At 46.0% G+C, this 232400-nt stretch overlaps 4 protein-coding genes across 5 annotated transcripts; 2 read left to right on the top strand and 2 right to left on the bottom strand.

Moving 5' to 3' along the window:
* Positions 1–7196: 7196 nt before the first annotated feature.
* NEFH (neurofilament heavy chain) lies at positions 7197–26042 on the bottom strand. Its single transcript, XM_054995860.1, has 4 exons — positions 25184–26042; positions 13869–14068; positions 10721–10845; positions 7197–8823 (listed from the first exon to the last, which is right to left on the bottom strand). Exons 1-4 carry the CDS (start codon positions 26040–26042, stop codon positions 7197–7199), a joined length of 2811 nt encoding a protein of 936 aa, XP_054851835.1.
* A 46114-nt stretch (positions 26043–72156) lies between these two features.
* Positions 72157–127166, top strand: AP1B1 (adaptor related protein complex 1 subunit beta 1). The gene is made up of 21 exons (XM_054996015.1): positions 72157–72243; positions 90347–90409; positions 92345–92450; positions 93878–94013; positions 94534–94779; positions 99260–99450; positions 100720–100941; positions 102286–102406; positions 102588–102683; positions 103766–103881; positions 104853–105018; positions 105886–105984; positions 107489–107748; positions 109475–109676; positions 111818–111958; positions 112279–112424; positions 113618–113747; positions 114898–114982; positions 116097–116183; positions 121264–121418; positions 126564–127166. The coding sequence occupies exons 2-21, from the start codon at positions 90373–90375 to the stop codon at positions 126636–126638; spliced, it is 2817 nt and encodes a 938-aa protein (XP_054851990.1). The 5' UTR covers positions 72157–72243; positions 90347–90372; the 3' UTR covers positions 126639–127166.
* A 20006-nt stretch (positions 127167–147172) lies between these two features.
* On the top strand, positions 147173–164658 carry RASL10A (RAS like family 10 member A). Of its 2 annotated transcripts, XR_008598138.1 has the most exons (4): positions 147173–147652; positions 159237–159361; positions 161043–161462; positions 162360–164658. XR_008598138.1 is itself a non-coding variant. In XM_054997100.1 (3 exons), exons 1-3 carry the CDS (start codon positions 147437–147439, stop codon positions 161311–161313), a joined length of 612 nt encoding a protein of 203 aa, XP_054853075.1. In that variant the 5' UTR covers positions 147173–147436; the 3' UTR covers positions 161314–164658. The 2 variants fall into 2 exon arrangements, 1 of the variants encoding a protein (XP_054853075.1); XM_054997100.1 differs by having other exon boundaries at positions 161043–164658.
* Positions 164659–164698: 40 nt separating this feature from the next.
* On the bottom strand, positions 164699–217763 carry GAS2L1 (growth arrest specific 2 like 1). The gene is made up of 6 exons (XM_054996999.1): positions 217019–217763; positions 209202–209876; positions 176045–176152; positions 173276–173372; positions 171618–172008; positions 164699–167531 (listed from the first exon to the last, which is right to left on the bottom strand). The coding sequence occupies exons 2-6, from the start codon at positions 209850–209852 to the stop codon at positions 165851–165853; spliced, it is 2928 nt and encodes a 975-aa protein (XP_054852974.1). The 5' UTR covers positions 209853–209876; positions 217019–217763; the 3' UTR covers positions 164699–165850.
* Positions 217764–232400: the final 14637 nt, after the last annotated feature.

Raw genomic sequence — 232400 nt, 5'->3', positions numbered from 1 at the left:
TCATCACCCTAGACTAACAGTGAAGAAAAGAACCCTATTTGAGATGGCAGTTCTAAGCACTCTTACCTAGGATAGGAGTGGGACTTGCTTTTGAGATACAGTAAAATAACAATAGCTTTGTTGGACCAGACTGAGGTCAAATGTAGCCAGGTGCCTCCAGAAATGAGCTGGGCAAGGAAGGCCCAGGATCTGGGACTTAGAGGTATATGGCCTCGGTGCAGGGAGGTTTCATTGGTGTCTGTGCATGAACACTTCCCCAGTACAATGAAGGCTGGCAGAAGAAGAAAAATGCCACCAAGGAAAAGAAATCCCCAAAGTAGATGGGTGGTTCACCTCTCAATTTGCACCAGACATCCTGTACTGGGATCCAGCACATTACTGGATCAGATGCTACTTCGTATGCTGGGAAGCATTCCACACAACGCTGGAAGTGCCTATATGTAGCAGGAGATGCCCATACCCCCTAGTTGCAGTCTGAATCCTTTCTACCCATTGCTGGTCTTAGTTGTATTAACCATCTGTGTATATATTTGCCTACACATGCACCATGAGGCTAGCACCCAACTGTATGAAGGTGCGCCTCTCCCATGCATCAAATGCTTCTTGTTTCCTAAGAACTACTGACTGTGTAGGCCCCTCGTGACATTGCAGCTTGATGATTCCACTCTCGCTGCTCTGGATGGGTTGCATTGACTTGGCGGCCCTGATGCTCCTCATATGAGGATATCCTCCACACACCTACAGTGCTCACCTTTAGCTGCTGAACAATTTCAAATAGCATTAATTAGTTTCTGCTCGTGAAAGTGTTGGCACTGAAAATGGTCTTCCCCACCACTTTCTCTTAGATGCAATGTTCCTTGTTTGCTTTGAGTAGCTTTTCATGTGGAGCCACCGAGCTCTTTTTACTCAGAGTAGGAGGGGAGTGATTTCCTTCCACTGGATTGAGGCGAACCAGGAAATAAATAATTCAACTATGAATTATTTATTCATCCCTCAGGGTGTGGGACTGAGAAGTTTCACAACATTGTTCTCCTCCAGAATCCAGAACTTTTTTGTTCAGGTTTTTATTGCTACAAAAGATGGAACCAAAACAGAACATCCGGAGAATGTATGTAAAGTTACCAATAATTTTGAGGGGCTTTAGGTTTATGCTTCTATTCCACCTTGCAATCTGCAAGCGTAGATGTGCCTCCCAAATGCCTAGTCAAGATTCACACATGCTCATTTGCAGTGAAGCGGCCATAGCCCAACTTGCTGTCCCCGTGACAATTTTGCTTGCTGTGCGCTGGGTGTCTGCTCTCTACGAAGAAGAAACTTCCATTTCCAAAATCCAGCCTTTCCTAGGACTCTGAGAGTCTTGGATTACATGGGTAGCAAATTTCGACTCTGCAGCATGGGTAAGGATAGCCTAAGCTTTTAAGGAAAGGGGCAGGGGGAGACACCATGCCTCCCATTTTAAGGAAGGGATTTACAGTATTTAAGAAGCCTTGGACTACCGAGGTGTTGGGTACCTGATTCATGTTTAAGCACCCTGACAATTACTTATCTCCTTGAGGGAGGAAAGTCCACTTGCCTGTCTTGTAAATGAAACTAGAAATAATACCACTTTGAGAGAACTCGTAGCTGTCTTGGTCTATAGAGAGATTATTTTAAAAAGGTAAAATACCTTTTTTATGAAGACTAAGAAAATTATCACAGCGTGCAAGATTTTTGAGCTCTTCATCAGGCTGGCTGTTTGGTACAAAAGAGGAGGGGGAAGTGAAAATAAGCTTGGGGGGCATGGTGGAAAAGGTGGAACATCTCCAGCTTGTAACCTTAAAATGGAATAAAGAATCTGCTGCAGGCTTCATAGTTTTTTCAAGTTGCACAAAAGACTGCGGGGATAAAGACAGAGAAATGAAATGGCATTATCCCATTATAAAAGGAAGCCATTGATCAAATGTCTCTCCAGGTCCCTTTGGTAGACAAAAAATTATGAGTAGGAATAGCCATAAATTTTAAGAGGTAGCATTAGGTAGGTTTTTGGAATTAGCTGGAGGCACACTTTGGTTCTCTTGTTTGGAAGGAGAGATGAACTAGTGTTCACTCCCCACTCCTTCAGGCTTTTATCCTGGTGCTTTGGAACAGGTTTGTACTGAATGTCAGGACTCCAGTTCCTCAAAAAATATCTGAACAATGTTCAGTGCCCCCAGGTGCGAGTGACTGAATCAGTCTGGGGCCAATATAGGTATGTAATCTCTGGTCTGCTTTTAGGTTGGTAGGCTTCCTGCAGGTGCAGAGCTGGCATTGTGCTATATATACACCATAAATGCACAGCTGATTATCCCTGTGGAGTTGGGGGAAAGAATGCTCAATGAAGAGTAAAGAGCTGCTCCTAATCATATCTTTCAGGTAGCTTGATCTTAGAAACAGGGAGACGCTATTATCAATCAAGATTTTTTTTAAAAACCCAAGGATATAAGAAACATGGGGGTAGTTTCAAGTGGGTAGCCATGTTGGTCTGCAGTAGAAGAGCAAAATTTGGGTCCAGTAGCACCTTAAAGATCAACTAGATTTCCAGGGTATGAGCTTTTGAGAGTCAAAGCTTCAGGATTTGAAGAAGTGAGCTTTGACAGCCTTGGAAATCTGGTTGGTCTTTAAGGTACTACTGGATCCAAAAGAAACATGGGCTTAGACTTAAGTTCAGGTATTTCAAGCTGGACAGGAAAATGTGGCCCCATACACTTGGGAAGCATCCATTAATATGAAAAATGATGACAGAGTCCTCTGTGCAAAGGCAATTTATTTGTGTGCATTGTGTATGTGTTGGGGACACAGAGGCTTCTGTTTAGTTGGGGAAGCTTGCAACACCACGGCTGAATGCTCAGGCTAGGACTGTGGTGGGTCTCGCAGAGATGGACATTCCAGAGTCTGAGCACAGCTACTACGAAAATGCTGAGTAACGCACAGCCCCACTATTCTGAACAACATGCTAATGGTACTTAAATGTATACAGCAATGTAAAGTCTTTACTGTAATTGTGATAGGCAGGGCAGTGGTGTTACGCCTGCTTTCTAAAGAGGGAGGGGCAGACTTTAAGCCACGTCATGAGTTCTCAATTTTGTCATTGTGGGTTTCCTTGCATCAAAAAATTTCCTGTTTAAATATATGGATTTTAAGTGTATTGTTGTTACTTTGGCTTATGAATGGCACATCACACACTCGTGGGCTTTTTTTTAAGTCACAGAAGAAAGAAATCCATTGGGATCACCATCAATAATACTGAGTGATAAGAAAAGCTCCTCATGGCTAAAGAAAAACAAACGATAATAAAAAGGGCATTTTTGTGCCGCTCAAAGCTGGAACTTTGTAACCATAGCTCTGGCCGGGCTCATGTATGCAGGAGAAAGAGATGGCGAGGTCACAGAACGGATGATGCCCCTTCAGGATGCCGAATCCAGCTTTGAATATTCCTTCTCCTAAAGCAATTCTCCATAAAGGGAAAACAAGCAAACCAGGGAGAAAAGTTCTACCCTTTGCTTGCAGTGCCGGTCTTTAAACTAGAGCTTTTTAAGCTAGGGGAACATCCCAAAAATGTGCCCCTCAATGATTCTCTGCCTGAAGAGAAACAGTGAATTCAACCACCTAGTTCTTCTGGCAGTGTAAATCGAGCTTCCTGTTCTCGTCCTGTTATGTCCTATGCTTTATCAGGCTCAGGGTCGGCAATTCCACATTAGCACGAGCCCTGACAAGCTTGCAAGCAGAGTAAGACATCCATGGTTGCCTGCTTGCTCTCTGTTTGCCCCTAGCATTTGATAGTCTGGCATACTGCCCCTGAATATGGAGACTGCAGATATTTTTCCTGGCTAGAGGTCATTAAGAGACATGTTTAAACCCTTTAAAAAGCTGCCAGAATGAATAACAGAGGATAGCATTTTTTGCATGTTTTGTTCCAAGCACTTCAAGTAATCTCTGGCACCTTTATACTGGCTCTCTGAGGTAGGTCATTATTGTTTCCCCCGTGGGGGCTCTGAGACTGAGAGAGAAGAGCTCACTTAGAAGTTGTCCCTGCCTTTTTTGTTCAATGAATTCCATACCTTGGGTCTGCTTTCTGGAAATCACAACTGGAACTGTCATAAAGGGCCAAGGAAAAACTGATTGGATGGTAGAAACATCGCCCGGCTTTCCCTGCCCTCATCACTGAAAGGCTACCTGCCTAACAAAAGTGCCAGATGAGGCAAGAAGGAAGCTGAGTCACTGGCCATCGTCACACGGGCTTCTATTTAGCGCGAAAATGGCGCAATTTCCCGGCAAACACCCACCTTATTCCAACACTGATGCGATTTTCTCTCGTCTGCTTTCTGCTTGATAGTCACGATATTTTGCGCCTCAGTGTGAATGCCTCACATCGATGTTTTTCGCCTCACCATGCCATAGGCCCACCCTTTTTTCTCTCCTCAATCCCAGAATCCATTTCTCCCGCGACTCCCTTTTTTTTTTTTTGTAATAATGTCCTTATATCGCTATAACGACATCACACAATGAAAATTTTCTGCTGAAGAAAACAAGTAAAAATGACTGAAGTGCCATTAGAGAAATTTTTATTTTAACCCAAAACCACACCTCGCTAAAAATAGCCGTGTTCAGTCATTTTCCGGGTTTTTTTTTTCTTAACAATGTTATTCCGTTATAGCGGAATTAAACGCCAATTTTTTTTAAAAAAAAGGGGGGGGAGCTGCTTCTGCGCCCATTAGAGAGAACGGAACAGAGTGCTTAGGTGTGGACAGCTGGGAGCGTGAAGAAACGCGAGGTGACCCGAAGAAACGTTACTGTGCCGATATCAGCGATGACGCTATGTGCTGTAAATTTAACGGAGCAGATGCCTGTGTGACGACGGCCACTGTCTCTGGGAAGGAAAGCCAGAGGTTCCAGCTGAGGCACAGAGAGGAGGAAGAGGAGGCTGCCTTTGGCAGACTGCAGAGATCAGCATAGGGGTGGAAAGGGAGTGAGGAGACTGAAGTCTAGATGTGTGTAGATGCACAGTTGTGGCATTCTCCCTATGAGGCAATGGTTGCCTTTATCCTAAAGTAAGTTGTTCTCCAGCCCGGAAGGGTGCTACAGTGATGACCCCCCGTTTGTTCTCATCTGCCTCTTCCAGCTGCTCATTTTAGGGACATCATTGCAGGCTCTACCCAAGAATGCCCCAAAAGGACAGGGGACAGCAGGAATTACTGCTCCAGTCCTAAGCTTCAGGACTAGACCTGGAAGTGACCAACAGTGGTGAATGAGGGAGGAGCAAAGTGTGCATGAACTGCATGATGTAACATACTCCCGAAGCCTTGGTGAATACACAAAGTGGATAAAGGCATGACTCCCCAGAGGCCTTGGAACTTTCTCGGAGGCTTTGGATTGGGATTGCTTGTAATGAAACTCAAGATCGTCTGCAGCAGTGCGTATTATTGACATCTTTAATGCATAAATACATTTTATCTTGGGGTGAAGCTTTCAACAATGCTACAGACAAGTGGGGCAGCTAGAATGTTCTTGGATGGCACTGGCTGCAGTGCTCTGAGCCTGCACAGAGTGAGTCATAAGAATGTAAGAAGTGTCCTGTGGCAGCAGACCAGTGGCCCACTTGAACCAAAGTGCAACATGTGGTTTCACACAGCAGCCAAACCGCTACCCTACAGGGGTACAGAGGCCAAGGACTCCTGGGCTGAATCCACACACCCACAGAGCGTCCCGGCTTTGCACTAAATGTTCGCTAAACACCCGGACGTGTAGCGTCTTTCTAGCGCGATTTCTGAATTGCGCGAGAAAGACGCTACACTTCCGGGTGTTTAGCGAACATTTAGCGCAACGCCGAGACGCTCCGCGGGTGTGTGGATTGAGCCCTGATGTTTCCTGCCAGCACTGGTATTCAACAGTTTCCTTTGGTCATCACAGCTAGTTGTTGTGGACATTCCTCTCTTCCCTGAATCTGTCTAGGCCCTTTTAAAAGTTGCCCATGGTAGTGGCCATCACTACATTCCCTAGCAGCAAATTCCATAGTTTCATTACTCCTGAAGTACTTCTTCGAAAAGTTTAGGGAAGGAGAGGCAGGAGAAAAAATAACTGGGAGAGGAGGAGGGAGGGGCTGAGAAGACAGCATGGCCCTGGGAAACTGGGGGCTAAAAAAGAGAAGTGCTAGGAGGGAACAGAGATCAAGAGGACCCAAGGCATCTCATCTCCTTGTTTCTTGGGTGCTTTTGGCAATTCAGGCCCCCAGATGAAGACCACACACATGAAAGAGACACGCCACTCTTTGTTTGTTTAAGCATTTTTATTTGCTTGTATTGCACAGAAGCAACTGGAAGTGAACGTTTGAGTGAGTCGCCGTAGTGCACATCTCTGCATGTTTGTGTATGTGATTGTATACAAGAGGGCACATCTACCTACAAACTGAAACCAGTTTCAAACTGATTTAACTAGTATATCTCCCTCCTAAAGAATTCTGAGACTGGTCATTCCTGGCCCAAGGATGAAAATGCTCCCTGTTGAGTGAATGCTTTGGCACACTCGCCCGGCAACATTTCCCAGAGTCCTTTGAGATTGGGGGAGAGAGGACCAGAGAATAGGAAACCTTTTTCAAACCCATCTCAGCTTGCAGAGTAGGAGTGCCCTGAATGTTCTTCCTCCTGAGACCAGCTACGGATGAAGCTCTCAAGTGGTGATGACAAAGGAGTATGTGTGTGTAATGAAGACAAGGCATTTTAGATCATTTTGGAATTCTCTAGCCTATTATACATCTTCCAAAGCTTATTTTTTTTCCAGCTCTACATTCATTTATTGCATTCGACCCTTGGGTGCCCATTAGGTAAATAAATGCACTTATTTGAAAAGGGCAGTCAAGTTTTGCTCTGGTTCCCCCCCTCCCCCCACCGGTAAATAATTCAAGTGTTTAAATGTGGCATTCTGCGTATATCACATTCTGCTACGGAAGCTATCATAACATAACTGAACCCCTTATGGTGGGGAGGTTCGTTTCATTGCTTGGTTAGGTTTTTTTTTTCTTTCCTTTCACATAAACATATTGCTAACATGCCTCGGTGAGAGAAGGATGGCTGCTCACCTAAGCAAAGTCTGGTCTTTGGAGGGCAACGGGAGCCAACCCTGGGACAGAGAGACCCTCCGATGGACCTCAAGGGGGGCGCATCTTGAACCTCCAGGACCTCTCTTCACTTCTCACTCTTCTTCTCAGCTGACTCAACTTTTTCTGTGGTTTTGCTGTCTTTGGGGTCTGTGCTGGAGGATTTTTCCACTTTCTCTGTCTTGGGCTTGGCTGCTTCTTTCTCAGGCTCTGATTTGGGTGTCTCCTTGGAGTCTTTGGAGGGTTCCTTCTTGGCCTCTTCTTTAGGCTTAGCTTCACTTTTGGGTTTCTCTTCCTGATCCTTCTTGGGCTCAACTTTCTCCTTTTTGAGTTCTTCTTTCTTCTCTTCTGCCTTTGGTTTCTCAGATTCCTTCTCAGCTGGCTTGCTTGGTTCCTTGGCCTTTGAATCTTTCTCTTGAGGTTTTGGCTCAGGCTCTTTCTTTGCTGCTTTCTCCTCTTTCTCAGGCTCTTTGGGTTTTGGAGCTGCTGGCGCCCTTTCCTTCACTTTGGGCTCTTCAGCTTTAGCAGCTGCCTCCTTCTCCTCCTTGGGGGCAGGCGGCTCAGGCTTGGTGTCTTTCTTCTGATCACCTTTGTCCTCAGTCTTGGCCTTCTTCTCCTCCACTACCTTGACTTCAGGTTTCTGCACATCCTTGGTTGTGGCTTCCTTTTTGGGTTCTTCTTCTTTCTTGCTTTCCTTCTTCTCTTCCATTTTGGCTTTTGCTGGAGCTTTCTCCTCTTCTTTCTCTTTTCCTTTCTCTTCTTTCACACCTGCCTTTGCTTCCTCCTGAGGTGGCTTGGCAGGTTCCTTTGGGGTAGCTGCCTCCTTTTCTGGAGGCTTGGCCTCCTCCTTTGATGGAGACTTGACCTTCTCTGGAGGCTTGGCCTCCTCCTTTGATGGAGATTTGATCTTCTCTGGAGACTTCACCTCCTCCTTTGTAGGGGTTGCTGCCTTCTCTGGAGACTTCACCTCCTCCTTTGTAGGGGTTGCTGCCTTCTCTGGAGACTTCACCTCCTCCTTTGTAGGGGTTGCTGCCTTCTCTGGAGATTTAACTACTGGAGACTTTACTGGGGACTTGGCCTTCTCTATGGACTTGCCTTCATCTTTGGTGGGGGACAGAAACTTCCCAGGAGACCTGGGCTCTTCTTTGGTTGGGGACTTCACTTTGGAGGGGGATTTGGCCTCTTTCTTTGTGGGAGAGGCAGCCTTTGCTGGGGATTTTGCTGTGGGAGATTCGGCTTCTTCCTTTGCTGGGGACTTAATTTTATCTGGAGATTTGACTGCTGCTTCTTTGTCTGCAGGTTCCTGTTCTGGGGATGTAGCTGCTTCTGTGGAAGGAGACTCTTTGCCTTTCTCCGGGGACACAGCCCCTTCCTCCTCCTCACCCTCTCCTTCTTCAGATTCTTCCTTCTCCTCTTTTGCCTCCTCTTCTTTCTCCTCCTTTCCTTCTTCCTCTTCTCCTCCCTCCTCCTCCTCTTCCTCCCCTTCTTTTTTCTCACCTCCATCTTCTTCCGTGACCTCTTCGGTCACTTGGATTTCCTCTGTCTGCTCTTCTACAATCACTGTCTCCTTCTCTGACTTCTCCACCACTTTTATTTTCTCTTCGCTTTTGACTTTGATATGAGTGGAAATGCTAGGGACTTTGGGGAGGGCTTCAGGAAAAGGGAATGGTCCCAAACCTGCTCCCATGCGGCACTCTTCTCCTTCCAAAAGCTTCCTGTTTCAAAGATGGGTGAGAGAGAAAAAGGAATGATCCGGTATGTATAAGCACAATGCAAACTCCCCACCTCCAGCACCCACCCCCCCAAACAGATGGACTCTAAACTCTTATCTTTTACATTTTTACTTCTGATCTGAACACTAATTCCTGATGAAGAATAGGCTTTATGTTATCAACTTTATTTACTTATTTGGTTTAATTATACTTCACTTTTCTTCCCCCGGGGGGAGCATTCTAAATGGCTTCTCCATTCTGCCCTTCTCCATTTTATCCTCACAACCACCCTGTGAGGTAGCTTAAGCTGATAGTGTGTAACTAGCTCAAGGTCACCTCACACGCTTCCATGGCAAGGCAGAGATTCGAATATGGGTCTCCCAGATCCCAGTCTGACACTCTTAACCACTGCACCATGCTGTCTTTGATCAACAGTGTAATGGGATGACCCCCCCCCCACCAGTCCTAAAACTACCCTTGTAAAAATATACATTAACATTAGATCTGCATCTAAATGCAATCCATGGCGGGGGGTTTCATTGTCACAATGTGAATGACATTGAAATTTAAATCAAAACGAGAGACAGACAGACAGACAGACAGACAGACAGAGAAAGAGAGATTATATAAAATCAATAACTGTATTGCACACAAGGAGGTAAAGCCTCTGAGACCAATTAGCTAAGCTAGAGGGGCAGTGTGGAATGTTCTGTTGCTCAGAGAATGTTAGATTGCTAAACATTTTGTTGCTACCTGGCTTCTTTGAGGCATGAGAAGACTGTCAATTTGGATAAAATTAAACACTCAAATAGGCAGAGCCAAGGATGGGAAGTGAACCCATAACCAAGGGAAGCTTAGGGCAAAAAATTCAGAGATGAGGATGAAGGAGGGTGTGAAGAGCAGGAAGTGGACTGGGAGAGAGGAACTTATAAGAGGAAAGAATGAGGCAGAGAAGAAAGGGGTTGCGGTAAAACGGGGCTGATTGGAGAGCATTTGACAGAAGAAGGGAGAATGCAAGCAGTGTTGGGAAGGTGGATTAAGATACAATGATAACTAAAGGATACGGGACTAAGCAGTTAGCAGCCCCAAAGTAATGGATGGTTGATGCATAGCATTGGAGAAAGAATGGCTGGGGCAACCCTGGGAAAGCAGGATTGGGGCTGCACACAGCTGAGAGGTAAAAGGAGCATGCAAGATAGGTCTTCGGGATCAGGGGCTAATGTTCCAAGGGGGCATAGAGTTAATGGGAAAATTCATTAACTGAAGGGGATACAATTTTTGTTAATTGCCCCTCCTGCTGCAGACCACTGACTCCACCCTCATACTGTCTCCATCCCCCAGAAGCAACATTTCAGGAATCATTTTAGGCTACAACGAGGGGATGAAAATCTAGTTCCATTGAAGGAGATGCTTTCCATTAGTAGAGATACAGTGCAAGATCTAAATCACAGGGCTGCAAGATTCCAGCAGGATAATCTGCTCGGCTTTGGTTCGTGTTGCCACTGTAGTAATATGATCTGGCCACCCCAAGCAAGTAACAAGAGCCCCAAAGGCAGGCAAGTGGGAGGTGCTTCCTGTATAGATCAGCCAGCTCATTGGCTGTAGGCTTCCAGGTGATTTGTGTTATCCAGTCATTACAATATTATTGGAAGTTAAGAGATTATTTCCTGACACCTTCCAGCAATTCTCCTTTTGATAAAGACCAACAAGGGCTGCTGTAACGAAAGAGGAGAGATCTGAATTCAGAGCAAAGCATCTAATGACAAGGGGTATGGGGCATGCATAACTGATTTGTGGAAGATGCCAGGGTCAACATTTTTAAAAGGGTGAGAAGATGGTGCTGTCAAGAGATTTTGCTGGTGTGTTACCCTGCCTTCGCATGAATTGATTGAGAGGATACCTGTATGCAGCAATCTCTATATCCAGGGCCATTTTGACATTGAGCAGATCTTGGTATTCCCGGAGCTGGGCTGCCATCTCCCACTTGGTATTTCTCAGCTCATTGTCCAGCTGTGCAATTGTCTCCTAGGGATGAGAGAGGATTGTTTGGGTCATCTTTCACCTGGTTCTGGGCTAGACAACTGGCAGCTCGCAGGCAGATCTGGCCTTGAAACAACTGGCCCTTCCTGGTCCTCCCCAATATTAACCAAGCTATCTTTAAAAGTGAGTCAAATGGGCATGATCCCACCCAACAAATGGTAAGCACCATCAGTCTAAAGAGAAACATTTTCAAGACTGCATCCCACAGAAAAGTCCTGTGGATGAAAGGATTTCTGCTGATTCACTCTGCTGCAAAAAACTTACACATTTCCCCAACAACCCAGAAGCAGCATTGGGGGGGCATTTCTTGCTATGGGGGGGAAGAGGAGGGCAGTATCATGCCATGCAGACAGAAATCCATTCCATCCATGGAAATTATCAGTGGAGCCAAGCTATAAAAAACCAGAGATTATCTACACTTTCCTATTGCATCTCATTTTTGGAAATATACATGTTACTATGCAATGCTATACTTGGGTGTGGCTTTCAAACGTTCTGCACTGAAGGTGCGTTGCATACAAAATCCAAAGGAAAGATGTGATGGTTAAGGAGTGGGAGCTCTCTATTTCTTACATCTCAAAAGGGTTAGCCATGGTCCAGCTTGTCTGCCATGGAATATGGAGGGTGCAGTGAATTCTGGGGCACATTCGAGAGGACTTGCTTATTTTACACTCAGATTGTCAATCAGCCAAGAGATAGCAAAGTCTTTATTTCAAGAATTAGCAAGCCTTGTTCCTGCCAGGCAGTGTTCAGGCCTGGATTTCCTCCCCATAATCCTGTGAAAACTGAGAGTACAATCTACAATTAATCCAAAACTCTCCTGTAGCTGCACATTGCAGGGGAAGATCCAAAGAGGCAAGCGAAATGTCCTCCAACAAATTTCATCTCTTATGACTTAAGAGGCAAACTACACGATACGATCGGCACGCGACCGAGCGAGTGTCGAAAAACCCACCTTCATGTGTCTTGCAGTCCTGGTATGGTCACGCGTCCTTGATTGGGCACATGTCTACAGACCCCCTGTTCATTGTGTGGCTGCTGCGGCAAGTGTGCGGTTGGGAGGAACGGTTCAAGCATGCGTGAACTGGCGGGGCATGATGGGATGCAATTCGCGACTCCTGGCATAGCATGGAGGAAACCCGTGCACGCGCAGACATGGGGTCTGGCACAGTCTGGCAGCGCGGGCAAGTGTGCAAAAGAAACACACGTCGATACGTGTAAGTCCATTTGTGTGCCATTCACGTGCCGTTTGTCTCGTGTAGTTTGCCTCTAAGTCTCCAATAGGGCTGTCATAAATTCTCATCTTACCTCCATGGTCCACTATGGACCAATGGTCTACTCTGGCTGCCAGTGACTCTCCAGGCTCTCAGGCTGAGGTCTTTCACATTGCTTATTACCAGATCCTTATGACGGGAGAGTCCGGGGATGTAACCTGAGATCTTTTGCATGCTAAGAAGATGCTCTACCACTGCTCTACAGCAGCTCTATTATTAGGGGTAGAACAAATGTAAGCAAATTCTCTCATTCAAATATGCTAGCAACAAAGTTCAAATGGGTTTTCTCCTCATTGTAACTTAGGCTGTATGTTGCCCATTACAGCTGGGATTTAGATGTTTTACCAAGAAAAAGAACCCCAAAGCAATGAATTTGGCACAATAATTCCTTATGTGTGGAGGGGGGAGAGTTGCCTTCTTAAATTTTGTAGATAAATTTTGAATTTTTTTTTAAAAGGGACCATCAAAGACCAGTTTCTAGACCTCTGCAAAACCTTAAGTCCATGATCTCTCACTGACTCAAAACCCTTGAAGAGGCTCTGGTATATCATCTGGTAGCACCGAGACTGGAGACAGGAGATAGTTTTTGAGTAGAAAGAAGTGTAACAGATGCATTTGTTTACTGTGGTGCACACACTTTCCCCCCTTATATCATTATTATCTTTGCTCAAACAAGGTTTTGAGGCACTACAAAAACCTGCAATAGCTGTTGGACCATAGAAGATAATGGAATGAGTGTGCACACCATCTGCAACAATATCTTTCTTGGATCATCTTCAACTGCAGAGAAAAAAGCTCTTCTCTGTCTCCAAATTAAGAGATCATAACAGAGAAAGCATGACTTGATTAGATGAAGAGACATTTGAGACACAGACCGTCTTGAATTCACTCTGCCCAAGAACCACAGGAGTTCTAGTTTGGGGCTGATGATAGTGGCATGTTTTAGTAGTTGTTGCATGTTTCATTGTTGATGGTTAGAAGCAGGGCTTTTTTTCTGGGAAAAGAGGTGGTGGAACTCAGGACTGCACAATGACGTCCCTTTGGAACAAGGGGGTAGTTTTTTAAAGTTTAAATTGCCCTTGGTGAAAATGGTCACATAGCCAATGCCCCCACCCCCGATCTCCAGACAGAGGGGAGTTGAGATTGCCCTCCGCACTAGTGCCAGCACGCGGAGGGCAATCTAAACTCCCCTCTGTCTGGAGATCAGGGGGTGGGGCCACCAGCCATGTGATCATTTTCAAGAGGTGCCGGAACTCCGTTCCCCCGCGTTCCCCCTGAAAAAAAGCCCTGGTTAGGAGTCTGTCCCATTAGGGAGACCATAGTATAGTGCTGGGTAGACTTGATCCCTCATATTGAAAAGAAAAATGGCAGAACAGGAAGAGAAAAGAAAGATGGAGGAGAAAGTAGAGCAGGGGTTGTAAGAAAGACAGATCGGCTTGTCAAACTCCAGGTGAGGCCTAAAGTTCTCCTGGAATTACAACTGATCTCCAAACTGCGGAGATCAGTTCTTCCAGAGAAAATGGAGGCTTTGGAGGGAGGAGTCTGGCATCACGTCCCTCTGACTTCCCTCCCCAAACCACATCCCTAAATCTCCAGCAATTTCCCAATTTGAGTCAGCAACCTTAAAGGCAGAAGAATAAAACCCTGAGTTCAGAATGCTGCCTCAAATTGTCTCCTTGCCTGCACCAAGCTACACAACTCACAGGTCTGTGGCCAAATCCTGCTCCATGTTACCTGATAAGACAGAACATCAACATGGTGGCGATCTTCTAAGTCACCCCTCTGCCTCTCCAATGACTCCTTGGTCCCTTTGAGAGCTTCAAGCTCAGTAGTTTTGGATTGCAACTGTCGGCGGTATTCGGAAATCTCTTCCTGGGCTGAGCGGATGGCATCTGTATTCACTCTGGCAACTTCTGACAGCTTGTCCAATCTCACTGTTGAGTGGGGAGGGAAATGGGAAGGGGGGAAAGAGTAGACGACAAATATTAGAGGCCTTCAAGACACTCATCTAGTCCAGTATACTGTTTCTAACACCGGTCAGGCAGATGCTTCCTGGGCAGCCGCAAGGAGGTTGTGAAGGCATCAGCTCTTCTCTGTCCTTCACCAACTGCTGTTCTGCCTCTGAAAAATCAGGGTGTTATTTAGCTGTCCTAGCTCCTATTTCTTCAGAGAGTTATCTTTTAATAATAACAATAACGACAACATTTGATTTATATTCCGCCCTTCAGGGCAGCTTAATGCCCACTCAGTGTGGTTTACAAAGTGTTATTATCTTAATGACAATCACCTTGTGAGGTGGATGAGGCTGAGAGAGCTCTGAAAGAGCTGTGACTGATCCAAGGTAACCCAGCTGGCTTCAAGCGGAGGAGTGGGGAATCAAACCCGGTTCTCCAGATTAAAGACCTGTGAATCTTAACCACTATGCCAAACTGGTTTCTCTTTTCTTTAGGAAAATGTATTTATCTTCCAATGAATGTATGAAGCTATCTTAAATTGGGCTCACCAATCTAATCCATCTAGCTCAATCAGGGCTTTTTTTCTGGGAAAAGAAGTGGTGGAACTCAGTGGGTTGCCCTCGGAGGGGACAGAGGGGAGTTGAGATTGCCCTCCACACCGCTCCACTAGTGCGGAGGGCAATCTAAACTCCCCTCTGTCTAGAGATCAGGGGGAGGGGCCACCAGCCATGTGACCATTTTCAAGAGGTTCCGGAACTCCGTTCCACCACGTTCCAGCTCAAAAAAAGCTCTGAGCTCAATACAGTCTATTAGAAGCAGCTCTCCAGAATCACAGCCACAAGCCTTCCCCCGTCCTGCTGCCATCGTTTTAACTGGAGATGCTGGGGATTATATTTGGACCTTGGGCATACAAAGTGTGTGCTCTGCCACAGAGCTACGGCTCCTTGTCAGCCGAATGGAGGACTTGGTCCTAATGTCACTCTACTTCTAGAATATTTTGAAAGAATTCAAGGATACCAGCACAGACCTTCTGACTCGGGGCTTAATGTTAGCCACAACATTAAGAATAACAACAAGAAAGCCTCTGAGCTTCCACCTTACATTTCCTAACCTAGAACTGGAGGTGATGCTCCCCGTCAGGAGATTGCAAAATCCATGGAGTTTTCTGCAGCACCACTTTTCTTAGTGAAAAATGGCAATTGAAATAATTGGCCATGGGAAGAGACATCTTGATTTAACTTACCTACCCAGCAGTTTCTGTTTGGTGTGTGTGTGTGTGTGTGTGTGAGAGAGAGAGAGAGAGAGAGAGAGAGAGAGAATCAACACCTTCCTCAATGACTTGGAGACAAACTACAACTGACAGTGGCCATGGGTCCCTCCTGTGGCTGCCAACACCATTTGTATTTCTTTTAAAATTGCTGCAAAGTCCTAATCCGGGGAGTGTATGTGGCACTGCAGCCCCAGGAGCTCTTGTTCCCCCCACTGCACCTTTTTAGGTGCCAGAACAACTCTGAGGGGCTGTTGATATTTCTGAGACACCATAAGTAGAGAAACTGCAATCCGATTTGAACCAGAGACAAAGATAGGAGAACACACTACCAGCAGCAGAAAAAGGGGAGGAAATCCTAAAGAGAGGAAAAAACAAGAACAAGGAGTTCCAAAACCTTTTACTATAATTCAATACATTTAAATCTTAAAAAAATATTACTGGGGAACCAACACAGACAATAATGTATACCTTCAGCACAAAAAGTTTTTTTCCCACTCCACAATCAAGAGCAAAACCAGCACAAAACTTAACTACAAAACAAATAAGTGAAAAGATTACACGTGTACTTTTCAAATTTTAAGAATAGTTAGAAGTTCTTTCTAAAAACACAATTTCATAAAATTAAAATGTAACAAGTATGGAACAAAAATTACCCGTAATGTGAAAACAAAAGAAAAGGGGGGAAATAGCTGCCACCAAACATCTTTTAATAAACTGATTTCAGATTCCAAGCTACTGAACTGACACACAAAAAATAAGCTGAAAGCATTTCCCATCAAACGCAGGGGAACATTAACTCGCTTCCCGCAAACAACTCTTGCAATATTATGTGTAGAATAATTATCACAGCATTTGTCTCGGATACCTTCATGACTTTTACATATTAAGATGCTCTTCTCCAAAGACTTATATTGCCCTACCTGAACTCTTCAGACAGAGTTACTTGCCAAAAGTGAGTTAATATTAGAGCGGCATTCTATGGGTATCTCTCAGCTTGCAATGAGATATTGTTTCAGTTCATTTTTGTGGGTGGAGAATAAATATTTTTTTAAAAACTTTTTTTTTGAGAAACCACAGAGTGCAATTCTAAACAGATTTACATCCTTCTGACACCCAACTGATCTCAATGGAATAATAAGGGTATAATACTATTTGGGATTGCACAGTCTATGTGGTTAAGCATTGGATGGTTCTGTTCATACTGTTTTCTCATTGTTAGCATTGTTTCTTCCAGGGTCTCTGAAGATCCTTTTGGATTGAAATTCATTGGGCAATATCAGGGCTTTTTTTTCTGGGAAAAGAGGTGGTGGAACTCAGTGGGTTGCCCTCAGAGAAAATGGTCACATGGCTGGTGGCCCCTCCCCCTGATCTCCAGACAGAGGGGAGTTTAGACTTGCCCTCCACGCCACACGCAGAGGGCAATCTAAACTCCCCTCTGTCTGGAGATCAAGGGGCGGGGCCACCAGCCATGTGACCATTTTCAAGAGGTTCCGGAACTCTGTTCCGCTGCGTTCCAGCTGAAAAAAAGCCCAGGGCAATATAATACATTTGTTTTGGAGCACCTCTTTGAGGTTTTCTCCCTCTTGTTTTCTTCAAGGTGAATCAGATCACTCATATTTATTTATTATTTAGCATATTTTTTATCCCACACTTCCTGCCAGGAACTCCAAGAAGTGTTCATCATTCTCCCTCCCCACCCTGTTTTATCCTTACAACAACCACCTTATGGGGTAGGTTAAGCTGAGAGTGACTGGCCCAAGGTCATCCAGCAAGCTTCATAGTAAAGTAGTAGGGATTTGAACTCGGGTCTCAGAGAACCTAATTTGACACCCTAACCCCTATGCCATGCTGATTTCCCACATCATCTTTTCAGATATAGACAAGCTATTCAATGAGCAAGTGACATAGCTCTATGCATCCAAACTTGTGCATGTTTGCTTCATCGAGGGAGAAGATATTCCACTTTCTTCTACCCAAGAGAGAGACACAACTATTATCTTCCAAAGTGTTTTATCCCCTTCCTAAAATAAAGCAACACAAACTGTTACATTTGGCTTGCAGGGAGTAGGGGAAGCTGGGGCAAGTGATGTGCAGATGTGGGCTAGCATTTGATGATCAAAAGGCAACAGATCAAGATGAATAGTCATGTTAGTCTGTCATTAGCAGTAGAAAAGAGCAAGAGTCTGGTAGCACCTATAAGATTAACAAAATTTGTGGTAGCCACAGTTCACTTCTTCAGAAAGCTCATACCCTGCCACAAAGTTTGTTAGTCTTATAGGTCCTGCTGGACTCTTGCTCTTTTCTACTGCAAAAGACAACAGTTCAGGGTAGGGCCTTTTCAGTGGCAGCACCACCTTTTGAATTCTCCCTCAATTGAAGTCCACTGGCATGTTCACTAGGCATGCCTGGCCAATTGCCTAGGATGCCCGTCTGTCCCACAGCTGAGGGGCATCAAGCCTGCCCTCCCATAGCATTGTAGAATCAGCCCCAGCTGGTGGCAATGCACCAAGACCTTCCCCCTGTGGCTGGATCTGGAACAGGATTGAGATGTGGCACCATGGCAAGTGGCAGCCCTGGGTGCCACAGCACTGCACCGGTGCAGTTGGACAGTGGGTGGGGCCTTCCCCCATTGCCAAGTCTGGGCCTGGTGGCAGGGGCACCATGACAAGCCACGAGTGGAGGTGGCTTCCTTGTGGCATGGGGGGGAGTCATTTGTCTAGGGTGCCACCAGCTGGTCCTGCCCATCTGTCAACATGGTGACAGACGATCACAAATCAGGTTAAAATAATACTACTCCCCCAAGCTTTCTGGTTTTGAGTTTTTTAATTTTAATTTTTCTTCTGGTCTGATTTTTTTATGGACTATTGTTTAGAAGTGTGATTATTTTAATTGCCTCAGATGTTTAACAATTATGGGGAAGCATCTGAAAGATTTTAAAAATAAATTTGTTCTCAGAAGATGCGTCAAACTCGGCGTATTTCCCTTTAAAGATACAGGAGGGTGAGGGCTGAGCCTTGGTAGGCTCCTACATCCATGTATTTTTCAGGGAATGCCACTAGTACTGCAACGAGGTGCTCTTCTCAATCAAACTGATCTGTGCGCGCTTTGTACCTGGATCGTGCATTTAAGCATAAAACATCCACCTGGCGTCCTCCGCATCCACAGTCCATGACTAATCCAGAACCCATAATATATGATAGTGTATTTTGTTACATTATAAAATATCTATCATTATGATGGGCTGCATATGAGAGGACTCCTGCGAGGTATGAAGTGTGCCTGTGAATCCTGGACCTTCTTTTCCTCCATAGGAGTGAAGGGTGGATCACTGGGGGCTTATGGGAAACCTTCCCCTAGTAAGCCTGGCATGTATTGGGAAGTTTTTGCCCACTCTCAGCTGCCCCAAATTAGAGCCCAATTAGTCTGTCCCATGAAACTCAGTAAGAGTCCTTCATAGCAGAGTCAGGCCCTTTGCCTGTGTAGTCAGGGGCCAGGCAGGCCAGGGAGTTAAATGGCCCCCGGGGAAGCTAAAACAAGTAGCCCCTTCTGCATCAGTGGCAGAACTACTGCCACCTGGCTCCACTTGCTCTTGCCGACCAGTGGCCCTCCAGGGAAGTGATCCATCCCTCTGCATAGCCCCAAAACTAGTTAAAGAATGAGAGAATGGTTTAAAAAAGAATTTTTAACATAGAGGTGATTGAAGCTCTTAAAGGTATTCTGGCCATTTATATAAAAGGTAAAAATAAATTCCTCCCTCCTTGCAAATGACAACATGTGTAAATTAAGCAAGGAACAAAAGGGAACCACGAGAAATCATCTGTGTAGAATTCAGCAGTTTGGCCAGCTCCTTTTTAGAATCTAAGACCTGCCTCTCTGTGATGTCACTTCCTGACATGAAAGGGTAGCCCAGCCCCTCCTCGGGTATCTGCAAGATGATTCAGCAACCTGTCCACCACGGAGGCAAGTTCAAGGGGTAGCTGTAACATGATATCTAAAAGGGTTTCCTAATCAAAGAGCTTTGGCTGAGCTTCATTTTACCATGTTTTAAATCTGCTGCTCTTGTGTATGTGAGCGCGATAGTATGTGTGTGTGTGACTCAGGGTGTGTGTCTGCACCATTAAGCTGCCCCTGCATATATTGCTACAAAATTAGTCCACTCTGTGTTATCCTCTCTCTCCGCAGTCCTGTATGTATTTTGTGTTTTACACTCTTATCCTGCATTTTTGACAGCATGTAGAAGGGCTGCCTCAGACTAGAAATGATATACATTTATTCAAATAGCAATCAGTAGCTAATAGATTCATTCGGTATTTCAGGCGGGAGGTGGAGAAAATGTGGATTTTAATTGGCATCCTACTGAAGGATGATGATTGATGTTGATGCATTGCTGTATTTAATCTATGCACATGCATTAAGTTAGGGGCTGGTATTGCTTTTCGCTGTATTTGATTTCCTGCCACCTGCACAGAGATGCTGCATGATTTACTTTTAATTGACTCATTAATTAACTACTGAGAAGCAAGAGTTGCTTAATATTTTAAAAATGAATTGGTTGAAAACAATGAATAAGTGGCTGTTAATTTCTAATTCCAATCCTTAACTCATGTTGCATTTGTTTCAATGGGAGGGTTTTGTACAGCATTGGGTAGGTGTTCCATACAACCTGGCTAGTTTGGTGCAGTGGTTAAGAGTGGCAGGACTCTAATCTGGAGAACTGGGTTAGATTCCCCACTCCTCTCCTTGAAGCCAGCTGGGTGACCTTGGGTCAGTCACAGCTTCTTGGAGCTCTCTCAGCCCCACCCATCTCACAGGTGGGGATAATAACAACACACTTTGTAAACTGCTCTGAGTGGGCATTAAGTTGTCCTGAAGGGCAGTATAGAAATTGAATATTGTTATTATTGTTAATTACTTTATGAAAGCCCCCAATCAGCATATTTGTAAATCTGATTCTCAGGTGACATTTTCTGCAGTAAAATGAAAGAAAGGAAACGGGTCAAATTTAAGAGCACCTTCTCAATAGGGCATATGAGGATGCACAGTTTGTTTGTGGAATGCCCTGCCACAAGATGTGGAGATAGCCACTGGCTATAAAAAGCGAGCTTCCTAGAAGGAGCTGGGTGACCAGTATTGGAAACAGGATGCTAGTCTGTGTGGGTTATTGATGTGATCCAACAGAGTTTTTCTTATATTGTTATGATCACTTAATGCAGATTACCTGCTCCTTTGATATACTTAAACCTGTACAACCAGAGTGCATGGTTGAAAAAGCAGGGCTTCCCCATTCTTCACTGCATTTTTGAGTGGATGGCTGCAGAGACCTTTCGAGAATAACCACCATCCATTCAGATCAGGGAGTAATCTTGTGAACCTACAGCAAGGTCCGGTTTCCAGTGAGGAGTCCACCGGTTGGTGAAATGGAGGCATGTTTTTAGAGAGAGAACCATGATTTCAGAAGTAGAGTCAGGAAATGACAGGTTATTTCAAGGGGAATCTGATACAGAAAGGAGAAGAGGCCCTAACAATCTTATGTGAACGGATGAATTTTGATTTTGAACAATGGGAGTAAACTTTGACTATCTTTTCCTGGAGCACCATAAAAATAGATCTCACAGGACAAGACGTGGACTCTGAACTCTGTCTCTCCTTCAGTTCCCCATTCTATAGAAAGGGGCTGCTGTCAAGCTATTTCATACTGTGTACATTATTGCATAGTTTAAAAGTGCACATAAGTGACCTTCTATTTAGGAGGGACAGATCCAGTCTTGGATATGAAGGTGTGCAGCCTGGAGCTGGGAATGATCTGTACCAGTCCCAGGCAGGGGAAACAGGGGAAGAAAGCTAGAGCTGGTCTGAATAATTTTGAGATGTGTTGCTCTTCAGCGCCAGTTTCCCTCTCTAGGGTAGGCAAAGGGCAGCCTTTGCTGACTTGGCTGCACAGACAAGGTGTGTGTGTGTGGGAGGGGGAGTGCTTTTTTCCCCTTGTCTTGCAAAACAGCCATTGATCAGAATCTCCTTCTGGAGTTAACCAGGCAGCACACCTTCATGCCACCTTGGGCACTGTCCGAGGTCCTGCAGCAGTGGTTCAAAGCAAGGTCAACAGGCCACCTTTGAGTGATTAGGCACTAAATATAATTCTTAATACATTAATCCAGAATAGCTGGTTCTTCAGCAGAAACAATGACTGACGTTTGATTCCTCATCATTGCACATAAACATGCAGTGAAATAACGGAGGGAACTATGCTTGTATCCATCATGTTTTCAGGACAGTGTACGTAATTCTTATCTATCTTGTCCATTTAATCCTCACTAGAATCTTGAGAGGTCAGTTAGAATGAAAGAGAATGACTAGCTCAAAGTCAACAGTGATCTTCATAGTTAAGTGGAGATTGGAACTCCTAGTCGAGACCCTGACTACTACACCAAACTGGCTCCTGTGACCTTGAGTATGCACCTTGCAGCACTAATTAGTTGAGGCTCACTATAATCTAGTAGACAGTAAATACTTTTATGGCTTTCCCAGCTCAAGACATTAATTAACAGGAGACGTAGGGAGTGATATGCCTTCTCATTCCAGTATTTCTTCATGGAATAACTGCTGTTATACATTGCTCATCTAGACAGATTAATGCCTCACTCAGAGTGGTGAATAAAGTTATTATTATCCTCACAATACAGGTGGGGCTGAGAGGAGTGTTCTATCCAAGGCCACATGCTGAGCTCATGGCAGTAGTGAGATCTGAACCACTGGAGTGCTGATTCACAGCCCAACCACTTAGCCACTATGCTATAGCATGGGCAGTGCTGAATGGGAGCTGCTTCACAGGCACTAGAATCAGAGGGCTAGGTTCTAAAAGTTCATACCAGTGTATTGTAATGGGCAGAGTGCTGGACTAGGATCTGGGAGACCCAGGTTTAAATCCCCACTCTGCCATGGATGCTTGTTGGGTGACCTTGGGGCAGGTGCACACACTCAGCATAACCTGCCTTGAAGGGTTGTTGTGAGGATAAGAGGGAGGAGAGGATAATGATGTAAGCTGCTTTGGGTCCCCTCCGGGGAGAAAGGCAGGAGATAAATGAAGTCAATAAATTAATACCCTAAACCATGACCATCCACCCCTGTCCCCAGCATTAAAAAAACTGGAAACTATAACTCCAGAGCAGATAGTTCCAGATGATTCTAGAAATCAGGATTGTACTGACACGGGGTTATTATTTAAAAACTAGGTAATGCTATAGTCAGACTTCCAAGTTACCCCAGCTTGGATCTGTGGTAACTTGACATTTAAAAAACTGCATCCCCCAACGGTCAGAAACCTTTGGGTCAAGACGAAGGGCTAGCTGGTATCCCTGGGTTAGGAATGGAATAACCAAAAAAGGGGGACCAGATATAAACAGGCAGCCTATGTGCCATAGTGGCCCCCGTTTAATAAACAAGTAGCTTTCTCAACGTCGCGGACTACAAGCAGAGGAATCAGCACCCTGGACAGCGCTAGTTCTGGATGCCGCGAGAGACGCTCGCAGGCGACCGACTCACTCCTCACAGGACAACCCAAGAATGTGGTTAGTATACGAAGCGAATAATGACTGGGGAGTGGGAGCTGTTCGCTGTGACGCGACTTGTCTGTATGTCAGGTGGATTCGGGGAACTTTTTGCTGCAGTCTCTGGCAGTCGCCCATCTTTGGTGGGTGGGGTGGATAAAGGACTGCTTTCAGTTCCAGCGGCTTCTGCTTTCCCATCTTAAGCAGCCTTGTGCATGGAGCATCCCAGAATCTAGAGAGCACTGAGAGCACACCAGCGATTCAGAACGGTCATTTTTCTGCTATTCACTCTCAAACTTTTTTTGACATCCACCGGTTTGGGTGTGTGCGCCCGCGTGTTTGCGACTGCAGTTAAAAACAGCATCTTGCAAGACTGCCACTTTTGTTACTTTGGTAGCATTAGACGACAGGGCTACCCCTCTAAAAGTTGCTCACTTTGGTAGCATCCCCTAACGCCTTTTGAAACCGTTCCGCCCCGCCCGCCCCGTTCCGCCTCTGTCCAGCGCCAGGAGGTGAATGAATGAAACCCAATTAGCACAGAGGAGAGGGAAGAGAAGGTGAGAGGAGCCAGCCATTCTGCGCCACCCGGGGGCGCCCCCAAACTACTGCAAGCTCTCACTTTGGCCTCAAGTTGCTGCAGGATGGAAGCCCTGACTCAGCACAGACTGCGGAGCTGAGACACGTGCTCGCTTTGCCCGGCGTCCAGGCAGACCTCGTCTCTCTCCGCGGCCGCCCAGCCTCCCTCCAACTGTAAACGGGTTGGGAGTGGCCCTTAGACGTCTCTGCAGGAGGGCTGGGGCTGGTGTCCAATTTCAGCGCCCCCCCCCATGCACCCACACTACTCAGCCGATGCCTAGGACCGCAGACCCATTCATCCTCTCGCCCACCAGAAATTTCTGATCTCTGTAGGTTCATGAAGGAAGACATGTCGATTCTTTCACCTGAGGGGCAAAGCAGCGCCCTTCTCTCCGCTCCCGCCCACTGTCCTCTGATCGCGCTCGTAGGCCAGAGATCGTCCCCTGCCCTTGCAACGGGGCAGCCTGGCTCCAGTGATTCCTCCGCTGCTTTCTGCCCTCAGTTCAAATATGCAGCTCTTGCCAAAACACGCAACCGACGCCCGCACTTTTAACTACTTTACCCAGCCGCCGCCGCCGCCCGCTGCTATTCAGCTGTCAGCCTCGCAATTCCCCTACCAGGACATTCTTTTCTTCCCTCTTACCATTGCGGAGCAACCTCGCAGGATTTAAACTTCTCTCTCTTAATGAGTTCAGTCTCTTCCAACCTGCTCTAGCATAATGACCCCCCCCCCCCCGCCTGTCTCTTTCAACAAGGCTGGAAACGGCCCCTTGCCCGCTGCCTGCCCACCGCATTAGGGTCTGTGGCCCGCAAAAGGTAAAGTCCCCCCCTCTTCCCAGGCGTGCTCCTCCGCATTGCGTTGACTGCTATTCCACAACCTATCCACTCTCTTTTCAGCCATCTGCACTACTTTCTTTGCAATGAGGCTGGGGCTTAAATCCCCCTCTCAAAAAAAAACCCAATCCGGGGCGAGAGTCAAGAGTAGTTGTACATCAAGAAAGCGAAGCCAGAGGACCACACTGGGGGCGGGAACAGTGGGAGGGGCTATGCCCAAGGGCGATTCTTTCCTTTGGGGAGGAGCCGGAGTTCAGGTTTTTTGTAGGATGCCACGCCCCGCCCCGCAACAGCTCCTTGTTATGGACCCTATACAACTGGAAGTCTCCACCTGCCGCAGCTACACTCCCACCGGCACCGGGTGCCTGGAGGGTCGGGGCGGGGGCGACACACAGGATTGTCAGCAGTGTCCAACAGCCTGCTCTTGGATACTGTTGGGGGGATTTGCACAGGAAAAAGCGTTTTTTACAAACATTGGTTGTGGATACCTTTTATGCAGGGCGTTAATTTTCCTGACCTTGACAGCCCAGGTAATCCCGGCCTGGCGAGATCTCGGAAGCTACGCAGGGTCGACCTTGGTTAGTAATTGGACGGGAGACCTCCAATGAAGATCAAGGTTGGAGGGGCAGGGATTGGCAAACCACCTCTGCCAGTCTCTTGCCTTGAAACCCAACAGGGGTCGCTCTAAGACAGCTAACACTTGCGGGGACTTTCCACCACCACCACCATCACGTATTGATCGGCTGCTGCACTTCGGGTGCTAAAACACCCCCGGCAGGCGGCCGCCGCCTTTCGAGCCTGGCGAGCCCGACGGGGCGGGGACCTACCCGGCCCCGCAGCACCCTGTGCGCCCCCCCCGCGCCGGCTCACCTCGGAACCACTCCTCCGACTGCAGCGTGCTCTTGACGGCGTGGCCCTCCAGCTGGGCGCGGATCTCCCGGAGCGCCGAGGTGACGTCGGCCTTGAGCGCGGCGTCGCGGGCCTCGAGGGCGGCCTGGGCGCCGCCGGCGCCGGCCTGCACCTGGAGCAGCAGCTCGGCCACGTCGTCGTCGTGGCTGCGGCGCAGGAAGTGGCCCTCGTCGCGCAGCGCCTGCAGCTTCTTCTCCAGCTCGGCGCGGCCGCGCTGCGCCTCGTCGGCGAAGCGGGCCAGCGCCCGCGCCGCCGCCTCGGCCTCGTCGCGCTGGCGGGCCTCGTCGTCGAGGCGCTGGCGCAGGTGCGCCACGTCCTCCTCCAGGCGCTCCTGCTCCAGCCGCAGCTGCCCCTTCTCGGCGCCCAGCTGCACCAGCGAGCCGCGCATGTCGCGGATCTCGCGCTCGTAGAGCTCCCCGATGGCCGAGCGGCCGGCCTGCTGCTGCCGCAGCGCCGCCGCCTCGGCCTCCAGCTGCCGGTTCTGCTCCTCCAGCTGCCGCACCTTGTCGATGTAGCCGGCGAAGCGGTCGTTGAGCGCCTGCAGCACCTCCTTCTCGTTGCGCGCCCGCAGCTCGCCGTTCAGCGACGACTCGAGGCTCTCGGTGGAGGCGCCCAGCTGGCTCAGCGAGCCCGTCGCCGCCGCGCCCAGGCGCCGGGAGCCCCGCGACCAGCACGGCGCCCCGCACTGCGACAGCGCCTGCGAGTGGAAGCCGCTGGAGGCCAGCGAGGCCGAGCGCGACGCCGCCGAGCGCTCCTTGCGGTACACGAAGGCGCCGCCGGCGCCGGGGCCGACGAACAGCGAGTCCAGGCCGTAGTTCATGACGCGGCCGTCGGAGCGCGGGCACTGCGGCAGCCCGGCCGCGGGAGGCTCTTATATGCCGGCCGGCCGCAGACTGCGGGGCCGCCCCCTCGGCGCGGCGGGAGGAGGAGCCCCGAGGGTTGTCCCCCGCCCCAGCCCCAGCCGCCTTCCCTCCCCTCCCACAGCGGAGCAGACTAGGGCTGGCGGGTGCCGCGGGGCGCCGGCGCTCCAGGCTGCCGCCCTCTCCAGCCAAGGGCCGTCCGAAGAGCGCTTCCCGGGCAGGAAAGCCCGCGGAACAGGCCGGGGTAGGATGCGGAGGAGAGCTGCCTTGGGTCGAACGGGGTGCTCCGAAGCAGAGTCCCGCCCTTCTATGGCCCTTGGGGTCCAAGAGAGAACTCTGCGGAGGATTTTGTTCCTCGCCGAGACCAAAGACGCCTCACTGGGGATCCCGTCGGATCTCGCCGTCGGTAATTTCAGCAGCAAAAAGCAACTGCTGCCAGCCCGGCGTCAGGGTTGGGATCGCGGCGCTGGGAAACGGGAGGTCCGGCGGGTTCCATCGCAAACCTTCCCGGCTCTAAAGGGCCCTCCCCCACCCCCAAGCCTGGTGAAGAAAAAAAGAGAGGCTGATACTTGGGAAACGTTGAGTCTAGAATAGTACCGAGGCTCAGATCTGTAAGGAAGGGAATGCACTCTGCACGTTCTCAGAGATGCTTCCGGTGTTTTGTCCCTGAGAGCTGCTGTTGCACAGTGGTTAAGCTGTTGGGCTGCAACTCAGCACTCAGCTAGTTCAAATCCCACTACTGCCCTGAGTTCAGCAGTGGCTTTGGGTAAGACACTCCTCTCAGCCCCACTGCTTTGAGTGGGGCACTGATCTGCCTAGAAGAGCGGTGTACAAGCACAGTTATTATTCAGAGCAAGTCCGGGGACTGCTGTCTGGATCAGAAGGAACCTGATTTTTATCCTTCCCCCAATACAAACTGAAAGCGCAAGATGCCAGGGAGGAGGGAAGGGGCTGTCGCTAGGAAAAAAGATGGGTCGGCTGAATGACAAAATATGGAGCGAGTGCAAGCTGGAAGGGACACGCCTGGATAGGAAACTGAGGGTGGAAGGCCAGGGAATGTCATTGCGTGTGCCATCACTGCCCCCAAAGTAGGCATGTGCCACTGCTATACATGGTGCTTCACAGAGTGGCATAAGGAAAAACCACAGGGTGGTACCCCGCGGAACTTACAATTGCCAGTTCAATAGTAGGGGGAGTCAACATAGAGGGAGAAGCGGGAAGAGAGGAAAAGAAGACGCGAGGGATAAAGAGGGAATTAGAGCAAGAGCTCAGCTCACACGTGCACTTCGGTTTCCTTACCAGGTGCAAATCAAAGGGTTTAAACAAGGTGTGTCCAACGGGCAACCCCCACTGGCCAAATGAGGTCTGACCTGAGGTGCCAACTGACTGAGATTTTTACCATTTTAAAAAACTGTTCAAGTTTAAATCTACCACAATTACATCATGAAACTGGTTGTTTAAAAAAAATTACGAAGTAAGGAAATAGGTATGAATAAAGCTCTAATGCACTTAACTCAGGTTTAAATGACCTCTAGTGCTGATCTGTCAAATGTGGACCTTGACGTTCAGTGGCCAGGGTGAGAGTTACTGGGTACCTAACTTTGTGAAGGAGTAAAGAGTCCATTAGCACCTTTAAGACTAACCAGCTTATTTGTAGCATAAGCTTTCGAGAACCACAGCTCTCTTCGTCAGAAGCATGAAAGCTTATGCTACAAATAAGTTGGTTAGTCTTAAAGGTGCTAATGGACTTTTTTACTATTTTGCAACTGCAGACTAACACAGCTAATTCCTCTGGATTTGAGAAGGAGGTGTGATGCAGAGCAATCATGTGGCATACTACTGGGGAAAAAACTTGGGTGCCCCTGGTTTAAACTAAAGGTGTTTTGGAAAGGTGACCTTTAAAGGGGGTGGTTTGAAGGAAGACACAGCAGGGGGTCATTGTTACAGTCCTTGAAGGGAGCAGAAAATTTGGCAAGGCTGAGCATTGGGCGAGGGCACTATAGACCTCATGGAAAACAAGAGTACAAAGATAAGATGGGAGCATGGCTGAAGGCCTTTGTGTTGCCAATAGAAAAGGGGTTATGTAGGAAAATATAGCAGAGATTGTGCAAAGATTGCGCATTGAAAATAATGAGAATAGACTCACACACACTCCAGTGTAGCTCTGTAAGAATACTTTACTAAAGGATAAAAATTAGGGTTACATTTGGAGAAAATAATAAATTGCTAAGCTGACTACATCTTGCTAGGTAAGTGACTTAGAGAAGAGACAAGAAGAAGTGAAAAAGTGGAAGTGAACAAAGAGCAATAAAACTTTAGTACATAGCATCAGTTAATTGCCCCCAATAAACAAACTGCCCAATAGAAAATCCTAATCCTACTTCATTATGCTTAGTGACTCCCCTTTCTATGGGGGGAATCTTATTCGAAGCTCTAATGGTTACATTCAAAGTATGTTTACTAATTAAGTAGGTAACACAAACAGTTTAACTCGTTCATGACTGAAATGAAAACACTTGCTAATTCCCACAGGTTACTGGTATCTATACAAAACTTTTTGTTTCCAAATTACTTTGTCCTTCATTCAAAGTAATTATTTGGGATTTATGCCCATTTTACAGGTGCAGAACTGAGATCAAGTAGAAATTACTTCCCCAAGGCCACACAGTAAATCAGTGGCAGAGGATCTAGACATGTGCCTCCAGGGTAGGAAGGGGTGCTCAGAGGTGGCCTTGGTCATGCCAGACGATCATTGACCAAATGACTTCTTCCAGGGATGTCCTGATGTTCTGGATTATTCTGCAAAGTGGGAGGGAGAATGCAACAGACCAAACTCCTAACTCCTAACTCAAACTTCCTAATTCAACAGAAAGCTTAGGAAAATAAAAACATCTTAACATAGTCGGTATGAACCAAATGGGGAGGCATCATCAGAAAAGCTTCTGGGGGGGGGGGAAATATTCCATAGGAGTCGGTGCCACCCACGTCACTACCATGGGCAGGGGCATACAGCGTGGGGCTGAAGATCTTAACCGGGGTAGGGCTGTACTGGTGGAGGCGGTTGGTTTAGAGCTTTAGCAGGGAAGCAGCGCCTTGAATTGCACCTGGGAACACCTATAGGCGCGAATACACATCTTTCGGTGCTAGGGTGATCTTCTCTCTAGTTCCAGCCCCAGACAATAACCCACGGCAAGTAAAAGGACCCTGTTAAAAGTATCCTACCTTGTTGTGACAATCGGAAGACTTCCTTATTTTTTTTAAAAAAATTAGAGGATTTTAAAAAAATCTTTGTTAATCTATATTGCAGATGCTGCATATTTAATAACGTTAAGAAAATCAGGTTCGAAAATGTGAGTTTCTGTTTAGAAATGTTAACATTCAGAGAATCAATTCAGTTGAAACTGAACAAGGAGTGGGAATGATTGATCCAAGAAAAATTCAGAATTAGAAATGCAGATTTGGTAGCCAGATGTACGATGTATTTTGCATGTGCAATATCATACACGTGTTATTTTAAAGGGCTGATTTACATGGCTGACTTCGTGTTATTTGGCATGTTGCAAAGAAAGTGTGCAATCTGGGACCGGACCAAGCTGAGCAAGAAAATAAAAAATTGAAAAATAGGAACCGTGGTGGATCTATAATGGAGGTGTGCCCCCGACACTATAATAATAAATCGAGGCAATTAAAAACATTAAAATATAAGCAATAAGCTCCATCCAAAATGGGGAAAATCCCCACCTCCTCAATGCGCCCATATGGCACAAGAAGTGATGTGGGGGTGGCGCATTCCTGGGGCATTCCCGTGCAGCGAAGGAAGGGCCGGAGGTCTGCAGCCGGCGCTGCCTGCTCAGCCTCGCTGGGAGCCGCTTCCTGCAGGGCTCGAAGCGAGAGGAGCCTGTCGAGGCCATTGTCGCCAGCCAACCTGCAGCCAGGAGGGCAGCTGTCTTTAGCTGGCAGAGGTCAGGTCAGGTGGCTCCCCAGGCAAAGTCGCAGGCCCGCCCTATTCCTTTCCCTCTGGCCCCCCATCGCCCCCTCCCTTGCAGACCACCCAACATCAGGATACCTGCTTTGCAAACCACGCATCTGAGGGGCGGGGGTGGGTGGGACGGGGCAGCCCCTGGGCCGCTCATGTGAAAAGTCGGTCCCCTCGGAAAGCTCTCCCTCCCCACCACCCGTGCCTGCCGCAATCCGGATTCTTTAAGAGAGGGGAAGGGGGAGCAAAGGCTGCTGCAGAGGGCTGGGTCGCTCTCTTCCTATTCATACGTGCTGCTGAGCAGATCCGCAGGTTATGTAAAGGAAGTAAGAAAAGAGATGCGATCAACCAGAAGAGGAGGGCTGTCAGGGAGGGTGCCCGTGATCCTGGACGGGGATGGGCCGGAGAGACCAGCTACATTAATATAGCTAGCTAGATATAGGTAGATATATAGAAATGCTGCCTGATCTCTGATAGACAATATGAAAAATACATATCTTTGCTGCATGGGGAAAGTGAGACATTTAAAGCTTAGAAGAGTAACATTTAGAAAATGCAGAAATTCAGAATCAGAGACCCAATTTTTGGATTGTAAAAGAGCTCCTTGGGCTCTTTGGGTTTACTCTGGGGCTCTCTTCCCTTTTGCAGCAATGAATATAGCAGGAATGGCGCAGCAACAGCAGATCAAGCAGCAGTAAATGATCACCGTCAGAGAATAAGAGTTGTGGAGGCTTGGCTGGGGTGGAGCAGACTTTGGGACTGTTCTCAGAATGCTGTCAAAGGAGACAGGTTGTGTTGGAAAAGAGGGGTGCTGGAGTTCAGGTTTTTTGGGTGGGTGGGTCCTCCTATTTATTATTCATTTGGTGGGGGGAGTGCCCTCAAGCCATAGCTGACTTACGGCGACCCCTGGCGGGGTTTTCATGGCAAGAAACTAACAGAGGTGGTTTTCCATTGCCTGCCTCTGCAACCCTGGTCTTCGTAGGAGGTCTCCCATCCAATTACTAACCAAGGCTGACCCTTATATCCTGCTTTTCTCCCCAATGGGGACTGAAGTGCCTTACCTCATTCTCCACTTTCTCCTTAGAACTTCCCATGAAGTAGGTTAGGTTGAGATCACCCAACAAGCTTGCATGGGGGAGAGAGGGGAGCTGAACCGGGTGCTCCAGGCCTGACTGCTGCAGGATGCTAGCAGAGGCCTGCTCTCTGTTTCACTAGGATGGAGTCTTGCTGCTTAATTCCAAACATTTGGCGGCAGGAGTCAGTCGCTCAATCTGGAGGGGAAGAGGGGAGATGCTCTGTTCATTCTCAGAAGTGTTTTTATTATACAGTAAAATGTATTAATGTTTATAGATAGTCATATTACTGCTAATGAAATAATGAAAAAGTATTTCTGAGCATGGATAGCCTTCAGAATATCCCTTCGTATCTGTTTCTTTAATGAGGGACATTATCGATTAGAGGAGTTGTGTTAGTTTAACATAGCTGCAGAAGGAGCAAAGGGCCTGTTAGACTGAGACAAAATAAATAGGTGCAAGAGGGGGTTTTTTTGGGGTTTATGTTTACCAGTATAGGCTAGGTAAGTACCAATTTTGAGGAGCCCTGTGGCGCAGAGTGGTAAGCTGCAGTACTGCAGCCCAAGCTCTGCTCATGATGACCTGAGTTCAATCCTGGTGGAAGCTTGATTCAGTTAGCTGGCTCAAAGTTGACTCAGCCTTCCATCCTTCCGAGGTCGGTAAAATGAGTACTGCCAGTTTCCTGGTGGGTAAAGTGTAGATGACTGGTGAAGACAATGGCAAATCACCCCGTAACAAAAGTCTGCCAAGAAAACGTCATGATGCAACATCCCCCCATGGGTCAGTAATGACTTGGTGCTTGCACAGGGGACTACCTTTACCTTACCTAAGTACCAATTAGAACAGAAAAGAATTTACTCTCACATACGTTATGTAAAAGTCTTCCCTGTGAATTCTAGTATCAGATATCCTAATTTTGCTTAGTGTTTACTGAATGTTTGTTACATTACTATTTGGCATCCTGTTATTTATTTACTTTGACAATGTCCGTTAGTTGACGAGCAACGGTATGTAATGATGATGACTGCTGTGATCTTGGGGTTTTTTTGGTGTTTGCCAGAGAGTTGAGAGATGCCAGCCTGTCTAAAGCAATAACATCTGGGGGTTAAGTTTTACATTTTAAAACTGTAAATTTGGAGTTCTGAAATTTTAAGATTTTACATTCAATATTTGGGTGGCAAAAATGGGAATTTCAGTGAATTGTGTATATTTGTAAATATTTCCCATTGATCTATTATCAGTGCCATCTTTCTCCCACCCTACCAGAAGGTGATTATTTGTTTACTGATGTGGCATGGCGCCTGTCAAAGGCAACCTCCCCAGATAGGAACTGGGCTCCTTATCACCCACACTGATCTTATGAGTCACCTGGACTGAGTACTTCCTCCCACACTCGTGCTAGTGGCCCCAATTCAAGTACATGGTTGGCTCAGAAGCGATCGTGATCTTGGTGGATAATGTGATTAACAAGAACATGCAGATGAAAGAATAATGGGGGGAGTCAAGGTGTATTGTCAACCACCCTCCCTGAACACTGGTAACATATGAATCATGGAGTCATACTTACAATGGATGGAATTCCAGTTATTGCAGCTTCAAGATCTGGACAAGCTGTTTGGAGAGGTGCAGTCTACCGCCTCTGTGCTTGACCTTTGCCCATCTATTGCTGTGCAGTAACTAGTCATTTTTGCATCAAGGCTCATTCTCCACCTCCTTTCTTTCAAACCTACACTATGAACAGTTGTAACCCTTTGAGAATATTACTGCTACTAAGAGGTGGAGACATTTCAGGGAGAATTCCTCTTTAAAAGGATGCACAAGCCCCCCACCCCCAAAATTCCATCATTTTCCTGACCATCCTCATGACATTTCTATAAGAGAAAGCCATTCTTCTGGGTCTAAACTGTAAAGTACTTGGAAGAATCGGTTTTTCAGAGCATCAGGAAAGATTCAGCTTTTTTTCAGGCTGAACATGATAGAGCAGTTTTCCCTCTTAAAGACACAGCGACATGCTGATGCGACCTGGCGGAGAGGCTCTTTCTTACAGCCAGATCCGTCTCTTTTTTTCCCTACACACTCCCATTTTGATAGGTGCCAAGAAGAGTTGCTGTGGCTCAGCACATCTGGGAATCTGCCACCCAGGTCAATAAAAGAAGGGAAACTGCTGAAGTGAGCTCTGACCCCTTCAAAAATAATGGGGGGAAATGCTGGAAGAAGCAATATAGCCCAGTATCTTGGCAGGATGCTTGGGGAGGTGGAGAGAGATCAGGTTGACATTGAAAGAAGTGCAGCTTCTCCTGCAGCCATTAAGACTGAAACACCTATATTACATACTGGATGCCAACTTTTTTGGGGAGACCACAGATCTCTTTCAAATCTCTGAATTTGTTCATGGAATTATAATGGGAATAAGAGTGGTCAAGTGAATAGATCAACCTCTCTAGGCTTTTATAGAACTAATTGCTTTAAACATTCCACTAATGGCTTTTGCTGACTGGTGGCTACTAGCTACTGGTCACGACCCACCATAAGGGGTGGAGGCTAAAGGGGAAAGGTCAGGGAGTTTGAACATAGCTGGTGGGAAAGCCCTGTGTGTGTATGGGGGGGGGGGGAGTCCTAGGACATGTCCTTTGCACTGGGTGGAGAGGGAAGCTGCTGCTGCTTGAAAAAACAGGCCTGTTTAACCTGTCTGCTTGCTTTCCCTATCCCAACGTGTAGATTCAAAAATAAACTGAAATTCCATCCACATCAGAAATGATATTTATTTATAAATGTCTAGTTCCCTCTCCTGATAAAAACCCTGCACCAGATTGCCCTCCTGGAATTTTCAACTGTCAAAGGAATGAGTGTCCTTCCCCTTCAACCACTTCAAAAGGAGCAATTTCATTTTCTCACCCTATCATCTTTGCAAATGAGAGTTTGCTTTCATTTAAACACAATCTGTCTCGCCTGCTGAGCTGGCCATTCCATCAGATGCAGTGAGTTGACTGGATACATGATTAAGAGGTATTAAACACCTTCCCTGCACAGCCAAATGTAATGCACCTTGATCCTTCATCCCAGAGTCCTGCCTAAAACCCTAGATAGTCACTGCCTGCCAAAGTAGACAGTGGGGTAGGGGATGAAGCAATGATCCAACTGAAGCTGTGTCTACAAGCGCAGCAGAATGAGGTGGTAGTGCTCATGATATGGTAGAAAAAGGCTGTACCACTTCAGACTGCAAGTGCAAAATCAGATTAAAAAAAATATTTCTTTCTGTGTGTGGGGGGGAGGGGACTCTCTGCAAGTAGTGAAATAGGGCAACAAACAGCAAGTTGGGCAAAAATATCTCTCCCTGATGGGCTAGATTTTTGCTTGCAAGGAAATTGTCTTTTTGTTTTAACGTGAGGGAGCATTCAAACATGGAATCCCTATCCACACAATACAAAAACTGAAAAAGGACTAAAATAAAGATATAAACATGTATTATAAATGAATGACAAAAAGATACAAAGCCTGCTTGGGAAATACGGTATACATAAAGATAATAAAATGAGACTCCAAATTATGGACTTGTTTCAGACCTTCCTCAGATTTGTACTACATGGCAACACTCCAATAAAGTACATGAATTACTAAAGAAGGTTGCTCATTCCCACTCTGAAATCTGAACTAGATCTATTGCAACGGGCAGAATGAATCCCAGTAATATCAAAAGGTGGATTGAATCTTCTAAGATATATTTAACATCTGTAACTGTATCAAAATCAGCCACCAAAGGTCAGAACAGGAAGTAAATATCCTAAATTCTAATCCACCATTTGATCCACTTTATCACACCCTCACATTCAGGCCAGGGGCATTGCCTGCAAAGTGCCCAGATTCTGATATTGCCTGGTGAGGAACTTTCTTTTTCTCTTTCTTTCTTTCTTTCTTTCTTTCTTTCTTTCTTTCTTTCTTTCTTTCTTTCTTTCTTTCTTTCTTTCTTTCTTTCTTTCTTTCTTTCTTTCTTTCTTTCTTTCTTTCTTCTTTCTTTCTTTCTTTCTTTCCTTTCTGTATGTATGTATGTATGTATGTATGTATGTATGTATGTATGTATGTATGTATGTATGTCATTTATAGTCCACCTTTCTCACTGAGACTCAAGGCGGATTACATAGTGTGAGATTAGTATAATCAGTATCAAAGACATTTCCATGCAATGTCATGGACATTTCCATAGACAATGCCATAGGATAAATACAGTTTACGAAGACATTGCATTAGCAAGGATCCAATACAGAGCTGAAGAAATGCTGAAACAGAACATAATCAGTTCTAAGACTGACATTAGACAACATGAAGCACAAGTAGTATATAGGAGTACATATTTAAAGCAACAGATAATATGTAAGACAACATAATGGTGAAGTCTATGGTTCCTAACTCATTAGCGAAGCATCCGAGACCCCCTTCCGACAATACCGCCCGCCTATCAGAGTAAAAAGCCTTTTTGAATAATTCGGTTTTGCATTGTTTGCAGAAAGCCAGGAGAGTGGGGGTGGGTGTCTCCTGACCTCCTCAGGCAGGCTGTTCCACAGGGTACAAACCACCTCTCTACCTACCAGCCCATCTGTTCCTCCTACAACCTGTTTTCCATTTTGTCTTCCTACTTGTGTCTGTATGCAGGCTTCTGAGATCAGACTTTGTCTAGCCATTGACTCACATTGGGACTGGCCACTTCTGAGATCTTTCTTGGTGCCCAGCCCAATCCTATTAAGACTCACTCCTTCAGATTTCTGGATGGCTTGTTGTCTATTGCCACGAGCTTCAACAATCCAGATCTGAGCACAGTGATGGCCTTCTTTGGGCATAGCTGCAAAGCAATTCGGAGAGACGGGAGAACGTCTGAGGTGCTGAAAGTGTTACAGAATGGATAAGGAAAGAGTTAATCCAGTAACAAACTAGCAGGCATCAGCCCTAAGGAATTTCCAGTCATTGCCTTCTGTGTGCTGCAGATTCTTGTTCTGTTGCGCTGAAACTTCTGAAAGCCAGTTGGATGCATTTCATTAGGCTCTGGACCTCAGTTATTATCCTGCATCGTAACTGCTCTTAAGCGAGACATTAATGGACATGATGAAATTAATGGGCAGGGAGTTCAGAAGAAGTAAAACCCTCCTTTGTCTTGTATGTGGGTGCCAGTGCTGGCCTGTAAGCAGCTGAAGCACTGAGTCCTAATAAAAAAACCCAGGGCGGATTGGCCATTTAGGCTACTGGGAAAAGCCCCAGTTGGCCGATGGCCTGGGGAACTGCTTCCTTCCACTAGGGTCATGTTGACCCCAAGTGAGGATCAGTTCTACCCCCCCCCCCCATTCAAGGGCAATCATAGCCTTGCAGCTGCCATTGTGGTGAGTTGATGGCTCTTGCCCCATGTGGGGCAGGTGAGCAGCATGGGCCTATTGCAAGCATCCACCATGGTGAGCCAGACCTGCGCGCATCCTGTGCATGGAGAGAGGGACAAGCTGCGCTGGCAGCAATCAAGCCAGCTGCACAGGCCTGTGTGGGGCGGGTGAGCAGCTGATGCAATGAGAGAGTCGGCTGTTGCTCCTTTCCCCCCCATCTTCTGGAGGAGCAAGGCTGGGAGGAGCAAGCCTTTCCAGGGCTGTTTTTGCATCCCCGTCTGCCCCTTGGCAATCACACCAAGTCTGCTTAACTGTAAATTTAGAGGGGGTTTTCTGTCATGGAAGACCCCTGCACTGGTCAAAAGACATCTACGTGAGAAACTCATCTCCTGTTGAAATGAGAAAAGGAGTAAGAAAAAGACAGCTAGAGTAGACCTTCCTGGTTGTTCAAACCAATGAGCAAGCTTTGCCCAGAAGCCACAAGGGAATACCACCAGCCCTGCTTTGCTCTACAGGAGAGAACCACTTGAGACGAGATGCTTTTTGACTAGTCTCTTGTAAGGCCCTCCATTGGCCAGCATCCCCAATTCCAGATCTGCTGTGAGCTTGAATCACCATACTTGGCAGTATTTGGGAGATGTGCCAGGAAGGAGAGCTGACCTAGAATGGATGGTAAACTTGCTTATGGCTGCTAGAATGTGTGTAGCTTCTTATTGGGAAAAAGTTAGAAGCTGCATCTATTGCAGAGAGGTTTAAAAGAATCTGGCCTGCAATGCCGATGTCCAAAACAACTGGCTTTAAGAGGAGTTACTCTAGAGATCACAGACTAACAGATGACAGATGATGTCTTTAATGCATTCGAATGACACATTCAAAGGTAACATTCATCCATACGTATCTTGCTCAATGTTCTACAATGTTTCAAAAATAACAATAATACAAGTAATGCGAATGGGGTGAGCATTGCACGGAACATTTTGGGTCTATTGAAATCACCATTTCACTTCTTTCCATCTGTATTTAAATTATGTTTACCTTAAATGTATATTTTATTATTCAACTGGGTTTTTAAAATCTGATGCCAATCAGCTTGAAGGTGACATGTTGGAAAGTGGGGTAGTAAAAATCTCTTAAACAAACAAAACATAAAAGGAAACGATGCTCTGCGGTCTGGGCTCACATCAGCATGGCAATTATATCCCTCCTGGCTGGAGAGATTCTGCAGAGCTGCCGGCAAGCACAACCCAGTGCCGCTGTTTGTGTGTCTGTCTCAGGGGCACCTCTTGGAGCGCCAGATTGAAGCCTCTCCCCGTTTACTGCCACCTCTTCCTCTCTCCTCTCTGCAGACTGGCAGGTGCAGCCTATCTTCCCACCTGATGATAGCAACTGTGTGTGTGTGTGGGGGGGGTGCATAGACTGCATCATCAGCATCAAAAATGCATCTCAGAAGCCTGCAAGATTCACAATTACTGCTTACCCTGGAAATGGAGAACAGCGGCAGCTTTGCTGAGAGAAGTGGAAACGGGGGAAAAAATCAAGAAGGCAACAGCGGTCCCTTCAGGAGTGAGAGCCAGAAATGCAAGCCTGTGATTCAGGTTTCCAGTGGCAGGACCAAGAGGAATGGTTTTCCTTGAACATTGTTCCTGCTACTCCAGCACTGTGGTGCCCAGTCGCCCCCTGCCTCTGTCCCGTGCAAGGAATAAGCTGGTTTTCAGTTTGGGACAGCACAAGCCAGGTCCCAGAACAAAGGCCTGTGTTAATGGAGCCTGGTGCCAAAGCAATCTAATCACACTTGCACAGTCCAGTTCTTGTGCACTTGCTTTTATGGCAACCAGCCCCACAGCAAAAACTAGCCCCATCCCCACCCCCAGGTTTGTTGGCAATCTGATTTGCTACACTGGGAATCTTGGGGGAGAAAAAGTGAGACTTGTGCAGCCTGAGGATGTCCCAAGCATCTCCAGATCTTTGGTGCGCATACCCAATAACTCCAGTGTAGCAAGAGAGCCATGAGGTCAAGTGACCCTTTGCTGTGCCACTGGCATCAGAGCATGTGCTGAGATTCTTAACTGTGCTAGATCTCTCTCTGCGCATGCCTCGGATGGATTGCAGAATCTGTTCCAGAGTCCCGGAGTTTTGGCAAAGCAGGAGGTATTCATTCCTAGCTGGGCCAACACGATTTGTAGCCACGGAAGAAATCCTGCTCATCTCAGATCTCTGCCATGTGCCACCACTGCACCACATCTCTGACTCCTCCTCTCCCTCCTCTCTGTGAAGGTCACCTCACCTCTCCCGCACCAAGCGGCAAACCTATTGCATCTGCCTGGTCCCGTCCCCCCGCAGCCCCTCAGTATAAAAAAGGTGAGAAATGCTAGAGCAAAAGTAAAGCTTTCTTTGGAAGGGTTGCAAATTGAATGCTGCTCTTGGGCAGTGAGCCTTGAAATGCCAAGGCTGGATTTTGCTGGAGAGGACAAGAATTCACATTTTATGCTTATTGCGTTGGCTGGCTGCTTCCTTTCTGAGCAGAGGCTTATTGGCTTTAAGTGAAATCTGCTGCAACCACTGGATAATTGTTTCATGTCCAGATAAGATAATCTAATTTTGTAAAATCAATGGGGTCTGAAGAACCTCACAAATGAGACCAGTATTAAAGTGTTTTTTTAAAAAAACCTGGCATGCTTGATTCCTTTCTGCAGGGAGCAAATGTAATTCCAGGAATAGAAATGCAATTATTATTACCATGTTATACAATAGTAAAAAAACCATTTCATAATTAAGAATGGAATGAAATATTAACCATTAACTATTACTAAGCAGCACAGAATCAGAGTAAAAGGTATCAGTTACACCCCCACACACACACTCCCGGTCCCATGCTGTCCCAAAGTCTGGCCAAATAAGATGACAGAAATGCAGCAGATGCCAAACTTGCTACCAACTCCAGCACTCTTCTTCTAGAGCTGTAAATGGGAAGAGGAATTTGACTCATGCTCTGGATTTGCTACACTAGAGTTCGCTGCCCCCCCCCGTCGCCCCCAGCCAGCAACAGCCAGCACTATAGAGGGGGGCTGGGAAATACTTGGCATAACGATGCTTGGAGTTAAGATGGATGGCTGGTTTGATCCAGCAGGCTCTTCTAATGTTCTTCTTACGTTCTTATTTCCGAGTACAATCCTAAGCAGAGTTACATCCTTCTTAAACCCATCGACTTCATTCCTTTTAGAGAGGCAGAACTCAGCTTAGGATGGCACTGTGAGTCAGCTGACTACACATGTGCGAACTAGAGCTACAGGACACGTGTTCACCCAGGGTAAAATGGACATGGGCAGGTAGGAGCAGGCATGATTCTCGACACTCGCATAGCCCCATGTTTGGTGTAGTGGTTAAGAGCGGCAGGACTCTAATCTGGCGAACCGGGTTTGATTCCCCACTCCTCCACTTAAAGCCAGCTGGGTGACCTTGGGTCAGTCACAGCTTCTAGGAGCTCTCTCAGCCCCACCCACCTCACAGGGTGTTTTGTTGTGGGGATAATAATGGCATACTAAGGGCAGTATATAAATCGAATGTTATTATTATTATCTCGTGTAGTTTGGCTCTACCAGTGGGTGCCCATCATCGGCGCTTGCCTGCAAGCTGCAGGACCTACCAGATAACAAAAATTCAAGTCCACTTTGCAACCCAGCCCTTGATATTGAGCTGTGGCTTCTGTGGGCAATGGTTTTGGATCTGAAGAAGATCTAGGATATAGGGAGGTTCACATTGTAGGCGCCTCTTTCTAAAATAGAAATAGGCAGAAGATAGAGACTGTAGTCCAGGGGTGATCAATTTGCAGTGCACCACCCTGTGGCTATTGGCTCCTGGATTCCAGAAGCTGGATTATATAAAACTTGCATTGCTTACATTGTTAAGCAAGAGAGCAGATAGATGATCACTTAGCCCTGACAACTATACTTTGACTGTTAAGGGACCCAGCATATGCCCTCTGCTTTTTTTAAAAAAAAAAATCTCCTACTCTTTGGTTGTTAGCTCTTCTTGGCAGGATCCTCAATGCTTTCCAGCTTCTTGGGGAATGTTTGTCAGTAGATCTCCGTATTGGCCTTCAGAAAGAAATGTAATGGATTCAGGTCCTAGGTGACCACAATCTAATTGCATTGCCTTCAAAGTTTTAGCTACATTCTAAAAAACAAAAATGATGGTTTGAATGATTGAATTGTATTGTTCTGTAAATGTTTATTGTAAGCTGCTTCAATGAAGGAAAAAAGGGGCAATATAAATATTTGAAGCCAAAGTTTGCAGGAAAAAAGACAGAAACAAATGAAAAATACATGATCTGCTGGCTGCCACTTTAATATATTATTATAGTGAAATATATGATGGCTGTTCATACTTTGTATCTTGAAAGCTCAGCTAGAGACTGCAGCAACTTGCCACCAATCGCAATCTCTCATAATAATTTTAATACTTACTTTTCTTAACAGTTCAGAGGCAGCAGCTTGCCATGGCTGCTTCTCAGCAAAAGAGTTGCAGCAAGATTCACAAAGCCCTAACTCTGAGAATGGTACTTTCTGGGCAAATCCCCTTCTTGATTCTCAAAGAGGTACTATCTTTCTTGACGTAACAATGATTCACATGAACCAAAGATTCTCCTCCCATGCTTGTATGAAGAAGGCATGGGCCACCTGCTCTTTTGACCCCTTCCTTATGTTTGTATATGGAGGGGGCGCCAATTTTAGTCATTAGGTCAACACAGTCTGCATAACTTAAAAGTTTTCTGTTCCAAAAGCAAGCCAGAGGGGTTATTACCTATTTTATTTTGGATGTTTTATCAAATATACAGCTTCAATGGAACAGCTCCCAGGGTTTGTTTGCAAATTAGAGCTTAGGTGCAACATTTAAAATAGTGTTTATAAGCATGTGCAGAGTGCCTTTACTGCACTACTGAGAAATCATAACCATAATCCATATATATAAGCGCTCACATCACAGCTTTGTGCAATGTGAGATTGTAAAAATACAGGGGCAAGTGAGATTGTGAACTGGGTACAGAATTCAGCTTCCTGAGAATTTTGGCTTTTTTAAAAGTTACGTTTCTAGCACTAGGAAGCACGCGGACAATAACTGCTAAACAGCTACAGTGGCAGCTGTCTTAACTTTTCACTGAACGGGCGATGGGATTGCAAGGCCTCTACAGCTCCATTTGAATGATAGGATGAGGATAAATTAGATAAATTTAGAGAAACTATACACATTTACCAAATGTACCCAATTTATACATGATGCAGAATTCAGAGTTTCTTGCTGCAAAATCTGTCTTGCAATTTTAATTCTCTTAAGGACACAGAGTCGGGGTCACAACTTCCAGGTCAGGTATGTGCATTGCGTGCCATCAAGTATAACTTCAGAAAACAATGGCTGGTAAATTTGCATAATGCATTGAACATGAGCAGCCAACCCTGCAGCACTGCAGGAAAACTATTTCGCAAGCATGCATACATACGCAGGTGCTCACACACATCCTTGCCTCGGAGACAGGCATGTTTGCAGCAAGCACCTCTTTATCTAAAGCGGAGGGGCTGAGAAGTGCCGTAGTACAGCATTTTTGCTTGGCTCCAACGCCTGCTTTCCTGCCTCCTGACGCTTGTCGCTTGTCAGCCCCAGGCTTGCCTGCTTCCGTCTCCTGCCTCTCATTAGCTGTGCAACACTCTACGGCTTTTAGCGTCTGGACGTGCTTCTGACAGGAGGTGACCTCAAAGATTTATCAACTTCTTGGTTACACGTCCTGAGGCTTGGGTTGCCTAGTCTGCATCCGGACGGCTCAGGTTTCACGGCGGGAGTGGTCCCTGCATTGCTCTCTAGGTCTCCTTCAGAATCCAGAGTGCTGAATCATGAACATTTCAAACCGATGCCTTACAGTCTGGCTTGGAGAAGCAGCAGCTGCCCCTTGGTCCATATGGACCTAGCTGACACGCAGCAGCTTGAACAGCGGGTCTGGCGAGTGACTCGTTAGGACGGAATAGCTTCTTAACTATGGGCAAGGGAGGGATACCATGTAGCTCTGGCTCCAACATCACTGCCACATGCTGGGTCCTGGATGACTCTGGGAGTGCCTCTGAAGCAGAAGTATCCTCGGACAATCTGGGTTAGCAGGACTCTGCCTTGGGGATCTCACAAACCCCAAAGCCTAGGCTGACGGAGAGCATTCTGAAGCCCATCCCAAAGAAGAGAATGGGATGGTTGCATCCACTCTTGAGGCCGGAGAGTTTGCCTCCTTTTGCAAGGAACCAGAATCTGTAGATCTGTGTTATGGAAAATAATCGCTCGATCCAGGTTCAAAGAACCCGCAATGCTTTATTAAAGCGTCTGTTGCTCTAGCAAAATGGAGATCTACAGCTACGGTACTGCCGTTATCTTTTATAAGATTCAGAACAAAGAAGTTGGCATTTGTTGGTTATCAAAGTAGGAAGGCACTATGGTTTATTCATAGTAAAGTAAACTTCATTGGCGGCATACACTTCTGATGTCTGCTTATGTGCAGCTTAATACTTTATCACAAGAAAGGCACAGAAAGGGGGGGGGAACAACACCATATATGGTCTACAATCCACCGGCTTATCTCTAACTTTCTCATTCTGCTGCCTGTGCAACTTGCTCTCTCCCCCATGAAATGGCTTTTTTCTAATAGATTGTAAAATGGATTCTACATCTGTCACTATGCCAAATGCTTTCACTTGCCAGTGAGCCACCCGGAAGAGAAGCACACCAGAAATGCCAGAGTGATTGTTCCAAGGCCGGCCTCTGTCCCCTTAAATCCCTACCTGCTTTCAGTTCAGAGGTGGAGCTTAGGCACTCAGCATGGGCAGCATTAGGTCTACTTGGCAGTTTGGACGCTCAAACCACAATGAGAGCAACTAATCTTAGCTGGGAGCTCTCCAAGGTTCTAAATTGTCTCTGCTGTCTCAATCTGGACATTGCTGCAGGGTGGCCATCTAGTTGCCAGATGACTATCCCAAACAAACAAACAATTCCGGGAATATGTATATATCTAACAGTTTTTTATATTTTTATAGTGCAAAAGTGCAAAGTGCAAAATATAGTGCATGATTATATATACAATAATAAATATACAATAAATACAATAAAATATTGATCTCTCTGTCCCAACATGCAATAAATATGGTAAAAATACAGAATTTGATCCTAATGGTTATGAAGTATATTTTTCAACGGAACAATGTCCATGAATTAATTAGGATGAAAATGTAGCAGCATGCAGATTTCCTCAGATAGAGCTCCAATGCAGACGTGTGGGAGGCATAAGATGGCAAGCTCCAGTCCAAACTGCAAATAAGTCCAAAAGTGCCGACGGGATTATGCGTGCATATTTATACAATTCCCGTTTCGTATAACATACTTCTTCATGGGCACAATAAATATGTACTGTGAACAAAAGTTAAACGTAGTCAATTTATAATTCAACATACATAACAAAACTCTGTACATACATTCCATCTACTCACCAGCCCCCACTTCACCGGTAGCTCCAATATTGCTGCTTATACCATTCTGATTTCATTCAATTTCAAAAAGCATGAATTGACAGACAGAAATCATGCATAGGAAAGGACTCTCTTAACCACAAAACAGTAATTGAATGATTGGCCAAATTACAATGAAACAAGCAACACTTAGATTGCAGCACAGACCTCAACACCACTTAAGTCCTGTTCCGATTTTAAAGAGACAAGTAATATCAATTACACATTCAACAAGACAATGCAGTCTATATCCCCCAAATGGGTAAGGCAACGCTGGGCATCCATTAACCCAAAAAACATGAGTAATCCACTTCACTATTGAGTCCTCCTGGTGCCAAACTCCGTACTTTAAAGATCCACCTAGACTCTAATTGCAACAATTTCCTGGGGCCATCCTGAACACCCTCCCGAATCATATCCATAACTGTTACCTTCAGATCTCTTGGGTTATGCTGAAAACTCAAAAAATGTTGGACCAATGGTGCCTCTCTTACCTGATTACGGATTCTCGATATATGTTCCTGCACTCTAGTTTTGAGTGGACGCGTCGTGCTGCCAACATAAATTAAAGGGCACCCGCAGCAAATCGCATATATCACATTGGGAGTCCGACATGTACTGAATCCACCTGGAGCGTCTCGGCGTCCAGGGAACAGATCTTCAAATTTTGTCATCAGGGTACAAACGTTACAGTCCCCACACGGGAAATGTCCCCTCGGCACCCGGGTAGCGGAGCTACATGGTAATTTATGCTGTATAAATTCTGAACAAGTAAGTATGTCCTTAAGACTACGAGTTCTACGGAGACCAATGCTTGGACTCACCTCGCACCCGGGAATATTATCAACAAGGTGCCAATGCTGTTGGACAATGCGGCAAATGGGGGTGGCTAGTGTGGTATAGTCAATAGCCCATTTTAAATGTGTGTTCCTATCCGTAACTTTAGGAACCAATAGTTGTTCACGCGGTGTCCTCAGTGCCCGGTTCCTAGCCTATTTGCAGTTTGGACTGGAGCTTGCCATCTTATGCCTCCCACACGTCTGCATTGGAGCTCTATCTGAGGAAATCTGCATGCTGCTACATTTTCATCCTAATTAATTCATGGACATTGTTCCGTTGAAAAATATACTTCATAACCATTAGGATCAAATTCTGTATTTTTACCATATTTATTGCATGTTGGGACAGAGAGATCAATATTTTATTGTATTTATTGTATATTTATTATTGTATATATAATCATGCACTATATTTTGCACTTTGCACTTTTGCACTATAAAAATATAAAAAACTGTTAGATATATACATATTCCCGGAATTGTTTGTTTGTTTGGTTTTCTACTATCCGGGTGGATTCCCTTGTTTGCTTAGAGATGACTATCCCAAGCTGTCCAGGTCTTGAAAAATGCCACGCAGCATCTTGGCACAGCTGGCACAGTTTGGATATCACTTCCAGACTCAAGTGGTTGGTGTTTTTTTCTCCTTTCATGCTGCAGTTGTCGTTTGCTTGCAGGGAATGGGTCCTGGGATTTTCTTGCTTCAAGCTGAAGCTGTCGAAATGGGCAGGTTTTCTTTTTTCTAAACCAGTCAAGCAGAAACAACCATGAGCTTTGTGGCATGAGATTTATTGTAGCACAAGTTTTCATAAGCAACAGGGCTGCTTACTTCATCCCTTAAAGCTTCTGCCATACATTAATCTGTTAGACTTTAAGGTGACACAAGAGTCTTAGCCTGTTGCAGCAAAAACTACAATGGATGATGGATAGGCTTCTGGAATTACTATTATTCCTCCCAAGGGTTCAGGGCCTTCCCCCCTTCCTTCATCCTTACAGCAATATATAATAGATTAGGCTGACAGAGGGTGATTGGCCTAAGGTCACCCAGTCTCCCTGGCCATAGACAGTCACTCTACCATTATAGTACTTCGGCTCCATAAAGATATCACTTACTCTAATGAAACTGGAGCCTGGTGTACGGGACAGTTCTTAGAACAACACAATGATACATCTGTAGTCAAGCCCAACCAACCTTACCTTGAGGCAGGGTGAGAAGGGCAGGCACCATTCAGGGCAGCCGAGAGATCTGATCCTCAGGGCACAGTTCTGCAGGGAGAAATGAATGAGAGACACATGAGATTCCTCTCACAGGCTCCAGCGTTTCACTACATTTCATCTTTCAGGAGCACCAAATGTGTAGTACAATCAGAGATTAAACAACACATGAATACTAGGGCTTAAAGCAGGCCGGGAGGGTAGCTTCCAATTAGAGAAATGGTACGGGGGGGAGAGCCAGTTTGGTGTAGTGGTTAAGAGCGACAGGACTCTAATCAGGCAAACTGGGTTTGATTCCCCACTCCTCCGCTTGAAGCCAGCTGGGTGACCTTGGGTCAGTCAGAACTCTCTCAGCCCTACCTCACAGGGTGCTTGCTGTGAGGATAATAGTAACATGCTTTGTAAACCGCTCTGAGTGAGGGCGGTATATAAATCAAACATTGTTTTTGTTGTAGTTGTTACACCCTTCCCAGGACTATGGCTCTGATTCATATCAAGCCCCTTCATGGCTGCTTTTCAGGGATTACACACGGGGAGTTCCAGTTGCAGGCACTTCATAATCACATGTCGTTAACTCTTAATGCTACTTCTGCATAATCAGAGTGCACAGAGAGATGCTGTCATGAGCGGTGACTATAGAAATCCCTCTGCTTTTAACCAGTCCACAGCTTGTGTGGGCATTTCCTTCAGAACCGTAAGCCATTTTATTTCAACTGTGCTTTGAAGACAAGGAATCCGCTCACAGGATGGGAGTTTACAGCCTGGCTGTAAGAGGCCCAGCGATGCTGCCCAGGTTATCCGAGCTCGCCGTAGAGGATCTTGCCACCACAGTGGCCTCAGAATAACTTGGTGATGCTTCTCTTTACTTTTAGGAGGCAACTTTGTCTTCATGGGAGCTACAGAATCTTACTAACCCATCCTAATCCTATATACTGTGAAGTGCATCCCATGTATCCCAATGAGATTTATTTTAGGACAAATTGGCATCTCAGGGTGGTTATGGTTTTATCACAGCCAAGTTCACCCACTGAAACAGGAAAAAAACCAGACCCAGTTATGGTTGCCAACCTCCATGTGGGGCCTGGAGATTTCCTGGAATTCCAACCAATTTCCAGGCTCCAGAGATCCCTTTCCCTGGAGAAAACAGCTGGAGGCCGGATTCCATGGCATTATACCTTACAGAGGTTCCTCCCTCTCCAAACCCTGCCCTCTCCTGGGTCCACCCCCAAATTTCCAGGAATTTCCCAATCCAGAATAGGCAACCCTAGATCATCCAGTGCTTCATGGTGACACAGTGGTGCAGACGCATGAATCTTTAGGAATGCATATGATTTTTCTCAATGAAACCAAACCAAACCAAACCACCATTATACTGTAGCTCAGATCATGATCCATAGGCAGTACCATAATGATCAAGGATCTACCCTCTTTGTGGCATTACCACGATGCAAGAACATGGATCCTCATGGATCCTCCGGATTTTTACAAAACTCACGATTAAATCACATATCATGTCCATAGCCACAGACTGCACCACAAAATTCATGCCTCCTCTACTTCGTGGCACTGCCGTGGTAAAAAAATGTGGCTCTAAAGCATGGATCCTCATGGATCTTCAGGATTTTTACATAAGTTTTACACGTGGTTAGGAGCATTTTGTTAAAGAAAAAACAAGGATCCATAAAGATCTGAGTAGATCTGTCTTTTATCTCCTTCCCCTTTTCCTTGGTCAATGCATCTGTCCAGAGGGTGGGGTGACTCAGCCTATCCCCCGGGGCCCAGTCTCTGAGGGAGTTTGAGACATGGGAGGGCAAATCCCTGCATGATGCTTGAGTCACAAAGTGCAGGAAGGTTCTGTAATATCACATTGGAAGGAAATTCTATTATCCTTGAGAGATTTCTGCCATTGAGGAGGAAGTCAGAGACACCCCCCACCCCCATGGCCAAGTTCTCCAAAGACTGGGCTCCTAGGGAGAGTGGTGGTAGGGTTGCCAACTTCAGATTGGGAAATTCCTGGAGGTTTAGGGGCAGATCCTGGGGAAGGTGGAGTATGAGGACAGGAGGGACCTCAGCAGGATATAATACCACAGAGTCCCCCCCCCCCCTCTGAAGCAGCTATCTCCTCCAGGGGAACTGACCTCTGTAGTCTGGAGAACAGTTGTAATTCCAGGAGATTTCCAGTTTCCACCGGGACATTAACAACCCTACCAGGGAGAGGTTAAGTAGTCCACCCCCCACCCCCACCCCCGCTGCAGAAATGATCTGAAAAAATGGAGGCAGAAAACAGGGGTTGGACTAGGGGTGGAAAGGAAGGGTGAATTTAAAACAGAGGCAAAGCACCGTAAGACAGTGGGAGCAAGCGCTGCTCCTTTTTCTTGTAGGATTTATAGGCCCCAAATATATGTGAGGAAATATCTAATTCATTTCCAGTCACAAACACACATGCTCCAAGCTGCCCTGTCTGGTGGTGGTTATAAATACAAATCAGGCAGCCAGAAATGTAAAAAAAAAAGGAACAAAAAGCAGCAGAAGGAAACCAACCTAAGCTCCATTTTTTCAAATCAGACAAGGCGTTTCTGCAGCCAGGCAATGATACTGTGGGGAAGTAAATGAACAAAATCAGGTTGAAAATGTTTTCAATATAGAGAGAAAAGGGAAATGGGAGACGGCTACAGAACTCTGTTGATTTTATTAGCGTTTGTTTCTTAACTGTGTCATTATTTGGGAGATAAGGTAGGTTAGAATATGAAGCTCATACGAAGGCAGCAGCTGAGAAGATTTCCATCCGCCCCACCCCTTGCTCTCTTCATTTCACTTTCTGCCATTTCCTTCTACTGGCCATAAAGACTGTTGATTGGGGAGAAGAGCGCCACCTACTGATCCAGTAACAGAACAACCTCCTGCATCTTTCAAGGCTTTTGTATGCTGCTAGCTTGATTGGGCTGCAATTGGCCGCTTACCTTTTTTCTTTTGTATAGCCCCTGAGATTCAGATGGCACGAAGCTGCTGCTTTCCAGGTTTTGCTTTTAATCACAGATCAGTTATAAAAAAAGAAGGGAAGGTGGAAAGGAACAGAGAGTATTTATTAGGGAAAGAAGGCATCATGACTATAGAAAAAAGAAAATATTTGATCCCTTGCAGGCCAGCCCCTATACATGTTTATTTGAATTAAAATCCCACTAAGTAAGATTTTGTCCCTGGTGAGTGTCACAGGGCTTATATCCTTAAATGCCTTGCATGTTTCCCCATACTGCCGTTTTGTGTCCAGGGAACTTTTCTGAACATGTGTGTGTCAGCTGTCTTGACTCCCTTGCTGCAATGGGAGGTGACAATTACATACAAGGTGCTGTTAAGAGGCGCCCTTTGGAAGAATGTCTGGGACTCTCAGCTGCTGAGTAAGGAGCTTGGGAGGCAGGTCTGTGTATTTTTAGTGTGTTTGCCCTTCTTCCTTGATCCTTACACACAGTTAGGGTTAATTTACCTGCCAGCATGATTCTAGTAAAGGTAATTCTGAAGTTCCACTGCTCAGAAATGCAGGTAGCACCTTCTTGTAATGAAGTTGTATTATACCCTGTAGTGTCCAACCCCCTGGTCCAAGACATTTGGTAACCTCGAGCAGCTGCTCCTCATGATCTGAGAGCTGCTGAGCCCATGCAAAGCTTCTGGCTGCACCAATCAGATCATGCACAGCTTCTTGAGTGCGCATCTAAATAGATCCACTACAGGTAGCCACTTGGGTTGCTTGTGTCTGAAGCCTGTATCTTCCCAGCATCAGTCTAACAGCTCCACTGTCCAAGTGCATCCAAATTCTGAAGAGGAGGAATATGGGTAGATGCCACCGAATCCCCCACCATTTCCTCCAGGGGAAGTGCCCTCTGTTGTTGGGTATTAGTTGTAATTCTGGGAGAAGAGGCCCAACCTGGAGGCTGGTAGTCCTAGCCATAGCCCAGCATGAATGAGAATATTGATGCTTTGGATGAGGATTCCAAATGAGAGATTTGCTACATGGGGCACCAGCATGCAGAGCAGAAGCAGCTGCCTGGTTCTATCCCTGTCTGATCCTGACAGGCCAGCGCAATGGCACAAAGCAGCCCAGCACTACAGCTGCACTGGTGCCGCCCAAAGAAAACACTCAGTCTGTCCAGTTTTCAGTCCTAAGGCTGTGCCTTGCTCCTTGTGTAGGCAGAAGCTTGGGGCTGGAATTCAAACCAGAGCGATGTTTGTTGGCTCTCCCAAATAGAGATGAAGCAGTCAGCAGTCGGTAAAATGTAACTGAATGGAGCCTTAGAGAATAACTGCTTGATTTGCCAGGGATCTGTACGCTTGTATTGATGGCCACCCTTGCGGCTGCTCACTCCCTGCTGTGTTTTCTGCATGCTTTCAAAGAAGTCAGCAGTCCCAAGGTGTCTAGTTACTTCCTTGCCCTGGAGAGGTGGCCTGCTGCAGTCGCAGTAATGCTGCAGAGTGTTTGTGGCTTTGCCAGCAGTCGTCTGCAGGCAGCTTCCTGTCTCGGCAAGCTCCTTGCAGCCAGTCGGGCTTGGATTCAGCCGAACTTGCTTGAGGGGCAATTTTTAGGAGCATCCGCATGGCTACACTTCCACATGAGGCTGGCCAAAGGAAACACAAAGCCTGCCGCTAGAAAATCCAAATCCAGTCACTGGGAAGTCTTGTATCTATGAAGAAAAGAAGCAGATGATTGTTAGAGTGCATGCATTGTCAGCAGAATTGTGCTGCAAAGAAGTGTTCCCATTTCACATGTGTAATATTCTCTCTGACTGCTCAGATCTAAAAAGGACCCTCCTTGTTTTCAGGTACTTGTATCTTAGCCATCACCATATTTGTCTTTTTGGGATATAATGATTTTTTAAAATGTTACGGCTAGGTGCAGATTTCAGCCCCTTTCCTCTGGCCTCTAGACGTTTTATCTGTGGCCTGATTTAAACATGATGCTTCCAGAGGCAAAGCACTCTCCCAAGGGACTTTGCACTTGCCCAGAATCTTGCTTCATCTGAGGTGCTACCTGTGAGTGTTCGTGTGCAAGGCAAAGGGGTCCTGTGAGAGTTCATTCTCAATGAGCGGTTCTACAGAATTCTCCCAGAGGAACTGGCAGACTTGACTGCCAATTGGAATACATGCTCTCGCCCTGGGAAACTAGATCTAATGACTCCAGCAGCAATTCGGAAACAGAAGTTATCTTTATGGCCAGAAAAGATGTGACCGCATTTATAGCAGCCCAGAGGCAGCGGGGAAAGAAAGTCACAAAGGGGGCAGCGGAGAAGAGACATCTTCGGTATCACTAGCAGTTCAGCAAGAAAATGCCTACGGAGGAGCAACGTTAACTACTTCAGTGCCAGCAACCACGAGTTTGATTCATCCCCAACAAGCTTTTATTGAACTTTAGTGAATTTTTATTGAACTTTATTGAGGAAATTACAGTTAACAGAATAGAATGCCGTGGGCTAAGGAACCATGGCGCTGAATATTTTATCGGTTAGTTAAGATTTATTAGAACCTGGATAATTTTTGTGAGTAAGCAAACGATTGTGGCTCCCTGTGCAAGTAATAATGTAGCTCCCTCTAGCTTGAGTAAATATCGACTACAAAGGATAGGCATGGGATTTGACTGTTGTTATGCATAAGAAAAGGCACCATCCAGTCCTTACTGGGAATGAGGTTGCGTTCAGCGTAGATCTCATGCTAGTTTAACTCAAAACAGAGCTACAGAAACTTTTAATTCTAATTAACTGGGCCAAGTAATGGCTCACTTACGCCACAAGATGGCAGCAAAGCCTTAGAAATGACAGATTCATGTGGCTTTAAGGAGACTCCTCAATCTATGTATGAATTCCGATAAGCCTAGTTGCAAGAGGAGACTCTCAAGAGTTATTTGGGGAGAAAGGCCAAATGGTCACCAAGAAACACGCAGTGGGAACCATTGCACCCATTAGCCCCTCACTGGGGATCACTAATTTTGGTAATCCTCTGTCCATCCCTTAGATGTGTCATGGTGCTCACCACTATGCCCAACTCTCTTGTGCTAACCCACAATTTGCCAGCTACTTGAGAGTCGTACCATCTAGTTAGCCAGCCAAATTACCTTGATCTGGTCAATTTGAATCCCCCCCCCACACACACACAATGGTTTGACTGCCTTCAAACTGATGAACCCTTGCTTGCTATTCTCAACCACTTTTTGTCATTGCTGGGGGCACTAGGCGCCTTAGAGGGTGCAGTCTCAGTACTGGGCTGGAAGTTTGCTGAGCCCCCCAGCCCCGCTTCCGATGTACGGTGCATGCTTACATCATCAATGGCCATTTGTGTCCTTTCACTTTGCCCCTTTAAGGGATCTGAGGGCAGCAGCTGCTGGATCACAGCTGTCAGGATCTGTAAAATTATACCCCCCCTTCCGATACAGGTGAATTATCTTTCAGGTTGCCCTGAATCACTTCTGGTTGGGCCAAGAACTGTACTGGGAGCTCCTCTGGGCTACAGGAAGCGGCATGCAGCACTTTTACCTGTTTGAGGTCAGAGATGGACTTAATAAGGGAGGCAGAAAATAGGAAGGTCATGTAAATAGGAGGTCATGTACTCCATGACCTCATAAAGTTCTCTGTCATTCCTACGCATCATAATCCAGAACCCTGGGAGGGCCAATCAGAACGTTCCTGGCAGCTGAGCTGAGTTCCTTCTGACAGTTGGGCTCAGCCGGAGTCACATCACTGGACAGGCTCTGCTGCTTACACGGAGGATAAGCCTGTCAATCCCGGCTGGTTAGCTTCTTAATTTGTAATCATTATGTGGACTGGGGGATCTGAAATGGGAGACGGAGATTTGGAACGAGTCGCCTCAGTCCTCTCATTGTGGCATCAGGCTGACAGATAAAACGCCAGGGAGGCTTTGCCCTCTTGGCTCCTCTGCTGGTCAGTGGAGATTCAAAAAAGCCACCTGAAGGTCTCTCAGAAGCTTCCAGAGAAAGCTTTTTCATACAGATAGGTTTTAAACCATGCCTGTATTGTTCTTTTAAATAATTTCTTCTCAATTGCTTTGAGAACCACCTACTAAAAAGGGAATGGTTTCAATAAATACACCAGAACACTGGAAATCAATAAAAAAGTCCCAATGTGCAATTGTAAAAGGAAGAGAAGAAAGAAAGGGATGGAGACGACAGGTTCTTAGAGATAACAAGAAAGGGAAAAAATGAGAGCTCTGGAGGTGACAGAATTAGAATATTTTTCACATTCCTGATTCTGAGTGTTGTTCTTTTCCTTTTTAGGTATGGGAGCTCCCAAGAGAAAATATATAGAGAAGTGTTCAAAGATGTCAGTACTTTAGAACGTGAGCCTGCCTGGGGACAGCTAAGCAGACCCCCAAGGGAGCTCATTCAGTGGCAGCTCAGTTTTTTTCCTTCTCCCAAAAAAGGGAGCTGACCTGGTGGCAGGTAGGTTTCTCTCTCCCCCCACCCCAAGCAAGCTCACTTGGTGGCAGGTAGGCACCTGAGAAATATTTCCTTTGACACCCCTCTGACATTCTTTTCTCTTTCATCCTGGTTTGGAGAGAACCTCAGTGCAATTCTATCCAGCAATCAAGAGTCATCAGTCACCTCTAGATAGTTTTATTCCCTCCCGGGAAAAACTTAAATCAAAACTTGGAAACACATCACCAATCTTTAGAGGTACTTGGTGAATTATAGTTTTATTAGGCAATCACACCTCTAGTCCCCAACAGAATGTTGAATTATTGTTTTATTGGTAGGAGCTTAAAATAAGCAGTTGTACCCCTTGTCTCCAGCCAGAATGTTGATCAAAACTCATCAAAGTCTTTATCGTTCCCAGGAGACAGAAATCGAAGTCCTTTGAGTATTGGACCATTCCGCCCCAAGGTCCATTTCACCCTATAAATATTTGGGCTCTGACCCAATCGAAGGTGTGCACGCTTCCTTGGGACCCAATTGTGGTACCCTCAGGGATTGCCCTGGGCTTCTCTCCGTAGATGCCGGTTGTTCTCTGCAGACTTTGCTTCTCATATGATGGGTAACCCCCCCCCCCCGGACCTCTCTCTACTCCCCATTTTCTAGCTATATTCCTAGGATCCTTGTTTGTTTGATATTTAGTAATCTACCTATGTATGTATGTTATTTTCCTCTTCAATAAAAACTACTTTTGTCTTAGGTCCAGAGGAGTTAGCCGTGTTAGTCTGAAGTAGCAAAATAGTAAAGATACCAGTAGCACCTTTAAGACTAACCAACTTTATTGCAGCATAAGCTTTCGAGAACCACAACTCTCTTCATTAGATGCATGGAGGGTATGAAGAAACCGGCCAAAGATATATAAGAGGGGAAGAGGGTGCAGGGAGAGAGGGCCGTGTAGATGCAAATCAGTTGCAAAAGTCATGGAAGAGGTGGAGTGCGCAATCCAGGCTGGGTGTGACCCCTCCCCTCCATAGCTGAATCTGAATGGAATGCCTGAAGGCAGTTACTTCTGGTAATGAGATAACTGTCCAGAGTCTCTATTCAATCCAAGTCTGACTGAGTCAGACTTCCAATTCCAATTCAGCAGCTTCCCATTGGAATTTTTTTTCCTGAAATGTTTTTGTTGAGCTATGGTGACCTTTAAGTCCTTGACAGAATGTCCTGGTAAATTAAAGTGTTCTCCTACTGGTTTCTGGATATTGTCATTTTTGATGTCAGATTTGTGTCCATTTACTCTTGCTCAGAGGTTGGGTGGTTTGTCCTATGTACAGAGCAGATGGGCATTGTTGGCACAAGAGGGCATATGAGCAGCTGTAAGAGCCAGAGATTGTATAGTTGACACCATTGGGTCCTGTAATCGTATTTTCTGGGTAGATATAGGGGCAGAGTTGGCATCTGGGTCTGTTGTGGGGTCTGGTTCCTGTGTTTGTGACTCTGCTAGCTGATTCATGGTTGGTTGTTGTGGGTTTTCCAGGCTGTATAGCCGTGGTCTTGGCATTGTAGTTCCTGACGTTTCGCCAGCAGCTGCGGCTGGCATCTTCAGATCCTGCACTGGGCAGGGGGTTGGACTAGATGGTCTGTATGGCCCCTTCCAACTCTATGATTCTATGAAATACACCAGTCGGCACCACTCCACCCGCTAGCACTTCATTGAGGATCACTAGTTTTGGTAATCCTGTTTATCCTTTAGATATGTCATGGTGCTCACCAGATCTCTTCTGCTAACCCACAATTTGCCAGCTACTTGTGAGTAGGGCTATCTAGTTAGCAACCCAAAATTACCTTGAGCTGGTCAATTTGATTTCCCCCAAAATGATTTGATGGCCTTAATTTATTCAAACCGATGAAACCTTGCTAACTATCCTACTAAATGGCCTCAGAGGATCAGTTCTAGTGCTGGGCTGTAAACCTGCTGAGCATCCCAGCCCTGCTTCCGATGCACAGTGTGTGCTTACATCATCACTGGCTATTCGTGTCCTTATGCTCTGCCCCTTTAAAGGATAGGAGGAGCACACCGGCTCCATCACAGCTGTCAGGAACTGCAAAATTGTGCGTGCGTGTATAAAATGCCCTCAAGTCGCATTCAAGGCAAGCGAGAAGCAGAGGTGGTTTGTCAGTGCCCTTCTCTGCAAAGTCTTGCTTGGTGGTCTCCCATCCAAGTACCGACCCTGCTTAGCTTATTCAATCTAACAAGATCAGGCAATGCCATGCTGCCTTCCCTGCCTGCAAAATTATACCCCTTCCTATATAGGCTTATTAACTTCCTGGTTGGCCTGAATCACTTCTACTTGGCCCAGCATGTATGCTGCCAAGGCCTCTGGGGCCACAAGAAGTAGCCCACCTGGGGTCAAAGATGAACTTAATGATGGAGAAAATAGCAAGACGCCTCCATTGTCATGTACTCCATGACCTCATAAAGTGCTCTGCCATTCCTACGCATCATAATCCAGAACTTTGAGTTGCTTTGACAGCTGGTCTCAGCCAGAGTCACATCACTGGACAGGCTCTGCGGCTTGTGCTGATAAGACTGTGAATCCCCCTTGGTTAGCCCGTTAATTTTTAATTATTATATGGATTGGGGGATCTAAAATGGGAGATGATTTGGAATCAGCCTCCTTAGTCTGTCATTTTAGCATAAGGTTGACAGATAAAACATCAGGGAGGCTTTGCCTTCCTGGCTCCTCTGCTGGTCAGTAGAGACTCAAGGAAGCCACCTGAACATCTCTTAGAAGCTTCCAGTGGAAGCGCTTTCATATAGCTGGGTTTTAAATTGTGTTTGTCTTGTTCTTCTCAGTCGCTTTGAGAATCGCCCATTAAAAAGGGAATGATCTCAATAAAAGACCAGCACACTGGAAACCAATAAAAAAAGTCCAGATGTGTAACTTTAAAAAGCAGAGAAGAAAAAAGGGGATGGAGATGACAGAGTGTCAGAGATGGCAAGCAAGGGGGAAAAGGAAAGTTCATGAGGTGTTAGTGTTAGAATATTTTACACATTCCTGATTCTTTGTTTCCTTTCCTTTTTAGGTACAAGATCTCCCAATAGAAAATATATAGAGAAGAGATTGACAATATTAATTCTATAAAATATGAATCTGCCCGGTAGAAGCTAATCGAATTCCAAAGGAGCTCACCCAGTGATAGCTCAGTTTCTCCCCTCCACACACAAAAGGGAGCTCACCTGTTGGCAGGTAAGTTTCTCTCTTCACTGCCCAAAAGGAGCTTGCCCAGTGACAGCTCGGTTTCTCTTGCACTCCCCCAAAAGGAGCTCAACTGGTGACAGGTAGGAATCTCTCTCCTCCACAGCAAAAGGGGACCCACATGGTGACTGGTAGGTTTCTCTCTTTCATCCACCCTCAAAAGGGAGCTTGCCCGGTGGCACTCGGTTTCTCTCTTTCTCCCTCAAAAGAATATTGTCTGGTGGCAGGTAGGTCTCGCTCTCTTTTACCCGCAAAAGGGAGCTTGACAGGTGGCAGGTAGATTTCTCTCTCTCCCTTTCAAAAGGATTTTGCCTAGTGGTAGGTAAGTTTCTCTCAGGTCGGTTTCTCTCTCTTTTCCACCCCCCAAAGGGAGCTCATCCAGTGGCAGCTTGGTTTCTCTCCTCTTCAAAGTTCACCTGAAGGCAGGTAGGTGTTTCTCTCTCTTCTACCCCCAAAAGGGAGCTTGCCTGGTGGCAGCTTGGTTTCTCTCCTCAAAAGGATCGTGCCTGGTGGCAGGTAGGTTTCTCTCAGGTAGGTTTCTCTCTCTCCCTTCTACCCCCAAAGGTAGCTTGCCCAGTGGCAGCTTGGTTTCTCTCTCCCCTTCTCAAAAAGATCTCGCCTGGGGGCATGTAGGTTTCTCTCAGTTAGGGTTTTCTCTCTCTCTTCTGTCCCCAAAAGGGAGCTTGCCCAGTGGCAGCTGGTTTCTCTCTCTCCTCCTCAAAAGGATCTTGCCTGGGGGCAGGTAGGTTTCTCTTTCCCCCTCAAAAGAATATCATCCTACTCACAATGATATATGCACCGAATGATCACCAGGAAAATTTTTATCAGAATCTGACTGATGTGTTGGCAAGATTTGATTATATGGACATATGTCTAATAGGAGATTTTAATGCTGTATTTGATCAAGACCTCGACAGGAAAACAATAAAGAAATGTAAGAGTTCAAAAGGATTACTCCCAAGTAGGGGTGTGCAATCTGAGTTTCCAATTCAGGAAAAATACCCAAATTGGACCCGATTTGCAAAGATTTTGAACTTCTGAATCAGGCCCAGCACACTGGGCTCAATTCGGAAACCCCAAATCAAAGCTTCCCCAAGCAATTCATATTGCTTCGGGAAGCTTCAGGTCAAAGGTTTTAATGCCCCTTTCCTTGTCCCTGCAAAGCAGCAGGGAAAGGGGCATTTAAACCAGGATTGGCTGAGAAATCCCCGCCAAACAGCTGATCCAAGGGCAAGGGAAATGCCCTTGGCTTTTTCACCCAAGGGGAGGAAGCTCCCTCTGCCTCCCTCCCTCCCATTGGATGAAAAGCCCTACTCTGAGCTTTGAAAAACTCCAAGCCGGCTATTTCACCCAATGGGAGGGAGCTTCTTCTGTCTCCCTCTCATTGGATGAAATAGCCAGCCTGGATATTTTCAAAGCTCAGAGCAGCGCTGAAAAGCCCTGCTCTAAGCATTGAAAAAGTCTAAGCCGGCTATTTCACCCAATGGGAGGGAGCTCCCTCTGCCTGTGCACACCCCTACTCCCAAGATCCTTTCGTAGATTGGCAGAAGAATATGAACTGATTGATGCTTGGAGAACAAGAACTCCATCAGGGACTATACATTTTATTCAGACTATCACAAAACTTGGTCCAGAATAGATGTGTGTTGGATTTCTGCAAGCCTACTAAAGGACTTAAAGACGTGGATATACTTCCCAGGACATATGCTGATCATAACCCCTTAATGGTGAAAATAGCAGAGGTACACTGAATGCACAGATATTGAAGAAAAATTTTTTTGCAAGAAGCTAAGGAAGAAATGAAACATTACTTTCAACAAAATATAAAACCTGAAGCACACATGAATATTGTTTGGAATGCAAGTAAAGCATGCTTTAAAGGTTTGGCGATAAGTTATGCAGCTAAAAGGAAATGAGAGAAGCAATATCACTACAAAGAAATATTGGGAAGCTTAGAGAAGAAGGAAAAAGACTTAAAAAGAGATCCTGCAAATATAACTTTAAAACGTAACATTAAAGTGCTCCAGAATCAAATAAATTTGTTATTGACGAAAGAAATTGCACAGAACATTAAATTCACCAAATAAAATTATTTTGAACATGCAAATAAATCAGGGAGATGGTTAGCCTACAAACTCAGAAAGGAAAAGGAGAAAAAACTTATTTATGGCCTATATGATGAGGCAGGAAATGAAAAGACACAAAAAGAAGAACTTAAGAAGATTGTGGGAACCTGCTACAAAAAATTGTATGGTAAAGTTGGAGTACCAATAGAAAAGCAAATACAGTATTTACAAAAACACGATCTACTTAAGGTATCAGAGGAAAAAAAGAAGACGCTGAATAAACCATTCACGATAATGGAAATAGTGGAAGCCATACAAAAACAGAACAGTGGGAAAGCACCAGGACCAGATGGGATCCCAGCAGAGTATTACAAAGCATTGGAAGATGTGATCCTTTTGCCATTTAAAAGTATGATCACAGCAGTGCAAGAAACATCTCTACCTGAATCATGGATGGGTGCAACAATATCAATAATACATAAAGAGGGAACAGATGTGAAAGACATCAGGAATTATCGACCGATATCCCTTCTTAATTGTGACTATAAAATATTTGCTACACTACTAGCCACAAGACTGAAAAAAATACTACTTGATATAATACATCCAGACCAGATGGGATTTCTCCCTAAAAGACAACTGAGAAATAACAGAACTGCCTTAAATCTGTTGGAATACTATGAAGTACATCCTTGAAAAACGGATGGCCATGGTGTTTTTGGATGCTGAAAAAGCATTTGACAATGTCTCTCTCTGCTCCTCAAAACGATCTTGCCTGGCGGCAGGTAAGTTTCTCTCAGGTAGGTTTCTCTCTCCCATCTCCCAAAGGGAGCTTGCCCAGTGACAGCTTGGTTTCTCTCTCCCTCAAAAGGATCTTGCCTGGCGGCTGGTAAGTTTCTCTCAGGTAGGTTTCCCTCTCTCTTCCACTCCCCAAAGGGGGCTTGCCCAGTGGCAGCTTGGTTTCCCTCTCTGCTCCTCAAAAGGATCTTGCCTGGCGGCAGGTAGGTTTCCCTCTCTCTTCCACCCCCCAAAGGGAGCTCGCCCAGTGGCAGCTTGGTTTCTCTCTCCCCCCCTCAAAACAATCTCGCCTGGTGGCAGGTAAGTTTCTCTCAGGTAGGTTTCTCTCTCTCTTCCACCCCCCAAAGGGGGCTTGCCCAGTGGCAGCTTGGTTTCTCTCTCCCCCCCTCAAAACAATCTCGCCTGGTGGCAGGTAAGTTTCTCTCAGGTAGGTTTCTCTCTCTCTTCCACCCCCCAAAGGGAGCTCGCCCAGTGGCAGCTTGGTTTCTCTCTCCCCCCCTCAAAACAATCTCGCCTGGTGGCAGGTAAGTTTCTCTCAGGTAGGTTTCCCTCTCTCTTCCACCCCCCAAAGGGAGCTCGCCCAGTGGCAGCTTGGTTTCTCTCTCCCCCCCTCAAAACAATCTCGCCTGGTGGCAGGTAAGTTTCTCTCAGGTAGGTTTCTCTCTCTCTTCCACCCCCCAAAGGGGGCTTGCCCAGTGGCAGCTTGGTTTCTCTCTCCCCCCCTCAAAACAATCTCGCCTGGTGGCAGGTAAGTTTCTCTCAGGTAGGTTTCTCTCTCTCTCCCACCCCTCAAAGGGGGCTCCGCCCACTGGCAGCTTGGTTTCTCTCTCTCCCCCCCTCAAAACAATCTCGCCTGGCGGCAGGTAAGTTTCTCTCAGGTAGGTTTCCCTCTCTCTTCCACCCCCCAAAGGGGGCTTGCCCAGTGGCAGCCTGGTTTCTCTCCCCCTCAAAAGGATCTCACCTGGTGGCAGGTAAGTTTCTTTCAGGTAGGTTTCCCTCTCTCTTCCACCCCCCAAAGGGGGCTCGCCCAGTGGCAGCTTGGTTTCTCTCTCTCCCCCTCAAAAGGATCTCACGTGGCAGGTAGGTGTGTGTGTGTCTCTCTCTTCCACCCCCCAAAGGGAGGTTGCCCGGTGGCAGCTTGGTTTCTCTCTCTCCATCTTAAATGGATCTCGCCTGGTGGCAGGTAAGTTTCTCTCAGGTATGTTTCTCTCTCTCTCCCACCCCCAAAGGGAGCTCGCCCAGTGGCAGCTTGGTTTCTCCCTCAAAAGGATCTTGCCTGGTGGCAGGTAGGTCTCTCTCTCCCCCCCCCCCCTCAAAAGGGAGCTCAGTTTCTCTTTCTCCCACCCACCAAAGGCAGCTAGCCCTGTGGCAGCTTGATGTCTCATGTTTGTGCTGTCTATCTACCCACCATATGGTTTTGCTCAATGTTTCTAAATTAATCTCTCTTGTTCATTGCAGGTTTTCCATACTCAGTAGGGGTTTTTTTTCCAGGTTAGAGTAGGGAATCATGAACAACTGCTCTGGGCAAATGCTAGCTGCTGGTTGACGGGGCTAGGAAGGAATTTTTTCCCTTGGAGGGCTGATTGGCTCTTGTCCCTCTAGGGGTTTTTTGCCTTCCTCAGAGCAATTTTGTTCTAGACTCAGGCTTTTGCCAAGAAGACATCGCAGAATTATTTTCAAGGACTCCAGTGGCCAGATTCCACTGTGTCCTCCTGAATGGAAAGGAAGGTGGACATTTAAAATCACATTTTATTTTAAAAGTCCACATTTGTTTCCATCCAAAAATCAATATCATAATTTAATAATAATAATAATAATAATAAAAGCTAATTTCCTTTGATTCCATGCGTCTTTGTCTTCTATCTTAAGTAAAAGTATTTTAAGGACATTCAATAAGCAATAGGTTAAGGACAGTAGAGACCTGAAAACAAGCAGACTATGTGATACAGAGCTGAAAATCAATGCTGAAAGAAAACATGAGCAGTTTGATACGACATATTAAACAATACAGAACTTCTCAGTAGGAGTATACTTACAACAGACAGTACTCAGTAGTATGGACTACAGTCTCTGTCCCTTGAGCCATGGAATGGCCTCTCTTGAGCCATTTCCTTACAGCATAGCCCTGTTACTTGTCAGAAAGCACTCTTGAATAATTTGCTTTTGCACAGTCTACAGAAAGCCAAGAGAGTGGGAGCTTCCCTGACCTCTTTAGGCAGGCTGTTCTGTAGTGGGCACCACCACAGAAAATGCTCATGTATGGACAAGTTGTTGATTTTACCCAGTTGTCATTGATGCTTTGGACTGTACTGCAAATCACTCCAAAATGAAATTCCAGGGTTGTAAAAGGTTCTAATTCCTCCTGGTGTGTGTGTGTGTGTGGGGGGGGGGATCAGCCTTTTTATTTAAAATTAGAGTTTGGGCATCTATTGGCTAGTTTTTCAGCTCCAACAATACCAATATCCCAACTTGAAAAACGAGGTTGGGATGCAGGCAGAAGCTCAAGGGCATTGAGCAAGGAAGGCAGCAGCTCTTTCCCTCCGCTGTTTCCAGTCATTTGTGATTATTGAGCAGTGCCACAGAGTGATGACTAAGGCAAGGACCCCCAACTGTTCTGAGCTCACAGGCATCTCTGGAAGTTTGAGGCAGGGTGAGGGATACCACGACAAAATGGCTGCCACAGAGGAGGCAAAGCGAAGCACGTAAAAGCTGCTACTGGAAGAAGTGGAGCCAAGCCCACTGACATACACAAGAGGAAGGAGAAAGGAAAATATAAACACAGAAAGAGCAGCAGCAGCAACCACCACACCACCCAAGGAGATCAGATTGGGTGGGTGGGTGGGTGGGGATAATACAAACACCCAGAGAAGAAGAGTAGGGGGCAGGACAGGGAGGGTAAAACACACACAACTACTCTAATACTCCTCCCACCGCCCAGACAGCTGATCCAGATGCCACTGCCACTGCTCTGGTGCTCCCTGGACCCAAACTGGCTCACAGCTGACCTGCAGGTCACATATACAGGATTCTGGATCCTTCTCCAGAAAGTGGTCAGGAGGACACAAATTGTACGACTTGATCCTGCCAACTTTCCTAAAATACATTGCTGGGCGCCTGGAGAAGTACACGTGAATGCCATGATGCCCAAGGGTGCAAAGCTGGAGAAGCTGGAACTCAGGTGACTGGTTGTAAATTACGTTCCCTTGGGCACCATCCTTTGGCAGCTGTCTCCAGACAATGATGTTGGGAAGCAGTGCTTTAGACTGGAAGGATAATGGTGGTGGGTTTCTTTAAGTGATGACAAGATGGTGGGAAAGGGTAGCAATAGATTTAAATGGGATGGGCTATATCAGAAGCATACACCAAGAAGGCTGTGTCTTGGGAACAGGTATAGTGGAAAGGAATTAAAACTGCATTTTAAAGTAGAAATCAGGTCCCTGATGCTTAAAAACCAAAAAGAAATATAATCAACACTGGAAAACATTGGATATGAAATAACAAATGGTCATATTCTATTAAATCTATGGACCATATTGCTGGAAGTTTTAGAGGGAGTTGTACCAATGGGTCTGGTTGCCAAAATATAGATTTTCAAAGAAAATAATGACATCAGGCTAATCCTCCAGATTTGAATAGTTGATTAACATATGAGAAAATGGTTGAAATGGCAAAGCTGTTCAAGGCTGTTCTACACATGCAGTAGCATGTGAGGGCAGAATTCTGAGATGTTAGCACGGGCTGTACCACTTCAGGATGCAAGAGGGATCAGCCACATTTTTAATGCTCTCTCATGTGAAAACATCTTGCAGATTAAAAAATAGCACACTTGTGGGAAAGATTCTGGCTCAGTCCTTAACATTCTATGATAAGTTTGCCCATGTAGAGAGTATTAAAAATAATTACTACCTCATTCCACTACATATCTATATCCGGGTTAACAAAATAGATACAAAACAAGATTGCCACCCATCCCAGGCCACCATCACATCTGGGGCTGAGTTCTGGTCCCCCACCAGTCTGCCCCACTCTGCAGCATCTTTTCTGGCAGATTTTACTGACAATAGAGTCACCACCTCCAGGTGACACCTGGAGATCTCCCAGAATTACCACTGATTTCCAGATAACAGAGATCTGTTCCCCTGGAAGAAATGGTTGCTTTGGAGAGTGGACTCTACGGCATTGATACCCTGCTGAATTCTCTCCCATCCCCAAACCCCATCCTCCACACCCAAAATCTTCAGGAGTTTCCCAACATGGAGCTGGCAACCCTAACTTACTGTGCTGCTGGTGGTGGTGGTAAGAAGCACTCCCAGACTAGGAAGAAAAGATCCCTCTCTACCTCCTAGCCACCTTCCGAAACACTGTCCCCAATCTGAGAGTCATCTTTGGTCCACTCTCATCCCAGTCCATTATTTTATGCCACATACTATTTCATAGAATCAGAGTTGGAAGGGACCTCCAGGGTCATCTAGTCCAACCCCCTGCACAGTGCAGGAAATTCACAACTAACCCCCCCCCCACACACACACACCCTCAGTGACCCCTGCTTCATGTCCAGAAGATGGCAAAACACCATTTAGATCTGCCTTCTTTGTGAACAAATATCCATCTGGGGAAAATGCTGTAAACTGAAATAAGCCTCTCGGATAAATTGATTTCTTCATACTTAAGATGATGTCCAGTTGACAGCAGTGTTTGACAATATTACTTGTCAAATAGAAAGGAAGAAGCACACCTTCTTCTCTTTCTAGGTTGGCATGGAAATGGTTTGTTAGGCAGAAACCAAATGGAGAAAACAATAGAATTAGCTGTCAGTGCTCAATTTTTATGAAAATTTAAAGTAGTGCGGTGGGGGAGCCTCACCACACATACATCCATGGAGCGCCCTGCATTACACCGGGAATGATGTTATTTCCGTTGTGACACAGGGTGGTTTGCACGAGCACACAGGAGCATGCTTCGCCCCCACCACCACGTTCCCACACCTTCCCCCCCCCCCACCAGCTAGGTGACAGGTGTGGGGGGAGTGGAGGCTGGGAATGGGGGATCCCCTGCCCCCTCTGCAGGACTGGCAAGCCTACTTCTTGCCCTCCTACCCGTGTGCCCCAACCTGCCTTTGCACCCTTCTTTTCCTCACTCAAAAGCTCCCCCAACACCTGCAGTCACAGCTGCCCACTAGGGTTGCCAGCCTCCAGGGCTGGAGATCTCCCAGAATTACAACTTGTCTCCCGGCCACAGAGATTAGTTCACCTGGAGAAAATGGCTACTTTGGGGGGTAGATTCTATAGAACTATGCCGTGCCAAGGCCCTTTCCTTCCCCAAACCCCACTTTCTCCAGGTTTCTCCGGGTTTCAACCCCCAGATCTCCAGGAATGTCCCAACTTGGAGCTGGCAACCCTACTGCCCACACTGCCTGCACACCCTTTCCCCAGTGATGCAGGGTTATCATGGGTGCAGCTGGGAGTGCCACTGCCACAGCCCCCAGGAACAGATACTTTTGTGCACCACCCACATGCCCTTCTCCAGCAAGGCTGGGCAGCATCTGCAGCTGGGAGCAGAGGTGGCAAAGCACTCACAAGCAGGCAGTGGAAGGGTGTGACTGCAGGCATCAAAGGAAGAAGTACATGAGGAAGGAGCCGGCAGCAGTGGGGCCCAATATCAGCCATTGGCCCTGGCAGCCGGCCCACCTTGCTCTGGGTCAATGCTTGAGTGATATCTCTAGAGCAACCCCCCCCCCGCCCCCCGTTCCTGGTGGGCCAAGCATCTGTAATCAGCACAGGCTCTCTGCCACGGGCCAGCAGGTGTCCCTTGCTGGCCCTGATTATCGTCTTAAATTTCCCTCCAAACAGTTTTAGGCTTACAACCCTAGGAACACTTCCTGGGCATAAACCTCAGTAAATAAAATGGGACTTAGCTCTGAGCAGACTAGCATAAGATTGTTCCTTTAGAAGCAGGTCACATATGGCATGGGAGCCTAGGCCTGTTTACTCAGAAGTAAATCCCACTAAGCCTTCCAAGGTCAAATCACTGAGGAACGCAGCGATTGCTCTGCAGGTGTTAATAATCAGCCCAACCAGCACACATCTAGCTAGGCTAGAGCCTGAAAACACTTGCAACTCTGGACATGAGTCCAGCCATTTTTACCAAAACCTAGGTTTAGGGTGACAGCTTCCATGCAGGGCGTTACCTTTACAAAGTGCCCCCCCTTCACCAGCCAACCGCAGCAACCTCCAAAACCAATGATTCAGGGCAGGATACATCAGCTTGTTGCTCCCATGTGCTCCAGCCATTGTGCACTCTTGACTGCCAAGCTCCAGGCCCTGCCTCACTGCAGAATCCCAGTGATGTTCTTGGCAAGCATCCAAAATTGTTCCTCTTGAAGACTTTTATTTCTGGTGGTTCCTGGTGCAATGGGCTGAGGACCTGCCTTTGCTTTTGCCCTTCCCTCTGGCGCCCCCAGCTGAGTCCTCGCAAGGAAAGCTGAACTGGAACGCTACCTTTGGGGCAGCCTGCATGGAGGAGGATGACTTTTCCAGAGGGCCAAGAGATGTCCTGTGGGAGGCAGAGCTGCCTCTGCTGGGGGTATGGCTGCTCCGAGATCTGTTCTGAGCTCTGCTTCCCAAGCCGTCTTGATTATTAGGAGACTTTGCTGATGCTCTCTGGAAACCCATTACTAAACGTTGCCTGCAGAATGAGCAAGATCGAGAACCAGCTGAGAAGGGGGCCTTTTCAATTCCTGCTAAGAGTTCCAACCCTTCACAGGCTGGGGAATCTACAAAGCAGTCCACTTACCCTGTGGGAGACTGCACTGTGCTGTCTTCATGCCCAGCTTCTGCAGAGTGAATCCACAGCTGGGTTGGAGGTACAAGCTATGGAGAGAGGAACTCCATGTTAGACAGCAGGATCACAGAGCCTGAAGGCACCTCCAGCCATACTGATAGGGGCCTGGAAATAGCAATATAAAGTCTTCTTTCCAGGGGGTGACCGGGAACAGGGGCCCAAGATTTAAGGAGACACAAGCCACACAGCATACATGAATCTAACTGCATTGTTACGAGTTTGAAAGCCTTGTGTAATGTGGACTGACTTCACTAAGTGTTTTTCCATACTTAGCAACTAATGGGTGATCAGAGGCTTAATGAAAAGGAACTTGCTGAAGAAATTCTTTCCAGCCTTCAGGAGGTGACACTAATCATTTTGGAAGAGATACACAGACATCTGGAAGCAGTTTGAATGTGGATACAGAGCAGAGTTGGAAAGTTCCCAGCTGGAACTGGATAAAAATGAAGCATCTTTAGGGGCATCTGGTGCAGGTTTTTGCAGGTGACCTGCCTGCTGTAAGAGTCTGTCTGCTTCTACTGTCCTCTGCTTATTTTTTTTTTTGTCAATAGAAAGCCTCGACTGCTCCCCATCAACAAAAGGAAGCCAAATTCTATAGTGTCATACCTGGACCTCACTGCTCAATAGCCTTCTGGTGGGATTGCGTCTGTGGCTTAAACCATATGCCCAGCTTGCCAACTGATGCCCCAGAATGCTCCTGCAATGTGTGCCTGAGGGCAGGGCTCCCATTCAGTGCTTCCTCTGGCACTGCCCACCTGCTTTTGGCGCTTCCTGTTGTGCCATCTTGGCAACAGCGGTTCAGAGGCGCGAATTTTCTTCTGCCAGGATGCTGATGTGGATGTTGTTGGCCTGCAGCTGCTTTCCCATGTCTTCCATGATATCCCCGGTGCCTGCATAGAAGTATGGAGCCAAAGGTCAAGCCACTGCCTCTGCAGAAGGACTGAGGATTGAAGGCCCTACTCTATTGAAAGAGACATCGAGACAATCACCATAATCAGGCCTTTGCACCAGTCTGAGCCCTTGGCAACGAAGCCTCTTCTTCCTGTATGTGTTGTGGGAAGGGAGCAATCAAGCATGCATTCCATCTCAAGGGGTACCTGAAGTGAATTCCATGTGAAAGTTTTACTGAATTACCTGTAATTCTGTTGAACTCATCAACTTGGTTCCCTGCGAGTACTGAGCCAAACCTGATAATTTGGAGACGGTTGCAATCCGATCAATTGGCGACTCAGTCCCAGCTCTCCTGCACAACCTTTAGTCACTTCTTGAAGCACTCTGGGATGTCCAGCAGAACAAACCAGAACAAAGAGGAGCCTGTTCCTCATTATCTCCCCCTCGCCACCTGGACCTTGGCAGTCTTCTCAGAGAAAAGGAGGTCAACAAAACACGCAAGTGGAGCGGGATGCTTTACTGGAAACAGAAGTGCCGAAGCTGCGTCAGCAACCTTGGGCTGATACACTGCAGCAGAGCCTTTGCCAAATGCTGCAGGCCAAACAGGAAGCAGCTGCACAAACCGGACACTCCCCCCCCCCGCCCCATCATTACAAACAGGGAGACACTGCAAATAAAAACCTGAATTAGCACAGTCTTTCCTAGATAGCTGAAGACACAGTTCTAATTAAAACAATTGCCACGTTTCCTTCTTAAACCTGATAAGTATACATTTCAAATATGAAAAAAGTAAAATATTTTTATTGAGGTTTGCAAAGGTTTTTTTCCCCTCCTTTTAATGATCTTTTGTTTTATTATGTTGTGGTGAATGATGCATTATGTCCATTTAAATTCTAATAAAAATTAGATGGATGGAGTCCAGCTTTCAATGTTGCTCTGCGTCAAAGTAACTTGTAATAGAAAGTTAAAACAGCAAGGAAAAAAAATTCTAACCTCCTCTCTTTGCTTGCAGCAATAGTATTTTATCCACAGTATTTTTCAACACAGGCAAGTATCCTAATTTAGAATGAGATTCTTCACTTAGTCCTCTGATAAGCAACTCCCATTGTTGCTAATTGGAGGACTAAAAACATTAAGGATATGCTAATTAGATCAGAATTCTTGGACAGTAAAACACTTAACAATAGACCTTTACTGGAGGGACATCATGCATGTGGTAACTGTCGGGTTTGCTCTCTTGTAATGAGCACACAAGACTTTCCACTTTACAACTAACATTAACCCACGTTTACTAATTGTAATGCATCCAATGTTGTGTACTTGATTCAGTGCCGATGCTCCTTACTGTATGTTGGCAAAACGAATCGGCCAGTAAAACTGAGAATGCTTGAACATCCATCATGCATCAAAAATAAGGTTGTCGATGCTCCTTCGGTTAACCATTTAACCAAATTTCCGGAGGCTATAAATGTGGACTTGTTGAGGAGAGAGACCTTCAGGATATACAAATTGAATACCCTAGCCCCAAGCGGACTGAATATTAACACCGATTATACGTGCTTCCTCTAATGGTGGGCTTTCCTGGCTATCACTTTAAGATTAGATTCAATTGCCAGCTGCGTAGGATTAGTATAAATGATGGTGTGAGGCTTTGAGGGCAGGCAGCCTTCTTTAGGAGCAGCAACCAACATTTATAGGAGTTATACTTGAATGGAAGTAAGTGTAACGCAGATTCTGTATGGATTTGGTTGGAATGGACATGTATATGTTCTCAATATGTATATGATCTTCTATATAAGGTTTATGAATTTTGGAATCCATGTCGGTTGGAAAACCATCTTTGATAAAGACTCGGAAACGGGACCCTCCAAACGAACTGGTCAGCCCGTTAGACTGTCTACTCTGCCTGCACTACTTGGATCTGTACTCTACGCCTAAACCTGTGGACTATTTGAACTTTGTATAGTAATTTGTAATTGTATCTGTACTGAAGGAATACCATTTGTTCACGGGCTATACCATCATTATGATTATGCACTAGCACTTTACGTATGGGTCTATATGAAGACTGGGTGTACTGAGAAATATTGAATGGCAATTTGCTTCTGGCAACAACAATATAAGTTGTTTGTAAGTGGTTGAAAAGTCTTTATTTCGTTAGCACGTCACGTTTCGTTGCTTTTGTTATTGGCTCTCGTGACTCTCCGTACTTACTCATATCAGAACTGGGCTGGGAGAAAAATGCTTTATTCAATTAAGGTAGGGAGGGTTTATCTCCTTTCACTCCTCTCACTGTCATTCTCTTATTTTTGGTGAAAAACAGACATGCATACTCTCATAAATGGGGCAAATGTGAACAAATACATATGGCTACTATAGCATGACTACATTTGACCTTCAGGGAAATTCCTGCTGCCTTTTCCAGTTTTTTCATCACAGAAGGTAGGCCTACCATCTCCTGTTGCTAGATCCCACCTCACAAATATTCTCCACAAAATCTCCACCCCCACCCTGCCCAGTGGCAGCATTCTTAGTCCCATCCTTTCTAAAGGCCTGCCATTTCTAGAAGGGGCTAGAAATCCCAAATCCATGCATCAACTGTGTAGGTTACTACTGTTGTTCCTTTTTGTTTATCTATAGCCCGCCTTTCTCACTGAGATCCAAGGTGGATTACATACTGCAAGTGAATACAATATAATCAGTAACTTGCACACATCATAGCAAAAATACAATATGATCAGCAGTTGGGACATTCAATGAAAAACAGAATTCAATAGGGTATGCAAATCTGAAAACAAGCATAAAGCTAAAACACACAGATGAAACCTTTCTGAATTAAAGCATAAGTGATAAAGTGACATCTTTAGCAATACTGAATACCCAGTAGGAGTATATCTACATCAGCAGATAGTACCCAGTAGCCTATCTCTTTGAGCTATGTCTTATGACACAGCCCTATCAACTGGGTAGAAAGCTCTCCTGAATAATTTAGTATTTGCATAGTTTGTGGAAAGCCAGAGGAGTGGGAGCTTTCCTGACTTCCACATGGTAGGAGTGAAAGAATATTGAGTTTAACAGTTATCACATATTCACTAACACAGTGCCTTTAATGTTCATGGCATGTGACCGATTTGCATAAAGCAAAATGATCCCTGCTCCAAGGAACTTCTGATCTCTATTTCAACCCTGAGTGGGACAGGCAAAGGAACAAACAACAAACAGAGGAAAGGGATTGGAGAGGTAAGAAAAACAAGGTGTGCAAGGATGTTTATTTATACTGGATTGACCATCTGAATGTACCCTTATAACAATGGTTGTGCTCTTGCTTTTTGGGGGGTATGATTCGTAATATGAATATTAAACACACATGGACTAGAGGGTAGGTTTCATTTTTTAAAGACCTCTTGCTTTCTATTCTCCGGTTCTGACATGAACAAGTGAATATGAACTGAAGCTGGAAAGGATACTTCAAGAACCATGAGTAAGAACCACCATACATCCTCCTTCCCTCAGCCCCATAGGAGCACAGCATTGCAGATCTAAAGTTGATCTCATAGTGTACTGTCTCCAAAAGTGGATGGCCTGATACACCTGTACAAGCAGGAACTGGTGGGCAGAAATCCAACAGATATAACCATCTTCTTGTAGTGGAAAAAAGGGGGGAAATTACCTACTGCACTTCTGTCAACTATGCAGATGCTAAAAGCACAAGAGCCTTGCTAGAATCTTCCTCCCCCCCTAGCTATCAGTGCCACTCCAACCCCTAGCCATTACCTTCAATTCTCCACTGAGTTCAATGGGACCTAAACACAAGTAAGTATACACAGGTTTTCTACCCCATCTCCATAAATACTGTAATCTTTCACATACTTTCTTGTAAATTCTGCTGAATTCAAGTGGGTTTACTTCTGAGTAAACATGCCTAGGGATTCGTACCCTACAGGGACTGTAATAAACCAAGGTATAAAAGCACTTTGAATAGTCTAAACAGCTACATTAATATTATATTAATAATTCAAAGAAATGCAGCCCAAACCTGTATGTTTACTGAGAAGTGGGTGAGTCCAATGGGTGAGCCCACGTATAAGTGCACATATAATTGCAGCCTTAAAGTAAAAAGAGTTAGAAGTCTTGCAGCAACCTAAAGCCATAAAGATTCACAAGGTTACCAGATCCATGTTGGGAAATTCCTGGAGATTTGGGGGGTGGAGCCTGGGGAGAGGAAGGACCTCAGATTGGTATAATGCCATATAATCCACCTTTCAAGTCAGCCATTTTCTCCAGGGGAACTGATTTTGGCACCTGGAGAACAGTTGTAATTCCGGGAGATCTCTAGCCACCACCTAGTGACTGGCAACCAATAAATACGTTTGGGATTGCAAGGGGTTTTTTGACCGAAGCTTTCATTCGCAAATGTACTAGTCATACAGCAAAAACGCCACCCTATGAATGCCCTCCCCGCAAAGCAAGTCCCACTTTGTTCAATGAGGCTCACTTCCAGGTACATCTGGATAGGGTTCTAGCTTAATCTGCTAGAGTCTCTACAGAGCCCACCAGATTCTCCTGCAGTTACTGCAGCAGCAAGCAGCCTCCAAACGGCACTTGAAACTCACAACACCCCCCCCCCCACCCCCGGAATTTTGTGACTATTACTGCCATTGGCACTGTAAAGGCGTCCTGCTCAAGAAAGCCTGCGCAACGTTACACAACTAAGCCACGGGCGTGCAATCCTTTGCAGCCCCAATTCCTCTCTCTCCTCTCCTTCCGGTTCCCTTCTGTCGCCCTGGAAGTGCTTCAGCGTGTCATTTTTCTTCCCTCCACTTCCGCTGGGGCTGCAGCCAAGAAGGGGAAACGAAGCGGCTGCAGCCGGACAGGAGCTGAGCCGTGCCCGCAGCAGCTGGCGTGCCAGGTAGGCAGCTTCGGCCGAGGGGTTCCCTGCAAAGATTCCACCTGGGCCTGGAGCAGAGCTGGGAAGGCAGCCCCGTCTCAATGCCCCCGCCCCGGGGGAAGGAAAGCGCCTCATTCTCTCCTCTGACGGTTCCTCTGAAACGGGTTCCCTAGCTGTCTAATCCGCCCTTCTCCGGTAGCCCCGGCTTGCTCGTCTGTGGTGGTGTGTGCTCTGCAATGGCAAATGGAGGCCAGCTCTTGGACCTCAGCAGCAAGAATGTTCCGAATGTCCTTCCTCCCCTGTTGACTAAGCAGACCCGGGGGTCAAAGGGAGGGCTTGTAGGTCTTGGAGATAGCTCCAGGTAGGTAGCCGTGCTGGTCTGGAGGAGAACAGCAGGATTGTCACTTTGGGGACTAACAAGGTTTTTAGTGTATACGCTTTTGAGAGTCAAAACTTCCTTCTTCAGAAGGGAGACGGAGGTGGAAACCCCCCTTCATGCAAACCCCTGCCTTCTTCCAGTATCTGAAGGAGGGAGTTTGAGTCTCCAAAGCTCACACCCTGAAAATCTTGTTGGTCTCTAAGGTGACCCTGGACTCAAATCCTGTAAGTCTTGGAGAGTGTTGTTTGTTTCCAGTGGATTCCTGGCAATTCCTGCCCGCCCACCCCCACCCCCTAGAAATTGAGTGGTGAGAATTGGGGTGACTTGATAAATACAAAAGTGAGATTTTCATGACTAAATAGTGGGAAAATACTGCCTGGTGTGTCACTGGTAAAGATCTAGCTCAAAGTGGGTAGTTGTGTTAGTCTGTAGCAGTAGAAAAGAGCGAGAGTCCAGTAGCGCCTATAAAACTAAAAAATTTGTGGTAGGGTATGAGCTTTTGTGAGTCACAGCTCACTTCTTCAGACCTGTGCATTTTCTTCTTCAGGCCTGTGCATCACTTCTTAAGGACCTATGCATCCTCCAATTTGGTATCTCTTGGAGCACGTTTTAAATTTTTAAAATTTATTTACAAGATTCTTATGTTACCTCTCAACAAGCATTCCTGAGACAGTGAGTGTGGATAATGTGAACTGGCACTGGTGTAGAGTGACGCTTAAGACTCTATGTTTGTTCTAGATACACAGCTATGGTTTTTCAGTAAGGGTATATCTAAAATATTTATGAGCCAATTGTGGAAATATGTATGTACCTCAGAGATTGAGAATTGGCTCAGCCTTCTGTTGAGCAGTCAGTGACAAGCCCTGGTGTACTGTTGTTTAATGTGTGGACTTAAGCTGGGCAGGCCCCTGGTTCCAATCTTGCTTGCACTACAAGCCAAGTAAATGATCTTACGGAACACACTTTTATCTAGTCTGCTTCACCCTACCTCCACATCTACAAGGTGGAGGCGATATGCCTTTACTCTACATAATTGTTGTAAAGATTGAGCGAGTATAAATTGGTTAGCTCTTAACAGTCTCTTCAATTTGAATAGCCAGTATGTTTATTTAGAAGTAAGTTCTATGAGATTACTACCCAATTAAGTGTACAAAAAGATACAGCTTTAAATTCCCAGACTATATTTGCATTTGTGGTAGCTAAAAAGGTGGAGGGAAGAAGTGTTGTGTGTATCCTTCTCCGTGCATGCAAATAGATGAAAGAAGGGACTCTGACAGATTAACAGTGTAGTGCAGTTACTCTAGTCTAAGTTCATTAATTTCCATAAGCTTAGACTGGTGTAACTCTGTGTAGAATTGCACTGATGTACTATATTGTCTGGAATTTTTTTCCTGGAAAACCCACATCACTGACCACATGTCATATACTTCTAAAGGCTTTAGTATGCTCCCATGTTCACAAAGAGATCAGTGTATGTACCTTGCATCCATTCTGTTAATTCAAACAGCAGTGTCCTGCCAGTTAGGGGGCTCTGGCCTCTAAGCCAGTGGACTTTCATCCCTCTGACATGAGCTTCTTGCCTTCTACAGTATGTTCTTCAGCACACAAAGTAAAGTTGATGGGTAAGGACAGGCAGAAAACTCCGCTTATTAGCGTGTTAAATGCATTTAAATATTATAAGCTTATTGGCATTCATTCATCTGCACAGCAACCATGTGATTAATGTCTGTTAAAAGGGTACCCGGTTAACTTTTAAAAGTAAGCAGAGGCATTTTTAAGGTGGTACAGTCTCTTCCTTTCTCTTCCTCTGCTCTTTTTTTTTGTAAAGCTTTGAAAATCATTCCGCAAGAGCTAGAATGTTTATTGGGGGCCAAGTTTTGGAGATGAAGGCAGCAGATTTCTCATTCAGTTTACAAGAACTTACTTCCCTACCTGGTCAGCTGGAATTGATTTTTTAATTGCCACAAGCAAATGGTAATTAAACAACCATGTTATATTTCTAGTGCTGCTCAATTTTAAATAGTTTTTTTTTTAAAAAAACGCTTCAGGGTGCTTTTGAGATTTCCAGCACTTGGGATTAATCTTTATTCTGAGTCTGGTGTAATATAGCATCTTGATGACACGTTTGTCTTCAAAATTTGGGCTGCTCGTTTGACTTAGTGGGTAGAAGTAAAATCTGTCCCATGGAATGTGTGAACTCATAACCCTTGCAACAATTTCTGGCTTTTCAGAAATCCATTCAGCTCTTCAAATGTTAGAAATTTTGTAACTAGATCCACATGTGTAACAAAAACGTATGTGAATTGTAGCTGCTTTCTAATAGCATCTGAACAGACTTTGGAGATCTTGAGTATGAATGGGCCTTGTTCTTATCTGGTGAGGGGTATTTTAAAATAGATCTAGCGAAAGGCTGCGGTTTCACATTAGACAAGTTGGAAGCAGATTTGGTGGTTGCTCCTCAGGTGAAATGTTTGAGGATTGGCTTATATATAAAGCAGAGTGAAAGAGAAGAAGCAGTGGAGTTGGAATGCCCACTTCAGTCTGAAGGTGGGGAATGCTATCTTTAAATCCTGCTCCTATTCTTTAAAAAAAAAGTCAGTACAAAATTTAGCAATTGTAGGGAATTGGCTGGATTAGCATGTTTCACTCTGCTGTGCTTCTTTTATATTTGTAGGGATAAATTTGGGGGGGGGGTGATTGTCAGCATAGAAACACTTAAAGTGGTTGCCCTCTTGCTTTCCTTCTGACCACCTCATTCTGTAGCCTGTAAAGGCCAGACCTGAGGCATTACAAGGTCCAGTGGGGTTCATTTTATAAAACCAGTGCAATTTCTCAGGGTGAGTTCGTTCAAATTCCTAGTGAGAACTCTGCTTTGCTTCTCATATCTGACAAAGGAATCCGTGATGCTCGAAAGTTCATACCTTAGAAATCTAGTTGGTCTTTAAGGTGATATTGAACCTAAATCTTGCTCTTCAGCTGCAGACTTGAAACTGCTTTGCAACTGAATTTGTAGAAGTACTGAAAGAGAATTGGAGGTGGAAAATAGGATTACTCTTTTCAGATTCCTAGGGCAGTTCCATCTTGGAAGGGAGCCTTCTTTGTGGCTCCTTCTCAGAAAGGTTCCATTTTCTCTGGCCATATGAGTTCATTTCTTTAATTGCACAATTGTCACTACATCTGGCCACCATGTTCCCAGCCCTGAACTTGTCTAGAAATAGAAGTTATTGATGCTGTGAAGGGAACTCTCTAACTAGTTCTGCTTCCCTTTCTGATGAAATTGGAACAAGATCTACAGTGTAATAACTTATATAACTGCCAGTGCGAGTACAAACATAATGAGGGTCATTTCTGCTGAAACAGACAATGGGGTCTGTATTGCCTGACATCACAAACTCCCAACTGGCAGTGGTTCTTCAGGGGCTTTGGAAAGTGTGTATTCCCAGCTCTGCTCGCTGAGATTCTTTTAATTGAAGGTGCCCAGACAGTATCTGATGTGCTACATACGTAAAACCCTTACTCAGCCCATGGAACTATGGACTTCTGCCATTGAAAACATAGGAAATGATGACTGTAGAAACAGGTGGCTAAAGGCTACACTTTTGTTAAGACATCTGCATGATTTCTTTTTCTGGGACACATCTGTTTGTGGAAACAAGATGATGATTTTGATGCTATATGGCAGGGTTATAGGGATGTTTCCCTGCTGTTACAGCAAAACTTGGCTGTAAGCAGGAGTTTGGGGTAGAGGTAAACAAGCACTTGGCTTCTTTCTGTAAAGTGAACTTTCATTGAAGGAATTTCTACAATGAGATCATTTCATTTAGAGTAGATCATTTCCATTAGAGTATTGGGAATAGAACTTCAGACTTGTTCAGTCTCTTTCTTATGACCTCATTTTTTAGTAGAAAAAGATGATTTTTGGTCTTAGAAGAGCACAGGAAATGTTGATGCAAGCTGCATTCAGCTAAGTTGCGACAGGGAACTGAAAGTATTTGGGAAGGGCAACATTGGGTCAGTTTGGACATCTGTCATTCCAAGTGGCAGACAGGATTCCATACAAAAGGCAGATCTGTTAAAATCCTGATCTTAAGACCACAAGCAGGGAGCATGTGCAGCAGCCCCGCTTTCCCCCTTCCTGCACCTTTTCGGAGAGATGTCTTTCAGGGGAGATGTATTGTCTTGGCACCTGAAAAGGCACTGGTGGGAGGAGAGCTAAAGCTGCTGTGCGCACTCTGCATTGGGACCTTGTGGAAATTTTAAAAGGCCAACTGGTGCTTCTGAAGTGGCTTCAACAGCTGCAGTATGGACCTGTGGCTGCTGTCACTATTAGCTTGGCTGTAAATGTTAGCAATGGGTTAAACATCACAAGAGCCCTGCTGAATCAAATGAAATGTCGAGAGAGTCAGTGCAGTATCCCAATCATGAAGATTCTCTAGGAACAAAGTTCCAGAATGTTTTCCAATGTATATAATGTTAGCAAAAGAAGGCAAATACGTACAAACCTGGGCCATGAACAACTACTGAAGTTTGTCCATGCCTGACATTTGTCTGACATTGAGCCCATTTAACATGACTCATTTGAAGCACACCAGCCTAGATATAGGTTAGCGGAATTTTTTCCGTGGAAAAATATAGCATTGGAAAATTTTCTACCCCTCATCTCTGTAGCCTGCCATTTCTGTGTGGCCTCCAAGACTCTCACAAGCAGGGTATGAAGGCAGCAGCCCACTTCTGTTCTTGATGGATTTTGAAAAGTTTTAAAATTGAACCTAGATGGTCAGTTTAGCTGTCACGGCTTATAGCTGTCGATCACCGCTACAAGGTCGTCTGAGCCAATAGCCACGATCATGTCTTGTGACTACAAATTCCCTAGTTGCAAGTATGCCTTGCATGTACAAATACTCTAAGCTAAGAGTCTGCAGGAGGTACATTTATTAAGTTTTGCCAGTTTCCAATCTACTACCAATTGATCTTATGAAGTTTGACCGCAAGGCCTTGTGTCACAGAAGACAGAGGAGAAAACATCTGTCTACTTCTACCATATTTATTATTTAAAACTTTTGTCACCCATTTCTCTGAGCATTTGAAGCAACTTACAAGCAAAAATCATATTCACAGAAAACAGATACATCCAGGTTAAAAATAATTACAACTGATGAAAACAATCCTTACCAAATTCCAGTATTCTCCATTTAAATGAATATTGGAGCCAGTATAGAAAGCAACCGGTTAAGAAATGAATTCATCCACTACCCTTGAATGGTGTACAGGTAAGTTTACATATAAACAAGCAATGACAAGAACTTCATAACACATTTTTGGTGCGCAACACCACATTCTGATGAGGAATAATAAATAAGCTTTGTACTTAAATAAGCTTTGTACTTGTGCTGTTGCTGCTCCAGTAGATTCCTTGATGAAAATACTAGGCGCTACATAAAAATTTCTAGGTGCCATGGTGACCTGGTGCCTGGAATTTGTTGAACCCTGGGCTAGTCCCTGTCATATTATCTTTGGAAGTGCTCAGAGCATCTCTGAGATCACCATGGCTGTAGAAAAGAATACCTTCTCCCTTCTGGCTTGGATTGGAGCTGGGGAAGATGGTGTTCAGTTCATCCCTGCCACATCAGCCCTTGGAAAGCAGTAAGATTTCTCATTCCTATATGAACATGATGGCCCTCAGTGGGGCAGTGTTGCCGAGATGAATTGCATGTGTACTTTTCCACAGACTTTGCCAAAGGGTAGGGGTTCTTGACAAATTAAAATTCGCCATCGCTAATGAGTATGGTTGCAAAGCCCTGTTTATATAGGACGATAAGCTTCCTTGGCACTTAATAAAAAACAAAAACAGTATATAGTGTGTTCCAAGAAGATTACAACTTAAACTTTAGCAGTAGGGCAGATCAAAAGGGCTGGAAGGAGGAAGGCACTGATTCAGGGGAACTATTGTGAGTACTCTGTTCAAGGATGCTGCCTTACTTCCTTGGTCACTATAGTCTGCTGAATTAAAGCAATCTGTGAGGACTTCCATGTTTCCTTCTAATTTGTCTTACCGAAGAGTAGTGGTCAACAAAAGCCTAGTGGGGTCTCATGGGAGGTGCTTTTGTGGTACTGACCTCTTAGCAACATTTGCCAAACAGTTAAGTGGATGTTGGTACTGTTTCATGTCAGAGGATGAAGTACAACCCAGCAACTCCTAAACTAGTTCTGGGGCATGCTGCTCTCTTGCACCAGGGGCTGAAATGTGAAAAATTACACCAAATGCATCCATTACTCTATACCTGTTATGTGGGGAAGCCCTTTGCAGCTTTAATATCCATCCCTCTCTGTGCGGATGCTTGGCAGCGACATCATTCCAAGGGAGTTGTTGTAGATTTGCCAGCGTGCTCTGTGTAGCCCATACTACAGCTGACAGGTGCAGGACAGTCCCAAAACATCACATGGCCAGGAAGTATGACCACATTCCCAAACCCACATTGCCTGGACAGAAGAAGTGAGCCATGGTTCACGAAAGCTCATACTCTACCACACATTTTGTTAGTCTTATAGGTGCTGCTAGACTCTTGTTCTTTTCTACTGCTAAAATTGCCTTGGCAACCAAGTTTCTCAAGATGGCTTTCAAACCATTAAAAACCAAAATTACGCATCTCTTATTTGGCAACAGTTTGCTTCCATTTTTAATCCAGCAAACCTCCCTATGCCCTAGGTATCAAAATTCTGGGAAGTATTGACAATCTCCACTCTGTGAGCTTTAGATTTATTATTTTAATACCATCAGTCTGCATGGTGCTTTTCAGTGTAACAGAAGCAAAACAAACAAAAAAAACCCAGATCTCTGCCCCCAGTGTGCAGTGGGTATATATTACCCTAGAGCCAGGTGCTTATATCTGCTGTAAACCTACATGTGATTTTCATGGCAAGAATGCTCTTCTGCCCAACCCCTAAGGCATGTATTTGTCTAAAAAAGTAGGCTGAATTTGGGACTTCTTTTCTGCTAGAGTAGGGTGCTGGACAATACAAGGGCTGTTTGAAAGCCCCCAACTGTGTCAGTGCAGTAAGATAATGGAGGGATTTGCTGCAACATGTCCTTGATGGAGCTGTTCAATGAGATACTGCAGTGCAAGTAGGTAGGTGCTGTGCTTCAGCTGTAGCAAGGGTGCTTTGGGTAACCAGCCTTTCAGTACAAAATTGGCTGTCCTAAATGCAGCGGCTGGGCTAATGCGGATGAGGTTATCAACTCTTGGCCGTTAACTCAGGTATCAGAAAAGCTGGAGTGTGAAGTTTGAAGTTGATAATCAGCCTGACTTACCCTGCCTGTGATAATTTTGACTTATCTGCGCCTCTAGAGTCGAGTCCTCGCCCTGTTTTACTGACTGGTTGCTATATTGCTGCTAGGTTGTACTGTTTTACTTAGTAACTGGGTTTATTTTTATTGCTTGATTATTGTTTTAATGCAAGTGTTCCTTTTGATGGCATTACTGAGACACCTTGAGCAGTTCTTCTGGAGAAGTGGTATATAAATCCTTCAAACCTGCCAAAAAGTGGCTCACAATGTATGTTGGATGGAAAGGATCATAGGAACCATATCACTCCAGTCTTGGCTCATCTGCAGTGGCTCCCACTGTGTTTCTGGGCATAAATCGAGGTGCTGGTTTGGGACCATCATACTCACTTATGAACCTTCCAAGGTCTTTCTTTGGTTAGCCCCTCCTACTGAAACTAGGTGGGTGGCAACCTGGAAGAGGGCCTTCTTGATCATTGTCAGGGCTTGCCACAGCTGCCGCTGGGCGTGGCACTGGGCGGTCTGCTCCTGACGTCACAGGGGGGCCAGGGACTCTGCAGGACCCTGCTCTGTGGAAGGAGGGGCGGTATACCTCACCCAGACTCCCTCTCAGTCCACTCGCTGGCCTGCTCAACCTGGCCTGCTTACCCTCTGTGTCCTCCATCTCCTCCTTCCAGAACTTTCCTCCAAGCCTCCACCCTTGCATCCTACTGCTCTCACTCCACATCATCACTCCTCACTCACACCCACCACCGCAGAGCTCTTCCCAGCCACCCTTTATAGGGTTTCCTTTCTCCACCCCGCCCTCCTTCCAGGCTTGTTCCCTCTCCTGACTGGGCCCAGCTGTGCATTCCTCCAGGTGTTTCCCTCCAACCACTAATCCCTCCTGGGCCCTTTTGCCATGCTGGCAGGGTGGGGTTGAGTGCGAGCCATCCCCAGCTGAGGGCTCCTTGGCCTTGCTCACGAGGAGCTGCCCCAGCCAGCCCTTGTGCTATTGGGCTTGCCTGGCCTTGCTCCCGAGGAGCTGCCCCAGCCAGCCTCTGTGCTATTGAGCTTGCCTGGCCTTGCTCACGAGGAGCTGCCCCAGCCAGCCTCTGTGCTGTTGGGCTTGCCTGGCCCTGCTCACGAGGAGCTGCCTTAGCCAGCTTCTGCGCTGCCTGCTCAGCAATGCTGGGCAGGGTTACCCATCTCCTCCCCCAGAATGCCTGTGGCAGCCCCCCCTGGAGAGGCTTGGCTTCTAGCAACTCCTGAGCCAGGCTGCTGTCTTCTAGCCATGGTGTGGCTCTGGGCTGCAGCGGCGGCGTCCTCTCCCTGCCAGGTAAGGGCTCTGCTTGGGTTGCTGCTGCTGCTGCTGGACCCACCTTCTCCCTGCTGTGTCCCTTTCCCTCCGGCCTGCTTAGCCCCCTCTCTTCCCCCTGGAGGGTGGGGCTGGCTGGTTTCTCCTTGCCCCCTCCACCCCTCTGAGGTACTGGCCTTTTGCCCCTTCCCCATGGAGTAGGTAGGTTCTGGCCCTGGTTGCCGGCTTGGGGGGTGGAGTTGCTGCCACCCTTTTGTCCCCTGCTGTTCCCTCTTGTCAAGTCTGGGGGCTGGGGCTCAGACCCCGGACACACACCCCCGCTTGGCTTTGAGTTGTGGGGGTCTGGCTCAGTCTCAAACATGCGGGACATATAGTCTGCGTCCACATGCCGTGCCCCCCGGCGGTATTTGATGGTAAATTGGAAGGGTAGAAGGGAGAGGTACCAGCGTAGCACCCTGGGGTTGTGTGCCTTCATGCGATGGAGCCACTGCAGGGGTGCATGGTCCGTCAGCAGTATAAAGGGGTTGTTGGCCAGGTAGTACTGCAGGGCCCCCACCGCCCACTTGACCGCTAGGGCCTCCCGCTCCACCGTGGCATAGCGCTTCTCGGCGGGCTGTAGCTTCCGACTCAGGAAGAGAATCGGGAAGTCTGCTCCGTCACGTTCCTGGGTCAGCACAGCCCCGAGGCCGGTGTCCGAAGCGTCTGTGGCCAGTGTGAAGGGCCGGTCAAAGTCCGGGTTCCACAGGGCAGTGGCGTTAGAGAGGGCGGAACGCAGGTCTTTGAAAGCTGCCTCTAGTTCTGGGGTCCACCGGACTTGGTTGGGCAGCCCCTTCCTTAAGCTGTCCGTCAGGGGCGCCGCTCGGGAGGCAAAGTGGGGGATGAACCGCCCATAATACCCCAGCAGTCCTAGGAATCTCCGAACCTGCTTCTTGGTCTTGGGCTGTGGGGCGTCGGCTATTGAGGCCACCTTGTCCGGTGGTGGCCTGACTTGTCCTCCCCCGACCACGAAGCCCAGGTATTGGAGTTCCTGGAACCCCAGGTGGCTCTTTTTCGGGTTCGCCCTTAGCCCAGCTCGTTGGAGGGCCCTTAAGACGGCCTCCAGGTGTTGGAGGTGGGTGGGCCAGTCGGGGCTGAAGATAATAATATCATCAATGTATGCCATGGCGTACGCCCGGCACTCTCCCAGCACCTGGTCCACCAGCCGCTGAAAGGTGGCCGCCGCCCCATGCAGGCCAAACGGCATCTTCTTGAATTGGAAGAGGCCTTGGGGGGTGGCAAAGGCCGTCTTCTCCCGGTCCTCTAGCCGTACGGGCACCTGCCAGTAGCCCTTTGTTAAGTCCAGGGCCGACAGGTAGCGGGCGGACCCCAGGTGGTCCACCAGCACGTCTGCTCGGGGCATGGGGTAGGCGTCGAACTGGGCCACCTTATTCAGTTCGCGATAGTCAATGCAAAACCGGGTGGTCCCGTCTGGCTTGGGAACCAGGACTATCGGGCTCCTCCAGGCACTCCGTGAGGGTTCGATTACACCCAGCCGGAGCATCTCATTTGTCTCCTTCTCCACTGCCTCCCACCGCTTCCTGGGGATGGGGCGCCAGGTAGCCCGGGCTGTCTGCCCCGGGCTGGTTGGGATGGCATGTTGAATCAGGCTGGTGCTGCCTGGCCTGCGGGAGAAGACCCCGGGAACCCGTGCACAGAGGTCTCGTAGCTGGGCCCGTTGAGCTGGATCAAGCTGGGGGTCCACCTTGGGCGCCTCAAACTCCGGGGCTTCAGAGGTCCACGGCAGCTCACTGTCAGGGAGCTCCAATGGGTCCTCAGCCATGCCACACTCCTCTTCGGGGCGCTCGTGCCACTGCTTCAGGAGGTTCACATGCAGGGTCTTCCGCCGACGTCGGCCGACCCCGCACTGGACTTCATAGGTAGTGGGGCCCAGCACCCTTCGAATCGGGTAGGGGCCCCTCCAAGCGTCCCCTCCCTCTCTGGGAAATACCGAGTGGTGCACCAGGACCTTCTCTCCAGCCTGGAAAGTCCTCATCCGTGCACCCCGGTCGTAGGCGGCTTTCTGCTTCGCCTGGGTGCGAGTCAGTCTGCGGTTCGCCTCGGCTTGGGACTGTTGCACCCGATCACGGAGCTGGCTCACGTACTCCTGTGGGGTGGGCGCAGGGTTGCTGGCCTGGGGCCCCCAGCGTTCTGTCAGCCGGGAGAGCATCCCTCGTGGCTTGCGCCCATATAGCAGCTCGAATGGGCTGAAGCCAGTGGAGGCCTGCGGGGTCTCCCTGAGGGCGAACATGAGCGGGTCGATGTACAGGTCCCACTGGTGAGGCTTGTCCCGTGTCATCTTCTTCAGGGCCTCCTTGACAGTCTGGTTCAGCCGCTCTGCCAAACCATCTGTTTGAGGGTGGTAAGCCGAGGTGAACACCTGCCGGATCCCCAAATTCCGGCAGAGTTGGCGCATGGCTGTGGCACGGAACGGGCCCCCTCGATCCGTCAGGATTTCATCTGGCAGCCCCACCATCGCGAAAAACTTGGACAGGGCCCGGACCACCCCCGGGGTCTGCATGGTTTTCAGCGGGATGACCTCGGGGAACCGCGTGGCATAGTCCACAATCACCAGGGCAAAGCGATGGCCCCGGGGTGTGCGTGGCAGCGGTCCAATGAAGTCCATCGCGATCCGTTGGAAGGGTGTCTCCATGACGGGTAGCGGGGAGAGGGGGGCCTTCGGTGGGCGGCGGGCTGCCACCCGCTGGCAGGTGGGACACGAGCGGCAGTGGGCCTTCACATCTGCATTCACGGAGGGCCAGAAGAACTGTTCAAGGATCTTCTTCAGGGTCTTGTGGTGCCCCAGATGCCCGGCCCACGCATGCTCATGGGCCGTGCGGAGGACTTCGGCCCGGTAGGCCGCCGGCACCAATAGCTGGCGGACCTCCCCCTGGCCACTTGGGGCACGAGCTAGGCGAACCCAAACCCCTCCTTGCTTCTCGATGCGAGGGAGCCGCTGGGACCTCCGTTCATCCCGCACCTGCTCCTCCTCACGAGCGGCTGTCTCTCGCAAGCGCTGCAAGGACTCATCTGCCCCTTGGGCATCGCGGAATGGGTGGTCTGCCGGGGGTCCCGTTGGGTCTTCAACCTGTGGTTCTGCCCCTGGTCTGACAGAGGGACCCTCGCCCGGGTCGTTGGCCTCCTCCACTTGCAGAGCGGTGGCAACTTGAGGGCCTGCCAATTCCCCTGCCGCCTCCAACAGCAGCCCGGCATTCCCGGGGGCGTCTCTTCCCAATTTCTCCGTTGCCTGCTTGAGGAGCCTGAAGAACCCTGGGGCGTCTCTTCCCAGCAGCACTGGCACGGGTAGGTGGGCTACCCGGGCAACTTCCATTTGGTGGCAGACCCCTAGGTACTCTATTGTGATTAGGGCCGTAGGGTACGGCTGGGTGCGGCCCATCACGTCCGTCACCGGGATCCAGCGGTGCACTGGGGTGGCAGCTGGGAGAAGCTGGGGTTTAATTGCTGAGACTGCACTCCCAGAGTCCAATAGGGCTTGTAGGATCAGCCGGCCTATCCTCACGGTGGCGCATAGACTCTGCACCTGCTTGCCAGGCGGTGGGTTATTTTCCCAAACGAAGGCGGAAACCCTTGGCAAGGCCTCTGTGAGCGCGCCGGCTTGCATCTGCGGCTCTGCTGTCAGTGTTAGTTCCGCTGGAGCAGCTGGGTAGGCTGCCTCCAGCCTTCCCCACATCCTATCCTGGCGTTCCTCCAGCCACAGTCCGAGCTCCACTGGGGTGGCGGCCTTGGGAGGCCGCCCCTTGACTGGCGCCTGCGTCGGAACGTCTCTCCCCGTACGGGCCACCAACTTGTCAGGGCTTGCCACAGCTGCCGCTGGGCGTGGCACTGGGCGGTCTGCTCCTGACGTCACAGGGGGGCCAGGGACTCTGCAGGACCCTGCTCTGTGGAAGGAGGGGCGGTATACCTCACCCAGACTCCCTCTCAGTCCACTCGCTGGCCTGCTCAACCTGGCCTGCTTACCCTCTGTGTCCTCCATCTCCTCCTTCCAGAACTTTCCTCCAAGCCTCCACCCTTGCATCCTACTGCTCTCACTCCACATCATCACTCCTCACTCACACCCACCACCGCAGAGCTCTTCCCAGCCACCCTTTATAGGGTTTCCTTTCTCCACCCCGCCCTCCTTCCAGGCTTGTTCCCTCTCCTGACTGGGCCCAGCTGTGCATTCCTCCAGGTGTTTCCCTCCAACCACTAATCCCTCCTGGGCCCTTTTGCCATGCTGGCAGGGTGGGGTTGAGTGCGAGCCATCCCCAGCTGAGGGCTCCTTGGCCTTGCTCACGAGGAGCTGCCCCAGCCAGCCCTTGTGCTATTGGGCTTGCCTGGCCTTGCTCCCGAGGAGCTGCCCCAGCCAGCCTCTGTGCTATTGAGCTTGCCTGGCCTTGCTCACGAGGAGCTGCCCCAGCCAGCCTCTGTGCTGTTGGGCTTGCCTGGCCCTGCTCACGAGGAGCTGCCTTAGCCAGCTTCTGCGCTGCCTGCTCAGCAATGCTGGGCAGGGTTACCCATCTCCTCCCCCAGAATGCCTGTGGCAGCCCCCCCTGGAGAGGCTTGGCTTCTAGCAACTCCTGAGCCAGGCTGCTGTCTTCTAGCCATGGTGTGGCTCTGGGCTGCAGCGGCGGCGTCCTCTCCCTGCCAGGTAAGGGCTCTGCTTGGGTTGCTGCTGCTGCTGCTGGACCCACCTTCTCCCTGCTGTGTCCCTTTCCCTCCGGCCTGCTTAGCCCCCTCTCTTCCCCCTGGAGGGTGGGGCTGGCTGGTTTCTCCTTGCCCCCTCCACCCCTCTGAGGTACTGGCCTTTTGCCCCTTCCCCATGGAGTAGGTAGGTTCTGGCCCTGGTTGCCGGCTTGGGGGGTGGAGTTGCTGCCACCCTTTTGTCCCCTGCTGTTCCCTCTTGTCAAGTCTGGGGGCTGGGGCTCAGACCCCGGACAATCATGGCACCAAAACTCTGGAATGGTCCCCCCAAGGAGACTCATCTGTCACTTTCGGCTGCCATCTTCCACCAGTGGGTGAAGACTTCTTTGTTTGGTTTAACACTGTTCCCTCAGTGATCCCTCATTCCTGTCCACTGTTTCAATTGTTTTTATGTTTCCGTATGTGTATTCTGTATGTGTATTTTAGCTCTGGTTTTAATTGTTTTAATGATGTGTTTTTTGCTAGTTTTAATGTTTTTGTGATGATTATATTATACGTTTTTAATTTGTTAGCCACCTTAGTGCCTCTTGGGAGAGCAGAAAGGTGGGTATAAGTTTTGTAAAATAAATAAAAGCACTGAGCTGCAAAGCTATCTTATTCAAGTCACTGATACATTTTAGCCCAGTATTGCCTACTTTGTACAAGGGGATGCTTCTCCCGTGTTACTAACTTGGATAGAAGTCTTCGTTGTCCTGCTACTAAGATCATTTTTGAAATGAGGATTGGATCTGAGACCTTCTACATATGGTCCCTTCCCAGCATATAAGGAGCTGGCTCATACTGAGTAAGCTTTTGGTGCATCTTTCCTGGTGCTCTTTTGACTGAACACAAATCTCTTAATATATATAGATAATGGTCTTTCCCAGACCTGCTATGTGAGATCCTGCAGATGCTTGGGATTGAGCCTAGGGCCTTCTGCAAGCAAAGCATGTTTGTTGGCTTCTTCCTTTCGGTCACCATGAACAAGCACTGTTGACTGTGCTACCAATATGGCAAGAGTGCAGGGTGTAAGAGGTATTCTTCATGGCTCTCCCCAAACCGCATCTCCTGTCCTTAAAGAGGTATCTAAATATGATCCCAGGGTGTTTTTTGGAAGGCAGGGCCTGGTGCTCTTGTACATGGGCTAGCTCCTTGAGATTAAGCAAGCAGGAAAATTCCTGTTTTTATTTCTTATAACGTGTGTCTTCAGATGTGGGTTGTACCCTGTTGTCATAAATATTGTTAATGAAGAGTGTTTTAAAATGTGTGCGCCAATGAGCTGTGAAGCAGAGGGCCATGATTTTAAGTAGAGAAGTGACGGGTGGGAAGTGAGTGTTAAGCTTTTCCTCTGCCTTGTGCTCTTACCTCTTCCCCCCCCCCACCCGGTAATCCTTCTCCCCAGCATCTTTTTATCCTGTCAAGTCTTATTTTCTGCTGGGGGAAGGAGTGGCAGGCCGTTCAGGCCCTAACCACCCCCTGAAATCACCCTACCTCCTCTGTTTGCATCTTGCACCTTCTGCCATTGCATCTCATTCCAGGCTTGCTTTGGTGCCCACTTCAGAGGTGTGACACCAGACAGGGGAATCTTTAGAGAAGGAAGTAGTGGGTACATGGGCAGGACCCAACCCTCTCCTCCAACTGATTTACTAGGAAGTTGCATTTCAGGGGGCATCTTTAATTCTGAAGTTGTCTTTTGCTTCTGTTTTGGCAATTGGAGGTTCAAGCATTGCTCCTCAGTGCATCTGGACTGTTCCCCTGGTGTTTCCAGTTGGTAATATTTACTACTATGCACAATTGATAGTGGCATTTGGGATGATGTCCCTTAGGTAAGGGCTGCCCCTATATATCCCTCATTTAAAGTAGAAGAATTCTGCTCAAGATAGTATTTTCTTAGGGGATTAGGCAGAGGGAGCAGTTTAAACCACATTTTTCTTTAGAATAGTTTCCAGCCAAGATTGGTGAGTCCAGAAGTGCTTGGAATTTGCCATTCCTTGTCTTTCCACTTCAGTGATGTAAATGTTGTGGAACTGAATGGTGGCTCACAGTCCACTCTGAGTTCACTTGAATGAATGTAACGTTGGCTCCAAAGCTTTACAGGTTTGCTATAACTACTAGAAACGACCCTCAACCCCCACACTAATGTTAAACATCACCTCCTATTGACCACAGCTCATAGTCTCTGCAGCTGTAAGGACTGGAAACGTGTGAAATGGAGGGGGAGGGTATGTACAAAACTTTTTATTCTCAGAATGCTGATCTAATCTAAGTGACTGAATGGGAATGAGCATGTGGATTCTGTAAGCATGTGTCTGTCTTCAGAATCAAGTAATTAGAGAAAGGATTGCTAAGCTTGGAGACAAACATGTACAGCAGCCCATAACCTTGGAGAAGCAGCAAGCAAAATTGCTTAGCTTCAGGGATATCTCCCTTTCCTGTCTGTATGGTCTGGGGGTGCGGAGAGAGTGATTGTATGGCAGACTGTCACTTTTATGTAGTATATGTGTATATAAAATATATACACATAAGTTAATGCTGCCTTTTTGATGCATAAATGGGGGGAAAACTTGGTACAGAAAATGGCATGAAGTCACAGTTTCAGTTGGCATAAAAGAGGAAAAAAATCAGGAATTTGGGGGATAATATTGTAAGGAAGAGATTCAGAATTGCCTTTTTGTTTCAGTGTGGTTCAGCCTTGACTGTTTCCATATGGAGAATCTTTGTGGGTACAGCAGTATGGAGACCGTGATGTTAGGCTTGCTGTGGCAGTGCTGGCAGGCACTGCTTTCTGATGGACTATTTTTGGCCGCTTGCATCAATGCAAATTGCTGCTTAGAAGTGGTGCGTGTAAGTCTGATTGCATGGTTCTGATTTTAGCCCCCCCCCCCATGCGGAGCCACTTTGCGTGAAGAATTTCAGGTATCTGCATCAGCCTAATGATAACAGCCCACAAGGAAAATGGTACAAAATTCCTGGGGGAAATTTTAAAAAATCTTTCCCCTCGCCAACAAGCCATCCAAGCACGGCGCTCTCTAAAGAACGTAAGAAGAACCTTGCTGCGTTAGACCAGTGATTCATCCTGTCTGGCATACCACCTCACTCAGTGGCCAACCAGTTGCCCTGGATGGCCAACAGAAAGGGCATACAGGTCAAGGTTTTCCCCAAGTGTTACCTCTTTGCACTGCTATTCAGAGCTATACCACCTCTAGTTGTGGAGGTTCCCTTTGTCATATTAGAGGGGCCCGGGTGTTTTCAGTCCTGGCCCCAACCTGGTGGAACTCTCTATCAGAGGATACTTGGGCCTGCCAAAACCTTGTGTCCTTCTGGCAGGTCTGTAAGACAGAGATGTTCCGCCAGGCATTTGGTTGAGGCCAGTACTCAGATCCACCGATTGGCCTCCCTGCCTGTCTCCTATTAGTGGGGGGGCTATATTGAGTCATCTGCCCCATGTAGGAATGGTGGCCAGTCTCGCACCAACTCACGTCCCTACTCCTCTCTTCCCTTGTGGTTGGCAGGGAAGGGTGAAGTGAACCTGGGACATAATGCAGAGTCAGAACATAGTGCAGAGTTTGTTTTTATGCTGTTAAATCTGGCTTTTATCATTATTTAATGTACCGTTTTATCAATGTATTTTTATCCGTATGTTGTAATCCGCCCTGAGCCCGTCCATGGGGAGGGCGGACTATAAACGTAAATAATAATAATAATAATAATAATAATGGGTGTTGTAGCTGTAACAAGTTATTGTGGCTGTTAGGCTCTACTTAAGCATATCTCTATATTCCCTTCATCTTATTTCAGTTTATATATTTACATAGAATTTTCAGTTTATATATTTACATAGAATGTTGACCTTAAATCCTCTGATTCCAGTAGCTGCAAAGAAGTTAAATAGAACATTTAATCTTTCTGTTCAAAAGCCATTTATTCTAGGAGCTTTTGTGACATCCTGCGGCAATGAATTCCTAAAGTGAACTCTGTACGGCATTTCTATTCTCTGTCTGGTTTGTCTTAGCATGACCCAAAAAGGGGGACTGATTTTTATGAGGGGGAGCACTCCATCTGATTCTCATAGCTGCATGGCAACTTGGTGACTTTTATTCAGTCTTGCTCGGCTGGATTGATTGCTGTTCCTATCCCGTCTGTTCTTCTGGGAACTCCCCTCCCACACCCTGTGGAGGACAGCAGCTGCCACTGCCTTCCTTCTGCTGCTGATCCTTTGGTGTAGGAGGGGTCACAGTGTACCTTGTCAAGGCAGCACTGAAAGTTACAGATAAGGCTCCTTGTCTAGCCAAACACACACCCTCTCTGTTGCCTCCTTTCTCTTCTCACCCCTTCTGCCCCTTTTGCCATTTACCCTAAGGAAGAATTAACTTTATCCTTCCTCTGGTGCAGCAGGATTATCTGGGTGTTAAAGCTTCTACCTAATTTATCTTTCTTTGTCATCTTTCAGACATACGCAGCAAACCAGAGACCAAAATGACAGATTCAAAGTACTTCACCACCACAAAGAAAGGTAATGTTTTCCAAAGGGTATTTTTCATTCTTACCAGAACATGCAGGTATGGGGGGGGGGGCGTGATTTTTGTTCATGCAAACAGCAGGTGAGAGGATGAAATAGTCTGTGGACTGAACTCAGTTGGCATTGCATGGTTGAGCGCTTCCAAATTAAAAGAAAATCCCTGTGCCTAAGAAACGTCATGTTGTAAAGTAGCTCGTGTGCCCAGAGCCTACCAAAAACAAAGCAGGCAGCTGCTGGGCAAAACGTGGCAAAAACAATGGGGTGGGAAGTAGCAGGCCTCCCTGGGCTTTCTGGTAGTCATGTATTCACAGTTTGCCACAGTGACTGCAGCACACGGCATACTATATCATATTTGTAACTTTTGCCTCGATGTTGACTCCATACCCCCAAAGTCTTTTCCCATTAAAAAGCAGGCCATGATTCTGTGTCTGACAGAACGAGTATTTTATTTACCTTATACCCTGCCCTTCCCACAAGCTGGCTCAGGGCGACTTACAACAAGAATGTACAATTAAAACATCATAACAGCATAAAAACCGGTTTAACAGCTAAAATGACAGAAGTTTCATGTGTGTGTACTACATTTGTATCATTTGAAATCCAGATTTTTTTAAAACACACAATATAACTGACATTTTTTTAAAAACCAGGTTGTCGTGGCTTATGTGATTTGTCTTGCAGATAAATGTATTTTTCTTTTAGCTGTGACACCCCCAATGTTATAATCCAAGGACACTTCCCTGAAATTCTTCACTTGCATATAGTGATTTTCCTAATTCTTCATAGTCTCATTTCCACCCCCGCTTCCCTTTAAGATACTCTTCTTAGCTTGTTGTCAAGAAGTTTGCAGCGTCCAGGATGTGTGGTGGGTGTTTGATCAGTGCAAGAGCTGCCCGATGGTCCTCTCTTGTGAGGTTGAAATGTTTATCTGGCGTCAAGAGTTTGGACAGAATCAGGGGCCTTAGGGAGGCTCCTCAACTCTAAACCTGGGGGGGGGGCAGGGGGAATTGAAACTTGGAGAGTGTAGCTAGGTCAGTGTAACGTACTTGGGATCCCAGTGTTAATTAAATTTCTTGGACACGTCCTGTTAAATCAATGGGACTTGCAAGTGAACGTGACAAGGATTTGAGCCAGAGGTGGAGTTTTGATGCCACATTTACTCCTGAGGCTTTACTTTGATGCATGCCATGGCAAAATTCAGGTTAGATTACTGCAGTGTACTCTGTTTGCTGTTGAAGAGTGTCTAGACTTTATAACTGGATCAGAATGCAGGTGCTATATTTCTGTCTCGTGTTAACTGGAGGGGAGTGTGTAACATTTGTTCCTAAGGAGCTATGTTGTTTGCTAGTTTATTTTGAGGCCCAGTTCAAAGCACCTTAAAGCCATAAATAATCTGGTCCAGGACATTGAAAAGGGCTTCTCCTTTCCCACTCAAGTCCTAAGATGATGCTTCATGCTTTCCTTGGTGAAGACATGGACTTTGGCAGTGGAACCTAGGCCTTTCCTGTTACAGCTCCCCTTCCTCAGAAGGTCTTCCTGGCTGATCTTTTCCCAACTCTTATCCTGTTTAGGAGAAACTCTAGAAGGAAAATAGAAATGGATTTTATTGCATTGTATGTTTAGTCTTGCTGACTTTGGAATCTATAGCTGTATTTCAGCAATTGTTTCTTAGAGGTCCTGTTGTAAGGGTTAGGAAGGGGAGATATAAATGTCCTTGTTGCTGTGCTTTTCTTTCTTTCCTTACCCTGCACTTCCTTGCTGAGATGAGTCTGAAAGCTTGAACGATGGAGGCAGAGCGCATGAAGCAAAACACCCACTTCACTGGTGCAGGCTTGGCTGTTGGCTTCATTTGGGTGCTGGGAGGAGATAGCTGGGGCGTCTGTGCAATTGCATGAAGTCTTTGTTGTAATCTCCTGAATTCCTCTCCAGGGGAGATATTTGAGCTGAAGGCAGAGCTGAACAGTGACAAGAAAGAAAAGAAGAAAGAGGCTGTGAAGAAGGTGATCGCCTCTATGACTGTGGGCAAAGATGTCAGGTGTGTTTCCTGCCTTGAGATATTTAGGTGGTACTCTGAGATTCCTTGATAGAAAGAGCAGGAATGACTGATGAACTTCCCTGGAAAAAAAGCTTGCCCATCTAAGCCATATTTCCCCCTGCATAATCCCATTGCAAGAAAGAGCTAGTTCTCGGCTAGGTTCCTGCTTCATCCCAGTGGGACTTGTTAGTGGTCCACATGTGTGTGATTTAGAGTATGACCCAACGTTTTCTGCAATGGTTGGGGTGGGTTTGAGTGACAGCTTCTGTGTACTGTTAACAATGATTCAACATTCCCCTGCTGGCATCTGCAGAGGCCTTTGCTGTAGCCTCTCCTACACAAGACAGCCTTGAGCCAGCCAGGTTTGCTTCCAGTTAATAATAGGTGGAGGAGGATTCGGATGGATTCTAGGCTTCTTTGCGTGGATTAAGAAAAGCTGCAGTGATCTCGACCTTCGGAAAATAGGGCATTTAGAACACATGCCAGGCATCTTCTGGCTTTGAAACAAGACCCATCAGATAAGCTGGGGGGCAGGGGGATGGTGAGGACATGGAATTGAAATTTTAATATCTGAAAAGTGGCAGAGAGGCCCACCTGATCTTTGGACCTTACTGTGTAGATTGTATCATTCAGATCCTAGAGGAGGGAGAAGACCAGAGGTCTTCAGGAATAGGAGGGTATAGATGAGCAGCACGGTAAAAGTTCCAGGACTAAACCATTCCTGATTCTTAGTAGGGGATCCCAATATAGAAAATTAACTTTGCTGGAGGAAGAGTTTGTAGCATGGCCTCATCCCGGACATGCTAGTCTTCTATATACATAGATTTTATATTGGGATGCTGGACTAAAAGCATTCAGTCATGTTGACCCTCTGTCTGTGGTCTGAAGCAGTACAGTAAAGGACTGATTTTACCAAGCAGTGAGCTAGGCCAGTTAGCAAAACACTCCAGATGGCTGCAAACTAACTGCAAACCACGAGTTGCTGCCTAATTGGATGAGGTTGGTTTTTTTCCCCTCTTTTTCAACTTGGAATGAGGGGAGGAGAGGAAGTCACTTAAGCTCTGCACAGGATGGCAGATCTTTCCAGATCTTTTCCTAAGAGGACATCTCTTGTCAGAGTCTGGCACGCTCAAATTTCTCACTTCATTGGCTAAGTGATGATGTAACATTTGCAGCTCTTTGCTACGCACAGTCGGTTTGGATTGTAGCCCATTTGTGTAACTACTCTTCAGTGGAGTGTGTGTGGTTGACCAAGCTGGCCCACAATGTGCTGTGAAATCAATGCTTGAGGTTTAAGTTTCTCTGGCAAAATGAGCAGCTGCTATAAAGCATCACTGTCAGAATTCACCCCCCACCCCCACCCTACTTTCATCTGTCAGCCGATTCTTTTTTTCTCTTCTTAAGCCGATCCTTTTTTCTCTTTTCAGCGCTCTCTTCCCGGATGTTGTCAATTGCATGCAGACTGACAATCTGGAACTGAAGAAGCTGGTTTACCTTTACCTGATGAATTATGCCAAGAGCCAGCCAGATATGGCCATTATGGCTGTGAATACATTTGTCAAGGTGGGCTCTGTTGATCCTTTGCCCCTCAGCTAAGGAGTCTCAATAATACTCTCTGTGTAGATCAGGAAAGATCAGTGTCCAATTAGTGGCATCTCTAACTGGGAAGCCAGAGCGGGGGAAGAACTTAAACAGCATGGAACGGAGGAGGGGGGTATCTGCTAAGTGGCAGGTTTCAAGGGATTGCCTTCCAATGAAGAGAGATGATCTAGTAGCTGATGTGACATAGTGGTGAAAAAGATGAGCTGTCAGCCAGTCCCTGTTTTGAATGTTTCCTCTGCCATGAACTCACTACAGGGCTTGAAGCAACAGTGACTCTCTGAGTGCCACCCTCTCCCATCTGCAGCATAGGGGATAATACTGGCCTACCTCAAAGGGTTATTGTTGAGAAGGATTCCAACAAGATAATATATGGAACACATTTCAGAATGCTGCAGTAAAGCTGTATAGATGCTATACAGTAGGACCACAAACTTTTACTTTGAGGTAGTTAACAAAAATATTTATCGTTAATCTCTCACAGGATTGTGAAGATCCAAACCCTCTCATCCGGGCTCTGGCAGTACGTACAATGGGCTGTATCCGGGTTGATAAGATAACTGAATATCTGTGCGAGCCCCTAAGGAAGTGCCTGAAGGATGAGGACCCGTATGTGCGCAAGACGGCAGCAGTCTGTGTTGCAAAGCTTCATGACATCAATGCGCAGCTAGTGGAAGACCAAGGGTTTCTGGATACCTTGAAGGACCTGATATCAGATTCCAACCCTATGGTGATTGATCTCTTTGTTTGGAGAATATCCTTTGTCTGGGCTGCCTTCTTTGTCTCTTAAAAGGCTTTGAGGCTGGAGGACATATAAGGAGGGTTTCCCAGTAGTCTGAGGGAGGGGTTCTATTTTTTTCTATTCCTTCCTTCTCCCTTATTTCATCAGCGTACAGCTTCATTTTTCTTCTCCGGTGGACAATTTTAACCAATAGGTTGTGTCTTTACCCAGGGAGGAGCCAGACAATTTGAGTTCTTTGGCCAGAGTCTCCAGAAGGCTAAGTCCATACATTCAGCAGAATTAGGCATTTCTTAGAGTGTGACTATTCTGGAAGATGCTGCCTTCCAGATAGCTGTAACGCGCAGCCTCTTTCAACCCAGATTTAAAGGAATCCTTACTTACAGTTAGAGCCAGTGAACGAGACATGATTCCATTAGAAGCAAGGTACATCTTTATTGGTCCAGATTTATTCGTAGACTAGCGGTAAATTCATTATGACTGTTGCATCCTTGAGGGAAAGGGTCCGAACAAAGGGGGGAAGAGGACCATAAACTTTTAACACCTTCACAGGAAGCCTACAATAAACTTCTATATTGGAGGGGGGACTACAATTCCCATGAGTACCAATTGTTAAAGGGACAGCACATAGTTCTGACTACACAGATACTGAGGCTTTCTAAGCTGTGGTTACAGCACACTCTCCGCCTGGGATCCTATGGATTCCACCCCAACATGCAAGCTAGTGGAGTATCCTAACAAGTCTAAGCATATATGTCATGCTACAGTATTCTCATAACTAGGCAATAAAGGCTAAATATAGGATATAAGCAACAAATGGCATGCAAAGCTTGAGCTTCAGTCTTCAAGATCAGTCTTCTGTACAAGCAGGACTACTTCGGTGACTGGTCTGGTGAAAATCTTCGGGCTGTCGTGTCTGGCTACACGAACGTCAGTCTTGCGGACCAACCCATCCGCGCTGGGTAGAACTCGATCTATAAGTCCCATGGGCCACGAGTTCCTAGGAGCGTCCTTGTCTTTCAGGAGGACGGCATTACCTTCTCGTGGGTTGGGCTCAGACTTCTCCCACTTGCGTCGGCATTGCAGAGTTGGGAGGTACTCTTGTTTCCATCGCTTCCAAAAGGTGTTAGCGAGGAGTTGAACTTGCTTCCATTGCTGCTTGAACATATCCTTAGAGATGAAGTCTCCTTGAGGTGCAGGCCAGGTGCCTGTCTTCTGTGTCAGCAAGGTGGCTGGTGTTAAGATGGTAGGGTTCTCAGGATCAGAATTTACTATTCTGGAAGATGCTGGCTTCCAGATAGCTCTAACGCGCAGCCTCTTTCAACCCAGATTTAAAGGAATCCTTACTTACAGTTAGAGCCAGTGAACGAGACATGATTCCATTAGAAGCAAGGTACATCTTTATTAGTCCAGATTGATTCGTAGACTAGCGGTAAATTCATTATGACTGTTGCGTCCTTGAGGGAAAGGGTCTGAACAAAGGGGGGAAGAGGACCATAAACTTTTAACACCTTCACAGGAAGCCTACAATAAACTTCTATATTGGAGGGGGGACTACAATTCCCATGAGTACCAATTGTTAAAGGGACAGCACATAGTTCTGACTACACAGATACTGAGGCTTTCTAAGCTGTGGTTACAGCACAGTGACGCTGTAGGGGAAGGAAGATGTTGGAATGATCTCCCATGTTAAAAAAGAGAGAAATAGTATAGGTGTCTAACCTCCCCATGCTGTGCTTTTTTCTGATATTCTGACATTCTGTGTATATGCATTTATTCTTTCAAAGTGGGAGCAAGGTACAGTGCTATTTTGCATTGTGTTTCTAATTTGCATTGTGTTTCTAAATTAGTCTAACTTGTCTAATTAAAGCAAAGTTTGTCTTACAGTCAAGAGACTAGCATTGGAATCTGTCCTGGGAAACCAAGTTCTGAATCCCAGTTAGTCCTGAACCCAATCTTCTCTCCCTGATCAAAGGAGCAGGACTCTTCTCTTTCAAATAGGAGTTTAGAGAATAAATTAAAACGTTGCACACACTGTTACTGTTCTTTGGTTAAGCTTGCAGCTTAAGAGAAATGCCAAGCCCAGGCAGTTGCTCTTTGCCTGTCTATATTTTTAAAAGGCATGTAATTGAATAACCACCAGCGTCTTTGCGTGAAGCGAGCCAAATGAATTTTTAATGGCCTGGAAAACTCGTTGGGGGCTGTGATGCTAAGAGAACAGCAGTTTCACTTCATGCAAGAACTCAGCACAGAAGTTACAGCAAAAAAAAATGAAGACTTTGTCAGCTTCAAAAACTTATCCCATATAGGTCAGATTTAGAACAAGTGTTCCCAGTTCTTCCACTTCCTTTCAAAGCCAGCCATGGTGCAGTGCAAGCTCATGAGATTTTTATCCCCCTCTTACTTTTGCCACTGTTTGTTTTTGCTTAAGTAAACTTGTTGTGCAGTAAGTGAAGTGGCCGTTTACTATTCTTTACTTTTCAAACAGAGCTTGCAACTCGACTGCAAACTCTAGTGACCATAGTTAATGCTGCGGGAGGGCATTCACTTCTCAGTTGCTCCTCTTCATGATGGTTAAAGGACCATGGGGTGTTGTATCTGAACATATCCAACTAGGTTGAGGTAATAAAAGATCACTTTTTCATCATTCTCTCTAAACCACTTACTTAGAAAATCTACATGCCGCCTCTAGATGCAGTCCATAAAATTAAAATAGTATAAAAATCTCATAAATATAAAATTATTTAAAGCATTAAAAACCTAGAGCAATAAAACATTTTAGCAGCCTAAATGACCCTCCTAACAGTCCTCAGGCTAGAAGCAGACTGTAAAAACAGTTAAACATCAGACCCCTAGTTAAAAACCTGGTGTTGAATGATGCAGAAGCTTTCTTAAGGATGAATAAAATCGGTCATTGCATTTTGGAGCATTTTTGCCTAAAGGTTTCATACCAAATTGGTTGCTTGCTTCCTCCTGAGAGCGACTGGAGAAGCCTCTAACTGCAGGTTTAGATATATAGCCTGTTGCAGCCTGGTTATCTTAACCCATTTCTTCTTCCTGAAAATGGCCTCAAGCGTGCCAGCTGTCACTTTAATTATGGGTTGTTGTTCCCATCTTTAATGCAGAAGCAAGGGCCCTTACAGGCTGGAAAGCCGGCCATTTCTGATGAGCAAAGTCACGCTCCTCTGTATTATGGATCAAATAACATACTGCAAAGGACAACTGAACAATAACAAGCACCAGGTTGTATTTAGATGCCTGACTTAATACATATCATTGACATAACACTTTTAGAAAGTAAAGAAATTGGACAAGCCAGTCACAGCAAATGTTTGTCTCATCTGGTACCCTCTTTCTCTAGAAACAGCCAACCAAATGCTTTCTTTAGAAAATGCAAGGATATGTGTTTTTCCTTAGCATCTTGTATATTGCTTTTGAATATGGATGCATCAGTCTTAGCTATTATGGTTTGTCTTCCCTGTAATAGTAGCAGTGTAGGTTTCTGGACTGGTGTCATATAGTCCAGATGTTTCTCAACATATGACATATAGTCATATGTTTCTCAAAGGTTTGAGGCATGCCCCCATTCAAAGATGGATGTACACTTCACACTTCTATATTATATTGCAAGCAGTACTACTCTTCGTGTGCAAGAATAAAAAAATATATCCTCTGTATGGTTGTTGTGGATTTTCCAGGCTGTATAGCTGTGGTCTTGGCATTGTAGTTCCTGACATTTCTCCAGCAGCTGTGGCTGGCATCTTCAGAGGTGTAGCACCAAAAGACAGAGATCTCTCAGTGTCACAGTGTGGAAAAGATGTTGGCAGGTCATTTATATCTACTCAGGAGGGGTGAGGTTGAGCTGAGTCATCCTGTAAGAGTTTCCCAGGGTGTGGAATGCTAATGGAGGGAGGCTTCACTGTATCCTGAGGAGGTTCTTTTGCATATGGATTGGTGCTTGATGTACTAATCTTCTCTGCGGGGCTATTGTCGGGTATAGAGTGTTTTGTTAGCCTGGTGTTTTTCAGGGCTGGAAACCATGCTCTGGTCATTCTTAAAGTCTCTTCTTCGACAGTATATCCTCTGTATGTTTACTTGAGTTGCTGATTTAGGTGTGCCTTCTGAGGAAGTGAGCTTGGAGTAGTACTCATTCATAGATGCAACAGGAAGCCTCCTCTGAGAGCTGGTGGCTCTGCTGCATCTCTGCATCACACCTGATTCAGAGATGCAGTAGAGTATGCAAGGGAAGAGCAGTGAATTGTGTTGGGATGCATCCAGGCAGCCACCTCTGATGAGTTAACTTGGTCTCCTAGGAGCCTTTGTTTAATTCTTATGGGGCACTAGTAGCTTTCACAAGGTCCTCTGGGACACAGGATGGGGATTTCTGGTCTAGTCTGACAAAGCAGCTGTAGTTTTACTCTGTTTTGTGGAGGAGGGTTTTTGAATGGCTCGTTTTGGGGTGTCTCATCAGGTGGTAGCTAACGCAGTAGCAGCCCTCTCTGAGATAGCCGAATCCCACCCGAGCAGCAACCTGCTAGACTTGAACCCGCAGTCGATCAACAAGCTGCTGACGGCCCTGAACGAGTGCACAGAGTGGGGCCAGATCTTCATCCTCGACTGCCTGGCCAACTACATGCCCAAAGATGACCGTGAGGCCCAGAGGTAAGCGCTGTAGCTCGGCTCCTGTATGGAGTCCCCTAGTGCCAGCGAGGGAAAGCCTTGGACGTGCCTTGCCAAGCAGCCCTGCCCAGAGCAGCAACTCAGTCAGCAGAAGGGAAACAGCAGTTGCCAGGCAATGAACTACTCTGGCAAACTGAAAGGTGGAGGGAGCCAGCCATGGTTGTTGCCATGCCAACAACAAAGGCCCCTGTGGATGGTCTTGTGGCTTCCCTTGAAACTGAAAGCAGGTCTGGCCTACTCATGGCCAGCTGAGCTGAGGGGGAAACATATGCAGGATGAGCACCTGTCAGATGCTCAGCTGCAGGGGAGGGAGAAGGATTTAACCCTCTGCCCTCCCGAAGCCTCTATGAAGCTAGGGGTGCATATCCTTCTCTTTCTTACCCACTAGCTACCAACTGGAACTCCACGTAAGAGATGGAGGCTGCCCGAAGCCCTTTGTTCCCTCTTTCGAATTAGTTGCAGTGCTGGCCCCTTTCTAAGCCGCCTCCTTGCACGTGTGGCCCACTCCATGCTTTTTAAAAAATAAAATGTGTGTCCTGCCTTTCCACCGGTGTGCTCCCAGTGACTGACATCCGTATAGCATGAAGGAATTGTACCATATAACACAAAAACTAAGATGAGGCACTGTGATTTTTTTTTTGCAGCGCTTAGAAGCCAGTGTGGAGGGAGACCTGAACATGCTAATGGGGGTGGTGGGGAGGGGGGTGGGGGTGAAGTTCTCACTGGAGCAGCCTGCTCGGTCTTCCACACCGTCTCTTTTTCTAAGGAAGCACTTAGCGGAATGGTGCCAAGGTTGGTTTGCCGTTAAGCGTTCTTCCTTCAGTGAGTGATCGGGAGGGAATGGCACTCTGCTTATTATTTGCTGCTAGTCCATACCTCCCAGAGCTGAAGCCGAGCATTGGAAGATGTTCCGGAGCTCAACAACCCTGGTGTCTATTTTTAAGCTGCCAGCCATGCCTGGCTTTCTGCATCTTTGTTCATAATTATATCAGGTTACGCTATTCGTTGTCTCGCTCCTTCTATTGCCTTTTGCTGTTGTTCAAGGCTATAGCAGAACTGATAAAAATGGTTATGTAGGTTGATCAGTGGCTGAGGTGTGCAGACAGTCCTGCATTGCATTCAGAAGAAGGCCAGACTGTACATCTTTTGGGTTACTCTCAAGTTCTCTGAGTTGGCAGGCAACTTTCCCCCCCACTTTGACACTTGGATGCTGCATTTTGTCACCTTGTTCTCCCCTCCACCACCTTGCAGCATCTGTGAGCGAGTGACACCCCGGCTGTCCCACGCCAATTCTGCTGTAGTCCTTTCAGCTGTGAAAGTATTAATGAAGTTCATGGAGATGCTCTCAAAGGACTTGGATTATTATGGCACGTTGCTGAAGAAACTGGCTCCCCCGCTTGTCACCCTGCTCTCAGCGGAGCCCGAGCTGCAGTATGTGGCGCTCCGGAACATCAACCTCATTGTGCAGAAGAGGTGAGTCCTTCCTTCTCCTGCCTCGTGCAGTTGGGGAGGAAATGGGACATGTTGGATGTTCCTAACAGGATGGAAACACCGAGTATTAATACCATGGTAAAGAGTACAAATTCTTTGTACAAGTTTTGTGCTGGACTTGTGGCTTGATAACCATTCTGGCTCTTTCCTGTGCATTAATGTACATGTTACTTTACAAAGTAACAGGGGGGGAAAGACAGATCCTTGCCCCAAAGAACTTACAATCTTAAGTTCCATAAGAGGTGGACAACAGAAGAAAAAAGGGAAAGAAGAATGGATCATGGGAGGCCCCTCGGCAGAGGCAGAGGCAGTTGCATACACCTGAGCCACTTTTCCACTAGGGATGAGGAATAAGAGGTGAAACCAAAGTCTTTATGGATTGGAAGGAAGGAAGAGGTGGCACCGGATAGGTATCCTTGAAAGGAATTCCAGGCATAAGGGGAAGGGAGAATGTTCTTAAGAATACACAGGACTTTTGTTGAGCTGAAGGTGGCTGGTCCAGAGAAGGAGACGTCACAGGCAAGGAAGAGGGGTGGGGGTGGAGGGAGGGCAAGGCATGGAGGGCATTAAAAGTGGGGACCAAGCATTTGTGTTGGACACGGGAAGGGACACGAAGGCAGTGTTGGAGTTTAAAGAGGGACATCGTGATTTGATCAACAATAGCGCTGGCTGACTTTGACAACAGGGCTTGGGATTGAGGTGAGAAAAACGAGGAATGCTGAGAGAGAGGTTACGTTGCAGTCGCTAAGGCAAGGCTAGCACATGAAGCAGAGTTTTGGTTTAGAGGTTAGAGGGGAATCGCTGACTTTTTTTTTTCCTCTTTCAATTTTAGACATACCACTTCAAAAACTCAAATGACCAGTGGCTAACTCCTCTGTGCATTTTGATCAGCATCACAGGGAAAATTGCTTGCTTCAGGAAGATAAATTTGATTAGATGGAAACTTCAAATGTTAGGGTGGGGTTAGGGTGAGAAAAGGGACAGGTCCCCTGCTGGGTACCATCTTTAGTAAGCATCAGCTAAATATGCTGATCAAACACTATTCCCTGGATGCTGCAAAGACATTAATCAAACAGTATAATTACAGAACTTTCACTTATACAGTAGTTTGGTATATAAGATAAAGGTAAACTTTGGGTTTCCACTCATGCACAGCTATAGGCTATTCTTCATGGCTTTTGTCCCCAAAGGTTGGGAGGTGTTCAGCCTCCATAAGAGGTTCTGTCCCTGTTTCGAGAGGGGGAAATTAACCAAAATTTCTCTTTCCGCTTAATTGCTGCTTGTTAAACTAGCGGTAGAGATTTCTCTTGTCCTTTCTCACTCCAGGCCTGAAATCCTGAAACATGAGATGAAAGTTTTCTTTGTGAAGTACAATGACCCAATCTATGTCAAACTGGAGAAACTGGACATCATGATCCGTCTCGCCTCCCAAGCCAATATTGCTCAGGTAAATCCTTCAGAAGGGAACGTCTCTCGTCTGCTTCTGTAGGGTCGCCCTGCTTTGGAACTCTTGCAAGCTTGTGCTACAAAATAGTAGCGATTCTCTGGGTGTTGCTTCAGTGCTATATTAATTTTTAATTTAAATGGAAGGACTTGTGGTGGTCTTTTCCCCTCATGTCTTGTAACAGGTGCTTGCGGAGTTAAAGGAGTATGCAACAGAAGTGGATGTGGACTTTGTGAGGAAAGCTGTCCGAGCCATTGGCCGTTGTGCCATCAAGGTTGAGGTGAGTCTCTTGCTGGCTTCTTACTTTGTTAGCAAACCTTATACTTGGTGGTAGTTCTTCTAGCTGTGATGGAAGGCCCACACGACTGAATGATCTTCATGCAAAGATACCTTGCGTATAGAACATGACCCTGTTGTAGAGAATGGGTCAACTAGAACTTTTCTCCCAGACACGTTTTCTGTGTGAGAGGGGCTGTGGCTCAGTGGTAGCATATTTCCTTGGCTTATAAAAGGTTCTAGGCTCAGTCCGTGGCATCACCAGTTAAAAAGATCAGGTAATAGATGAATGACTTCTACCTGAGACCTACTGCCAGTCAGAGTAGGCAATATTGACCTTGGTATATGGAGTCAGACCATTGGTCTAAGGGAGCTCCATGCACTCAAATAAGCAGGGGTTCTTTTTGCATGGAGGGACATTGTTGTGTGCATCACCCACCTGCACCTGCAGGCTGAAATGGGACAGCTCTCAGGGTCCAACTCTGGGATGGGGAGATAGTCTTCTATAACACAAACAAAAGTGGTTTATGGGATGCATTTTTCCACTAGAGTGCATGATGTAATATTTGAGAAAACCTGATGAACGTTTGGTCCATGACACCGTGTTTTAAGGATCTGGAAACCAGCTAGTTCCTCTTGGAGCCTCCTGCTGCTGCTGTTTGAAATATTTGGAGCTTCTTCCTGTGAAGGCAGTTTGCAGGTGGAGGAACACGAGTGAACACTCACTTTTGGATTATAGGGTTTGGGGGCAGCGAGCGGCAAGCACTGCAATTTGCTAAGACAAGCAGCATTAAGGGAGGAGAGTGACCTGTCTTCATATGCATCATGCTTTTTGGAGTAATGGCTAAGGAGTGGCTTTAACAGCAGAGGCGTACTGCAGGTTTCAGCTACCCCTCTTGTGAATTCTATAGTGTGCAGAAGGTTGTTTGTGACTTGCACACATGACCAGGAAATTCCCGGTCTTCCTGTTTACAAATCCCACCCTCGCTAAAAGATAATCCGGATGCCATGTCACTTAGTTCTGCTGTCCTTTGCAGTTTTCATTGGTCTCTTGGCTGACCTCGTCCCTCTTTTCTTTCTGCCCAGCAATCTGCAGAGCGCTGTGTAAGCACACTCTTAGACCTCATCCAAACCAAGGTCAACTACGTGGTGCAGGAGGCGATTGTTGTCATCAAGGACATTTTCCGCAAGTACCCCAACAAGTAGGTGAACGTCTTCACTGATCTGCTGCCTTTAGTTAGTGTGGTGTAGTAACAAGTGTTATCTGAAGATCCCTGGCTCAGATCTCATTTCAGCCCTTCAGTTGTTGAGGGCAAGCTGCTGTTCTCTCAGTCTCTACTCCCACTGCTCTGTAATAGTGTTCTACCTGATGGGTGGTTATTAAGAGTACTAAGAAGGGGTGTAACATAAGTGCAGTATAATTATTTAATATTGCCAATTCTCTGAAGTCTTGGTGGCTTCTCAGCTGCTTTAATTCATTCATGCACACATGCGCTGATCTAATTTAAGACAGCGTACAATAATAACTCACCTTGCATCAAGTCAGACTGCTGGTCCACCCCATCCATCATTGTCTGTTTTGGCTGGCTGCAGCAAAGAAAGGGCTTTCCCAGTGCCTGAGCTACTTTACCTGGAGTTAGTAGAAATTGAATCTCAGACCTTCTGAATGCTAAGCCGATGTTTCTACCACTAAGCTGTAGCCTCTTCCCTAAACATAACTTTGACATGATACAAAAACAATAAAAATGCATAGATAAAACCATTATCAATAGTGACATGTCCAGTAAAATATGTTGTCCATAAAAACTGAATTGGGGAAAAACCTGTTCTTATGCAGTGTTTAAAAGCCATTGAAATAGGTGCCAGATAGATAGAAAGATGAGGAATTCCAGTGGTGGGAAGGGGGGGAAAGGCTGTATTTGGTAGCAACCTACATAATATGGAGCATCCAGAACCTTTTAAAGATGTCCTCTCTGTTTAAACATCTTGACACAGACAGTCAGTCCCATGAACGGACCTATCTGACCTCATGCCCTTTGGACTCTTAAGGGAAACCTCCCTATGGACGCAGAGCCTTGTGTCAAAACTAGCATTTTTGAAGGAGCCAGGGAGGAGTTCCTTTGGTAATTGCATGTTTGCATCATGTTTGTGTGGGGGGTGTCTTTGTGTCCAGATATGAGAGTGTGATCGCCACCCTGTGTGAGAACCTGGACTCTCTCGATGAGCCAGAGGCCCGAGCTGCCATGATCTGGATTGTGGGAGAATATGCAGAGCGCATAGACAATGCGGACGAGCTGCTGGAGAGTTTCCTGGAAGGATTCCATGATGAGAGCACTCAGGTGATTGGGCAGGGCAAATGACAGGCCTGTCGTTGAGAAGCTGTGTGTGTGTGTGTGTGTGTGTCTGTCATCCGGAAGCATTGTATCATTGGATTGTGCACCGTTGGAATACCCTATAGCGTCATGGGTGATGTTGCCCCGAACCTTGAGGATTGTGTGTTGTTTCATTGGCATCTTCTTAAAACGTGGCTTCTCCAGGACCCACCCTCTGGTTTGCTAGGTTGGACTTGCCAAGGAAAAAAACAAGGGAACGTGGTGAAAATGTCCCCAGAATTCCTTTTCTCTGAGCACATGTGCGTCTCTTTAAAAAGACAGCTGTGGATTCAGCAGGACAATTCCCAAGTTACTCACCACCCGAAGCAAACTGTTTGAGCAAACCATCTTGGCTGATTGTCCTGGTTCAAATAGGGTAAATCTCGGTAAATAGGGTAAACATCTCGGATCACATTCTCCAGTGACTGAGCAACAGAATCCAGGGTAGGGCTGCAGGTACCAGGCTAGCCTCCCCAAGTGCATATAAGTGAAGATATAAGCAAAGTTCAGTGCTGATGGCTGCGTCTCCGTCAGGACAAAACGCCATCCTCATGTTAGACACCAAGCAGCCTAGGCTCAGTCGGGCAGGAGTCCCACAAATGGATGGGATTGCAAAGTTGCAATGCATGTCTGCTTAGAATGTGCCAAGAATAATTGCAAATTGTATTTGGGGCTGGGTCCTTCCTTGATGCAAGCCCTCCCTCTGGATGTACACACGCTGCCGCTCAATTTTGAAGATGGACATTTTGCTAGCCTTGCACATTTCACAGCTGCCCACCTGCCCGAGGATAAAGTGTGGCAAGCCTGCAAATGCTTTCCCCCTTCATCATACAGGTACAGCTGCAGTTGCTGACGGCCATCGTGAAGCTTTTCCTAAAGAAGCCCACCGAAACCCAGGAGCTTGTGCAGCAGGTTCTGAGCTTGGCTACACAGGTAGGGGAGACGACCTCGCTGGCGGCACAACTCCCTCCTTTTTAAAATCACTCCATGGGTTTCCTTCTTGCTTGGAAGTGGGGTAGTTTTTCATCACATTTTTGTATCCTGCCCTTTCATGAGGGAACTCCCAAGTGGTGACATGCCGACTTTCATCCTTGCAACAACCCTATTGGGTAGGCTAAATTGAGAGAGACCGACCAACCAAGGGTTCAAACCTAGGTTTCCATGGTTCATGTCTCTGTCTGCTACACTAGTGCTCTTCAACCTTTCCATTATAACCTTTTGCGATTTACTGGGCTCCATGCTGTCATCAAACATGTGAGGTCACTGACAGGATAGAAACAGAGGGAACCAGAGATGTGACCTCACTGTTTGGAAGGCCTGGTAGCAGGCAGCAGAACAAGAGAGTTTAGGGATTGCGTGGGCCAAGGCTGATCACCAGGAGATGTAGTGTGGTGAAGGGCAAGTCCAGGGTTAGATCAGTGGAAGAATCTTCTCCCCAGCTGAGTGGCTTGCCCTTGCCGTCCAGCTGTTTTCCTTCAGCTTGCATGCAAAGAGAGGCAGGAGGGGTGCAGTGCTCTTGCTTTCTTTGTATGGACATAGCAGCAAAAAAACTACGGTGGCTGTGCAGGGGCTGGTGGCCCACCTGATGGTCCCGACCCATAGGTTGAAGACCACTGGGCTAGTACTCCTACACATGTGTGTAATAATAAATGACCTGAATGCATTCCCCCTCTAAGGGCTGGTCTAGCAAATCCCATTGAAACTGTTTTCTTTCTACAAAGTGTTAAGTTAGGGCCTTCCTCAAAGATTTGTAGCTAGTTGATGAAAGGTACGAAACCTTTGTTGCTTTCATCCAGTAGTTTTCTCTGCCTTTCATAGGGACCAGGGAAAGAATGTTGCCCTAATCCAGTTGGCAAAATGTAGGAAGGTATCTGCCCTACCTTTCAGTGAGGTTGCTATGTGTTGTCCCATATTCTCTCCTACCTCACTTCTGTTGCCTTGTTAGACAGCCTCCCCGCACCCCATTGCAACCTACAGCATGGCAGAGATGCAAGGGCTGGCCTGTCTGTGTTCTGTGCTCGTGTAATCCAAACCTGGTACGTTTTGCAACCTGGATGCAAACGGTATAAATCTTGCTCATTTGCTGGTGATTAAGGAGCTGTGCAAAGGTTTGGAGACCCACCCATTTCCAGTCCCTGAAAACCTTGTTCAGCTGGCATCAGCATTGTTCACAGGCATGTAAATCTATTCTTGCAGTTGTCATAAGTTCTAGGCACCTTTTTTTTTTACTGAGATGGGCAGAGTACTGAAGTCTGAGCTCTGGACCAGCTTCTGCATATTGATGGGATTTGTGCAGTAGTGGCAAAGGGCAAGAGGGAACTCCAGCAGACAAAGAACTTTGTCTTGGTGAATGTTGGAGGCTTTCCATCATTGTGACTCGGAAGACCTGCTTGAAAATTCCTAAACCAAATCATGTACGTTTCTATCTGCTGCAAAGGACTCCGACAACCCCGACTTGAGAGACCGTGGCTACATCTACTGGCGCCTGCTCTCCACTGATCCTGTGGCAGCCAAGGAAGTGGTGCTGGCCGAGAAGCCCCTCATCTCTGAGGAGACAGACCTGATCGAGCCAACCCTGCTGGATGAACTGATCTGCTACATTGGCACCCTGGCCTCTGTCTATCACAAGCCCCCGAGTGCCTTCGTGGAGGGGAGCAGAGGCATCATTCACAAGAGCCTCCCACCCCGAACAGGCTCGTGAGTACTCAGTCTTCCTTACTCCACTGCTGGTGTTAGAGAATCCAATGCTTAGCTGTGGCGTGCAGTCTCTAGCTCTGGGTCTAGCCTCACTTCCTAAAGTGGTTGTGGCAAGAGCTCTCTATCTCATACTGATTGTATTTTTTTATTTCATATACATTATTTATAGGCCTTTGTTGCTGATACTCAAGAAGAATTAAACTAAGTCAATAAAATGGGGCATCCAATAAACAAAGCAATAAGGTTTGGATTGCAGAAATCCGAAATGGAGCTGAAACAAAGTATAAGCAATTTAAACATTGCACGTTAAATATATCGAAATTACAAAGTAGGTGCATAGTTACAGCAACAGACAGTACACAGTAGTGTTGACCACAGTCCTTTACCAAAGCATCTTTCGGAACCATTTCACTACCATACAGCATGTTTACCTGTGTATAAAAAAGCCTTCCTGAATAATTCAGTTTTGCATCGTTTGTGGAAAGCCCGGAGAATGGGAGCTTTCATGATCTAGTCAGGCAGGCCGTAGCTCTGCTTCTTTGGTGTAAGCTTATATGAAGGGCTGTCACCAGCTTAAAGTAAGCTTAATCAACTAAAACTTATATGACCTATAGGGATTTCATATGAATAAAATGCTTTGCAAATGAAAAGCAACGCATCTCTGTTTTTGGACGATGTACGTCTTAACGAGAGCCATTCCCTCTAAAGCGAGGGGACAAAGGAATGCTGTTTCTAAGATTGCCTGTGTGGAGAGATATTAAATATTTAGTATTAAATGTCTGTTCAAAAGGTGCCCCCGAGCAGCAGATGTTGACACTCCATTTGAAGTGTTTAAAATCCATTTTAATTTGGCTAAATGTGTCAGCCGTAGTGACAAGGAAAGCTAAAATTAAGAACCAATTTCTGCATTCCTTTGATTTGCATATACTATGTGCTTTGAGCTATGGGAGAAAATATCCAGCTTCTCCCCCTCCCCCCAAGACATTAATATGAGTTGTGGTTTATATACAGTTGTGTAAAAGGAAGTACCATCCTGCTCTCAAAAAACCTGATTGGATTACCTGGCCATGATTTATTTGTGATCATCAGTGCTCAGCATTGTCTACCGAATCCTTCAGACTCCCACAGGAGTTTGATAGCAGTACATGAAGCTCTCTTGGTCTGTCAAGGTCTCTGTTGTCTGCTTTGATTCCCAGCAGGTCTCCTGGGTATCAGGCGGCGGAGGCCTTTATCACCTACTCTCTGATTCTTTCAACTGGGGATGCTGGTGATTGAAACTGGGGTTTTCTGCATATGTTGCCCCCATTGCACATGCAAAGCAGATGTTCTACCTCTAAGCTATGCCCCCACCACAAACACAGGGAGAGACTGCATGTCTTCCATCCATTAGTCAGCAGACAAGGAGATCTTACAAAGGTTTTGGGGAAAAGCTGACCAAGGAGACCTATTATTGAAGAATAAATGCATGTCTCCCTTCCTCTGAGAACTGAGAGACAGTGTTTCCAGAAGAGCAAGCACGTTCAAAATATGTATAGGTTGGAGCTGTTGTTAAGTAAATTCCACATACATTGTAGCTGTGGATTTGTGTCCCTTTCCCCCTGTGCATTGTAGGGTGGTTAACATTCTCAAAGATCTCTTGAAATGAAGTGGGCAGTTTAATTACACTGTCTCACATTTTGCATGCTTCTCCCTTCCTTCCTTTCTTTCTCCCAACCCGGCAACACAGAAGTGAGAGTGCAGAGAGCCCAGATGTCGCTCCTGCAGGGGCTCCGCCTTCCGAGCAACCCGCTGTCATCCCCACACAAGGTGACCTCCTGGGTGACCTGCTGAACCTCGATCTAGGACCACCAGTGAGCGGCCCTCCGATTGCCACGTCATCCGTGCAGATGGGGGCTGTGGACCTTCTGGGTGGCGGCTTGGACAGCCTGGTAAGTCCTAGCAGCCTGCATGTCTCGCGTGACTGGCAGTTGGTTCCCCTGGAGTTGCAGCCTCCCCAGTGTTGCTGTATGTTGCTTCAGTAGTGCCCTGCCTTTGCACGAGTGTGCCAGTGAGGAATCCGTTGGTAGGCCCTTCTAACGGGGCTGCTGTTGCTTTTGGTTTGGTTATTTCACTTATGTGTATGTTGTCTGTAATATTTGGGGGGATATTTCATGGAAAGGGCAGGTGACAAATATTTCAGACTTTCTCTTTCTTGATACCAGAAATGATTAGGTATGTATGGGCAGTGTATAGCCTTCCAAAAAAAGCAGGCCAATCATTCTTGCAAATGTTTTAAAGTTGGCTGGTGTAAAACAGAGGCTGAGCAGAGTTTATTAAATGTGCAGACTATATAAAATAGACCTTCCCTTTTGTTTCTTAGAATGTGCTGGCAGGAGAAGCACTTTGAGGAGATGGTCTCATTTTACTGTAGTGCAGCTTGTGATTAGCATCTGTGTAAAAGAGTCATGAGTGGCTAACTTCTTTCTTTCATCCCTCCCTTTGTTTGTCTCTTTTTTCCCCTCCCTCCTGGCTTCTGTCTCTCTCTGCATGTGGCTGGCTCTTCTCTGCACCATTCCTGCTTCTCTGCTTGGAGATGGGGGACGAATCCGAAGGGGTACGGTTCAGCCCTCTTACTAGCTTCCTAGAATGTGCCCTGCCACTGAAGATTCTCTTCTTTCATTTTAGTAAACTTGGGGGTGGGAGAGAGTGTTCAGCCATCTATCACCCTTCTCATTAGTAAGGAGAACTTTTTCTTCTAAATATTGCAAACCTTGGGATCACTTGCCCAGACCCTTCCTAGTATTTCTTGTGGCTTTACCAAATACTTGCCATATTTTCTCTGTTAGACTTCACAACTTTATGTGGCTTGCTTCCAAGAGCTATAGGTTCATAATTCTCTTTTAGCCTCTGTTTGGTTCTTATGCAAATCACCATCTCAGGTCACACAAAAGACAGATTCTACTCTTAGTCTAATGCAACTCTTTCAGCTTCCTCCGAAGAACCCTGGGAATTGCAGGTTGTGGGACAACTAAACCTGTGGGACAAAACCCTGATAGAAGGGGTTTTTTGTCATGTTGCTTAACCTGATTTAAGCTTGAAGCATAGAATGCTAGTAGTGACCACTGTGGTGGAGTTCTCACAGTTATCTTAAGTACAACACAAATCTAGCAGGAAAACCACCATCGCTACCCTTCCCCAAGGAAAAAATGAACCTAAATGAACTGGGAAACTGCTGCTTGGTTCTGCTGTAAATGGTAAAACCAAAGCTCTCTGCCTTCCTTATCCTGTTTTGCTTTATATGGAATGTCCTGATGCTTAGTTATGTTTGCACATAGGCATAAAACGTAGCCTTGTGGCTCCAAGTGACAAAGCTATTTATATATTTTAGCACATTTTTATTTCATCCATTCCCTAAGGAGCTCAGGTCAGCATACATGGACCTCCCTCCCTCCATTTTATTCTCACAACAACCCTCCAAGGGAGGTTAGGACAAGAAAGGATGACTGGTCAAAGTCATCCAGAAAGTTTCATGGCAAGTGGGGATTTGAACTTGGCTTTTCCCAGTCCTAGTCCAGTACTCTAAGTGCTGCACCGCATGGCCTCTGTTCATTATGGTGTTTAAACTGAGTTCCTGAGCATTGTGAGCCTCTGAGAAGCATCCAAGGAAGCTCACCACAGAGGGTTTTCAGTGAGAGGACGGAGTGTGCTTTTAAGCGTCCCTGAAAGATGGCCAGCCCCACTCGCCGAGTCTTCCTTTGCAGCACAGAGATGCTTGTTGTGGGAGGCACACTTGGGTCATGTACAACAGTGAACAACTCCCAACAGGTGGCCAGTATCTCAGGTCATGCCCCAGAATCCTTTACAACCAGTCCTGAGATGGGCAGACAAGAGATCCTCGGCTGATAATTCTGTGTGAATACAGTACTCTGGAGGTAGGAAGTTGAAAGCCCAAGTGTATAAGCCCTTCTGCTCCCTGAGTGATGCCTCATATCCTGCTCCTGTCTCTTCCCTGAGCCATCACATTGACACATGTCTCCCTCCTGCCTTCCTTTTGACACCTTGCAGTAACTGATGCCTTTCTTCCTGGCAGATGGGAGGTCCCAGCTTTGCAGCTCCCAGCACAGTCATGCCCCAGAACTTAGGGGCACCCCTTGGAGGTGGTCTGGGAGACCTCTTTGACCTGGCTGGCAGCGTGGGCACTCTGTCTGGATCTTATGTGGCTCCCAAAATGGTAAGTAGCACTGACTTCTGAGGCTGGCTAGTAACCAGAGCCTAGCTCCTGGGACCATTGCTCATTAAAACAGGTTCCTGGAACTCTTCTCCTCCTTCCCCACCAAGTGTGTATTCAGTGGCAGTTTCTGAACTGCATGTCTAGTGGGGGCACTTTGTCTTGGCTGGCCATTACAGCTCCCCAGGGCTGCTGCCATATCTTGTCACATTGGTTCTCAGTGTGAACGGAGCCTCTCTGTTGACACTCCACAATTGAGGCTGCAGGGGACCATTGGGCTCAAATAATGTGGTGGGTGCGTGTTTGGTACCTTCCTCTATTAGGTCTGGCTCCCAGCTGTGAAAGCCAAAGGCCTGGAGATTTCAGGGACCTTCAGCCGCCAGGTGGGCTCGATCTCCATGGACCTAGTCCTAGCTAACAAGGCCCTGCAAGTCATGTCTGAGTTTGCCATCCAGTTCAACCGGAACAGGTAAAGCTCTTCCACCTCCCACTTCCTGTGCTTAGTGTTCCCCCTCTTTCCCAAAGAAGCCCCCGCATTCAGATAGGAGGTAGCTAGCCGGCCTCGCATGATGAACCCTGAGTGTCTGAGTGGCTGCTGTGATGAGCTTTCCTGACCCTCTAAGAAGTTGACTGAAGAGGCGTATCTGGTAGGGAACTAGATCTTCCTGCAGGACTCCACTGAGGGGGGGCCGGTGAACCAGACGTTGCCTAGGGCTTAAATGGACAGTTTGGGATAGATATGAAATGCATTCCAATTTTTTGGAGGGGGTGTGTGTGAAGGGGTGTGGGAAATGAATATTTCAGTGGCCTTTTTGCAAAACTGCTTAAGTTTGTGTCAGTCTTCACATTTGGTGTGTTCCCCCCCCCCCATAGCTACTGTTGCTTCTTTCTAGACTAGGATAAACAGATATGATGCATGAGGTCTGATCATAGATACCTGATAGTGGTGTTCTCCCCACCCCAAGAGCAGGGGAGGGGGGCAGTGTTGACCCTTCCCTCTCCCACTGCACAGTTTTTCATCTTAATTCTCACCCTTGAACCAAGTGCTATAGGCACATGTATATATTTTCCCCCTGCAAGACTAGTAGTTTGGGTGGGTAGAACAGGAAAGCTTCCTCAGGGCTGCTGCTGCCCCCAATATAGCAGCTTTTATAGTGAATATAGAAATGCCTTAGGAGATTGTCTTGTGTTGCAACTGTTTTAATCCTGTTTTGTTGGGACTCACAAGATGAATGAGATGTCACAGTTGTATGTAGCCAATCAAGTCTGTCAACACATTGACATCGCAGAGGACAAGTGAAAGTAATGTAAAAGGATAGGTAACTTTTTTTATTTTTTACAATAAAGCTTGGCTTACTTGTCAGTGCCAAAAAAGCTCACCTTGAACTGAGTAGGGTCAGTTCTGCAACGAATGCATTGCTTACCTTGAGAAGTGGCAAAAAGCTGCCAGTGGCAAAGAATTTGTTCTCGCCAGGCATCTTTGGCAACATCTCACATCTAAGCTTTTCATCATACTGAGTGGCAGTCGCCTGGCATCTCAACTCCCACTGCCCACACCACATACAGGGAGAAATCTACCACTGCTAGCATTTGTCTGTTGGTCTGGGTAAGCAGCGCGTGCACCAAGGCACTGCCCGTTGTCTTTGTGATGTTCTTCTTCAGCTTCGGTTTGGCCCCTGCTGCTCCCCTTCAGGTCCACGCCCCTCTTGCTCCAAACCAGAGTGTGGAGATCTCCCTTCCCCTCAACACAGTTGGCTCAGTCATGAAGATGGATCCCCTTAATAACCTTCAGGTGAGCAAGGAGACCTTCCTGAGTTAGTAGCAAGTGGCGGACTTGAGATTTACAACTGAGTGCCCTTCTCAAGGGCAGTGACATGAAATGGGGAAAGATGACCAATTTAATTCCTATTTACAGATACCAATAGTTAGCTCTTCCTCTGAGCAGCAAGAAGAATAACTTTCAGGGGAAGTAACTTCCCCTAAAGAGAGCAACCGGCTTACTTTTGGAGATCACTGCAAAGTGAACTGGCCAGCGGTTCCTTGATAGTAGCATGTTGTTAATACTGAACATTTATGCAGAATTTCAACAGTTCAAAGGGCGTCATGTGTTATCATTTAATCCTTATAACAGCCCTATAAGGTATGCCAGTATTATCTCCGTGCTGCAGCTATGGAGGAGGGGGGGGTGTAAAGCACAATGCTCTCGTCCTTAAGGCCACCGAGTGGAGGGGGCTGTGACAGGTGAGATATGAACTAGGAACCTCCTGTCTCAAACAAGCAGGCCTGGATGAAGAGCTGACTGCACAAAACATCGCGTATATTGAGAGAGGTTTATCCGTCTCTTTCACCTTTGCCTAAAAGCAGGGCTGTGCTATGCCAGTTCTGCTCCCAGGTAATCCCATTCTGCATTAAAAATAAATACTCTTGGGTTGTGCACTCTGGTACAGCTTCATCTTCATAACTTTGACTTTACTAGTTGCTGAGGAAGCACAATAATAATAACAACAACATTTGATTTATATACTGCCCTTCAGGACAACTTAACACCCACTCAGAGTGCTTTACAATGTTGTTATTATCCCCACAACAATCACCCTGTGAGGTGGGTGCAAGAAGCAAGGTGGTGCATTGACACCCTGCTTCCAACTACCTAACCTTATTCAGCCTCCTGTCTGGCTTCTGGGATTTCAGTCATCCTGCTGATTCACTTCTAAGCTCATCTTGAGTCATAAGAGCCAGAAACTTGATTTTTTTAAAATTATAACAAATTTTGTACCTATTTGCGCTCCTGCAGCATAGAAATGAAATTGTGTGTTTTTGAACCCAGTCAACGTATTTGTAAACTGAATAGTTAAGAGTGTTCCCCTCTATATCCTGGATGTAGGGATGGGGGAGGGACTATATTCTGATCTATCCTGGAAAGAAAATCTTTCTCCCTCCAGGTGGCAGTGAAAAACAACATAGATGTGTTCTACTTCAGCACCCTCTACCCCCTGCACATCCTCTTTGTGGAAGATGGAAAAATGGGTAGGTTGTCTGCCATGGAAGTGGCAATGAGTAGAAAATTGCCCTCAAAAAGGAAGGGGCGTGTAACTGAGATTTATTGCTTTCCTTCGTGTGAAGGACTTCTGGTGGTGTTTTAGTCTCAACCGCCATGCACATTGCTTAGTGAACTGCACGGCTGAACAAAGGTGTGAATCTGGGGTACCCAGACCGAAACCTGTTTGTGTGCAGCATGGGGAACAGAAGTGTGTTCTGCAAAGGAAAGTCACGTTGGAGGCATTCTCCACTTTGTGCCCCTTGGATTGAATGAGCTTTGTGCAACATGGATTTCCTTCACTCCCTGCCAGTATGTTACAGCCAGTCATGACATCCTATAGGAGGGGATAGGGGTTCCCTGGTGAAGCTTGTATTACAGCTAACGGGTGCAGAAGCATCTCTGCTGTAAGAAAACATGGCCTCCTCTCTGAACCCTACCTAGGCAGAGGAGAAAGCAGGATAGCTCTGAACTATTCAGCAGCTGCTAAGCTGATGTCTGCGTTTTCGGGTGGGCGTGTGGAGCTGATTGAGAGAATTCATATGTATTCCATTTTAATCCCCGAGCCTACTGTGCACCATTGTTTTGTTTTCTGCACTGGCTTTAAATGCAGAGGGCCAGGGGCTAGAGGAAAAAGTGACGTGCGCACGTTTGAGACTCCTAATGAACGCTAGGTGGGGCTAATGATCTGGTACAGCAGCCGGATTCTCTTCAGAAAACTTCCTGGGTACTTATTTCTTACTCTGGAGTTGAACGGGTTGCGGGGGGGGGGGGGGGGAGTAAGAATTTTCATAGTCATTGTGACCTTTTGTCCTCCTTTGGAAGGTCACTATAGCCACCATCCAGAGCATCAAGATATCGCTGGAAGGATAGGTTAATGGAACCTCCATGTTCAGAGGCAGTGTATCCCTGAACAGTGATGTCAGGGACAAAGTGGGCAAGGATATTGTCCTGATGCTCAGAGTACTGACCTGAAGTCTTTTCTGACACAAGGTGATTTTCTTTTTAGGCCAGGTATCCAGCAACTAGCATGATGTGTGTCTTCGGAAGGGATTGCCCTCCCCTCCCTAGGGTTTAGCCGTTGTTTTCTCCTTGCTTCCTCAGAGCGGCAGATGTTCCTGGCTACCTGGAAGGACATCCCAAATGAGAATGAAGCACAATTCCAGATTAAAGACTGTCCGCTCAGCACAGGTGAGAAAAGAATCACCTAATCTTGCTTGGCTGGAGTCGTTGCAGTTCATCTGCTCACACCCTGTGCTCCTTCTCCCCAGAACTGAAATTGGCTTAAGGCTGGTTCCCAGGCAGTCCCCCTCCTATCCAGGCATCTAACAATTTCACACCTGTCTGCTTCTAGAACTAGAACCGTCCAAAGGTTTTGTGGCCATTCTTTTATGCAGTGAGCCTAAAAATCCTCCTTCACATTCTTGAACAGATTCCATTCTTCTCCCTTTGTCGTTGTCTTTTTGTAATATGCATTGAGAGAATGGTAGATAATGAGTTTGAAATTGAGACGTATAACATGATGATTAAGGTTGCTGACCATCATTCCATGCCCCTAGTCTGTGTTTGTCTTGTGATCAACTGCAGTAGATCTGATCAGCATTTAATAAGTTTTCTGGCCCAGTGGGAGGATGAAAACACAGTTGGGAAGGGCCCGGAGCAGCTAACTCAGAACAGGGTTCCCTCATTTATAGAAGAGCCCAAGCAGGAGACTTTTAAGTGTTTCTAATATACTTAGTTGGTTTAGCTTTTTAAAAAAAAAAAAATTAAAAAATATTTATATGCTGCCTTTCCATCCAAAATAGGGTCCCCAAGGTGGCAAACAGATAATTAAAACATAACATTTAAAATGCAAATCTCCCAGGGGATGGAGTTCCAAAGTTTCAGTGCCACGACAGAGAAGGTCCTTTCTCTGGTTGCCACCGATCTAGCCTCAGGTGTTGGGGGCACCCAAAGCAAGGCCTCCAGGGATGTGGTGGGTTCCCCTTCATCAGCAGTCTTCAAGGAGTGGCTGGACAGATACTTGTCGAGGATGCTTTAGGCTGTTCCTGCATTGGGAAGGGGGGTGGACTAGATGATCTTTTAATATTCTATGACCCAAGTTGATGGATAGGTTCATATGAGAGAAGATGGTCTTTAAGGTATAGTGGTCCCAAGCCATATAGGCCTTTAAAGGTCAGACATATAACCTATCCCCCCCCTGCATCACACAAATCACATTTTCAGCAATTTGTACAACCATGTGCTTTATGAGCCAGAAAATGTGTAGTAATAGTAATAGTAATAGTAATAGTAATAGTAATAGTAATAGTAATAGTAATAGTAATAGTAATAGTAATAGTAATAGTAATAATATCTTCTTGCGCAGGCAACCCTTGCAATAGTACACACAGACCCAGTGACTCCCACGCTAGATTCCTATCAACAGCTAGTTTCCGCTAACCCTAAAATCAGATACAGGTTATGTCAATCCAAGACAGACTATAGGGGACCCACCACCAGAAATGAAGACAAAGGGCCCCAAAAGTGCAATGATACTTTTTAAAAAATGGAATTCCCTTTCTTTCAATCAAAGGTATGTGTAAAAATGCATCATGAATTTTCTATAAAATCTTCCTCTGGGGAAATCAAAAGTAACATCAGCTGTGCCTTTAACAAAAATATTAAAATGGTGCAACACAAAATGAATAATATACTCTAAAAATCTTTAGTTATTAAATAAAGGCTTTGAAATGCCATATGCCTAAACTGAGTTTTGGGTGAAATGTTGTGCTATCAGCATTTATAATTTTTTTTTGCATAGAAAATTGTGTTCCTTTTTCAGGAATTGTTTTTTATAGAGGTAAATTGCCAAAGTACACTTGGGAATATTTACAAACTTACTTTTTGCTTTGACAAAAAATGCCTGGTATATGACCAACCGGTGTCGCTCCAGTATTGGCCTATCTACCCTGATTCCATATCGGCTTCTGGGCACAATTCAAGGTGCTGGTGTTGCCCTTTAAAGCCATATATGGCTTGGGACTGGCATGCCTAACTCCACTTTTGCTTGGATTTACTTACTTCATTTACACTCTGCCTTTCTCCCCAATGGGAACCCAAAGCAGCTTACATTATTTTTCTCTCATCCATTTTATCCTCACAGCAACCCTGTGAAGTAGGTTAGGCTGAGAAGGTATGACTGGCCCGAGATCACCCAGCAAGCTTCCATAGCAGAATGGCGATTTGAACCTGTGTCTCCCAGATCATAATCCAACAATCTTAACTACTACACCATGCTGCCTTGTGGGGGATAGTTAAGAAGGTCCCCTCCCATATAGCCACCCACTTCCTATGCCTAGATTCATCCGAGAGCGCGTGTTCCTTGTGTTATTCAGGATCGGGACTGCTTAGGGCTGTTAAGGTTAAAACCAGCACTTTAAAATCATGGCAGAGAAGCAGACTGATGCTGCTGCAGATGTCATTGAATTGGCTGCTGCCACTGCATTCTGGCCAGTTTGAATTTCCAGGCACTCTTCAAAGGCAGTCCCATGTAGAGAGCATTGCAGAAGTCCGATGAACACATGAATGACTGTGGTTTGGTGAGTCTAGAACATTAATAACAAGGACAAATGTTCTTTTGCTACTATCTTGCTCGGTGCTGCTGTGCCAGTGACTGGTTTTCTACCTTTGTGTTTCATATATTGTGGCAAGAAGCTGCTGTGGTTAGCTTTTACACTCGTTCCTTAATTCCCCTTTAAGGCAGTGTGAACATTCAAGCCAGGTTGATTTGGAATGCTGCCTGGGGTTTAATGAGAAAGCTGCCATGCTGTGTCTTTTGCACACTACAACAAAACCTCCGTCAAGGTCTCCTTTTCTGTCGTCAAACTTGTCAGAACCCCAAAACTGAGAGGAGAAATCAAGGGCCGTACCGTAGATTTTGGGGTTTCTTCTTGCCTTTCCCCCCAAATTCCATTTCCCTGGGCTGACAACTTTCTATGTGAGTTGTTAGGGAGGTGGCCAAAAATGATATTAGGCATAGTAGAGCCACTTTACTGGTTCTCTTTGTGGGGGAGGCAGGGTGACTGTCATCATCTCCATGCTGAAATTGCACCCCCAGCCCATGGCAATTCATCTGAGATTTCCCCAAGTACAGCCTACAAACTGGTTACAAAGAAAACCTTGACCATAAGGGCTAGAACCTTTTTTTTAAAGTAAAAGTCGGGATTCTTCAAGGCATCGCAACAGGGATACTAAATCCTACAGGACTCCCCACTGTTCTTTACTCAGCTTTAGGGAAATAATGTAAGTTTCTTGAAGGTAGATTTTAATTGTTGCATCCTGATCCTTGTAGAACTGGCCTTGATTTGTTAAATTATTGTGAATCACTGTGTATTGTGGGTTTATTCCTATGTTCTAATCAACACTTCCCTGGTTCTATGAAGAGCAAGATATAAATATATTAATTAAAATTCCATCCTTGCAGTGCAGTTGATACAGTCCCATAATCAGAGCTGTCAGCTAAATGAAATACTTCTGCACTGAGAAGCTGGGTGAATTATGCAAATTTTATTACTGCTTCTATATAATTTATTCTGAGTTTTGTAATTGTGGATAAGGCGCAGAGACCCAGTCCTCAGCCATCCCTCTGGATCTTGCTTGCAAGCCAGTCTTTGCAATCACAAGAGTACAAGCGTGATTGCTTCCTGGCTAAAGATGAAAATTTGCAGAAATGTTGAAGCTGTGAGGAAAAAAATGATTTCTGAAACAAAATGGAAATGTTGGGGAAATACTTATATATATCAAACCTAAAAAACAGTCCCATGACGCAGAGTCAGAGGAGTTAGCCGTGTTAGTCTGTAGTAGCAAAATCAAAAAGAGTCCAGTAGCACCTTTAAGACTAACCAATTTTATTATAGCATAAGCTTTCGAGAATCAAGTTCTCTTCATCAGATGCCTGATCAAAACTGGGCAGATACAGAAGAGGAGGGGGAAAGAGAGAGTGGTAAGCTGCAGTACTGCAGTCCAGGCTCTGCTCATGACCTGAGTTTGATCCTGGCGGAAGCCGGGTTCAGGTAGCTGACTCAAGGTTGACTCAGAGCAGACCCACAAGTGACAAAAGGCACAGATTGGACACTTGTCAGCTTCCCTCAAGTTTTGATGGGAAATGTAGGCATCCTGGTCTCGCAGCTTCGCTCTCTGACTGCTGTCCAATGGACTTTTCAACTGTCACTTCTCCAACATTCCGCCAAGCCGCCTACATTTCCCATCAAAACTTGAGGGAAGCTGACAAGTGTCCAATCTGTGCCTTTTGTCACTTGTGGTTCTGCTGTCAGCCTTCCATCCTTCCAAAGTTGGTAAAATGAGTATCCAGTTTCCTGGGGGTAAAGTGTTGATGACTGGGGAAGGCAGTGGCAAACAACCCCGTAATAAAAAGTCTGCCAAGAAAACATTGTCATGTGATGTCCCCCCATGGGTCAGTAATGACTCGATGCTTGCACCTTTACCTACCTATCAAACCTAAAATTTTACTTAATGAACAACATAACATACATCATTTATAACTTAGTCAGCATATAAAATTGTACTATTTGGTATATTTTATGGAATTGGAAAGTATAAATATGTTCATTTTGAATTTAAAAAATTGCAAGTATGCTTGAGAGAATTGAAACTGTTGTTCTATGCCTACCATAGCACATGTATCTTTAATTTTTGGCTTCTTAGAATTAGGAAAAGATAAACATTGATAGAAAACAAATTATTTGATCAAACTGTCACAATAAGTAGGACTGCCAGTAAGTTTGGATAGTAAGCTAAACATTGAAAACACTAACTCCTTAATGCATTATGTTATGTGTCTATATGATTTGTTGCAAAAATTATTTATATTTAAACCAAAAAAATTGTATGTCTACACTATAAGAGTTTTTTTCCAGCACTCCCCAAAATTCCCCAATTTTTCCATTTGGAAAAATTGAGAAAGTCCTCTGACATTTTCATGCTATATATCTTGAATATGAAAAACCTTACCTTTAAAAGCGTTTTACTCGTTCTAAAAGAGAAAACATTTCAAAGTTTTTTTTACAGTGCTCCCTCAAATATTCCAGTTTTCCCAGGTTTTTTCTTGGCCTTCACATCTCTCTTTGCAGCCCCCCCCCCTTTTTAAATGGGAGGTAAAATTCACAGCAAGCTGCATTTTGCATCCGCTACCATATTCTGTGCTGTAGTGGCAAGCATCAAGTCCTGCTTGAGAATACAAGTTGGTAACAGCTGTTTCCATTCCCCCCAGATGCGGTTAGTAGCAAACTTCAAGGCAGCAATATCTTCACCATAGCAAAGAGGAATGTGGAGGGCCAAGATATGCTGTACCAATCACTCAAGCTGACCAATGGAATCTGGGTCCTGGCAGAGCTGCGAATCCAACCAGGGAATCCAAACTTCATGGTAGGTTTTCTTGTGTCTCAGTAAAATGTAAAGCAGTTCCAGAGGGTGGCTGCAAACCTTCCCTAACTTTGTGTGAACTGAAGATTGCTTTTTGTGTTCTGGGTAGGGGCTAGTCCATCATCTTGTAAGAATCTGCCTCCGAGTCAGAACTTTGGTACCTCTAGCTTGGTACTGTCTACTCCAACCAGAAACATTTCCCAGCTCTGCTATCTGACAGTTTTAACTGGAGATGGAACGTTGTATCTCCTGCATCTAAAGGATGGTTGCCACCACCATAGAACTGTGTTCCTGCCCAGGATTTCTAGTCCATACTGTAGCATCCACAGCATTTACCATGTTGACATGGTGCTATCACACTGAGTATCTCCCTACCCTGATAGTGACCTGGAATGCAGGGCTGGGACAGCTTACAAACTGGTGTTCTTTCAACATAGTAAGAGATTTAGCAGGTACAGTACCAGGATAGGAATTTAACATGTCAAATCAGCTGGGGTTTTGAAAACAGGGACGCCTGAATTCTCTCTAAAATGTGGCAGTTGAAGTGTAACAAAAGATGGATTTCTTTCTATGCTGTCACTTTCATGCTTTGGGTTAGATTCTAGCTGATACCCATTTCCACCATCCCCAGTCATGCTGCTTTTTATTAAATCCAGGCCAGGATCCCAAGCCATGTGGCATAGTAAGGCAGCCACATGGAGGCTAAATAGGAGACTGATGTATCGGACCCATGCAGTGCACTCCACCAGGAAGTTCTCCTGCACATGCCCTGATTTTAAAAGTTCTGTTGTGCCCCATACGTGTTCAGTAGCCGGCATGTTGAGTTTTCAGTGGCACTAGGTGCTAAGGCATGTCTATGACTGCAGCCCTGCCTGGATCTAAAGATCTTATGCCAGTAGCTCTGTGAGCCCCCCAAGGTGGGCTTGGGAGGCATTTTTCAAACACTCAGGCTGCACAGCAAATTGCATTTTTTTTTTAAAGACCAAAAGGAATTTGAGAAGCAGTTTATGGTGCAATGTGGCACGACAGTTCACAGCCCGGAACAGGGTCTAACACCTTACTGGGTGCTTGCAAGCCATTGAGTGTGCCTTAAAGTAGCACTTAAAATCTTTGTTCCGGAGCAAATTTTTCAGAGCTGGAATCTTGTCTCTAGGTTGTCAGGTGTGCAGCAGCCCATGTTCTTTGGGATGCTCTCTCCACTCTCATGGGCTAAAGGGTTACGTGTTTGGTCTCTTCTCAAATAACCTTATTTTGTCTCCTTGGCAGTCCGCCACAGATGCTAGATCTGAGTCAAGGTGCCAGTTGAGAGTTTTAATTTCAGCTGCTGAAAAATATTTTATATACACATTTTAATAAGGTGGATTTTTTTAAAAAAAATGCTTCCTGCCTCTCAGTCTGAAAGTATGAGACAGCTAGCTGGAAAGTTAAAACCAGAGTAACTTGGGTTAAAAAAATACACCAAAAGGATAAAATTAAGCATGAGACCCATCAATAAATAACCTACAGAAAGCACAGGAGATGACTCGGAAGCCCGCATGAGACCTTCCCCTAGAATCTGCTGCCTGTATTTCCAGGCCTCAAATGGCTGTGGTGGAACGCTCTCCCAGTTTGGATCCTGCATGTGTTCACAAACACACACATTGTCCAAGTATGTTCTGAAAGCCCGGGATTGGCACCCGCTCCCCAGCTGAGTGTTCACAGAACGTGGAACCTGAGCATGCATGAAATGACTGTATGAGAATATATTCCTTATGTGGGGCAGTTGTACAGTTTTCTACCCCGTCCAAAACAGGACGCCATGATGTCATTGTTCTGGGAAGGTATTCCTTGTACTGGATACAAATCAGCAAACAGGGCCTTGGGGGGTGATAGAGTGAGAGAAGGAAAGATCACGGGCAGTAACAGGTAAGAAGGCAGTGTGACTGCAAGAGGGAGGCCTTGGAGAGCCTCCAGGAACATATGCTGAAGAGGACTGGCTAGGAAAACTTACGTGAGGCCTTCAGGTGAGGAGTCACATGGACGGCATGAATTGACTCTGCTTGCCTTGTGCAATTTGGCTAAATGAGACATGATTAGCCCTAACCTCCTTGCCTCTTCACCCGTTCCCCCTGGGTGCACTGGGGTGGCTCGTTCTCTCTGTTTGGGTGGTGAGATGCTCTCTCTGCTTCTGGTGACAATGTCCTCTTTGTTTTTGTTGCGGCATGTCTGTCCACCTGCCCACCACGGGGCTCCCCTTGGCATTGCAGGATTTGGAGGTTAGCAGAACATTTGTGCCTCTCTCTCTTGATCTTCTGAATCCAGCTGCCTACTCACCACTTCATCCCTAGCATTTAATTAACCCTCTTGGCTTGCTTCTGACACACACCCCTGCCCCAGCTTGACACATGCTAATCGGTAACAAATCATGTGGGTGGGTGGGTGAGTGAGTGCATGTGTGCAGGGATCAAAGGAAGCAGGTACAGCTTTTTCAGAGCCAAAAAAGTCATCTTCACTCTGCACTAGATGGTGTGATACCCGTTTCTAAAGTGTTAATGTAACACTGCTAGTGCTGTCTCTAATAAGCAGTAGCCAAGCAGTATCTTGGACTAGGATACAAGTTCAGGAAGTTCATAGCATGTTTATGTTAGTGTGGAGCATCAACAGATTGGAGAGGGGAGAGGAAGAGCTTGTTACCTGCCATAGGTGAGTGGGCCAGTGGCTATTTGCAAGCTCGCTGTTATTGGATAAATTAAATGCAGCTGCAAGGTTTTAAAAAGACTCCTTTAAAACGATGGTTGTTGGGGGTTTTCCGGGCTGTATTGCCGTGGTCTTGGCATTGTAGTTCCTGACGTTTCGCCAGCAGCTGTGGCTGGCATCTTCAGAGGTGTAGCACCAAAAGACAGAGATCTCTCAGTGTCACAGTGTGGAAAAGATGTAGGTCATTTGTATCTACTCAGGAGGGGTGGGGTTGAGCTGAGTCATTCTGTAAGAGTTTCCCAGGGTGTGGAATGCTAATGGCGGGAGGCTTCACTGAGTCATTCTGTAAGAGTTTCCCAGGGTGTGGAATGCTAATGGCGGGAGGCTTCACTGTATCCTGAGGAGGTTCTTTTGCATATGGATTGGTGCTTGATGTGCTAATCTTCTCTGCAGGGCTATTGTCGGGTGTGGAGTGTTTTGTTGGCCTGGTGTTTTTCAGAACTGGAGCCCATGCTCTGTTCATTCTTAAGGTTTCTTCTTTCCTGTTGAAGTTTTGCTTATGCTTGTGAATTTCAATGGCTTCCCTGTGCAGTCTGACAAAGTAGTTGGAAGTGTTGTCCAGTATTTTGGTGTCCTGGAATAAGATACTGTGCCCTGTTTGAGTTAGGCTATGTTCAGCCACTGCTGATTTTTCAGGCTGTCCAAGTCTGCAGTGTCTTTCATGTTCTTTTATTCTTGTCTGGATGCTACGCTTTGTGGTCCCGATGTAAACTTGTCCACAGCTGCAGGGTATACGGTATACCCCTGCAGAGGTGAGGGGGTCTCTGCTGTCTTTTGCTGATCGTAGCATCTGTTGTATTTTTCGGGTGGGTCTGAATACTGCTTGAAGGTTATGCTTTTTCATAAGCTTTCCCATCTGATCAGTAATTCCTTTGATATATGGCAAAAACACTTTTCCTGTAGGTGACTGTTTTTCCTTGGTTGTTTGATTCATCCTGGGTTTGATTGCTCTTCGGATTTCATTTCTGGAGTAGCCATTTGCCTGAAGTGCGTGGTTTAGATGATTAATTTCCTCATTGAGAAAGCGCGGCTCACATATCCGTCTTGCACGATCCACTAATGTTTTCATTATGCCTCTTTTCTGTCGGGGGTGGTGATTGGAGTTTTTGTGTAAGTACCGATCAGTGTGAGTTGGTTTCCTGTAGACCTTGTGACCTAACTGAGAGTTTGCTTTGCGGATGACCAAGGTATCCAGGAATGAGAGTTTTCCCTCACTTTCTTTCTCCATTGTGAATTGTATGTTCAGGTGGATGTTGTTGAGATGATTCAAAAACTCCATCAATTCTTCCTCCCCATGGCTCCAAATGATGAATGTATCATCCACAAACCGGAACCATACACTGGGTTTGTGGGGTGCTGATTCTAGAGCTGTTTTTTCAAAATGTTCCATGTAGAAGTTTGCTATAACTGGGCTGAGTGGGCTCCCCATGGCATTCCACACCCTGGGAAACTCTTACAGAATGACTCAGTGAAGCCTCCCGCCATTAGCATTCCACACCCTGGGAAACTCTTACAGAATGACTCAGCTCAACCCCACCCCTCCTGAGTAGATACAAATGACCTACATCTTTTCCACACTGTGACACTGAGAGATCTCTGTCTTTTGGTGCTACACCTCTGAAGATGCCAGCCACAGCTGCTGGCGAAACGTCAGGAACTACAATGCCAAGACCACGGCAATACAGCCCGGAAAACCCCCAACAACCATCGTTCTCCGGCCGTGAAAGCCTTCGACAATACACTCCTTTAAAACCTTCATTGTCATTTACTTCGCTCTCAAGAGTATCTGCGGAACCTGCAATTCCTCCTCATGCTTTCTCGAGCCATTCAATTCCATGGGACTTACCTCTGAATAAACATGTATTGTGTCAGGTTGCATGTCTCATTTGTGACATGGGCTGCATTTACACTGCAAACCTTAACTGGGTTTTTAACCTCGTCGGCAGTTGTAGTCCGTCCCCACCCAGCTTTGTTAGAGCACTTCGCGCAAAAGCATCACATGAGAACTGCATTTCTCCAGAGGGGGGTCCATGACTGTTGTTAAAACAGTTCCAAGTCTTTGGTGTGGGCATCTGTGCCTTCAGTTTGGGATGGCTGAGTAATGACATAGGAAGGCATCAGCTGGTGTGTGTGGTGAAGCATAGAGGGAAAACTTTAGTCTGGGAAACGGAGGTGGCCTTGGGTAGTTTATTGGCAAAGGCTTTGCCTCCCATCAGCAGCTGAAGCTTTTCATTTCTTCAGATAACTTGACTTTAACTGTCCTCTTTCTTAATTTCTTAGCATGTATTTTTTTCTGCCCCCTCCTGGATTCCATTTGCTCCGGTTATTAACACAGCTGCCTAGAGTTAAAAATTGGTTGGCAAACGTTGGCTCGTTGCATTCAGGTGTTCTCCTCTCCTCCTTCCCCCACAGCTCTCTCTGAAGTGTCGTGCTCCTGAAGTCGCACAGCACGTTTTCCAAGCCTATGAGACCATCCTGAAGAACTGATGTCCTCGGCTGCCATCCTCCTTCTTCCCCCCCATCCCCCAGATTCCCAAGTGGAAGAAGCAGTAATGGTTTTATTGGGACCAAGACCCCCTCCACGCATGCCCCCTTTTGTCTGCGAAAGGAATGAACTCAAAAATCCAACATATTTGAATGTCCCCAAAACTGTCTCTCATCTCCTAGTAACGGGAAGCTTTGGGGCATGAAGGGGGGGCAAGGGTCCCATCTTTGGCCTCAAGGAATGGGGATGTGTTTAGAAGAGAATGTTTGGAGGAGATGGGAGATCTGGCAGAGCTGCTTTGTATGTGTGCTGTGTCCTCTCTGCCATCGTTGCCCCATTCTCCAGAGCCCTATACATTCTTCTTTTTTTGCCCATGTATGCATACAGAAGTCATGTATGCATACAGAAGTCAACACCATGCTGCAGCTATGCAGCGGGGAAGTCCCATGCACCTTTTAGCATCACCTTGCTGTCTTGCTATTTTCCCAACCAAATAAACAATCAAAGCTCAAAAGTGCTGAACTAGGAAAGCAGTTTGTGTGTTTCATTGTCAGCTCAAGAAAGTTGGGGGGGGGCGGCGGCAGCAAAGACCATGCATTTTAGTAGCCCCTCTTCTCGTGGAATAATTATCCAGTCCTTTTTAGTTTTTTTGGAGGGTGGGGGGTATCTCTTTGGAGGGTTTTGTTTAAGCTTCTGTATCTGGGTTCGGTTCACATACACAGGCGGAGAGGTGGATACATGGTTCCTTGAGACTGCAAGTAGGGGATTGTGTGGCTATATGAAGGAAATTCCCCTTCCATACAAACCTAGTGTTATTGGAGAGAAGGCTATAATTCTCCCTGGCACCTAGTTTCCTGTTAGAATTTGTGAAAGTTCTTGGGTCCAGAGAAACATCCAGTGCTGGCTTTTGGTATTAAATTGCAAACGTGAAGTGTGGTAGATAAAAGTTTAATAGCATTGCGTCAGACAAGAGAACCTATTAATATTATTAGCCCACCTTTCTCATTGAGACTGAAGTCATAGGAGTAGGATTACAGAACTGGAAAACAATGTAAGCACACTAAGGCATGACACACAATAATGAAGAAAGGGGGATTATAAAGGAAGAGGACTTTATAGTAAAGAAAGGTGGTGTATCTATTGCAATAGACTACATTACTGTCCCTTACAGAAGCAACCTCTTGTGCTGTTCCACTGTTGTGGGCAGGATTCTGTATCAATCCCTTCATGCATCACAACCCTAAATAACCAGCTAGCAGAGGGTAAGCCATGCAATAATTAGTGGTTAATAAGCTAAGTAGCATCAATTGCCAAGATTAGCCCAAGCTCCTCAAAACACAGAAGCTGAGCTGTGTTGGCCCTGCTTAGTATTTGGATGGGAGACCACCAAGGAAGACCAGGGTTGCGATGCAGTGGATGGCAATGGCAAACCACCTCGGCTTACCTGCCTTGAAAACCCCTTGAGGGCTCACCGTAAGTTGGTGGTGACAATGGCACATGATTATTAATAAAGCTAAAGGTGAGTATTAAGAAGGCTGGATAATGTGCTAGAATTACTGCATGGATTTATGGATGGCAACTCAGGTTTCATGGGGTGACGTACTTTGTCCTTTCCTTTACTTCGACTCACACAGACACCTTATTTTAACACAGTAGAAGAGTTAAACGGTTTATTATGATTGAGTAATGCATTGTAAAAGAGGAACAGTTTTCACAGTTAAACTGGGCCTCAGTTCTCTTTAAGAATTATTACAACATCCCACCCACTCCCATGGTTACAGAACTTACAGTCTGTTTCTTCTGGTGTGAGAGGGAATAATTTTATTTGGGAGAGGCTCACTAAATGCTGGGATCTCGGATTCTTTCATGACAGCCATTAGCATGCTGAAAGGGATACTGGAAGTCTGGCCATGCCTTGACTCAGACCCTGAGGGTAAGGTTAACTGGTATCAGGATTCTTCTACCCATCCATAACCTACTGTCACTATAAGATAGACTAACCAGCCTACCACAGGATACCTAGTCCTGTTCTCTCAGTGTATCTGGCTAAGCCCCAACTGAACACAAAATTTTCTATTTTCTGACTTCCTCTCACCACCTTCCTCCTACCAAGGATCCATAGCCTCTCTTTGGTTCAAAACTCTACACCCCAGGGGATGAGAGTTTGGCTGTGACTGAACCAAAATTGAACCAGAGAACCTATGGGCTGAAACCAGAGATATTATCAAGGAAGAATATGCAAAGACTATTCCTGTAGCCAAAATAAAGAAGAAGCTTAGATGGCTGACTGAGGAAACGCTTAAAATTTCTAAAGACAGACAAGAAGCAAAAGCAAAAGGGGACAGAAATAGTATCAGAACGCTACATGCAACTTTTCAGCAACATGTACACAGAGACAAAGAAATTATTATAATAACTAGTGCAAAGAAATAGAACGAGAAAAAAGGAAGAATATCTGTTCCACAAGATCTAGGAAATCAAAGGCTAGGGATGCTGAAAAATCAACACAGAAATATAGTATCCAATCAAGATAAAGGAAAGATGGAAACAATACACTAAAGAACTATACAAAAAAAATTTAAGGATGACAGATTCCTTCAAAGAAGAATATTTTTGCTCAAGAACTAGAAATCTTGGAAAGTGAAGTAAAAGCGGCACCTAAAGCAATTGGGGAAAACAAATCACCTGGAGTTGATGGAATATTAATAGAGCTATTTCAAGCTACAGAAACTGAGTCCATCAAAATCTTAACAAAACTGTCAACAAATATAGAAAACAAAACAATGGCCCACCAACTGGAAATGCTCAGATACATTCCAATTCCAAAAAAAAAGTGATGCCAAAGAGTGCAGCAACTATTGGACCATTGCATTAATTTCCCTTGCAAACAAAGTGGTGCTCAAAATCTTACAACAAATACCCTTACTATATATGGAACGAGAAATGCCAGATGTTCAAGTTCGATTCAGAAAAGGAAGAGACACTAGAGATCATACTGCAAATTTACAATGGGTAATAGAGCATACCAGGGAATTTCAAAAGAAAATCAGCCTGCAATTTATAGATTACAGCAAAGCTTTTGACTTTGTGGATCATGAAAAGCTATGGATGCTGTTAAAAGAAATGGATGTGCCACAACATCTGATTGTTCTAGTGCACAACTTGTACTCTGGAGAAGAGGCTGTTATTAGGACAGAATATGGGAAAACAACATGATTTCCAATTGGCAAAGGTGTCAGACAACGATGTATATTATCTCCCTCAGACAAGGATGTATATTATCTCCCTATCTGTTCAACCTATATGCAGAACATATCGTAAAGAGAGCTGGATTAGATTTGGAAGAAGGTGGAGTGAAAATTGGTGTAAGGAACAGTAACAATTTAAGATATGCAGATGACACCATGTTACTGGCAGAAAATAGTGAAGACTTGAAACAACAACTGATGACAGTTAAAGAAGAAAATGCCAGAGCAGGATTACAGCTGAATATCAAGATGACAAAAGTAATGGCTACTGAGAAAGTGGACATTTTTAAAGTTGTCAATGAAGAAATTGAAATTGTTAAAGACTTTCTATTCTTTGGTTCAATCATCAACCAAAAGGGAGACTGCAACCAAGAAACCAAAAGAAGACTGAGACTTGGAAAAGCAGCCATGAGGGAACATGAGTGCACAGTATTACATCTGGGCCACAAAAATGAGAAGCACAAATACTGGATGGGGGATACACTTCTGGGCAGTAGTATATGTGAAAGGGATCTTGGGGTAAGAGTGGACTGTAAACTGAATATGAGCAGTCAGTGTGATGCGGTGGCAAAAAAGGCTAATTCAGTCCTGGGTTGTATCAAAGGGGCCATAGCGTCAAAATTGCAGGAGGTCATAGCCCCTCTCTATACTGCCTTGGTCAGGCCACACCTGGAGTATTGTGTGCAGTTCTGGAGGCCTCACTTCAAAAAGGATGTGGACAAAATCGAGAGGGTGCAGAGGAGAGCGACAAGAATGATCAGGGGTCTGGAGACTGAGCCCTATGAGGAAAGGCTGAGGGCCTTGGGAATGTTTCGTTTGGAGAAGAGGAGGTTGAGGGGGGACATGATTGCTCTCTTTAAACATTTGAAAGGCTGTCATTTGGAGGAGGGCAAAGAGCTGTTCCAGTTGGCAGCAGAGGGTAGGACGCGAAGCAATGGGCTAAAACTACATGCACAAAGGTACCGGCTGGATATTAGGAAAAACTTTTTCACGGTCAGAGTAGTTCAAAAGTGGAATCAGCTGCCTAGGGAGGTGGTGAGCTCCCCTTCACTGGCAGTTTTCAAGAAGAGGCTGGATGAATACTTGTCAGAGATGCTTTAGGCTGATCCTGCACTGGGCAGGGGGTTGGACTAGATGGTCTGTATGGCCCCTTCCAACTCTATGATTCTAACTAGAAAAGATCCTTAAAGAAAAAGATGTCTCTCTGGGAACCAAGATCAGCATAATGCACACTATGGTATGCCCCATTACTTATGGACGGATGTGAAAGTTGGGACAGTGAAAAAAGCTGACAGGAAGAAAATGGATTCATTTGAAATGTGGTGCTGGAGGAGAATTTGGTGGATACCATGGACGGCCAAAAAGTCAAATAAATGGGCTCTAGATCAAATCCAGCCTCAATTCTCCCTAAATGCTAAAATGACAATACTGAGGCTATCATACTTTGGTCAAATCTTGACAAGACTCTGGAAAAGTCAATAATGCTAGGAAAAGTTCAAGGCAGTAAGAAGAAAGACCTAAAAAGAGATGGCTTAACTCAATAAAGGAAGCCACATCCTCCAGTTCACAAGATCTGAGCAAGTCTGTTAATGATAGGATGGTTTGGACATCTTTCATTCATAGGGTTGCCATTAGTCGGAAGCAACTTGACGACACATAACATACACACATACATGGATTTTGTAAACACTTCCGTGATTAATTATCATTAATTTTTTTGTCTCCAGTAAGATTGGTTAATGAGAGAAGATTATCAAGTTTCTTATTATATGCTAATATACTATAATAATGAGAAGGGAAGGCAGATTGGTATAGCTTGATCTCGTTGGAAACTAAGCAGGGTCAGTACTTGGATGGGAGACCATCAAGGAAGACTCTGCAGAGGAAGGCAATGGCAAACCACCTCTGCTTTTCACTTGCCTTGAAAGACCTTTGCTGGGGGTGGGGTGTGTGTGTCACAAGTCAGTTGTGATTTGATGGCACTTTACACACGCACGCACGTGCACGCACACACAATAATAATATAGTTCTTACAAAGTTCTAATCGGAGCACCAAGCCCATTACAACCTATGCAAAGAAAAAAAGAACAACAGCTGCACTATCATCTAATGCAGAAAATAGATTGTTAGGTGTCAGGCCACTCTAGGACCACGCTAATGGTCTTGTAAATGGCGGCCCCTTTGCGCAGCATTCTGTAGCATTCTTCTAGAAGGGAATGCTGTTATGCCAGCCTGGCTGGAAAATGCTGTCCAAGTCCTTTGCTTTCTACAGGGGTGGTTCTGCAGCTGTAGTGAGGCCTCCAGACACAGCAGAGAAGCTGTTCACAGATATTGCTGTTCAGTGCCAGGGAGCTTGCCGCAGGATACGTGCCTCTCCATGAATTTATTACTGTTGAGATCTCATGCATGCCCCTCTCTAACGAAGGGCTTGTGGCAACATGGATTTGAGCTGCAGAACTTTTATGGATTATTAATCAATGGGTCAGTCGTCAGTGTGTAAAGTGGCACGTTCTCACCTATGCAAGTAGGCTCTCTTACGCTGGTGAACTCTTGCTCTGAATTTTGGTGCATTCTGGCTGTTATAAAGGGTTGCAGGTCCCTGTGCTGAGGCGATATTTAAACCAGATTTCCCTCCTTGAACATAATTCAGGACACAACATCTCCTCTGTTGATTTCTCCTCTCTTGTGGGAAGCTACTATCTGCATTTGACAGTGCTCCCTTTCACAAGTGGCATCTCCCCCCTTGGCATAAAAGTTGCTACTCTTCCCCTTCCCCCCTTCTTTATACCCCTCCCTTTTCCTATCCCCTGGGCATTGTTTCAGCTTGTTTTGTGAAAATACTCCTGGTCCTCAAGTTGCCATCTTTCTCTATGTGCCTGAACACTTGTCCGTTGACCCAATTTTTTTGCTGAGTTGGTTGAATCATTTGTAAGAACAGCTTTGCAGATGTGTGACCATGGCAGCCCGCCAACTGAAGAGGCTGCTTCAGAGCCTTAAAACTCTTACCAATAGCGAACCGCAACACAGACGCTTAAGGAAGTCCTGCTGGCTTGTCCCAAAGGCCTGCCTAGTTTTGCATGCTGTTTCCAACAGTGTCCAGTTGGATGGTCCTAGGAAGCTCATGAGCAAAGCACGAAGGTCACATCCCCTCTTCCTATGCTTTATTCCTGCCATACTTCTGAATATGAAGGCTCTATTTCTCCATCACTGCCTTTGTGGAAATTAAGCAGGCTCAAGCTATGTTCATGCCCTTAAAATGAAAAAGGAGGATATTAATACACTGTTTTCAGATCACTGTTGTAATTTTCAAAGGGCTAGGAAAGCATAGGCAAGGGGGTGTTTAAGTATGCAGGGGTGAGTGGCTGTCCTGAAACTTGTCTTGGATGTGAAACTATCTCAGAAAAACTGCAGAAAACCGGGGGGGGGGGATCGATTCTGCAACCGATGCAGTTGTGGTTGTCGTTCCCCCAGTGGGGGCAGGGGATCCCTTGCTCCCGCCCTCTGCCACCACTCATCAGGCCAGCAGGGGGGAAAGGCGGGGGAACAAGCTTCCCAGGCACACTCCCAAGGTGGTGCAACAAGATCACTCCCAGTCCCAGGAGTGCTTTGCATGGGGCTGATTTGGGCCCCAAACAGGTGCATGACAAGGAACACTGATGTGGGTGCCAGGTCTCCCCCCTCCCACCGGGAGGGTAAAGGGACTTAGCAACCCTTATTGTGCAAAATGCAAAAAAGTATGGGAAGCAGTGCAGAGACTGAATCGGGATATTTTGACTATGCGTGCAGAACTCTGGAGAAAAATCTGTGCATTATGGGGCCAAAGCCAATGAAAAAGTCCAGTGCAGAAAAGATATCTTGCAATCTTTTGGACTGGAACAGCTTATCTGGACACTTTTTTAATTGAATTTAAACTGGAAGTGCACTAACCTCCTCAGTTGCTCAAGTAGTTTTGCATGATTTGCTCTCCATTCACTTCACTTATAAAACTAAAATATAATTTTAAAGAATGTCTGAATATATTTAAGTTACTCACACCAACAGGATGTAAGGAAGATTTATTCTGGGAATGGGTAAAATCCAATTTATTGGTCTAGTTAATTAGGACCATTAGAGAGCAATTTTCAAATAGTAGTTATTAATGGTCCTCATTTCTAGAAATTATAAAAGAGGATACAGTTAATTAATGCCAATCAAATAAACACCCAATTGAAAATGATGACAATTTTAACAAAAAGTAAAAACAACACTAACCTTTAAAGTCAGGCTCATGAAAAGCATTAGCCAAACTGTGTGTAGAGCCACCTACAGGAATCCGAATGCATCATGTAATCCCCCTTTCCATCCCATATTTATACAAAGTAGGAGGCGGATAGAGGGGAGAGGGAAGATGATGCGATACGGCCAGAGATGACAATCACACTTGAACAGAAGTTGAATCATCCCAGATTCCTCCAAATAGCAAGCAAAAGTACTCTGGATAAACAGAGCCCACTTCAATAGCAAAGTTCTTTCAAACAGTACACATCCAGTCCAATTCTTCATTGAGGCCTTGTGAAACAAGATCGTTCAATGTAAAAATCCAGAATGTTGCTTCTCTCTTCTTCAGAAGCTCATGCAGCTGAAGATCGGGTGCCTGTATCCTTTCAGCGATCAAGAACTTCAGCTGCTTATCTTAATGTTTCAAGGTCAAAAATGCTAGACCAGTGGAACCTGCACTCTTGTAGCCTAATAAAGCTTCTGGGTTCACGAATGCACATCCTCTCATCGTGTATCATAAATGTATTAACCCACAGAGACATTGTATAGCATAAATCCCACCTTTGGAATTGCAGTTTCCAAAGGATCTTATATAATAATTCCTGGTACCAGATGAATCCTGAACTGTATTAGTTTTGAACAGGGCTTTTTTTCTGGGAAAAGAGGTGGTGGAACTCGGGTGGAACTCAGGACCACACAATGATGTCACTTTGGGTCAGCTGGAACAAGGGGGGAGTTTTTTAAAGTTTAAATCGCCCTTGGTGAAAATGGTCACATGGCTGGTGGCCCCGCCCCCTGATCTCCAGACAGAGGGGAGTTTAGATTGCCTCCGCAATCTAAACTCCCCTCTGTCTGGAGTTCAGGGGGCGGGGCCATCGGCCATGTGACCATTTTTAAGAGGTGCCAGAACTCTGTTCCACTGCGTTCCCGCTGAAAAAAAGCCCTGGTTTTGAAGCATAGTCAACAAACTGCATTCCTCCCACACAGAAGATTTCCATTTGGAGTCTCCTTACTCACTATCAAAGTTTTGTCTGTTGTTGATTCCTTCAGTTTACTTCTGACCAGCAAATTTTGAAGTGTGGGAGGAGGGTACTCCAGTTTGGTGTAGTGGTTAAGAGCACCGGGATTCTAATCTGGAGAGCCGGGTTTGATTCCCCATTCTTCCGCTTGAAGCCAGCTGGGTGACCTTGGGCTAGTCACAGCTCTCTGAAGCTCTCTCAACCCCACTCACCTCACAGGGTGTTTCGTTGTGGGGATAATAGTAGCATACTTTGTAAACCGCTCTGAGTGGGCGTTAAGTTGTCCTGAAGGGCAGAATATAAACTGAACATTATTATTATTATTAGTTTGGGTCTACATGCCTTTTCCCATGGCGTTCCAGCAGTTATAGCAAATAAAGATACTAGTAATTCTAGAGCTGCATATGAACTTTAAGTCCAAATTAAACACTCCCAAGGCTTCCTCTCTCAAAAGTAAGTTAGTCCAAAGCTGCTCTTCAACTTCTTTGAAGGAAAATTTTGAAATGCATAGGATACATGATAGTAATTTGCACACACAACAGGCACAGCTACACCCCATTTGTGTAGTCTGTAAGGGAGAGTGTTTAGCCACGGGTAGAGAATCGGATACACTTAACTAGCATTTGGGTTTCGAAGGAATTTGGTCTACTCACTGATGGAAAAAATTAGTTCCTTTTCACTTCAGTTAACAATGCAACTTTTGCATAACTTGAATTTTTGAACTGCACATTTTGTCTGCTTTAAAAAAAAAGAAAATCTGAGCTACTCGCAACCTGCCCCATCCTGATCACCCTGTGCAGTTCAGATCTCTCTGTTCTGGAAACCAAGAATCAGGTACAGTACTGAAAGCTGCCGACTGAGCAGATGATTCCTGGCCAGTCAAGCAACTGAACCAGGAAGGAATCTACAAGAATTATGCAGGCAGGCACATAGGCTCAAGCTGTTGGGTCTTGATCTATAGAGTTGCCAACTCTGGCTTGGGAAATTCCTAGAGATTTGGGAGTGAAGCCTGGGTAGCACCAATTTAGATAGGGGAGGGACCTCATTGGAATATAATGCCACCGAGTCCACCTTCCAAAGCAGCCATTTTAGCCAGCAGAACTGATTCTGGAGATCACTGGTAATTCTGGGAAATATCCAGGCCCCACCAGGAAGTTGGCAACGCTATTGGTCTGCCTCCCTTCCCTCCCTCCCTCCCTCTCTCTCAGTCCATCTTTTGTGGCCCTGGCATTTTAACCAAAACCGAGGGCAGTTTTGAACCTGTGTGACTGCCATCCTCCAACCTATGCTCAGCATTTGCGGGCCACTTGCCTGTTTATACTTCTTGAGGCAGCGTCTTTTCTTTGTTCTGGGACTGAAGTCTGTCTTCCTTTTCAGAGCCCTGGAGTGAGGCTTCTAAGCAAGAGATTCATTCTGAACCATCATTCAGGAAAGCTGCAGCCACCCTTTGGTGTGGGCTGTTTGAGGGCTGTTTCAAAGCATCGCTAAAAAGTTTTGGCAAAGCTTGGATTCTTTCCTCCTCCCCTGTCAGTTCCCTTAATCTATTTTCTCAAGCCGGTTCCCAAAATACCCACTCCTAGTTCCTGTGTTTACATTGCACGGGCACTGCTGCTTCACATAGTCAGATGGCATGCATTTCCCCCAGCTCATGTCTTGCCCATCTGCTTGTCAAATCTGTGAGCCCCTTCATCGTCACTCCAGGTTTCCCATCTGGAATAGGCCTCTAGAAGCAAGAGTGATACTTCCCACCATCCCAGAACGAAACACTAAAGATGTTGTCTCTTCCTTTCATTGCTCCCCTGGGGGCCTGGCAACCTGTAATCACTATTTCTCCTGCTTATACCATGATGAGCCTATTGCTATCAGCTGCAGGTGGATGGTGCAGTTGGGTAGCTAAATGCTGTGGAACTTTGTCACACTGTGCTGTAGGCCAGTACCAGAAAGAAGGACCATATTGTTCCCTCCTGTCTCAGGTCCCACCCTGTATGCAGGCCATAGATAATGTAACCACTCGCTTGCTACAACCCCACCCTGTATGCAGGCTATAGATAATGTAACTGCTCGCTTACTACATTGCCTTATATAGTAATCATGTCAAAAACATATGTTAACTACGCATGGGCCGCACTGCGACAAAATCTGACCAATGAGATAGTGACATAACCGCTAGAGTATGTATAAAAGGGTTTGATGGTTGTTGTGGGTTTTCCGGGCTGTATTGCTGTGGTCTTGGCATTGTAGTTCCTGTAGAACCATCGTTCTCCAGCCGTGAAAGCCTTTGACAATACATATAAAAAGGTTTGCTCTGAAAGCCTCAAGGTCCCCACTTGGGCACCCACAGGCCTGTGTATTACTTGCTCTCAATAAAGTGCCTTGAACCTCTCACGGCCTCAGTTTCTCTTTTCTTGGGCGGAAGCAGGAAAACCGGGTCGGCCGCCTACGGGCAGCAGTGCCTTTCAGACTTTGCTACTTTAGACATTTGCATTATACAGCTGGTGACATCTTGCAGCCATATTTTGCTGCTCGGGTGCAGCAGAACAGAGGAAATGCTCAGATCTTACCCACGGAGCTTTTATTTGGAGGTCCCAGGACTGTGCCCTTCCATTCTTTGCACAGGATTTGTGCAGTCTGTTAGTACTTTTTTGGTACCCACTTTTTGGTTAAGCAAGGCCAGACATGTTGCGAACTTCAGTTACCAAGATGCAAAGTTCTAACTCTGGCATAATTTCTTATACAGTGAGAAAAACAAATTGTGCATGTACCTAAATGCTTCCACAGTGCATTTAATACCATGCAAAATGGAACAACCTCCCTTACCTTTTTGGTTGGCAGCTGTTCCCTTGGTCTTGATAACCTGACCTGGGTCTATGGTTGCCAACCTTCAGCTAGGGCCTGAAGATCTCCCAGAATTACAGCTCATTTCCAGACTACACAAAGTGGCTCTCCTGAAGAAAATGGCTGTTTTGGAGGGTTGGCTTTACAGTATTATCCCTTCTCTCCTTGGGCTCCACCCCCAAATCTCCAGGAGTTTCCAGCTAGAAATTGCCTAAAACAGCTCACCAGACAGCCAGGGCTGGACTCACAGCACCCCTGGTGGTAGGAATAGTCACTGTGGGCTGCTGAGGCTCTAGCCCAGGAGTGGGTTAGCCTGACAACCTCCCTACAGCTAGCTGTTAGCAACAGTATCTCACTGGGGTGCATCCCTGGATCAATTGCCCTATTGGTGCTGCACCTCTGCGTTCAGATGCATTCTTGCCCCTTCTCTTTTTAGCTCTTCTGTTTTCTCCAGATCTATTCTCTTTCTCTCCCTCCACTCCCAGTCCCATGTGCTCCCTCAGCCAGTAAGAATCACGCCTGCTCCTAACTCCACCACCCCCATCCCAGATTCTGTTTCATGAACCCTTTGAAGTGTGACAGTGTTAGGCACTGGCTTGTTATGACCAGGAGTCATTTACTCAGCAGGCAGCTTTTGTATTTGTACCTGGTTCTTGGCTTCTGGAATATGGAGAGCTGAATTGCATAGGATGATGCTACATACATCAACTTAAGCAGTTCCAATTCAGTTCAATTTATTCCTTTATCAGCAAATGTCCCAGAGGATTATGTTTCATGATACTCTGTGTGCATGTATGGGGTGCCATCTGGATTTTCTGCCTAGGGCGTCAGACAGTCTAGGGCTAGCCCTGGGTCTTTAGAAGCCAAGTGATGTCTTAATGGGGCAATCCAGCCGCAATGACAGATGGTCAGGAAGATACAAGTCGAACTTTCTAATATCTCCCTCTCTTGGGCCTTTCTGATTGGTGTTCCATGAGGCTCTGGCAAATCCCTTTCTGTGCACACACTTAATCTCACCCTTCATCAATTTGCTAGCTGATATGAGCTCTTCCTTCCAAAAGTACCAGCAGCATTTTGCTGCAATCAGAATTCCTCCTCCTGGTTGAGCTTTTGTGCCAAGTGGAAGAAAACAGCTCCCTTGAAACGGGCAGCCTTTTGTGTAGCCTTTGGTTCTGGACAATCAAGTCATTCAGGCATTCTTGCAGTGGCATTTTTGAAATTCTCTAGCAGCCCCAGCCGCTTTCAAGCAAGAAGATTGGTTTGTTGAACAAAGGGCCTTTACTTGCCTAGCTGATGGAGCTTGGCCTTGAATTGTTTGCTTAGATATAAAGATGTATAGGAAATGCAAACAGAAACCACCGCTTCTCTTTTCAGGAAACCAAAGAACCTCAGTGTTATTGCAATAACACAGACTCAGCTGGCTCTCTTGGATCAGTCAAAGGTCACCACACTTCTCTGTAGAATCCCAAGAACATCAATGTGTACATCCCTTACGGAGGGGGGGGGGAATGATTGGTGGTCAAAACCACCTTCTCCCTCTTGTCACAGCGCCTGAGGGTGGAGTGCAGACATTAGCTCTGGGATGGTATTGCGTATATGGGTGGTGGTGTTCATGTGCACTGATGGAAAGGAAATATGCACAGCCAAGGGGGAGCAGGAGCTGCCTTAGCCAATGAGCAACAGCAGTAGCTGCCCCAGGCCTCATGCTGGGAGGACTCCAACCTCCCACACTTCCCAAAGTCGGGGGGAGAGAAGAAAAGCAGGCTCCTGGTACCACTCATACCCCCCACACACCTTGGACGTGGGCAGTTGGCTTCCACCAGATCCTGCTCTCTACTGCCTTGCAGCACAAGGCAAGGGCCACCCCCCTGCTTTGCCTTGTTGGTGGAAGAGTGGCAGTGATTCTGGGGGCCCAACCTGGACTTCTGCCCAAGGCCCCAGAAACACTAAGATTGCCCATGAGTGGGATCACTCCTGGGACACTGCCCTGGCATCCAAAGAGTTCCTGGGCTGCAGCCTAGTCTTCCCAGGGTCCTCTCACCTTCTTTTGAGCTTCTGGGCAGTTGAATCCCAAGAAGCTGCCCCTTCCCTGCCCCAAAAAATCTTGAAGAGACTTGGGGATTTGTGTCCAGGGACCTGCACCAGAATGTGCATCCCTGAAGCCCAGTCTCCCCCCTTCCAAAAAATCCTTTGGTGATGAAGTAAAGCTTCTTCTTAGCCACCAAAATGATCAAGAAGTGCACACGGCATGAGTTCTAAGGAGGAAGAACCCAATTTGCCCTTCACCTACTTTCTGTGTGAATTTAGATTGGCCCCACCCCCTGCAAATCTCTGTTTTACCATATATCTGGGGATAAATCAAAGTATCTCCGTCTCATATTAATTCATTAAAAATAAACTTTATACCCTATGCCAGGATTTTAAAGGTGTTTTAAATATACAGTGAAAAACTGCTCGTGTTTTCACCTAGCTGTATCCTGGCAAAGTCTAATGTGACCTAGGGGCACTCCTGTGTTCTACTTCGCCCTGGCTCGCTTGCTCTAAAACCTCTAGTACAGTTTGAAAGCAGCGGTGGCCTCACCCCTGTGCCAGGCTAATCATTCAAGTCATCCCACAAGCAGCGTGAGAAATGCCCTCAGGCCATGCCAGGGCTTGCTGCGTATACCTAAAGGCCTCTGTTGCAGTTGCCATTCTTGTGTTCTGATGGAGGCGCCAGGCCATGCATAGGGCGGATTATGGAATCCATTCCTGAAATTGACAAGTCCGGAGCCAACGACTCCTGCATTTGTCCTGCTGAAACCATCCTCTTCAATGAGAGCTTAGCACAGACTTGCTCTCCTATGTCAGCAGTGGGATTTGGGTGTGGAAGGCTGGTAGGCAGCAGGTGCAAGTAGATCCAAGGTCCAAATGCATTTTTGAGGGGAATTAGTCCAGTGATAACTCATATCAGGAATAACAATAACAAGTTTGTACTTATAAACCACTCTTCTAGACAGATTAGTGCCACACTCAGCGGTTAACAAAGTCAGTGTTATTATTATCCCTACAATACAGCTGGGGAGCTGGGCTGAGAGGAGTGACCTTCTCCAAGACCACCTGCAGAGTTCATGGCTGTAAGCAGGAGTCAAAAAAGCAGAGTGCTGGCTTGGAGCCCAGCCACTTAACCACTGTGCTACAGCATGCTTTTCTACCTGATGTCTGTTGAAGGTCATGCCCAGAATCAGGAATCTGTAGCAGCTGGATAGCTTGCTTTATTCTTGAGGGGGCGGGTAGTATTGCAATAGTGACACAGAAGGAAGAAGTGTGCTAATCTATATTAAGAAGTGGGTGGGGGGGGGGATAATTAGCAATGCACTAGCAACATGAGCAGACTTTTCCCACCTCCCCTCCAGACTCCTGGTTTCTCTATCTATCTGAGGAGGGTGTTTCAAGTGTGAGGCTGATATTTCTTTTTATAGCTGCGGTAATTAAATCATTTCATTAACTACCGGCTGAAGCCAGCAAGCTCTCTGACACTCAGGTTTGCTGGGCCCCTGGAGCACTCTCTGTGCACTGGGATTTTGTCACAGATTTTGACAGGAACAACTGTCCAGCAAGAGGGATGCAAATATTCAATGATTTCCTTGAATCGTGGATGGATGGAAACACAAAATAAGACTTAACAGGTTTTTTTTGTTGGGACTTAAGCTTTCATGTTGCCAGAGCCCATTTTTGTCAGAGAAGTTGATAGGATATGCTGCGGTCGTTGCAAGGACAAGACTGCCATGCACTTAGAAACAAGCTTCGTTAGGCTCTTTGGGCCTTAAAACCTGTGTAACTGTGCAAATAATTCAGGAGCCCAGAAGCATATGCAGAAAATAATATGACCTTGCAGATAACTGTTGATGTTGTTGTAGTTACTTATAGTTTGCTTTTCTCACTGGGACTCAGGGTGGGCCAGACAGTGAAAGTCTGCATGCTCAATGGCTGTATAGAATTCAGAAACTGAAAACAAGCAGAAAATCTGGTAAAGAGCTAATACAAAACATCAGGGGTCATTTCGTAGAAAAAGAGCTGGAGGAACTCATTAGCATAACTCATTAGCATATGCTACACCCCTTGCCATAACCAGAAATGTGTCATTAGCATAATTGATTTGCCTATGCCACACCCCCGACATCACCTATCCTGGCTGCTTTGGACCCAATCCTGGCCATTCAGGGCCGAAAGTGGGCCCAAAATGGTCAGGATCGGGCTGCTGCTGAACAGGAGAGTGATCCACCACCCGTCAGAAGCCCAATCCGGGCCGTTTCGGCCCCAATCCAGGACGAAACGGGCCCAAAATGGCCGAGAGTCAGGTGGGCGGGGCCACGTGACATGTGACCTCTTTGGGGAACTACCAGAACTGCGTTCCTGTGCGTTCCCCCTTGAAATGAGCCCTGCAAAACAAACAATTTGACAGGCCGATGTATTGTCGAAGGCTTTCACGGCCGGAGAACGATGGTTGTTGTGGATTTTCCGGGCTGTATTGCCGTGGTCTTGGCATTGTAGTTCCTGATGTTTCGCCAGCAGCTGTGGCTGGCATCTTCAGAGGTGTAGCACCAAAAGACAGAGATCTCTCAGTGTCACAGTCACAGTGTCACTGTGACACTGAGAGATCTCTGTCTTTTGGTGCTACACCTCTGAAGATGCCAGCCACAGCTGCTGGCGAAACATCAGGAACTACAATGACAAGACCACGGCAATACAGCCCGGAAAATCCACAACAACCATCAATTTGACAGGCCATTGAATTTACTTAGCAGGAACATGCTTACAGCAACAGATAGCACACAGTAGTATATTCTGCAGTCTCTACCCTTTTATCAAAACCTTTCTCTGCACCATTTCTGTACAGCATAGCCCTATTACCTGTGTAAGACAGCCCTTCTGAATAATTCAGTTTTGCAGAGTTTGTGGAAAGGCGGGAGAGTGGGAGCTTTCCTGCCTTCTTCAGACAGGCCATCTGTATGGCGGGGGGCTTCACATAGAATGTGTTTTTTTTTAGCAGCTCTTGTTTTTGCCCATTTGCCAAGTGGGATTTGCAGAAGGTTCTGTTCTGATGTTTGTACCACCCCCCATTCTTAGCCATGTCCATTTTAACAACCTCCACGGCCATTCCTGTTCTTTAAAATAGCAACTAAAAGATGATAATAAAATCTCCGAGCAGGTACATCGTACCCTTCTTTCAACATAGAGTAAGAGCAGGACCACAAGTGGCGCCTGACACAGGTTGGACACTTGCCAGCTTCCCTCAAGTTCTGATGGGAAATGTAGGCAGCTTGGCAGAATGTTGGACAAGTGACAGTTGAAAAGTCCATTGGACAGCAGTCGGAGAGTCAAGCTGCAAGACCAGGATGCCTACATTTCCCATCAAAACTTGAGGGAAGCTGACTAGTGTCCAACCTGTGTCAGGCGTCACTTGTGGTCCTGCTCTAACTGCAGCCTGCAGTGCCTGCAGATCCGAGGACCCTAATTCACTTGGAAGATTGCAGAGCTTCTGTGTAGACCTAAGCCATGGAGCCTTAGAAGGTGATGCATAGTCCCCACTTCCTTTGACAGCATTCTGAGACCATGCTGGAAAATTCATACTTAATGTCCCTAATCTAGCTATCCTAGTTTTCTTCCCATTTCTGCAAGTCCTACCCCTTTGGACTGGAATCCAGCAGTCTCTCCTTGATTTCTCATGAGTATCACTCTTTCCATGCTAGCCTTACACATAGATTATGTGTGGTGGACCAGGTGCTTACCTCAATACCCCCAAAGGTGTTGAGGGCTGCAACCTTCATGGTCCAGCCCCTTCTCTTTCACTGGGAAATGTTTACCTTTCTGGTGCACCAGTGTTCAGGTAAGACAGGTTTGCTTTTCACACCAAGGTCCCCATTCACAAAGAGATGCAAGAGTGGTCAACAAGAAAGTTATACTTTCTTTCCTTTTGAAATGTGTAGGATTTCCTAGTACTTCTTTTGTAGCTGGAGAGGGCCCAAAGAGTCTTGTACCAGCTTTATTCCAAAGTGACTTTAGAGACTGGATGTGTGTTAAAAATCTCTTGCCAAATACAGAATCGATGACTACAAATTGGAGGGGGAAAGTGAGAGGCAGTAACCTAACTACAGGCCTAGACAGAGAAGCCGATGAGCCAAAGGGGAAGTGCAGAGGAGAGAAAAGGCTCCTTCCTACAACTGTCCCCAAATCAGTAGGTGAGCATATTGGCTGGGAGGGAAAAGATAACTGGAAAGCCAGAGGGTTGCAGGATGTGGCTGCTCGGACAGGTGATACTTAAACTAAGCTTTGCTTTTGCTTGTGAGGACATTTTTTCCCAGCTTAATTGTTTGCCTTTCCATGTGGGTAATGGAAATACAACAGCCATGTCTGTGGTCTAGCCCATATCTCAGCTCTGTTCACCAATAATCATTTCAAATGAAAAGGTGTTCTTCATGTCACTTGTGTGAACATCCCCAGTTGAAATGAGGCTTGTTACCAAATGAAGATTCTCTTGATCACCTATCTTTTCAAATAATTCAATATAAATTGCATTTTCATCTTATCAACCCCCCGATAGAGGTTCCCTTTTCCCCCTGATTCTGCAGGAAGTATGAGTTTATTTTCCCATTTATTTAAATGCATATTTCTACTCAAAGTTAGAAGAGAAAGTCATCAAAAATATTTTCTTTTTCACTCTTAATTACGGAAATACACCAGAACCAAAATAGCCTTGAAAATGACCAGGTGTTCATCATACATTCCAGTCCTTCCAATTAAAAAATAATTGGCCAAAGTGCTGAAATGAAAACAATTAAAACCAGGGGTTTTTTTCAGCTGGAACGCAGTGGAACGAAGTTCCGGAACCTCTTGAAAATGGTCACATGGCTGGTGGCCCCACCCCCTGATCTCCAGACAGAGATCACCAGCCATGTGACCATTTTTTCCAAAAGCAACCCACTGGTGGAACTCATTAGAGTTTTTTCCCAGGAAAAAAGCCCTGATTAAAACTGTTGGTACTCATGAGAATAGACATACCAGAGTCAATGGGCACTTAGCCTGGAGCTTTTTGGGTGCTGATCATCTCATGAATGCTAGGGTGGGTGGGATGAGTTCAGGGAGAAGCCCAATGTTGTCCCAATGGGCCAAACTGCTTCCTTCAGGAATGCTCCTTAAACATATCAGCAACACTCACACACACACATTCATTCATTCATTCATTCATTCATTCATTCATTTATAACCTGCCCTCCCCGCAAGCGGGCTCAGGGCAAGGTACAATATTGATTAAAATACAACTTAAAATCAATTATAAAAACAGAATACTGTGCCCCTTTCGGGGCAACCAGCAGGAGTGGACTCTCCTAGCGGAACATCGGTCTTACAAGCCCGCCTAAATGATACAAGATCCTGGCGGGCCCGAGTGTACACGAGTACATTTCATTTTTTAAATGAGCTGACCTCCAGGCCAACATGCAGCCTGACTCCATGCTGATGAATACCCCAAGCATTACTTTTATATCCCTTCCAATGCAATGCATTTCCCACAGTCAGCTGCTAATCAGCACAGGTGTGCAACATTAGTCTGGCACTTTGACAAGCTGTGGTTTGGATGTGTGATTGAACTATCACAGGTTCAATCACACGTCTCAGCATTGTCCAGGGGAGAATAGGTAGGTCCTGGTCTCCTTCCATAAAGTACTTCTTATGCAAGTTAGTGAGGGGTCAGGATCACTCAACATAGAATATTGAGTTGTGCCTTCCTTCTTTTAAGAGCTCCTAACTATCCATTCTGGATTGCTTCGCAGGGTCTTAGCTAGGTCTTCCATACAGTCTGCTGTATTATCTCCCCCCCCCCCCCCGCCAGAAATGTTGGCGACTGGACTCGGCACTTTCTGCATGCACAGCAGGTGTTCTGCCGTTCAGCTTCAGCCCCACCCCACAGCCGAACCAGGAAAAACACAGCAGACCCCCGCAAAACTGAAGTCATCCCACCTCTCACCTAGCCTAACTTTCTTCCCCCAGTGGACTAGGTGAGTCTCTGAGTAAGACTGAGAGAATAAGGGAAAGTTATGTTCTGGCATGGAAGTAGGAAGGCACAATCCTTGGAAAGGGAGAGGGATGTGTGAGTACCTGAATGGGGACGAGTTGCCCCCCAGCCCAGCCCACCTCTTCGTCTCTCCCATTAGATGCGTTGGAAACACCAGAGCTCCCGTCTCCCCGCCCCCCTGCCAGGCGCAGAGCCCGCCCGCTCTCCTCTTTCCGTCCCGAGCTCCCCTGCCCTTCTCACGTGCTTGACCTCTCCAACTAGGACTCGGGTCTTTCTGCCGCAGCTCGCCCCCAAATCCGAGCCGATCTCGCCCGTAGCAAAGCCCGGGCCCCCCCGTGGAGCCCCTCCGAGGTGCTGAAGGACCATTCGGGCGAGGCCGGAAGAAGGGTCCTGGGAGCGCAGCAGCCTCGAGCAACGCGCTTTGTTCCCCGGAGCTGGAGGCAGAGCCCGCGCTGCTGGTCTACGCTGCGCTCGGGTCGGGCTGAGCTAACCAGGAGAGGCGGGAGCAAGACCTGCCCGGGAGAGGACCGGCGCTAGCGCGGCCAACTGCGGGGAACTTGAGCGTTCAGCATGGAGGGAGAGCCGGGCGGGATCTAGCGCCGGTGAAGCGGGAGGCTTCAGGAGCCAGCAATGTCCGGCAGGATGCACAAGCGCAGGAGCGTCGCGGAGCCTTTTCTGGGGACCGGAGAGGCTCTGCAATCCCGGCTGGCGTTCCGGAGCCAGACGGACTCCTGGTTTGCAGCAAGAATCCGGAGCAAGAGCTGGCGAAGAGGCGCTGGAAGAAACGTCCGGTGATCCCTCCCTCTTTCTCTCCCCTCCTCACTCCCCGCTCCACTTGTCCAGCACTTGGCAAGTTCTCCCCCTGCCTTCCCTCTTCCCTTTCCGAGGGCACAGAAAAGAGCGAGCAGAAGCAGGCCCTTCAGGTCGGTTCCATCCGGTTTCGTTTGGGAAGTCGGAACAGGAGCAAAGAAGAGTCGAGGTCAAACCCAGCTGCGCCCCCATCCCAGCCCGAGAGGCTGCCCGCCCGCTCCAATCCCTCTCCCTCTCCCTCTCATCCCCGAGTTAGAGAACTTCGTCTCTCCTCTCTGCTCTCCAATTGAAACGTAATTTCATTTATGGCGGCTCACCAGCTGCTTCCACTGGCGGGGCAGCTTCCGGACCGGCACAAACTAGAATTCGCCCCTCTGGGGAGTTTTCTCTGCTGGCTGAGGCGGAGCGACGAACTAAGAAGGAATTTTTTCCCGACGTTCGAGAGATCCAGCAGCCGGTAGAGCGCTTAGGCCAGCAAAGCAGCAAATCCAGCCTTCCTGCAGGATGTAATTTACCCCCCTCCTCGTTTCGCTTGGCCGGGGAACGCGAGCGGGAGCTGTCCGAGGTCCTGCAGGCGTACCATGGTGGAGACCCTGACTGTGGCCGTCTTGGGGGCTCCGAAAGTCGGCAAAACGGCCATCATCCGCCAGTTCCTCTACCACGACTTTACAGAGAGGTATAGCCCCACGGAACGCCGCTACACCTATAGGCCATCGGTCATTTTCAACGGGCACATGTATGACATGAAGGTCCTAGATGTTCCCTATATAACGGCCTTCCCTGCAAACAGTTCTCAGGTGAGTGTAGAGCTTCCCTCCCCAAACCCCAGCTCATTGTGAACATGTGGAAGTACGTGCGGGACGTTGTGCAAGAATAGGGGGGAGAAATGGGGAGGCTATTAATGCTGCCTGCGCGAACTCTGCTTGTGGACATTGTCAGGTTCTTGATACGAAAGAACACATCATTTGAAACTCTAGCACTAGTTTCAGGCGAGTAGTCCTGTTGGTCTGCAGTAGAAGAGCAAGACACGAGTCTAGCACCTTAAAGACAAAAAAGAATTTCCAACGTATTTGCTTTCGAGAGTCAAAGCTCCCGTCATCATCTGCCAAGAGAGTTTTGACTCCTGTAACCTTACACCCTGAAAATCTTGTTGGTCTTTAAGGTGCTGCTGGACTCCAGTCTTGCAATATCACTAAACTAACTCTAGATTTCATCAAGTATTTTTCATTGTACCAAGTTCTATTGGTTATAAGAGTTTGTGGGCTGTTAAGTCACATAGAACACATTATTAGATATGGGGGAAGAAGAGTTCTGTGTAACTTGAAGCTTGCTATTCCAATAGAAATTGACGTCCCATGAAGGGCATTTCCTTACCTATATCGTTTTTCTTGCAACTACAGCTACACTGTTAATTTTTTGAATGTTACCCACCCTTTCCCCCCTTCCAAGTCCATGTAAATCAAACGGATGGCATTTTAAGCTGAAAGACCTATAGTGACACTGAACAGACTGTCAGTGAAGTAAAATGGGATTGAATAACCTTAAACCTTGCTGCGTTTCTCTCCACTGAGTTCTGCCTTAGGCTGCTAGAGAGACATTTTTCTCACAAAATGTATTTAAATCTAGTTCTCAAAGATCTTCTTCACCTCTAACATTTAAATGTCTGTTTTGCAATACCTGTGGGGAATAGCACATGTCAGCAGACAGAAAACAATCCCTTTAGCTCACTTTTGTGCCAGACTACTACTCCCACCCCCACCCCCCAGATTCATTTGGATTGATAGCCTGCCCTAGGCCAACAGCTTGAGGTGTGTCATGGTAGTGTGCAATTTTTCTTTTAAAAAGTGACCTTGTTCTTCAAAATTCTTTTTGCCTCAAGCTCTTCTATTTTTTCAGCCAACTTAGATCTTCAGCTTTTGATTGAATCACTTGACATTCTGGACTGTCAGAAAGAAAGTTCCCCTCATCTTCATACAGATGATAAATAACTTGTGGGGTTTACCGTCACAAAATATGATGAGATCTTTCTTTATCGCCATGACCTGGGTAGCCCAGGCAAGCCCGATCTTGTCAGTTTTCAGAAGCTAAACAGGGTTAGTTATTGGATAGGAGACCTCCAAAGAAGATCAGGATCGCTATGCAGAGGCAGGCAGTGAAAAAACCACCTATGTTAGTCTCTTGCCTTGAAAACTCCAGCAGGGGTCTCCAAAAGTTAGTTGTAACTTAATGGCATTTTCTACCAACACCTATCTTTATATGTCTTGTTTTTAAAAATGGAGGATAGCTCTGTTAACAGTTATTAGCCATAGTAGCTAAATGTTCAGGGTGATCTTGGAAAAACCGTCAAGAAAACTTATGGTTTGATCCGACACCTGATCCAAAGGTTCTTGTGCATGGACAAACTTCTCAGTGCCTTTGATGGATCAGATTTGTCCTGCTACTTCACTTTGCCTCACAGGAGGCTTTCTTCTACTCTGGTGACTAAAAGGCAGCATCTGATATACTACAAAACTCTCACCTACAGGAAGAGAAACGGGAATCAGCAGAATTATAGAACCATTCAGAGCTTCCATAACTTCTAACTACTTGGAATAGAATATTAGGAAGAAACTCACTAGTAAGGGAGGCAGCATTTGAGAGCTCAGTTTTTGTTACCGGCACTGGATCTGCTCTGTGCTACTGTAACTAAAACCAGATCTATAGCCAGAACTGTGTACGTGTTATGCCTCTGTTGGAGCATAGGACAAAGGCAGAATAGCACTGGGTTCAGGATTCAGTTTCACTTTTTCCAAAGCAGCAGATTTCTGATCTTTTAGGAGTTGTAAAGATATGCCTAAAAGTATTAGGTCAAGGCCTGCTGAAGTCTCAGAAATCAGAGATTTGCAGGGATTACAAAGAGGTGACCATTTTATCTCCTTGCTTGATCACTGAATTAGCAGAACCAGACTTAGTTTATGCAAAATAGAAACAATTACTGACAGTAAAACTCAGCGACCATAAAAAAAGACGGTGTCTTTTAGCTCAGTTCCTCCACTTGGGCAATTTCCTCCCTGTACACATGCTGTTTCTCAAAGCTGTCCATGCTTCCACTCTGTTTTTAAAAATTCCTTAAATAGTAAGGCAAAGTGAAAAATTGTGATACCTGCAGATGTGCCAGCTAGAAAGCCACTATAGATTTTCTCCCACCCCACTTGATCTTTCACTGTTCTCCCTCTATTCCACCCACCCTTGGCTTCTGCTGATCTGTTATTCTTCTAGCATCCTTCCCACCACCTTTGCATCTCATTCCCCTACCTGGAGCTGGGCAATTGCTAGGGGCCACAAAGCCTTTTTTTCTGACCTCCACACTAAGGTAAAAGGTAAAGGTAGTGCAAGCACTGAGTCATTACTGACCCATGTGGGGGACATTGCATCATGATGTTTTCTTGGCAGACTTTTTTTATGGGGTGGTTTGCCATTGCCTTCCCGTCATCTACACTTTACCCCCAGGAAACTGGGTACTCATTTTACTGACCTTGGAAGGATGGAAGGCTGAGTCAACCTTGAGCCGGCTACCTGAACCCGGCTTCTGCCGGGATTGAACTCAGGTCGCAAGCAGAGCTTGGACTGCAGTACAGCAGCTTACCACTCTGCGCCATGCGGACCCCTACACTAGCCAAAGTAAAATCTTGGATGACAGAGGTCATTGTTGTGTCTCAAAACTCTTCCTACATGTACAGAGGGCTCAGGATTCTTTGACGTCTCTTTGATAGGGTTAGACATTGTTACAGGCAAGGACTAAGACGCCTGGTTTTGGCATAAGAGAATTTTACCTCTTCCATACCCTCCATGGGGAACAATAACTTACATAGATGAAACTGAATTAAATAATTCACTTGCTCTTTCAGTTGGAGTCCTGTCCCCACTTTCTTACAGCACTGATTGTTGGAGTCTCTGCGCACAAGCTGAGTATTGTTTGGGCGGAATTTGAGAGTGGCTCATGTTGCAGGAGAGCGCACTCACTGACATACCGGCCACACTCCAGAGGTGGTTCAGCAAGAAAACTTACTTTTGGAGCGGGTCCTTCGGTTGCTCTTTAACAATAATCTTTATTCTGGCTGGTTGTGTTGCTGTTGAGTCCTGCAGCAAAGAACGTGGTGCTTTACGGTTTGTTGTAGTGAATGGAGTTTTGGTCAAGGACCTGGAAGACTCAGGTTCGAATCCCCACTCTTCTGCAGAGCTGGCTGGGTAACCTGAGGCCAGTCACCTTGTCTCATCCTCACCTACCTCACAGGGTTGTTGTGAGGATAACATGGGGAAAGGGAGAACCACATATGCTGCCCTGAGCTCATTGCAGGAAGGGTGAAATTAAAATGCACTAGCCAGAGACATATAGGACTACTCTTAGGACTACATATAGATTACTCTTAGAGGTTTATCAGGGTGTCCCCCTTGAAAAGCCAGTAATGGCAGACAAGGTTCTGGAGAGGACAATTTGCCAGCAGCTACCAATCTGTGCAACCACAGGAGAGTATTGGAGGGGTTCTAAGACTGACCCTCCACTTTTACAGCTTCAAAGACCTGGCTAGCAAACACAAGAGCTGCTGTAGCACAGTGGTTAAGTGGTTCGGCTGTGAATCAGTGCTCTACTGGTTCGAATCCTACTACTGCCATGAGCTCAATAGGTGACCTTGGGTAGGCCACTCCTCTCAGCCCCAGCTCCCCAGCTGTATTGTGGGGATAATGATAATACTAAATTGTTCGCTGTTCTAGGTGGGGTACTAATCTGTCTAGAAGAGCAGTATATAAGCGCAGTTATTATTAATGTGTGCCCTCGAATGCCCCAAAGAATCCCCCATTATGCATCAAGTTTCCTCAGCAGACAAGTCAATGCCAAAAGGGGTCCTTGAAGGGGGACAGTTCAGCAGGGCACTGTTCCATGAGCAACACCCCTCTGGTGTAATGCTGCTGCAACAGTAAGGATGGGAGGCAACTGGAATGAAGCAGGAGAGGGCGGCGATCACCACCTGGGACTGCTTTTGTTAATGCACTCCAAAAACATCTTGCATGCAGTCAGACAGGTCAGTAATTGGCTCTAGAGGAGCAGCTGGTTGCTTGAGAGCTGAGAAGCCTCGGTGGGAAGCCAGAGCAAGAATGGATGTGTGGATTAGATTCCAAGCGAATGGTGAGCAGCTTGGAAAGGAAACACCGCTTCTGCACCTGCCTGGCAGAGGCTAGGCACGGGTCTCCCTGCAGAGAATAAGACTGGCCACTTGGGGCGTGTTTGCTTCCTTTGTCCAGCAGCCTTGCATTCTGAACTCTGCATTGCTCAGCTTTATGCCAATCCACAGCTCCGCTCAACATCCCCTTTTCTCTAGTTCCAGAGGAATGGGAAGGAACGTGCCTTTGAGCACATACAGGGTGAGTTTTCATTACGCCAGAGAAACTGTAACTGACTCCTATGTAGCTTGCAAGTAATTTTGTGCGTGAACATGCCCCATTTCTGAGATTTGAACTTACACAGAAACCTCCATCTAACTTAAAGGGCAGTAATATATAGGGGAATGCAGCAGGAAAATAAACAGGCACCATAGGTATGAGAATATACCTTTTCTAAGAAGTGCATTGTGTCCATATCTGGAAATTGCCATGTTTTTCTCCTTGGAAACCTTTCACAGTAAAGGCCCCAGTTTCTCTTTTATTTACAAGGCCAAGTACTTGCGTAAAACCTGCCTCATAATGCCTCATAAAGTGACACATCTTGGCATTTTCCCACATCAATAGCTGGCACTGTTGCACAATTAAATAACTATTTATCCATTAACTTTACGAGCTTCAATTTGCTTACAGTTGGCATATGCATACACCAAAAATTCTGAAGGGGGGAGGATTCTTTTTTTTTAAAGACAGTTGCTGCAGAAGCATTGCATCAGACATCCCCCACCCCACCCCAAACTGCAGTACCTTCAGTCAACATAACAGGGTTATGTGGTTATCTCCTCCTTCTGTGTGGTTCAGTTTGCCACTGCCTGTTCCTGAGCTTCTCTGATGACTGCTCCTCCATTTCAGAACAGTCTGCCAGATTATGTTAGGCAAACTTCTAATTATTTTGGAGAACTCTGCAGAACAGAGCAAACCCTTTTAACAGCGCTTCTGAACTCAAGTCAGCCAATTTAATGTTTTTTCAACTGATTTAGATGGCTGCTTGCATGGACGATTGATCTCTGTTGTGCGTTCTTATGTGCACAGTACCTTGCACTGCTTATAAATAACCTTTTGTTTTTTGTGCTGTTCTATGTATTCAGATGTGATCCGGTTTTAGCCTGCCACCCTCCATTTCTGTAAACATTTTTATTCCAACATAGTTCTTTTGTCCATTTATCCAAGGAGCAACTTTTTAAATCACTGAAAAACTTTCATATGAAATAATCTGTCAAATTGATCAACTCTTTTTTGAAAAAGTCTAATGATATGTCTAAAAGACCAAATTCAATAACACAACTCAGTGTACAAGCTTTTGAGCTCTCCTGAATTCTTCATCAGACTGAGGGAGGGGGACTTCTTTGTTAGCAGTCTTTGCTAAAGAGACCCCCCCCCTTGCCTTTTAGCATCCAGCCTAACTAACAATGCAACCCCAAGCAGTTACTCGTCTAAACCCATTGACTTCAATGAGCTTAGACTGGAGTAACTTTGTTTAGAATTGCACTGTTTTCTGTTATTTTGGTGGGTCTTAACTCAAGGGATTAAAGGGGAGGTTGGGTTTTTCTAATGAGGCTGTCCACTTTTTTATCAGATCTTGTGGTTCTTATCAAAACCTTCACATCTATTTGAGAATGTCTTACACACACACACACACACAGGATATTTGTAATCAAAACTGTTGTTCTATTCCCCCCACAATTGTCCCGCCCCACTCCTCATAATCTGGTTTATTTTGGCCTTTAAATACAAGGTTTTTTCAGCTTATTCTGACCAAGGCTAATCCAGTTGTTCCAACTGACTTGGCACATGAAAATGCCCTACATACAATGATGATTGTTATGTAACAAAATCACACACACACCATCCACTTCACCGATAGGAATGTCAAGCACCTTAGCACGGCTCTCTGGGGTTCTTCAAACATTTTGGGGGAGGATTCTTCAGTGGGAAGATCCAAACTTCCCTTCCATTCCTCCGAAGAGTTCAGGCAGTGTGCATCATTTCCTCTCCTCCATTTTATGCTTTTGACAGCCCTGTGCAGTAGGTGAGGCTGAGAGTACATGACTGGCCCAAGGTCACCCAGCAAGCTTCTGTGACCAAGTAGGGATTCGAACCTGGGTCTTGCAGATCCTAATCCCACACACCACACTGGATCTCACGCTGCTCTTAAGCAGATTGAGCACTACTGAAAATGTCCTTCAAAAGTAATAAGCCATCAAATAAGGCAAGCTGTGTGCTATAGGAGAAGGAGCACACATATGTGCATGTGAACACATACCTGATTGGATCACAGCCCAGGGGATGTGAGTAAATTCCTTTCACAATGTTCTGTTGAGAATAGGGATGCCAACAAGCCTGAAGGAAAATAACTTGCCCCTTTTATAGAGGCTTAATGTGTGGAAACAGACATCTGAAACTTTTCATGACATGGAGGTAAACTACATCACTTGATAAATAACATCCCATTAAGTTGCTATTAAGGGGACCAATCTTTTCCTCCCCCCCGCCACCCTTCAGGCCATTGGCAATCCCAAGTGAGAATAGATCCAGAGGAGTTAGCCGTGTTAGTCTGTAGTAGAAAAATCAAAAAGAGTCCAGTAGCACCTTTAAAACTAACCAGTTTTTTTGTAGCATAAGCTTTCGAGAATCACGTTCTCTTCATCAGATGCATGGAGGGCAGAAGGAAACTGGTCAAATATAGAGGGGGAGGGGGGGAGGAGGAGAGGGGGGATGTAAACAACTCCTTTGATATGGAGATGCACACAGCTCCTTTTGGTGTGGGGATCAGTTTGCTTGTGTAAAGATTGTGTAAAGTGTTAGTCTGTAGTAGCAAAATCAAAAAGAGTTCAGCAGCAGCACCTAGACTATCCAATTCCACTGCAGCACAAGCCTTCGATAACCATAGTCCTCCCCGCCAGATGCATCTGACAAAGAGAACTGTGGTCCTCGAAAGCCCATGCCAGGTGCCACTGGACTCCCCCTGACCCCGCCTCTGTAAAGGAAATCAGTTACCTGTGATAATGAGATAACCATTCATAGTCCCTATTCAGTCCCAGCTTGACAGAGTCAAATTTGCATATGAATTCCAATTCAGCAGCTTCCCGTTGGATTTTGTTTTTGAAAGGTTTCTGTTGAACTGCTGCCCTCCATGCATCTGACAAAGAGAACGTGATTCTCGAAAGCTTATGCTACAATAAAATTGGTTAGTCTTAAAGGTGCTACTGGACTCTTTTTGATTTTCCAAGTGAGAATGACTTCCTAACCCCAAATTACCTAGAGGATGGATCCATGTCACCTATTTCTAGAACATGTGGTTCTTCTTTGCAACTTTACATCCTTTCTCAGTGCTGGAGATGTTCCCTTTGAAATGAAGTAGTGGGCAATCTCTGAGAACAGCCTCTTCCTCCTGGCACAGGGGGCTGTGTGGCCCTAGGAAGAGTTGTTGTGGTTATTTTATTTATATATTTATTTACATTATAGTCTGCCTTTCTTACTAAGATTCAAGATGGATTACACAGAATGGGTCAGTACAATCAGTTGAATAGGATATATTCATGCAAATTTGCAAAGGTTTAAAACCAGCAGAAATCCAATACAGAGTTGAGGAATGCTGAAACAGAGCATAAGTAATTCTAAGATTGACATATTACACAATAAAGGATCTACCCAGTAGAATCATACTTACAGCAATAGTAGTGAAGTCTATAGTGATTCCCTACCCTTTTACTATGCATTTGTTTTAGACAGCTTCTTTATGTTACAGTCCTCCTATATAAGCAAAATAGTAAAAAGTCCAGTAGCACCTTTAAGTCTAACCAACTTTATTGAGGCATAAGCTTTCGAGAACCACAGCTCTCTTTGTCAGATGCATCAGATGCATCTGACAAAGAGAGCTGTGGTTCTCAAAAGCTTATACCTCAATAAAGTTGATTAGTCTTAAGGGTGGACTTTTTACTATTTTGCAACTACAGACTAACACGGCTTACTCTTCTGGACCAATCTGAGTAGAAAGCCCTCTTGAATAATTCAGTCTTACAGAAAGCCAGAAGAGAGCTTTCCTGCCTCTTCAAGTAGGCCATTTCCTAAAGTGGGAGCCACCACAGGAAATGCTGTTGATTTTGCCCATGTGCAAGGTGGCACCTGCAGAAGGCCCTGTTTAGATTATCAATACTGCCATGGCAGAACATAGGGAGAAAGGCAGTCAACTGAAAGGATTCAACTGCAATTGAACTGGAACCAAATCAGAAACTGAGTGAGTTGTTTCTACCTGTGTTAGATCTAAGCTGTTCAGGAATTTAATTGGGGTGCTATTTAAGAAGGGAGGGCATGTGCCTCCCTGTATTTAAAATCCCAAGTGAAGGGGTTATTTTGTCGAAGAACCTGTGTTTCTCCAACGGAATGCCTCTTGTTAGAAACAATGCAAAAGTCCTGCGTTCTGTCTGTGTTGGGGAGTGGCCTCAATCCACTGGCTTCTTTTAAAAAGGATGGCCACTTAGCCTGTATTAATGCATCATTGCTATAGCTGTTAGAACAGATTCAAAAGTAATCATTTCAAATCCTCCCTTCAGTCCTCTCTCCCTCCCCTCAATTTAATCTTCTTGAATAGTCCCAAGAATTGGACCTGCCCCCCCCAAAGACACACATCTGAAACAGCCCAGCTGGATTGCATCTGTCTAAGCCTGGCTGCTCCTTGAACAGTGCACAGAAAATAACGGGCAGCCTTGGCACAATCCACTTTGAACTGTCCATTCCATCAAGGTATGGGCTACCAATGAAGCTTAGCCGAAATGTATGAACAGAGTTGCTTTATAGTTGTCTTGCCTTAGGTCCCTCAGGTGTCCTGATAATTGTCCAGTAGTAGTAATAATCCTCTTGTAACAATCCCAAGGACCTGTGACAGAGACCAAAGACATCCTCCAGGTGTCAATGAATGGCAGACAATACTGCAAACAAATCGTTAACTCCTGGGAACGATCTGCAAGGTGAAGCAGAATGGCCGCCTGCTCCAGTTGGCTCCACCTACTGGCCACGATCTAACATGATATCCTGACAGGCCCTCTTAAATCAGAGCCAAGCTACAAGTGACGCCTTGCAAAGGTTGGACACTTGTCAGCTTCCCTCAAGTTTTGATGGGAAATGTAGGCGTCCTGGTTTTACAGCTTGGCTCTCCATTACAGCTGCAAGACCAGGATGCCTACATTTTCCACCAAAACTTGAGGGAAGCTGACAAGTGTCCAACCTGTGTCAGGCGTCACTTGTAGCTTGGCTCGCAGTGGATCGCAGGCAGCAACGAAAAAAATTAAGCCATATAATACCTTTTATTAAGACCAACTAAAACAGCATAAAACAATATGCAGGCTTTTCAAGCATGCACATAGGAATGTGTTATTTTTGTTGGAGTCAAAGAAAAGGTATTACATGACTTTTAGTTTTTTAGATTTCCTAATTTGTGGGATTGTTATTTCAGGGCCACTCAGAAGTGTTGCAACACCAGAAAGGAAAGAGTGTACACTGCGCAGGCCTGTAAATCACCTACAGCAGGCCTACACTGGACTCCTGAGCCATCCCTCCCCTTGCATGTTTCCTTAGAAGACAGAGAAGGAAATAGCACATGTCAGCAGTCTTAGATGGGTGTTGGATTAATGGGCCTGAGAACCGTCTTCCAGAGTCCTTTTAAACCCATTCCTTTTTCATTTGTCATACAAGTCTCCGTTGCTGATTTATTTCATTTAAAATCCAAATTTCTCTTCCATGGGGACTCAAAGAAGGTGTGTACATTCTCCCTGCCTCCATTTTATCTTCATGACAACCTGTGAGATAGGCTAGGCTGAGAGTGTGACTGAGCTAAGGTCACCCACCAAGCTTCCAAGGTAGAGCAGGGATTTGAACCCGGCTCTCCCAGACCCTTCTCTGACATTCTAACTACTGCACAACACTGGCTCTCATGAGGTGCAGTTGGGAGAATCTTGAGTTGGAAAGGCTTGCACAAAACACAGGCATGGCAAATGAGGCCATCTATTTATTCATTTAGCTTATTTATAGCTAAATTTGTTTATATTGCTCAGTGAGACTCAAGGTGAATTACAGTGTACAGAAAGAGAAAAAATGTAATCACACAGTACAGGACATCCCATGAACAATGCAGTAAGACTAGGAATATAAACTTAAAAGTCAATATGTGAATCACACCGTCAGTTCATCAGGGTCAGTATTGTCTACTCAGACTGCCAGCAGCTCTCCAGAGTTTCACGCTGAGGTCTTTCACACCACCTACTGTCTTTTTTTTTTAATGTGAGACACTAGGAATTGAACCTGGGACTTCTGCATGCACACTAAGCCACAGCCGCTCCCAGCAAACTGCCCAGGCTGACATTGTGAGCAATGCATACTGAGGGATTACGAAGATATTGGGCAATGCAGTATTCCCTTTCCACTCCCATATCAAGGAACTCTTTGGGATTGTTCTGTCCCACCACAGATCAATTCCATTACAGATCAGATTTTCCTCCTGAAAATTCCTGTTTTGCACATGCAGGAGAACGCTAGTACTGGGGCAGGCCATTCCACAAGGTGAGAGTCATCAAAGGGAATGCTTGTGAGTGGGCAGCTGCCGAATCTCATCAGTCGGCAGGGAGGGACTTTCAGAAAGTTTTGCTCAGACAACTGAAGCTGCTGTGGCAGAGCATATTAGGAGCAGTGGCTCCACAGGTACGGAGGCCTTGGAGGTGGTGACCACTACCTTGGAGCCCGCTAACTGATCAGTAGCCAATGGAGCATCGGTCCACCTACTGCAGGGCCCCAGGCAGATCTGGAATTTGTCCTGCTTATCTTGAGATCTTTCAGGTGAAAGTATCAACTCTTGGACCCGGGACCTTCTGCATGCAAAACAGGGGCTCTACCGCTGCCAAGGCAGCTCTTGGGCATGTTTACTTGGAAGTAAGTACTATCAATTTCAAGGGCACTTATTGCCCAATAAGGATGCAAAGAGAAAGAAAACGGTATTGTAAACGATTAAAACAGGTCCCACTCTGCAGATTGGGATGAAATGTGATGTCCTCATCTGAAGAGCATGAATGGAGGTGATTCAGGCTGCCACAGATCTCTTCTTCCTCCCTATGAGTGGAGTTGCAGCACAATCCTCCTTCTCTAGGAAATTGCATAGATCTGAGTTATATTGAGCTTCCTCTCCTTCCTCTCCAGGAATGGTCAGACCTCAAGAGCCGGGGGTTGAGGAACACGGATGCCTATGTGCTGGTGTATGACATCTGCAATCCTGAAAGCTTCGAGTATGTGAAAATGATCCGTCAGCAGATACAGGAAAACAGGTGAGCACAGGGGTGGGAGAGATGGAGAGGAGCCTGGCTTTCTTCCAGGTGCAGACAGCAGGAGGGCTTGTGCCACAGGGTGGGGGTCTTGACTTTTTCTTTCTTCCTTTCTTCCTCTTTCTCTCTCCTGCTTGGGCTGCACACAAACTCTTTTCCAATTTCAGTACTGGTTAGCCATGGCAGAGGGAGGGCTGCAGTCTGGGAATCAGTTCCAAAGCCTTCTTAAAAGTATGAAACTAGGTGTGAAAGGCTTTGGATCCTGGCCCATTTCTTTAAATAAAAACACTGTGCCAAGATTTGGATAAAACAATGGAAGTATTACGGTTTGAAAGCAATCAGTTGCTATGGGAGAGTAGGAAAATGAGTCTCTTTCCTCTCCCTCCTTAAAATCAACAATACCCTAAAGTCTGGCTCCCTTTTTTTTTAACCTCTGTCCCCTTAATACTCCTAAAAGTCGTATCTTCAAAAGTCCCGACTTACCTAAGAGGTGAGAGATGACCATATTCTGATGATGATCCCACACAGCAAACCTGTTTCTTCGCACATGCGAGAAAGTAACAGAATTTGATCCTAGGCAGAGAATTTCTCATCCAGAGAATGGCTGATTCCGCACACGTTGGATAATGCACTTTCAATGCACTTTATCAATCGTTTGAGGTGGATTTTTTGTTCCGCACACGAAAAAATCCGTTCCTAATGATCTATAAAGAGGATTGGAAGTGCATTATCTTACGTGTGCGGAATCAACCACTGTCTGTTTTTTAAAGAGAAAACTTTGGGTCCTTATGGCAGTCAATATGCTTGAAGTACGTGGACTGACCCAGCAATGTCTGCAGCACTAGAGACAGGCTCCAGTGATTGGGAGCCCAAAGGGGGCTTCAGTGTCCTCCACAGCCCCTTCCTCCTCCCCCTCACCTGCAGAAGCAGAATAACCAAGGAGACTCAGAGCTAACCTACACAAGACACCCAGCACGTGATGGTTTCCCGCAAGTTTACCTGGGAAATGTAGTTGGGCCAGCAGCATCAGCAGGGCCAGGACAGGAGGGAAAGAGTTAGTGAGGGGAGCCGGAAGCTGATAGGCGGCTGGCAGTGGCAGAAAGAGCTGCTGAGGTTGCCGCCACCACCGCTGCTAGACTCAATCATCCCTTCTCATGGAGGGGAAGCTTCCCAGGGAAACTTGCGGGAACTCAACACGTCGGCTGTCTTGTGTACTTTAGCTCTGAACTTGGGTTATGTTAATCCAGTACTATCAGTATTATTGCTGCTGCATAGAGTATACTCAGCTCTATCCATTTCACCACCTTCCTTCTTGATCTCCAAGGATGCCTTATTTCATTCATTTGGGTTAAAATGTCCTACAGTGCAATCCTAAGCAGAATTACTCCAGTCTAAGCCCATGGAAATAATGAGCTTAGATGGGAGTAACTTTGCTTAGGATTGCACTGCAATTCTCCGTTTCATGGGACAGTTCTGGTATCCAGTGAAATGCATCCATTGGGAGGGTGATTCATGCCAGGCACTGCAGAGATTCAGGGATACAGTCAGCCCTTCCCCCCTGCCCTTGCTTCAAAGTCATTCAAGCAGCAGTTCTTTTGAGTTGGATACTGGAAGGTTAGGGCTGTGACATACTAGGCTTTCTCTTACCTGTCTTTGGGGGGGGGGGTTCCTGCTTCCTTCCTAGGACAAGCAGCACCAATGAAGCACCCATCATCGTGGTGGGGAACAAGAGGGACCAACAGAGGCAGCGTTTCACATCACGACGGGCCCTTTCAATGCTTGTGAAAAAAAGCTGGAAATGTGGCTACATGGAGTGCTCGGCCAAGTACAACTGGCACATTGTGCTCCTCTTTAAGGAGCTGCTGTGCAGCGCTTTGGCCCGGGGCTGCAAGAACAATCACTCCACCATACGCCTGCAGGGGGCGCTGCATAGAAACAGGTGCAGCCTTATGTGAGGAGATGTGCCCCTCCTGGCGGCAAGAGGTTCATGTACTCTTCTAAGGGCTTGGGGTCAAATCCAGATGGCCCATCGTGTTCACAGTAGCCACATGAAAAGGCTGTGGATTCACTGCTGTTCAATAAGGCTGCCTTATTGGGAGACGAGGTTTGTAATGCATTTCAGTAGGGTTTGTTGTACCAGAGAACCCCCCAGTGTTAATGAGCAGAGAGGGTGGGTGAAGAATTATGTTTCAGGTTTTCATTTCGAGTGTTACGATATTTCAGGCTGGCCCTGTGCATGAATCCAAAGATCCACAGAGTTTGATAGGCGAGATATGCTTAAAATTGCCCACCTTAGACCAAGGGGCCACCTTCTTTACCGAACCCTTTTGCACAGTGACACCCTCCCTACCCAAAAGATCACGAGCAAGGCATGAAGGCAACAGCTTGCCCCTCCTGCTCCTAGCGTTCAGCAGGCAGACTTTCCCTGAGCATGGAGGCACTACTGAGCTATCGTGGCTAGGGAGCGCCTGGCTGGATCCAGTCCAGCAGCCTGTTTCCAGAAATGCCAAGCTGCCTCCTGGAAGTCCTCAAACAGAGGAGGGTTTCATGACCTGATCATCAAAGCACCACAAACCTCAGTGGATTGCAGCCCATGGATTTCTAAGTCACAAGCACCCTCCAGCATTTGAGGCAATGCAGCTCAAAGTGCAGGCTGTGGGCAAAGGGCATAGGACTGTTCGATCTGGCTGGTCTCTGCTGGGAACAGGAAGCTGGAGTCGATGGCCTTATCCAGGCAAGCAAGTCTTGTGACGGCTCTGCCGTTGCTTTAGGGCAGCGCTGGCCCAATCTCTTTGCAGTTGGAGGTGGGCAAACCCCGTCCTACTACAGGGCCCAAGACACTCAAGCACACCCAATTCCAGGTACTGCTGGAGGTCTCCTGGCCATTCCAATGGGGCTGAAGCAGGAGAACTTCCCAGTGTGCATGAGAGAGGCTCTCCCTGGCTTTCGTGTCCCTGCCCAATCAGGAGCTCCAGCTGTCTTTTCTCTCTCACACACATAGGCGTGAGCAGTATCTGTGTCTTTGCATGCTGCTGTGCAACACCTCGAATGCACGGGCTTGAATGAGGCATGCATGCAAAATACATGACCTTGTGCAGGGCCCATGCTGCATGGCACTGGCTGGGTACCACAAGGTTACTAGGAGCAAGTTGTCACGCACAACAGCTTCAAGAAGCCATGATGAGACTGGGAGTTGTGTGAACTCCCCAAAAAGAGATCACACAGAGGAAGAGCTATGACGGGAGAACCTCTTTCTAAGCCAAGAAAGAAGCCAACGCTTGCCCTTGCAGAAGTCAGAAAAGGAATTCAGCCAGCAGGGACTTCTGCCTTCTCAGGAATTTATCACAGGACGTGCCACATCCACAAGTGCAGTCCCCACAAACCGACTGGGAAGGAAAGCTGCACACTGATCTGTGTACTCACAATTGCAAACATGGGCAGCAAAAGCCCTTTCAGCCACTGGGCTGCATCAAAAGAGTGGGGCAGGAGGATTAAACAGCTCCCTGCCCCAGATAACCATCCCCATTTTTTTTTTTTAAAAGAGGGTGATTTTTCTATTCCAATATCCCACAAACTTTCCCCTGAAGGCTGGGCAATTTTACTTCCTTTTGATTAAAAAGACATGAGGGGCTGTTTTCTTCACCTCTCATCCCTCTACCAATCCTTCTGCCCGTCTGCTCCATGGAAGGCACTGGGCTAAGGAACTTCTCCGCAATGTCTAACACTAGCTGGAGGCTGCATCACCTGTGAGTTTACCCAGGGGCAGCGGTCGTTTCATGGAAAAAGAGCTGGAGGAACTCATTAGCATAACTGATTTGCATATGCCACACCCCCTGACATCACCTATCCTGGCTGTTTTGGACCCAATCCTGGCCATTCAGGGCCGAAATTGGACCCAATATGGCAAAAAGGGGCTGAAAATGGCCAAAAAGGGGACCAAAATGGTCAGGATTAGGCCGCTGCTGAGTGGGAGAGTGATCCATCACCCGTCAGAGGCCCAATCTGGGCTGTTTCACCCCAATCTGGGCCGAAACGGGCCCAAATGGCCGAGAGTCAGGTAGGTGGGGCCACCTGACATGTGACCTCTTTGGGGAACGGCCGGAACGGCGTTCCTGCGTGTTCCCCCTCAAAATGAGCTCTGCCCAGGGGTATATGCCCCTCCCCAGCAATGTCAGAAGGGCAACTGGTGGCAGGTGCCCCTATGGAGCCCAGTAGGGTTTGGCCCACAAAAACCATCAGGGAGACCTAGTGATCCTCACACCTATCTCTGTTGAAATGCAGTTTATCAACATCACTGGTCCAACCTTCCCAAAAATGGCAGCAGCAAGGCCACTAAGAGATATTCTTAATAATAATAATAGTAATAATAATAATAACTCTTATATACTGCTCTTCTAGAAAGATTAGTTAGTGTCTCACCCAGAGCAGTGAACAAGTTAATATTATTATCCCCACAATACAGCTGGGGGACTGGGGCTGAGAGGAGTGGCTTACCCAAGGCCACCTACTGAGCTCATGGCAGCAGTGAGATTTGAACCAGCAGAGTGCTGATTCACAACCCAACCACTTAACCACTGTGCTACAGCAGCTCTTCATCACAGCAACACACAAAGCCGCCTTACGCTGAGTCAGGCTGTTGGTCTATCAAGGTCAGCGTTGTCTGCCCTGACTGGCAGCAGGCCTTTGACATCACCTTTTTGACCCTTTTCACGGGAGATACTTGGGGTTGACCCTGGGACATTCTGCACCCAACGCTGGGGCTCTACCACTGAGCCTTTCCCCAAAGAAGTAGTTCTGGCAAATAGCAGAGGATGGTTATTATTTGTACATCACAGAGAGATTATGTGAAACTAAGTTTCAGTTCAGGGCTATTTATCACAAGCGTGTAACCACCACCTCCCAAATGTGGATGTGGACTAGAAGTCCAACCAGGCTGAAATGGGGACTTTCTGCATGTTGAGCAGATGTCCTACCCCTGAGCCACAGCCCTGCCTCAAGCCTGCCCAGCCTTCTTGAATCTTGTGCCCCTGAGCCATTTTCCCAACAGAAGCAAGGGGGAAGTGATTACCACGAACAGCGGCACGAACAGAACAGTCCCCAATCCAAATCAACCCTCTTACACATACCTTTGGCTGCTTTTTCCGCAGAGGGAGATTCACTTACAGACCCAACAATATAATGTGTCGTTTGGTCATGAGAAAATATACCATCCAGTTTCATAGGCCCAAATGATAACTTGCCTAGGCAAATTACCTAGTAACCCAGTGACGCGCACACACACACACACACCCTTCCCTTTCTGCAATAAAGGCACAGAGGCAAACGGTTTGATTTGTCCATTTTTACTGTCTGGGTTACGAGAGCTCACGGGTCAGTTCAGTTAGCTACATTCGTGGGGTTGGGTGGCGGGCAGGCGCTCTAGACGAGGCAGCACTCGTGACGAAGTGCAATGCCCCCTTATTACTTATATAAATATGCATAGATTATTAAACACACCTACAGTACATGGAAGGTCAAGGGGACTCTAACGGCCCAGATCTCAGGAGGCTGAGAGGGGCCTGCTGAAGAGGAATTCATGTGCAAGACTTCAGCATCCCCTCCCCTGCCTCCTCTCCAAAACACGTCTTGTTAAAAATATAATCCGTTAAGACAGAAGTTTTTTTAAAAAAATAAAAGCCATCACCTTGCATACTTGGGAGCCACACCTGCTGCAGGACTCCCACCCTCTGCACACTTATCCCCCCCCCCCCCCGCCCAGCAATATGTATTAGCAGGACTCTGTCACCTGCAAGGCTAGGAAATTGGCCCTTCTTCCCAATGGAGGAGGTAAGAGATCTCACCTATGAAGCTGCTTTAGACTGAATCAGACCCTTGGTCCATCAAGGTCAGTACTGTCTATTCAGACAGGCAGCCACTCTCCAGGGTATTTCACATCACCTACGACTTCTTCCTTTCCACTGGAGATGCCAGGGCTTGAACCCGGGACCTTCTGCATACGAAGCAGAGGTTTTTCTACTGAGCCACGGCTCCTCCTTCAACCGCCACACATCTCCAGAGGAGGTGTGGAGAGACAAAGAGAGCTGAGAGGTTTGTAGATCCAAAGTGCTATGGAATTCAGAAGGCTCGGGGTGGGCGACTCAAGAGGACTACAACAGGTAAGCCAAGGGAGTCTGGGAGCCCCAGAGCCAGGCTGTCTCTGGAGCACCCTCCAACTTCCGTCCATGGATCCAGTGCTCACAGACTCCCCCCTAAATGCATTTCACAGACACGGAAATCAAAAAGCCATGCCATCTTCCAGCCTCAGTTTTTTTGAAAAACGGAAGTACCACCTTCTGGATAAAAGCCCCCTCCCCCCAACTTTTCAAAACAGCAGCAAATATTAAGGTCACAAAAGAAACACACCCAAGGCAGCAGCAGGAGAGGGAACAGCGGGGTAAGGGAAGCAGCTGCAACAGGCAATCTAGTACAGGCTGTGCTCTCTTCTGGTGACCTTTAGGCCCATGTGCCTTCGTCGGCCACCCCTGACTCTGCTGGGCCACGGGGAGGCTCCACAAAGGAGGAGAACACATTGTGGAGAGCTGCCCAGGTTCTGTGCTCAGCCGGGCGCTTGGAAGGGCTGTCCTTGGGCGAGGCACCCCCAGCCGGAGATTTGCTGGCCCCCGCGGCCTTGTAGCTGAGGGGTGTGGGGATCTTGGTCGGCTTCTTGTCCGGCTGGGAGTCTGTGCGGGGCTTGATCTTGGGACGCAGCTTGAGCTTATAGATGGAAGGCACACGGTCGGGTTTCTTTAGGGACGGCTTCGGCCTGAGAATGACTTCCTCGGGGGGAGGAGTTCCTGGAGACCCCTCAAGGGGCTGCACCGGAGGCTCCTCGACAAATTCATGGTGCAAAGATTCCAAGTCTGCATTGGAGGCCACCAGTTCCACAGCGCCCCACGGACTGCCTGCTCGTGGCTCAGGAAGTTCTACCCCTTCCTGGACTTCTTGCAAGTCATTCAGGCCCACGTAGCAGTTGCTTTCATCAGAGGAGCTTGACAAGGCTGGTTTCCGCCAACGGGTGGCTCGCTCCGGAGTGGCAGGAGAGTCCCAGAGGTCAGAGGTGTCAGTAGAGCCGTTGTGGAGGTCGGAGGGAGCAGCACCTGCCTCAGAGGCCCAGATCCTCTGAGAGGCAGGGGTCCTCTTGGGTTCATCTTTGGATTCAGCCTGGAGGCCATACTTGCTGAAGAAACTGAGGGAGGAAGACGAAGAGCTGGAGGAACAGTAGGCAGAGTCAACAGTTCCTTGGTCTGGGGTGGTTTGCAGGAGCCGAGGGCCGTCACAGATTCGGCCCAAAGGCTCTATCTGTTCTTGCTCCTCATCCTCCTGCAGATCCATCATCTGGGAATTGGCCAGAAACTCCTCTTCCAGTCGCCGGTAAAGCTGCTGTTCTTGGCTTGGATCCAAGCGCAGCGGGGTCCGGAAGGTGTGGGCCAGTTCCTCCAATTCTTGTCCTAAACTGTCTGGGAGCTGCTGGGAGTGTGAGGTCTCCTCAGACCTTGGTTCTTTCGAAGGGACTCGTGGTGCTGCCAAACACGGCTGCCGCTGCCTCTGGGACCCAGAAACTGAGGGAGTTACTCGGGCCGAGGGGTCCATAACTTTAGAGGTGGGAAGAGACCCCCTTCGGTTGGTGAGTGCTGGACTCCTGGAACCACCTGAGACAAAGTGACCCCTTGCAGGGCTCTGGGTCCTGGGGGTGACTCTGCCAGAGCCTCCCGGGCTCTCCTTTCGGTCCTCAGCTCGTGCCCAAGAGTGCTGCCCATCCTTCCCTCGGCTGATCAGGAGCACAGGCTCCCCAACAGGTCTCCCCTGGCTGCGGGCTCTGGGGCGAGGGCTCTGGGCCACTGTCTTGCTAGGCCCATTTGGCAGTCGGGGACGGCCCCGATCTTCGGCCTCGGTCCTCTTGGCCCCCGCAGAAGGCCTCGCCAAGGGACCCCGCTCTCGTGACTGGCTGCGACTGTCCGACAGCCTCTTGGGACTGGCACTGGAGTGCAAGCCGGTTCCTTCAGAGATCCGTCTCCCAGGTTCTCTCCTGAGCGCCAGGCTGCCATTTTCATTACGTCTCCTGGGCAGACTGCCGCTCTGCACAGACGAGGCTGAGGAATCGCTGTCTCCAGAAAGTCGCCGGGCTCTAGGGGGCCTGCAGCAAAGGAGAAAATTAATTAATTTCCTTATTTATTGCGGCACTGCTTTGCATTTATCTGGTGCTTTTCTGAAACAGCAAAATGCTTCCTTACAGTCCTCTGGTAAGGTAGGCCAGTATCATATTTCCCCATATTACCAATCTAAGGGGCGGGGGGCAGAGGCAGAAAGACCCAGTGACAAGGTAGAGATTTCAAGTCAGATTGAAATCTGACTTCATGTCAGATTCATGAAATCATGTCTTTCTTCGGAGCGGAGGTTATACCCGAAACCATACTTGGTTATGCACAGTTGGATTTTGTAGCTCCGTTCCACTAGCAGAGGGGTACTTTCCTTCTGAGGAAGGTTCTTTGCAGCAGAGGAAAGCGTCTCTGCTACTGGAATGGATCTGTGTCATCCAACCCCTACCAATATTCTTTTCATGCAAGAGCTGAAATAAGGACATCCTGGTTCCCATCAGCCCACCACAGGCACAGTCCAACGATACCCATCCTCACAACCAGCTGATCCAACTCCAACCCTTCCTCCCCATTTTGTGCTCAAGGAATGGCCAATCTACTGTGTGTACGTATTTCATTTTGTAAAAAAATTTTTTTTAAAAATTCTTCCATTGGAAGGACCTGGCAACTATGAACGTACATCAAGTCAGGCTGCCTCTTACCCCCGCCATACAAAGGATGGTTTGGTACAGTCAGATGGCAAAGATGCCTGGAGCTTTGACGCTTGAAACCTTGGAAATCTAGTTGGTCTTTAAGGTGTTACTGGACCCAGGTCTTGTTTCAGAGGATTTGTCATGCTGCCCACTTCCTAGACTCACCACCAGAGGGCAATGTCACAGAAGAAAAAACACTACACAGATTTATTTTATATAGCACCAACCTCCCCCCTTCCCCCCCCCCCACGCCCCAGGCACACGGGGCGGGGAGTCCAGATTGGGACATGGTGAACAAGGAAAGGGGGCTTAGAACTCACTCCCCCCTATGCCATTCTCCTGACCTGAAATGGACCTGGGAAGCCACTATTTGCCCCACTTGGGAAACGTAACATGTAGCCCCATCAGTGCACATGGAGCAAATAGAGCCCCCTGAGGCTGTTTTAGATGGGGAAAATGGCATGGGGTGAGGGGCTCCCAATACATGCCATGATCCTAATGCATGCTTGGGAAGCACGAAACACCTTCTCGGGCTGACCAGGGGATGTTTCTGGAGAAAATGTAATACGTAATTAAATCCTTAGTCGGACCACTGTGTCAGTATTGGAAAGTTGTGTCTCTTTGTGTTTGTATGTGTGTGAGAGAGAAATGTTTACTCAAGAACTATGGAACAAGATCAATATTTGATCTTGAGCCTCTCTGTCCCCATTTCCTGGCTTGTGTTTATGCTTCCAGGTCCCCCACCTCTACACTGCCCATGCTGTTTTGTACCAACAGTCTCTCGTACCCTGGATCAATATATCAACCACCACCACCTGGGCCAGTCCAATTATCATTCTAACTCCCCAAAGAACGCTGGGACCCATACTTCAAAAGTGAGATGAGTTTGGAGGTTTTGCTAAATAATTCTATCCTCAGCAAACCTGAAATTTCTGGGATTCTTTGGGAGAAGCATGACAACTAAACTGTAAAATCTGCTGTGTGGCTTTACCTGCCTCCCCCCCACTATGCAAATATCTCTCAGCACATTTGCCAGCAATGTACAACTGATATGCTACTTGCCTCCTGAAGCTGGAATGTCTGTGAACATACCATACCATCAGAATAGCACATCAGAGCATTCTTGCTACAAACAGAGCAGCCACCGCACTGGTAGCTGATTGGGAGGGGAGGAAGGAAAGGGTTGGAAAACATGCTATCACATTAGGAAGCAACTCACATCTTCTATCTTTTTAACAACTCGTTGCAGTGAGAAAAATTGGATTCTTCAGGCTATATAGATTTCTACAATTTCTTTAACTTTGCATACCTGATTTGTTTTGCTAGTCAAAAGGGAACAGAAAGGAATTACCCACACCTCCGTCCACTATTTTAGCCCATGCTTGTGTGTCCTCAAGTCATAAAAATGAAAAAAATTGCTCCCCTAGTCTACCCCCATGCCCAAATGAAAGCTGAATTCTGAATTGAGTACCAGTGGAAGCCCAGCATACATCGGGCCACTGTCAAGGGCCCGTTTGGGCCTTGCGTTGGCTCGTGGGTGTGTGTACAAAGACACATCCTTTTTGGCACAGAGATATGAATGTAACTAGGCAGTCAGATAAACACTGAATACACATTTTGAAGTCACAGGGCAAAGCAGGAAGCAGGAGGGCCGATACTTCTCAACTGATAACAGAAGCTGACCTGAGAGTTTCCTGAAAAGCAGGCTTCGTCCCAGCACTGACCAAGAGCTACCCATACACCCTGCAAACACAGTTTCCCCAAACATCACCTCACGCCCCCACTGGACATTCTTCCCTCCTCAGCTCTTCTCTTCTAAACACAGAAACTGAGGTTCCCTAACAGGAACACAACATCCACTGGGGAAAAGGATATGCTTTGCTGAAGAAACAAATGGGGTGCAGGAAAGCCACCTGTGGACATTGTAGTACCCACACAATAATGATAATAATAGCAAAAACCACCACCACCACTATGTGTTTATATGCTACTCTCCTGGATAGATTAGTGCCACATTCAGAGCAGTGAACAAAGTCAGTGTTATTATTATCCCCACAATGCAGCTGGGCTGAGAGGAGTGGCTTACCCAAGGCCACCTGCAGAGTTCATGGTAGCGGTGGGAGTCGAACCAGCAGAGTGCTGCCTTGGAGCCCAGCCACTTAGTCACTATGCTAGAGCAGCTCGCAACCACAGGCACCATGTTAGGAACACTGGTTTAGCTGAAAAAAACTGAATAGTGCTTGGCCAAGTGGACCAATGGTCAGACTCAGTAGACGGCAACATGAATAAATAAATACACTTTTGAAGGTAGGGATGGTTCTACTCAGGGCTTTTTTTCTGGGAAAAGAGGTAGTAGAACTCAGTGGGTTGCCAGCACAGGGATGTGTGCCAGCACAGGGGTGTGTGCAGGTGATGCCTCTGGTACCACATGTGTACATGCAAAGTGTGTGCACACTCCCAGGACTGCACAAGGGCATCACTTTGGGTCAGCTGGAATGGGGTGGAACGGAGTTCTGGCGCCTCTTGAAAATGGTCACATGGCCGGTGGCCCCGCCCCCTGATCTCCAGACAAAGGGGAGTTTAGATTGCCCTCCACACCGCTGAAGCGAGGTAATCTAAACTCCCCTCTGTCTGGAGATAAGGGGGCGGGGCCACCGGCCATGTGACCATTTTCAAGAGGAGCCAGAACACCGTTCCACCCCATTCCAGCTGAAAAAAAGCTCCGGTTCTAGTTCATGTGGCTGTGAATATACGCTTGAAAATGTATAGTGGTGCTCACTGAAATGTGTTGAAATGAGTGTAATTTATACAAAATGCAGCCTTGCAGGATCTGGGTTACTATGACATAGAATCTTGGAAAGTTTTTTTCTTAGCACCAATACAATTAAGTTCACCTATACAAATTGTTCCCCTGTAAGATGAAGTTTAAGCTGCCTTCCCAAGGGAGATATGCTGTGGCTCAGTGCTAGAACATCTGCTTGGCATGCAGAAGGCCCCAGGTTCAATCTCTAGCATTTCCAGTTAAAAGGACCAGGCAGTAGCTGATAGGAAAGACCTCAGCCTAAGACCCTGGAGAGCAGCTGCCAGTCAGAGCAGACAACACTGACCTTGATCAACCAACAGTCTGGTTTTATATATGGCAGCATCAATGTGTGTTCATATGAGGCGTTCAATGTTTATTTGCAAAGAGGTATTACACAGGAGCATGAAGAATATGATCTCCCATCCATTCAGGGGCTCCAATTCATGAAAGCTCATATCAGATTTAGAATTTGTGCCTCGTCTGGTATACCCAAGACTCCTGTTTGTTTTCACAATAAATGTATTAGCCAAAGAAGATATCATCTCAGGTGAAACCTCTTTGGCTCCAAACGGCAAACACCATCAGAGGCAGCCCACCCCGAGCGACCAATCAGTAAGCAACCAATTTACCTCAGAGGGTTGGAGCCACGGGGGTCACAGTTGTCCCGGTGGGTCTGCACTGCAGACCCCCTCAAAGGACTGCTGGAGCTCTGAGCAGATGGACCAGACCTCATGGGCAGCCCGTCATGCCTCCCAGTGGACGCAGCACCAGACGTCTGCCTCAGAGCCGTGGAATCTCCAGTTCCTTTAGGCGGGAAGCCTGGACGGTTCGCCTTGGTGTGATTTGCATCGCCTCCCCCCACGAGACGCTTATCACCCACACGGAGGGGTTCAGAGGACTTGTGCAGGTTCATGGCTTCGGCCCGGCGCTGGGTGCTGGGGCTGGCAGCTTGGGGGCTGCCTGGGGTTGCCATCTTCTGTGGAGAGAACGTGAGTCCTCGCGTTTGTGTCAGACGGTGGGCTGCAAAAAAGAGGACGCCCAAAGCAAGTGAGCAGGCGGAGGAGGAGGGTTTGGAGAGATGAAGGCAAAACCCACCAGAACTGTTTATATGGCGTCATGCTTCCCACCTCCCATGGCAGAGAACTCTAGAGAATTGGTTTCCTAGAAAGGGAGGAATTACTGGGAACTTGTGGGATATCTGTGATATCTATTTATTGCCAAAAATGCAAATGGAGGGTGGGAGGGAAACAGGCATGTTTATGATTATGACATACTATTAGATCCATCAGACTCTGTTCCCCAAAAGCAAACAGCATGCCCTTGGAGGCTTTCATCCAATGCCTAAAAGCTCCCTCTCCATTACTGCCTACAGTCCAGTTCTCTCCTTTGCATATTGAACAGTACAGACAGAACACTCGTCTCAGCCCCACTAGTCTCAGCTAGAAGCCACCAGCCATCAGCACTTATCAAAGAACCATCTCTTAGCCATCCATGCCCCTTGAGGAAGCCCTTTAGCCATGTGCTGACAAACCAAAGATAAGCAAAGCCTCTGCTCACAAAGGCCTAACTTTGAGTCTCTCTATACAAGACATCTTACACAGGGATGCTCAAGTGTAGGGAGATGCAAATGTTAGCCAGGAAGCATAGTTTTAAAAGACAGAGCCCGCAAAGATCACTCCTCAGAGAGTTTGTTAATTTCATCTTCGCCTCCCCCAAGGCTCTGTCACTTTCACCTCTCTACAAGAGGGTAGTTTAAAAGGACAGAGTGAGAGATTACTCCTCAGAGGGTTTGTTAATTTCATCTTTGCCTAACCAAAGGCTCTGTCAATTTCACCTCCTGGAAAATGAGGTGAGGTAACAAATTCTCTGAGGAGCCATCTTTGCAGGCTCTGTCTTTTAAAACTATGCTTCCAGGCTCACATTGAATCTCCCTACACTTGCATCTCTGTGTAAGATGTCTTGTGTAGAGAGATTCTAAGTCTCCGAAGGCCAAAATGCAAGACCCACCACAGCCCCCTCCCACAAAGGCAAGGTCATATGTTCGCTCCTCCACTGAAAAGTACAGACAGACTCATCTAATGGCATGGTGCAAGCTACTACAGCTCACTGAAAGGTGGCACATTTAACTCCACTGGCTCCCAGCCCCACGAGGATGCATTTGCATATGACAAAGCTACTGAAACAAGAGACATAAGGGAAGGGGGCATAGCTGCAAAAGCCCCTGAATCCTCCAGATAAGCAGCATGACTGCCCTCCCAACAGGGAGTTCCTAAGCCTATATACTCACAGAGAGATGTACATCGGCATGGATCATGTTTGTCCAGGTAGTGCTCCAGCGTGTCCCAGCCACCACCAACACGTACCATTACGTGGCTCCTCAGTACCTGTGCAGGCAACCAAAGAAACAAACTTCACATCAAGCATGCTGCTCGTTGGCTTGGCAAGAAGGAGAGTTTTTTCAGAATTATCAGGAAGAATAAGAGTGGAGCATGCTGGGAGAAAGAAGGGGGACCAAGTGGTTCTTCTGGCCTCAGTCACCCGCCCGGGCCTAAGGTCCCCCCCCCTCCATAAAACTGGGCTTGTCAGATTCTCTTAGTCCTCTGCATATGGCTTGTCTGCAAGAAAAGCAAAAATCTCCATTTTTTTTAAATACAAAAAACACACGTTTCTAGCTTTTAGGATCTCTTTAGTTGCTCCCCTCCCAACAGACTTAAGAAAAATATCAAACCTAAAATCTCCTCTCCTTAAGAGCCAGTTTGGTGTAGTGATTAAAAGCGCGGGACTCTAATCTGGAGAGCCGGGTTTGATTCCCCACTCCTCTGCTAGAAAGCCAGCTGGGTGACACTGGGTCAGTCACAGCTTCTACGAGCTCTCTCAACCCCACTCACCTCACAGGGTGACTATTGTGGGGATAATAACAACAACATGCTTTGTAAACTGCTCTGAGTGGGTGTTAAGTTGTCCTGAAGGGTGGTATATAAACTGAATGTTGTTGTTATTGCTTTCTATTGGATTAGAAAGAACGAGTTGGTGCATCTCCTGCTCGTTAGATAGTCCTTGCAGAAGTCGTGTCATCACCAGCTACCGCAGAGCCTCGAACAGCCAAGCCCTGCCATCAGGCAGAGAGAAGCAGCTGGCTCTGGCCATACAGCAGGGTGGTAATTTTTAGCTTTGGGGATTTTCCATCTCAAGTGCCAAACTGTTAGCACTTTAAAAGCAAAGACAGCTTTAAAGGGGATTAGACAGACTCATGGGAGGAGAGGTCCGTCAGTGATTATCAGCCATGACAACTAAAAGGAACCTCCATTTTTGGGGGCAGTCAACCTCTGAACACAACAACACCTGGGGAAAGCCTTGGCCTCCATGCCCTCTTGATGGCTTTCCAGGGACACCGGCTGGCCATTATGGGATCCGGCGTACTGGACCAGATGGATGACTGGTCTGATCCAGAAGAGCTTTTCTTAAGCAATAATGTTCTGAGACATTCTTACCTTCCCATCACTGATTTGCAAAAGACTCTGATTTTACAGATTAAAACGAACAAACCCCAGAAAGTGGGAGGAGGAGTGGGGAAAGGAAGCAATCGCAACCGGCAATAAAAACATGCAACCGAGAAATTCCACATCATGTGGAATCCCTTGTGACAGAAGGGATTTTTTTTTGAAAGCTCTGATCTAAAAATAAAAAATAGTGCGATAGATTTCAAGTTACAAAACAGGCAGCTTTAGAACGTAATCCAGAAACTCCATCCATCTAAAGCCAGCACACTGCCTCAGCCAGCCAGTGGTAGCATGGAGCGCTTCTAATTTGATGGCAATTTTAGAGTTATTTTAAAAGGGAGATTGCAGAGTGCTTTGTCCCTGCAAAGGGGCTTTTCTCAAGCAGTGGGAGCAGCAGCCCCTTTCCTTTCACTTGTATGCCAACATCTACGTCCCACCCTCTGGGAAGGGGCCGTGGCTCAGTGACAGAACCTCTGCTTTCCATGCAGAGGGTCCCAGGTTCAATTCTGAGCATTGCCAGTTAAAATGATCGGGTAGTAGATGACGTGAAAGGCCTCAGCCTGGGACTCTAGACAACCAATGCCATTCAGAGTAGACCTTGATAGATCAAAGATCTGACCTTCTTTCCTAAGTTTATGAGAAACACAACAGGCCAAACCCCTAACTGAAATGAATATATATGACGCTGCCTTATAGGAAGCCCATCGGAGTCAGCACTGTCTATTCTGCTTAGCTCTCTGAGATCTCAGGCAGAGGAAAGTCTTTCCCCAGCATCTGCTACCTGAGATCCTTTCAACTAGAGATGGCAGGGGTTAAACACAGGATTCTCTGCATGCAAAACATACTCGGCCTCAGTAGTTCCTCATAAACTGCTTTAGATTTCATTTTATAGATAAAATAATTGCACAATAAATGCTATTTCACACATAATTACATCTCTCTGGGTGCTTCACATACAAGATCTTCAGAATCCATCCAACAACCTTGTAAAACGGGCCAGTAGCATTCTCTTCAGATGGCAGGGAAGGGCAGTTACTTGACTACAGCCACCCAATGAGTCACAGCCAATGTTAGATTTGCACTGGGACTTAATGGGCTGAAGCTCTGAGCCAGAGAACTACTAGCAGCTCACTGCAAAAAAATGCATCCTACATTTGCAATTAGGCACACATGTGCATTTCCCACAATTTGCAAAAATACATTCCAGCTGCTGCATCCCGATTTTGCATTCACAGCATTCGAGACTGTGTACTGGAAGGGCCTCCCCAGACGTGGTCCTGCCTCAGCTGGGCTTTCTGTAGTTTGCCTGCTTCCTTTACACAACCGAAGGCATCCGTTGTTGCCTACACACAGCAGCTTATCTTCAAAAGAAGGGAGATGCAACCCACTGGAGAAGTGAGATGGGGAAACACAGATTTGCATACAGAGCTTCTGCAGGGAGTTGCCGCTTCTGCAGCACATTTTCCAGCTTGAACTCAAGGACTCGAATACCCCTGCAGAGCAAAAATAGGGAGGCGAGAGAGGAAGGAGGAGATATTATCTGTAGAGGGTCTTACTCGAACAAAGATCAGTGCGTTGGAATCTCCCACTTTATATTTACCCTCCGAGACTTTAACCATGGGGAACTGAGAGGGGCAGGTGCAATGGCCCAGAATCTCTCTTACCTAGGAGGGGGAAAAGAGAAAAGGGAGAGAAAGGTCAGCATTCAGCAGCAAACAGGCCAGCAATAACCCAGTATGTCTCCTTCCTCCCCTCCGGTACAATGAATCCAGATCTGTGATAAAGGATTTTCTTAGTCTGAGCCAAAAGCCAGGTCTAGAACAGAGGTGGCCAACATCTGTATTCTCAGGAGCTGCTTGATTCTCCAGGCAGCCTGGAAACTCATTTTTACCCCCTGCAACCTGATCAGACTCCATAATCCAATTGGTACCAATTGTTGGTTTATGCCATCCCAGCTATGGTGCTCATGTGCTGAAGCATAGTGTGGCATACTGTATAAATGATGTTACCTGGAAAGTCCAAAACTCAGATGACACATTATAGTTATATCCATCCATTTTTTTTACAACTTGAAAAACAAATGTCATGAGTGGGCAAACTTAAAAAAAAATCCATACGGCCTCCACAGGATGGATCTTGCACATGGGACACAAGTTGCCCCTCTTTGGTTAAGAGCATCTCATCTCCTCTGCTTTGCATGACAGGCAGAATGCCATTCTGGATGGGGGAGTTTTAGGCCTGGTTTAAACATGATGTTGGCCGTGGCAACAGAACTCACCTTGGGGACTTTACATTCATGCAGGATTGTGTTCATATTAAGACGCCACCCAAGCAAAACACCTACAGATGCCGCCATTGTCACCATCAACATTATTTAGTACGTTTTTATCCCATCCTTTCTCCAAGGAGCCCAGGGCAGCTTACATCATTCTCCTCTCCTCCATTTTCTATTCACAATAATCCTTTGGAGGTAGGTTACGGAGAGAAAGAGACCGGCTTCAAGTCACCCGGAGATCTTCATGGCTAAGCAGGGATTTGAACTTGGATTTTCCTGCTCCTAGTCCAGCACCCAAACCTCTATGCCACGCTGGTTCTTGCTGCTTTACACAGGTGGTAGCCCTATTTCAATGAAACTGTGCACAGGCAGAGTCTCATGGGTGAGTTCTCTTGCCCACTACACCAATGTCATGTTTCAGTCAGGCCTAAGAAAACACTTGTTGCATCCGGAAGGAGGATTTGATCTTCGGCTGCCTTCGATTAGTGCACCAGAGTTTCAGATCACAGTACAAGAAACAGTAGGTCGAAACTCAGAAATATTTCCCTGCTTTGCCTTGGCAACCAGTTCAAAACAAGGAAGAGCCTCTCCTTGTCTGCTGCTGGAGGAGATGCTGTCATTGGCAGAAAGCCACTTCCAATTTCTATAATTTATGACCTCTTGGTTCAGGGAAACTTCTCCACAAGCAGGCAGAAAAACAGCCAGCCAAACACAAACGCCCCAGCAGCCGAGCTGGTTTGGCTGCTTGTCTCTTATCACATGCAGGAGAAAGAGTCTTCGCTTTGCAACTTGGCTTGAGAGATGCTTTCAAACCCAGCACTAGTTAACTACCACCACCACCACCACGCCTCAAACCCAGTGCTTGCAAGATAAAAACGCTTCACTATAAACCAGAACCTTTTTACAGGCTAAGATGATTCTGCAGCCTGTGTATATTCAAAAAGCTTGTCCTTCATCTCTCCCGGGCATTATTATTTATTCTAGTGTTCCTTGTCTGGGAGGCAGAGAAGTGGATGGGGGGGGGGGAGGTTCCTCTCCTGATCGCTGGCACCCATGCTCAAAAATCCCTCCAGCTGCAGGTATGTCAGAGGTAGCCAGAGTTAAAAGCAAAATCTTGTGGCACGTTAAAGACTAACCAATTTATCCTGGCAGAAGTTTCTGCAGCTGCCTACTCGCATCTGATGAAGATAATCTGGCATCTGATAAAGCGAGTTCTAAACCACACCAAAAAAACTGCCACAAGAAATCGGTTCGTCTTTAAGGTGTCACAAAACTGTAATGGGTATCTTTAACTGGACTTTTTAACTGGACTATAGAGGTTTTAAAGAATATCAGCTTTCCTTATTTTTTTAAAAAAAATAGGGAAAGCTGATATTCTTTAAAACCTCTATGTTTACTGCCAGCTCCTGTGGCTTTTTGTCACTCTCTCAAGGAGTCACAAGTCACAACACACAACACAGGCCTGCTTGTGCAATTCTCCTCCTCTTGCTGTTGCTTCCACATTTTTCTCTCTAGCTTTCTTATGATATGTCCCATAAAAGAAACGGGGAAGGTGGGAAAGAGGGTACCTTTTTAGATTTCAAGGATAAATGAATGAAATTTCAGTAAAGGTAGGAAGAAATCATGCAATCTGGTCACAAATTGAAAGGCCTTGCCCGTCTATACACAGTGCTATAGTCCACATGTGAGAGAAGCGTGAACAAGATCTATTTTCTTCTTTGATTAAAATGTAGAATGGAGAGAAGAGGCTTTGGATCTGATCAGAGCAAAAGAGAGGAAGAGGAGGCACTGTTTTTCTTGCAGGTCATTTTTCTGATCACAATTGCCCCTTTCCCCTTTTGATTTACCACCCATAGGGGGGGAAAGATATGGGGTCAAAACAAAGTAATATTTTTGAGGAAGAGGAGGTAGCCGTGTTAGTCTGTAGTAGCAAAATAGAAAAGAGTCCAGTAGCACCTTTAACCGACTTTACTGTAGCATAAGCTTTCGAGAATCACAGAATCATGCATCTGACGAAGAGAACTGTGATTCTCGAAAGCTTATGCTACAGTAAAGTTGGTTAAAGGTGCTACTGGACTCTTTTCTATTTTTGAGGAACACTCACACGCAGTCTGGAATACAGGGAATACACCCTTTGTGAGATTGGAGTAGCAGCAGCCATTATGAATTGCAGGAACAAACAGACAATGCTCCAGACAGGTAGATACAGGGCCAACCTGGCATGCTAACAATTTGATCAACAGTGCCCCAAGAGCTTGAGGCAAGGTCCCCGTTCCATGCAGACAAAATTCCTTCCTTACTCTGGGAAGTTGGTACATCAGTGCAGAGTCTTTACTGCAGTTGCTCCCAGGGAAAGCGCTGAGATGCTCCTACTTCTTTGCCTCTCTTAAGCCTGAATCATATTTCAGAAGGCTGAGAATTCTGCTGTTGCTGGTTATGTCCTCCCTTGTCACATATTCATTTCTAAATTTTGCTGGTTTTCAATTTTTTTTTGTTTCATTATTTGCTTTCAGCCACGGAAAGGTTTGAGAGAAAGAAAATCTGGTGCGGAAAAGTTTTATTTTCCATTTACAGAGCAAAAATAAAAATTATGGAATTTTACAAGCATGTTTTTATAACACCTCTCTTACTGAAAAAGGAAGAAAGTGGAATGTTTCTGTTCAATGACAAATGACCACATCTTTTCCACGTTAGCTTTTTTTAGCTTGTGGAAACAAGGACAGCAACACGGCTGCTCCAAGAAACTTCAGTAGAACGCCCAAATGCCCCCCCCCCACCACATGTACTAATTAATTTAGGACATAATCCACCAGGAAATTCTCTTGCGGAAGCCTTCCTGAGAGCTGTGCCAGAATATTGCAATGCCTATTTCAATGGTCTTGCGCAGGAGACCTTCCCAGTGACCTGCACCCCACAAGATCATCTCTGTTTTTTAAAAAAACCTCTTCAAAAAGGCAAATATCAAGCATTATAACATAGGAAAAAATATTTTCCGGTGGATAGCTGTTGGTCTTCAGTAAAACAGCAAGATTCAAGTCCAGTAGCACCTTAAAGTCCATCAAGATTTTCAGGGTATAGGCTTTCAAGAGTCCACGTTCCCTTTGTTAGGTGGTGGTGGAGAGTACCCTGACTTGTAACAACCCCTGGTGAGGTTTTCGTGGCAAGACTAACAGAGGTGGTTTGCCATTGCCTGCCTTTGCAACCAAGGTCTTTGGTGGAGGTCACCCATCCAATTATTAATCAAGGCCAGACCTGCTTAGCTTCTGAGATCTTACCAGACCAGGCTTACCTGGGCTATCCAGGTCAGGGCCCCTTTGCCAGATACAGGTAGGAAAAACATATACAGAGAAACAGTTGCTTGCACTCTATGACTGGACCATCTCCATTGAGGGCCAAGCTACACATGACGAATGACACTTGAACGGCAAGTGGATTGAGTGGAGGGCAAGTGAACAGGGAGAAATACACTTGCTGTTCAAGTGTCATTCGTCATGTGTAGCTTGGCCCTGAGGAGTGATTTTCCTCTGCCGCTAGCACTTCCAATGGATGTTTTTCAATTAGCCCTTGTGCAAGGGAAAGTGCGCACCTCAGCGGAGGCTGTCTTGCACACACTGAACACAACCATAGGATCCAAGCCAGTATCATTACATTAGTCATTCCAAAACATAACAAACAAGCTACCCTCTCAATAAGCCTAACTACCTGCACATTCAACCAGCTCTTTTTAAAAAGTGTCAGTTTAAGCATCTATGCAATCTTCTTACTCTAGATCTTTTTCATGTGGGGTCCCAACCTGACTCACCATTACACTTTCAGGCAGGATTCACCTTTTAAAAGCTTTCTGTTTTTTGTTTTGGCTGCAAATCGGGCATGGTCAAGCGAGAGACTTTGGGATTCCCTCCCACAGCATTTTCTCTGCCAGAAACGGCACAAGGGGCCCTGCCCGCCCTTTCCTTTGGTTTTATGTGCCCTGGGATGGACACGTGGTATAAGAGGAAGGGGCAAGCAGGGTCCCCCCAATACTATTTCTGGGGGCAAAAGTGCAGTAAGAGGGAAGCCCAGAGCATCTCCCTCCTGTGTCCCGTTTTCAGCCAAACCAGGAAATGGAGAGCTTTTAAAAGGTAAAGCTCTGCTTGAATGTATGGCCATGAGTTAGGTCAGGAACCTGTGTCCTAACATGTGGGTTTTGTATCATGTATTTTGGCCCTTGGGCTAATCTACTCACAAGGTTGTTGTGAGGATAAAATGGAGGGTGGGAGAAGAATGTACATCACACTGGTTGAGCTCCTCTGAGGAACAGCAAGATAAAAATACAATAGGCAGACAATAGACAGGAATGAGTCATGCACGAAAGCCTGGCAACAAGCCCTGTTTGTGCACGCTCAGCTTTAATGTCAGCTTGACGTGCAGTCTGAACATAATCGAAGTAATTCAATAGCAAGGATCCAAAGAGGAACACAGCCCTTCCCGTCTCATTAAGAAGCTCTCCCACCTGCTCACTTTTCACAGCACCTGAAGCTGCCGCCTCGTCGTTGGGCTGCCTCTGTAATTCAGCCTAGGGACTGTTTAGCTTTCTGTTAAGTGCAGCTGCTTCTGGGGAGCTTTGTCTCTCTTTCACCACCCACAAAACTGGTCAGGAGGAAATCTTGATTACAGGGTTGGAAATCAGATTGACACCAGGAACTAACAGGCCACAAATAGCTGCAAAACCCAATGCATCTAACATCTTCATAGAAGCCGTAATCTGACATTCAGGAATCTAGCACCAAAGTAGTTTATTTGGTAAGAGTGATTCATTCTGACAATTTTCCTGTTCAGAAATCACTGTTTGTAAATTTGAACATTCTTGGTGCGTGGTCTTTGGAATTATAAATAGGACTGTTGTCCATAGGGTTGCCAGGTCCCCTTTCCCTCCTGGTGGGGGGGTGGGTCTGGCACTCACCTTTCTGATCCACCTTTCTGGGAAGTGACATCATCACGCAGGAGTGCACGCATGTTTTGCTGATATGGGTTCAAATGAGCCCATTGCAAAGCGTGGGACTGCTCTCAGGGTAGCACAACAGTGTCACTCCCGAGACATCATTGCACCACTTCAGGAGCATGCCCGGGAGGCGTGTTCCCCCGCCTTTCTTCCCTGTTGGCCAGTTGAGTGGTGGTGAGGGGGTGAGAGCGGGGATTCCTCACCCCCACTGGGGGATTGGCAACCCTAGTTGTATATCCTGCATTGAAAGCCAACGTGGTATAGTAGTTAAAGTGCTGAACTAGATCCAAGAGATCCAGGTTTGAATCCCTGCTCTGCCATGGAAGCTTGCTGGGTGACCCGGGGCCAGTAACACACTCTCAGCCTAGCCTAACCTACCTCTGAAGGCTGTTGTGAGGATAAAACGGAGGAGTGGAGAATGATGTTCAGCCTCTTTGGGTCCCCACTGGGAAGAAAGGTGGGGTATAAATGAAGAAAATAAACTTTTTTAAAAAAAACAGCAATTTATGTAGATAGTAACCCCCAATTGTGAACTTGCTGCAGGTGATGTAAATTAATACAAAATCAACACATTTCCATACATGGTTATTCTGAACAGACAATACATTTTATTTATTTATTTGATCTTTTTAGTCACCACTCACCCTAGGGTCTTGAGGTGACTTGCAACATCTGACAATACAATAAAAATCAACATAACAAATAACAATAGAATGTCAAAATATTAAAATACATTGAAATAGCTGGCTCTGCACCATACCACTGTCAGGACCAAACCCCCAAACATCTGGTTAACCTCCAAAGGCCAACTTGAACAATACGGCCTTGCATGCCCTGCGGAAACTCAATAGACCTGACAGGGCCCAGGCTTGCATGACTGATGTTCCTTCTGCTAATCATGGGAAGGGACAAAATTTAAGGCATCCATTCAATGACCAACAGGAATCCTGCTCAGCAAACATGCACCCCCCTGCTTTCTAATATTCATGGATTTTTTTACCCAACCAACACAGCCTTGAGAACTAGAAACTTGATTTTTTAAAAAAAAGGAAATAAAATAAAAATTCTCCAGATGTGGAACTTTGTACTCAGCATCAAGTTGCAGTCTTGCAGAATATGATTATGGAATCCTGATCAATTCACCTGGGCTTCTTTTCACTCAATTCTTACACACAAATGCTGCAACCATGCAATCTCAAGTATTTCTTTCATTTTAAACTTAGTGGCTGAAATACGGGAATCTGGGTGGCCCTTAGTTCAAATCTTGCCTCTATGATGAATTCACAGAGAGTTCATAGGCAAGCCTCTTTCTCATGTATAATACAGGAATAATGATACTTACCTACCTTATAGGGCTGTTGTAAGGATTACAAGACAACCTTATTGGTTGGACTGGAATCTTGCAGCAACCCAATGTGTGTGATGTGCATTAAATGCTGAAAACCCTATAGATTTGCCAAGGATGAGAATTATAAAACAAAAACAAGGATTCTCACTAGCAGTGTGGAAGAGGACAGAAAGGGCCCACAGGTGTGTATCACTCATCTCTGATTCAGTGATTTGCAGTTGAGAACCTCAGCACAAGTCTGCCAATGGTGGGAATTAAGCCAACACTTCTGGGGTAAATACACCTTCTGCCAAATTACCAGTTTCCCCAGGTGCATTTTTTTCAGAAGTCAGTTAACACCAATTACTAAGTTATTACTTAGACTCTTAACCGACATTTTGTGAAAATGTGAAGAACAGGATCAACTGTGTAGAATTCCAAGGAGGATTTCTAACAATTGGATGAGTGGGCAACTGAAGGGGAAGGTGATGCACATTAAAAAAAAAATCCCAACTCTGTGCTGGGGATTATTAGGAAAGGGACTGAAAACAAAACAGCCAATATTATGAAACTAGAACAGTATTCCAAATAAGGCTGCACCATAGACCTATACAGGTCTATGGTGCAGCCTTATTTGGAATACTGTTCTAGTTACCGCATCTCTAAAAGGGACACTGCAGAGCTGGAAGAAGTATAGAAGAAGGCAATCAAGACAATTCGTTGGATCACATTTCCTATGAGGAAAGGCAGATGAGTCTGGGACTTTTCAGTTTAGAAAAGAGACAATTAAGGGAAAGGACATTATAGTGGTGTATAAAATTATGTGCAGGGTAGGGAGGGTGGACAGAGAGAACTTCTTCTCCCTCTCCCAAAATACTAGAACTCGAAGGCATCCAATAAAGCTGATGGGCAGCAGATTCAGGACGGACAGAAGAAAATACTTCTTAACACAATGAGTGATTAAAATGTGGAATTAGCTGCTAGAGATTGCAGTTACGGATATAGGCATAAAGAGCTTTAAAGGGGGATTAGACAGATTGATGGAGGGTAGGTCTTTCAGTGGCTACTAGCCATGGTACTAAAGGGAAGCTCCTCCTTTGGAGGCAGTAAGCCTCTGAGTACCAGGTTCAGGAGCCAACATCAAGGGGAGGCCTTGATCTCTATGCTCTGTTGTTGGCCCTCCAGAGTAACTATTTGGCCACTGTGTGAGATGGGATGCTGGACTTGTTGGGACCACTGGTCTGATCCAGCCAGGCTCTTCATATGTTCTTAAAGGAATATAAGAACGGAACTGCAAAGGAAGGGGCACTTCTAGAGAGATAAATGCTGGATTTTTCCTCTTTGCATTTTTCAAGTTTAGTATAGAAGTTAAGCGTGCATTGTGATAACCAGGAATTGCAATTACCCTAGATTAATTAAACTAGAATTTGGGAAGGGGAGACAGTAGAAGAGTATGTATTTTTAACATCATCTGAAGAAGCAAGCAGGTTTGGACACCACCGTTGCCATACGGGAACAAAAAAAAATGTAAACTCCTCCCGCACTCTAGCTTTGCATGGCAAGAAAGTCACTCTTGTCAGACGGACAAGTAAAGTTCTGAGCAGACAGAAGCCAGAATTCTGGGCTAATTCCAAAATTTCTGCATTGTTTGCACTTTGTGCACATGCTTGAACTTTGAACCCGTGCATGTGCACCAGGGGTAATCTGGCAGCTGAGTCCAGCCCCAGCGCACCATGTCACTGATAGCAGGATGCACATACACAATCCCTCTTGAAATCAAAAGAGGCAGCAGAACAATGTGAAACCCTAGCAGTGGCAATCTCTTCTATGCATAGTTCCCATGCCCCGCAAGACACATCTATTTATTTATTATTTTTATCCTGCTTTTCAGCTAAGTTCTGGCTCCCCAAACAGCTCATGGGAATTTTTAAAAGTTGCAGCAACATGTTCAATGCAAAATATGCCCTCGAGAAGGGATCCTCCCAGCAGAGCGGAATCCAGGCACAGGGGAGGGTACGTAGCTGTTTCCTGCCTTAGCATATTCTCTGCTTGCTCTCAGTACATTCCAAAGCAGAATCACACCTTTCTCAGCCCATGGAAGTCAACGGGATTAGAAGGATGCAACTCTGCTTGATTGCCTTCCATATTTAGCAGCAGGAGCAAACAGACTTTGCTGATAGCTTTCCTGCCACCAGACTGTGTCCTGACCTGTCTGGCTGTTATCATCTATCTGCCTAGCTTACCCATCCTCCAAGGAACATAGCCTGTGGTGCCTGCTTCAATCTGCACAACCACCCCCATTAATTAAGCCATCTCCTGGCTGCTATCTAATGAGGAGCACTTAGTGCGGAACCGTTTTGCCTGAAGACATGCACCCGGCCTCCTCTCCACTGGCTTTTTTAAAAGGGCCCTAGGACTTGGCTTCCACATCCCACCAGAGGCCATTAGTCAAATGACTTGGAGAGTGACCTCTTCCAAACATCAAGGGAAGTAATAGTAGACCCAAACTGAGAGGAGGGGAGACCACAGGGCTGCCAACTCCAAGTTGGGAAATTCCTGGAGATATGGGAGGTGAAACCTGGAGAAAGTGGGATTTGGGGAGGGAAAGAACCTTGGCATGGCATAATTCCATAGTGCCTACCCCCTCAAAGTACCCATTTTCTCCAGGTGAACCTGTGGCCTGGAGGCCAGTTGTAATTCTGGGAGATCTCCAGCCACTACCTGGAGGCTGGCAACCCTAGGAGATCACTATACAAGACCTGGGCCTGCCAACTCTTGTATTACAAAGAAATATCAACTAATGCTAAGGACGGTCTCTCCCATCTCCCTCCCTTACCTTTTAGGGTTTCCGGCCAGACAGTACGACACTTCTCTGACCCATATTGGTAACTACAGTATTTACTCAAATACAAAACTACCAACATGTGTCGTTTAAAAAAGGGGGTCATCTTAAACTTGCCGCACTAATATTATTGTGTACATGTAACATTTTTAAGTGGGTCACCTTAAATTCAGAGTTGTCTTCCTTTCAAGTAAATCTGGTAGTATCTGGACCTGAAGAGTCAGGAAATGCCAGATTTAATCAGTCTTGGCCAACTACCTGCCAAATTCTGCTATGGTCAAACCCTGACCCATCAGGTCCATCCCTGATCTACCAAGTTCATCCCAGACCAGCTATATAACCTCCACGCTCAGCCTTATGTCCCATTTCTACCTCTTGAGCAAACTTACTCCTAATAATTCAGAATTATTCAGGAGACGCAAAGGAACAGCCAAGCCTCAAGAAGTTTCTAGCAATGAACCATGTGTGCCAAATAAATATCTCCTGCAAGGATAAAGAGGCACCAAACCTGCAGATTCAGCGGTTTCTCAGCCAGAGAAGCTACAAGAAGTATCAGTCACACAATCCAAAGGCAGCAGCCAAAAAAGGAGGCAAGGACTGAAAAATGGGCAAGCTGGATCAAGTCCAGCTCCTCCATTTCCAAACCTGCCCTTGATGGATTAGCACAGTAATGACCCTTGTTCTTAAGGACTGCGCTTCATGTTCTCAGGGGGAGAGAAAGGCTAGAACATCTCTCCAGGGCACGCTAGTTTTCTAAGTGCAGGGAGTTCTTGTTTCGCAAGGGAAGTATTTAAACACACAGTTGGAGCCTTCCCCCCCCTCTTCATTCTTAAATGGTATGGTCCCAACAAAGCTGCACCATGTGACTATTGGCTCCAAAGTGGTTCAATTATCACAAAGGGACTGTACCATTTAAAGTAAGGTGGAATATATAAAATTGCACCACTACCACCATCACATGCAGTTTCAAAGATTTTGTTTATTGTGGAAAGTTTTGCGATGGGATGGGTGTAGGCTATGGCAGGAAAATGTTTCCCTGTGTTATTTAGGAAATACTGAGGTCACCACAAAGGGACCAAACCACCTCAGAAACATTAGCATGGCCTGAGTCATAACTAACCATCCCATCACCTTTGGTGAGGAATGTGAATGGGAACCAGTGCCAGATAAACACTGTCATCCACGTTTCTTTATTGTCCCCTTTTCTTTCATCTCCTCTTTCTACAGGAAGGTAGTTTACAACTAGGGCTACTGAGCCACAGAATTCAGCTTGATGTAGAGTACCACCTCTTTTTACAAAACATGTTTCTGGCTCCTATGACTGTGACGACGGTTGCAGATGCCTCGGAGGCTTGCTGGCTGGCTGAGATTTCCAGTTGCTGCGGGGGAAGTTTCAGAGCCCTGAATTCCTGTCTGAGCCTTCCAGGGCCAGATCTGCAGGATCAGAATCTTTAGGTTTTTTTTTTTAAAGTGTAGAATACCTTATGCAAATGCAACATTAACACATTTGCCTGCTTATTCTCTCACTGCGTGATTTGTACATGTGGAACAATGACGCTGGTCTGGGTGCCGCATTTGGATTGCCTGCTGGGTGGCCGATCTGATCGGAGTTTTTCCTGCAGCGTCTGCACGGTTCCCAGCGCCAGGCAGCTCCCTCTCCCGGTTTTCCCTCCGAAACTTCCGCCCGAGAGGAACTCGCCCGGGGCTACGCAGCAAGTTTCGAGACGGGGGAAGCATTCCTCCGTCAGGGATCCCATCCCTAAAGTCCAGCCCGCCCTTCGGGCTTCGCGTTGCCGCATTGGCTGGGCACGGTTTCCCAGCCTACAGCGCATTCTTCCCGACTTTCGAGCTGCACACGTGGGCATACGCGCACTCCAGCCTCCCTGCAAGGGGGCGGGGAGGGGCTAACGTCGGTCATTGCAGCTTCTCTTATGAAACGGTTTGGAACGAGCAGCGGTTGGAACACACGGGAGGGGCCAGGATGAGCATCGGGGGCAGGAGGAGGTCTACGGCGCAGAGGAGATGCGCTCCCTTCTCACGCTGGCTCTGGGCCGCCACGGCCCAGAGGGACCTGCCTCTCCAGCTTGTGTCAGCATGCGGCAAAGCGCGGGCCGGGAGCGGGGCCTCCCTCCGCTCCTGCGCGCTCCCCTCCCCCGTTGCAACGGTTAGTCAGCGCAGTGGGGGAGTTTTCCACATGTGGCACAGCTGGCCGCTCGAGCGGCCCTCGGGAGCCCCACGTGGCCCGCCATCGCCACGGAGACCAGGCGGCAAACACAGCTGCCGGCTCCACCCCAGGGCCAAAGGTGGAAGGGAGGGGGTATTTTTAAACGTTTGAGAGCGACCCTTGTGAGCAGCGAGCCGAGCACTGACATCTTCCATATGGGGCAAAGGGGAAGCAATCAAAATGCTAACACTCAACACAGCGCGCCTTTCTGGCCACCACGGTGGCTTCTGCAACCCACATCCTTCCACCGCAATTGTTTCCAGATTGGCAAAAAGGGGATTGGAGGAGGCAAGGCAGGCCCACATCACGGCCCCTGCAATGCCGAATTCATTGCTGGCCGGGGGCGGGGGGGGGGGATATGCTTGCTCAGTCTCATTGGTTTAGACTAGGGATGCCCAGTGTGGTGCCCAGGGAGGCATTTTCAGGTATCCACCAGCTTTTCCATTTTGGGGATAATATGCAAGAGGGTCCTGACCAGCGCTGAACTCACACTAAACAGATGCATCCTAACGGTGTGTCTCTGGGCTGGAAACCTCCCTGGGGCCCTTCAGTAAGCAAACCTTCCCCACTTTCTTCCACACTGCAAAGTGCCAATGCCTGCTTCCCTTCATCCCCTGGAAGCACGCAGCACCCAGCTGGGAGCAACTTCCTCTGTCATAGGAAGACGCTTCACTTCCCTCCTCTTATCATTTTGTGGTAGAGCCAAGAGGGTGCCTGGCAAACATTTTTTCCATGGCATCTCCCACCCTTTCTCAAAATTCTAGAAGTGCCCATTGGCTCCACAAAGCTGAGGGGCCCCTGTTTAGTTGGAGAAGTGGAACACACCATGCAGGCCAACATCCACCCATCAAAGGCCAGTGCAGTATAGTGGTTAAGTGTTGGACTAGGGTCTGAGAGTCAAGCTACAAGTGATGCCTTACCCAGGTTGGACACTTGTCAGCTTCCCTCAAGTTTTGATGGGAAATGTAGGCATCCTGATCTTGCAGCTGTAATGGAGAGCCAAGCTGTAAAACCAGGATGCCTACATTTCCCATCAAAACTTGAGGGAAGCTGACAAGTGTCCAACCTGGGTAAGGTGTCACTTGTAGCTTGGCTCAAGTTCTAATTCCCACTCTGCCATGGTAACTTGCTGGATGACATTGTTGTGAGCGTATAATGGAGGAGAGAGAAGGATGGCAGCTGCTTTGGGGAGAAAGGTGGGGCATAAATGAAGTAAATACAATTCCTGGAAAGGAATCATTAATGTTTCTCAAAGCATAAAGAGCCTTGATTCCAGCTCACTCTGGTGTCTGACACACCCTGTAGCAGGCTGGCATCTCTCTCACTGTCTGACCCTGCCCTGCTGTAACATAATCAGCTGCCAGGACAACACAGACACGCTCACACCGTCGGCACAGCCTCCCACCCACGCTTTCCCCATTCTGCTTTCTTCGCCACCAGGGTGGCTGCCAGTGTGTGCCTATATTTGGGAAGCCTATTTGAAACTCATCCCAACAGTGGATGATCTGGAGCAAAGCTTACATCATCACAGATTACACTGCAGTCTGTCACGAACCCCGGGCTCACTAGGATGTGTGCGTGTATCTTCAATCCGCAAATTCAAGCACGCCATGGAAAAGCACATCTCACACAGCAGGTTTTAGCCTCCTTCTGAAAAACTAACATCTCCTAGGAGGGAAGGCTGAAGTGTTCAGGGGGCTCTGCTTTAGAAGGACCCTTATATGGCTAGCCCAAGTGAAGCTGATCTTGTCATATCTCAGAAGCTAAGCAGGGTGGGCCTTGGTTAGTAATTGGATGGGAGACCTCCAGGCAATAGTTTCTACCAGGCAATAGCTTAGGACAGCAAATGCAGAGGACCTTGTGGGGCTGAGTCAAAAAGCCATATGGAGACGACAGAAGAGGGGTGGCTTTAAGAGCGTTTGTTCCAACTGGGAGGGCACATTTAAAAAAATGAAAGGGAACCAACACATTTTTCATCCTGTTTGCAAATCTGCTCTTGTGAAGTAGTGGGATCCTGACATGTATTAGCAATTGCTAAAGACAGGGTGAGGGAGTAACAACAACACCAGATGAAGGAAGCTGGAGGAGCATGTCTGATCTTGGTGTGTCCATGAGCAGCTGTTAAGATCTGCACCAGCCAGAGCTGCCAAAGAAGTCCTCGTGCAATCTTTGTGTTATATGGCCCAGCTCTGATTCTGCATAAGGCATGAATTTTTCTATAGCAAACCAAATATAACTTATGCAGGGATGGTAAGAAAGCCAACAGGGTGCTTGACAACCTGAGCCCACCCTGGCTCTGCCTTTTGTACTTTTATTGGTTACATCTCCTCTAATCCCTTTTATAATCGCTATTACTTGTTTTCATCATTTATACACCACTTTGGGTGTATAAATGATGAATGATTTGGAGTGATTTAGAATCTGAACCAAAGCCAGAAAGTCCATGGTTCAGATCTTGCCCCACCACTTACCCCAATGGAAACACTTGGGCATTTTTGTTGTGCTTAAGAGCCTTCTTGGCACACTCATATCTGTGCACCTTATGAGAACCCTGCAAGGTAGACCAGTATTAGGGCCAAGTTACCTGCGACACTCATGTTTTGTGATTTGGTGTCCAGATGTAAGTTGACCCTGAGAAGCAGCACTGTGAGCCAGTGATATGGACCAGAGCCCTGGCTCTGCAAAGGAGGAGGTTTAACTCTTTCCCCTCCCGCCCCCACGGCACTTCCTGGATCAAAAATGACTCCCTCCCAGGATGCTTTGATTCCTAGGGTTGTGGAAGGAGAGAGAAGTAGCTGTACTGCGCCTGTCTTATTTCCCTATCAGGGCTTAAAGTAGTGGAAGGGGGGAGAAGCACAGGATTTTCAAGCTGAAAAATGAATGAACTCTCCCCCACACCCATGCAGCAGCAATCCATACCCCCATCACAGCCCAGACCCACTGTTTAAAACCATGAGAGACAGCTGGCATTTATGTTATTTTCTCCATTTATACCCTGACTTTCTCCTCAATGGGAAACCAAAGCAGCTTGCATCATTCTCCATTTTATCCTCACAACAACCCTGGCAGGTAGGTTAGGCTGAGAGAATGGGACTGGCCCAGGGTCACCCAGCAAGCTTCCATAACCAAGTGGGGATTTGAACCTGGATCTCCCAGATCCTAGTCTGGTACTCTAACCACTATACAAGACTACCTCCCCCCACATTGTTCCAGTCCTAGAACTCCACTATCATCTCCCTGCTGAGAAAGGTTAAAATGGAAAGGGTTTCCCTAAGGCCACTCAGGAAGTTCATGGGCGAGGGAAGATTTACACCAGGCACTCTGGGGTGAGGCCACAGCTCAATGGTAGAGCGTCTGCTTGGCATGCACAAGGTCCCAGGTGCAACCCCCAGCTTAAAAGGATCAGGGAGTGGGGGATGGGGAAGGCTTGGAGAGTGGCTGCCAGTCAGAGTGGACAAGCCTGGCCTTAACAGGGCAAGGGTCTGACTCAGTATAAGGAAGCTCCATGTGTTTGTATGACTTCCAGGCCCCTAGCCACAGCACAACACCAGGCTTTGATCGCTAGAAGCGCTATAGATGCTCATTAAATATTATCACTATTACTACTGACAGCCTTAAAAAGTAGCAGGTCTAAAAATGCCTCCATGAAAGGCATGGGAAGAAAGAAAGCTTGTGAGATACTGACTAACGGGGGAATGGGAGATCTCGCTGGCTCCCTCAGAGATCCAGTCTTGATGGTGGTGGTGATGGGGGGAGATGCAACATAAATAAATGCACATAGGTGCAAAACACTAGTGCGTGGCTTGCCCTGCCAGACTTGCTTATCCAGACAGTGAACGTTGCAGAATTAGTAGGAACACCAGCAATGCTGTCCAAAGTTTGCCCAGATCCAGTGTGAAAGCAAACATTCCACTTGTTTGTTTTTAGGGGGGGGGGAACCTGTCATCCCTGAGTCTGAAGCCAGTTCAGGATGGGCAGAGAAAATAAATATTGGGAGTGGAGGGAGAGAAAGGACACAGGCACATGGGTACATTTTCCCTTTAACTTGCCAACAAAGTTTTCCATGGGCTGCTGCCCTGGAGGGCCAGTAGTGGCCAGGAGCAAACTGAACCAAGAGCAGCTGCAGCAACGATGTCAAGAATTGGAGCTGCATGGCCCTTGTGGCACTGCCAGTCTCACTGCCTGGCTCCGGTTCTTCTGGGTCTGTTTAATAACCAGTCTGTTTAATAACCAGTTTGCTCTTGCTTGGGCAGCAACCTTGATGTAAAAAGATGAGTACAACAACAATGCAAGAGAGTGCTGATTTTTACACGACCAGAGGATGGGCTGCATCCTGCACAGTGAAAGCCGAGCAAGTGAGCATCTGTCCTGAGCTGCTCCTCCTCCCAGACTCGATGCCCATAAAAGCTGAGGGTTTGTCATGGGGCCTGGTCATTACAAAGCAGAGAAAAATGCATGGGGGTGGGGAATGGAGAAGCAGGCAATCTGGGTCCTTGAATCAGCCCACTGACACAGAAGCACCCATCTCTCTTCCGGTACAGAACAGGGTCAGGGAGGGATGGGAAAACAAAGCAAGCCATATCCCAGGCACATGTGTGCTCTCTTACACAGCCTCCACTTCTGGAGACAGAGAAACAACAGCCAAACAAACTCTCTTGAGTCCCATGGGGGGAATTCAGCTGAGAATGCTTTGCGCTGAACAAACTTTGCTCCTGGTTCCTCAGTCAATGAGGGCCTAAATAATCTCAAAAGGTTCAATTTTAGAACCATGATTACATGGATTGGATTTCTGATCCCTGTAGAACAGAGATTGGGAAAGAATTATGACAAAGTATGCTGCTGCCAGGAACCAGAACACAAGCAATGCAAAGCTAGCTGAAGATGTTTTGATGCCAGAGGCAGAAAATCCAGATGGTACCTGCCTCCCCTACTCATTAACATGGGGCACAGTCTGCCAAGAACGTCTCTGGTGCAGGCCGCATTGAAATGAACAGGACATGCGCAAGACCACAAGCCAAAGAAGTTCTCAGTGGAATGTGCCCTGGGAGCTAGATCTGGCCATTCTCCTCCAGGCTGCCTTTTACAGCACTCAAAACCCACCATCTGAACAGATTGCCTCACTGTAGACCCAGCTCTAGACCAATACGTCCTGTGCAGTCCACACAGCCAGCTGCTTGCATCTGCCCTGGGAATAATCTGACGCAGTGCAGACGAACAGGGAATTCAGCTGATATCGCCACATCCGAGATTCAGATCCCTTTCTTTTGAGATCTGACCATCTGCAGGATAAGAACCATTTTTCGTCTCTGAGACCACACAGGACTGTACTCTGCTGTGCCAAATCCCGTGCCAATTCCCCCTGGCATCCAACAGTACCACCATTGAGAGGCAGCAGCTGCACCAAGCCCTCTGGCATGCACAAAGAGGTCACCCTCCCTGCCAGCAGGGGACTTAACAAGGAACCAGGGCAGGGAAGGAGTTTTAAATTAAAAAGGGCTTTGAGATTAGAGAGCCGGGAGAGGTCAGCTCCCTCCACCCTCCTCTCTCAAGAGGCTGTTATTAAAGAGAACTTGGTGATCTAGATGTGACTCAGGAACCACAGGCAGTAATCTGTGAGTGGACTGCAATCACACGTGGACAAGAAAAGGGGTGTTAAGCAAACCATCAGCCCTTGGGGCTTACCCTCTTCTCACTCTCTCTTGCCTGTCTCCGTAGCAGGGCATCAAAGGCAGATTTAAAATGCCTCAGTTTTCCATAACAAGCATCAACACCATCTTGTCTCTGCATTCACTCCACAGCTTAAACTGATGCAGGAGCTCCTGGCTTGGGAACCCTGGTTCCAACAGTAGGGATCAGCCCAGGAGCTTGAAGGGATAAAATCAAGCAAGCAAGCTCCCTGAGCATGTAGAAAGAGTTTATTATGGCAGTCAAAGAGAGACAGGTTCAAATCTTCACTTTGTTATAGAAGCTTGCTCGGTGACCTTAGGGCAGTCACACCCTCTCAGCCCAACCTACCTCATGGGGTTGGTTTATTGCAAAGATATTTTTATAAAAGAAATAAGGCCGTGGTAAAATGAAATTGTTTCAAGAGGACCCTTTTACAGAGGAACAAGAGCTGTACTGTATGACATATTTTCTATTCTCTGCAATACCTTGTTTTTACTGTGTAGTTTTCTAATTTGTTATTCACGTTTTGCATTTCTTACGACTTTTTATTGCATTTTCTAACTTTGTATCCCAGTCTTATTAAAGGTTTCATTATATGTCTTATACTGTTCCTTATACTGTGCATTGCTACATTTTACAATCTGCCTTGAGTATCGGCAAGAAAGGCAGACTATAAAGAAAAGCAAAGTGCACGCATGCTCCCACGGCCAATGACGTCACTTTGGGTCAGCTGGAACAAGGGGGGAGTTTTAAAAAGCTTAAATTGCCCTTGGCAAAAATGGTCACATGGCTAGTGGCCCCTCCCCCTGATCTCCAGACAGAGGGGAGTTTAGATTGCCCTTCGCGCTGCACCAGCGGCGCGGAGGGCAATCTAATCTCCTCTCCGTCTGGAGATCAGGGGGCGGGGCCACCAGCCATGTGACCATTTTCAAGAGGTTTCGGAACTCCGTTCCACCGTGTTCGAGCTGAAAAAAAGCCCTGCCTTTACTGCAACAATCATCATTAAAGAAATACGTCTCATTCGTGTAATATTATTGAACACATTTATATCTTGCTGATTTTTCAGGATATTTATTTAGTGCATTTTCCTCCCACCTTTCCTCCAAGAAGTTCCAGCATATATTGTTCTGCCCTTCCTTCATTTTATCCTCACAGCAACCCTCCGAGGCAGGCTAGGCTGAGAGTTGTGTAATTTATCTAAGGTCAGTTCAGGGCAGGTAAAGATTTGAACCTGGGTCTTCCCAGTCCTAGTCAAGCACTCTACTACATCACACTGGCTATAGGGGTAAGGGCATAACATTTTATTTGCAAAATAATCCCCCAGAGATAGGGGAGGTTTGAAGAATCTCAAAGCCAGCCCAGTCGCATCGAGACTGCAACACAGTAGTGCTTTCTAATTAACTCCCTCCTTAGAGTTTTGGATGGGGAAGAAAAGAGACAGTCCCAACCACTGGTATGTGTAATTTATTTCAGGTTTCTTTCCCTCCCTGTTCCAAAGGCTCAGGGTGAATTACAATACAGCATCCGTCTCTCATTAGAGTAAAACCCATTTAGAACAGACAGATCACTTCATGGCTCCTTTGATTCCCCCACCCCCCAAACTTCTGCCTGAAGTATTTATGAAGATGCTAATCTGCAAGAGGGAAAGCCCGACAGCAGTCTAGGGCCACTGTGCATCCAAAGCCATTTTGAAACAGGAATAGGCCCTGAAAGGAAACAATAAGCGTATAGGGCTTTTTAGTGTACGTTGTCCCCTTAAGATGTGCAAGTGTTTGACTGTACAGTATCTGTATTTATATGAGAATCAGAAGGTAGGGTCACTTTTTGAATAGGCACAGGCAGGGCTTTTTTTCAGCAGGAACACAGTGGAATGGAGTTCTGGCACCTCTTAAAAATGGTCACATGGCCGGTGGCCCCACCCCCTGATCTCCAGACAGAGGGGAGTTTGCGAGGGCAATCTAAACTCCCCTCTGTCTGGAGATCAGGGGGTGGGGCCACCAGCCATGTGACCATTTTCACAGAGGGCAATTTAAACTTTAAAAAACTCCCCCCTTGTTCCAGCTGACCCAAAGTGACGTCATTGTGCGGTCTTGAGTTCCACCACCGGTGATATATGCCTTAGTGCCCTATTTTGATGTTAGAATGTTTGCCTCTATACATTTGTGGTTGTATTTGCCTCTCATTGATGGGATGAGCTTTGTAGCTCATTGGATTTCTATATTTTGTATGAGAAGTAGGTTTATTGGTGTAAAAATCTCTTTAATGAATGTTGATAAACGCTGATCTAAGGGCCACTTGGGCTGAAGTGCAGCTGCGACGGACTCGATGCAAGAAAGCAACAAGCCTTGGCCATATGAAAGAGGCGACCGAGAAACTGCCAACAGGAGCTGCGCTCTGAGAGAACTGCAGTTTGGCTCAGAGCCTCGATTGTGGCCAACTCCCTTTGTGAAGGACTTGCTCGAGAGAACAGAGGCTGTAGTGATCTCCCAAGTGCGAGAGGCCAACACTCCCTCGTGTTCTCCTCCCCATTTCTGTCTTCCCTGCCGGGCTGGCCACAAGGCCCTTTGCTTTTCTCGTGTCAGATGGGCAGAGGGGGGAAGCCAGACAACCACCCAGCTAACGGGACACTGTTCTGAAATGCACGCTCCAGACCCCACACAGGGACCAAACAGACTCTTTGATGGGTACTACCAGCCTCTGCCTGTATCTGTGGCCTTTCCGGTAGTCTTTCCCGTGTTTCTCTCTCTGCTTTGTATCTGTGGCCTGGCTCTCTCCCAACCACTTGACGATGCTCTATTGTCCCTTGCTATTTTGATCAAAGAAGAGTACATGCAATGACGGGACAGTGAAAAAGCAAAATGTTCACTCACTATGCTGCTAAAAAAGCTTGTCCCTTGTTATGGGGCAGACTGAGGTGGTCACCTAAGCTTACGTTAAGCTCTAAGCAAGGTTCTCCCTACATTTTAAAGACACTTAAGCCTCATTCAGACAGGATAAACAAAGCAGATTTTGTTTACAAGCACAAAACTGGTTTACTATCAGGCTCATCCTGGAAGCCTCTTAACCTTCTCCAGTTTATTGCAATGCCTCAATGAGGACTCTTAAACAAACTGAAGTTTTGTCGAAGGCTTTCACAGCCAGAGAACGATGGTTGTTGTGGGTTTTCCAGGCTGTATTGCCGTGGTCTTGGCATTGTAGTTCCTGACAATGTGACACTGAGAGATCTCTGTCTTTTGGTGCTACACCTCTGAAGATGCCAGCCACAGCTGCTGGCGAAACGTCAGGAACTACAATGCCAAGACCACGGCAATACAGCCCAGAAAACCCACAACAACCACCAAACTGAAGTTCGCTTCTTTGTTAATGGCAAATAGATGGGGGAAACAGTGCACGGGGGAGAAGGCTTAGCTCACTTCCCTTTGAGTCACAATTCTCATCTACCTTGGGCCCTTATGCACCTTATTTTTCAAAGGGAAAATTTGGAGAGTGCTGATCAGTAAATAACAAAAACAACAACATTCAATTTATATACCGCCCTTCAGGATAACTTAATGCCCACTCAGAATGGTTTACAAAGTATGTTATTATTATCCCCACAGCAATCACTCTGTGAGGTGGGTGGGGCTGAGAGAGCTGCTAGAAGCTGTGACTGACCCAAGGTCACCTAGCTGGCTTCAAGTGGAGGAGTGGGGAATCAAACCTGGTTCTCCAGATTAGAGACCTGCCACTCTTAACTACTACACCAAGCTGGCTCTGTAAAACACATAATGCCCTTGATAAGGACTCCTTGACTCTTTTAGGGCCAGAAGACACGAACCATTGACTTAACCAGCTTTAAAAAAAAATGATAAACTCATGGAGGATAGATCTATCAATGTCTACCTCTGATAACCCTTACAGTATCATCCTAAGAAGAGTTATACCTGTCTAAGCTCAGGTAACTTAGACAAATCCAGCAGACTTCTCCATGTATTCTTAGCGACATACCACTTTTTCTCCAGATTAGAGTCTCGCTGCTCTTAACCACTACACCAAACTGTCTCAGTAGCCAGGATTCTAAACTACAGGTCAATCCAGGTTTAGTATCCCAGTCAGTGAGAAAGAAGCAGCCTGCAGTTTCTTGTAGCAGGCCACATTTAGCCATCACAACAAGGTGAAGTTTGAAGATTTCCAAATATAGGAGGCCTTCAATCAACCTCTGTGCAGAAGGAAAGAGGCGGCACACAGACCCATCATAAAACAGTTTCCTACTCAAAAACAAACTGGTTTATTTGCAATAACTGAATGGAACCTTCAAAGTATATCCGATTCTCTCTTCTTGCATTTGTTACACTTGGCTGTTGTTGATACAGGAAAGAATGCAAAAGATAATGCTACCCATTTTTGTTGAGATGGACAGAAATTGGCAGCATTTAACCACAGCTAAGTCCATGAAACCTCATGTTCCAATCCAGAGGTGGCATAAAGCATCCACTGTGTACCCGTGGGCACCTCTCCTGCAGCTCAGGCACCAACAGCCTATCCAACCTCTTCTGCAGATGTTTAATGGAAGCAGGGCTCATCTTCAGCTACCCTGAACTCAGACTGTAACTTGCTTCTCCTTGAATCAGCCACTCCATCAGCTGTGCTCTAGACATCTCCCTTTGGAAAGGTGTCTGATAAACCATAGAAATGTCACCACCCACCAAGTTCAAATCTTTCCGCTGTTCCATTGACTCAAAGGTCTAACTGTCCCTCATCCAGTAAAGCCTGCTCAGAAGGGTGTAATTTCACCCTGTCGCCAAGATGGACCTCAGAGGAGAGCCAAGGGAAAACCAATATAAAAATCCCATTAAACTTTTACGACCAATGAAAAATGCAAAAGAAAATCAAATAAAGAGGGGAGGGGAAGGCAATCTTTTATAGATCTTGTTACAGCAGCACTTCAAGAACTCTCCATTCGTTCAGGGTAATAAGGAGACCCAGCAGAGTGGGTCAGTGCACATAGCACTAAAGAACATGCACGTGATTCCTTTGTGGGATGGGAACAGGACATTGAAACAGATACTCTGGGGTATCTCTGCAGACAGGTTGATGTGAAAAGATATTTGCGGTGTTAAATAGTTTTCATCTAATAGCTACAGATCTTACTAAATGATTGGTACGATATTCCCATCCCTAAAGTAAGGAAATCTTTAATAGCTCAACTATTGGCGGTGGGTAAACTAGTTATTGCTGCAGCTTGGAAGAGCAAACAAAGGCCAACCATTTCTAATTGGCTGTTAAGGGTCTGGGACCAGTTTACCCACGGCAAAACTAACAGATGACATTAAACAGTATGAGAGCCCAGACTACAAATCACAATCCATAGAGCTTTGGTGTCTGGTTTTGGAATTCTTGACAACAGACGAATATATCAAAAAACCTAAAGACTATTTTGATGTCTTGCTCAATTTGTAATGTTTTCTTCAACCTGTTTGTATAAGCCTCTAATGTAAGAATAGTATGTTCCTATCTGGATGAATGTTGACTAGTTGTTTGGTATTGTATTATTCAAAAAATTTAAATAAATAATTTTTTAAAAATCTAATAGCTACATAATTTGGCATCTTGAGTATCAATATTTTATTTTGTTTACTTATAAAAAGCAAGTTTCTAGCCTACATCTCTGTAGTTTTCCCCGAGTATTTCTCTCCTTCAGGCTACAGGGCTGGTCCTCTCCATTATTAGCAGCAGCTAGCAGAAATTAGCAGAATAAATTATGCAAACAAAGGAAATCCATTCACATTCGCTTACGATGCATACATTTATACAGGTCACAAAGTCCAGCATTTCGTGGTACACAGTTTTGGTTTCCTTAGGGTAGAATTCTTAATTTTTTGAAGCACAGAGCCCTTTATGTAAACCCCAAGTTGAAAACAACAACTTGTCAAATGTGCAAAGAGCACGGAGAATGGTTAGATATATCATCTGGCAAAGTCAAGTGGTTTGGAACCAGAAACTGAAACCAATGAACCAAGTCTAACCAATGAGCCACGTCAGAGTCAACAGTCATATAAAGCCAGATGAGACTTCCTTGGCTCCTGTAAAGCATGCAGTGCTAGAGTTCAGGCCTGCCATTCCTTCTGTTGCTAGCTGCCCTAGTAACATAGGGAGTAAGGCACCAGACCTCCCATTTCCAGACTGCCCCCCTCCAGTACCTTATACTGAGGCTCCCTAGTTTAGGAAAGAGCAGAGCTTTTTTTCAGCTGGAACACGGTGGAACGGAATTCCAGCACCTCTTGAAAATGGTCACATGGCCAGTGGCCCCGCCCCCTGATCTCCAGACAGAGGGGAGTTTAGATTGCCTTCCGCGCCACTGGCAGCACAGAGGGCAATCTAAACTCCCCTCTGTCTGGAGATCAGGGGGCAGAGCCACCAGCCATGTGACGATTTTCACCAAGGGCGAGTCAAACTTTAAAAAACTCCCTGCTTGTTCCAGCTGTTCCAAAGTGACGTCATTGCATGGTCCTGGAAGCGTGTGCGCACTTTGCACGTGCATATGTGGTACTGGGGCACCACCTCCCGCCAGGAGTTGCCCCCTGTGCCGGCAACCTACTGAGTTCCACCGCCTCTTTTCCCAGAAAAAAAGCCCTGGGAAAGAGGTCACAGTAAGATGAATGAAACATTTCTGCATAGTCTCAGTCTGCAGAAAAGACCCAGGAAGAATTTGCTGCATGAGAAATTCGAATACATCCAGGTTCAAAAATACAAGGAAAGAAGATTCTGTTTCCAGCACTAGTTCCAGGCATTTTAAATACTGGTCCCATGAAATGAACGATGATAATGACCACAATTCATCTGGCTCTTTCAGCCAAGTGGCAAGGTGCAAACAGTACACTATCTTCTCTCAGAAATAGCAGGTACAAACTACACACACTACGAAGCATGAAACAACCAAGGAAAGAATATCAAGTCACACACAAAAACGCCAGTTTAAAAAAAAAAATTACTCAATGAACCTCTAGTTGAAAACAGCCTGCGGATTCAACAGAGTCCTTTCAGACATCCCAACACACAGAATCCTCCTGAAAAGGCCAGTTTTGCCATCACTAAGATTTGCTTTGCAAAATGGGTGTGCCTCACCTCGCAGACATTGCTACATGTTTCCACTTGCAAAGCTATAAAAACAAGAAAGCCAGGCCTAAGAATAAAGTCAGCGACCTATTGCAAGGCGTTTATTTCTGACTGCTATGAGACAGAGGAAGGCTCTGTTGACTCACGCCCCACAATCAAATTACCACTTCGATCATCTGTAGCGCCTGCGCTGTACAAACTACTTATTATGGAATGACAGACCTGGATGGGACCACAAGAAGGGCCAGCCCAGGACATTTTGCACCACAAGTGCCTGCATCATTCCGTCCCAGGATGCTTTGCAATGCTGCACGGGCAGACAAGGCTGGGCAGATGCACCTCTGTTGCTTCACTGGTTCCTCTAAAATTTTGCTGCTCCAACTGACTGCTTAGGCTGCTTTTGTGATTAGGGCAGCCCTGAGCAAAAAGGGCCTTCCGCAAGGCTGCACCCTAAATGAAGGCGAGTCACACCACTAGTTCTGCCACCATTCTTCTTGTTTTTTTAAATTACATATAGAGCTTTACAAAAATTCAGTACTATAACAAAGATATAAAATCAGAGACTGGCATAAAAATAAGTTTAAATGTCCTCTCTTTATTCCAGTCTTTCAACTGGTTATTTAATGAATTTAGCTTCCTGATATAGCCTTTTCCCCCTTCCCAGAATCTCAAAATATACATCAGCAGGGCTTTTTTTCAGCAGGAACGTGGTGGAACAGAATTCCGGAACCTCTTTAAAATGTCACATGGCTGGTGGCCCCGCCCCCTGATCTCCAGGCAGAGAAGAGTTGAGATTGCCCTCTGTGCCGCTGGTGCGTCCCGGAGGGCAATCTCAACTCCCCTCTGTCTGGAGATCAGGGGGCGGGGCCACCAGCCATGTGACCATTTTCTCTGAAGGCAACCCACTGAGTTCCACCACCTCTTTTCCCAGAAAAAAAGCCCTGTACATCAGCATTACCAAACTGGCGTTCAATCCCACCATTACATTGTTCTTTCTCTTTCTAATTTTGCAGTCAGTGTTTCAGTTGCCATCAAAAGATTGTAAACTCCTTCAATGTGCTGTTTAATCCCCAGACATTTAATATATTTTAACACGACAATCAATGAATCCATAGGAATATTAATTCCTGTTAATATTGTAATCTTTTTTGCTTCCAGAATTCCTAGATATGGGACATAACTAGCAAATAGGTGCTAAATTCGTTTTCGTGTGTCCCCATGTTGACCCCACAATTTGGATCAACATCGGAATCTACTTGCTTACTTCTCCATGGAGTAAGATTCCATCTAGCCAGACTTTAGTAGTTTTTCAATAATGTCATGTAATCATTCCTCGACTTGATCTTCAATCTTCTTTCCCAAGTCTTTTTCAAAGTTTTTTTTCCCTGCTAGGGCCAGGGAAGAAGCAGAATTGGGGGGAGGGCGAGGGCAGCCATGCACAACGCATCAGTATGTGTGCAAAGAATATTATGTACAAAGAACAATTAAATGGAACCTCCATATTCAGAGGCAATATACCAGATGCAGGGAGCATACAATGGGGCATCTGGCTGGCTGCTGAGAGAATGAAGGACAAGAAAGACTTTTGGTGTGATTAAGGAGGCAGTTTTTAATGGCTGGCTCTGGGCATTTCAGCAACCGTCACTGGATGTGCAAGTCGCAGCTAGGCTACAGGAGGAGGATGCAGAAGAATGTCCAAAAAGAAGAAAGAGGTGGGGAGAGGCAAGCTATTAAACCTGGCTCTCAGTTGGCTGATGCCAACTCTGAACAACAATCTAGTCCTCACCTCAGTGGTTTTCAAACTGTGCCCCAGAGAAGCCTGGAGACCCTGGAAGGCACATGAGAGGGTCTTCAGCAAGATCATCATTGGAGGATGAGTTGCCAGGAAAGAGTTTTTCCCAGTATGACATGCCTGCCCTTGCATTGTATAGCTACAGAACGTCATTGGATTTTTCTAGAGCACATTCTGGGTTCACATTATACAACAAAGAGCACTTCAGCAGAATCAGCTATGGTCACTACATAACCATAATGTTCAGGGAAGCAAATATGGTTCTCTCCCTGTCTAGAACATGACCCAGTAATTTTTTTTAGTACGCTGCTTCTGTGACAAACAAATCAACATGGAAAACAATTTCCTGAAATGTAGACAATTAAAAAAACCACAGCTCTACACCAAAACAAGGCCCACCTCTACACATCAGCCCCCTTGTTTGGAGATAGGACCAGCTAGCTTGGTAGCCTCTGTTATGACTGCCAGCAGCTCTAGCAGGAAACGGCATTTCCTGACAGCCAAAGATGCGGGAATAGAACTCGAGAACTGCTGCAAACAAAGCAGGTGCACTCTCACTGAGTGATGGCATCTCCCCAATTGCAAACATTTATGTGCCACTGCCCAGTACAAAGCTGTCAAGGCATCTTCCTCTAAAACATTTTGGGAACTGCTCGACGTAACAATGATTTTAAAAAGAGAGACAGAGCAAACAGGAAATCTAATGATCAAAGAAATCAGAAGCAGCAACAATATAAGCAAAATAGCAATGCGATCAGAACCGCCGTACAACTGAGGGCAGGGAACACTGACCCTACTTAACCAAACATTTTTGGGGAGGGGGTGGAATAAATATTTTTGCCTGGTAGTAACAACAGGAGGTTGACCATGAAATTGCCTTATACTGAGTCAGGCCCTTGGCCTCTCGAGTACGGACTGGCAGGAGCTATCCAGGGTCTTCTATATCATGAGCTGCCTGAGCCTTTTAAATTGTTGGTGCTGGGAACCGAACCTGAAACCTTCTGCATGTAAAGCCAGTACTCTACTGCTGAGCCACAGGTATGCCCCCCACCCCCCACCCCAATCTAAGATAAGATGTCAGGCAAGCCAATGACAGGGAGGCATTTGACAACCAAGGCACTGCAACTTAAAATGTTTCAGTTGTTCAAAAAAGAGCACTACATGGACAGAACGTCCTCTATATTCTGAATGCATCTTCTCACTAGACATGTCATAATATTTATCCACCACAGGAATACGAAGCAACATGAACGGTGCTCTTCTTCTCAGGTACATGCCAACCCCCAAACAAACTATGAACTAGGTGCGTCCGGTCTGATTAGGGATTTGAAGACAAATTTTATTAAAGGCCCACACATCGACATACAAAAATACATCCTATCCTTCAAACCACATCCTAATTTGCAACTTAAAAATAGCATCTTTCATCAAAATCCCAGCACACCCAAAGCAGACATTTCTGTAAAGACAAATACTGCAGCATTCAGTACTGAGTGGGAACAATTTTCAAAGTTGCTGGGGCATGTAGGTTTGTCTCCCAGAAATGGTTTTGAGCTGGCAGCATCCCTTTAAGAACACACACTTCAGAACCATTCACAGGTTGCAGAGATGAATGGGAGCAATGCATCTATTGTCTGTTTCTCATGGCAAGCCCTGGGGGCTTTTCTGCCTTTTAACACTCTGGTGCAAGTAAAATTGAGGGGGAGGAGCATAAAAATTCAGAAAAACTTTTTTTTCTGGTCTCCCCCCGCCCCCCGCCAAAGACCTTTTTGCAATTTTTCCAATGGAAAAATTGGAAAGTTTTGGAGAACAGTGAAAAAACCTCATGTGAACTATTCTCTCTTTTGGAATGAGTGAAATGCTAAAGACAAGTTTTTTCTTGCTGAAAATGTATAGTCTGAGTACTTTTCCAATCTATCCAGTGGAAAACTGGGAAGTTTTGGAGAGCATGGAGAAAAACTCCTTAAAACTATTTTCTCTTTTGGAATGAGTGAACTGTTTTTAAAGACAAGATTTTATTCAAAATGGGTAGTACTGTATGAAAATATTTATATAAGACCAACATTAGATAATAATAATTCCTATGCATTCTACAAAACATATACATCATATTTTCAAGAATATTTTTTATTGTTTAAATGTAAATAATTTTGGCAACAATTAATATGCTACAGTGTGTTTAATGATACATTATTTAAAAGTTCAGCATTTTTAATGTTCTAAAGTTTAATCAGATATTCAAATATGCCTGTAGACCTACATATTGTGTCTGAAAGTGTTTCTGTCCAGATAATACATTTTCTTTTGTTTACTACTGAATTTGGTTTCTACTTTCATTTTTATTTTTTCCTACATCTCAGGTGGCAAAAATTAAGATACATGAGCTCAAGTAACATCGGCTACAGCAGTTTGCAACTCTTTCTCAAGCCTTGAGTATATTTACAATTACAGAAAACTATTTGTACTTTTTAACTCCATAAATATGCCAAATAGTACAATTTTCTATGCTAACCAAGTTATAAATAATGCATTTTATGTTGCTAAATCAGTAGAAGTCGTTTAGGTTTGATAAGAAAATAAGTACTGCATATATTTCAATACTCCCCCAAATTTCTGTTTTTTTCCAGAAAAAAAATGGGGAGTGGAGCATTAGTGGCTTCAAAACGTCTAGAAATTTTAAATCTCTAGTTGCAAATGGAAAACAGCAGGCAGACTGTCCATGATGTGATCCCCAAACAGAGAACCAGAGCAGCTCGCTATAACCATTATGGCATCCATAGGTCCAACCTGTGGACACCACCACCATTTTAGAGGTAAACTTGGGCCATTTAAAAATGCTGTCAGGAGATCCAGGAAATCTCCCTCCCTTTTCAAGTGCTGAAACAGCAACAAGAAACCAGCCACTCTAGACTGGATCAGTTGTTAAGATTCTCATGGTGACAGAAAGATAGGAAGTACCTAATGGAAAAGGCATTTATCTATCATGCTTTCATCCTGCCTTTTTTCCAAGTCACTTGGGGAAGTAGGTGGCTTTCCCCTCCTTCATTTTATCTTTTCAGCAACCCTATGAGGTAGGATAAGCTGAAGAGATTCCGTGTGTATCAGGGCAACAGGAGAAGTTGAACCTGGGGCTCTCCGACTGGCCATTCTGTCCACTACACCACACCAGCTCTCGAGGCATGCATTTTTTCCAGCAAGATGATGTTGCTGCACGCAGCAAGTCTGTCATTCAGACCTCACAGTCTACAGGGCTTTCTACCCCTCTTTATCCATCACAGAGTGGCAGCAGGCCACTGCAGGCAGAAACACTTGCATATTTGAGCTGCAACGATCAGCACTTCTAAGCATGCCACTTGGGGCACCAAACATGGGGCTATCCAGTCTTGTTTGAAGACAATGAACAAAAAATGATGGCTTGCAGGCTGCATCTGCTCTTCAGATTCCTTTTGGCCATATATACCCACATCTGTGTGTCCTCTGCATTACTATATGTTCATATGTACGCATCAAGAGAAGACTAGTTTTATAATCAGCTTTATAATCAGATATACAAAGTGGCAGATAAATTATGCAAATGTGCCTATTTCCCCCTAATTTTGCATCATTTATTCTTTTTTTGCTAGTCATGAAGAAGGGCAAGGAACCCGCAATAATAGCACTGAAACTCTAACCCCAACCACTGGAAATATCATTTCAACTGTCTCTCTGGCTTCTAGGATGATAGCAGCTGTTGACCACACCCTTTCAGGCATATCTTTGTTAACCCTAAAGGCTAGAATTGGTTACGTTTTTTGAAATGTGATATTCTCAGGATGCTGAATACTACCAGCCTGCCAACCACATGTCAAGAAGGTGGGGGCTTTAGCCTATGACCCGGGAAAATCCCCAAGCCCCAAGAATTTACAGTAAATTCTTCCCCTTTTATTCTCCCAAGTCCTGGGACAGTTTGGGGGCTTATTTGAGTTGAATGATGGCCTTGATTTTTTTACATATGAGCTCTAAAGGTGGGGATGAAATTATTCTTTCTTCCTGAGGTCTCCCTCGCTGGGTATATAAATGAACAGTGGGCTAAGGCAGCTACCCAGTAGCAGCCGACTCGCTGGAAAAGAGCTGTTGGACTGATAAAGGAACTCAAAAACAGCCTGCAAGGGAGACCAAAAGCTCCACACGTGTTTAAGGTAGTGAAAAGAAGCTTATGGGTGTGACATATTGAGCACTGCCAAATATCTGAGAACAGGAAGAACAATAATTTCCCAGATCCATTAGAACAAACCAGAAGCTAGAGCAGATCTGAATCACAGATGAGCCACGGCTTGTCAGCAAAGAGCACACATGCTCGAAGCCTCGCTCCAGCACTGATTCCCTGTGGCTTCAGGCACTGGCGCTAAGTACAAGCACAGGAAGTATGAGGGCACTGCACTTCCTCTCTCTGTTCCCGGCATTAACTTCTTAGCTGCAAATTTACTGGCTGGCCTTCTGCAAGGCATTTGTCTGCTGCCCCTTGGAAGTAAAGTGAGAGCATCCAGTAGGTCTGGGTATGCATGCCAGATATTCCACAGGAAACCCAGAGAATGAGATACTGGCTTCAATATTCGACAATGGAAAGACTAACTTATTTTCTAAAGCAAGTCTCTATCCCTTATGACTGTAGAGATACACTAGAAAATGCATGAGCAGTGAGCAGGGAAGTCTCAGAAACTGAAGAAGTGGCAGAATTACAGCAGATTGAGGAAGGGACTGACGCTGCCTGTGAACTGCAGACGGACAGTAAATATGCAAAAAGGAGAGCATGCAAATTTTCTTAACTTGCTTAATGCATACAGATAATAGAACTCAGCTTTTCTAGGAACTGAGGTTTTTTTCCTCCCTTTTGCACAAAGGAGTACACGCAGCCCTGATGTAAAGGAATCTGGCCTCAGGGAAGAGAGCTAAGCTGGGTAGAGGCTTACTGCATGCCTCCCAAGATTGTCAAGGCTTATTTCCTTTTCAGAGCTAAAACTGGACATGCTCTCTTCAACCCTGCACCTGAGAGCCTATCCCTTGAGTACATGCATGAGACATTCTCCTGGGTATGTCTCCTTGATGGCAATGAGGCTGCTCCAGAGCAGGAACTCATGGAGAAACACGATGGGTAACCTTCTCTGAGAACTGCTCCTCTGCAGTGGGAAGGTTTGGATGATCCAAATATACCCAGTGCAGAATAACCCATTTCAGCAGGCAATCATAAGGAAGAAAAAAGTGAAGCATGCAGACATGAAGCATACGTGACAATATGACGCTGCCTTAGACTGAATCAGACCCTTGGTCTATCAAGGTTAGTACTGTCTGCTCTGACTGGCAGCAGCTCGCTTGGGTCTCAAACAGAGGCCTTTCACATCACCTATTATCTGTTCCTTTTAACTGGAGATGCTGGGGATTGAACCTGGGACCTTCTGCATGTAAAGCAGATGCTCTGCCATGGCCTCTCCCCAGCAAGCATCATCATCAGTGGATGGGTACTGAAGGTTCGCGGGACCCTTTACTTATTCTATGAATGCACTTCTGGCTACACAGAGGTGTGCCCTGGGAATCGCTGACTTATTAAACCCAATACAATGTGCATAAAAACACCTCAATATTAAGTGATGCTGTTTCTACAGCTTTATGGATATGAGCACCTCACTGCTCAGACAGCTCCTACTCTGCTATCAATGTACCAGCAGAGAAGTTGACGTGCAGGAAGACTCTTGTGCTAGCGGTTGCAGCTTTTGGGACATGTCCAGAAGGAACCTTCCCCACACACTGGATGTGAGGACCTTGAGAACACAGCACCAGCCAAGGTTTAAGATCCCATCCTTCCCAGCTGGTAAGGAAGAGTTGGGAAACACGGCCTGCTAATAGCATCCCTTTGTCCTCCAAGCCAAGAAAAAGCAGAAAAGACTTTGATGAGCCACTGATGCAGCCTAAAACAGCTAAGCCAATTCAGGCAGGCAGGTATACAGTCTTTTGTAAGATTATACCAAGAATGCACAAGAGAGCACCTGAGTGTGCGCGCACATAAAAAAGCTCCCCATATGTGGACAAAAAAAAAAGACCAAGGAGACACTATATTACATGCCCTCTAGAACCTCCAATCTGGTTGGTGCTAAAAAACTTAGCTATGGATCATGAAATCCCTGGTGTGAATCTCTCATCTTTCACAGAAGCACCTCAGACAAGACAGTCTGTCTCAGCCCCCAGTCCCCACCTACAATATAATTTGGACCTACCTTATAAAGCAATTCTAAGGAATATTACAAGATAATGTATAAGTACCATATAAACACTAAGACTTGCAATGATGAATCATCTCCAGAGCAGAGATTGAAAGGCTGCACAGAAATATCCCGCTGGTTGTCCCCAAGTACTTCCATGGGGTTCCCTCTCCAGTAAACATGCTACATCCTAATCTGCTGGCCTGCAGAGGCAGGAGACGGTCCATTCCTATGCTTACTGATATACAAAGAGACCACGTGAATGGAATAGACTTACCAACTCATCCAGATTCTTGAGATCACACAAGGTTATTCTCTGATTCCTGCTTGGGTAGATAGGTGACTGGGGCACTAGATCTTCACTCGTCTGCTCAGTCTCCAACTCTCCATAGGTGACCTGATCTCTCATCTCCTCCTCAATCTCTTCCTCCATCTGGATGAGCATGGGTGCCAGCATGCCAAACTTGGAGCCTTTCCTGGCCACCTCCAGGAGGCATAGGACAAAGTTCTTCTCATTCTTCTTCAGCACCAGGTCATTTGTTTCAAACATCAGGACATCCTGGATACCCAGTTCCTGACGGCACCACTGGATGAAGTTGGAGATGTTATCCCTGGCGATGAAGGAGCCAGGCACCACGTTTTTCGCCTGGAAAATGACCTCCTTCTGAGGAATCCTCATCTGAGCAGCCGTTTCTGGATGCAGCTGTTGGAACTCCAAGGCTATGCGGTTGACGTTGTTGGCATGCTGACAGAGGTCATAGCCAGTCTCCAGAGCATCCATGAAATTTTCCACCTGAACATCGAGGTCATAGAGGGTGTTCAGCCACTCAGCAAGGTCCTCCTTCATGGCATAGAGGTATTCCTCACTGGAGCGGAATGGGCGGATGCTCTTGGAAGCTGCTGATTGGATGTTACTCTGGTCGGCCATCTTGCATGCCCTCTCAGTGTGTTACTGTCAGGGAGAGGAGAAGGAGAGATCCCATCCATTAGAACAGCAACAGAGAAGAGGAAACCACAGACCCTCATTAGCACAGGTAGGATTTATAATAAGCCACCCTGACCAAGCACTGCTAAATGTGGACATACTGAGTGTCTTCATTGCTTAAACATACAAGACGGGCTATAAATGTGAATCTTGTATTTCCCTTAAGAAACAGCAAGAGAAAGATGCGACCTCTCCCCTGGCAGATACTCAATTCCATTGATTTTCAAAATGTAATAATAACAACAACAACAACATTCGACTTATATACCGCCCTTCAGGACAACTTAACACCCACTCAGAGAAGTTTACAAAGTGTGTCATTATTATCCTCATGACAATCACTCTGTGAGGTGAGTAGGGCTGAGAGAGCTGCTAGAAGCTGTGACTGACCCAAGGTCACCCAGCTGGCTTCAAGCGGAGGAGTGGGGAATCAAACCTGGTTTTCCAGATTAGAGTCCTGCCACTCTTAACTACTACACCAAGCTGGCTCTGTAAAACACATAATGCCCTTGATAAGGACTCCTTGACTCTTTTAGGGCCAGAAAACACTAACCATTGACTTAACAGCTTTAAAAAAATATGATAAACTCATGGAGAATAAATCTATCAATGTCTACCACTGATAACCCTTACAGTATCATCCGAAGCAGAGTTACACCTGTCTAAGCTCAGGTGGGGCCCTTGGATGACCAAGGCGTAAAAGGATTACTAAAGGGTGATAGGGAAATGGCCGAGAAGCTGAATGCGTTCTTTGCTTCTGTCTTCACTGTGGAAGATAAGAAGTGCATGCCCACTCCGGAAGCACTGACTTTGGGAGGGGTTTTGAAAGACCTGAGTCACATTGAGGTGACGAGAGAGGAGGTTATGCGACTGCTAGATAATTTAAAAACTGATAAATCACCGGGCCCAGATGGCATACATCCAAGAGTTCTGAAAGAACTCAAGTGTGAACTTGTAGATCTCCTCACAAAAATATGTAATCTGTCATTAAACTCTGCATCTGTTCCTGAGGACTGGAAGGTAGCTAATGTTGTCCCCATCTTTAAAAAAGGTTCCAGGGGAGATCCGGGAAATTACAGGCCAGTCAGCCTGACGTCAATACCGGGTAAGTTGGTGGAAACTATTATCAAAAATAAAATTAGTGGGCACATTGATGACCAAAAGCTGATGAGGAAAACTCAGCATGGGTTCTGTAAGGGAAGATCTTGTCTCACCAATCTGTTAGAGTTCTTTGAGGGAGTGAACAAACAAGTGGACAAGGGAGACCCGATAGATATTGTTTATCTTGACTTCCAGAAAGCTTTTGACAAAGTTCCTCATCAAAGGCTCCTAAGTAAGCTCAGTAGCTATGGGATAAAGGGCCAAGTCCTCTTGTGGATCGAAAACTGGCTAATTAATAGGAAACAGAGAGTGAGCATAAACGGGCACTTCTCACAGTGGAGGGTGGTGAGCAGTGGGGTGCCACAGGGGTCGGTATTGGGTCCAATGCTTTTTAACTTGTTTATTAATGATTTGGAATTGGGATTAAGCAGTGAAGTGGCTAAATTTGCAGATGACACGAAATTGTTCAGGGTGGTGAAAGCCAGAGAGGATTGTGAGGCACTCCAAAGGGATCTGTCGAGGCTAGAAGAGTGGGCATCCATGTGGCAAATGAGGTTCAATGTAGCCAAGTGCAAAGTAATGCACATTGGAACCAAAAATCCAAAATATAAATACAAGTTGATGGGGTCTGAACTGGCGGAGACTGACCAAGAGAGAGATCTTGGAGTCATGATAGATAACTCACTAAAAACGTCAGCACAGTGTGCGACTGCCATAAAAAAAAGCTAATGCTATGCTAGGGGTTATTAGGAAAGGGATTGAAAACAAATCAGCCGGTATCATAATGCCTCTGTATAAATCGATGGTGAGGCCTCATTTGGAGTACTGTGTACAGTTCTGGTCGCCACACCTTAAAAAAGATATCATAGCACTGGAAAAAGTACAGAGAAGGGCAACTAAAATGATTAAAGGGTTGGAACACTTTCCCTATGAGGAAAGATTGAGGCGCTTGGGGCTCTTTAGCCTGGAGAAAAGACGACTGAGGGGAGACATGATAGAGGTTTACAAGATAATGCACGGGTTAGAGAAGGTCGAGAAAGATGTGTTTTTCTCCCTTTCTCACAATACAAGAACTCGTGGGCACTCTATGAAATTATTGAGCAGTCGGGTTAGAACAGATAGAAGAAAATACTACTTTACACAAAGGGTGATAAACACATGGAATTCGTTGCCACAGGAGGTGGTGGCAGCTACAAGCATTGCCAGCTTCAAGAGGGGACTGGACGAATATATGGAGCAGAGGTCCATCAGTGGCTATTAGCCACAGGAGATAGATGGTATTCTCTTTGTGGGGAGGTGGTGCTCTGTTGTCTTGGTGCTGGAAGGAAGGCAGTGGGAGGGCTTCTGGTGTCCTGGCCTCACTGACAGTCCTTTAGATGGCACTGGATTTCTAGCCACTGTGTGTGACAGAATGTTGGACTGGATGGGCCACTGGCCTGATCCAACATGGCTTTGCTTATGTTCTTATGTTCTTATGACTCTTAGACAAATCCAGCAGAGTTCTCCATGTATTCTTAGCGACATACCACTTTTTTCAAAATCTTTTATTCTGATCTCTGTCTTTCAAAATGGGCATTGTAATAGGAAGTCCTAAAGCACATGGTAGTGCCTCATCTAGGCAGCCATTCAAAGGCCATGAAGAGAGAATGAAGGAGGAAATAGGGAATTTTTTTGTTTCCAAAGGAATACTTACTCCTATATATCCATTATCCCAATTTTGAGACAAGCAGAACGGTGTTCAATTCCTGTCAAAAACGACATTACAGTCTTGTTACACTATCTCTTATCTTGTTGACTATACTAGTGTTAATGTAAGCTGATTCACACAATATTGTATCTTATAGCATCTTTGTATTTGTAATGTATATAAAATTAAAAAAAAAAATTTAAATCCTGTCAAAAGCAACATCTAGCTCGATGAAGCATTCTGGAAAACTCAAAAGCTGACACAGTTTCATATCATTTCAGTCAGTCCTAATAAGAGGTAATGCATGGCTTTTGTTTGGGTATTTTGCTTTAGATTGCAACCAGCTGCCTATTAGAAGCTGAATCCTCTTTAGAATCCAAATACTGTCACCACCACCCCAATACACACATCTCATAGGTGAAAGAGAAATCCTTGAATGAAAGGGAACTGAAGAAAACCAGCAGGCAGACCATCTCATTCGTGACCACACCAGTGGGCTAGAACTGTGAGCAGAGTAACAGACAAAGCAAGGGGGGAAAGCAGAGACCAAGCCAGAAGGAAGACATTTGGACTGAGCTAACCAAGAGCATGCAACCAGTAGATGAAACAAAAAAAAGGAAAAGGTAGGGGGGAAAGCACTAAAAAAGCCCAGCCTGAAGTGAAAGCGTATGAAGACTGATCATCTCTCCTTCTTAGTATCTGACGAAGGGAGCTTTGAGTCTTGAATGTTTATACCCCAAAAATCTTGTTGGTCTTTAAGGTGTTACTGGACTCAAATATTGGTGTTCTACTGCACACCAATATGGCTACCCATCTGAAACAACTCTTCTTTGTGTGTGCACCTGTGTGTTTAGATTCTGACAGGAACCTAGTACTGTTTGATTCTACATGGTTTGATTGAGAGTCAGCATGGTTTGAATATCCGACTAGGATGTGAAAGACCCAGGTTCAAATCCCCTCTCTGCCATGGAGGTTCGCTGGGTGACCTTTGGCCAGTCACTCTCAACCTTACAGTGTTGTTGTGAGGATAAAATGAAGGGAGAACAATGTATGCTGCTCCTAAATACTAAATAAGGAAATATATAGGTGAACAAATTGTAACAAATATTGAATTGATAGCTTAATTTGTCAGAATTTATCTTTTATTCATTATTTTTAATATATCTAAATAAATAAAATTGATTTTTGCCATTAAAAGACGTTACGTGTGCATCTGGCACCTATAAGGCACGCTAACAGGGCTCAAACACCCATGCACAAGAGCAGACGGCATCTCTGAGTTCTGCAAGACAAGAACCGCTGAACTTGACAGACTGAGCCTGGGACCTTCTGTAGGCAAAGCATGTACTCCATGTATGAGCCACAGACCCTCTTTCTATGCCTGTTTACTCAAAAGGAGGTCTTAATGTGTTCTGTTGGGTTTACTAAGTATGTCTGGAGCTGCACTTCATAACTGAGGCCACTGTCATTTTCTGTAAAAAGAAAACCCCTTTTTGCTCCCTCCACCCCCCAGATTCTCATCATTCCCTTCTTTCAGCGTGTGGGGCACTTTGGTGATGGAGTGATGGCGGATGGAAAAAAAGTCTGGCTAAAATCCTGGGAATATTTCCAGTCCTTGAACATTAAGCCAATGTTTTTAAACAAAGAGCTTTTCACAACACAGAATAATCCCACCGGCCAGCATTGTGATCCACAAGCCAGTTAAGCCAGATCTGAGCATTTCAGCAGAATCGGTCTGCAGGAGAAGGGCAAGTGATGATTCTGGGGGAGGGCATTGCTGGCTGGTCTACAGCCTCAGTTCTTTTCAGGTGCTTAAACAAACTCCTTTTGGCTCTCATCCCCCTGCCTAGGGGATGACTCATCTGTTGCATTCAGGAGCCAGCTTGCTGAGCTGCATTTCCCATTCAAAGTCTGTGAACTTTAGGGAGGGGAGAGAGGAGGGGAGGGCACACACTGCCATTCTCTCTTTATTCACACTGCCTAATGCTGGGAAAAGATCTTTTGGGCCAGTTACTTAATTAAACAGGGAGATCTGTGTTTACAGACTATCCATGCTTCATTTGAGACAAGACTCAAGAATTTAACCCTTTTATTTTTTAAACACTAGCCTGTGCTCAGTCCCAGGACAGGTGCACAAATGAAAGTGCGTATCAGCATGCACAGAGTGCTTTTTGATAATACCAACTAATTCACCCGACTTTTGGGATGAAGGGAAGGCCATGACCAATGGCCAAGTTTTTAACCGTTATACATTGCAACACTGAACGTTTAGCGGTCGGAGAGCCCATTTATCTATCCCCAAGCAATATCTCATAACTAACCCAAACCATTAAACGCGGTTTTCATTCACTGGTTGCATCAACTGAAAGGCTGCAAAGGGGCTGCAAACTACATGGAGAGCTCAGCTAGCGTGATGCAGTGGTTTGTATATAGGATGTGGGGTAGGGAGACTCCAATCAAAGCCCTTCTTGGCTATAGTTTCAGGTGGGTAAGCCCTATTGGTTTGCAGTAGATGAACAAGACCAACAAAGACTTACCAGGATATAATCTTTTGAGAATTAATCTGACAAAGGGAGTTTGACTCTTGAAAACTCATTGTTGATCTTTGAGGTGCTTATGGACTCAAACCTTGCTTTTCAACTATGAAACCCAACCTAACTTACTTTCATGTTAGAATAAAATGGAGGAGGGGGGGACTGAAGTCGTTGAGGAAAGCTGTGATTAAAATCAAACTCAGGATCCATCTCGTTCAGCCTGCTGCTTCTAACAGTGACCAGGCAGAGTCTTCTGGGAAAGTACAAACCTTCTGGAAGGTTACAGCCAGGATCTAGCAATCTGGGATATACGGCCACTGAAGTTGGAGGTTCCAGTTAGCCATTAAGGTTAACAGCACATGACAGACCCACCCTTGTCAACCTCTCCATTCCATTTAAAAGCTACATAGTAAGCTAAGTGGTTGTAGCATCTCAGAGAATCACTTGCACAATCCATGAATTCACAAGTAATCTGCAAACAGTACAGGGGGATCCAAAAGCATGGCCCGAAGACAGAACTGCAATTATCTTTCCCACAAGCGCAAGAAGAAAATCCGCAGGGAACTTCATAGTGGCCCAAATGAGACGAGACAACGGCAAACGCATTTGTTTAAACCTGGGTCTCATCATGTGGAGGTCTTTTTTTCAGAGCAAAAGGGGCATGCAGATTAGGAGGACCTCTCTCCCCCACAAATTATTTCTTCCCAGACAAGTTCTCTTCTATATCAGAGGTCAGCTGGAAAGAAAAGTGCCCAAGAGACCAGAATTAGGTGCGCAAAGATGTGGGCTGAAGGAATGTTTTTGCATGGTGTCATCTAGCGGTTTGAATGTCACACTAGCACTTGGGAGACCCGGGTTCCGATCTCTGCTCAGCATAACAAGTCATTTTCTCAACCTCGCTGGGCTGTTGTGGAGGCAAAATGAAGGAAGGGAAGAACCCAGAGCACCTTGGAAGAAGGGCAGGAAAAAATGCAACAGACACATGAGCACATGCCACCTACCCATAGACCCTCCACAAACACACCCTGCTCTGAAGACTGGGCACCTCACCGTTTTGTACAGAACTGAAGCAGGCACAGACCTAACAAAAAGGACTGCTATGCTGCATCTCGGCTGTCCCCAGCCCAGCCAGGTATATGTTTGCATACTCACTCATACAGCTCAGAGGAAATGGAACCGAGACACACCATGACTCAGTATTCTGTTTCAAAATGTGTCATTTGAGCCAGAAAGGTGATCCCACTCCAGAGGGAGCCCAAGCTGAAACCCAACAACCCTTGCTAGAACAGAGAAAATAGATAAGGGTGGAGGGGTGGGGGGAGATAGTGGGATCACACAAGCAGGCCCATCTCTTGTTGACTGAGGCATCAAGTGGAGAATGCATGAATGAATGAGCCACCACAGATGGTATTTTCAAGTCTTGCTTCTGACAACTTAAATGCAAAAGTTTTAATGGTTTTGCATGTGCATGTTTATCGCTACCTTATTGAATGATGACTTGCATGCGCAAATGGGCTGTCTCAGCTATAATACCATAAACAGAACTTCCCTATCCCCATACAGGTAATTCTTTTTTTCAAATGGAGGGCAGCCCTACACATTCATAATAAATGTATGAATTGAATATCATTAAAAAACATGATGTTCCAGGCACCACAAGGTGAAACTGAATGGGTGTTCAACTATCCCATTCACACATGCAAGTTATCATTTGGGGCTGCAACCAGCCCTATCTTAACCAGGCTGAAACACAATGTTACCTGGCACAAGAATTCAAGTATACACACCTGTGTAAGCCAGCCAGCTCCCAGTTCACACGTTCAGCTTCCCCTCACCAAGGGAGTCAGACACGTGTCATGAGACTCGACCTGCATCTCCATGGTGGTCTTTGGGCTCCTTCTCCTCAGATGAGGGTGGGACTACGTAGTATAGATAGATGCGTAAGTCACAAACACAATCCAACGTGGAGCTTCTGCCCGGGTGGGAGGAGCCGTTCAATCCGCCCAGTCCTCGGAGCAACAGCCACGCGTCATCCCGGGATCCTCTTTCTCTGCTTTCCCACGTGCGTTTTCTTCTTGGAACTTTATGGAACGAGGGCTCGGCGATTTGGTTTCGAGCTCCAGATCTTGGGCTTGGATGCTCAAAAGGAGGAGGGCGGAAAGAAGCAGCCCGGCAAGCCGAAGGGTGGAGGGACCGAGACTTCGCTTGGATGATGATGATGACTGTAGACCAGAATTACCCCCTTGCCCCGCAGCACGCGAGGACTGGTGGAGCCTCTGCAAGGAAATGCGGCGCGCCCCGGCCGGCCTTCGCCTTGGATTGCAGCGCCAAAGCCGAGCCGGAGATGGGAGGCTCCGCCTGCCGCAGGATCGCCTCTTTCTAATCGCTGGCGGGGAATTAATCGTCTCAAAGAGGAGCCCGGCTGGAAGGAGAGGAAGAGGTGGAGCCGCCCGGGGAGGCTCCCTGGTCCCGACCAAGGTTATCCCAGGTAGGCAGAGCCCGGTGATCCGCCTCCGGGGCTGAGCGCCTCCATCTCGCGTTGCGGCAACGACGGCTGTCTGGGATCCGAGCCGGCCCTCCCGCTCCTCCTTCCCGCTGCCGGCGCCTTGATCTCATCCGGATCAGAAGCGAAACACGCCCACCCTTCTGCTCCAGGTCAGCGCTTCGTTTCTCCAAGGAGACGGCGCAGAAGTTCAAGCTGGCCACTGGCCAGACAAGCCCCCCTCCCTCGATAGTCTGTGCGTCAGGACGGGATTATGCAGTGAAGCGGGAAAGCATTCTGCGTATGCTCAGAGACACGGATGTGCTGATTTACTAATTCTAAATGAAAATCACGGCTTACACCATTCAAACTTAAGTAGAGACTCCAGGCAAAAGTAAATTCTAAAAAATAATAATTTCCCCCTCGCCAGCCCCGGCACTCCATCTTGCCAGAGGAATGTAAGCCTTTGTCAGCTCCGCCTCCTTCTTTGCCACCCGTCCCAATGTCAGGAGGTGGCTGATACATTCTACACGTGCTCGAAGACGTCGCTGCTGCGATTACGGAATGTGACTTGGGTTCAGATTTTGTGGGTGGAGCCTGTAGGGAACCCGGACAAAATGGCAGGCATTCTGCTCATGCTCAGAGAGCTCGCTGTCCTTTTGGCTACAATCCTGTGTGCTTTGACTAGGGAACATCATGGGAGTTGCTGTGCAGCAAGGCTCTTTAGGTGGAACCTCCAAAGTTAAATTGACGGTAAAAAGACAAATGAACCCCGCGCCCCAGACAGCATTTCAGTTCTAAAAAGAGGCGTTTCTGTCCCCGTGGAGCCGCTGCCTTTCAGTTCCAGACGACCTGAGACTGATGGATCCTTGAGGTGTTGTTGGGGACATTGGGTGTGCCACTCATTCACCTGCAAGGGGTCTGAGCTGAGAACCAAAGTTAGGAGTGCAAAATATCAGTCGGCGGCAACCAGAAGCTTTCCCTTTACTACTGAATGCATTCCAGTGCTGCACCCTGGCAATGAAAACACTCTCCAGGGCTCGGTCCTAATTAATTTACACCCCCCCTCCCAGTCTGAATGAGTCTGGGCTAGATTTTCTGTTCCTCTTTGGGCAGGGAGAAGACTTTTTTGCTTCCTTATTGCTATGGAAACTCCCTGGTTTTCCTTGGCCCTCTGAAAGCACACACAGGCAGGGGGAAAAGAAACACCAGCAACTGATGGGGAGGAGAGAGGGGGGACAAACATACATCCTCTTTTATTTTCCCATTTGGAAATGGTCCAGAAAGACCTGGAAAGCAGCAGCCCTGGGTGCTAAAGGGACTGGACTTCTCGATTCCTCTGCTAGAGGCAGATCTGAAGTCTGTCCTTGTGTGAGGAAGTCTAGCTCAGTTGTACAAAGCACTGGCTTTACAAGCAGAAAATCCTGTTAAAAGCAGATCTCAGCTAACGTGCATGGGAAGATTTACTCGGACTCCTGAGAGAGGCTTCCATCAGGAATAGACAATAGTGGATGAGATGGGACCCATAATCCCACTCGGCATAAGGAAACTGAAGAGATGTACTCATAAAAAGTTACTGAGAAAGTGCCGCATGTAGGCAGGCCGTTGTGGGCAACTTATCTTCTAGAAGCAGGAGCAAAACGGGATCAAGTTCGGCCGAGTTCACCCAACGAGCCTGTACCCATTGTCGTCATTGCCACAGTCCAGGTCCAAGCTGAACAGGCAGCGGCACTGCTGGCACTTCAGGGGCTGCTTGGCTCAGCTTGCTCCAGGATACCAGTAACCCTCTGGTATCCTGGAGCAGTCCTCTGGGAGCTTTCCTGCTCAAAAGCAGCATCCATATTCTCCCCCCAGTCTCTTTGCCCACCTTTTCAGGTGTTTAGGCACCTGAAAAGAACCAAGGCCTCTTTTTCTGCTGCTTCGGAGTTCACCGGATTTCTGTGATTTGTGCTTTCATGTTCCTTGATTGAGACAAGAGGCAGACGGCTGGGTTGGCCTTTAACAGTTGCTGAATGATGTGTGGGCAGCCATGGATGGCTGACTCAGTCCCTACCTCCAGATAACATCTTTGCGGGGTTAGTGCTGCTTGCTTTCTAATTTTCTCTCGTCTCACACATGGTGGAGCAAAAGTTCTTTGTAGAAGGGAAGGGACAAACTGTTCTTGAAGACTGCAATAGCTCCCCTAAGAAACAGCACTCATTTTCTAATAAGATTATTACTAAAACCTCCCATTTTATACATATAATGGAGTAAAGACATTCTACACTATTCTATTTAACAGCTGTTGGCTGAGCAAATGTGATAAAACGGAATGTCCATGAATACTCTTAACATCTGAACAGGAAGGAGAAATCATGCAGTGCTGCTGGTGAGTGAAGTTTGTACCAAGGAAGTGAAATATTGTAAGAATCTCGGACAAGAAGGGATTGGAAAAATGGATCAGAATAAAGTGGGTCCTAGGAAATCTAGGGGGCAAGACAGGAGGAAATGTTTGCAGGAAGAGATGTGGAAAGGTAAGAATGGCAGAATTTCTAGTGCTGCCCTAAGCATTGTGACACCCTTTGAAAGTTAATGGATTTAGAATGGTAGAAATCTGTTTAGGATTGTGCTGTATATTTTGGTTCCAAATATTATCCCGATACTTGGCTATAAATCCATACTATAAAATTGTTTTGCAAAAAGCAAACCACATTTCTGCTCAGAAAAATAAGCATATTGTAAGATCAACCACATGCACATTTCCTGAGATTTTGGAACAGAATTTCAAGAGGAAAAAAATTATAAATTTGATTTATCATTTGAAAAATTTGATAGGAGAGTTTGAACAATTCCTGCTGTGACGTCAGGACTTTGAGCATAGGGACAAATGTGAGGCTTAGTTAGGGGCTGTGGCTGCATCATTTCCTTCTGAGTGAAAGGCTGTTTGCAACCTTCCCTCCCTCTGCACATAAAAGGGCTTGTCTAATCTATCATCAGAAAGGAGAGCAAAGTCCCCTCCCCACCCTCTGGAGGCATGTACATGTTTTTTCTTGATAACCCTCCACTACCTAGGGGTGAACTTACTCCTTTCGTGCAATTTAGTTAACGTCTGCTTCTTGCAGCTAAACAGTCCTGTGCAGAAGTTACTAGTCCTGACTGTCCTCCTCCTCCCAGAGTTGCAGAGGCAGGCTATGGCAAACCACCTTGGTTAGTCTCTTGCCTAGAAAGCCCCAGCAGGGTTCACCATAAGTCAGCTACAACTTGACAGCACTTTCCACTACCACAGCTGACTGTAAAGAAAATCTAAAAGATAAATATAACATTAAATATGAAAAGAAAACAAAATTAAAATACCTGTGTCTGAAAAAAGCATTTTGTACATGCTCTCCTGCTCTCTCGTACACACATGCACATCAGGCATTGCATGCTCTCACTCAAACTGAAATGCACCCTCAACCATATTAAAACAAATACTAAATAACTGAATGTGTTTCTCTCTCTTTTGCATCATCTAGCCCCTTAATAATTCAGCACACTCTGTAATATAAGATAGACGGGAAGGTAAACCAATACTTTTCAGCAACACCAATAGCTGTGGATGGGACAAGATGCAAGCTTCTAACCTAACACAGAAGTCTGCATCTTTCAGAGTGGTGAAGTGACAGTATCTCAGCAATCATGGCGAAGTTACTTATGGAGGGAGCAGTTCCCAAATTGGGGGGATGCCACATTGTTCTGCAGTAACAGATAGTTTATAAGCACCAATAAATTAACTGAATGATTAAAAGCTCACCTGAGCTCCAAACATCCATCCTGGGAAAGCACCACTATCAGCAGAATGGGTCCAGGGAATGCAACCCCTTGTATCTCTGCATAAGTCATTGCTCTGGGTTTACTTTCTTCCAACCAGGACGCATGCCTACATCAGCAATTCATGCAGGAGAGAGGATGGATCCCCGTTAAAGGTTTTGAATCTTTTAAGCTTTCAAGCAAACCCTCCACTACCTAGGGGTGAACTTACTCCTTTCGTGCAATTTAGTTAACGTCTGTGCTTCTTGCAGCTAAACAGTTCTGTGCAGAAGTTACTAGTCCCAACTGTCTTTCTCCTCCCCATGATACTACACTGAATTCTGAGAATTTTGGGTGCAAAAATGAGGTCTTGATCTCTGATTTTAATTCAGCAAAAGCATACGTCAGCTATCAGCAGCTGTGAAAACACAGGGTAAAAAGTCCCTCAATAACTTACCCAAATAGATAACATTTCACTATGGTCAGGTTAGGGCAAATGACCTGACCCCAACTCCCCACTGGAGAATCATCCAGAGCATTTATAAGTCCTGTCCAGCACCTCATGGAACTCCAATGAGAGATTATTGAATTATATCTTTAGAAGGGACCAAATGGACACCGAGTTAAATCCCTTTCCCAAGGACACAGCCAGGCAGCCCTCCTGCCCTTAGTGCCCCATAGATCACCCTTCACAACCTCAAACACACCATGCTGGGCAACCCTCAGGAAGAAAGCAGGTGCAAGGATTGTGGCCTCAGGCACACAGATGCAAAGTTACGCTTAACTTTACCTTTTGGTTCTGCACTCCTTTCCCCCCTAGCGATTCCTCTGATTTTACAGGGCCTCTTCTTTTCTGAGCTTGCGCTCTCTAAATGACCGCACGGATCCACATATCACCGGGAGGGAAAGCCTGGCTTTTTCCATTTCAAACTCCTGAGAATTCTGTAACAGGTATAAGTTTCTCTCTCATTCTAATTACGTCTGGGAATTGGTCTTGGAAAATCCACCATTGGTGGATTTTGGTGAGTGGTGAGTTAAACGTATTTGTCTGCAATGAATGGGGAAGTGGCAAACCAGCAGGCTGTGATCTTTAAGGGCTGCAGACAAACAATAGCTTTTGAGAGTTGACAGTCTTCTGAGGGAGGTTTCCCAATATCCAACAGATTTTGTAGATTTTCAGAACCATACAAATACCTGTCAGACCAGTTTATCAGAAGCTACATGTGCTGTGTAAGAGACGAGCATTAAACTTTTTTTTCCCAAACTGTTTCCAGCTCTCTAAAGGAAAAAAAATTTATCATCCTCCTTCAACCTAAGACATCCAATGATCTCATCCCCTCTCCCTGTTGCACAGCAAAGTTGGCTAGGATTTGTCAGCGGTTGAGTCATGACCTCATTGTTAAGTTTGCAAGTTTTTAAAAAGCTGGCACAGCAGCTGGGCAGAGCAACATCCTGAGGAGTATTGTTTGAAAGAGTCCCGGGCACTCAGAAGCAAGAAACAGCTATAGCATTTCTGCAAGATGTGATGGGCCTTCCCCATTCATTAGCCAAGAGGGAAGAGGCTGTCTTTCCTAGTGAGCAAAATAAAAGCTTAAATACTTGACAGAGCACTTTTGAATGTTCAAAATTGGGCACTCTCTCACATCATCTCAGCTTGGAAAAAGTGAAGATCAGTAACAACAGAAAACTGCTGTTTCGGGAATCTTCTTTCCCATAATACGTCTAAGAAATCCCCAGCGTTCCCCAGAACACAGTTTGAAAACCACACTCGGTTGCAGCCTGGTTTTTCCTAGGGCTGGCCCATCTCCATGACATGAGCAGGCAGAAATCCATCTCTCTCCCTTTACCTTTTTGTGTCTCTAGGACAGCCTTGCCAATCAACGCCAGAGATTTCATTATCACATTCACAACATTCCCTTATGTGTTTGTTATAAACTCTCTTGCCTGATCTTGGGTTATGCTGACTGTCAAAATTGTTTGTTTGATATTCTGCCTTTCTCACTGAGACTCAAGGCGGATTACGTAGTGTGAGATTAATACAATTAGTGGCAAGGACAAGGGCAGGCATTTCCATACAGTGTCAAGAACATTTCCATAAACAATGTCATGCGGTAAAAGAATATACGTTTACAAAGATAGAGTATTAGCAAGAATCCAGTATGGGGTTGAGGAATTCATCCTGCCTCCATATGGAACTTTCCACTAGGATTAGGAAATACACTCAACCTCTAAATCAAGTTGGAAAGCAGAAGGCATCAGCTAACAAACTTGAAATCTCTCTGGCAAGGCAGCCTTTTCTTCTATCTTGAAAGAATGGATAAAATAATGATAGGCTCCTACAAAGAGTTTCTGATTCCTTAGAAGTTCCCAGGGCAGGGCAGAAGCATAGGCAGAAATAGCTCCCAATGTTGTTTTAAATATTTGCAAGAATTTCTGTGAAAGCTGAATTGCAGGAGTGTATTTTTATTGCTGGTAGCAATGGGATAGCAAAACAACCCAGCAGGAATACACACAGCAGCCAATGCAAATAGAGTGGTTCTCTGGAATGCAGTTTTCATTCGTTAAAAGGAACCAGCTTCTAATCCCGGTTACTACTGCGTAAAAGGTGGCCTTTGAGAGAAACCACTGGGGTGCTCACACCCGGGCCCCTGTCCATTGCACAACTATTCTAACTCTGCAAAGGTGGTCTTGCCCTTTTCTTGGCTGTGGAGATCTGGGTTCAAATCACAGAACAGTTTTGATCTGCTGGGCTGGCTTTGATCAATTATACAAGGGCGGACACAGGAGAAAAACCACAAAGCACGTAGCTTCTGGAATGCTATAGCTACATTTGTTTTAAAGATCATTTGTTTATTTATTTAACCAGTATCATGTATTTATTTTAATTCTTCCTCCAGGGAGCTTAGGGGAGCATACTTTGTCCTCCTCCTTAATTTTATCTTCGCAAGAACATTGTAAGGTAGATTGGGCTTCCAATTGAATAAGTATCTCCCCAGTCATAGTCTGACACTCTAACCAATACACCACTCCAGCTTTTCCCACACCATAGCTAACTATCAACCAGGGTCGTGGCTGAATCTGAGGATAATGCCTTGCCTAGCCCAAGTAAGCCCTGATCTCATCAGATCTCAGAAGCTAAGCAGGGTCAGCCTTGGTTAGTAATTGGATTAGAGACCTCCAACAAAGACCAGGGTTGCAGAGGCAGGCAATCGCAAACCACTTCTGTTAGTCTCATGCCATGAAAACCCCACCAGGAGTCGCCATAATTCAGCTATGACTTGAGGGCACTCTCTACCACCAAGTCCACTGGAGCTCCTGGCAGAGGAAATATTTCAACAGGGATCTTCCTAGCACATGTTCTCAGCTGTCTTCTTCACCATGAGGGATACAGAAAAACTCGTCTCAAGAAGCCACATTCTGATCTTGTTGACAGTATGAAAATCCCCCAGACCAGCTAGAGTCTGATCTATGGATTATATATATATGTAAAGTGCCATTATGTTGCAGCTGATCTATGACAATCCCATAGGGTCTATTTGTTTAACTTCATTATTCCCCCTAATTTCTCCCCAGTGGAGACCCAAAGCGGCTTACATCTTCATTCTTGCTCCTCCTGGACTATCTGCAGCCTTTGATACAGTAGACCATGTCATCCTGTTGAGGTGTTTGGAGGCAAAAGTAGTTATTGAGGATGTGCCTTGGACTGGTTTAAATTGTTCCTTGTGGAACGGTCTCAAAGGGTTCCTATTGGAAATCACATGTCCTCAGTGTGGAAATTATCTTTTGGGTTCCACAAGGCACAATCTTATCCCCCATGTTATTCAACCTCTATGTAAAGCCTTTAGGAGAAATCTATGGAAAGGAATGCCATCAATATGCAAATACTACCCAGCTCTGTATCTCGCTATCCAGATCCTGCGGTGATGCTGTAGAGGTACTGAGTTGCTGTTTGACAGCTGTTGACAAATGGCTGAAAGCAAACAAATTGAAATTGAACTCAGGCAGTATCTTGAAAGACATTGTGCTTCTGTCCTTTGATGAGGTCCAGTTGACCCTGGCTGGCTCAGTGAAAAGCCTAGGGTATATATTGGATCCAGCACTGCTGCTAGAGAAGCAATTAATGCAGCTGCAAAAAGGGCCTTCTCCCAACTTAGACTAGATGGGAAGAGGGCCTCCTGCCACAACATGGCTGAGCTGGCTACCTGGATTCATGCCACTGTAACATCGAGGCTAGACTACTGTACTTCACTCTACATGGGTCTCCTCTCAAAGTCCACTCGGAGACTCCAGCTGGTGCAAAATGCTGCAGTTCATTTACTTTCAAGAGCTAGCTGGAGCATCTATATCACTCCCATTCTGCAGTCACTCCATTGGCTACCCATCACTGACTGGGCTCAATTCAAGGTCATGACTTAACATTCAAAACCCTACATGGCCCTAGGCCCCTCATATCTGCACAACCACCTCTCTCCCTCTGTTCTGCCATGGCGGCTTCGCTCATCTGAACAGGGCCTTCTGCAGATATCACCCTACAGCTGGGCTAAATCAATAGCGTCCACACACTTTCTCTATGGTAGCCCCTATCTTGTAGAATGGCCTGCCTGGGGAGGTCAGGAAAGTTCTCTCTCTCCTGGCTTTCTGCAAACTATGCAAGACTGAATTATTCAAAAGGGCTTTCTACACAGATTATAGGGCTATGTCATAAAAAATAGCTCAGAGTTACCTTGGTAAGGGCCAGGGACGATAGGCTACTGAGTATATAGGTATGCTCCTATTGGGTAGTTCCACATTGCTAAAGACATGTTAACCAATTATGCTTTAATTTAGAAAGGTTTCATCTCTGCATTCAACTTTATACTAGTTTTCAAATTTCCTGCCACTATACCCTATTGTATCAGCTGTCATTGACTGTCCTAACTGTTGAGCGCATTGTATTTTGCCGTCGATGTCCTAGCCATTGATTATATTGTATTCACTTGCAGTGTGTAATTCAGTGAAAAGGCAATGTATAAATGAGGTAGATTATGCTGAGTGTGTCTGTCTGGCCCAAGATCACCCAGTGAGCTTTCATGACAGAGAAGGGAATTGAACCTGAGTTGCCCAGATCCTAGTCTGTCACTCTAGCCACTATACCACACTGGTTCACTTTTGAGGCAACAGATGAACAGAGGTGGTTTGCCATTGCCTGCCTCTGCAATAGCAACCTCGGACTCCCTTGGAGGTCTCCGTCCAAGTACTAATCAGAGCCATCTCTGCTTCGCTTCCAATATCTGATGAGACTGGGCTAACCAGCAACAAAGTTACTACCTATGACCAGGACATTTAAAATTTTTTTAATTGATTTCAATAAGAATACATACATATACACATAGACATCACATCAGGGGATATCAAAAACAACCTCATAAGAAATCAAAGATGATAATAACAAACTATATATTATATTCATTTTCCATCTCTACAGTTCCTTCCTCTTTATGTCTTGTTTTCCTTATGCAAAATCTAGTTTTCCTGTAAGGCTATCCTGCTTGATTCTAGTATTCTCTCCTATCTTCATATCCTATACTTAATTTCTTGTTCCATATTTTGATTTAACCCATCTATAAAAAGGTGTCCATCTTTTCTGCAGATCATCCCTACTTTGTTCTTTTATCAGATCTGTTAAGACACCCATTTCTGCTGTTTCTAAGATTTTTTCTATTACTTCTCCTTTCGATGGTATCTCTAGCTTCTTCCAATACTTGCATATATTATTCTTGCCGCCGTAATTACATGAAGCATCAAATACCCGTTTTCCCCCTCTGCTGCCTCCAACATAATATTCATTAAGAACAATTCAGGTTTGAAAGGTATGGTCATGCCTAATACTTCTTGAAGTAAACCCATGTATCATCTTCCAGTATTTTGCCACCTTTTCACATGACCACCACATGTGATAGAACGTACCTAACTTATCTTTACATTTCCAACATTTATTGGATATATCCACATACATTTTAGCCAGTTTCTTTGGTGTCACATACCACCTATAATACATTTTATGCAAATTTTCTTTGAACGGAACTGACTTTATTTTAATATTCATCTTCCATATCTGTGACCATTGTTCTAGATCTATATCATGCCCCAGATTTTGTGCCTACTTTGCCCTGCAATCTTTTATTACTTCATCTTCCCTTTTCAATTGCATTAGATATAAATACAATTTCTTAATTATTTTTTCATTTGTCTCCAATAGCAATTTATCAAAGGGAGACTGTTCCAAACAGCATCCTTGCAGTTTGACTTTGACACGCCTTGAAACGGGATCATAATGTATGGCGAGAGAGATTAACGAGGAAAACCACATGACTATTGGCTGGGATGAAGATACCACGAAACGAGCGGATTTATTAGCTGGCAGACTCGTTTCTGCTGTTCTCTCAGGTATTTCATCTATAGGAACATTATATTTGAGGTTCTTATTACTGTGGACTTTATTGGACACTTCAAATTACTGCTTGGACATTGACTTGTTTGATCAATCGGTTGCATATTAGTCTCGGACGATATATGAATTTGTTAATTAATAGTGTATATTGTGTTATGTATGTTGGAGCACTGGCACTTTAATTATAAAGGTTGTTAGCATACACCTGGTAGTGTATTTGGGTTTCTCAGGGTGGTTCCCTTTCATTTGCTATCCTGTCCTATGACCAGGACTTTTTGGCAGAAACCCAAAATGGTACCCCTCTTTCACACATTAATGAGAGGCTCAATCAATCCCCTAGGAAGCATTCCTGCAGCAACATCATGGAAATGAATGGGAGGTGCACAAGAGTATGCATCTCCTACTTTTGACAGCATCTCCTACTTTTGACAGCACCTGAGTCAGCTTAAAGCAGCTACCACTGGCCGCCTCCTACCTTAGTCCCTCCAATTTTCTCCTTCTGATGTGGCAATAGCTTGCACCTCTGCAAATCAAGTTCCCTTTTTGCTGCTATATCTTTAGCAATTAAACACAGGGCTTATTTTGCAAAAGAAAAGGAAGGGCTGAGTGAAGTGATGCCTTATGAGATGCTACCACCTGCTGTTGAGATGCCAGACACAGAGCAGACGAGGAATGCAGAATGGTTGATTTTTCTCCCCTTTATTTTCATGTAATTCTCCATTTAAGGACTATTTCCAGGGAGGACAGGATTTGCAAATGCCAAAGTACTGTTATTACGTGGAGAGGAATAGGGTCCCTGTCAAGAAGTGTGGGTATTAATTCATCAAGGAAACTCTGTCATAGAAATAGCATACCAACTTCAGCAGGTCAGTAAATTTACGCCTGATCATTGTTTTAGTAAGGGAACAAAGAATCCCATTGTGTTAAAATTTATCTGGTGGACCAGATTCTTTTTCAATTTAATTTGGAATGCTAGTTTCCACACTAATGCCAATGGCCAGCTCTTTTAATGCAAAATATACATGTTAAATATTGGTCTTGTTTTTCAGTTTGGGTCTATGATTTGTTTTGCTGCTATTAATAGAATGTACACTGACTCCCAGTGAGATATATTATTTTGGAAAGTTAAATCCAGTCACAGCAGAGTGAATTTAAGATTTTGTCAATGCCAGTGCATTCCAGAACTTGGGGAACTAATTCTGTCTGAAAAGCAGGGTAAACATACAAACATATAATGCAATACTATCTATTCCCAGTCAAACCTACTGGTTTTCTAAAATACATATAATCAGAAGCTCAAAAGAAACAAGATGCACCCATTTGCTTTGCTAAAACTTGTTGCTATTTACTTAGTTCTCTATAGGCCACTTCTCTCAATGGGGACCAAGAGTGGCTTAGAATCTTCTCCCCTACTCCATTATCTCAACTAAATGTTTCACCTCAATAAGATAGAAGTGATAGTCCTTAATACAACAGAATTAAGTCCTTACTGAGCTTCACATCCAAAAGAGGATGGGAAGAAGAAATTGAGAGTCCCATCAGTTCATGGTGTGAGAAGATCCAGCAGAATTTTTCAAGTTAGGTTAAAACAAAGCTAAATTAACAAATTAATCCAAAGTTGACTTTGTTCGTGGCCCTTCAACAGATATGGGGAAAGTGGCATGCTTTGATATATATTTCCAGAAGAGTAACCTGCCCAATATAGTCTGATCTTAGATTCTTGGAGGATAAGTCTATCAGTGGGTGCTAGCCATAGTGAGTAAAGGGAACCTCTACATTTAGGTGCAGAAAACCTCTGAATACCAGCTTCAAGAAGCAGTATCAGGGGAAGGCCTCAGCCTCTATGCCACATTGTTCGCCCTGCAGAGTAACTGTTCGGCCACCATGTGAGGCAGGATTCCAGACTAGATGGATTAGGAGTCAGATCCAGCAGGGCTCATGTTCTTTTGAACTTGTCTGCAGCCCCACCCACCCACCCCGGCCATATTTCACCTCCCTCCCCCACTATCTTCAGTGTCCACCACTGTCTCCCTCTATGCCATCAAGCTTATGTTCCCAAGGCTGCAATTTGATGCAGCTATTTAAGATATACCACTGGACGCAGTAAAGTTCCACTGAACTCTTGGGGCGCTTCTTCTCAACCACTCCCCCATGCATATGATCAGGCTGCAAGAACATGTTTTCTACATTTGCAAAAACAGTTTGTCCTCTTCCTTTGGTTCCAAACAGCCGAGAGTTTTGTATTTGGAGAAGAAACAGGAATGGTGGGCTGAAAGCCAGTTTGGTGTCACGGCTAGGGTTGTACTAGGATCTGGGAGACACAAGTTCATATCCCTCCTCTGCCATGAACATTTAAGTGGGTAATCTTGGGCCAATCACACACACTCAGCCTAACCTACCTCACACTCGTTACTAAAATTCTAAAAGGGAAGAGACAAGAATGATGTAAGCCATTTTGAGTTCCCACTGGGAGAATGCTCTCTCCCAGCAGATGCCAGCTGAGCAAGTAAAGTAAGTACAAGTGGGGGAGTAAAGCAGACCTGGAAGGGAACTGGCGCTCTTCTTTTGCATGTGCCCCTTAAGACAGGCATTGGTGAAAGATCATTGATCGGATCCATACCTAGCATCTGTTATTTCTCTTCCCCATTTCCCAGAAAACTTCTTTGCTATGAAAGGGCAGACAGCAATTCTTGAATTATTAACTAGCTTCAAGGCCTTCTCATAGCCAACTTACCTTTCAGCAGAAGCAGCAATAGGAAATACCCTTGAGGGATCAAGAGTTCCCAAGAACATAGGGGAAAAGGTAGGTGGCATACAACCCTAATGCAGCACATGTACGTCTTGCACTCTGGCTAATGTCTGGAGGACACATCATGCCTTGCCACACAGAAGAAAACAGAAGCCAGGCCCCTACCCCAAGGCGCTTGCAATCTAAATTCAGAACTGGAAGAAAAATGGGTGACACACAAATGCAGCCACTACTCAGATGCTTGTACTTTGGGGGGGTTTATTTATTGGAGGGCTGTGTGTGTGTGTGTGTGTGTGTGTGTATGTGTGCACATATGAGAAAAGCCACAGCCAGCAGAAAAGCACAAGAATTATAAAAGCTTTAATAAGTTTGTCTTGAAAGCTTGCCTAATTCCCAATGAAAAAAATATTTTGGAAGAAGCTGCTCATTTCAATAACAGGAACAAAACTTTCATAATTAAAATTGCCCAACTGGGCAATAATGGAACTTAAGATCTTTTGTTGATCACATTGTGCTACATTTAGATCAGAGGATGCATTTGCATTCTTTTCTATGAGCCTTCCACATACGGCATTTATTTTTTGCTTCAGAGACAGTGAAGGTCCTTGGCCAATGCTGAATGTTCCACAGGAGCTCAAGTGGATTTTCCAGAATTATTCCTGGGTAGGCATCTGGGTAGCATAGAGAGACATGGCAGGATTTCCCCCAACAGAATTAAAGATTGTGTCACATCCAATCAGCCCATGACGAACACAAGTGCCAAGCCAGATTAAGTCATGTGAAAGAAGACCGAGCCAAAGGAAGAAAATATCCTTCCTTTCTCACACTCCTCTGTGAACTCTTGGAGAAACAGGGACATTGTTTAAATGCAAAACTCTGGAAGGGAAAACCTCAAGCCTCCACATTTAAAGATTTAACTGCATTGAAATTTGCAAATGAAATCTGTATTTTTTACTCAAAAAGAGTCCAGTAGCACCTTTAAGACTAAGGTGCTACTGGACTCTTTTTGATTTTGCTACTACAGACTAACATGGCTAACTCCTCTGTATTTTTTACTGGTAGACTGACATCTAGTGGCCGCAAAGGCTCAAGGCCTGCCCATAACTTAAAATTAGAGGTAAAAGGAAACCTATCAACATTCAATGAAATTTTGTTGAGGCAATTTTAGTGAGCAGCTGACTGCCTTTAATGAAGACAAAATGTTATTTCTTCAACTGGTATCTACAAATAGTGGTTTGGAATACCTGCTATGTAATGGCAGGACTACACACAGCTCCCCTACCTTTAGCATCAACATGCTTAATTTTTTTAAAGAATTCCACTAACTTGCCCACAATGGGGGGTTGATTTTGCCACATTTTTTACTTCTATAGGAAACAAGATGTCCAGTTGCTATTTTGGGTTCTTAACTTAAGGGAGATAAACTGATACAAGCGATTGCCCTTTGCACCACCACAGTCCTTGCCCCAAGAAGAAAGGAGTTAAGAATCCACCAATAGGCATGTGCTCTTAATTGCACTCAAGGATAATGGAGCATGGCCATTTTGCCTTGACAAACACAGGGAGAGATCACCCATGACATTATTAGCCACAGAAACCAGGAAATGAACATACCAAAACACTGGAATTTGTAGAACTGTGCTCAACCTTTTACTCCAAGCAGGGAACATACTGGGTGGACTGGCTACCCTAATACAGTAGCTGCAAGGATGAAGGGCTGTCAAGTCCTGTTTTATTAAG

This window comes from Eublepharis macularius, chromosome 13, assembly GCF_028583425.1.
Source record: "Eublepharis macularius isolate TG4126 chromosome 13, MPM_Emac_v1.0, whole genome shotgun sequence".
Lineage (NCBI taxonomy): Eukaryota > Metazoa > Chordata > Lepidosauria > Squamata > Eublepharidae > Eublepharis > Eublepharis macularius.
This window is presented reverse-complemented; position numbering and strand designations above follow the sequence as displayed.

Bases quoted from the DNA above. Each gene is read 5' to 3' on its own strand.
- AP1B1 (XM_054996015.1), top strand. From the start codon at position 90,373: ATGACAGATTCAAAGTACTTCACCACCACAAAGAAAG. The intron at 103,882-104,852 runs GTAGGTGAACGT...CTTTGTGTCCAG, and splicing joins TTCCGCAAGTACCCCAACAA to ATATGAGAGTGTGATCGCCA. The intron at 112,425-113,617 runs GTAAAGCTCTTC...GTTCTTCTTCAG, and splicing joins ATCCAGTTCAACCGGAACAG to CTTCGGTTTGGCCCCTGCTG.
- GAS2L1 (XM_054996999.1), bottom strand. From the start codon at position 209,852: ATGGCCGACCAGAGTAACATCCAATCAGCAGCTTCCAAGAGCATCCGC. The intron at 176,153-209,201 runs GTAAGTCTATTC...TCCCCCTCCTAG, and splicing joins TCAAGAATCTGGATGAGTTG to GTAAGAGAGATTCTGGGCCA. The intron at 167,532-171,617 runs GTAAATTGGTTG...CCTTTGCTGCAG, and splicing joins CGTGGCTCCAACCCTCTGAG to GCCCCCTAGAGCCCGGCGAC.
- RASL10A (XM_054997100.1), top strand. From the start codon at position 147,437: ATGGTGGAGACCCTGACTGTGGCCGTCTTGGGGGCTCCGAAAGTCGGC. The intron at 147,653-159,236 runs GTGAGTGTAGAG...CTTCCTCTCCAG, and splicing joins TCCCTGCAAACAGTTCTCAG to GAATGGTCAGACCTCAAGAG. The intron at 159,362-161,042 runs GTGAGCACAGGG...CTTCCTTCCTAG, and splicing joins CAGCAGATACAGGAAAACAG to GACAAGCAGCACCAATGAAG.
- NEFH (XM_054995860.1), bottom strand. From the start codon at position 26,042: ATGAACTACGGCCTGGACTCGCTGTTCGTCGGCCCCGGCGCCGGCGGC. The intron at 14,069-25,183 runs GTGAGCCGGCGC...CCCACTCAACAG, and splicing joins GTCGGAGGAGTGGTTCCGAG to TGAGATTGGACAAGCTGTCA. The intron at 8,824-10,720 runs GTATCCTCTCAA...TCTTTGAAACAG, and splicing joins ATAGAGATTGCTGCATACAG to GAAGCTTTTGGAAGGAGAAG.